We start from the raw sequence: 279,314 nt of genomic DNA, 5'->3' as shown, positions 1-279,314 counted from the left end.
GCAGAAGCATCTGAAGCACACAGGGCAACACGCTGTTTATTATATGGATCAGCCAGACAGAGATAAACCTTTTAGAGAAGATTATAAACTAAACCTGCACAATGCTAAAAAGACTGTAGGTGTATGAATGCCATCACAATTACAAAAACATGTTGCACAACTCTTCTACGCTGCACCACACTTAATTAGCTAGACATGTCTGGTTCCCTCGCTTCATTACCTGAGGTTGTTTGGCTCAGATGTCAACCTCAATAACCTCACACAGACACCACCCTGATGAAGACAGGACGGCAGAAAACATTTGGTGAACAGTGTGGTGAAGCTGGATGACATTCTTCTTTAATTTTGATGGACTGCATTTTAAAGTTAGAAAAATATGGTGTACAGTATGAAAGCCAACTCAGCCATCTAATATCGTGAGTTTAGGTCACTGGTTCCCAACCTGAGGGTCCTGACCCCCACTAGAGGTCACTTAAGCTTCACGGCAGGGGTCACAAGGCTTTCTTAGTTTTACCTAATCTGTTTGGTTCGGTTAAAACGCACTCAGGTCTGTTCGTACGCAGACTCACAAGTCAGTCTTTAGACGCTTTGCTTAACTAAAGACTGATGACTTTCTCCCTGATTTTGTGTTTAGATGGGCGGATACAATTTCAGAGTTTAAAAAAACTCCCTACGTTGCAGAACCAATAGTAAATCTGCAGGGCGGTCCTTTGGTGGCTCGCTGAACTCTTGTGCTTGTAAACATAGTCCCACTAGAAACACATGTAGCGGTACAAAATGACTCAGCCGTGCTCGCAGAAAACACCGTCAAAGTTAGCGGATGTTTGTCGCGTTTGCGGCGACACATTCTCACCAACTAAAAGAAACAAACATAATCTTTTACGAGGCCATGACTCATCCGTCCGGGTAGAAAACCAGCAGAGCTTTTAGCTATATATATAGCCTATATATCACATTTTTCACATCACTGTATCACCGTTTGGACTAATCCAATGTTTGTAAAGTCTATAAACACAATGATTGAACAAACATTACTATTTCTGTGTGCACGTTTAGCTGGGCTAACCATTAGCTGTTAGCCCTGTTAGCCGTTAGCAGTGTCTGTAATAGGTTATAGCTCATTAAACGGTCCGTGAAAAAAATATCTTTTCCAGCGGATATCTTAGTTACAACATGATTGAGCTAGCAAAGCAGTTTTGTGTTGCTATGTGTGGTATTTATTCAGTTTTGGGAAATCCCGATGTCTAGAAAGCATCAGCTGACAGGGTTAGCTAACAGCAGCAGCAAAGCTAACATCAGGACGTCATCTGTTAAAAGCCTCCCGTTGTCGGATTCGACATGAAACTACTCCAGATAGCTCAATAATGTTGTAACTAAGACATCCGCTGGAAAAAATATTTTCTTTACGGATGAGCACACGTTTGATAAAACGGAGTTTAATCTCTCGGCATCCATTTTCAAGCTCTCTGTGTGTTTATTTCCTTGCGGACAAGAAAAGGGGGAGCGCACATTTCCGAGAAGGCCTGTCCTTTTCAAAAATGCAAGAGGCGTTGCTTTGTTGTCGGCCGTTTTTGCCGGTGTGTTAAACACACTTTAGAAAGGAGTGTCCCCAGACTATCAGAAGGCGGAGATCTCTGATTGTCTGGTGGCGAGACTAGTTCGTATGGTTCATTTTGGCTGGTGTGAAAGCTGCCAGTCGAACCCTGGTGCGGACCAAACAACTGAACCGAGACCACTTGAAAAGGTGGTCCTCCGTCCACTTCCAAATGGACTCTAGTGCAGTTCATTTGTAGTGTGAAAGAAACCAAACCAATGACAGGATTTTATGACAGCAGACATGTGACTTCAGCATGATTTCAACAGCTACACAAATAACAAATCCATCTGCTGATCATGAAATCTGTCCACGAGCTACTAACTGATCCTGATAAAGGCCACTTACATCCCATCATCTATTTATGCTAATGGATACATGCAACCATGGTAACACATATGCATGTCACTGTGGGTATTTCCCTAATTAAAAAGCTGTTAAGACTTCCATCGTTGTGTCTGACACCGTGTACTTTATCTCTTCATTAAGTCCATTAAAAAATGTGACAGTGATCCCACAGCATTGAGCCCCGAATCATTACGGTACAAGACGCCTTCTTTTCATCCTGTCTCTACGTTAGTCACTATCATAACATGCGATTGATTTGCAGTCTAATAACAGCCTACTCATAATGTTTACAATCAGTTATTCCTCTGTGAGCTCTTTGTGAAACCAAAGACTATAAATATAAACACTTTAGAAGCATTAACTTCTGTCAGTCACCAGAATCTGATTTCCCCACGTGGCTCCTGATGATGCAGGGTGACAAACACCAAAAACTGTCCAGTCAACGAGTTACTTGTCAGTCTGTAACTCGACTCACACTCAAATTTACTTATTAATCACATTTAAAAACAACTCACATTGACCAAAGTGCTGTACAAAGGGAATAAAATGCTAAAAAAAACCTGCACACACAGGGGTGACATAATTGTTAGGTCACAGCTCACGCATGTAGAGACACAACACACAGGCACACGTCAGGGAAAACCACATCAGGGGGACTCAGACGCTAATGAATAAAAGTAGGTTTTGAGCCTGGACTTAAACGAGTCATTGGAGGGGGCGGATGTGATTGGGAGGGGGATGCTGCTCCACAGTTTGGGGCCAGACACAGCAAAGGCAAGATCACGTCTGAGCTTAAGTCTGGAGCGTGGGACAGCCAGGAGCCCCAGGTCAACTGACCTGAGGGACCTGGGGGTGGAATAGGGGGTTAGAATAGGTCTGAGATGTAGGACAGGGCCCAGACCATTAAGGGCCGGTAGAACTCTTGGCTGGTTTGCAAAAAGTTAATGTGAACAGGAACAGAAACAAAACTAAAAAATTTAGATAGTTATACAAGATAAAAACTTAAAAACAATCTGACATGATAAGAGCAAGGCGACACAATGGTGTGGTGGTTAGCACTGTCGCCTCACAGCAAGAGAGTTTGGTTCGAGCCCTTCTGTGTGGAGTTTGCATGTTCTCCCCGTGTCAGCGTGGGTTTCCTCCAGGTGCTCCAGCTTCCTCCCACAGTCCAAAGACATGCAGGTTAATTGGTGACTCTAAATTGTCCGTAGGTGTGAATGTGAGTGTGAATGGTTGTCTGTCTCTATGTGTCAGCCCTGTGATAGTCTGGCGACCTGTCCAGGGTGAACCCTGCCTCTCACCCAGTGTCAGCTGGGATAGGCTCCAGCCCCCCTGCGATCCCTAAGAGGATAAGCAGTTACGAAAATGGATGAATGATAAGAGCATGGTGAAGACCTGAAGAGCCTTGACTCTGACAAATGGCTTCATCCTGCATTAGAACAGTAAAGGTAAAAGTTAAAACAACTTAATTAGATTTTAGCTTTCAGATTTTTATATCTGATCACCATCCTTTGCAGTTTGTAGGTGATTATAACAGCAGTATTTCAAACCGTGGTCTCACAGTGGATTCATTGCTCCTCTGTGCTCTGTTTTCTTTCTATTCTACATTACAAACGATTATTTTTTTTGTGCTGACACAGCAAACAGCACAGCTCTACATGAGCTCTGCAGCGGCGCTGATTGAAGCAGCAGCACAGAGGGAATCGCTGCTCTGTGATCAGTGACCAGAGCCCCTCGGCCATCTCTGTCATTATCATGTCCACACAGCCAAGTGTCCTGAACGGCGCCACTCACACAGAACCAACACCAGGCCTGGGGTCCTGCTGTTGGACGGCCTTTCTGTCTCAGTCAACAGAGGAGGGTTTGTCTCACTTTATGACTGACTGACTGTCTGACAGAGTAAGTAGCTGTTGTCATGAGGGAACACTCTCCACTAAAATTGGTTTGATTTTTGTTTCACTGCCACTTCTTTTGTTTATTCTAGACTTCAATCACTTGGAAAGCAGGAAACAAGATAAACACCAGGGACGTGTTTCACTAATACACCAGTGGTTTCTTAAAGAACTCAATATGCAGGTTTTTTTGTGACGCAGGATGTAACAGAACTCTCTTTTCTTGCTCCCCTGCATGTGACTGGATACTCTGTCGCCCACTTGTTTCACTGACTGAAATTCTCATTGTGATTTCACATGATGCAAACCAAGATGATGACGGACAATTTGGAACAAAGACAGGAAAAGTCTGTCTCCTTTTTCAAGGTCACGGGCCTTTCTACTGTTTCCTCTCCCCTCCACTGGCTGGCCAGATTGATCTGAATAGAAATCTACTCAGCGTGTAGCCAAGTAGAGTAAAATGACTCGTGTGTGTGTGTGTGTGTGTGTGTGTGTGTGTGTGTATTTAGCCAGGGCGGACTTGGTCTGACGTGTTATTTCCTGCATGGGGAGATAATAAGATATGTGATCAGACTGCATGAACGTGGCTTTACATCAGACAAATCCTAATGACTGATGAGAAATGTTAAGAACTGAGTTGCATACATTTTTATCTTTTACAAAAAATGTTTCTGTTGTTCAATTCAATAAACTTTATTGACAAAAACATTAGAGAATTAAGAGATATGTTGGTCAAGATTACGTATGTGTTTTACGTAACTATTTTTGTGCATTTATTTTATATATATTTTTGTATGTGTATCACAGTATATTCATGTCTATATTTATTTTATCCACCTTTAACACACGGAGGTGGATCACAGAAAAAGTAAATAAGGATACAAACAAAACAAAAAAATATAATTTAAATGGAACCAATATTGTAATAAATATTAACAACAAATTTTTATATATTTAATTCCTCAAAACAATAATTTGCTGTAAACAGTCCTGGAGTGTAACTAAGTACAATTACTCATACATTTTTGCTATACTTTACACTTCTTTATTATACGTCTCACTCCACTATAGTTATTTGACAGATGTAGTTAGCATTGTCACCTCACAGCAAGAGGGTTCATGGTTCACGGTTCATAAGCGCTGGACTGGAGAAAGTGCCCTTCCTTCATGCAGTTATTCCTGCTGAATGAACAGATGATGTGATGCTGCCCTCTCCTGTACATTCACAGAGCTTTTGATGGACTCATGATGTCACGCATAAATCATTGGATATTTCTGAATGTGCTCACAGAGACTGCTGGCTTTGACACACTAACAGTTTGCCAGATGAGTCCTGCAGGCTCTGGACTCTCCACTATCTGATGCCTGGCAGGTAAGACAGGACGGGACTTGCTCTCTAGGCGGGGCTTCAACTTTGGGGACTTTGCTCGAAAAACGACATCCAACAGTTTTTTCATTCTCCCCGTCTCTCTCTCTGCTGACGCTGCAGCCACCCGGCTCTCTGGGATCTGAACTTGTAGGAATAAAAGCTGCGGTGCAAAGAACCGATCTGCATCCAGACGGCGGCATTATGTTCCTGTTTAAGTTTATATGCGCGCTTATTACTAGAAGTTTGTTTATCCTGGTGTCTCTGACCGGCGTGTGGAGGGTGACATGGGTGAAGAAGGATCCCAACTACTGGTTCCTCACTTTCCTCTTTCTGCCGCTGGTCATTGAAATGATAATAACACTGAAGAGGAGAAAGGGACAAGACTACAAATGGTAAGATCATGAGGTGCGTGTGTTTAAGTATGTGGACATGATTATATGATGCTTGAGGATGCAACATTTTTTGTGTAAAACTAATCTCAACAACTTTGTTTGCGCGTATTTTCAGCGCTGGATATGTTTCCAGTATAAAGCATGAATAAATTAAGCCTTTGTCATGTTCCCCGTGTTCATCCCTTCCCCCCACCGCCCTGAACACCCCGCATCCTGCTTGTCTCTGCTGCTATTGTTAAACCGGTCCTGGGACAGTGAGGATGGGGTGGTACCCCCTAACTGTCCCAAACCTCTTCCTCCATATCTAAACTCAGTCCGCAAACAATAGTCTGTGTTTCATTTTCATGACGTGGAGTTTTGCTCTCAGTGGCAGCAGACAATTTAATGAAGACAAGCATCCACTCATTCATTTCCTTCTCCATACTTAGAAATGTCCAAAACCCTATTTGTTTTAATCCAGTTTGATGATTAAGTCTTACAAAAAGCATTGATTTGAGTGGGAATATCTTGTCCTAGAAAACTGAAGGCAAAGTGATGATAAAATATCCTACTAACTAATATTTCAGAATCAGAACTAGGATTGATCACTACGTAGGTTTTCACTTGCAAAGAATTTTGGTTTTTGGTGCATGCATTTAACTTACAATAACCATAATGTAGTGACGCCCACATTTCCCATCATGCTGGAGTTTGTAGTTTGCTGATTTATGTTCCACAATGCCAATGTCACTTTTTGAGTCTGTTGAGAACACAATGGTTTATGCCTGTCATTGTCATTTGTGTGTTAATTTGTAGTTTGCACCATTAGTGAGTTGAGTTTTATGCGATTATTCACAATATGAAAAGGAAACAAAAATAAGGCAAAGTACTAGAACAGCCAGGAACATACATGTAGAACAGACAAATCTCTTTGTCAGTATGAAAATGATTGTTAGCAATTAATCATCATCCAATTTTATTTTTGATTCATCGTTAGGTTTATAAAATAGATCAGAAAATAGTGAGAAAATCCCACGTTGGCATCTTCAAGTGTCAACAGTCCACAATCCATAACCCAACAGATATTCTGTTTTTTACTTCATATAAGACAAACAAAAGCAGCAAATCTTCATATTAAGGCTGGGCGATATGTCCTGAAAATTATATCACGATATTTTTAGGCTGAATCTCGATACATGATATATATCTTGATATTTTTAAATCTCAAAAGCACTTCATTCATGCTAGGACGGGGAGACACAATTGAGCATATATTAAACAATATGTCTGACCTACTACCATCTCTGATGCAAAAAAGTTGTAGGGATGACTTTTTTTTCTCCAGAAAATATTAACACATTGAGATTTTTTTTTAATCAATAATCATCAATGGTGTGGATATAGCTAAGTGGGTTAAGGCAATCGTTAATACAAATAGGAAAGTTGAGTAAGCTGATAAATTTAAATCACTTTACTAGGGGAAAAACACCATTTATGCCATATCACGAGACAATATCCAAAATCTAAGATGATATATAGTCTCATATCTCGGTAATGATATAATATCTTTATATTGCCCAGCCCTACTTTATATTACAAAAGCTGGAACCTGCACTTTTTGTCATTTTTGCTAGAAAAAAGTTACTCCATTGGAGATCAATTATCAGTCAGTTGACTAATTGAACGACTGATTAATCACTTGAACTCTAAACAGTTGTAATGTTTATCAACCAGACTTTGACTTTGTCTTTATGAAGCTGGGCTGATAAACTCTGTTGGTTGTCTTGCAGGTTTTCTCCTCCTATCTTTCTGTTCCTCATCAGTATCATTCCCTCCATCTGGCTCCTGGAGCTCCACCACCAGCAGGACAAAGCCAGCGACCCTCAGGTGCCCCACGCCAGAAATAAGAATACTTAGTCAGTGTTTAACTCAGCTTTCCAAACATGTGATCTGATGACAGATGTTGTGGGTGGGAGGGAGGGTTGTAAAACTCTTTGCAGACGTGGCTGCAGTTTATCACCCAGTGATTCATTGATTCCCTCAAATTCTACATTTGCTTTAAATCTTTTAAGTGAAGTTATTCACTGTTAGAAAGATGGTCGTTTCATGGACTGTCTATGCAGCTGAAAGATGCAGCTTCTTTTGACATTGGTGCTATGTTTGCTCAAGAGGTAGAAAACCTACAACTACTAGAATGTACCGCAGCGGACCAATGAACACTCCTCCTGGTGGGTGACATAATGTGAGCTTGTTCTTTTTGACACAGCAAACAATGAGTGCGTTTACATGGACAGTTTAATTCCCTTTTCATTCGGAATGAAAGTTCATTCCTATTAAAAGTGATCTTGTAAACACCTAATTCGGAATGAAATTGGCCAATGCGATTGAAAATTCATTCTGATATAAGGAATATTCCGTTTCTAATTCCGAACAAAAGAATTTCTCGCACTTGTATACACTCATTCCTCTTTAAGTTCATTCCGGTCTATCTGCGCATGCTCGTTTCCTTGCCCTTCTGGCACGATGACGTATATAGTGCGCATAGCAACGGGCTGAGATAGAGCAGTCAGACTCGTTGTGCTCACCGGTTTCCATTCGCCAAAGCACGGTCTTCTGTCTCCCTTCTTCGACCTTCTACCTCCCTTCTCCTCCTCAACAGACGAAGCATTAGCAGAACAAGGTTGTTGTCGTACTGCTGCTTCAAGAATATCAGCAAAACAAGCCCGAAAAAAGGCACTAAGAATGGCGTCGTCAAGCATCTTGTTATCCGGAGTGAGGACTACAGTGTTTTCTTCCGGTAAACATAAACACGTAACATCCGCCCCCTATCCAATCAGAAACCTTCCCTGCCCCAAATCTTGCGCAGACCTGAATAAAGGCGATTGAACTGATCTCCCGTGTAAACCCTCATTCGGAATGAATATTTCTCATGTAAACTACTTGGAAAGACTTTAATTCCGAATGATTTCATTCAGATTTATTTCATTCTGAATGAGAAGCCATCATGTAACCGCACCCAATATGGCGCCCGGTTTGCAACAAACAATCTCGAATTACAGACCTGAGGCGAGAAACAGAATCTTGGTTCATATTTGATCTGCACTGCTCAGTGTTATCGTTTGATCTCAGTTCTTTCAGACTCCATTTTTACAAAACAGTAAACAATATGGCAACCACTTTTTATTCATAAATTCTTGAATAACAGCCAAACAGTGCACTAAAATATATTTCTGCAGACAATTGAGGCGGGAAATAGACAATACAGTATGAGAGTCTTGGTTTATATCTGATCAGCGCTGTTTGATCTTAGTTTGGTCTCATTCTCGATTAGCTTCTGTACTTTTTGTGTCTGTGGAAATGGGAATACGAAAAATGTGGAAGTACAATCTGTTGTTCAAGCAGCAACCTGAGAGCCTGCATAAAGGAGGTCAGGGACGTTTGGGTGCATGTTAGATAGCAGGAAGTTTACCACAGTTCATTTACACATACTACCCACATTGTTATGACACAAAGCTGATTGAAAATCGTCAAAGTATCCTTTTAAATTTAACTTGTTGTTCAAGCTTGTTTCATCTGTTTTCAGTGCAAAAGGCTCGACTCTTGGGAGAATGTGCGGGAGCTGATCACTCTGAATGAAACCGTGGGAAACCTCACAACCCAGAACTACCTGAAGGTAAGAGCAACAGACTGAAAGACTCCTTTAATTTGCTTCTTATACTTGAACATTTTATGATATGCCTGCAAAGGAAGTGATGATTGAGCGTGAGAAAGAATGTCATCTTCTTTTTTTTGATGATGTCTTTCTTGGTAATCACTTAGCCTACACTGCAGACTGGAATTTTTGGGGTAGTGAAACTTACCAAGAATAGTACAGATGCCTCGAGTCGCTCTCAAAGAAATCGCGTGCTTCTCCTCAAGCACTGTGTCATTTGTTTTATCCATTTGGTGTTTCTCATTCTCTTGTACAATGATTCACAGTCTGTTCATGGCTGTTGATGACATCATGAGGCTGCCAGGAAACGAGACTCCAGTTTTTACCCCTCAGTTTATGCATTGCTGAAACAAACAAGTCTTTATTAGTGAGTGTCAAAGGAGTTGGAGGATGTTTACCTACAGAGCCAGAGTAGTTTCCCCCTTCTTCAAGTCTCTGTGCTGCTAAGCCAAGCTCACAGCTCGCTGGCTGTAGCTTCCAATTAAACAGACATATGTGAGAGTGGTATCGAACTGCTCATCCAACTCTTGCCAAGAAGCATATAAGCATACCTCCTAAAATGTTTATCCATTTCTTGAACATGGAAATCTTTCTAGTCTTCTTGAAAGTGTTGCTAATGGTTCAGATTTCAAGTCATAAAAGCAGCTTATAGTGTTACTGTTAATGTCACATCGCCTGCTTTGGGAACTTCCTGTTTGCACACTTTCATGTTTCAAACAAAACTACATTTCTATCCATCCTTTGCATTTTCTTGGTTGTAGTTTTCTGCAAGTTATTTAGTGTGTTGTTTAAAGCATGTATGATGAGCCAACAGTCTCAGTGGAAATCAGTGGTAAACTAATTGCCTGATGCCTTGAATGATGCATGTTGCCAGTAATTTGTTGTTAAAAGGTAAAAAACGTTCTGACTTTATCCTCCCAACTGTATTCAAGGCCAAACTGTCGCTCTTCAGCGGCAAAGACTACAAGACTGGCTGTGTGAGGTGGTTATCTAAATGCTAAATCTCATTAGAAGTCAGTGCTGGGGTAATACAGAGTCTCGGAGGAGAGTCACTCAGTAATTGAGGAGCAGAGTTTCAGACAGATTCCCTAGTTGCCAGTTTGGAGTGAATGCAGCAGAGAATAACATGAACATTTAAAGAGTGGAAAGCCGGATGCAGCCCCAGGGGTCAGAGAATTCAGGAAGAATTCACCAGTGGGAGAGACAAAGTATCTTCCCACAAATACAGGCCTGGATTCTGGGAAGACCCATCTTATCACAGATGGATATTTTGAGCCAAGGTCAGCAGAACTAAAAGAGTCAGCCAACTGTGCTAATTACAGGATTGGCAAGAATATAAAGAATTTTAAAATGCAGCCAGCAAGGAAATTAAATGTGAAATCATTTTTTGATCTTTTGCAGATAAGATGCAAAACTACTCACTAGTTTAATCAGATTTGAGAAGTTTCTCCAAAGTCGACAGTCATTGTTGTTTATTTGCCGATTTTATTTCTGTATAAAGGAAGTCAGTCGTCCTCATTAAGAGCAGACATTTAGGATGCATCGCTTGCTCCATCAGTTGGGTTATTACATGCTTGAATGCTGCATTGCTTTGAATTTAGAGGTACCTGAGGGGGTGTAACTTTAAAGTGAAAAAACAGAGGTGAATACCTGACACTCTGCAGGATACTTTCAGAGGTCTGATCAGGGGCACAGACAAGAATTTCAATTTTGTTTTGATTTAATATGAAAAAGCAATCCAAGCACTTAATTCAGCAAGACTATTATGTAAAATAGCAGGACTTGAGAGGTTACCAGGCTTTACAAATACCAACACTGAATATCACCAGCATAGGAATGAGAAGAGACGGATAATGCGTCCTAAAAGCAGCATTTAAATGGATGGAGAATAAGAGAGGTCCAAGAATTGACCCTTGAGGAACGCCACAGGTCAGGAACCCCAATTAACAACCAAAGATGTGTACAAAGAATTCATAAACAGGAGGAAAAACACTCAATGTACCAGTTCTCAAGCTAAAATATCATGATCAACGGTCTCAACAGCAGCACTGCAATCAAGAAGAGCATAAATGAAACGATTGCTCTGATCTGACGGCAGCAGGGGTATCTGTACAGTCCTCCAGGGATGTAAGCACACTGGTTCCCTTGACAAAAAGGCCACTGGGATTTTTCCATTGGATTTTAGATTAGTGCAGGAAATAAGATCTTTGGCAACAAAAGTTTATGATACTTACATCATTTGATCAGCAAAATACTCTTTAGATAATCACTAGAAGTAAAATGCAATAAATGAACTACACTGCAGTTGCATGACTTCACCGTCGCCAGCACAACAAGGCGGTAGAACCGTGTTTGACGTGCAGCATGTTGATTCATTTCCACAACTCACTCCTACAGCACTCTATAGGAAGAGATATCACTTTGCTTTGCTTTAGATGAGGACAGAGACAGACCTGTGAACAAACTAAGAGCACAAAATGTACAGCAGCATTGTAAGCAATATTAAAACAATTCACTAAGTTATTAAAATGAGAGGGCAGAGACTTTCTGCCATTAATAACAAACATAAGAGCCTGAATACCCACATGGCTACTAACAGTGAGAGGGGAGCATTTGAAATGGCTTCTATAAACAACAGCTCGACCACCACCACACCCATTCGGCCCAGGAGAATTAGAAAGCTTGAAAGTTGTTGGGGCCCACCTCCAAAAGCTGGCTGCATGCCTCAACATTTTACTGTGCTTCAGTTGAAAAAACAAAGTCTACATTGTGCAATAATAAAGTCATTAAAGGCTCAGTCTGCTGATATTCTATATTTTTCTTTTTGTCCACAAAAAAAAAACAAAGCAATGAATTTATGCTACTGACAAATACTTTCTGTCAAAGCCTGATTAAGGTTATTTCTCTGCGCCTCAGAGCTCCATTGTTTCCTCAGAAACTATTAAAGCACTGAGTTCATTGCCATGAACATAAACACTGTAGTTTATTTTGAGTCAACGCCAAATGCACTCACCGTATCACCAAGCTGAAAACAAATCCTCCTTATTGAATAACTACAGCATCCAGCTGTTTAAATAAAATGAAATCTTAAAACCTCTCTTTATAGACTTGCATATATGTAGCTTTTATTTGATTAATTGGTATGAAACCTCAGTCGTATTTTTTTGTGTGAAAGTGTGAGATTGTGTATTTGAATCTTATTTACTCTATCGCAGACTGTCTTTTACTTGTATTTTCTCATTTCATTAGGTGAAGCACTTTGAGTTGCACGTGCTGTATGAACTGTGCTGTACAAATTAAGTTACTCTTGTTCTTACTCTTATGATTTAAGGAAACTTATAAGCCTTTTCAAAAAGATGAAAGTACATATTTGTGACCCATTTAAGTGTAGAGAAGTCAGAAGGTACTGAGAGACAGACTAACACATTGTTGGTTTTTGTGTTTCCATTGGATGTGTTGACATTAAAATATTGAACGTCTCCAGCCCAGTCCTTTAAATAATAATATTTTGGGCCTGAATATTCAGCGGACCAAATATTTCAGGGTTCCTAAATGGAGTTAGGGATGAGATGTGGATAGCAAGCATCACCGAGTTAGAGTCATCTCTGCATACTTTAACTACAGCAGGCATTTATTGCCAAAATGATATTTACCAGAAACTTGTAGCCTTGTATGAGCTTCATAATTAAGAGATAAGAGATCCAACCATGTCAGAAAAACCACTGCGCTGTCGACAAAGAAATAACTTCCAATCTCTGTCTTTTCCAGAGTATTAACCAGTTGTTATCGACCGTCTGTTCCAACGACTGGATCCTGGCTCTTCATCAGATCCTGCTCATCCTCCTCATCGTGGGGAAGTGGCTCCTCCCACTGGGAGGTGGAGTCACACGTGACGAGCTCTCGCAGCTTCTCCTAATTTTTGTTGGCACTGCGGCAGACATCCTGGAATTTACCAGTGAGACGCTGTCAGATGTCAAGTGGGTGGCCGGTCATGTTACTTGTTGGTTATGAATGCTTGATGGTTTTATGTCTGAGCTCTGTGTGCAAGTATGTTCACATTTATGTATAAAGAATGGACAAGAAGGTGAAGAGCTCAAGCACTTTTAAAGGGATAGTTCGGATTTTTGGAAGTGGGGTTGTATGAGGTTCTTGTCCATAGCCAATGTATAACCACAGTAGATGGAGGTCAGCACACAGCACAGCAAAAGTTCCACCTAAAACAATCAATATCAGTACAAGTGTGCGCTACATTGAGACTATTTTCACTGCTTTACCCTTAGACAACAATTTCCAATGGGAAGTTGTTGAAATCCGGCCCTTAGGCAGTGACATGTGGTGTCAGGGACAAGGATGAAAATAAGGTGGCAAAAGTCTGAGTGGGGTTGGTGGGAAGGGTGGTGGAAGGTTCAAAAGACAATGACTTTCACCCTGGAGAGCAGTTTTCGTGAGCGGTAACCTGCACGTCGTGACAGGGTCAGGGTGAGAATGTGTTGATTATATTGCTCTCTTCAAAGCCAGACATTACGAAACACAGCGATTTAACATTGCTGAACACAGGAGCTGCTGGTCTGCCGCTGCCTCATCAGTTATTTTTCTGTGTGATATTATATCACTTCAGCATTTAAACTGGTTAGTTTGGATTCACCAAAGTCACACAATAACACAGACAAACTATCTGATTGAGGCAACGGCAGACGAGCAGCTCCTGTGTTCAGCAATGTTAAATTGCTGTGTTTCTTAATGGAGTCTGGCTTTGAAGAGAGCATTGATGTGGCACTGAAGGCGTTAACAACGTCCCTGTCTGACGAAAAGGTAAAGCAGTAAAAATACTCTCAACATAGCGTACGCGTAAACCGCTATTGTTTTTGTAGGTGGCTAAAATATACTTTATTGCTGACCACATCCACAGCAGTACATTGCTTAGCTTCCATGTCGAGTGTGCTTATCCAAACTGAGGGTGTGCTGACCACCATCTAATGTATGTAATACACTTACTGTGGATAAATACATCGTACAACCCCACTTCAAAAGATGAAGTTACTTAATTAATATGCACAAATCATGACATCGCATATCATGGAATTAACTGTAATAAGACATCTGACATTTATATAAACTAACAGGACTGACGTATTTTCCATGTCTTCTCCAGAGAGAACAGCCCTGAGCTGGTCTACATCATCTTAGCCGTATGGACTTGGAGCATGTTGCAGTTCCCCCTACATCTGGCCGGTCAGTGTGTGTTTGTGTCTTAAACCAATAACTGTGCTTATTAAGCAGTTACAGCCGTGTATTGTTGCACACAACCTCCTCCCACTGTGGGACAATCCAAACAATGTGTTCAGACGCTGGCAAAACATTAGTGAAGTCAGCAGTGTCCAGACCAGTCCTGTAAGTAAACAATGAAGAGTAGTTGGGTTGCTGCTCTGTCTCCAGCTTTGTCAAATCATTAACCCAAAAAACTGTTTTCACGTCCCGAGCATTGGTCACGTCCGTACATTCAGACATATAGTTCTAAAAACAGACTTACCACAAAAAGAAATTACGAACAGGAAGGGTGTAGTTAGAGAGCTTGTATAGAGGTCGACAGTCTTTAGGAAGAAATACAGTCTCACTCATTCATTACATGAATAGATTTGGAATGAGAAAGTCTTCGGTTCTCAACTTGGCTGATAAGAGAAAGCCATTATCAGGCAAGGCCCAACTAGCAGATGGCTTTCTGAAACTTATTACACTGAGCACAGAAAGAATGTAAACCCGCCTGCTTGAGGCTGAGGGAACAAAGGATAGTGTTTCATGAAAGAAAGAAAGAAAGAAAGAAAGAAAGAACATTATAACGCCATTAGAAACAGCGCAACTTTGTTCTCGGAAAAGACGACCCCCGCTAATGATCTCAATTATTCATAACCCAACATTTAATAATTTATAAATGGTGGTAGAGATTCTTTCTAGTAAAACTGTTGTGTGTAGCTTTACCGACACAGTGCATTTAGAGCACTTAGACTTTAAACGCACAGCTCTCTGTTTACAAATGACGCTGCTTTTCTGTCAGTGTGTACAGTTTGTGTGCGCTCACGTGGGCGTGTGTTTTTGTTAGCGTTAGAGCAGTGGTGTCCAGTGTGTTTGACAGCCATGTAAACACAGAAAGTGTTGATATGCAGGTGCAACATGTTCATCAGGGGTGAGAAGTAATAGAATTATTTACTCATGCACTGTTACATTCAAGAAATTTTACTCAGGGAAAAGTACTTGTGTAAAGATGTACATAGATAAAAGTACAACTTCTCTACTGCCTCATTCCCAAACTACAAGATACCCAGTCCACAAAGCTTCATAGTCCCAAGATACCCAGTCCACTTAACCTCTTGCACTCCTCAAATTCAAAAAGTTTAAAGGTGACAGGAAGACATGACAGGAATAAATGGTCACAAAAAGCAGAAAGGCCTCAAACAGCATGTTAGCATTTAGCACGTTAGCCAGACACAGCATGCATCTGCGGCCGTATTCTCAAAGCTTCCTAGTACATAGAGTTGCTCCTCGTGATGAAATTCAAAGAACATTCGTATAATTTCCCCTTAAAGTTAAGACTAGGCCCTTATAAAGATAGAGGAGCAGGGAGGAGGACTTTTAAGAGGCTTAAGAGTTTCTTAAGCAGAGGAGAAAATGGTGGAAACACAAAGAGGTCGGAGAAATAGTCGCCGAATGCTAGATGAAAGTGAGCAAATGAAATGCTACAGATTAGATCGTGCAGCGATAATAACGCTATGAGATGAGAAATAAAATGATCACAACACTAAGATATTTGGAAAATGGGAAAAATGCAACGGTGCAGCAGTGATGACTTCATCAGCAGAGTGACCACATTAACAATGACAACGCTTTCACAGTCAGCAGTTCATCTCATCTCCACTGGGTGTCCACACCTTGCAGGCTCACAGAAGGGCATGTCTGTGACAACCAATCACATCTGTTAAAGAAGGCATCACACCTATAGGTTAAAGTTTCTGCCAAGTTTAAGGGGCTGTACACATGCTGCATCTTTAACTGCCTGGGAAAGGTGAGGTCAGGCGCGGGGTGCTGCTCTTTTTAAAGATTATTTTTTAGGGCTTTTTGCCTTTATTAAAGGACAGTTGAAGAGGGACAAGAAAGAGGCAGAGAGAATAGGTACGACATGCTGCAAAGGGCTGCAGGTTATAATTGAACCCAGGCTGCTGCAAGGGACTCTCTAAGTGTTGAGCTCGAGGTCGCCCCTGGGTGCTACTCTTGGGCCATCTCTGTGCCAGTTTTCAAGAACACAGGGGCAGGTTGCTTCTGAGTTTGCTGAACAACCTCAGGAAGCACCACATCATAGCCTATTAACCTGAAATCCTGAGTGCAGAGCTGATCTCAGTGCTGTTTGTGTGTACAGTAGGCCTGTTCTGGCAGCTCTGCACTAAAATGATCAACTTCTTCTCCATATTTATCACAGACTGATATTTATGGATAAAGGGAAAGATGTCTGTCGGCTGTGATTGGTTGGTCCGCATCACATGACATGCGGTGTGTGCTGCTGCGTCCTAAAAGTTGAACTGTGAATTGAATTGTGTTGTGTGCACCACCACGGCGTCACTATGGCATTTCAATCAGGAGGGACAGAAAAATGAAATAAAGATGAAATTTAATGCGAAATATGAGTGTACAGATTAAGAGATCATTTGTGCTGATAAGATTCGTTGGCACTTAGACACCAGAGGGAGATTATTTGTAATCGTAGGACATCTGAGCGGCAGCAAGATAAATCCCCCAGTCTAGACACTTGTGGTGGAGGCTGATGACTTTGGTTGATGACTGCTGAGGCGAGTCGAGGCTGCATCCGAGAAGACTAGGTGGTGATGGGGAGGTGGAGGGTAAGCACGGCAGCAGCATGAAAGGACTGCGCGCAGAGAAAGAACCATATTTAAAATGAGGAGCAGTGAGATGATAGGCTGACGGAGAAGGTGTGTCGCTGAGTTATTGGAGACAAGTCAGCTGATGACTCGACTGACAGCACTCAGGGTGAGGAAGACAGTTACAGCCTAAGCATGAACAGCATTGTCTTCCTGACTAAACTTTTGCCAGAGCTTCATTTGAGCGCGCCTGCCACATGTCTACATCAGAAACAATTAATGTGAGGGCACAAAAAACCCTGGCATGTGTACAGTGATTCTTTATTTGACGGCACTGTTGTATCTTTTGTACTGTTCACTTACTGCAAGTCCCAGTCCACACCCCTTGCACCACTGGACAGAAACATTTACAACACGTAACATGTGCAGGGTGTCAGCTGAGCGCAGTGTGTCACATCACTGCTTTTTCCCCAAATATCTCCAGTTGTCTTTAGTCGCTCAGATATATTTGGATTTATTTGACATAGTTTTGAGATTTGTACCACCAGCAAAATGGAAGAAGAGGGAAATAAATTTGTGATGTTCAAATCAAAGAAAATTTACATTTGAAAACTGAAGTTTTAAGCTAATAATTGACCAAGGAAACACCACATGGTCCATTAAATATCTTTCCATTGCATCCTACAGTCAGAAGTCTCAGTTAAGCATTGGCTTCCTGTTGGCTTCAGAATTGATTTTAAGATTCTTTTATTAGTTTTTAAAGTTCTTAATGGTCTTGGTCCTTGTTTATCAGATTTTCTTTTAACCTATCAGCCCTCTAGGACCCTCAGGTCCTCTGGTAGTAGACTGTTAATTATTCCAGAAGTTAGAACTAAATCCCACGGTGAGGTGTCCTTTTCTTATTACGGCCCACATCTGTGGAACAGCCTGCCAGAGGATCTGAGGGCAGCAAAGAGTGTGGATATTTTTAAAGGCAAACTCAAGACCTACATTTTTAGCTTGGCTTTTAGTTGATTTTTACTGATCTATTTATTCTTATTTATTTACTTATTTCTCATATATTTATTGAATTTTTCTAGACATTTTATTATTGTCATATATTTTAAATCCTTTATTTATTTCTTATTGATAACTTTTAGTCATATATCTTATATGCTTTTAATTTAGCAATTTATTTCTAATTATCTATATACTTTTATTTATGTATTTTTTATATATATTTATTTATTTTATTTTTTATTTCTATTCATATATTTTATTGCTATTTCTATTTATTCTTATTCTATTTTTTAACACTTTTATTTGAAGGTTTTCTTATATTTTACCTCCATTGTTTCCTCACTGATGGCGTTTCCTCGGTTCTCTCAGGTCCTTGCACCTCGCGCTGGGGTGCGTTCCTTGTCTGGACTGTGTCTGGATGTGGTTTGGCCCAACTACATCTACACCTGGTATCATGTGTCTCCATCAGGGCATGATGGTGCTGGGTGTGGGTGTGGTTGGGCTGCGTCATTACTGGATGCGGTCTGGAGGTGGGATGCCCTCCGGTGCGGGGTGCATAGGGGTATGAAAATGTGCTATATAAATAAAGTTTGATCGATTAAGGATATCATCAGAAAAAAAGGGAATTGTTTGATCCAAAAAAAAAGACAGTGACAATTCAGATTAACACTGTCACATAGTGGGAAGCAATGCTACAGGTGTAATGTCATCTAGCTGTAAGGCTTTTAAATTCAGTCTAAAACAACTGAACAAATGAATGCAACAGAGTTTCTGATCTCCTGTCTTTTTGTCTCCTTATTCTTAAAAGTGGTGAACTCCAAGCCAAACAGTGAGGGAGAGGAGGGGTCCCAGGAGGTTTCCCTCTTAGCCAAGCGCAGCACGGACATGTGGAGCATCGTGGAGGCCTTGTTCATCCAGGACGGGCCTTTCCTGGTGGTCCGGCTCACCGTCATGACTTACTTCAACGTCTTCCACCAGATGCTGGGGTTCTTTGCCATCAAAAACTTCCTGGTGGTCATACTGAACTTGTACAGGTTGGCGATTATATGCCAGCACTTCAGCAGCAGCAGAACCAGCAGGGACAGCACCATCCCGTGTGCTTGACGACTCATCTCACGGAGGGAAGATAGGAATCAGGGAGATGGATGGTTACACCCTAAAAACTGAAACAGGAGCAGGAAAACAAGGAAATGCTTGCTTCTGTTTTCTTCTCACGGTGTACTCAACGCCGTGGGATCAAGCGATTGTGAATAATTAATGCTGCTGGGAGCAGAAAACTGTGAACAACCATTGTCTTACACTTTCAAGGGGATGCTAAGTTCATATTCCACACTTGACTCATGTTGAAGCTCATACTTCACCTCACTGACATCCCACTCCCTGTGGAGCTAACCTCGCTGTTAGCTCAGTTAAAACACCTCCATTTATTCAGTATTTAAATGTGACTATGTGTGCACACACACACGGGCTGAGACCTGGTTTTAGTCATGTATAAAGTGGCCTTATTGTTCAGGTTGTAACTGGTTTGACCTTAAAAAAGGGGACACAGAGGGAAAGCAGGAAGCAGAGCAGAACAGGAAAAAGGTGTGGGGGGTTCAAGTGAAAAATGCCACATGCAAACAGATAATGTACGTTATGTTAGCACAATAAGGCAACGAAAGTAGTCCCAAAGCACCTACGGTAACTGAGGCCAGGCTACTGTTTGGATAAGGATCGGACAGATTTCTAACAGTGATGGCGATTTGTTGAGCGGACGTGAAGAACAGGAAGACAGAGACAAAGATATATTAGACGACATAAAGGGCTGTGAAGTGTTGACTCGAGCTGAGAACGATGGAGAGCAATTTCCCTGTCTTAACCCTGACAGGAAGTTAAGACTGAGTGTGAAAACATCTTATAGTACTTTGATAAAACCACTGTGTTAACACTGGAGAAGGAAGTGTCCATGAATTCTGATTGTTTTTGACATTTGAATGGGAGATTATTTTTCCAAGCTTTGATTGATGTCTTTTTATATCTCTTGTGTAACTGTCCTTTAAAGGGTCAGTTCACCCCAAAATTTTAAGTGCATATTTTTCCTCTTACCTATTTATCAAGCCAGATTGTTTTGGTGTGAGTTGCCGAGTGTTGGAGATATCAGCTGTAGAGATGTCTGCCTTCTCTCCGGTATAACAGAGATATATATCAGCAACTCACACAAAAACAGTCTGGACTGATGAATAGCACGACAGGTGAGAGGTGATATTTTATCTGGGGGTGAACTGTCCCTTTAACAAAAGACAAAATATGCCATTTACAGGTTAAAAAAAAAAATCAAAATGATTCCCTCCTTACTGTTACTGTCGGTCGGCTTTGACTGGCTAGAAACTGCAATATCTTTAAAAGTTACCGAAGACACATAAAATTGCACTCAGGTTATCGACTCAGTTTGAGTTGTGTGTGTGTTTCATACCTTTTAAAACCAATGATTATTGTAGGCTTTATAATGCCAAAGAATCAGTATTTTAACTCCCTGATTTATGTGAAGATGTTTAGAAGACAACCTCAGCACAAACTGTGCATTTTGTCATTGTTTTTGATATTATCTTTTGTATTGTTTGTCCCTGGAGTAGCATTTTGTCTCCAGGGCCATCCAAGTGCTATATTTACCATTGAATAATCACTTTTATATGTTAATAAGGCTCAGGCTGACTGAGCCCAAATAAAACAATCCAAACCTGTCAGTGTCCTCACATTTGTTTCTCAGTATTTCAAATGTATTATTTGATTTATTTTTTCAAACTGTATTGTTGCTTATGTGACGCAGACAAAAATACGAATACATACTTGTCCGTTAATCCAGTGATATTCAGCTCAGTCAACTCGGACATCTACAGGGAGCTAGTAGAGCTGCTGCGTCTTTGTGTCAAAAGGGGTCAGTTGAGGTGGTTCAGGCATCTGATCAGGATCCTCCTGGGTGCCTCCTGTGTTCAGGGCACATCCCATGGGCAGACCCAGGACACGCTGGAGGGATCACATATCTTATCTGGCCTGGGAACACTGTGGGGTCCCCCAGGAGGAGCTGGAGAGCGTCGCTGGGAAGAGGGACGTCTGCTTTGCTTGGCCTGCTGCCCCTGTGACCCGGCCCTGGATAAGTGGATGAAAATGGATGGATGGATGGATGGATGGATGGATGGATGGATGGATGGGCTAGATCTGGTCCCATCAACCATTTTCTAGTTCACAATAAAGATAAACTGGTAATGTTTGACTGTAAAAAAGGTGCCAGAGTTCATAAAAAAGCACCAAAATAAAAAAGTAACTGAGACAGACCTTGTTTGTTAATTTTATCTGATGAATAGTATTGATGTTTGTTTATTAAATATAATTTTGTAAAGGTGGAAAAGCTCTCATCTCCTCTTTCAGTAAATCATGTGAGCAGGTTTGCAGCTCTCACCTGACACCTTCAACCAGGGCTCAGCTTACAGTGTACCAGCTACTCTCAACATGAAAATCAAAATCCACCTTAAAAACAAACTCACATTGTGCTATTTGAATCGTTTGGAACAAATAAAAAGAATAAAGCACCATCTTCCATCTCAGACTGCTGTCTCCCCTCTGTGGACATCAGGGTATTAACACTTGAATTGATGATGTCATCCACTGACAGCTTCTGACAGCGAATCAGTGACAGACTCTGTGGACTCTTACAGTTTTTATTTGACATGTTGCATCAGTTTTATTTAAATATAGAAGAGCTTTAAAAGCTGTGAATCAAAAAGTGTCACACTTATCCCAGTAAAATCACTGTCAGAGTGTCATGAGAGCAGTTTTATATTCGCCGTTATTACGCACTAAAGATTGTCCCCAGATGTTAATCAGTCTGCCAAGAGATTTCCCCTCAGCTGGTGTTTTTAAAGAGAGTACAAACATCAAAATCTCCCTCAGGTGCCCAAGTAGGTTGAAATATGGTGACCGTGACGGCCATAGCTTTTAAGTCACGTCATTTTCACACTATTAAAACCACCCAGTTCCCCTCTGTGTCCTGTTTAATGTTTCTCCACTCATTTTTAAGTCACAGCAGCAGAAGTATATGCACAGACATATACATTAACATCTACTACTTACAAATGAAGCATCAAAAATAAAATAAAAGCCACTAGATACTGTATCGACAAATATTAACTATAGAGTGCACTGAGACAAATAATAAGATGAAAATTAACACAAAAATTGCACTTATGGAGAATTAAATTGGGTGGTGGATAAAGTGTCTTGTGTCTGCAGATATAGTTACTGCACTTACGTGTGTGCACGAGATTATTTTTTAGTTTAGGCAAAGGACCCCAGGTCACAGACGTATCTGCAAAATGTCATGACATTGCAGTCCTCGAGGTGCAGACAGCACTGATGTAGTAGTGCTTATAGGTGACGTCATTATGTATCATCAGCAATAAAATCACTCCAAATCAAAACATCAGGAATAAATCAAACATATGTAAGAATTACATAAATATTTATGGAAGCCCATAAGAGGCTTTATCAAAATAATAACGTGATGTAAACTTGAAAATGTAATCCCCAATAACATTATAATCTAACACATCAGTATGTGTTATTGAAGTTAAAATGAAAATGAAAATGCAGTGGTCCAATTTGCATTTTTGTTTTTACATATTTGTATGTGTGTTCTATGACCACATTCAAATGAAAATGGAAAACCTGTTTGGCATCTATTCCATAGCCGTACCATGATGTACAGTGGACAATATTCAAATGTTAATTCAAATTTAAAAATTAAAATGCAACATATTCGGTATAATCCAGTTTTCAATTTCTGCAAGCAACTTTTTTTAAAGATATTTTTTGGCCATTTTGCCTTTAATGGATAGGACAGGTAAGCATGAGGGGGTGAGAGAGAGGCGGGGATGACATGCAGCAAAGGGCCACAGGCTGGATTCGAACCCGGGCTGCTGCAGCAACAGCCTTGTACATGTGGCACCTGCTCTACCACTAAGCCACCAACACCCCTATGCAAGCAATATTTAAGTCAAAATGAAAATGCAATTTTCTTACTATTTCAAAATAAAAATGGCACAATACAGTATGTTCAAAGATCTGTTGCAAGCTGCTGAACAGTGGACAATATTTAAATGTTTAATAAAATTTGAAGATTAAAATGCAATGAAATGGAAATGCAATGGAGCCTAATTTTCCATTTGTGCATTATTTAGGCTAAGTCAGTTAAAATTAATTTCTTGATTATTTTTCTGATCATTTGAAAATAAAGGTGGCCTTTCAACATTTCATTTTCAAAGACATAAATATTGTTTCTATAGAAAATCAACTTAGATTGTCTCTGTGTAACAGGGTCAGTTGTGCAGCAATAATATGTGAAACAAAGTCAAATGAACATTTGTAATATTAAGTATTATAATTCCACAAAATTTGTTTCAGTTGTTATTACCTGACACACTTAGGCCTCTGTACTCAATATGTGGAACGTTTGAGTTTGAACCTTTTATTTTTAACTCAAATTACACACACATATGGAACATGATAATGCTTTTGTTGAATTACACTTTCTTTTTTATACTTTCTTTTTTACAAAGAGAAAAAAAACAACAGACAAATCCAATAAGAACAGGCAGGGACATTATAGGTAAAGGTGAAATGCTTAACATCTTGTAAAAGAAAATGAGAGGAAGCAGGGTTACATTGTAGTATCACAGATAATGAGTCCTTTATGTTCATGATCGTTCTTTAAGGTCACAAAGGTCCCTGACTTTGATTCATGGGAATTCAGGGTATTTTTAAGGAAGGAAAAATCTTCCTGTCCTCCATGAGCTGTAGTCATTATCATTTTATTACAGTCTCTCGTGGGCTTCCATATATTTAACTAAAATGATGAGCTCTTCCCACATGCCTCAGTCTTTCTAAAACTGAAGTGGTTGCTTATTTTATTACAGTGCATCAGTAAATTCTTGCACGACAGAATCTAAAGGACAAAATGTTGGTGTTGTCAGATTTATACGGTCATACGGGTCAAGAGGAATTCAGTAACTTTCTGTAACTGTAGATATTCTTGTCAGAGTGAGCTGGGACGCCATCTTGTGGTGACTTCATGTACTGCACCATCTCACTGTATTCCTCATATCCCCTTTTTCTTTCTGTATATAATTCAGGATGTTGGCTGATCCTGTACCAGTGTTTTGGTTGCACACAGTGGTCTTTGCTGTCTTAAAATATTATCTTATCTGCATTAGTGTTTGAATGATAAATTCCACCTTAATACACAGGCAGGTTTTTATTTGACTCCTAGAGGGCCTGTCCAAAACACAGAGAAAAGAGCAAAATAAAAGCTTTTAAAGGCATGAGACAGAGATTATTCATATACATGGTAAATATCTCTCTCATTTCTTTCCTACCTTCACACCCCGCCCACTCACTGTCCACTCCACAGCTACCTGTTGTAGTCTCAAACCTTACAGAAATACAAGTTTACTATAATTAAGACGAAAGCTGGGAGTCAGGCTGCAGGTCAAACAGAGGAGCGAACAGTTGCAGTGTGTGTTTTTCTCTCTGGGTGTAATATGACACAGTGAATGGGGCCGGGCTTGATTCAGCTCCTCCAGCCAGACAAGCCCAGCCCTTCAGGTCCCAAAACAGGTTGCATGACACAGCCGGGTGGGGCTGTATTATCTGGTATCCACACCACACCTTCTGACTCTCTCCCTTGCGCAAAGACGCACAGCACCGTATATAACCGCACGGACTGCGCCGCGCTCGCTCACCGCTCTTCCTCCTCTCCGTGTCCGGCTCAACACACTCTGATCGCCCGTCATGTTCCGCTGTGGGATCGCCTACCCTCGATGCAGGTGGATCGTGCCCCTGCTGCTGCTCTTCGCCATTATTTTTGACATTATCGCCATCGCCGCCACCTCGGGATGGGTCGAGGACGAGGACGCCAAGTCCCACTACGCCAGTATGTGGGAGCAGTGCCGAGGCAGGAACGACAACTGGGAATGCAAGTCTCTCATGGAGCACTGTAAGTGTCACTTTGCACCACACACCAAACACAATGTAGGTGATCCAAATGGCGCAAAGACAGAGGAAGCATGAGTTCACACAGCCTGTTACACGACCTGGTTTTGTGTGTGTGTGTGTGTGTGTGTGTGTGTGTGTGTGTCGCTGTGGTGTTAAATTCAACATTCACATTGTAACCTGAAGGACTCGACCTCTGACTACAACCAGAAACTCCAGGCTGAGGGGAGGAGGGTGAGGCCTCCAGTCCTCTCAGGCAGGCACACTGAACTTTGGTCCATCCGTGATCCACTGGCTCTTTATCATATCCAGCCGGGGTAAATGCAGTAGAGAGGAGGGAGGTTTCATGCAGGTGCTGAACAAAACAGCCTCTTATCGGAGTTAACTTTGAATTTGACATGCCTCTTTTTAAGTTTGTGTGGCCCTGTATCACTGTGAGTGCTTCAATGGGCTTCACATGCCTTTAAATTACAGGTTTTCAATCCAAACTAAAGAGTTACCTCCTCCTCATATGATCTACTGTGTGATAAAAGACATACGTGGTAAGAAATCTTGTAATTTGTCTGTCAAAATATTTTCAATTCAGAAATCCTCCTGTAAAACAGCAGCTCTTTAACCTGTGACGTCTTCTAAAACCAGGGTATACGGCACATCTTCTTTAATCTGTTCTTAATACACAGTGATGTAATATAAGCTGCAGGCGTTGTTTTGTTTGTGCCTTATAAAAACTCTTCACCTTCAGCTACTTATGATTTACCTTGCTGACCCCAATACTACACTATTACAGTATGTCTTTACTGCAACCAGGGGCGTAGCACCAAATTCTAGGCCCCAAGCATCAGCAGTCATGTAGGCAGGCCCCCCACGCTTCGTGATCCATGTCTCTCTCATGTACCTTTTTGATAATTGATTTATTTATCTATTTACTTTACAAAGTCAGATTGCTTTCTTTCTTTTCATTTTGGGAACCTTGATTTGTCTTTCTCGGGGAAAGACAGGACGGTGTACGTTGGTGCCTTAGCTGCGTTAAGGGACGAATCTGAGTGCAGAGCCTCCACTATTTTCTTTAAGAGAAGTTCAGCATTTTAATCAGATTATTCAGCCAATTTTAATTTGGTTATAGCGCCAGTTATGTAAAGAAAAAACTGCAAAGAAAACCATCCTCCCATCGGGGCCCTGGGTAATCAGTCCCACTCCCCCCCACTGCAACACCCCTGACTGCAACAACTTACAGTAGTAAAACTATCTATGCATATGTGTAAGAGAGACTTTGTAGGAGCAGAGTTGAGCTTTAAAATAACTTAATTCTAATAAAACTGCTCACAGAGAGTAGTCGTTTGTAACAGTTTGCCGAGGGCAAAGTTTTAAACCTACGAACTCCTAAAACACTTCAGGCAAACCTTGAATATTTTACATACCTCCTAACCTGCACTCTGTCTGCCTGTCAAACTTGTTAACACAAACACAGCTAGACAAACTGTTAATTAGATTTTACTTCAGAGTAAAGGTCCAACAAAAGATACATGAACTCACACACACACTCCCTGAAATCGTGTCGAACAATGACTGCGAACAGAGCAGACTTCTGTTCTCGCACTCTTTCTCCTCCTCAGGTTGTATTTGTGTTATCCCACACCCACACTCGCCAACAAAGGCTGTATTGTTGCTCATATCAGGCTCTGAGGACGTCGGCTCGTGATGCTAACAGCACGTAGCTCCATACTGTGATCTACACAACATATATGTTAATAAAAATGCTTCTGTTGGAGCTCTGATGGCCGAATATTCCTCAACAGCTAAAAGTTGCCGTGCCAGAAACTCCACATTGTTGTAAGTCATTGCTGCATAACCTCAGTGGTGGCCTGTCAGATCCTGACCTGAAGGCTGACTGTGATGGAAGTGAGCTTTTGTTGAACTCTGACAAGCTCCGATACACATACTGTTTATCAGTGATCTGATATGGTGCAACAAGTCATGTATTGATCAGTTGTTTGAAGGAAAATGAATCATTTCTAATGCAAAAACTAGCAATGATTTTACATTTTCATCTTGTCAGATGTTTGGATTTGCTGTTTTTCTTGGTCTTATGTGATTGTAAATTGAATTTTGGGGGGTTTTGAACTGTTGGACGGACAAAACGAGACATTTAAGGGCGTCTCTAGGTTATTGTAATTGGCATTTGTAGCTATTTTTGATTAGTTTAGGATAGATTGAGAGAGTAATAATTAGTTACAGCTCTACTGCAGTGTCCACTACATGTCTATAACATAAGATTACAGTAGTAATTGTCTCTAGATGTAAATTCCAAATCACACTTTGCTTTCTCTGCTCCTGTGTGTCTTTTAATGTTTAGACAATGGATCAATGGGAAGTTGTGAGGATAAAGATTTGGTAACATATTCAGTCCATCGTGGCTCAGTGACAGCTCAGTAGAGACAATTAAACTCAAACAAAAGTGCTTTTATTTAATCCTCGTAATGCAAAAAGTATTTTTTCGGTCTCATTTGAAGTTTCAGTTTTGTTCTTTGTGTGACTGTCCACTGCTTCTGTCCTGGCCGGCTCTCAGCAGGACTGAAATGGTTCAACAATAGACGGTCGCAACTGCCAGAAAAACTTCTGGGTGCATTCTTGCCTCGAAGTTCCTCTGAGCGTTCTTGAGTCACAGTTCTGGTCTAAATACTTGTGGGGGTTATGTTGGTGAGCGGAGCACGGAGGAAACAAACATGACCAGTACAGTTGCTGTGTGCGGATGTAGGACGCAGTGAATGTTGGCATCGGACCAAAGACTCGCTGCAGCTTTCCTGTGAGCAACAGGAATAAACATGTTTGGGCTTGAGTGTCGGCAGAAAGTATGAAACAGTAAAGTTTAATTACTGTTTTGATCTGAATCATTGCTCAAGGGAGGGGCGGTATGACGATATACCATCAACCAATCTGACAACTTTATACAACCATCAGTGAAACAACTTGATTTAATCAGCTAAAACAGAAGTTCAAGTCTGTGTATTCATCCATTAACAGCTGAAACACAATATATTGATACCACAATATGCCAGATATTTTCATCATTTTGTCTAGAAATCGTCTTCGCATTCCTCGTTTTATCCCAAAGACGTTCAGTGACGAAAAAAACTAGCAAATCCTCACATTTGAGAGGCTGAAGCCAGTTTTCAGTCGACTTTTTTTGGTTTCTTTGTTTGTTTCATTTTGTTTTTTGCCTTTATTTTACCAGGGAGGCCCATCTGGTTAAAAAGAGACCTAGCTGAGGTAGCAGCTGTGTGAAATAACAACATGTTAATATACAACATGATTTATAGATACTCACAATAACACAAGAGAGCAGCTTTTTTTTTTTTTACACAGTGGCCTTTCAAGAAACACATTCTTCACGAAGCCTCGATTAATACAACTTCTTGTTTTAGATATTTTTGCAGGTTACTCTATTCCCAAAATGCGTCGTAGGAACATTTCATTTTCTCCAGATCTTTAAAAACCGGGGTTACATTAAAAAGCAACCACTTGGAGGAGTGTAGCGGGTAACCGCCGAAGCTGAGACTGAAGGGTAGATTAGTTAATTTGAGCTGTAAGAGAAATTAAAACATGGCTGCACCATTCATTTCCGTCACCACTTTACCCTGTTAGGGGTCACAGGGGGGCTGGAGCCTATCCCAGCTGACACTGGACGAGAGGCAGGGTTCACCCTGGACAGGTCACCAGACTATCACAGGGCTGACACATAGAGACAGACAACCATTCACACTCACATTCACACCTACGGACAATTTAGAGTCACCAATTAACCTGCATGTCTTTGGACTGTGGGAGGAAGCTGGAGCACCTGGAGGAAACCCACGCTGACACGGGGAGAACATGCAAACTCAAACACTGATGGTGTGTTTCCAGCACTGAGAGCTTCTAGCCGAACTGATCTCCCATTAAAATCTTTCCAAGCTAACCACAGGGAGTCGAGCCGATCCCCGCTGCCTGTGTGAAAGCCTGTTTCTAAAAAGGGTTGATGAGTATTGTCGTTGACTGTAAGACCAAACACTGTTATGGCCGAGGCTTTGTGCAGTGTACGTGGGAGAGTCGGTGTGTTTTTGCATTTGTGGAATTCATGGGAGTCTTTTAGTCAAGCTGCAGTTAAGAGCATGTTCCTGTGTGTTTGTAGTTACTGTAAAAGCCTAATCTCTGCAGTTTCTATCAGAAGAGGAAAGCAGATGTTGAACAGCTGGGTGGCATTAAGTTTGAGTGATCGGGACAGGCACACACCCAAACGTTTTCACCATGTATATTAAGAAACAGAAACAACATGAGGACGCAAGACAACAGTGCCACACTATAAGGGCAACAAGTAGAGCTCCTCTCTGTCTTTGTTTCACCTACAAATGTGGACATTGCAACTTGAAAAACAACCCTGGACTCACATACCTTTATGAGCTCAAACATCCCATCCCATAGCTGCATTAACTATAGGGAAGACACACTTCTACAGAATTAAAGTATTTTAAATGCACCGCAGCGTAGACGATAAATCAGTGTCACAAAACCACATAGTGCTGGAACGCAAAGATAATTACGTTCAGCCTTTTGGGAGAACAACAACAACCTTTAAGCTTTCAACAGAAACAATCTGACTGCATCTTCAGCAAAGTTTGTGACATGATTTCCAGTATGTGCTCGTTTTCAGCTGTAACTTATGTGGCGTTCATGTGTCGTGGGAAAGGCTGATACAGACAGTCCTTATCGTGTGTGTTTGCTCGAGTTCACTCTGTCTCATTGTGTGTTGTTATAGTTTAGTAAATATATCATTGATATCTGGACAGTGTTCAGTCTCTTTGACTTCCTGTGTCTTCTTTGGGGAGAAAGCTGAACCAGTCGAACTTGTCTGGTGTGTGTCAGTGTGTGCATTATGAGAGAAATACCTCAGGCTGAGGCAGGTAGGGCATTACCTGAACACACACACACACACACAGGCAGATGTGAATAATTCAGGGTGTTGGCAGATCCAGTAACAGCGCATTGGGTGTAACTGCTTGTTGAAAGTGCACACAGTGGGCTCGGCCGTCCTCTTCAAAACACCAGGATTATTTGCATTAGTGTTTTTTTGTTTAATGAAACTCAACCTAACACACAGGCAGGGTTTTAGTTTAATCCCAAAGGCCTGTGAATCCTGTCCAGAACACAGTGAACACTTTAAAATGTGTTGTAAAGGCACGAGATGTTTCCTAACAGATTATTTCACACAGTAAAAGCTTCTCTTTACCCAGCGACTCCCCCACAGAAACACATTTTATTTCACCTTTTTTGTCTCGTGTGACGGCTTGTACAAAGAGGCCCAAAGATCTACAACCACGCACGGTGGGAGTCGCCCATTTCGGTACCACAAGTTCCTTGTAATTACGGACGCCACAGAGGGACAAAGAGAGGGAAAGTGTTGTTCAGGGAGTGCCAGACAACAGGCAGCTCGCCTCCCTCTCTCACTCCATATCAGCTTGAACCTCACTAACCCTGTGGAATGTGGCGTCATGAGTTCATGCTGTCGGTGGTGAGAGGGAGGGATCATCAGAGCTCAAACAGGGACTGCAGATCATGTAGAAACATTGCACAACTCATGAGTCATTTATTTCCAGAAACAAAGCACAGAAACTTTCACATTTACGAACAAGCTGCGCACAGAAATGATAATAAACTTTGTAGCCACATCATACTTAAAATATAAAGTCGTAAGCTGCAAATTTTGTGCCTTTTTTGTGGTTTGGTTTCAGAAGTGTGGAAAAATGGTAATAGTTGTACAGCAAAAAGAAAGACAAGTTCATTTATATTGCACATTTCAGCAGTTCAGAGCGATCTGCATAAACATGGAAGGCAATGAGACAAATTGCAAAAGAAACACATAATAAAAGGACATTTAAATACAATTAAAGAGCCAGAAACAAGCTAAAATATACGAAAATGGGGACAAAACACAAGAATAAAAGTTATAGTGCCATAAAAGAAATTCATAAATGATTGATATAATAAAAGACAGCAGAAATAAAGAAAAAGAAAGAAAGAAATGCTGTGTAAACATCTACATTAGCAAAGCACTAAAACACTAAAATCATCTTTAGTTTCTTTTATAGATACTTAACGAAAAGTAATGTTGTATTTGCATCTTTACCACAAACAGCACTTTTTTTCTGTCTCATCAGATGTTCATTTCCTGCGTCTTTTTGGGAGAATATTAACTGTAAATAAATAAATCTGCCCGAACAACAATAAATGCAAAAGTCTGAAACCATAAAACTGTCCGTCTGTTCAAGTGCTCCAGTGTTTCCCAGCGTGTAACTAATCTGTGTGTTTGTTTTTATCAAACTCCAGCTTGGGCCGCGGCAGTCGCTGCTCTCATGATCATCGGCCTCCTCATCCTCATCGTCGCCTTCATCATATCCTGTGTGGCCCTGTGCTGCACCCTCAACTTAACTCTTCTGCCCTTCATCGGGATACTGTTGATCGTTGTCGGTAAGATTCGCACACACACGCATGAACACGCATGCAAATGCCACATTTCTCTACGTATGGCTGCTGCATAATTTGTAATGTGATTAGAAATGTTGAAGCAGAGTTTCTCTAGTTGGACAATGAAATTTGACTTTACCACACATGATCAGCACTCAAAGAAGATGAACGCCTCAGGTCTTACAGCTGTACAGTGCATAATATTCCATCTTTAGAAAACAAGTTTATGCTTGCATGTGTCAGGGTTTAGCAACTTAACTGCAATTTTGAGGAGCAGCTTGGTCATGGCTGTATAAAAGCGTTGGTTCACCTAAACCACACACAAATCTCACTTAACACCAGTGATATTAAGTTAAGGTTTTGAGATATGACTGCCTCTGGGTCTTCAGACGTCAGCCAACAGGGTGGAGAGTTAGATTATTGGGACTACTAAAGACCCGTTCATTACACTGAGCAGTTGGATCGTCTTTAGACAGACATGCTGTTGTTTTGAGTCTCACAAACTTAAATTAATTTCACCTCAGCTGTCCTGTAGTGGTGACAAAAATCTAAGAGGCAGATATTTCAAAACTGAAAAACTGAAACTATCTGCATGGTTTGATGCCACCAGTACCCAGTAGGGCTGTACTGAATGGTTCGAAGCTTTGAAGATCCATTCATAATGATAAAAAAAAAAATAAAATTAGGCTGCACTAATATTATTTTTTCTGATAATACAGCAAAATTAAATCAAATCAGAGTATTTGTAGAATTAGATTCCAGTGATGGCAGCGTGGGATCATTTCCGACTCCAAAAATTTCCAATATCCGCAGCATTGTAAGGTCCAAAAGTCAAAATATATTGAAAAAAGATGGGTGTAATCACTTGCCAAGTTCATAACATGACTTTATCTAATGAAATATTCAGCTTCAATTCATATTTGTTGCTGTTCAGCCTCTCAAAAACAACATTTTCAGCGCGACTGCTCTCCCATTTTCTGCACGGGAGGGGAGGCATGCACCTGTAATTATATTTAATCATTAAAGAAAGTTAATTAAATAGATAAAGACTGACTAATTCAATCAAATGAGTCACTTTGTCAAACTAAGGAATTTATTTGAGAATTTTTTTAGGCTGATGACGTTGTAAAATGTGGCGACAGATGTTCAAAGCTCACTTCAAAAACCTCAAATGAGAAGGAAGTTGCATTCGGTGCAGCCCTGATACCTGGCTCCAACGCCAAAACAATATCTTACTTTGAAGAATATAAACATGTTTTTCTACAGAAGCCTTTTTGTCATTGAAAAGAATAAGTCAGCATTCACAGATGTTGAGATGTTGTCTCAACACAAGCAGCCAAACAGGAAGTTTGCTTGAATAAAGTGGTGTAAAATCACCATAATTAGGATTTGAGTCGGTGATTATCGGATTAAAGACCAAAAAAAACAAGACATTTATCCGAAACTGTCTCTAATTTAATGTTTTAGTGCTTGTTGCTACATTCACATTTTGATTTTATCAAAATAAATGAGTTTTAATACCTATTCCTACAGTGTCAAGTAAGAACTTTCATTTTTAATACCAAGTCTAATGCCGATCATGTTCCAGCTGAAAATAATACAAGTTCCCATTAAACCTGACAAATGAGACATCAAGGTGGAGCAGACAGATAAAGGTTACCAGTATGTGTAAGAACAGAGGAGTGACAGACAAAGCCAGGAAATGTCACATTCAGGCTTTGTTTCGAGGTGATGGATTGAAGTGGGAGTCGTTAAGAAAGGAAACCAAACCTTAATCCCAGAGGAGGGTGAACATGATGATGTGTGAGAGTTTGACGTAAAAAAGGAGAAGGAGTAAGTGAGAGACGAACGGAGAGAGGTCAGCAGAAAGTGACGTTTGTTACGGGAGGAAGGAGGTGTTGGTGTGACCATGGGAACAGCTGGTTCAGTCTGTATATGTGACTGACTCACCCCACTGAGAGTCTGAAAACATGGGACGGAGCCACACACACACACACACACACACACACACACACACACACACACACACAGTAACTGACAGGTGAAACAGCCAGCCACAGTTCACAGGTACTGGTCTGTGATGATGTCTGTGTTAATCTGCCGCCGGGAGTTCAGTGTGATTTGCATTTGGCTTCACTCAGAGAGATTTGGCACTTGGTTCCCACAGGTGGCACAAAATGACTCCTGCATGGGTCAGAGTCTCAGAAGAAAGAGAAAGATTTGGAAACAATAAGTAGATTAGAATTCATGGTATCCGTCTGTAGTTCTCTCTTCCCGCCAGCACAGCAGTTACTGAAGCATACTATACTTTATAGACCCATTATACCACACTTACCGACATAATCCGACACAATGTGCTTAATAATTTGATTCAAGTGCAGTGCTAACACTAAAGCTTTTTAGCACCTTGACTTCTACTGTAGGTTTCCTCTTTTATTTACCCTTAAAGGTTGATAGCATTTTTCAACCTGGACCCAGTTTCCCCAGGTGTTTTTGTCTAAGTAACAAATGGAGACAACAATTTTTAAAACTAGTCTAGCATTAAGCGAGAGGGCTGCAGTGTTAGCACTTGGGACATGTGTGGACCTTCAGTTTACATCTACTTAAAGTGCTCAGATTGTTTAAGTGTCTGACATTATTGATTAAATAATAATTGTTTGTTAAAGAGTAAGATCCTTTTCTTTACTTCAAACAGCCTTGAAATCGCGGTCACCAAACCCACCAGACTCCATTCAAATAAACAGTAATTTTAGCATGCATAGAGGCAGCATAGTTTTCATAAGTAAGTAAGTCGGTCACTAATGGAAGGGTTTATTTCAACCAAACCAGAGTTAGAGATTGTTGGCACAGTGGAAAGACGAAACAAGAAGGTTTTTGTGGGTTTTATTTTGTTGCTGTCGACTTTGAATGAAGTGTGTTTTACAATGATTAAATTACTCTTTATTTAAATGGACTCTGGTGGGTTTTGTAATAGAGATTTTGGGGCAGTTTCTGGTTGAATATAAAAGATCTTACTCTTTGACAAAAAGGTCTATCTCTGAAGGGATGTGTGCCAGACACACAGTGGCAAAAACATTGACATAGTGACATTGCAGACTGTTGTGAGGCTGCCAGCTGCAGCATTCTCACTTAGTGCTGGACTAGTTTCAGGTCCACATTGAAAATATCAAAGCTACTTTAAGTGTCTTTAAGCATTATTCTGTATGGGCTTGTTTGAGCTCTTCACTGAAGCTACGTGATGTTGAGTGTAATTAGGTTTATTTTGTCTACTCAAAATAGATTAAGTGTGAGATGTACATCTCATTAAAAACACATTGTCTGATTAAAAGAAACTTTCTACACTTAATCTACATGATGTTTACATTGAATTCAGTGTTCAAACTTAAGACTCGGAGTTGTTATGACTGCACTATTCCATCAAATCTAAATGTTACAGACACATTTCTAAACTTAACACCGATATAAGTGTTACCTGTCAAACATTTTCTACAAATGAGAGTGAAGTTTTGCTCATTTGCATGTAGCTGCACAGGGTGTGTTGGTAATGATGTGTACCGGCATGTCAGGAGGGTTTAGAAGTCGGACAGTTTGACATAAAATGTGCTTGTGTCCTTACATTTTTCAGTAATGTAAGGGCAGATAGAGACGGCTAAAAGCATAAATGAGGGTTAAAAAAGTTTCCAGGGAAGCAGAAGTGTGTTTCTGATAGTAAAATATGACGTTTATAAAGTACGTCAGTGCTGTTTGGCACCGATCCCTCAAATGGATACCTCTCTCTGATGCATCCATATTTATACGTCTCTGTGAAGTGTTTGTTGCAAATGGGCTAAAACATACTGTTACTGTGATCTACTCCTGACTTCACAGTGAGGGTGTGTCTGATTAAATTGTCTGTGATTAACAGATCAGTGTATGTTGTGAAGAAGCGTCATACCTGATTCACCGGCCTCCCCTCCTTAGCTCGAGGGCGTTAAGGTTTACTGTCACTAAAAAAAATACATCACAGGACAAACCAGTGTCACACCTTTCTCCAGAGTATGTCCCTGAAAACTGTAGTCAACCATGAGTTCCAGTGTAGTGTTTTAGATTTGATTACCGTCTGCGAACACTGACTCACCTGATGTCGATGCGTTGATGTAGCTCTCACACACTCATGTGACGGTGTTTTCCACACCCTGCTGTTAGTATCAGTGTAATCACCTTTCTCTTTCTCTCTCTGTCTCGCTGCAGTGATTCTCCAGTTCATCGCTCTGATCATCTACCCCGTCAAATTCAACGAGCTGATCTTCGAGGGCCAGTATAACTACACCTGGGCCTACGGCTTCGGCTGGGGCGCCACCATCCTCTGCATCGGCTGCGCCATCCTCTTCTGCTGCCTGCCGCGCTACGAGGACGAGCTGACCGGCCTGGCCAAGACCAAATACATCTACTCCTCTGCTTAAAGACTAAACCTGCACACACACACACACACCCAGTTACAGACATTTCCACACTCCACTCTGACCTGGATCTGTGTCAGCTGTTGGACATTTTAACACTGTTCCATTTCACCAAAGATCCACGATGGCTCAGCTCAGTTCGACCTGGTTCAGCAGTGGAAACCTCCCTCCTCCATCTATCTACCATCCACGAGCAAAGCCAGAAGCGTGGGGTGCTTCTCACTGGAAGTGGACTGTGATTGGATGTTGCATCTGCTTTAATGTACAGACCTCTATTTTAGATTAAGTCAGCATCATATGAAAGTGGTTGTTTCTCACATTCTGCATTTGAGTGACGCATATTCCTCATTTTATCTGTACTTTCTACCAGTAACTCTCAATGCAAGATCACCCAAGTGCACTTAACCTAAGGGATGTAACTATGTGTAAAGCATAGCCTGGTTTATTCTACATCTCCGAAAACCTTGGAAAGAAGAGCAATTTGGACTAAATTTGCACAGGATGCAAAAAGGAATCATTAATCATCATTTGGTCTTGTCCCGTGTGTTTTAATTAATTTCCCCCAATTCTTTAGTGTGTGTGTCTTGTAAGGAGGCTCGGAAGCTGAATGTAATCGATACGTTTGAAAATGTAGTTTAATAGTTGTGTTTGCACCTTTTTTTTAATGCATTTTTTGGATCATTCTTATCTGCTGTTTGTCTCCAGAGTTTTGTATTCTTATTTAGATTTTACCAAAGGGGTATAACTGGGAGTTTGCTGTGCTGTCTTTGTATCTGTACTGAACACTCAAAGAAATTATTTGGACTATTGTCAGGTTTACATGTGTCAATTCGAGAGGTGAGAACCAGAGGGGCGTGAGTGACACTGGGGGGTAAAATGAGTTGTATATTTATATCAATTGAAAGCTCTTTATGAGCACTTTCTGTTGCCAAACCAACCAAGAGTTATTAATCAAAAACCGAAAGACTTAACCTCGAACAAGAGAACTGTTTGGGGACATAAAGGGCATAAGTGCACTTACTCACTTATAGAAAAATTCAATAAATGTCAAAATATTGTTCATTAAATATACTGTCGTCCACATGTTATGAAGTTTTAATACTAAAGATTAAATTCAATAAACAAAATCAGCACACACTATGGTCAGTTTTTGTTTGTCTGTCCTAAGTTGGTCAAAGGTCACTTTCACCTCTGGTTCTCGCCAAAAATGTCCATCCTGCTGAGTCAAATCATTTTAACATAAACTAAAAAATATTCATGTAAATCAGTCAAATAAAACTGACAAACAGAGGAAGAGACTTTATAGATTTAAACACATAATTTACTTTAATAAAGTTAATGCAAGAACTGCTAATAAATTCTATTCATCTCAAATATATTGAATCATATATTTAAATATATGTATTTCATTATTGAATTTATTAACAGTAATTACATAAACATTACTTAAGTAAATTGGGTAAATTCTATGAGGTATGGTTACATGAATATTTCAGTTTTATATGATGTAATTACACAAATTGTACTTTTTGGTGTATGTTAGAATTACTTGACTCAATTAAATTGAAATTTTATGTGTGTTTGAAATAAACCTGACTATAATAATTATAATAATTTCTGTGAGTGAGCAGACACTCGACAGCGTGTGATGGTTGATTAACATGGCTGCTTTTCTTTCACTCTAAACTGAATTTCTATTTAGCTTAGTAATTAATTAATTTAGAAAATATTTAGATATTTTCTTTATAGTACTTTTTTCCTTTCTGACCGTCATTTAAAATTGATCAAATGTAGAAATTTTACCCATCATTTTTCACTCACATGAGCTTCCTTGTTAAATAATGATGTCATGTTATTTTGGTTTAAAGGGAACATTATAAACCCAGCAGCATTCTGTGTTTTCCATGTCTTGTTGCCTCAAAGTTCATTATCTAGAGAGTGTATTCAGAGAGGAGACATTCCTCACAAAGAGATGACCAATCATGTATTTTCTGAGAGCCTTGATAAGTTTTGATAACGCTCCTGTGGCTGACCATCTGCTGGTTTGATGAGACACTGAGACCGAGGTGAACAATCTTCTGACATACTGTGTGTTAAACTCGTGCCTTAGCTTCTTCGGTGTTGTGTTGTTGAATGTCCTATCGACCTGATCAGTCTGGTTTTACTGACTCACGCTTAATCCCAGTCAACAGATGCATTTCTGTTCATGCCAGCTTCCTGCCCGAACACGACCTGAAAGAGTTCTGGGGAAAGATTATGTGACTGTTGAATGAAAGAGGAGATGTAAAGACTGATTTTAGATCCAGCTCATGATGTTATCATCCCACTCAGAGTCTTTCAATCGAAAAGTTGATTACGCAGCAACTTACTGCGTAATCAACGTTTTGATTCAGTAGAAACTGAGAATCAGGGCAGATGTAAGCAGGATGTGTTTGAAGAAACTTCCTGCATGTCTCGACGGTGATGTAAAAAACAAACATGCTTTTATTTCCATGCATGAATCTCTCTTGACGCCAGCATTTTCAGACGTTATTAGTCACTGTATAGGGGTATGTATTGTACTATAGAGAATGTCTTATTAACATTCATCCACCTCTGGAAATCAGCTGTTCTTCTGCTGTAGTATGAACTGGTTATTTTTGGTAGTCTGTGTATTTTTATGCAATAAAAAGATTTTTTTGAAGTGGTGTCTGATTTTTTTTTCTTTTTTTAACAAGTGACTTTATGTTTGGAGAATAAGAGCTGCAGGGTCTTACATTTAATGTTGGAAATATTTGCCTTTAAAAGCATTTAAATAGTATTAAATTTGAATTTATGAGCTCTTAATTCCCACAAATATTTTATCTAACACAGTGGTTCCCAACTGGTGCAACCATGGGGTCCAGATTTCTCCTTAGTCATTACTCCAAGGTCCACACAGTGTAATACATTCAGCGTCATACTGGTGTTTGGCCATGTCATCCCGCTAGTTTGCTGTCTCTGTTAAGTAGCTGTCTGTTGGTCACTCACTCTACAGCAGCACTTCAACATAAAAGCTCTGTGTTTGTAATCTAGTGTATGTGAAAATAAGTGTGTTTTTTTTTCAAACATGACAGTTTGCAGGTCAGTTGAGGTCCTTTCAGAACGGACCTGTGACCCACCAGCTGGGAAACACGGATCTAATTTATTTATTTGTCAAAATTGGTACACATTTCTGATGTTATAAATCTTTAAATCTACCTCTGAACTTAATAACATGTTTTTACCTTATACTTGCTTTTACTTTTGGACTAATGTAGATTAACCTAAATCACTCTAATAACCATATTGCCACATAAAATCTACCTCTGCACTGGACAACATATATACTGCTTATGATATAATAATAATAATGATAAACTTTACCTATATACCACCTTTCACACAAGAAATGCAGCACAAAGTGTTTTACAATAAGGGCAGTATTAGCACTGAGTGCTTCCTGTGACATAATGAACATAATGCAGAACTGATTAAAACTGTAAAACTATAAATCATAAAATCAATAAAAATTTTAAAGAGTTGCAGCAGCGTGAAGCGTCAAAAGAAAGAGTTTCAGGAGAGTCAGAGCTTAAGCTTTCTTTTAAAAAATATTAGCGAGCTAGCTTCCCTGATATCTATAGGTAGTGTGTTCCATAGCTTTGGGGCGTAACTGACAAAGGCTGCATCCCTGAATTTCTTCCAGCTGTTGCTGGGAACCTCCAATAAACCAGTAGTTTTCATTTTTTAACAAACCAAAATTAAAAAACATCCACCTCAGAAACATGACACCCACTGAAGAATAATGCAAAATTAAGATAACTAATCTTATGGGTTACTAATTAAATGTCTAGTAAGAGTAATAAAATAAAATTAAATAACTAAATAAACTCCATGAAAAGTAAAATTTGTACAAGCAGGACATGTAACATTCTTTCTATGAGACCACCACAACACTGCTGAGTGTCCATTCACTGTCCCATGTGAGGTTCAGTGTCCACAGATTAACCCCTTTTCAAAATGTCTGAATCTTTGGACATGACCATAGAGTAGTACAGTAGTAGATGTAACAGGAAGTCAGTGCAGAACAGCTCAGACTGACCTGACGTGCTCTCTCCTCTGGTCCTGGTTAATAGCCGAGCTGCAGAGTTTTGAATGAGCTGAAGTCTCTCAGTGGTGTTTTTCTTGGCAGGCCAGTTACAAGTGTGTTACAGTAGTTGAGTCGGCTTGAAATAAAGGCATGAATCAATTTCTCTTCTTCTTTTTCATTTAGGAATAGTCGTACCTTTGCTGTGTTTCTGAGGTGGAGAAATGATGTTTTCGTCACCTTGTTAATGTGGGACTTTTATGTGGGACTACATGAAACCTACCTCTGCACTGGACCACATTATACTAGTAACCCATATGTACCTGTGAGGCTTGAATAAGAAAAAGATTATTTCTCAAATCAGTCTTAAACTTGGTTAAGTGTTATCTTGAGAAGATCTGAAAAAGCGTTAAATTTGGAGAGGAACAGGAAAGATATTTGTCAAATGTTTCACAGTCCTGTCTCCACTTTGCAGAAGTCAATAAAAACGATCAGATTTCTCAAGGGCACCTGTAAATAAATATCAAACAAACACCAGGAATTTACTTTAGTTTCAAGGCCGATCCAAATCTATATGCAAGTTGGAGCTGTTTATTTACAATGTCAGCGAGGTCAGGCAGAAATCCGGGTGCAACCTGCATGCAAATGATGTTCCTGACTCAGTGTTTGTACTCAGACTCATATGGGGTTGTCATCACACACACACACACACACACACACAAATACAGGCGCACAGAGGAACATAGTTGATAAACAACACACAGATCCACAGTGCGCTGTGAGTCATGAATTATGACATGCACAAACACCCAGAGAGCCACACCCTGGGACAAGCCTGTGTGAGAATTAGACTTTGCTCAGCATGTCTTGACAGCTCTGGTTTCTCTGCGAAAGAAAAGAGTGCTTGAGAGGAAGGGGGACGAGGGGGAGACAGAATGACACAAGGGTGAGAAATACAGTGTGAAGGAGAGGAGGACACACGGTGATAGTGGAAAAGTAAATGAGGGAGTGACTGGTGTAAAGTTAGAGAGGGAAATAAAACAAGTGAGAACAAGATAGACACTGAAGTAGCTGCTGTACTTTCCCCCCACTGCATGTTTTGTCCTGTTTCATTTTTACTTTAAAGGCAGAAAACTGTAGCTCCACTGCTCTGTATAAAGGTCGACATGTTCAAGCATGTAGCAGCTCTACCAAACACAGGTATATAAATGAAACATGTAGAACTGGATTTGCATTGCTAGGCAACAGATTGGTTTCATGTTTACTTCCTAGCAGCTGACATTTTTCACACACACTGCAAAACACTCCCAACAGGAAATACTTAACATTTAGAAGTTTGAAACTGTCTCTGTGAGTCCCTCTACTGGAGACTTTGTAACAGGAGGAAGATCTGCACATTATTGGTTGCACAAAACACCTCAAGTTTTCTCTTTAAATATGACACTTAACACTTAATTTCTCCTTAGCTGAGGGACTTACACAGTTGCAAAGAATCCCTCAAAATGTCTCCTTAGTTAAGGAAAGACATTAACTCATTTACTGCATTGAAAGAGATTTTATAATGCTACAAGCATTCAGGTCGATTGTTTGCTTGAACTCATGCTTGTGATGCCTGTTATTGTCTCATAACATTGGCCAGTATACTATATAGAAAATGAAAAAATGGCAGAGGAAGAGCAAACAGGGAAACCATATTGATCCACGGCTCCACATCGACATAGAGCTTACGCCGTAACCTACGCTTTAGCCTGACCTGCACCTCTGTAACTATGTGTCGCGGTGACGCAGACCTCCTGTCTGTTTCTGTAAGCTGAAACCATTTCCCTCAGTGGAAACAAAGTTTTATTTACTTGTATTTCACAGATAAGAAACAATAAATTGTGAAGACAATAAAGCCTCCACAAAAATAGCATTATAAGTCTTGTGTGTGATTTATCCTGGCTTCATATGAGCAGAAGAAATCTCTGCTAACTGCTAGGCTAATGTATACAATGTAAAATGCATAGGCTTGTGTTAATAACGTTAGCATGTTGTATTTGTGGGGAAAATGTGTCCAGATAAAGACAAGTGTTTGTCTGTGATAAAGACAAGTGTTATGTTTAGTATAGGACAGTTGTTTTGTCGGTGAACCTTGTGAGTTGTAATGGAGCCGAATTTTGTAACGTTACTTTTGTTAAATGTTGCTGTTGTACCTGGCTTCAGAGAAGAGGAAAGATCGCTAGCTGCTAGGCTAAAATACATAATGTAAAATGCCATAGGCTTGTGCTAAAAACGTTAGCATATTGTGTGTTTGTCTGTGAATTATAGTGAAGCCGATTTGTGTAGGCTACTTGTGTCAGAAATTGCAGAGTGACACAGACGCACCACCACACAAGTAAAAATGCTCACAACGACGAAGGCTACTTGCGGTGGTGTGTCAGTAGCCATGTTTCCATTAGCCTGTTTAGATGCGCATCTAGAAGTAAATTATGATGTAAACGCCAAAATTCGAATTAAAATCCCCTGATTCGCACAAAGTAAAATACGCTTGCTTTAGCCGGGTTTTGGTTGATTCAAAAACTGATTCGTAAAACGGGGGATGGAAACAGTTCTGTTCGAATTAAGTCTGACATAGTGCACCTCTCTCCATGGTGATATCCACACTCTGGGTCGGGAAGGCGGTAATGCATTTACAAGCTGGTTGCCAACCACCAGAAAACGTAGAAGAAGAATGCGAGACTTGTTTTGTTTTCAGTTCTGTGGAAAACTCGCGCAAGTTCGTAGTTTTCACCAAAGTCTGTACATTTAATTGAAACACACAGGATTCGTATTTCTTTTAATGCGCTTTTCCCAATGATTCGAATCACTTTTGGATGGAAACATAGCTAGTGTCACTCTGCAGTTACACCTCCAAAACACTAGTCAGTGGCGGGATTTCTGTGAGGTTCTGTAAAGTTGAGTTGATTCAAACACATTAAACACACATTAAACATGGCTTAATAGAGACAATTTCAAACACAAGCACACAAACTTCACTATAACTCGCAGCATTTACAGACAAAAAAAATGTCTTTTTGCTGGACACATTTTCTCCACAAATACAACATGCTAACGTTATTAGCACAAGCCTATGGCATTTTACATTGTGTAAATTAGCCTAGCAGCTATCGATCTCCTGGCCCGATTTCCTCTTCTCATATGAAGCCAGGGACAACAGCAACATTTAACAAAGGTAACAGCACACAATTTGGCTCCATTACAACTCATAACATTCACCGACAAAACAACTGTCGTATACTAAACATGTTTTTCAAACAAATATAGCATGCTAACGTTATTAGCACAAGCCTATGGCATTTAACATTATGTAAATTAGCCTAGCAGCTAACAATGTTTTCCTCTTCTCATATAAAACCAGGGACAACAGCAACATTTAACAAAGGTAATGGTACAATGGTCTCCTTACATCTCACAGGGTTCGCCGACAAAACAACTGTGTTATTCTAAACACGTTTTCCAAACAAATACAACATGCTAACATTATTAGCAAAAGCCTATGGCATTTTACATTGTATAAATTAGCCTAGCGGTGATCTTTTCCTCTTCTTATATAAAACCAGGGACAAGAACAAAATTTCACAAAGGTAACGGGACATACTTCGGCTTTGTCACAACTCACAGGGTTCGCTGTCAAAACAACTGTCATATTAAACAGGTTTTCCAAACAAATGTAACATGCTAACTTTATTAGCACAAGCCTATGGCATTTTACATTGTATAAAATAGCCTAGCAACTAGCAGAGATTTCCTCTGCTCATATGAAGCCAGGATAATCACACACAAGACAAGGCTTTATTGTCTTAACAATTTATTGTTTCTTATCTGTGAAATTAAAATAAATAAAAGCTTTGTTTCCACTGAAAGAAATGGTTTCAGCCTACAAAAATAGACAGGGGGTCTGCGTCACCGCGGCACATACAGTTCTGGGGAGCTGCATGTCAGGCTACAACATAGGCTCTATGTCGATGTGTAAATTTAATTAAATTATAAATTATAAATCAAAATAAGATATATGGCTGACAATAAGAAAAGCAGGTCAGCAGAGCCACATATAGTGAAATTAGCTTTTCAGTTTCAGATAAGCTAATGACATTTTTTGGAGAAAGGTGGTGTGATGACTTCCACTGCAAAAAGATTTCCCTATGATTTTATTTAAGAGGTATTTGGTGTAAAGTTGTTAAATTTAATCCTATCCTTTCATGCACTCTTATTGTGAAGATAAGGGAAATCACTCAGCCTTATGTTTGACTTGTTCAGTGTTTGCTCTCCTTTGGTCTGTGCTTCTACATGTTGGCCACTAGAGGTCAGGCTCGATCAGTAAATCAGCCTCTGTTGCTTCTGCATCTTCCACCTGTCCAACCCACCCACACCACTTCTCTCCTTCCAGGTTAACTCAAACTTTTGCAGGTGTCTGTCGAGAAGTGTCCCCCCAAAAAAGGAGAAATAAGACAACTCAAACAATGTGAGGTTAATGTCAGCCTTTACCCCTACACAAAGCCGGTGTCAAATGATCTTTAGTGGGGGTTGGTTTCGATCCACCTCCGAGGTGCTTTCCACTGAGAAGAAGAGCCAGAAGAACATTGAGATGTTCTCCTCAGGGTTCTCCCCGCTGTTCTGCCACCTCATACCAGGACGGGGCCCCGAGGCTTTTGGGGCTCTGAGGGAACGCGCTGGGTTCAGAAGTCACTGTGAGGGACTGGCCACACTGTCAGAACACAAGAGACGGATGACTCTGGAGGTATAGGAACCTATTGTAAAGCATAGATTAATGTAAAATGACTGGATTCCTAGGAGACGGCATGTAGATAGCCAACACGTTTGTGATTACCATAAACCCCCAGTTCTGGCTGTGGACCGTACTTTTTTAAAAAACCAAGGGGGACTGTGTCATAATGGTACATGTCAACATATGATATTATTTACTAACTTAAAACATGTAGGTTTACCACAGCAACTTATCAAGAGCTTAGATTTTTTTTTTTTTTTTTGGTATTTTATCATGATTTTATGTGCAGAGAGTGAAACCGGAAAAACTGAGGGTGGATAGATGAAGCCAAGATTTAAGTACAGGCACATATGTAGCAGTTACACAGACTGAGTCACAAGCTTTTTTAAAAACGTGCTGCACAAAGAAGTGCAGAAACATGACTGCAACTCAGGAAAAAAAGTTCATGTCACATGTCACATGTGACTCAGACGCCTCTTTTAGCGTATATATCTGAACATCTTGTAACCTCTGCTTCCTTTATTAGATAAGGAGAAGTCAAATGGCATCAACAAAACAGAGAAAAGGCCTCTCTAAAATGTGGTGTTTTATAAGCCAGCCAACACAGGCAATGCATACTGGGAAGATTTGATTATTATTTTTGATGTCTTTTAACTGAAGACAGGATCATATCAACAAAAGTACAATCAGACAGAAGTCATAACAGTCCTCTTGCTATGTCTGGACATTTGAAAATAATTAAAGTTGTGATATATGTGAGTAGCAAAGTGCTTTCAAGTGTTGGAGGAAGTATTCATATGCTTTATTTAGTTAAAAGTACCACACTGTAACAATACTCTCTAAGTCCTGCAATGAAAAGTGTCATACCAATATCTGTTTTATGAACACATTATTACTGTTGATATATTAAAGCTGGGGTAGGCTGAAATCTGCAAAAAGGCAAAAACAAGAAAGGCATAACTTGAATATACCCCATCCTCCTGCATCTCTCTCCTCTCTGTCCTAAGCCCCTCCCACCAGACAGCCACAGGCATATGCTCACACTTCACACAGTAACCCAGTGTTTCCCATATGTTGATTTATTTAACCTTTTTTTCATCAAAGAGTTGCCCGCAGCTCATTTGCTCAGCCCTTCCTTGCCTCACTCTGTCTGTCTGTGTTTACCAGACCACAAATGAGATAAGAATTAGCTGCAAGCCACCCCACCATCCCTCCGCCCTGCTCCCCGCCACTGTGAACTGCCTCACAATGAGTAGAGCAGGCAGCAGCTTAGGAGAACGTTTGGCGACTCTAGCGGCTCGAATTCAACCTGCAAAAACCTCTAAGCACTGGGTGTTACAAAGGGTTGGTGGCTGTGGCAGTGTTTGTCTAACCTGTGTACCGGCAGCAACAGAAAGTTTTCTGATCCAGCAGGGAGTCAGGACTGTCCGGTCCATCAGAATTGTCTGTATCCGGGTTGCTGCGGCTACTGAGTGGGGGTCTGTCTCCATAGCTGCTGCCCGCTCTCTGTCTGGTGAGGTGTGGTGGCAGGGAGTGAGGGACACACTGCGATTCGAGGCTCAAGCTAATGTTAGCAACATTAAGTAAATAAGTAAGTAAATTTTATTTATATAGCACTTCTCACAGAGAGGACTCACAAATTGCTTCACAAGATAAAATACAAAAATACAATAACAGAAATAATGCAAAATACACAAAAACAAATAAAAAGTAAAGTGCAGCGAAATACAGAGATGATACAATGGACAGTTAATGGAACGCAATTACAGAAAGAGAATTACAGTAGTCTAGACGTGAGGAAATAAAAGCATGAATGATCATTTCTAGCTTGGAATAAGTTAACATGGATCTGAGTTTGGAAATGTTTTTGAGGTGGAAAAAGCAGGAGCGAGTGACAGTCTTGATGTGGTCATCGAAGAGCATGGCCTGATCAAATGTGACCCCAAGGTTTCTCAACTTGGGGTCACATTTGCACTGAGGGACCCTAAGCAGCTGGCCACTTTAGATGCTGAGGTGTCAGGTGCAATAATTAAAATCTCAGTTTTAGCTGCATTCAACTGAAGGGAGTTAGAAGACATCCAGTCCTTAATTACATTCATACAATTGTACAGTGAGTCAGTTCCATCGGTCCTATCAGGGTTAAAAGAAAAATATAACTGGAGGTCATCTGCATACATATGGTATGAGATACCTTCAAAATTGCTGATGACATCTCTTAGAGGGAGCATGTATAGCATAACATTAACGTAAGTATTGAGCTGTGAGCCTTTTGCTTCAGTTAGCAGAGGGCTAAACTATCAGCAACATTGTCTCATCTCTGACTTTGGACATTGCCTTTGTACATGGGTGCCCCTTTTAGACTTTTTAAAAAAAATAACCCCATCTTCTTTTTTTCAGTTGCTTTGCAGTGTAGGCAGTTCTGGAACCACAACTTTCTCTGCAGGATTCTCCGCCATTGAATCAACCTTTCACCATCTGATGGGACGTGCACGTGCGTAAACATTTGTAGCACAACTCAATAGAAATGCTCTCTGTCTGAAATGACCTTTGCTTGGCCAAAGTCTCCCGTCACAGGTTAGATTTTCTAAATCCTAAAAACAGCCAAGAGGAAATGCAGAAGTCTACTTATCTCTCAGACTGTTTGAATTACAACACGCTCAAAGGTTGTGGGATTTTTGCCCCATGACACCAAAATAAAACTGCTTACCCCAGCTTTAATGTGTCAGTGGAATTTTACTGCTGCAGCTAGTTTTAACCAGATCAAATACATCTGAGTAGTTTGTATTTTATTTTTAGTGATGCATCATATTCTATAAGCTGTGACATTTTAATTTGTAAAGCAACTAAAGTTGAGTATAAGGGGCATGAAATGGAGATAAAATACTTATGATCTGATACATAAGTACAGCAGTTGAGTAAATGTGCTGGGTTACATTCCCTCATTGCAAAATAGTCTGTCATCTGATCTGTGCTGCTGTAACTACTGTTATAACAAACCAGTCTTAGCGAGTTTACAGAGGGCATTTTAATGTGTGAAAGCAAAAATTTTATCTACAATTTCAAAAGAAAGTTTCCAAGAAAAACACCTTAATACTAAAATCTTTTCGTCTTTCTACACTGACTTAAATTTTTAAGGAAATTTAAAGTTCGTAATCTGTAACGTTGCAGTGTCACGATGCTCGACTGTAGGTTTGGCATTTAACGAGGGTACATTCAACTTTACTGCTACTCGAGGGGAAACTCTGACCTCTTGAAATATTCCCTCACACTCAGAAACAATCCAGAAATTATGTTTGCCTCAGTGTGTGGTGTGTCTGACCATCCCATGCACAGTGATTTTGTAAGAGATTTGGACAGCGAGGAACTCAGAGGATTGCTCATATTGAACCACCTGGTGATCTGGAACAATAAAGTGGGCCAATTATCTGTTCGGGGTTTTCTGTGTGCTGATGACTGTGATTGTCATTGCTTCCACAACAACCAGCCAGTATTGATCATTCCAATCTGTGACTCAGCCGGCATGTGACCCGGTGAGGAACCTGCAAAAAATGTGGAGGGTTAAATCATCCCTATTATTTATAATTACCTCAGCGCAGAGTTTAATCATTGTAATAAAATTTTATTAAATACTGAGTCATGGGAATTTTGGAACTCAGTAAAGGTGACATTGTACTTGTTTAATTTGTACATGTAATGTAAACAGGTGCCTGACTCACTGAGCTCATCACTCAAGAATCCGTGCTGTCAGGTGACTGTTAGTTTCTGTTCCCTGCACGAACAGGTAGAAGAGGAACTGTGTTGTCTAGTCTTCAGTGTTCGGGTGCAACACAAAGCAAAGAGTCTTTCCAAAGGGAGGAGAAAGGAAACTAGAAAGCGAGGAGTGAATCAGCATGTCGTTGGTCAGTTTTTGCAACAGGCTGATAAGACAAACTGTTCTTTGGCAGTAAATTTTCCACAGTAAAAATGCAACACACAGTCCTCCCTTTTATAGTGAAACATCTGGAAGTCAGACGTTTGGTAAATTACTGTGAATTACTGTGACTCAGTGAGATTATACTTTTTTTGAATAATGATAGTATGAAATGTGACGCTACAGAAGTTACTGTGGTCTGTTTGATAGTAACATTCTTAGCACTAAACCAATAAAACGATTATTTGATTTATCTATTAGTCAACTGAGGAAAAAAATTAGGACAAAAACTTCAATAATGAACAATTTAAAGGGCCAGTGTGCAGGATTTAGTGGCATCTAGCAGTGAGGCTGCAGAGCTAAAACTTCACCTTTGTGCCAAGTGTGAAGGAAAACTATAGTGGCTGAAATGAAAACTGGAAAATGAGAGTGTCCCTCTCTAGAGCCAGTGTTTCGTTTGTACTTTCTGGGCTGCTGTAGAACAACATGGCGGACTCCTTCTGAGAGGATCCACTTTGTATTAAGGTGATGAAAACACAATGACTCCTATTTACAGGTGATTACAAACCAATGAAAATATAGTGTACAGAATATTTAGATAGATAGATATTATTTATTGTCCTTTCTGAAATTTTTCTTGTGTCTGTGGCCATCAGAAAAACAGAAAAGATACATAAAACATTATTACAACATTATTATATATTATAAATGTCTGCCAAAACATGCCCCTAAATCCTTCACACTGGACCTTTAAGTCATTTATCAAGAGAAATATAAAATACTGACTGGTTTCAGATCGTCAGATGGGAAGATTTACCACCTTTCTCCACTTTATGTTACTATACATCACCTTAAATTAGACACCTGTACATCCATTGATGAATTTGAGAACATCATAAAGAATGTGGTGATAGAGATGTGCTTGTTTTTGAGAGGACATATGTTTGAACAGTTGTTTTATTGTGGATTTTTGTATTATATGCTGTATTTGTTGCATTTTAGTGTGTGCTGATTGGCTGCTCAATGGGACTTCCTGATTAAATAAAGGTAAAATAAATAAATAAAACTGTGAACTGAGTACCTTTGAGGTGTTACACTGATGGTCAGGCAAACTGAAGTCACCTTAGGCACTGTGAACATGAATTTTCCAGCTTAAGAAATAATTAAGTTATTGAAAATAATCAAATGTTGCATCTCTATACTGAGTAAATTGTAAAATGTGTTGCTATGTGCACAAACATGGAGTGCAAGAAACTAGATAGATAGATAACCTATGTCACATACAAATACACTCAAATGCACACACATACACACACACGCATGCACTAGCATTTCCAGACACAGAAAGGGTGGTAACAAGTATTCGTCCGTTCATGCCATCTAAATGTGTCATGCCTCTCTGTCTCACCTATTGTGCTCACACATGCAACACCAGTGAGTTAACTATGACCTTTAAATGGGGCAAAAGTGACTTATTTTCTGTTGCAGCTTCTGTCTTGGTTCACTAATAATAGAACCTGCTAACCACTGTGACCCCGAGGTGCACAGAAGTAGTTGTGATTTGACATATGTATAGGTATGTGACAGCCACAGACAGGCAGGATGTTGGGTGCTGGGTGCTGCAGGTTTTCTGCTTAACATGTGAAAGGAAACGTTTGATGTTTGAAACTGTTTGATCGCTACATATCAACAGAACTATCAGATAAGTATGAAGTCGATTCAGCTTAGGTTTTTCAAGGTTAAAGCAAATCATGTTGGTTGTGCTAAACTAAATAAGTTTGTCAGATTACACAATACGCCTACAAGAGCCTACACTCTCAGAGATGCGTGTGAAGCAGAATTTAATGAAAACTCAAAGATTTTTATGTGCATAATTAAATTAAGGTGCATTGGCATTAGCTATGAAAACCTTCAGCTTTTTAATAGAGACTGAAGACTAAATCCATTTGATTTTATCTTATCATTATATGATGATTTAAGGGCTACATTTTATAGTAACATGTCCATTTCTGATGAATTCCACTGGCTGGATGGTTGATTTAGAAAGGGTCCCTTCTATTGTGGTAGATTTTCTTTCCTTTTTTTTTTTTAAATTTTATTTCATTTTTATTTTATTTAATTTAATTTTATTTAATTTCATTTAATTTCATTTTTATTTTATTTTATTTCATTTCATTTTATCTTATTTTATTTTATTCTATTTCATTTTATATTATTTTATTCTTTTTTATTTTATTTTATGTTATTTTATTTCTTTATTCCTTATTTAATTTAATTTTATTTTGTTTTATTCTATTTTATTTTATTTTATGCTATTTTATTTTATCTTATTTTATTTCTATTTTATTCTATTTTACTTTATTTTATGCTATTTTATTTTATCTTATTTTATTTTATTCATTTATTTATTTTGTAGGGCTTAGCATGAGACAAAGTTTTTGTTTGCAGCGTAATGATATATATAAAAAGTTACGTTCTTGTGTTTTTCACCATTGCAACTGTATTTATTTGTGCATGAAAAAATAAGTAACAGTTAATTATTGGAAGAAAGAGAGATCTTTGATTTTAGATGGGACGGGACAGGAAACACATATGGTGCAATAGTGGAAACTTCTATTTGTTACAGTAAAAAACATTATGGGAAAATCAGTGATGATCGTACTTTATGGGTCCAGTCCGTGGGCCCAGGTCAGAACTTTAATTAATTGTTACTACCTAAGGTGGCAAAGTCTAGTTTGGTGTTATGAAAAACTTTTTTTTTTTTTTTTAAAGATTTTTTTTGGGCTTTTTAGCCTTTGATGTATAGGACAGACAAGCATGAAGGGGGGAGAGAGAGAGAGGGGGTGATATGCAGCAAAGGGCCACAGGCCGGAGTCGAACCTGTTTTTCAACCTGGGCCACTGCGGCTATGAAAAACTTTTTATCTCTAGATGATATTATAACAAAATTCCAAGTGGCAGCTTAGTCACAGATACCAACCTTCAATGGCACCAACAGTTCAACCAAAGAGTGAAAAAGCCAAGTTTGGTTTCATTGAAGGTCTTCAGTGTCCTAACTGTCCGTGTCACCGAGGTCTTTGAATCGCTCTTAGTCTGGGCCCTCCCCTGGGACCACTTTGCCTTGGGAAACCCTACCATGGGGCTATTAGCTAACAACTTCCAGGCTCACAGGGACACACAAACCCCTCCTCCACGTAGCTGATAGCTGAAGGCTCTGGCTCCTGTTCTACTTTTGGAGACTTTGGGAACCACGAGTAACCCTGCATCCTAACCCCAACGGAGCCTGACCATTTAGAGCAGGAGTGTCAAATTCATTTTAGCTCACAGGACACATACAGCCCAAGACCAGTGAAACCATCACATAATAACCTAAAATATCAACCCTGTCAAGTTTGTCTTTCATTCTTAAAATGTTTGTGCATTTATTTAACAAAGAAGAAAGAAAAATTAGGTGCATATTCAACAGTATGTCTCTGTTTTTCCACATTTAGTCAGTCTACTGCTCCCTAAAGTGGAAGATTATGAAGAAGCAGGTGAAGTCATCTCCTGCCTTACAAGTCATTTACAATCTGAAGTTTTGTCAGTGCATCAGCAGCAGGGTTAATATTGTTTAAAGACATAAGTCTGATACAGATTCTTTTGTACAGAAGCTGTTGGTATTTTGCACAATGTTCAGTATCTTATATGACCACAGTAAGTACGTATTGTTATATCAGAGAGCTGTATTCTGGTCAGAGTGGAAAAGCCTCTGAGGTAGTATTTCAGCTCACTGTTTAAATTGCTCCTGAAACCTCTCAGCCTTCACATGTGCATCAACATAAGGTGTGCAAAGTCACCTAGAGGGCCAAATTGGACCCTTTGGTGGGCCGGTTCTGGCCCCCTGGCCATATGTTTGACACCCTTGATTTAGAGCTTTGCAAGTTAGGAGAAGGATTTTAAATTCAGTGATTACTATTGCAGATTTTCCCAGGTTAAACCACAGACTGCCTGCACTATAAATAAACACACACACACACACACACACACATGCATGCATTCAGACAGCCAGTCAGTCTACTACTGATCATCCAGTGATGAGTTTATCTTTCGCTTTCCTTACTCATTTGCTGAGGCCAGTCTCCTCGCGGGCTAATGATTTATTTCTAAGGCTGTCTCATGAAATAGAAAATGACGCGACCTGTCTGTCTCCCTCAGTGACGCTCCTTTGTGCACAGTAGGTGGGATATGCTTTTCAGTATTGAGTCAGACAGATAGATAGAGGCCCCCCTGGTGGCGGTGGGCTGCAACTGCACAGGTTGTGACTGTGAGTGTGTGTGTGTGAGTAGAGAGAGAGAGAGAGAGAGAGAGAGAGAGAGAGAGAGAGAGGAAAATGGGTGGACGGAAAGTCCCCGTGTGGAAATCCCCTTGACTTGGGCTTTTTCCTTTTTTTTTTTTTAAACAACTATCATTAGCGGACGTGTGTACTCCTTTGAAAGGCTTCACAAGCTGCACTGGCTCCAAAATAGATCTGATACTGGAGGAAAGAGAAGGTTGAATGGCGCCGAGGACCGCTGCGGTGAGGCTGAGTGAAGTGGCTCAGAGAGGACTAGCCTGAGCATCCGGGAGGGCTTTGTTATTACCCCCGACATATTACACAGGTAAGACAGCCGTCCTCCCTCCCTGTGTCTCCCCATGTGCACAACATCCCTCACCGGAGGGGGTGCGACTTGGTGGGTACATCACGTTTGGGCCTTGAGTAATGTATGGTCGTGTTTCTGGGGACATGGAGGAAGCTTGAAGCCTGCTCACGACAGTGGCTTTGACAGCCATTGTTTACAAAGACGTCACCCTCGAGCGGATAACAGAGCACTGAAACAGCCCCAAATGTAGCGACGCGCCGCCACACTGTGTCGATACCCGCCGCGCGAGACGCGATAGAGGGGCTACATTGTTTCAAAGGTAGTTGTCATTGGAATTACGTAAGCCTCTAACGTCAGCAAAGTCTCCTGTTATTGTGTTTGTGTGTAGCCAGCCATCCTAAACCGCAGCGTCCAGCTCCGAGCCGCTGTCTGTCTGCCTAAAGTCTGCCAGCGGTGCCAGCACACCACCAAGGGATTAATGACTCGTGTCAACACCACTGACACCCAGGTGTCTGTTGTCTCCTAGTCCCTTCATGTCACTGACTAGCCCTTTAGCATGGCCTAGTCTGTTGTTGCACCTGCTGCTGCTCCTGCTGCTGCTGTTTGGGGCAGCACAGGCACACAGGGGCCACTGGAGAGCCAAGTATTAAGGTGCTGGGATTGTTAAACTGGATCCACCGACTGGCAGCTACTAAACGGTTCACGGGAGGAAGTTAGAGAAAAGTCAGCAAAACTCCAGGCCTACTTGCTGACCATCACTTTCTACTTCCTGTGAGCTGGGGACGTGCTGACACGCTCTTCAGTTTGGGTGAAATATGCCTTTTAAAGCTGAGATGCACACTTAAGAAGCTACTCTACTCTCAGGTTCTGTGTTAACACCCTGAACATACAACCTAAATGTAGCATTGAGTGCTAAAAGTTAGCATCAGCTGTTTCTTTATCCTTGAAAGTCAGGAAACTTTGCCAACTCTAGGTCGTATTTTAGTTGGGCAACACTCTTGTACAGCTGTGTACTGACACACTTTGTCAGTATCAGTACTGAAACTCCAGCATCATAACAATTCCTAGCTTGTTTTAAATAAAAACTTTTTCCAGGCTGAAGGGTTTGTCCTCAGCAGAAAGGTGATGGTGAGGGAGGAGGCCTTGAGGCAGTCAGTGTGACCTTCCCAGCAGCCCGGGAAGCCCTGGGTGGTCTTCAAGTCTGGAAAACACCAGTGTACTGTGGGAAGGCTTTGGGGACACTAGGGCACCCTGTTTGGGGAAACTCAAAAAACTCAAAGTTAAAAGAACAAACAGGAATACAAAGGATTCTCTGTGTACTTTATTTGATTTGGCCCAACAGGACCTCCAGTGAAAAAGCACCAAACAGCTTTCACAGTTGATCCTGTGTGTTGGGTGGTTTCCCCGAACAAAGTGTAAATTAAGTTGCGCCTTGAGTTGCAATTAATAAGGAAGGGGAATCTCCTCTGAAAATTTCCCACCAAGTACCACCAGTCTGTTATTTTCTACTGTGCTCCACTGTGAAATAACATCCCCTTCTCTCCATCCAGTTCCCACGTTGTTTGGTCAGCGGTGGTTGGTGCCTCCTCCTCCTCCTCTCCTCCTCCTCCTCCTCCTCCTCCTCGCTCCTCTTCCTCCCCTCCTTCCATCCACCTGGCCACTCATCCGCCATGTCGCAGGGTCAGAACTTCCTCCCCAAATTCCTGTTTGTCTCCAACCTGCTGAAGGCGGTGAAGATCCGTCAGCGAGTGCCCAACGACGTGGTGAAGCCGGCGGCCAGCGGCGGCCTGATGCACCACCTGCGCGGTATGCACCGGTACACCCTGGAGATGATCGCCATGAACAACTTCCCGCAGGCCTTCAGGGAGGTGGTGCAGGCCGCCATCCTGGATCGAGCCATGCAGGCCTCATTGGAGCAGGAGAAGAAGCTCAACTGGTGTCGGGAGGTGAAGAAGATGGTGCCGTTACGTACCAATGGTAAGAAAGATTCGCTGGTGTTTAGGAATTTGGGAGGACTTTGGGTGAAGGTCTATAAAGCATGGAGCATTTCAGGGAGGTTTTGAGATGTTTTATCTCAAGCTGGGAGTTTAAATTTTTGGATTATTTGAGTACACGCTGTTGGAGCAGGAGCTTCTGGTGTCATTTAATACAAACAGGAACATCTCAACAGATTGGTCACAGCGCTCTGATGTCAAACTTTTGTTCCTTGATTTCAGGAACTGTAGTGTCCTTCACCGCTCCAGCTCGGGTGGAGGATGTGTTTTGCTTTTGTTTCATTTTCTATGAGTGAGGTGGAGGTGCGCTTTTATGAGTCAGGGCAATTTGATATGTAAATTCTGAGATGTCATTACTCACAAGCAGGGTTACTGTAAATGACAACAATGGAGGGACCCAGGTTCCGCTTTCACATACACTCATTTAGCAGCCCCCTTGGTTTTACTGTGCGTTTGAGTTCAGTCAGCCCGCTGCTAAGTCATGTTTTCTGTTACGTGGATGTTGTAACACGGGAACATCCCAGGGTAGGCAAACACTCAGACCCGGGCCAGATTACTTCTGATCTTAGCTCTGTACTGGGAAATTCTCTGGCGTCACACTCAGGACTGTTATTTACTGTCGACAGTGTTTCAGACCTGACTATTTCCACGTTTTCATTCACAACCTTTAGGGGTATGTCCCCTCATTTTCTGTGTAGGCGTGTGTGTAAGGAGCGTGAATGTTTGTGGATCTTGAAACATCTCAGATAGTTTTACCTTAAGTTCTCCACCTGCCGGCCTGACTGAGGCCTCTCTGACTGTCAGTTGTGTCACAGCTCAGCGGGACTTGTTAAATCAAATGTTACCAGATCCAACTGTCTCCATATCTATGTTTCAATAACTTAAATACATCTGGTGTGTGCATCAGAGTCATTGTCTATTTTTAGACGAGGGGAAAAAAACAAATTTTGAAGGGAAACAACAGCCATGGCATTCACAACAGAAGAAGGAAGCGGAAATCAAGCTGGGCTACAAGTTTGTCTTAAATATGTAAGTTTCCAGAGGAAATAGTTTCTTATTTTCTCATAGGAGGTGATTAACTTAGCTGTGAGAAATTCCTGATTTGAGTTTACTTTGAACGGTTACTGGATGAACGAGGAACTTGCTGGATGTTGTGTCCTCATGCTTTTTTTGTGAGGGTCCCTGCTGAGTGTGAAGTCAGCAATGACTAAAGGAGTTACTGTAACTCATCAGCACATGGTTCCTCTTCAGAAAGACCCCTGGCTCTTCTGACTTCTCCTGCCAGTAACCTGGACGGAAATTCCGGTCTTGTGAAGATGATGTCATAAAGATGAGACAGAATTTAGAGCCGGAGCATCTAACTCTGAAGGACCCAGACGTGACTTTGAGCAGAGGACGGACAACACACACGCACGCACACACACAGAGGACTGACTGACTGCTGCTGAGTCACTGGAGCTCGGCAGACACACATACAGAGCGAGTACGTGAGAGAGCAGAAGTCCGTCAATAAACGTCCAGTCAGGGCAGGTCGTATTAATCAAGCTTCTCAGAGACGTAACGCTGTTATAAGATCAGTCGCCATGTCGTCTGGGACCAGAATTTAGCCTAAAATCTTTCCCCCAGATCATCCGTGTGAATTTACAAAAGATCCAATCTTCCCAAAAACCCAACTTTGTTCCCAGGCTAGAAGAAATACGACTGACCATCATAAAAGCAAAACAGCCTCATAAAACCGCCATTCCCCGGCAATTAAAAATAACAGGGTCATGTCCGTTTTTCTTTTCATGCAACTCTTCCACCCCAGTGAAGAAATGCGTTATTGAAATTCAGTGTGTCTTCTGTCTTGGATGTCCAGGACGCATCCGAGGGTTTTTCCCAAACAGCATCCCATGTCTGTCATGTGTCCCCAACAGGCAGGATTTGTTCAGCTACAATACACTGACTCTACATACCGTAGGAGCAGAGAGGACACACACACACTGCCACATTGTTCTAGTACAGATTCCTCTTCTCAGTGTGGGATCCATCCACATTATTTGATAAAAACATACAGCGGTGTAATATCTCCAGTTCTTATCAAAGCAGGAGCAAAAATAGTCTTGGCTGGGACTTGTTTTCTTGGACTAGTCTCACCAGACAGCTTGTGTGGGATAGTGGATGATGTGTGACACAAACCCAGAGCCCCATTGGAAAGCACAACATTTGCAAACTTGAGGTTGGTGTCACCTGGATGGCAAACAGATGAGGATTAAGTCCGATCCTGCAGTGGTGTGTTTTCAGGAAGTGTCCCAGCTTGCCACAGAGGAAGTGTCTATATTTAGACTGATGGGACAAGCAGGCCGTCTTTCATCTTTAGTCGTCAGGCAGCTCGATTCAGGGTCAAAAGTCTGTATGTTTTTTGTGCACAAGAGGAACTGATTATGCCTATCCTTGTGCGCCTGTGTACGGATCTCTTTTGAGGATGGTGCTTGTTGAGGATGCCTTTTCTCACTAGAGAGCTGTGCATTTTATGTTTTTTTTTTTGAGAGTGATGCAAGAGTGCCAAAATGCAACAACAGCTAGCTAGTCTGAAATCGAGCCGGATGTTTTTCTTTTTTTTTTTTTTAAAGTACAGTGGGATGTTTCTTTGGTTGCATGAAAACAACCGTGTCTCACATTACAGTCATCTTGCAACACAGATAATGTTGTTTTGGGAGATGTGATATCAGTTTGGCCCATTGCGTGACTCTTCCCACTGGCTAAACTCATTTTAGCATTTTTTTTTTTTTTGTATTATAGGCTCACCTTACATTAGCTGTGATTCAAACAAACCTGTCCTGTGCAGAGGTGAGCTTTTTGATGCAGCAAAGAAAAGTGTGTGTGAGCCAGGTAAACATTACAGAAAGATCATAAAGGTACACAGAGTATGCACATTACAGAACATTTGTATGCGTCCGTGCCTGTGAGTGTACATGTTATCTCAGTACTCATTAATCACAGCCTTCATCGGGTGTTGATAGCAGTAGTTAAAGAGATAACATTCCATCCTGTCCAAGCCCCACCCTGTGGAAAGTCCAGGACCAGCTGAGTAGCATTGGTGAGTTGGGATCATAGAAGGGGAACAGGCATGTGCACACGTACACACACACACACACACACACACACACACACACACACACACAAAAGGCAGAAGTTAGCGCAGGGAAATTCCTGTGTTTAGTATGGCAACAGGGTTTTTCAGATCTACACACATTGACAAACATGGGCTCCTGTTTCACAATGTGAAAAAGACCCAGTGCTGCCATTGGAGACTAAATAAAATTCCAGGGTTTTCAGTTGCTCATGTTGTGACACACACACACATAATTTCCGTTTGAGAAACTCTTTATCTCTGCGGACGGTTAGTAAAATATAGAGAAGGCAGTTTCCTTTGACATGAAACATGACAACAAATTATTTGACATTCTCCAGGCAGATTATGTTACAACTGCATCCTTTATTTACAAAAAGGTATTTAAATATTATTTAAGGGCAGTTTTTCTCAGGTCTTTGTCTGTAGTGTGTGCGTACATTCAGACATGTGAGCTTCATATAATAGTCTAGACACCAGATAGTGCGACAACTGACCCGTCGGCTCGGAAATCCCCAGACTTTTGTTACGCTTTTGTGTGTGTGTGTGTGTGCTCGCTGTAATTGTCTGTTATGTATGCTGTGTACATTCCGCATTTGCGTGTGCATGTGCATCCAGTGTTTAAAATCAGCTACCTGCAGTTCTAATGTTGTTGTCTCTGTGTGCCAACAGGAGATGGGAACTGTTTGCTCCATGCGGCCTCTCAGTACATGCTGGGCGTTCAGGACACAGACCTGGTGCTTCGGAAAGCCCTCCATGGTGTTTTGAAAGAGACGGACACCGGCGTCTTTAGAGCTCGCTTCCAGGCAGAGCTGGTCCAGTCCCAGGAGTTCACCCAGACCGGACTCAGATACACCACCATGGTATGAAGATTAGATTAGGTCTATGTTGAAAGTCTTTTCCACTACGGCACAAGCCCGAGCCAAAAACAATACAACCTATGTGCCAGTGAGGCAGTAAGATTTCAATCCTTGCTTATGTCTATTGCATTCTTGTATCCACTCCACAACTATATGTCTATATATTTTTTTGTTTATGTCCTAACTCTTCGTGTGTGCTGTCCCAGAACTGGGAGGAGGAGTGGGAAAAGATTGTGAAGATGGCGTCTCCGGTCTCCAGTAGCAACGGCCTCCAGTTTGACTCCCTGGAGGACATTCACATCTTCGTCCTCTCCAACATTCTCCGCAGACCCATCATCGTCATCGCAGGTACTTGCTTTTTATCATCTCACAGTGCCTTTATTGCTCCTTGATAGCCATCAAAGACTCGCTGTTCTTGTTTCAATGTACCTTCAAATGATAAAGAAAGTGAAGGTATCTCCTTCCACATGCCTCAACATTTTGCTGTCATCATGTGTAGGGTGGATATTGTGCTTTATAAACTGTATGGAGGTAAAAATGCAGGAACTACATTTTAGTTTTCATGGATGACGTTCTAACACGCTCAGCGAAATAGCAAAACATATGAATTTTACACACTTGTGCACTTACATGAAAAGTTTCTGTATTTACACTCTGCATAAGTAAAATGGAAGATGCCAACAGTATGTCCTCTAACATATGTACTAAAAAGATATTTAACTCTTTCTCAGACAAAGTAGTAACCCTTAAGTCTCTGTTCTTTCAACAGACCAGGTGGTCAGGAGTATGAAATCTGGCTCCTCCATCTCTCCTCTGAATGTGGGTGGGATTTATCTGCCGCTACACTGGCTGCCCACAGAGTGCTACAAATACCCGATCGTGCTCGGCTACGACTCCCAGCACTTTGCACCCCTCATCACCATCAAAGACAGCGGTCCAGGTATTAAACACTAAGAGAAAGGTGTTACAAAGCTGACACGACAAACTGTCCTGGTGAGAAGTTGCTCATGTTTTTATTTCTGGCCAACGTCTTGATCTGAATTTCCCAGAGATCCGAGCAGTACCGCTCATCAACCCAGGACGAGGGGGCTTCGAGGAGCTGAAGGTTCACTTCCTGATGGAGAAAGAACAGCAGCAGAAAGAGAGGCTTCTCAAAGACTACCTGCTACTGATAGAGATCCCTGTCATAGGCTTGGGCTACGACGCCACACGGATCATCAATGCTGCACGGTACTTACAGATTATACTCTCTGTCACTCTAAATGGACAAAATAGAAGAGGAAAAGTTAAAAGAGAGATATCCCAGTTGTCCTGGCAGCACTGTCAAATGCAGTTTTGCACGTAAGAAGAAAGAGGTTTATTTTTAGATTGATGATGACAGATATTGTAATACTACTGGTTTAACTTCTTGAAACCTAATCGGCACACTGATGACAACAGCTATATTAACTTGGAATTTAACTGATGAAGTATAGATTCACAAAAAGTGCCGTTTAGTTACGAAACCGCATTATATGTTTCTGTTCCAAGGCTTGATGAGGGCAACCTCCCTGAGGACATGAACCTGATGGAGGACTACCTGCAGCTTGTAAACCACGAGTACCAGCGCTGGCAGGAGGACAAGGAGCAGGCATGGGCCGCCCAGCCTCAGCGCCCACCGCCCTTCTCCGTCTCCCAGCTCTCCCTTATCGAGATCCGCTGTGCCACACCACGATGCACCTTCTATGTCTCTGTGGACACGCAGCCTCATTGCCATGAATGCTTTGAGAAGCGGCAGGCTACTACCGGTAGTGGAACGAGGATAGAAGGGGTGGTGCAGACCAAGGGAGGAGGGGTGCAAGGTGGGGTAGGAGTCATTGGGGGTTCAGAGACTGAAGTGAGCTCCAGAGCAACCCGAAGCAGCAGCCCCCCATCCTCCTCGTCTGGGAGAGGGGTGGTGATATCCAGCCCCCGCTCAGCCCCACCCACCGCTCCCAGCCTCAGCCTGTACAGTGAAACACACGCCATGAAGTGCAAGACACGCGGCTGCCTCTTCACCCTCAGCGTGGAGCATGATGGACTTTGTGAGCGCTGCTTCAACTCCAGGCAGAACCATGGACCTCCTGGAGTTGGAACAGCCGCTCCAGGACTCCCAGGCCCCAACGGGGGGCCTACAGTTCCCCACCCGGCCCAGGGCTCGGGCTGGACCCAGTGGGGGGGCTGCGAGACAGAGACAGAGCGCTGCAGCATGTGCAGACAGGAGGCGTTCAGGATATTCAATGGCCTGTGTCCACCCTGCATGCAGAGACAGCAGGCTCCAGAGAGGGGAGAGCCACAGCAGAACAACCCCAGGACTGAGGCCTCGTCTTCAGCTTGGACCCAGGCCAGGGACGCTGAGCGGCCGTGCCTCACGCTAACCCCAGGGCACACCTCAGCCTGGCAAGCCCCTCTGGCGCGGCCTTGTAAAAGATCTGGCTGCCAGTTCTTCGGGACGCCGGAGAAGTTGGGTTTCTGCACTATTTGCTACGTAGACTATCGGACCAACCACCGTAAGTCCGCAGACTAAACTAAACTTCCATCATTACACACAAAATGTCTCAGAAAGGCCTTAAAGTTATTTTTGAATAAGTCTTTGTCAATTTTTTTGCATTGTAGGAATTATTGTGTAATTTTTAATTGGATTTCTAGTTTTCTTTACTCAAATGTCAAATCATATTGAACCCTGCTCATGTTGGCTACTATCTGTTCCAGACCTGACCCCTCCCCCCGCCCCGGTCCAGAGCCGGCATGGTGTGGAGGCAGGCTTCCAGAACGCCTCACGGTGTCGTGGGCCTGGGTGTGGTGCAGTTGGCAAGGCGATGCTGGAGGGCTACTGCGACAAGTGCTACGTCAAAGAGCAAAGCACACGGCTCAAACAAGTGGCACCTCGCACACCACACTCCCCTCCTCTGGTCATGGTAGGTGTCTGTCGTACCTTCTTAACTCCTGCTGTTCTTCGCCTTTTGTCATCTGTTGTTTGTGTCTTGACCTTCCAGTAGCCTTTGAGTTACCAACTGACCGTTCTCCTCTGTCTCTGTACAAATAGCGTGACCGAGCAGCCAAACCCAGATCTTCGCAGCAATCCCAGACCCAGACCCAGACTCAGACTCAGTGCCGGCGGAGTGGCTGCAGTAATGTGTCCCCGGGTTGCACAGACCTCTGCCCAGAGTGCCACACGCGTGGCCAGGGCAGAGAGGCGGGCAGGCGGGCGCAGGCGCCCAAGGAAAAGTCCAAGCAGCGGTGCAGGACGCAGGGCTGTGACCACTACGCCAACCAAGAGAAACAGGGCTACTGCAACGAGTGTGACCACTTCAAACAGATTTACCGCGGCTGACCACATTCACACCCACGCACGCAACGACAGTGATGACACATCGCTAGCACGCTAGAGCCGCTGCCCTGCTGTGGGCGCCCCATGCCAGTCAATGCATCTCTGATACTAACTAACCAACTAACTAACTAGCTAGTGACTAACTAGTAACCTTATGGCCTGAAAATCAAACCCCCCATGTAGAATGTGAAGAGAGAGTGTGTGTACGTGGGGGGGGGGTTGAGTGTGTGTGTGTTCGCAGTAGACATGGCCTCCAGAATACCTCTTTGTGCAATTATTATCATCTGACGTGCCCTGTGCACTTAACACGGTGAGAGGTTTGGCTACATGTCAGAGCAACTGACTTAACTCTTGTGTACAATATGTATTTAGAGGTACGTAGTGAATCGTGCCGGACAAAATGATTGTATGTTGACATAACGAGAAGCATCTGACATTGCTTTCTAGACCACAGCCAAGGACTTATACCCCCCAGTCTGTCTGTCTGTCTTAACCCATCTGTGTATCTGTCTGCCTGTCTGTCTAGCATTTGCTCTGTAGAATGAGGGATGCAGTAGCTGGGAAAGCCCAGCAACGAATCAGTGGAAGTAGTAAGCAGAAGTGAGCCAAACTGGGCCAAAGCCAACTAAATTCAGCGGTATGCGTTGTTTAGCTTAGTTCTCCAAAAACACTCACGTATGTCCTCCCAAAATAGACAAAGATTTGCCAAGAAAGGCTCTTGCAATCAATATTGTACAATGATAAAGGATTAATTTACTTCCATTAGTCAGTCAGTAGAAGTGCTAGTTTATATTCTGAGGCAAATTAACTTTGGTATTGTCGCTCATCTGTTTTAAAAAGTTACAAATGTGAATTTCTTGATATGGAAAGTGAGAACAGACCATGTGTCTAAGACAGACAGGGCAGGCCCCTGCTAGTTTTGGTGCTACATGTACAGAAATACAAGCCTCTCCATTGTAGCCAACATGCTGGCGGTGTCAGCGGACAGAAGGCAGAGAACACAGCAGAGACAGGACTCATTCTCTTTCTATTCCTCCTGTCCTTCCTCTTACTCCCCCCCCCTTTCTCCTCCAAAACAGATCTGTTGCCTTGGACGTTGTTTTCCTGTTTACTGACCACTTAAGCACCTAGAAATGCATAGACAGATACCAACACATGCGCACACAGACGTAGTAGCTCCAGTCCTGTCAGCAGGGGATTGCCGACTATAAAGTGAACTGAGAACATAATGAAGGGCGAAGTCAGGATGATTATCCACCTTACCGCCACATACACACATTTGCACACACATGCACATGCAAACACAGCTCTGTGAGATTGTATGCGCCCCACCCCAGCCTGAGGTGGTATGTAGGTAAATAAACCCATAGAGAAATGCATTCCTCTCTGCTCCACCCCACTGGATGTGCCAAGGCGACAATTTCAAACCTTCAGAGAGCAATCCCATTGCCTGCTTTGGCTAATCTTGTTTATCTGAATGTGTTTTGTGCTGCTGCTACAACAGCACAGTATTGGGGCTGATCCTCGATAAGTTTTGCCTTTAAGTAGTGATTGAAATTTTATGGACCAGAGGAGCCTGATCAGTGATCCTGGATCAGTGCTCCCACCTATAAAATGCTTTTGTGAATATGGATCTTGGTCCATATTGTAGGACCTTCCAACCCGATGCCTCATCTCCAACACACACACACATGTGCACACACACACAAACACACATAAAAACGCACGCATGTGTGCGTCTGGAATACGCAAAACTGACATTCCTGTTTTGTTTTTATTTGTTTTGGGGATTTTTTAATGTATTTTGATATATTTGGTTTTGTTCTGCCAAAAAAGAAAAAAAAATACATGTGCCATCAATCGCCAAACAGTTGTTGTTACCTCCTTAAAAATGGCCAGCCTGTACCACTCTAAACTAACCAGAGCGCCACAGATAGACATCTCCAATTTTGTGTAACCACAGACTAGAGCTTATTGAGCTCTCTCATGGTGAAAATCCCCAAACAGACACGAGTGTTTATTTTATCCAAATACGGAGAAATGTTCATCTACAGAGATAACCTCAGTCGTAAAACATTTTATCAAAGGAACTCAAATGTGATATTAACTGGAACAGTTATTCCCCTCATACTTCTGCTGAAGAACTGCTGTAGGCAGATGTCCATCTGTGGCTCTGGTTAGAGACGCATAGACAAACAGGCTCTCGGTCTGCCTTTTCATTCAACTGTATCTAAAGCTGTCGGGCCAGCCCACGTGTTGACGGCCTGTACGTAGATCTCTGTGTGCTTTAATCACCTCTAGACAAACCTTAATCAATTAAAGGCCAATTAGTGGTCAGCTCATCGGGACCCCTTGACAAGGTTTCGGGGCTCTGACTGAGTTTGACTGGGAGGAGATCACATAAGTTGCACATGACTTGTCTAAGCTGCTGAGGCATTTAGGAATGGTACTCCGACTCGCTTAGGGACATTCCAACAGTAGGGAGAGCATCCGTGCGAGAGCAGAAGGTGTAACAAAACATGCAAACTGTGTGGAAGTTTCTTTGTGTGACCTTTCGACAATAGGGTATTGTATGAAAAAAAGCCTGGTTTTATTTGTTAAGTATTTATTCATATCAAGATATCTGTATTGTGTGATTCAATAATTATTTATATGTCGTCCTATGAAATGAATTATTTTTATTAAGAAATCTGAACTCTGTCTAATGTGGTTCTTGTCTCTATTGTGTGTATTGTGTGTGTGTGTGTGTGTGTGTGTGTGTGGAGAGGAAAATGTGGGTGTGAACTATCACAGAATATGCGACACAACCGTGCACACACACTTTATGCTTGTGTGTGCTCTTTGAGATTTCAGCATTGCACTCTTATTACAGCATCTCTCTGCTATGCTGTGTGTTGCCCAACGCCGTTTCTGCTGAAAAGCAGTTGCTCGCTAACGGCACCGAATCCATCTCCAGTGTAGGAAGTACAGTGGGTGCTGCAAAAGTCATCAGATAAACCGATCACCGAGGCCTGGTTGAGATGTGGCAGTGCTGCACCATTTTCCAGTGCTTAACTGGGTTAGCTCTTTTTCTCTGCTTCTCCTCTCCGCCTCCGTTGTTCTTATTTCTTTTCTCATTTTTACACATTTCCATACAAAAAAAGTTCAGATGCTGAGGTTTTTCTTAGGTGCTTTTTTTTTTTTTGTCATCACTATTCAGTTCTTTCCAGGCCTTATGTCAGGGCGTCATGCTTTTAAGAAATAAACGGGAACCCCCACCCTGACTTAAAAAAGCACAGTTCACTCAGGAGGAGTGGATGATTCAGTGGGAGGGGGGAGTTTGGAGCGAGGGGAGATACATGGCAGTGACAGGTGGGGAATTGGTAATAATTATATATGGCAGGGCAGAGGTGACATTTAACAAGTGTGGGGCCACGAGGGTGATGCGTGGGTCTTCTTGTCAACCTACAGCTTCTACCACAGTCAGATTGGTAGGCCGATGTGGTTTCCTGGAAATACCCCGGCATGCAAACGCTCCCTTGTATAACTGCTCTTTTGCAGACATGAGTCGCTTCACTTGACATGTGAGCGCTTCACTGGTGTGTCGCAGTGAACCTTTCTGTGCAGAGTCTACAAAAATAATTGTGTGAGGTAAATATGTCAGTTACATGACACCCTAAGTCACCTATTTTTATTGCCAAAGATCTGTGGTCATATGACAGTAATGTAGTTCACAGCAACACACAGTACAACAACACACGTACTGAACTGATGAATCGCCTATAGATCTATGGTTAAAACAAGGTGTCAGCATGGGGGACACATGAAATAGGGTGTTTGGGGTCCTCTGCCAAGAATTTTTGAACATCAAACACATAATTTCCTGCATTCTAGTGATTTATAATACATCATTTTGTGCCTTTTCTGCATCAATTTACAGTGGGAATGTCCTTAGTTTCATCAACATAAAAGTAATCTGTTTTTTCACGTTGTAATTGGGGTAGACAAATACACATGCTCTAAGTACTGCGAAGGATGTTTTTTCCTGCGTACCCCCCAAATCTTGCATGGGTTGAATAGAGTATGAAACAAAAGCATCAGTAATTTCTTTTCCTCTATCAATTTGCTTGGAATCAGTAATTTAGGCTGAAAAGATATAAACTTTAGTGAGGTTTGTAGTATAAAGAACAAGTTTATTTTAACATTCATAGCACTTGTTTCAAAGTTGCTGACCTCTTAGTAGTAGAAGAAGTAGGAAAAGTCTGCTATAATATACAGTGACATTTGAAATTAAGGACTAGACATGGGTGTTCACATCCTTTACATACATAAGATAAAGTAAAATGTAAAATTAAACCTCCAATATTGTGATAACAGGGCCCCAACTGACCCCACAGCTACAACCGTGTGCATTGTGTGTACCATCCAGTGCTCCTACTGAATGCTGGAGCTGCACTACATGGCCCTAAAGTTTCCGTGCATTAGTTAGTTTGTTGTAATTTGATTAAACACAGCTTTATGTTTGAATACGCACCACGTGAGCACAATATAAACTCAAATAATAAAGGTCTTGAGTCTAGATGTGACACAGGGATGCTCTACAATCAATCATTCAATCAATCAGTGTATTTGTCACAGATCAGAACCTCAGGGACACCAAGGGTTCATCCTCTCCACCGAGGAGAGTCCACTCATTTCTGTAGCTGTGCTGATGTTCAGAAGTCGGTTGTCTTCCTGCCACCAGCAGGTCAGGTCCTTTTCATTGTTATCTGTGATCAGCCACACCACAGCTGTGTCGTTAGCAAATCTGATGATGACGTCTGAGTCGAGTGTGAAAACAAGACCTCAGCTTTAATAATAATGTTGCCCTGTGTTTGTCGATAATGGTACAGCGTGTAAGATTTAGGGGGATTTGGTGATTAAGCAACCAGCCGAAACTTCTCCAGGTTAGGATTCAGTGTTCATGGTTCAGGAGGTTTTTACTGGGAGCTGAATTATACACAGAGGTCTCCTCTTCCCCGAAACAGACAGACCAGGTGATTCAAACAGGTAAAAACAATAAATAAGGCAGGTTCATGTTACAAATCAGTGTTTCCCCTATGCTGTTTGGCATGTCGCTGACAGGCCTGTGTGCTCCGCTTTTTCAGGAGGTTTTTACTGGAAACCAGGAGGTCTCATCCTCCCCAAAATAATCAGGCCTGGGGTCTCATTTATAAACATATGCATCCGCACAAAACGAGGCCAAGCTGTGATGTATAAAAACAGACTTGACAGGAGAAACTTTGACCCATGCTCACGAACATTTTGGAGACGGGAAATTGGCGATGCAGATGGTGAGGTGGAAGCCTGATTGTAGAAACTGTCAAGTATTTTTTGGCGCACACATTTTTGACCGTACATACATTTTTAGTACTGATCCTATGCACTGTTTAACAAATGAGATGATTTAAACTGGTACAAACACAGAATGAAGCAGTTTAATGTTAAGAAAATAAATGTTTTTCTGATGCTGTCATCACAGAAGGGGCTGCAGATTACTGTGGCCAACACAAAAACATAAATGGCCCTATCTAGAGTCTGTTTGGTTTGTCCGTTGTGGGCTACTGTAGAAACACAGCAGTTCAACTTGGTGATCTTCGTAGAGGACGACCTGCTCCCTAGGTAGATATAAACGGCTCAGTCTCAGGTTATGAAAACACAGTGACTCTTACTTTCAGGTGATTAAAAACTAATGGAAACATACTTTATTATATTACATTTCTGTCAATATATCCTCTTAAATCCCACACTCTGGACCTTTAAGCCTCTATAATCAATATTGCTATGATAACAATGGATCACATCACTACTTTTAATGTGACATATGTTGCCACTTTTCTTTGGTCAGTTGGCAGGACTTTGGACCTGCCTGCCTTGAATGACAAAAAACATCCGTTAATGCGGGTTAAACAGATAATAAAATAATAAAACCCACCAACATGCAGTGAATGTGGAGCTGACTGGCCCCTGGACGTCTAAGCAAACCTTTCCAGGGTAAAGAGCCCGCACCACACAGCTGATTTAAAATCCATAATGACCCAAACTCTGTGTTCAAGCTGTCACAACAATCTGTGAATGAAAACGTCGAATCTAGATGAGAACACAATGTTTTTTTATGAATGAACACGCCAAAAGTCTGACTCACTGCCTCTTCTGCCGAAAATGTCGCAAAAATCAAAAGTACATTCGAGGCTCATTCAACAGGAAGCTATCTGGTATTGTGCAATAGGAAGACGTTGTAGCCATGGTTACTTTTGTCTGACCCTTTTCAAAACAGCAACAAGTGTAGATGAGATACACCCTTCCACTGAACAGTGTGTATCACACACACACACACACATGCACACACGCACACACACATGCACACACGCACACACACACACACCACACAAACTGAGCTTTACTTCGTTACTATGTCATTTGAAACTCCCCCGTGTCTGTGTCATTTCTGCCTGGAACTGGAGGCAACTTCCACATTGAGGTTAAGGTGATGAAATGCATGTAACACTGATACCATATGAGTGTTTGAGGTACTTTTATATAATGTTGCCCCTTTTTGTTTCTGTTTACACACCACCACATGAAGAGTGATTTACATGTGTGATTTAAACACTTAGAGAGAGCTTTAGATTCATTGATCCATTGATCAGTGTTTTGTACACTAAATAAAATATAAAAAAACACTATGTAACTCTTGATAAGCTTAGTCCAGTAATGATCCATAAAAAAAATAGGAGCAATTGGAGCTACAATTTAGGAAGAGATGTTCAAAAAATGGGATTTTCAGGAAATTCAAAATGGCAGAACATCTAGTCAGGTGGACTTTAATGGTTCTTGGGGCAAAGCTGTTAGAGTGAGTATAGCTGGATGTCTGTACCAAGTTTAATATAAATAATATAAAGCTTCATAACAGCAGAGGAAATCTCCGCTTGTCGCTAGGCTAATTTATACAATGTAAAATGCCATAGGCTTGTGCTAATAACATTAGCATGTTGTATTTGTTTGGAAGATGTGTTTAGTGTAAGACAGTTGCTTCGACGCACAAGTATTTGTACTTTATGGCATAGGAATTATGAGTTTACAAAGTTGACCTTTAATTATAGCGCCCCCATCAGGCTGATTGGGGCATAGTTGTTTCTTTGTTCAGGAGCTTTTGGCCACAACTTCCAGTTATTAGTGAACATTTCATCCACTTCATCGATTCCTTGCAGGGCTTTCACCCACATCTCATGGCCTTCATCGGCTGATGGAGTTTGCTCAGTTCTAATGAAAAGGAAAGGGTAAGTAGTATTTTTTCATAAATGAATACTTCATCAATACAGTAGAAACAAATACTTCTAATATGTACTTCTTAATCCAACCCAATATTTCAGTTTCTGTTGCAGAGTTTTAATTCACTGATAAACACTTTAAACTGTCCTTAAATCTGCTCACAATTACATCACAAAACACATTTACACACTGCTTATGAATGCTGACTGGGTGGGGATGGATTAAAATACCCATACCTGTGTCTTTGTGAGAAATGTCCACTATTTCACAACTGTATGGCCTATATATGATTCGAAAGTAATTCTGAGTAATCCCTCAAGCAGCCACCTTGGTGTTCACCTTGTTGAATCAGCAGTCCGATCTTTGTGAGCAATGTGGGAGTGTTCAGTGGTGACTCATCGGACTGCCAAGATAAGATGATAAAAGAAGTGAAAGTGACACAAGGCAAAGCAACGCACGAAGGTGCCAAACAACCAGGGCACCAGGTGATCTCTGACCTTGCAGCTGCAAGACTCTTTACCTACTCTGTTTGTAGGAGGAGCTCTCCAGGTGTTTATGTTCTTATTTGCATCATATTCTCTGCTGCAGCAAGTTTGCTCATGTGAATCAATAGAGTTTTATCTTGTCAAACCTCGCTGACAAAGGACATGTCTGGACTCAAAATAACCCAGTTGTACAGAAAACTGTGTAAAACCTTTGACCACAGGGTGACACAGACACAGAGACAAAATAACCTTTAAAGAAACACATCACAGACTGAGCTACCATGATCCTTTTAACATGTTATGATTAATGTTTGGGCCGGCTTAGTTTCAGCGCCACAAAAACTACCAAACAATAGAATAAGGCAACCCTCTCAAATCCATCAGTATTTAAGTCTGCTTTAACACAGCCTGCAAATATAGACACAAGAAACCCAAGCTTTGTGGTGTTTTTTCCTCATTTTTCTTTTTTCATCTTTTAGTCATTTTGTGTTTCTGTGTCTCTTTTTATTTATTTTGTGAATCTTTGTAGTCATTTTGTGTCATTGTTGTAGTCATTTTGTGTCATTTTGTGTCTCTTTGTAGTCACTTTGTATCTTTTTTGTCATTTTGTGTCTCTCTGTAGGCATTTTGTGTCTGTTTTGGTCGTTTTGTGTCTTTGTTTTAGTCATTTTGTGTCTTTTGGTTGTTTTGTGTCTCTTTGTAGTCATTGTGTGCCTTTTTTTGGATGTTTTGTGTCTCTTTGTAGTAATTTTGTGTCTTTTTTGGTCATTTTGTGTCTTTTTTGGTCATTTTGTGTCTTTTTTTGTGGTCATTTTGTGTCTTTTGGTTGTTTTGTGTCTCTTTGTAGTAATTTTGTGTCTTTTTAGGTCGTTTTGTGTCTTTTTTGTGGTCATTCTGTGTCTTTGTTGTAGTCATTTTGTGTCTTCTGGTTGTTTTGTGTGTCTTTGTAGTCCTTGCGTCTTTTTTGTAGTCATTTCATGTTTGTTTTTAGTTGTTTGTGTCTCCTTATAGTCATTTTGTATCTTTCTTTTGGATGTTTTGTGCCTCTTTGTAGTTACTTTGTGTCTTTTTTGTCATTTTGTGTCTCTCTGTAGGCATTTTGTGTCTGTTTTGGTCGTTTTGTGTCTTTGTTGTAGTTATTTTGTGTCTTTTGGTTGTTTTGTGTCTCTTTGTAGTCATTTTGTGTCTTTTGGTTGTTTTGTGTCTCTCTGTAGGCATTTTGTGTCTTTTGGTTGTTTTGTGTCTCTTTGTAGTCATTGTGTGTCTTTTTTTGGATGTTTTGTGTCTCTTTGTAGTGATTTTGTGTCTTTTTTGGTCATTTTGTGTCTTTTTTGTGGTCATTTTGTGTCTTTTGGTTGTTTTGTGTCTCTTTGTAGTAATTTTGTGTCTTTTTAGGTCGTTTTGTGTCTTTTTTGTGGTCATTCTGTGTCTTTGTTGTAGTCATTTTGTGTCTTCTGGTTGTTTTGTGTGTCTTTGTAGTCCTTGTGTCTTTTTTGTAGTCATTTCGTGTTTGTTTTTAGTTGTTTGTGTCTCCTTATAGTCATTTTCTATCTTTCTTTTGGATGTTTGTGCCTCTTTGTAGTTACTTTGTGTCTTTTTTGTCATTTTGTGTCTCTCTGTAGGCATTTTGTGTCTGTTTTGGTCATTTTGTGTCTTTGTTGTAGTTATTTTGTGTCTTTTGGTCATTTTGTGTCTTTGTTGTAGTTATTTTGTGTCTTTTGGTTGTTTTGTGTCTCTTTGTAGTGATTTTGTATCTTTTTTGGTCGTTTTGTGTCTTTGTTGTAGTCATTTTGTGTCTTTGTAATAATTTTGTGTCTTTTTTGTTCATTTTGTGTCTTTCTTGTAGTCATTTTGTTTCTTTTTTGGTCGTTTTGTGTCTCTTTGTATTCATTCTGTCTCCTTGTGTGGTTGTTAGCCCCTTTTTATAGTTATCCTGTATTTCTTTGCAGCTCTTTTGCATCTGTTTGTGTTAATTTTGAGCATATTCCTGATCAGTACTTGTTTATTTGAGTGACATTTTCAAGTAAAGGCCAGGGGGCCCCTAACACGAGCCCCTGGGCCTGTGTACAGTCGGCCAGTTCAGTAATATATCTATGACCTAAATTAGATCAAGTTTACAATTAGCAAAGTGTGTTACCATCTTTTGATACTTGACATATTTATTTTATATATCAGCTGGTTCCTTAAAAGTATAGAGGTGAGATACCAGCCTGAATCTAACAGCCACATGGACATAAAGCAGTTTATGGCCGTCTACTGAATGTAAACCCTAATATTCACTGTTATTTAAGCTCCAGCAGCTTGCTGTTTTACATTAGATGAGAGGGTTGGTGAGAGTGTTAAGTCTGGCACACCAAAAGCAATAAAAGTAGCTAGAAGCTGCAGGGGCTGCCGAGCTGGGTGTGATTTCTCTGTGGGTTCTGCAGCTTCCCACCCTTCCACATACACTGAGTCATTTGATTCAGTGTTTATAGCAGAGATAATGCCTAATGAAGCTTTAGGCTTCTCATGTAGGCTAGGCTTCACATTTGATTGTGATGATAATACCTGTGAAGTATATTTGGGAACTAACACAAACAAAACCTCTCATGATGAGAAGAGCAACGTTTTGTAGTTGTTAATATTCTCATAAATATGTATAAATTAATACCACATTTCCTATATTTAGCTTTATAGAGTATTATAGTTTTAATTTGAAGAATAACACTCCACCAATCTAGTATGTTAGGCTGCAATACACCTTATTCACCACAGGGTTGCAGACGTGAGACCACGACTACAAATAAGGACTACAACTCCCGGCATCCGCCTGAGTTTACGGAAGTGGGAGCCGTTACCAGAGGATAGCTCGTTTTTACATTTACCGAACACACATCAGGGCGGCATCACAGGTTACATTGTAGGAAATGATATCACCCATATCGGTGTACGCAGGTGCCTCAAAACAAACGCACCATGGTTGAGACTCGATGACCGTTATTACGTGCCAGATACGATGGTTGTTGTGGTAGCTGTGTACATAGCCTAGCATGTTGCTACAGTAATATTACCTGATTTAACTTCAGTTTTACATCAATGAAACCGTTACACTCAGACGAGGAGGACGCGGAGCAGCTGGGTGTTTACCAAAAGGAACTGAGACGTAAGTTAAATGCTAAATTGAATGCTATGCTAACAGCTAACAACAGAGGCGTTAACGTTAAGCTAACGTTAAGTGGTTAATTAACGTAGCATGCGTTAATAACTTACAGGTGGGTTACAGTGTTACAGGCGGGTGTGTTCATAGGTTTGCAGACTATCTGAGTTACAGACGTACAGTCATGTCACACACCAGCACCAAAGGACAGGACCATTAAAGTCGTATCACTGCCACCTGTTGCTGACTCTCAGTCCTGCTGACAAACAGGCATCCTGGAAGAAATGAATTTGGCTATATCTGTATAAAACAAACATCAGTAAGCTAACAATGTTTATTCATTAATTACAGATTTACAGCACAATTGCCAGAACAGCAAGGTGTAACATTACATTGATTGGAGAGCTAATTGTATGGAAGCGCATTGCATTCACTGAATACATAAAAAAATGGCACACTGTACCTTATTACGAGATAATTATAAGATAGTATCTTGTAAGATAGTATCTCGTAATTATAAGAGTATCTTGTAATTATGAGATAGTATCTTGTAATTAAGAGATAAGAGCCTGATGTTATCTCGTAATTATGAGATATCATAATTACTAGATAGTTTCTTTAATTATGAGACAGTATCTTGTTATTATGAGATAGTATCTCATAATTATGGGATAATATCTTGAAATGACGAGATAAGAGCCTGATGATATTTCGTAATTACGAGATAGCAGCTCATAATTATGAGATAGTATCTTGAAATCACGAGATAGTATCTCGAAAATGTGAGATAGTATCTTGTTATTATGAGATGGTATATTGAAATTACGAGATAAGAGCCTGATGCTATCTCGTAATTACGAGATCTCGTAATTATGAGAAAGTATCTTGTTAAATCAAGGTGTAAATCACCAGTTTCATCACGATACGATATATCGATTTGTTTGGATGATGATACGATGTTTGCCGATATCACAAAGTCTGTCACAATACGATTTCGATTCAATTCAGGAGCCTGCGATCGATATGACGTGATATCATATGCCCATCTAACACAATCATTTACATCAACTCACAAAAACAACTGGAATATAATTTGACCATTTTATTTCTGAGCTCTTCCAGGTATCAGGCATTTAAATGAAAAACAGTATTCTTCTGTAACAAAAAATAATAAAAATAGACCTGTTAACTAAAGTCTCACATTTCTCATGTTTAAGTGAATTTCAAAATAAAGGTGTATCTTTAAGATGACGATATGGATCGATGTTTTCATTTTGCATAGATGTAATTGGATCATTAATCAATGAATCGATGTATCGATGTGGATCGATGTATCATTACACCTAGGGATAGACCGATATGGACTTTTTAGGGCCGATGCCGATACCGATTTTTTTCCATCACCCTTAGCCGATGACCGATTATGGACTGCCGATTTTCTTGAGCTGATATTTGGGGCCGATACTGCTTTTGCTCCCTCAGTTTACATCAAAAAAATGACACAATGATAACAAATATTACAGGTCTCAAGTTTAAAATAAGAAACATTTTTTGAACAGTAAAAAATACTAAAACAAGATGGAAAGTTGAGGTAGAACAGGTAGAATATTATTATTATTATTATTATTATTATTATACATTCAAATAAAAAAAAGAGTTCAGTGCTCCTAAATCTTCCAGTAATGTCTTTATAAAATAAACATATTTAAGCTGAAGCATAAATAAAACAACAATTACGGTACACAGTAGGATTCGCTGCATGTGCGCTGCAGGGTCTTCCGGCAACATAGAGCTGCCTGTGGATGCCTGTCTGTAAATCATGCCAGGGAAAAATAAATCCGCGAACCCATGCGCATATCGGCCAATGCCGATACAAGTAAAAAACTCAAATATCGGCCCGATATATCGGCTGGCCGATGTATCGGTCTATCCTTAATTACACCCCTAGTTATCATGAGATAGTATCTCGTAATTATGAGATAGTATCTTGAAACCATGAGATAGTATCTTGAAATTACGAGATAAGAGCCTGATATTATATCGTAATTATGAGATAGTATCTTGAAATCATGAGATAGTATCTTGAAATTACGAGATAAGAGCCTGATGTTATCTTGTAATTGTGAGATAGTATCTTGAAATTATGAGATAAGAGCCTGTTCCTATCTTGTAATTACAAGATAGTATCTCGTAATTTCGAGAGACTATCTTGTTATTATGAGATAGTATCTCGCAATTATGAGATAGTATCTTGAAATCATGAGATAGTATCTCAAAAATTGTGAGATAGTATCTTGTTATTATGAGATGGTATATTGAAATTACGAGATAAGAGCCTGATGCTATCTTGTAATTATGAGATACTATCTCATAATTACGAGATAGTATCTCATAAACTCTCATAGAACTGGCATTGACTTTTTCACATCAAACATCTGGACTTTTAATTTCAGATAAAGCAAATGTGTTACTTTACGCTCACTTTAGCTCTGTTTAAAAAAAAAAGTGTCCCATGACAATGTGACAGCATGCACAGTATGTACCAGCTATAACATGCAGCTATCATTCATTCATGTTTTTCATGACACCAGTGCTTTTATGACTGTGACATGCCAAAAACTGCTGTGCTTAGATGATATTCAGATTTTGGCAGTACTAGAATGAACTATAAGATTAATTCTGATGTAAAAATGTACGATTTCACCAATTAAGTCTTTAGTTAGTTGTGTATGAAGAAAGGTTTTCACACATCCAAGTGTCTCAGATGTAGGTGCGTTGGAAAATATCACTTGAGTCTTTGAACAGAAATCCTGCACAGTGCTCTTCCTCAAGTGTTTAACGCTCTTTACAAAGGTCCAGGAGGATGGAAACGTTAGTGTTACTAATAAATTGTAAAGCTGAGCCAGAGCAGTGTGCAGGATTTTCTGTTCAAAGTTTATTGTGTATGGAAAAGTTACTATAATGCATCCCAGTGATTTCACTACTTGTTCTCACACTAATTTGAGTGATGGGCAAGTGTTTCAATTCACAGACCCCAACTAAAACATGATGGGGCACTTAAAGAATATACTTCAGGAGACTGGTGTAAGCGTGTGCATGTTGGTTTTCAGAGCGGGCCAACCAGAGCATACAGCAGCTGAGCAGTGCACTGGAGCATCTGAGCTCTGATGGAGAAGAGGTGGAGGAGCCCAGAGGCAGCGATGGCAGCCTCTTCACCGCCATGGCTGAAGAGGACAAGGCTGCATGGAGCCAAAAGACACAGAGTGAAGCAGGTGACTCAGTGATTAGGTGTGGGGCGACTGTCTGACAAAGAGATTAGAGTGCACCACCTGGAGATTCCCTTGCTCATAATCTTGTTGACAGATAATACACAAAGTTATAATGAAATGCTTCTTGTGTGTGTTTGTGCATGCGTGTGTCTGTGTCTTTTGGCATTGTAGTTAATCAGCTGAAGAGTCTTCTATTGAAGCAGTGCAGAGACATTCCCACTCCGCTCTCTCCTTCAAAGAAACAGTCTCCAGACAAGGTAGAGTGTGCAGCCTTGACTGGCTAAATGTTTAAATGCCTTAGAGGTGTGGTAAATCATTAGGCTTTTTTATTATAGTAATATTAAGCTTGCCATTCTGCTGTGTTATACCTCATTCTTGTCTTTCCTCTGTTAGAGAGAACAGCAGGAGGGAAGACCCAGTTTACCAGCTTATCAGGATTTGGTCCCAATGATTCACAACCAGTCAGAGTACATTCAGCACCTGGAGGCTGAGGTCAAATTTTGCAAGGTACGTGCACAAATGTGTAGGTGGTCATATTTGCAGTCTTTGTTACTGTCAGGCAGATTTGGATATGTTTCTGTGTGTGTGTGACTTCAGGAGGAGCTGCAGGGGATGAAACAGCGCGTCAGAGTGGTGGTGGTGGAAAATGAGAAGTTGTATTCAGAGCTCAAATCCAAAGCTGTGGATGAAACTCTGAGAGAGTACACGATCCAAAACTCCATGGTAACGTGTGTGTGTGAAAATCGTGTATAATTTTTTTGCTTGTGGTATTATGTGAGATATATGTGCATTCTTACAACATTTACGGGAGCACATACATCATAATATTTACAAGTACAGTAAGGATAAAATAACTTAGTATTTTTTAAAGTTACAGACATCTATTGCCTCTTTTCTTGTACATTACAGTACTTTGCATAATTTCAGCATAGTTGTAGATATCAGAGCTATCTTTAGAAAAGGTTACATCCAATTAGAGGAAATTTAAACTACACTATAAAGAAGTAGTGTTAACAGACTTAAGCTTGGGATGACATTAGCATTTTTTGTGTGTGTCATCATCTGTCCTGCTGTGTTCTTTAGGTGAATGAGACTATGGCAGCCGACAGCCACAGCATGCTGCAGAGAGCCGAACACACCACATGGAAACATGAGCTGGTAGGCATGATGGATCTGTTTTCTCCTCTTTTCCAGTTATGTTTTAGTTCTTTTTCTCAGTCTGTAACCCACATGGTTCTCATCTGTCATGACATTTTACAGTATCATGTGTTGTGAATTTTAGACAAGAGAAGTTTGACTAATTCTCTGGAGACATGTGAAAATATCAAATACTTGTACACATGTGTTACACAAGTGTTTAAACATACCATTGTTATGGAAAACTGTGGCAAAATCATAATCTCATTGGACAGGGTGACGTTTGTGTTCATGTTTGTGTTCATCAGGAACAATTGAAAGGGATCTACCAGGCTCAGATTGAAAGCTTGGAGGCTCAGGTCATCTCCCTCAGGTCAGTATACTCTTTTAATGTTCAAGCATTAAAAGAGCAATACTCATCTTCTTTTCCGTCCCCTTTTCTCTGTCTGTTTCTCCATATTTCACATTTTGCCTCCATCTTCAGGAAGGATCTGTCAGTCAGTCAGAAGGAGTGTGAGGAGGTGAAGGTCCGTCTGAGACACCGGGAGAAGCTGGCTGCAGATGCACTGAAGGCTAATGGAGCTCCCCGTGTGGGGGGATTGTGTCTGAAGTGTGCACAGCACGAAGCTGTGTTGGCTGGGACTCACACTAATCTGCATGTCCAGGCTATTGACAGACTCACAAAGTCAGTGTACAATACATTGCTCCTCATATTCCAGTTTTAGGTATATGATTATTCACGTATACATTATCGTGCCTGGCATCATGCCTGCAACAGATTTTTATGAACAGCTGTTTCAATAACTTATTTCATGTGCATAGCAAAAAAGGAAGCAATTTTGGTTGTCATGCGTTTTCTTGTCTGTCAATCTTTCAGGGAGCGTGACGAGTTACTGGGGGCTCTACGCACTGTGCGGGCTAGTCAGCAGGAAGCGCAGCAGAGGGAGTGGTCCGCCTGTCTCCAGGTCAAACAGGCTGTGGAAATGGCGGAAGAAGCAAACCTGTACAAAGCTCGGGTCAGAGAAACATATGCACACATTTTCCAGCTGTGTTGGCTCAGACAGTATTTCTGATTTGTAATGCTCTGTCACACAGCGAGTTGTCCTCTAAAACTGTGTTTCCTCTCCCTACTGTGGCTGCGTACCTCTGGCAAACCTGTTTGTGTCTGTGCAGGTGGAGGTGCAGTGTGAGCAGCTGTCCAGGGAGCTGGCTCGACAGAGGGAACAACTGGAACGAGAAGCACAGGCCTTGCAAGAGAGACTGGCTGAGGCCAGAGAGGAGGGCCGGGCTGAGGCTCGCAAACATAGAGAGGATCTGGCACAAACAGTAATTCTTACTTATTCACTGATGTTTGTGTGTAGATGAGAATTGTACATATGTGTGGTATTAATTCACAGTTCTGGATGCTTTGAAATAATGAACTGTACTTGAACTGAGAAATGCCAATAGAAAAACTGTGTGTGTGTATCAGGTGTCCAGCCTCTCTCAGAGTGTTGCTGAGTTGGAGGGGCAGCTAGACAGAGCTCACAGAGACAAGAGCTCACTGACCAATCAGCTGGAAGATACTCATCGCAAACTTACCAGTCAGGAACAAGACAATACCAAGGTACAGTGTGTGTGCAAACAAACCTTAAAAGTGTTTAGGATTGAGGGTGGGAAAGTGGTGGAAATGGAATTCCAAATTCATATCCATGTTTTCTTTAGTGTATAATCACAAGAAACTAAAAACTGTTGTGTTTTCATTACGTTAGAATGAGCCGTTTATATCTACATATGGAGCCGCTCCAATGGAGACATGTTGTTTCTACAGAAACCCAGACAGGGCTATTTGTGTCATCACATTAGTCACTGTAGTTCTTCTGCACGCCTGGCACACGGGAGAAGTCTCAGTTAGTTGCAATATGCGACCTCAGTGCTAGATGCCATTAAATCCTCCACACTAGACCTTAAAGTCAGCATGTTTGCTTTGTTACGTATCACTGGTGCTTAGATTTTTGCTGCTAGACCAGCACCTATAAAAGATGGCTCTAGCTTTGAAGGATCAGAGGTAAAGAACTCTCAGCTGTCGTCTGTACCTGTAATGCTTTTATACATCCACAGGGTGGCAGCAGAGGTTCATCAATTTCACTATATTTCCTGTTGTTGAGAGGTTGTTTAATTCAACATGAGTGCGTAAATAAGTGTAAGAGAAGATAAATAACCAAGCTTCATTTTAAGATGTTTAGTTCATGTTTTAATAATGCTCTAATGTAAAATTCTGGGTATATATATATGTATATGCATGCAAATGGTAGCAAAGCAGTTACAAAGTCGCCTAGGGGACGGCATGTTTTGCTTTAACCTGGAAGACTTGGGCCAAGTGTTGCATGTCAACAAATATTCACCCTGCTGCAGTGTCTTGAAGACACCAAGTCTGTGATATCTCTAGTTTCTGTTCTGTAGATAACAAATTTTCAGTGTCACATTTTTACATCATTACAATTGAGCGTGATTGGTAATATGCATATATATTATTAGTAGTAAATGATGGTTGTAAAGGTCATAGTAGCACAAAGTGTCGTAATTTAAATCAAAAAGAGTAGTAAACATGTTAACAGTGGAATGTGGTTTTATTCACTTATGCGGGTGCTTTCAAACAGGGGACTAAATTAAACTCTTTGCCAAATCAGTATTATAACAGAAGTGTATTTAGACTTCTGAAAAGAAAACTCATTGCGTGGCAGGGTCTGATGATTCAACTGAAGCACCTTCCTAGATAAAAAGAAGGTAACATGATGACAACAAAATCAAAAATTGGCAAATGTTAAAAGAATGGACAGGAAGTAATATTTGTTAACCAAATGCCTGGCTGTTTTTAACCAGTGTGTGTCATTTCTAGGTGTGTGTGGATCTGCGATATCAGCTCAGCCAGGCCGGGCTGAAGAAAGAGGAGGCAGAGAGAGAGCTCCGAGAGCTCCACACCAAGACCAGCAGACAGATGGAAAAGGCTGCACAGGTACGTCTGCACTGAACCCACCGATTAGTTTAGATATATTTGATTGACTAGATTATTGAAGTCAGAATATGATCAGTTAGTTTAGTTGATAATTTAGTAAGCAGTCAACATCTTCAGCAGAAGGTGTACTGATGAGTAAGAAGCAAAATCAAGAAAAATATTTATTTCCAAACATCTAAATTTATCACAAATCCTTAATATGTGCATCAGTTATCCAGACAGGCTGGTTAAAATGAATACATGCAGTGTAAGAGAAGTCCTGGTTAAACTTTTAGATGCCACAGGGCTCGATAAATAGAATCCCTCATAGAAATACTAAATTGCTGCAACATTTCAAAATACAGTTTCACCATTTGGGATCAAACTGAATTTAAGGTTAAGGCTTTGCTCAGCCTTAAATGTTTTGTTTGTCTGAGGACATAAGGTGGGTTGTTGTGCAAGCTTTCCTCACCTCCTTCCTTCCTTCTCTCCTTCCATCTCTGCGGGACAGGAAGTGGAAAGGCTGAGCTCAGAGCTGGTTGGCTGTCGGCAGCATCTGGAGGCGGTCCAAAAGGACGGGAGCCAATGGCAGGCCGAAGCCCTGAGCCTAGCAGAACAGCTGGCAAATGCCCAGCGCCAACTGCACCTCACCAGGTAGTACCTAATCCTATTATACATGCCACCACACTCACACACACACACGCACATACACACAGCACTCCCCTCTGCCCAGCTCCTGCCCAGCTCAGCCCAGTCCAGTCCAGTTCAGACCAGCACACCAACTGTACCGCACCAGGTAACAGCTAATCCTATTATACAAGCCACACACACATAAACACACATACGCGCCGCTGTGCCATGGTCCCGGTACCAACTGGACCTCACCAGGTCACCTCTAATCCTGTTAAGCATGCCACAACATAATGCAACACACACACTCAACACACAAACACACAATACACACAAACACACTGCCCACTCTGTGCCACCAGGCCAGTGCCCAGCCCAGCAACAGCTCCAGCAGAGCCAAAATGGCGCCTGAGCCTTTCTTCTGTCCCTGGCGCAGACACGCGCACACACACACATACACACACACACACAGAAAAGTGCGGCTGATGGTCACTGGACAGCCTGGCCTCAGTGCCACCTGCCAGTGCCCTGCACCCGTTCTCACGACGGGCACTACCGGCTCCCCTCCCTCCTCCCTCCATCTTTTCTCTTTCTAGCTATTTCTGCATCTTTCTATTCCAGTTTTTCAGTGGTTTCCTGTCGCACTTCCTCTGTTATACGTTAATCCTCCCACCCGTTCATACACCTATCTATCTTTTCTACCTGCAGCCCGTTAAGTCTTCATGTTCCTAGAGGTCATCCTTTGCCATCCTTTATACTTTAAATAACTCTATTTGTTTTTCCTCTATCATCTTCTATTCCTTTTTCCGTTTTTCTTCCATCCTCTGCTGTCCTCCTACATTCCTCCTTTCCTTCCCTCTGTCCCTCCTGTCATCCGCTGGCTGCTGTTCCCTTCCACACCATCCACTGCCAGGGCCATGCCAGCCCATGCCAGCCGCCCAGGGCACTCTCTCACCCCCGCTGCCCACAGCCGAGGTGTCTGAGATGGGCACAGATGTGGCGGTGGTGCCCTGTGGTGCTGGAGGCTGCGGGGTGCAAGTTTGTGTAATCTATGAGTGTGTTTGTGTATGTGTATTTGTGTTTATGTGTCTGTCAGCTCAGTGGTATGTGTGTGCGTGTGTGTGTGTTTGTCCACCGCAGCTCCCGGCTTGATCTGTGTTTAAGTGTGTTTGTCTGTCAGCTGGCCAGCGCTAACACTCTGGCCGCATGGAGGGCTGTCGTGTGTTTAAGGGATGAGGCAAGAAGCGTGTGTGTGTGTGTGTTTGTGTGTGTATTTTGCAGCCAGCTGTGGAGAATGACATGCATATTGATGTGGCAACATGATGACTTTGACCTGTACTAGAGGAGCCACTGGACTAAACCATTTTACTGCCATGTGTGCGGGTGTATGTGCATGAGAGAGTTTATAGTTTTATCTGTCCGCAGATGCATACTAGATGTTTGACAGCTGTTGACTTGGCTGAGCATGTAGCCATTCAAATTCAATTTCGGTCATTAGCAGTGAAAGCCACTTCTGATACTGATTTAATATGAATATTCCTTTTCCTCCAGTAGTGCATAAGATGCGTTAAGTTTCAGTGCCACACAATAACACTTGAAGTCATGTTTAGAGCTAAAGCTTTTAAAAAGCAGCATAGGGCACAATTATAGCAGACGTAAACTCTATAAATCCTCACAGTGATAAATAAATAAACATGTAAATAGTTAGATAGCATGTACAGCACAGGAACAGCTGATAAGAACCTGCATGTCTGTGTGAGAGCCTGAAATATTGTCAGAAGAATCTGCAGGTCTACATTTTGTAAGGAGCTAATTTTGTACTCAGCATTAGGAACCAATGATGAATCAGTTCTTTAAAGAGCAACTTGAAGGTTATTCATTTATTTTTTTACTAAATTTCTACTGAATCTTTCCTGAAAATGACCATTTGAAAGGTTAATGCAGGATTTTATGTTTTACAAGACATAAGGGCTGAAATTCAGAGCAAGAAGTGACCATTCTCAGCTATACTTAAAAAACGGCCCTTTTTTCAACATCATACGTCAAATGCATCACATCACGGAACGGAAAGAGCTGTTGTTCTTGACAGTCAGTAGTAGGCGTTAGTGGTATGGTATGTTATCGTACTCTGTTAAGACCTAAATTACAAAACAACACAAATTAAATTTACACCTTCAGCAGCAGCTGGACACCTGTCGGAATACAAATATTTTGTTACAGTAATATGCTGGCCTTTAAATGAAGGACTTTTCAAGCAATTTCTTTGTCACAGACAAATTTCCAATGTTTGAATAAACTATGAGAGTTTTACCTCAAGTAGTGCACGCTCCATGATGTCGAGCTTGGTGTAAGGTTGCCGTGACACTCACTCCAAGCTGTCTTAAGTCAGCCTTTTTCCCATCTGGACATCCAGATGAAATCAATGATGATGTTTGATATTATCACAAGTTTTTTTGTCTTGGATCATGCGAATAGTGAAGTTCAATAATGTGAACATTGTCAGCAACCAATAAGTGAGTTACAGTATGTTCAGCACCAAACAGGAAGCAGCAAACTGGGTAGACTGTAAACATGGAGTGGACTCCAGGGTGAAGCAAGAATGTGAACAAGTCTTGATTGTCTTGGACTGTGGAGGAGAGGAGGAAAAACTGGTGGAGTTGTAAAGTGAACGATTAATTCCGAGTGTGTCTAATCAAAACAAAAAGTTTTTGAAATGGTTTCCTTCTCATTCCAATGGTCTCCTTTCACTAAAACAGGGCCACCAACCAACATAGGCTGGTAGAGAGATGAGGTGACAAAACCCAAAATGTAAAGTTTGCAAGCAAATATAGATGCCAAATTGACAAGAATACTGTCGACACATGACGCCTTTTATCTTGTATTTCTAGAGTTATGTGTTTTTGTGAACACGTAACAAATTGTCAATATATCACGACTTAAATGTGTGGTATAATATTTTGCATCAGGGAGCAGAATGGGAAATAATCTAGTTGTAGCCTCGGATATAGCGACCCAGCAAGATCCCCAGTCCTTTGAAAATATTATAGTAATATCACAGTGATAGTGTGTGACTAAAAACTTACATTGTCTTTAGATGTGAGATGGTGTCGGACTTTAGTCTTTCAGAAGTTTTAGAAAAGTCTTGTAGTGTATGGTAAGCATTAGTCGACAACAGAAGTGAGTTAACACATTTGACAAACTGACTAATGTCATAAATGTTACCTCTATACTATAGTATTTCTGTAATATTGAACATTCACACATTAACACCTGCCGTTGTCGAGAAGGGCGAGATGTGATAAGCGATAGGAATAACCACATGCATTTGTTCAAGCAGTGACAAACAGATTGAGGGAGAAGCTCAGACCTTGCTTACCTTCTCAGCTGCACACCTGGCCAATGGCGGCATGAAGCAGACACGAGTGGAAGTCTCAGAAAGTTACAGGAATTGTTGGACACAGCTTCCCAATTTAGACGCAAGGTGTGGGCGGTGAGGGATTTAGACGATGTTCGACCATCTGACAAGCTCTTCAGCTGAAGCATACTGACGCCCTCAGATACATAAAATACATACAAATTACTTATTTAGCTTCGGAGCTGCTACGGGTCATCTCTGTGTCACTTTTGATGTTATGCTCATCATGACATGTTGCTTAGCATTGTGAATACTAAATCAGGAACTCTGAAGCAAAAGGTCTACCGAGGACATGCTGAGGATTTTGGCTTCTATTCTCATCACTCACAGTTAAGCTGTCCAGCAGGCTGGCTTTCCCAAACTTGGTGTTTTCTTAGAAACCCATAAAGTCTTTCCATACAGCCATTGATCCATCCATGTTTGTTGATGTAACATCAGAGTTTTTAAAGATGGGGTTATAATGTATCTTTGGGATACGTGCAGATGAAGGATGGCATCTAACAAAAGAGGAAAACTGGACATTATTGGAGCTGCATAGAAAGCAAGCATCAAACACAGACACGCACACACACATACAACCACATGTCACGTACACACCTGCAGAGATTTGGTCACAGCCTTTGTCCGTCCTCAGGACGTGTTTTTTCCCTTTATAGTTTCTCTCTTTTTTCCTCACTTCTCATGTTCTCTATTGCCTTTTTTCTCATGCTGTTCCAAACTAAACACATAAACCTCAAGCGATTGTCTCCCTCCCCTCCCTCCCCCTACCTCTGTCCCTTTCTCTCTCTTTCTGTCTGCCTATAGGCCTTCTGGGGTTATGCAGAACTACATGTAGTTCATTCGTAGTCATGCCTCTGTTTGCCCTCTCTTGTTGTTCACGACTGAGTCTTTGTAGCTGTGGTGGGCTGGTTTGTGTAGCCGTGTTTGTGTGTGTTGTTACTAGAGAGTAAGAGTGTGAGATTCACAGTAGCGAGGCTGGAAGGCATTTGTATGACCAGCCTTGGAAGGCAGCTCTTTGATTCTCTCTCTGCAACTTGCTCGCTCCCCTCTTTCATTCTGTCCTCCTCTCGTGGCCCAAATGATCACAGCCCGTCTTCAAACAGGGGACATGAAGCACACACAGCCTCTGTTTGATTTCTGATAGCCCTACCTTCCTTTCTGATAAACACAAATGTATACACATGCACACACACACACACACACACACACACACACACACATACATATTTGTTTGTACAACTGCATGCCTGCAAATGTGCACACTGATACGCACATCAGTCGAATCCACATGCCTGTACACACAGACTCTCACACACACAGATGCATGCACGCATCCGGGGGTCCCATGGCGGCTGGTGCGCTGTGCCGCGCTCCAGGATTGGATCATCAGCCAGCTGTGAGTTGGACAGCCCAGGATCTGTCCTAATCCTCGCCACTCTGTTCACATCGCCTCACACACACACACAAACACACTCCAGTCCCAGCCCCAGCCCAGCAGAGGGCTTTACTAAGTTTGTTTTGTTTGTTTGCTCCTGTCTTTCTTCACTTTCTTTCTTTTCTTCTTTCGTTGTCTCCATCCGGCCCCATCTCTCCCTGTGTTGTGATCACAGATCCCAAAGGCCACAGTGAAAACTGCCCAGTATAACTTCTCTTTCAACACATGCCAGATAGGCATGAATGGATGGATGTGTGTGTTTGCATGCGTTAGTGTATCCACGGTTAGTTGAGACCTGTGTGCCTGCTCTGTGGTTTGGACGTCTGCGAGGCCCCAAATCTTCCACCAGTTTTGTTATCCCCATGAAATCAAGCGTCCATGTTCATGAGGGTGCTTGCTTAGAGCTGTAGGTGGACGTGAAGCTGAAATTACTTCAGTTGAACAAGTTAACTCACTCTCACTTTCTCACCTAGAGCTTGTGGCCATGGATTCTGGGCCAGAAAATTTCTGGACATGACTGGTCATATAATTTGATCTGTGGCCGTCTCTCAAACACTAAGTTGAAGACAGGAGCAGATGGGGAGGCTGCTGGACAGACAAACTATGATGAAACTAGCAGGGAGGGTCAACTGTGACTGTCTGGCTGGCTGACTGAGGATTCTGTCAGTAAAGTCTTTCACTTTTACGTCTAAAAAAACCTCTTACATCTTGACAGAAGGTCATGAGTGTCTGCAGTGGTAGCAGTGTAAGAAGTTGAGGGTGGGCACCAGCAGTGGAGGAAGCTGTGAGCTGGAGAAGCCCTTTTGGACTTGGTTGGCCCAGGTGACTGAAGCTTCTGAGGCCTTGGAAGGTAAACCTTGGTGTGGAAGGAGTATGGGAAAGGCCTCAAAGACAGGAAAAGGACTCAGGGCTTCACCCAGTGTTTGTAACAAGGAGATCTGCTGACCTTAACTGAGGAACTCTTGAACCTACATGGGACGGAGGAGTCTGGAGACTCAGTGACAGTCACAACAAGTGGGTTCCTGGTTCAAACCCAGGGTGGGGGAGCCCTTCTGTGTCCCCATGTCAGCGTGGGTTTTGTCCGGGTACTCCAGCTTCCTCCCACAGTCCAAAGACATGCAGGTTAATTGGTGACTCTAAATTGTCCGTAGGTGTGAATGTGAGCGTGAATGGTTGTCTGTCTCTATGTGTCAGCCCTGTGATAATGACCTGTCCAGGGTGTACCCTGCCTCTCACCCAGTGTCAGCTGAGATAGGCTCCAGCCCCCTCACAACCCCTAACAAGATAAGCAGCTATGGACAATGAATGAATGAATGGCATATTACATTTTTTGGGCTGTGCTGAACATTCAGAAGGAGAAGGTGCATGGCTGAGATTGTGGCACAAATGTCCATCACTGCACTGAAAATACCTTAGTTGGCTTTAGTGAATTTAGCATGTAATAAATGTTTTTATTATTTATTTATTTATTGTAGTGAAAATTCAGGTTATTGATCAAGCTCAAGCCCAAAAATGCTGCTGTGGTTCAGGCCCGGAGAGGATAAGGCAGGTTCATGTAGGGTTGGGCCTGAATTATTGGGCCAGATCATAGCTCTAATATATCCCACCTGTCCTGGGTCCATGCTCACATTGTATTGTCATATGTATCACTCTTTAACACTGTTGTACTCAGTTAAGAGAGAAGAGTTGAGATGGCAGAGGTGCTACCAATATAGCCACGCTTAAAAAAGATATGTTATGGGGTGAGAGATAATGTACAATCATCAATATAAAGCAGTGGGTGAAACACAGAGGCAAGCAGGAAGACAGAGCTTAAAGGGAAGACGGAAAGCATTTTCTTTATTTTAAGGCCACATTCTCCTTTCTGTGACCCTGAAATCAGAAGATGGATGCTGAGAGGCGGAGAGATGAAAAGCTCGGGACCAACCGCTGTGACTCTTATACACAAAGTTCCCCAAACTCTATTAAACATGTCACGCTACTGCTGCTCTCTCACTACCTAAACCTAGTTCTGTCTCCCCTCAGTTGTAGATCGTGATAGCAAGGTCTGGAAAGGCGGTGAACAGAACTGTGTGTGTGTGTGTGAGGGCGGAGAAGTGTAAATGAGGAAGGTGAGGCAGCAGATGCCGCGTCCCGCCAGAGGCTCGCTTTGAGCAGCGAGTGAAATCTGGGCGCGACAAAACTGCTGCAAACCAACTCGGCGGGAGGCCCTTGTCCAATCATGGCCCGGAATAAAAGGGCCGGGGCGCCACGCGGGCTGCAGTCGCTCTGGAGGGGTGGGGGCCGTAATGAACCTTCAAGCGCTGCCAGCGAGCGCACACACACTTGAGCACAGCATCTTTCTCTCTACCTGGCATTAACAGTGCCGAACCACTGTCACCACACACACAACCTCTACAGCAACTGTGTGCGGGACTTTTTTCTGTGCGTGTGAACACGTGCACGAAGTGTGTGTTGAGTCGTTTGTGAGCGTGCGATAAGATGAGTCTGCGTGCACGCCGTTTGTATGAATGTTAAGTGTTGATACCTTTGGGCTACACCTGTGTCTGTGAAGTTTGATGTGTGTGTCTCTGTGTGACAGCAGCGGGGCAGTGCCAGGTATGAGGCTTGCTGTGTGTTTTTGTGTGTTTGCGTGTGTGTTTGTGTGTGTGTGTGCTTGTCTGGTCGGCAGCCATGTTGTTGGGTAGCAGATGGCACCATGGTTGGCAGGGGAGGGGCTGCTTAGCACAACTAATCAGACAGTTACGGATAGGGCAGCTGGGAGGGCCGTTGGCCAGCCGCGTGTGTGTGTGTGTGTTTGTGTGCATGTGTGTGTGTGTACCACAGAGTGCCATGATGTTGACAGTGGTGGGCCCGTTGGCCCGGTGACGAGACCTTGCCGCGTTCTTCTCTCCTCGCTGTCGGAGTGCCCTCTCTGCCATCCTGCCTTCTCACCTCTCTCTCTCTTGCACTCTGGCCGTCTCTCTCCCTCAATCTGTTGAGACCTACTTAGGCTTTTATCTTTCTTTCAGTTTCTTTGACTCTTCATCTCCTTTTGTCTTTCTGTCACACTGTCTTACTGTCTTCCTCTGCTACATCGTTCTTTCTCTGGTCTTTAATTGTAAGTTCATCTGTGTTAATTTACTTGATGTGACTAATTATAACAGGACGCGTATTTATGTCAAGCTGGGTGCTAACAATTGGAAATGGATACCATTTTAACACAGTTTAAAGGGACAGTTCACCTCCAAATCAAAAATGCATAGTTTTCTTCTTACCTGCAGTGCTATTTATCAACCTAGATCAGGGGTCTTCAACGTTTTTCAGGCCTAGGACCACTTAGTTTAAGGAGATGGAGCAGGAAAAACCAGTTACATATATTGTATGAGACTGAGTTGTAGCTGAGATAGTTCTCTCTATATTTTTTGGTCTTCTCTTGTTTGTGTGTGGATATGTGTGTCTCTTGTTCGAAAAGTTACATGTCTGTACATTAAGAGTAATAATGCAATTAATTGACCCTTCGCTGAGTCCCGCCCCTGGATGCAGACTGACCTATCATAGTGTAGCATCGGGCCGGCTCAGTTCAGGGTCCGACAACAACACAGCTGTGCTCCATTGACTCTAATGCAGTCGTTTCAGATTTCCTTCATTTTCAGGCTGGTTTTGTGGATTTGGAGCTAAATGTTGTGCCTGGGGCACGTCGTGTATTAATGATACTCGTTACCTGGAGAGGTAGGAAAAAGATATACATTTCTTCCCTGTTCCAAAATCAAACCCTGAAAAGTGTAGGGTTAGCTAGCTAGCTACTGAAGATATAGCCTACTGAATGTATGCACATGCTGCTTTTGCTTTGTCATGATTATAACAGTGAAACAAAGACCGACCCTGCTGTACAGGAACCAGTGAAGGGAAGCAGGGAAACTTTGTTCATATTCAGCCAGCTGTGTGTCATCACATTGTGAGCAGATGAACATTGTTTGCCCTCCCCTGGAGCTTGTGATGCCACACAGCTGGTTCAATATCAGCAAAGTTTCCCTTTATATTCATTGTCTTGTGTGGCGATCAGCAGTGATGTGGTGGTTCACTTTTACACTGTGATCTGTAGCCTATAGTTCGGCTTTAGCTTCTAACTATCTTTGTCTTCTTAACCTGTTGTTGCTGCTGAGTCAGTTTGACATCCTGGATATATAGACCCCTCTGCCTGCTTCTCTCTGGAATCACTGTTTCATTTTTACAAAAACATGATAATATTTCTTCAGGGAGTGCCGTTAGTGACAGTGTGGGCTCCATGCTTACTGCGACAGCTTGTCAGACCATCACAAAGGGGCGGGGCGAACATACACATGCACAAACTGGACCTATACATGCACTGAGTGGAGAGATGTCAGAGTGGGCTGCCCATGACAGGCGCTCCAAGCAGCTGGGGGGTTCGGTGCCTTGCTCAGGGGCACCTCGGCAGTGCCCAGGAGGTGAACTAGCATCTCTCCAGCTACCAGTCCACGCTCCATATTTTGGTCCGGACGGGGACTTGAACAACCCAAGTCCCTATGGACTGAGCTACTGCAGCCCCTGTTACAATAGCATGTAAATGTTAGCTGCCTAGTTCACCTTGCTGTTATATATAAGTGCGGCACAGTGATTTAGAGCTAGATGCACTAATGTACATCATACTACATCACTGATGCTACACGAGCAACATTCTGAAACATGCATCTCCTGCTCTCTCACCTAGCATCACTGAGCTAGCTAACGTAACAGCGGAGAAGAACGCCATTCATGTTTACATCTGCCACTGTCACAGGCACAGGGTGCATGTTTCCTTCTGCGCAGTGATTCAGTTCGTTGTAGTTCAGTAGAGAGAAAATGGGCCTCTTGAGCAGGGACATTTCTTCTGTCCTAACCTTAAACATATCACCACTTTGTGCGTGTGCTTCTTCAGTGTTTAGCATTGTAAGCAACAACAGTACTTTTCACCAAGTTGTCCATGATCTCTGAAAACAGACCAAGACTGTCACATACTGATTTCTCTACAACTAGATTATAAAATCAGTTAATATATATGTTCAAATCCATTTAAAGACAAGTGCACGGAGGGATGGTTCTGCCCCTCTTTCTCTGTTGTGTTGTTTTTCCTTTACTATTCCCACATGCAGGTCACGTCGTATAAGCAGATAGCTGCTAGGAGACAAGTTTTCTTTATCTCCCCGCAGCTCCTTTCATCCATCCATCATCCCTCTGTTTTTTGTAGAAGAAAAAAGACCCCCTGTGAACATGTTTTGTTAACCCCAGGGAGGCACAAACGTATTTGCATTGAAAATATCATAAAGGTTAAGATGCTGAAGATATCAATTCAGCATTAGAAAATCGCACGCGATAAGTACCAGCATTATTAAGCAGAGCTGTAATCTGTCCATCCTGCGGGGCTGGGAATGGATAGAATAGACAGATCGCTGACTGGGAGACCTCAGGCAAGATGGAGGCAAATCTGTCGGCTACAACTGTTGTCACCCCAGCCAAGTGTGCCCTGGGACACTGGCCTACATACAGACACTACTGCTGGAGGACAGAGAACGTAAGGGAGAGCACCAGCCCTCCGCCATCCACCCACCATCCACTCTTCACCTCACTTATGCTCATGCTTTCTCGCCTGTCATGCGGTACATACCTAAAGCAATTTTAAACAGTTTGTATATATGTGGTGTTTTTTGGAATATCTTGAAACACACTGTAGAGTGTTCAGGTGTGTGTTTGCTCGAAGTTCAGTTTAGCATCAGTTTCATTTTAGAGGACGGCACTGCTGTCTTGTGATTGCAGTGTGTGTATGGATTTTGTGCATCCTGAATGAACTGTGAATCTGTGTGTGTGTGTGTGTGTGTGTGTGTGTGTGTGTGTGTGTGTGTGTGTGTGTGTGTGTGTGTGTGTGTCAGTCAGTCAGTCATCTGGTCAACCTTGTGCCTTCACACACCCCTGCTGTGAGGGTGGCACCATCAGTGACTCTACAGCGTGCCCACTGCCCAGTAGGCACAGCTTTCATCCAACATGACAGAACCTCTCTCTGCTCTTCCTTTACCCTCATTTCTCTCTTTTACCTCTGTCACTCTTTTTTTTACCTGATAGATCCATGCTTTATCTTTTCATCCTCTTCATTTTATCCTTCATATAGCTGCTCTTTGTTCTCTTTTTTTTCTCTTGCCTTCAAACCATCCCTTTCTCTCTGTCCCCCCTTTGTGGGCACAGCAGTGCCAAGCAGAGCCTCGTAGGTAGAAGGGCAGTGCCCCCATCAGCAGATTGAATCTGGAGATGATTACAAAGACAGGAGCAAGAGATTGGAGAGAGGAGGATAAGATTCAAGGTAGCAGCCGAGTGGAAATAGGAGATACAGAAGGAAAGAGAGTGGCGATGAGTTAAGGGGGGCGTTGGGAGAACTCCTCCACCAGCACTGGATGTGAAACATCGCCGTCAGATATTAAAATAATGCTTTATTTCCAATCAATCAAATCTGCTCCACTGGCCCAAGCTGCATTGGGGTTGTATGAAACTAAAAGGAGCCTCAAAGAAAAAATATAATTGCAGACAGAGATCAGGTTTTTATGGCTGGCACATACTTTCATTCTCATATAATGCATTGAAATAATAAGAATGGATGTTGTTTTTATTTGGTTTACGGTGTAATGATTACCATAAGAAGCCCTAAAATGAAAGGCAATCCACATAGGTTGTGATTTCTAATATGAAAACATTTTTCAAAGAGACAAACATACTTCAAAAGGTCTGCTGCTGCATTGCTATTTCCGGACTTTGTTTATATGCATGCACATGGTGAAAATGCCCAAAATGCCAACACTATATTTATGCATATTGATGTGCTCCTCGTTCCAAATAAAATGCTGTGTGAACAAGGTTGAAAGACACGCTGACACGACCCTGATGGTGACGCTGTTTACTGCAGTCTGTTAGCAAGGAAGTATAAGCAAAGAAGACAGAGGCGGTTAAGAGGGGAGAAGGCGACGCTGAGGCTGGAAGTGGAAAGAAGAGCGGATAGATAAAGGTAGATGAGAATAAAAGAGGAGAGGACATATGGAGGTTGTGGGAGAGAGGAAGGTTTGGGAGAATACACAGGAAGTTTTGAATGTAGAGGAAAGTGGATGGATGGCGCAGAGGAGGCAAAGGGGAGCAGAGGAGAAAAGCAGCGAGGCTGGCGATGGTGTGTATATGAAGGCGGGCACCGGATGGGCACAAGCCCCCCTACAGTTCCATCTCCAGCCCCAGTCCCCCCCACTGAGTTTAAAAAAAGCCTCTCTTTGTTTTCCACCTCAATGGCCGCCTCTCCCTCGCTAGGCATCTGATCTAATGGCCCAGGAGCGAGGGGAGGAGAGGAGTTTGCAGAGGGTGTGGGAGAAATGAGGAAAAAGAGGTGAGGAGGAAAGAAGATAATAGACAAGTTCACTGAAGATTACTTGGGTGGGTAATGGGAGAGAGATGGCACATGTTACTTCCTGCCAGTTGCCCCCGAGCTTATGAGCGGGTGGGAGGGGTGAGGGGCGTTTGAACGACACCAGGTATGTCTCAGGTGTGAAGTGAATTCCAACACAGGTGGATCGAGCTCACACCGGAGAGAACGCTCCATGTGGTACAGACTTTTAGTTTGCACACTTTTCTCTCTCACTCTCTGAAACTTTCACTGTCATCTCTCAGTTTTTCTTTTAGAAAAATGGATGTGCATTCCTCTATTTATTCTAAGTTTATGTTGCATTTATACTTCACATTTATACAGTATGTATTACACACTTTAGCAGACGTCTAATGAAAAGTAATTCAAAGCTGGTGTCCTGATTGAAATAATTAATTTCAGCCAATAATTTACCTTCTCATCTGAAATTGATTCGACCCTCACCCTGCCACATATGCTACCCGCAACTATTTCTGTAGGGCACAGATTTGACACCAACGTTGAGTCCTGGGTTTCTGGATTGGGTCAGTGTGGGAGCATATTGTACGTATGCTGTGTGTTTATTTTTAAAAACCACAGATGCCTGCGCTGCCAGTCCGCTCTTCCTGTGTTAAGACCATCAGTCATCTGTGCCAATTAAGACTTTAAAACTTCTCTCGCTCTGTTTTGTGAGCAGATAGACGATGACAGAGGCCAATCAGCAGCTAATTACTTGAATCTAGAGCTGGAGTTTTTTTCCTCTGAGGGAATGTGTGCTGTAACAGCAAATGTTTCTGCGAGGGTCATGTGTTTGTGGCTGTATGCATGTATTTATTCATAGGCACGGGAGAGTGAAAGATTTAAGATGTGCAGTTATTGTTCATAGTTATGCACGTGTGTCGGAGAGGGAGGGCAAATTTGTATTTTTTTGCTAATTTAACAGTTGCAGTTTTTTGTTTCTCGGGCACGATTGGCTCGCCGCTGACCTTGGTGGCAGTGGGGGGGCTTTAGCGCTCCTTGAAGAAGAAAAGAGGCTTGGGCCGCCCGCTGTAAACAAAGTTGACTTGCCGACAGATGGATTGAATGACAGAGAGGCTAACTGAGCCAGGAACGGGCCTGGCAGCATCGCACTGAGCAGAGAGAGAGGGAGGGAGAGACAGAGAGAGAAAGAGAGAGATAAAGGGGGGGAGAGAGGGGAGAAGAGAGAAGAGGTGGCCAACAGGAGAGGAGGTGTGAACAGGTGCAGGGCCGCTGAAGGAAGAACCAGCAGATGGAGAGAGACACAGCCAGTTTAGTTACAGGAAAAAAAGGGTGGGAGGGAAAAGAGGAGGGAGGAGGGAGAGATGGAAACAGCAGAAAAAAGGATCGGAGCGGAGATGAGAACGCTGCGGACGGATAGATGGACAGATAGATGGAAAGCTGGGCTGGGCGCGGAGCAAAGGAGCGGTGAGGCTGCATCAGGCAGCCTCTGTGTTTGATGTGTTTGTTTCATAAAGTAGAGCAGCGAGATGAAGGGAGGGGTGTCAGGAAGAAAAATGTGGGAGCAGAGTGATTGACTTACATCACCCCGAGGTTTAATAAAAATGTGCTAAAACACATTGAGGTGCGTGTGATAGAAAATTGTGTGACACCGTGCACGGTCTGCTCCACGAAAACAATTCAGATGTTTATTGTGCGGCGCGTCAATGATACGCAGCGCAGCAAATGTTCAATATGTCACTTTATTTTCTCCGCGGTGCACTCATCCTTTGTTGGCAGTACCGGTTAGATAGGCCTACACAAGGCCTCCGTCTCACCGTCTCTCAGTCACACACATAAACAAGCCCACTCACACATAAGCAGAAATCATCTTTGTAGTTCTGCGTATCAAACTGTTGAATATTAATGTCGTCTGATTGATGCAGTCTATCATGAATAGCTGTGGATCTACTGGAATTTCTCCACAAGAGTGAATCATCACGAGTGTCACCATTTTGAGCAGTTGAGCAAATAGTTAACAGTTGTAATTTTATAGTACAGCATCAGTGCATGTCAGTAAATCAACATCAAGGCGCAGCAGATAATTGTTTGAGCTGCAGGTACATCAGTTTGAGTAATGAATTTAAATGGAAATCTGATTTTTTTTTTAATTTATCTAAGCTTATAATTAAATTGAATTTATCTTAAAAATACAATTCAGATACCGTTAATTTGTTATTTTTGTTGACACTATTAATTCAGATCTCACAAGCAGTTTAAGATACGACAGGTACGCACACGTCTCTCATTGTCTGATTATGATTATTATTTGTCCTTTATGATATTTCAGATGTATGGAGCATTGCCATGACGATAGCTGTTAGTGCAGATGGCCCTCTGTGACAGAAATAGTATTATTCTATCTGGTCCTCCTCTTGATTCTTCATCTCCGCTGTAACTTGTCTTTGTTGCGAACAATACTTGTTTACATGTGTGTGCTAAAGGCTGAGTTCACAATCTGTTCACCTGCATGTTCATTTCACACCTGTTATTTATGCAACATAGGAGCGTCTCTGCGTGTAAATATGAGTATGCATTGTTCTCTTCAGTTTTCTGTTACGTTTTCCTGCAGATTATTTAGTTGGGTAAGTGAATGCATCCCAAAAGTAACTCGAGTTTAGGGAGTTCAGTCGATCACGTTAATGTGTCTTGGTTATCATCATATATTTTGTGTGTTTACACAGAGATCTTTACTTATTATCTGTGTGTTCAGATACTGTATGACTTCACTCTGTGTGTTTGTGTATCTGGGTGATATTGTGTTTATTGGGAGAGAGTATAGTCTCTTTTACTTTAGTCCAAACAGCGGTCAGTGGTGTCTGGCGTTGGCGAATGTCTCCAATTCCTCCAAGTCCACCGTCTGACTCCAATTTGTGCTCGTTCTCTGATAAACCGCGGCATTTGGTGGTTCTGGCGTGGGATGCCGGCTGCACCATGGGGTGCTGCAAACTCCGTGCTTGGTCAGGCCCTGGCACCCCACATCTAATGGGCAACAGCTTGAATAGTGCCCACTTAGGCAGGCAGTGCAGACTGGGCCCCCTCTTCTTCCTCGCTGCTCCAGCCAGCTAGCCAGCCAGCCACCGCCTCTGCCACCTCCCACTTACCCAGCAGCCACTGTACCTGGCCGCAGCCCCAGAGCTATTCCAGCCTACCTTAGGCCCCTGGCCCATGCAGCTCTCGCCATACTTATCAAGCTGTCCTACAGTGCATCAGGCCAGGCATATACAAACAGGCCCAGCTATCCGCTAACTGAACATTCAGTCTATTGCCTCCTAGGCCCAAACAAGAGTTCCTGCCACAGGCAGCAACCCAGAGCCCATTCACCAATTAGCTGGAAGGCAGATTATTGTCCAGGGAGAATTATCCAGCTCCAGCCCCACATATTCAGCCTCTGCTCTACCCGTCGCCCTTAACGCTTGCTCCAGGGCTTGGCTCTCCGCTGACATCTCTCCTCTGCTTTCTCTTTTTTATGCTTTAATTTGACAGTGCTCACCAGCAGCCATTTTGTGACAGCATTTTTGCAAGTAAACGCGTTGCATTTGATTGGGGATACAAAATGGCGCGGGGGAAAGAACCACATAACTTAACCTGACTTGCCAGCGTTGATTTGATCCTCGATGAGGCGCTCAGGCCCTTGTCGTGGGGCTTTAAACCCTCAGGCCTTGAACTGAAACTTAGAATCAGCCGCCCTCCTCAAGGTTGTCCCCATTAAGGCCTTGAGTCTGTTCTGCTCTGTTGTGTACAACTTTATTTGGTTGTACATGTAAAGTGTTGTTCAGTAGATCAGCAAAAGCAAACAGATGCCAAATGTGTAGCTCTCTGTGTTTTTGCTTTCCTATCTTCTTCTCTTTTTCATTGCTCTCCTCTTCCTCACCACCACCACCACTCTATTGCTGACTGCTGGAACTTTCTGGCGGTCTGTCTGATGCTAATTGGTGGGTAAACAGGTCTGGTGTGAGTCCCCCCCCCCCCACCACCCCCAATCGCACACAAACACACACACATAGGCATACGCAAATACACACGGCCCCCTGGAACCTCTTGCAGGACCAAATGGCTGGCAACGCCTGCCCGCCATCTCCCGCTGAGCCCTGGTGTGCGCTTTGGTGGCTCAGGCTGCTGTTCAAGCCCAGCGGGGGTTCATTCACTCTCACACACACACGCATACACGCACACACTCATACGAGTACAGACACACACAGTCTCCTTGTGTCCCCTGCACACCCGCCACCCGCTTTCACACCCCAGACAGCAGGACAGCAGGAGAACACACACACACACGAAGGAACAGACAGACGCGGTCACTTTAGAGATGCAGGCCAAGCGCTGTAGGGGAGAAAAGTTTTCACTTAAACTGGAGAATTCTCTCTTCATTAGCGCCTTTGGACTTCAGGAAGAGTTCTGTTTATTTGTTCGTTTTTTCCTGTCTTTGTAGTTTTTTCTTTTCTTTCCTTCTTTGTCTGTTCCTCTGTTGTCTGGCTACACTTGGACTTAGCTGAGTTAGAAAGTTTGGTTCAATCAGGAGTAAAAAGCAGTGTTGTTCAAAGCCTGTGGGGATGAGCACCTTCGTTTGCATCTTACCTGCACAATTGAGACGAGCGAAAAGTGGAGATTAAAGCGATTCGATCGCTACCAAATGTGTTGTGCTAGTTGACATTCCCGTCGCACTACGAATTCATACAATTATTCATATGTAGACGTATAAGTGCGGTCCTCTTGATCAACTGATGTCACGTCGCTGTAGAGATATACATGCTTTTGGTATGAATGTGGCTGGAAACTAAATTGTGTTGATACAAACTGCACAGGAAATGCAAAGGATGACAAGCAGCTTAACCAGAGCAGACTTATCTTTTTATTTTTGCAAAAGAGTCTGTTATGGACCCTTGTATCTGTGCAACTGTGTATGTGTGTGTGTGTGTGTGTGTGTGTGTGTGTGTGTGTGTGTGTGTGTGTGTGTGTCTTGTAGACAGCTGTAGTATCACTCAGGGGTCTTGAAGCCGACAGTGGCCTGACGCTTTTACCCATCTACCGCCCCCGAGTCATTTCTGTCATTCTCCTGTCTGTCGTATCTTTCATTCTCTTGTTTGCACAGTGTTTAACTCTCCTCCTGCCTTCTGTCTCACCTCTGTTTATCTACCAGTCTTTCTTCTTCACATTATTGATCTCCCTCTAACACAAAAATATGGTGGAATTTATCAGGAGTGCAACTATCAGACGGCTGCTGATCCTAACTGAGTGAATTATTTGAAAACCGGTTGCGATTTTTTGATTGAAAATTGTTTAACCTCGCCCAACAAATCGAAGGCCGACAGTTGTTTTTGATACTCGCTGAGTATTTAGCATGACTGTCAGTTGCACATCTCATTTTGAGAGCCATGTTTTTTATGGATCAGCCTCTTAAAGGTAAAATCTGTGATCCAAAAGTAAATTATCACCCTTTGTCCACCAAAATTTAGCAGGTATATGCAGGTTTTTTTAAACAAAACTAAACTAACTAAAAACAGGTGATCGACTCCTTTCCCACTGCCAGTTTAACAAAACCGTGCCCACAGCTCTGCAACAGACACATCTTTTTTTTTTCTGGTGTGTCATGTTCAATGTCACAAACGCGCCAGAAAACAGATCAGTAAACAGTAGAAAGAAGCGTGGAAGCCAGGAAAATATGACAGTGGTTACTTCTTTTTTTACATCTCTTACTTAATCAAGCTCTCTTTCAGACTCTGTGGCGATTAATTTTGGAGAAAGTTCGAGTGTTGCTCGGACAGAGATGGGCAGAATTTGTGGCATTGCATCGCACCAGAAATGGGGCAAAAATTAGTGTGTTCACACAGGTGTCATGTTTACGTTCCTGCAGATCAGAGCTTGAGCCGATATATATAGCCATGACGAATGCAGAGTTGTGTTGTCATGCCACCGGAATTTCTAACTTAAATACATTACCTTGATAAATTGATATTCAATTCTGTTTTTTTGGGAAAAATCAACATTGAGCCATGAACTTAAACATTTGTATTAAAAAAAGAAATATTAAAAAAACCTATAAATTGGCATTGACAGCTTTACAGCAGAGTGAATGTTGTAAACATTAACAATAAGAGAGGAGGATAAAGTACAGCTGTATCTGTAAGTGTATCTGAAATTTTCAGGATTAATAGGTATCAATGAAATCATATTTTTGACAACACAGCTGCAGAGTCATTTTTCATTGACAGTGGGAAAGGAGCTGAAGAGCAGCCTTACCACCAAATCACAACTGCTTTACATGCTGTGATGCTGAACTTGACTGACATGTAATTAATTTTGAGTAAAACAAGCAGATATTTCTGTCATGGTCAGTTGAAAAAACAAATTCTTTACACTTCAACACTTCAGATTTACATGGTAAAAGAAACAATATGACTGAGTTATAGCCCGCAGGTTTTTCATGCTCAGCCATTAACAGAGGATGAGTAATCACTTGTCTGAAGCACAGAGTAACATTTAGTGCCTCTGTTTGGATGAACACTGATTTTTACACACGCTGCAGGTAGCCAAGTTACGTGATAAAATTGTGCATCTAATAAACACCATGCTATTTTGAAATTTCACAGTTTGTATTCAGTGCATTTTTTTTACATGAAATACCATTATAATTAGAAAATGTGGATAAATTATTATCTTTATAAGGAGGATTGTGGTTTAAATGTTCATTTAACATCCTGGTTCTTTTCCCTAGGCAGGACAGAGAGAGTGCAGAACGGGCTCATGAGGAGGAAATGGCGTCAGCGACCCTTACAGCGCGGGAAAGAGAGAGAGAGCTGGCTGCGCTGCTGGAGCAAACAGAGGCTCAACACCAGCGGAGAGGTCAGTGCTTTCACTTCCACTGTCTCTGTCCCACCTCTCTAAATTAAACATATATCTGACCTGTTTCAAAGAAAGTTAAGTATCCTCATCTTTACTTTCCTCATCAAGGGAGCTTCTTTAATTCAGAGTCTTGTGTAGCTGAACCTCAGCCCGGATGTACACCGGTTGCAGCTGCATCACGTTTTGGTTGCTTTGTTACATCTCTGTTGCAGTTCAAATGTTGACTGGAATCGTTTCAGAGGCGGCTCATCTTCATCCTGTCTGTCCTTCAGCAGCCATGTTTTGTTTAGAGTTGTTTTGCCAACGTTTGGGTGTGTATTTGAACCTCGTGTGAAGACAGAAACTTTGTGCCCTTAACGTATTTTAACTACTGTACACAGCACGCTGTCTTGTCTTCATTTCCTACCTGTATTTTCTGAATAGTGTGTATTCGCAGAGGGAAATTGTAGCAGTCTTTTTCTTGCTATGGAGACTTTGGAGGAAAAGAGACAGACAAATAAGAAAACTAATGAAATGCATCATTAAATATTAAATGGATATAATTTAGGACTGGTTGCTCGTACCTGATACCTTTTAGATATCAACCAAAATAACCCAGTACCAAGTAGTATTGAAACTTTTCTAGTCAAATGACCCCTGCAGTCGATCATTTTTGTGCCCAGATGTAGAAAAAAAATGAGCACTTGCAAAAAAATTTGCTGGCAGCCAATCGCCACAACTGTTCTTCAGTTTTATGCGATGTGTTATTGGCAGCAGCTACACCCCATACTGTCTTAGGTGTGGTGAAGTTGAGCACGCTGAATTTGACGGAGTTGGCAGTTCAGCGTGTGGAGATGCACATCGGTATCCCCCCCGTGTTTAACCGACACACACAGATAGACTGCCTATGTTTTACACAACTGAATGTGTCTATTCACATGATTGATATAGGATGAAGTACAAAGAAAAGGTACAAATTAAGTGCTCTGTTGGTATCACTTTAAGGATACTGTTATAGCAACTATTTATTATTTATTAGCAACTATACCCAGCCCTAATGTCATTCAATTGATATCAGTATTTCTATACATTCACAAGTGACTCTTAATCTTCGGAGATGCTCCAGTCCTGCGTCTGGTGGCCGTTGGCCCTCTGGCTAGCATGGCAGCTGTGATGAAGCCACATCAGCTGGACATTACGGGTCAGACAAAGGGCAGCGCTAAATGTTTTTCAGCAGAGAGCCGCGCACACTTGAGAACATCTCTACACAGCCACACAGTAGCAAGTGCAGGCCACTGCGGTACAGAGGCGTATTAGTTGTCTTCCACAGAGGGGAGGGTGATGTGGGGGGAGACGGAACAAAGCAGAACTAAATAGGATGAATCACACTGAGTTTGAATATTCAGAACTGCGAGGAGCAAAACAGCGAGAGTTAATCAGGGTCAGCTACAGAATCACAGCCCTTGAGCTGGGAGGGTTTCAGTCTCTTCCTCAAGGACACTTCAGCAGGGTGGATCTGTGCTGGAACAGGGTCTTGAACCTGCATCTTCCAGTTGAAGGATGGCTTTCCTTCTCACTGTGCCACCTTGCTCCCCACCAACACGACACGGCCAGAGTGGGAGGGGACGGACAGGAACACAAATCATTTGAGCCGAAGTGACCTCAAAAGAGCAGAACAGAGGGAAAAAGAGCAAAAGAGAAGCCATGAGAGGAGGAGAGAGAATAGCAGGGCAGAGCAGAGGGAAGGTGATGGGAGCAGAGCAGAGAGACCCAGCTCAGAGCTCCCTGTCTGTCTGCACAGCAGAGCTGCTGCTGCTACCACATCTGTTGCACCATCTGGATGCCCCCCCCCACCCTCACACCCACCACCCACCCTCAGCCACTCTCACTCTCCATCCCTCCCTTTTCCTATCTTTTTATTTACCTGTGGTTCCCTTCAACAACCAGGGAGCCTGCTGGTACGCAGAACAAAGATGGAGGGTACAGAGGGAGGAATGGATGGAGGGAGGGGAGGAGAGGGGGGTAAACAAAGGGTTTGTTTCTGGCGCATGTCGGCGGCACACATGTTGTCTAAAGAGAGCTGACATCAGAGCACAGCAGGAAACTGTGGATGGGGAGGGGATGGAGGGGTGGACGTCCTTTAGTAGCTCGCATCACTTCCTCTCCCCGTGCAACCCAACAGACGAGCTGGATAATTAGCTTTCTTGCTCTCCAAATCCCGCCTCTCTGTCCATCCGTTTGTCCTTCCATCCATCCGTCCCCCCTCTCCCTTCTTCTCCGCTCCTTCCCACCTTTTTTCAGATTTTTTTTTTCATGTTTCTTTTTTGAGTAAATGCGTACAGAGCAGCCTCTAGATGATATCAGATATTTGTTTCTCTCCATCCCTCCCTCCCTGCCACGCTTCTTCTCTCCATCCCTCCCTCCCTCATTTTTTCTCTGTTTGTTTCCAGTGCCAGTTCTGCTGTGTTTCTGTGTCCCAGGGTTCTTTTTGGCCTACGCACGGCCAGACGCATTCAAAGCCTGTTCAGCTAATTAGCATTCTTCATGCAACTTTTCCAGCACTGACCAAACTTTGTTGGGTGTACGTGTGTGTGCACGTCCGCGAGTTTGTGTGGTTTAGTTTCATGCTCTGTAGCATCCAATTTCTGCCCTCCGTGCATTATCTGTGGCAGTGATCTGGGGACAGAGGCTGTATGGAGAGGAATGAAAGGTTAGTCACTTTGGAGACACAATGTGCAGCCAGTACAATAATACTAAACATCAGTGGGCATTGGCCTTTACACCTCTCCCACTCATCATTTCCTTCTTTATATTTTATTAGCATTTCTGTAGCTCATAGAGAAAGAAGAAGAAGAAGAAGAGAGGAATGACAAAAGTGTAGAGTCATATTTCAGCCTGCAGGTAATGCTATGCATTATAGTGCAGACATCTTCCATCATGGCTCTTCCTCTACTTGTTTCTATCTCTTTCTTTTCTCCCCAATATCTACTGTATGCAGAGAGAAAAAAAAAACTCTTCACAAGTCTGAGCTACTTTTCAAAGACTGCGAGTCCTTGGTGTTTTTGGTTTCGGTTGACTGTAACAGAATGCCGGAGCAGGTGGATCATTCCCTCAATCCAAACGGCAGCCATTGTTATTTTAAAAGAGCAGACATATGTTGGAGAGCGGAACGTGGATCATTTCAAAGGAACGATGAAAGCCCAGTGTTGGATTGTTCAGAAAGAGGCCCCCATGAGCGGATGAGGACGTGGCAGGAAGGGTGGAAAGGAGAAAGAAAGCGCTTTCAAACAACAATCCCCCTCTCTCTCTCTTTCTCCATCTCATTTTACCCTTCTCACACACTTTATATCTCCATCCTCTATTCTCTGTACTTGTGTTTTTTCGCTCTGTACATCTCTGCCTGGTGTTTGAACAGTTCTGATTTTATTGTGAATGTCGACAAAAGCATTTTTTGGGAATACATTCAAAGAGACATATGTATCTGCAGCATTTGTTACAATAGATTTAATTGTTCCGCTCTGTCCATAATGGAGATGTTTTCCCCCTGGTATGTGAGGCCGTTTTGTTGATCTGCTGTTAAAAATGTATCATATGTGTTAATAGAAGTGGCCAAAGCTCTTTTATTAAAGTTGTATTTCTTACTATATACAGTATGTCAGACAGTCTGGTAAATGACAGGCATGTTTTCCCCTAAATTCTACCTTTAATTAAATAAAAGCAAAATAAAATCCTGGGCCAGTGAAACAATCTTAAAAAAATCAATTCTATTTGAGCATTTAAAAAAAAATCAGACACATTCTGTATGCTACACTAAAATTAAGAGAAAGGTTTAAGTGGTTTAAGTGCAAGCTTGAGCTCGCTGTGCGTCACAGTTTTAGCATTCACCCCTTGACAAATAAACTCCTCTGTCCTGCAGAATAATGTGACTATAAACACTTTTAAAGCGTCATTTCACTTTGGTGTGATGTCAGGTTTTTGATGAGTGCAACATTAAAACCTCGATTAGACTAAAAACTTGCATCATGGGGACGAATCTTGAGAACTTAACTTGTTTTGTCCATTTTTTAAATTAGATTTTAGCTGTACTCTGTCAGTGTCTTACAAATGTGATTGTCACATTATGGTTTTTTTTTACTTGGAGCAGCAGTTAATTTCAGGATGTGTAGCAGCAGTATTAAAAAAAGTAGGGATACACACTATGTACAGTACATGTAGCTGGCCTTCTAAAATGATAAGGGCAAGTGTAAAGTGGACCTACACAGTAATATACAGTGTGTGTAATAATGTTACTCTAAATGCTCTCAGCAGTTATTGATGTTGAAACCAGAATTAGAAAATCAACTGTCATTTGTGCGACTGCCTTTAAACATGTCTCTGTTATTAGAGAGAAGGGGAGGTGGGTGATGGCGGCGTCCAGTGATAACACATCTTCGAGGCAGGCTTTTTGACTTTGACAGCGTCTGAACTTCAGCGTGGGCGTTGCGGGCTGAAGAGTAAAAAGTGTCTAACTGAAGTGATATGTTGCTTGAACCCTTCTCAGTGTCTCTGTGTGGCCAGGATCCCTGACAGCTACTCAAAGTGCACATGTGATCACCCACCATGGTTAACCTCATACTAACCGACAACTTTCCCACGATCGCTTGCAGTTGGAGAGTTGGACGGGCTGCTGAGTTCCCAGAATTCCCTGATCAGGAAGCTGAAGGAGGAGTGCTGCACGCTGGGCGTCAGACTGGAGGAGCTGACAGAAAGCAGCAGGTCAGAGTTTTCTCTTTCGTCATATTTCGTCTTTGTTTGAGTTCACTCGATACAGTTCAGATCTGCTGGTGTAGATGTACGCAGCCTCTCTTTTTTTATTCATTCGCTCACTGTTGTTTGTTCCCTCTATCTGTCGGACATCCATGTCATCATTTCATGAAGCGTCATCGATCCAGGCTGTTTGGACAGAGCATGTCAACATACTACATACTGCTTTCCAGTCTGACCTGTTTTCTTGTTAACCTGATGCTACAGTAGTCACAGCAGGCCTGCACAGCTCTCCATCTGGGCTGCCTGCCTGTGTGTGTGTGTGTGTGTGTGTTTGTGTGTTTCACTGTGTGTTTGTGTATTTGAGTGCGTGTATGTGTGTGAGAGTGACCCTGGGCCCAGTGTCCTGTCAGCTGTTGGAGCTGTGCTGCACATTAGTCACATGACAGCCCCCAATCTGGCCCTGCCAGACCGCACTGGCCTCACCAGCCACAGGACACGTGCACACAACACACACACACTGTGATACACTGTGTATTATTTTATGTGTTGACATCAATACCAAAGACACATATATATGTACAGACTAATAACTGCCACCTTGAATGTTTTTTTTTTTATGTGTAGAAACTCAAATACATGCTGACACATTGGCATGAAGGCTCATCGCCTGCATCTGCTGTATGTGTGTGTCATGTAGTTTAGCAGCAGTGTGGTGTTGGAGTGTTTTGTGCCCGGAGCTGTTTGAGCTCCTGGAGTCAGAGCCCAGTGTAGCGGTTAAAGTCCTGCTGGACGGCCTCAGTTGGGCTAAGCGAGGTTACACTGACACAGTTGCAGAAAAAACACTGAGAAAAACTCTTGTTTTAGGTTGTTAGTTTTTTATTTTTTTCCCTTCCTGATATTGATTTAAATACCTGAACTTGTGTTGTGGTCAGCACAGAGAACTGATCTGCAACCGGCACGTTAAAAACAGCGGTGTACAACTTATCATGTATGGATGTGAAATGATTGCTTTCATTGTTTTATGACGCGACTTTATAAGACTTCTGGTGTTGAAATTAGCAACACTAGTGCTGCCCCTGCTAATGTTACACTGTTTAGTGGTAATACATTTTTTTTTGCCGCTCTAAAACAGTACTTACCAGTGGCTGCACAGCCCAACTTGTTTTAGAGCGGCGTATCATTTTATTTAGTTTTATTTGGATGTGAAATGAAACCAAAGTTTAAATTAATAAATAATCAATGAATTCCTTATTATTATTTTATTATTATTATTGTTATAATATCATTCATTCATTCATTCATCTTCTAACCGCTTCATCCTCTTGAGGGTCGCGGGGGGGCTGGAGCCTATCCCAGCTACATCGGGCGAGAGGCAGGGTACACCCTGGACAGGTCGCCAGACTATAGCAGGGCTGACACATAGAGACAGACAACCATTCACGCTCACATTCACACCTACGGACAATTTAGAGTCACCAAAATGTCTTTGGACTGTGGGAGGAAGCTGGAGTGCCCGGAGAGAACCCACGCTGACACGGGGAGAACATGCAAACTCCACACAAAAGGGCTCCCACGCCCGGGATCGAACCGGCAACCCTCTTGCTGTGAGGCGAGAGTGCTAACCACCACACCACCGTGCCGCCCTTGTTATAATATCATTATGTGAATAATAATCTATTTATTTTACTGTTATTTATTTATTAATTTTTTAAATAATACATTTTGTGGTATTTGATTGGTGCGTAGACTCACATAGTCGCTGATTCGTATTTTAGGCAGTATTGAAGATATTTTTTGATTCAGGTATTGGCACAACTCTTTTCTGCTGACGGGGAACTGCTTCTGTTTCGGTTCCCGCACTTAATTTCGAACTGTTCAGAGCATTTTGACCAAAACTAAAGTGGTTTAGAACCCACAAAGCTGGTTCTCAGCTGGAACAAAAAACAATAAGCAGGTTTTCCTTGTCCTGAATTGTGAACTGTGACGACATGAGCGGGCGTGTCATATTCTACAGGTTGGATAGAGGATGGGGAAGACAATATTCAAGTGAGAAATTATTGAAAAGAAAGAGCGTGCCGTGGTTTCATGAATAGTTGGTCCATGCTTGTTTTTAGGGTAAAAACATCAGTAACAACAGTAACAATAACAAGAACAGGACAACTGTAATTAATGTATTTCGCAATTTTGTTACCACTGTTTACTTCCATTGTGCATTGTGCAGCGCCTTCCATTGATGACACATCCTTGATTTTAATGGCTCCACCCAAAACTTGTGAAAACATGGGCTCAAGAATCAGAGCTCATTTGGTGGCAAAGGGGTGTGTGAGGCCTTCTCCTGCTGCTGCTGTGCAGCTGACAAAGTGGTTCAGAGCATCTGGTGGACATGTGGCTAAGACACATTTCACATAACTGTGACGTCTGGCCACGGACCCTTTTGTTCCATTTCATATGACTCTCTCTCCCCATGTTTTCTGTCTGTATTCCTGTTGCTGCTCTCTAATAAAGAGTAAGAAAATGGTTGCTCCACAGTCTTATGACAGTCATATGACATCAGTGAGGATTAACCTTTTTACTCAGTTGCCAGTTTATTAGGTACACCTAACTGAACTAAAGCAGTCTGATATACCAGTCCTACCCTCACTGATGTAAAAGGGATGGACAAAGTAATATCTGTCATCTGTCAGTGTATTGCTGCATAGCTCAACAGCACCACAGACAGCAGTCTCTGAAATGATCACACACTTGAATCAACACCACTTAAAAACAGTTAAAACAAAAATACAACAATATTACCTTCATGAAGGTCGGATTTGTTGCATGACTGTTGTATTGGACCAAATTAGTTTAAGCTAGGTGTACCGAATAAACTGGCAACTGAGTGGGAAATGAGGAGAGGTTCCTAAACAAATGTGTGTTAACAAGTTATTACGACAGATCTTAAATCTCAAGATCTTTGGATACAAGACTCACCTGTTCCCTTTGCTGAGATTGAGCTATTTATTTGTATTTATGTCTTTATCTTTGTCTCGTATTGTGAAGCCTTTTGTCATGTCACATCCAGATTACTTAAATAAATTTACAGTGTTACTACAAATCATTTTTAACTAAAACCTGCAGCCTGCACACCTTGCTACCAGGTACATCTTTAAACTGTTACATCTGTATTAACTGTGCTGGTGTGTGTGTGTGTGTGTGTGTGTGTGTACAGAGGAGAGCTGGAGCAGCTGGCCCTGGAGAAGCAGCACCTCGAGGAGACAGTAAAGAATCTGAGAGCTTGCTGCTCTGACATGGAGGATCAGTGTGTCCAGCACGGCCGCATGCACCAGCGCATGAAAGAACGGTACGTTAATACACATATTTAATACACACACACACACACGCACACACACACGCACACACACACACACAGCAGCACATCCCATACATCTTAGATCTTTATCTAATTTCGTCAGCTATATTTTGTTCCTTTTTCGACAATGTTTTTACCAGCAAATAAACATCTGATTTATAAGACTATGATTTGTTAGTTCCTCAGTCAAGACGGTTTCCAGTCGTGTTTTTGAACATTATTTTTTTTTGCTTTTTTTCCACCCAAGAAGTACTGCACTTATTTCAATAAAAAAACTGGCAGACGTATCTTATGATTTTACCATTTTTGATTATTAAAATAACAGCAGTCTTGTTGGAGTTACTAAATGTTCCCAACGTGCTTTTTAGTTTTAATTTCTTTCCGTGTGCAGAATCTGGCAGCGGGCCTTCACAAAGGAAAAAATAAGTGCAGTTTTCTCTTCACAATCTGTCCCCGACTGCTCCGTCTTGTGCACATCTAATGTTTAATTCTTACAAGAATTGTTTTATTTTTTTTGTTGACACAGAGGTTTTTTTGTGTCATCAGCAGTTTACTCTCCTGCTGTCTGTGCAGTGGCAACTTTTTACACTTTGTGAAACTGTTCTCTGATTAGAAAACAGAACTTTTCTCTTATATAATGCACTGGAAACATTAAACTGAGTCACTTTTGGGGGTCCACAAACAACAGGAACATCCCAACAAGTACAAGAAGAGCATTGGGTTTTACAATTAGGAATTAACTCATGAATTGCTGCGTTGATTTAAGATGAATCAGGAATATAAAATGAGTTATGAAGGAGCTAATTCATGAAACATTGTGACTTTGACGTACACCTTGAGGCCCACCTGATGGGGTTGTGAACTGCAAACTGAGACTCAAAGCGACGCACCAGTCTGTGTGTCTCGATCCACGATTGAACAAGCACAGCTGAGTTTGTCTCCTTTTTTGTTTTTTGGAAGTAGAATAACTTGATAAATTATCTGTCTGACATCACTCCCTAATTCACTCATTCACTGAAGTTGTGATGGGCTTTCTGCCACGTTTTTTGGTCCCACTGTGGACGTTTTTGAGGGACTATATAGTGTGGCGGATGCATTTTGGACTTCAGTTTATGAAACTTAATTCCCCAGTAAATACGTTGCCCTATGCTGCATACAGGGAGTTTTTCAGAGACACTGACTTCTAAAAGCTGCAGCTAAATGTGGCTCAATCTCTGGCTTATGCTACAGTATCTGTATGTGTGTGTGTGAGAGTGTGTGTGTGTGATGCGGGGGTCTCTTCCTCCCTAAGTGTGGAGCCCAGTTGGTGTGTGTCTCCACAGGGCGCCTGGCATCCAGCCTGGCTCTGCAAATGTGGGCGAGGTTGTGTGGGTGTTGTTGCCCCACTCTGCAGGATCTCTACCCCAGTGCCCCCACCACCACCACCCAACTCCACCTTCCTCTTACACGAAACCAAACACACACACACACTCACCCTTTTCTCCTGCTCCATCACTGACACTACATATTGTCTACCACCCACCGGTGTTAACCTGTCGACAGTCAGACGCTGCCAAAAAAACAAAGTTTACCAAGTCACAGCTGTCTCCTGCTTGTGTGTGACTCTTTTTGTGTGTTTCATAGAAAGAAAAACAATCTAAGTTGTCAAGGAGTGTGAAGTATGAATATTCTGTATGTTTCCGCGCATATGTTGTGGTGGTATTTTTATGTGTGTGTGTGTGTGTGTGTGTGTGTGTGTGTGTATGGGCTGCTATTGCATGTTCTCAGGAGGTTTAGCAGAGTAGGAATCTGGCTGCCAAAAGTGGATTGGCTGGGAAGTTGGCACCTAACTTCTCTCTTCTCCCAACTGAACCACGATAATCACTCTTGGCATTTAGTGAGTTTTATTTTCTGCTTTGACACTTACTTGGTTGATGAATCCTCCTGATATTTAAAAATCCTCTCGAGTTCAGTTCTACATGAGGTCACTTTTGCAGCGACTGTTCAGCCGCTTGACCACATTTTTGTATCTCGTTTCTAGAGATAATTGTTTGGTATGTTTGGGAATGCATTTATTACTTGTGAGCACTAAGTACATGTATTTTTGGCACTTACATGTCATGTTTTTAGGTGATTTGTGGAGAGGAGGTGCGGTGCAGAGATAAGGGAGAGACAGGGAGGCGAGAGAGGTATGACTCACGTTTACGATGATCCACACCGCAGCTGGTACTTGGTTTCTCAGTATGTGATTGTATTTCTGGTACTGAGCGTACTCCGGGGGCAAAACTTGAAAACCTGCCACAAATATATTCTCATCATGTTGATTTTAGCTTAAACAAATTTAAAAAAAGAGATCCACAGTATTTATCAGGGCTTCATTGCAGATTGTGATGTCTGAATTAAGCTATAGAAGCAGGGTTGAACTTTCTGTATTTTGTGTGTGTGTGTGTGTGTGCGCGCGCAGTTAAATTTGCATGTGTGTGTGTGTGTGTGCGTGCATGAGCGTGTACGTCAGCTTTCCTACATATGGCACTGTTCTTGTACCGAATTGCATGCATGCTCCTGTTACCCTGTGTGTCTGCGTCCATACATTGGGTATACATACGTTAGTTGGTCCCTGCAGGCCCTGAGCACTCAGTGGGCGCCCTGCCGCGCCGCTCGGGGGTTAAGGTGTACGTGTTAACAAGCTGGTGCAAGTGGGTTCAATATCCAGCGCCCCGCCCCTCCCCACAGCCTCTCCATCGGCCTGCAATCTGTGCTGCGAAGAGCGGCAACAGCGCACCACGCACAAAACATTTGGAAAATCAGCTTGATTTATTTTTACATGGGCAAGCTGATTGCCAAACTACACAGGGGTTTTAGCACACAATGTTTTGCTGCACCACTTATTTATTTATTTCACTGTGTCTGCGGTGTTGTTTTTTGTTTTTTTGCCTGGAAATGAAAAGAGCGGAGGGTGGAGAGATGGAGTCAGGGAAGATGCAGAGCCAGTTACTGTAAATGATTAATTTTAAAGGCTGTATGTGTTTTTTAATGAGCAGAAATAACACATTGACACTTTAATTTATTAAGTTAAATGTGTACAGTATTTCACATGTATGAAGCGGGGACGTCTGCAGTGTCGTTTTTATCTTAACTCTTTAAGTCATTATTCTCCAGTTTGTTTATTTGATAGGCGACTTTATATTTAGTTGTGATGTAGTTTTCCGGTGCTCATTCTGAGAAATGAGTGAGACGATGATAGCTTGTTTCTGCGTGAGGGCAGGTCATGTTTGTGAGAAAGCTTAGAATATATTTTACATATGCAAGCAACTAAATTACAGGTGCAGAGAGGAAAATGCGGGGGATGGATATGTGTTATTTTAGAATGTATTAAAATCTGAATGCATATATCTTAATAGCAAAACTAAGAAAGTGTGCTTTGTTATTTTCGAGTAAATGCGAGCGGTCATTATGATTTAATTAATTTGACATCAGTGAGGAGAGAAACCTGTAAGATGGTAGTGAGAGCACCGCTGTGAGGAAGCTATCTAATGACTGTTAATTGTGAAAGTTATTACGGCTGTTTTTCTCTGCTCATGTAGTTTTAAACTTTCTCTTCTTACTTCACCCTCTCCTTCTCCTTCTCTTCTTCTTCTCTCTTTCCACTTCTTCTTTCCTCTTTGCTCTTCTCTTATTCTCCAACTTTACTCCTCTCCTCTTTCTCCTCCTCCCCTCTGCTTTCTGTACCAAACACCACGCAACCTTTTCTCACCCCACAGCTGTTCGCAGGCTGTTTCACCAATTATCACTATGCATGTACACACTGAGGTCACATACACAGACTCTCTCACACACACACACACACACGCACACACACGCACGACAGACCAACATAACACCAACGTTTGCTTAACCACACATAGTGACAGCAGAGTGTGTTTGTCGGGGTGCGTGTGCGTGTACGGTGTTTATGTGAGCTCACCGTGCAGCCCTTTAAGCAGAGCAGCAACATATACGCAGATGTGCCTGTAGATCCACAGGCTTCACTGGGCCATATGGCCTCCACGAAGAAAGATGGTGCGTGCGTCTGGAGGAGAGCAGAGGAGGGAGGGAGGGATGGAGCGAAGGATGGAGGGCCATGTGTGGTATGAGCTGTGCAAGCAGTTGTTGAAGTATGTATGCCTGTGGATGCGTGTTTGTGTGTGTGTGTGTGTGTGTGTGTGTTTGCACCAGAGGCTCCAGGAGATTGGTTAATGGAACAAATGGTCGCGGCGGGCCGGGGAAGAAGGAACAGGCTTGCTGCTACCGCGGGCGGACAGCGAGCCCCGGGCGAGGGCTGCTTCATCTGGGCCTCTGCCACACACACACACACACACACACACACACACCCTCTGTCAAACCCTCGCCTCAACCCCCCTCTACCCCCAAACACACAGTGTGCTGCCATGCCCCAGAAGCAAAAGGACGCTCCTCACAAAACTTTTCATTTGCAAATGAAGTTGGCAGAGGCAGGGCAGAAGAAACAGGACAGCTTTCATTTGTCTCATCTGTGTGTGTGTGTGTGTGTGTGTGTGTGTGTGTGTGTGTGTGTGTGTGCGTGCACGCAGACACACACATCGGTGTGTATGATGAGTTGCAACTGTGTGTGTGATCTGAGAGACAGAGGGATGATAAAAGAGTGAGATGTGGAGAAAGCGGGGATTGAGACAATGAAGAAGGCCCACTGTGAGGTGCAGCGTTTACACACGTATGAGTGTTACACTTCGTGGTCATGTGAATATTAGAATAATACATTTTTACCGATCACATATGCACTAATTTTAGTTTTTAAATCAACTGTGCATTTGTTTTTTTCCTGGAAAAAAAGTTGCGTGCTACAGAAATAGCGATTTTATATATAAATGCATACAAAGACATAATTGACTTGATGTGATATTTAAAGATACATAAATAGTTTTCAGATTTGATTTATAGAATGAGAACGAATGTGGGGAAATATCCACTTCACTCCACTGTCTCTCTCACGCCTGTGTTCTTGCCTCTGGATGGCGCTGATCAGTCGTCCTCCCTTCATCTTCCTCTCCTTCTCTTCTCATCGTTTCCATCTCTGCATTGCCCAGCTGGCTTCTGTAGCCGGGAGCGACCGCAGGGCGGCCTGCTGAAAGAGCATTGTCAAACGGTGGCTTTACAGCTCTATCACACACACACACACACACACACACACACACACACACACACACACACACACACAGACGCACAGACGCACAGATTTGCAGCTCAGATGTCGGGCTGTAGCCAGAGGCTTGCAAGCTGGAGCGTTAACTGTGCAAAGCGTCACATCTCAAGCCCCAGTCAGTGACACTCGCTAACACTACTTCATAAAACTACAACTAGAAAAACTAGTGCAGAAACACCTGCCCCTTCTTTAGAGAAATGTTAAACGTAACAACAGCAGAAACACTTTAATGCCGGGGAAAGCAAACAGTCAAACACGAGACTTAAAAAGAGTCAGCAGGCCTCACGGCAGCAAACACTTTGACATTCAATAGATGATATACCAGCCTGCAGCAGCTCTGAAACCTCTGTTAATGCAGCCACCAAATGAAAGCAGAGGCAGCTTCTCTGCTCTCCCACAGATGTTTAAACTCTGACTATATTTCTGACGTCCCTCTGTAACACTTTGTGTTTTTAATATAAGAGCAAGGGAATTTTATTTTGCACTTTCTGATCTTGTGGGAGTTCAGGTTGAACACTTGAACGTTCTCCTGTAAAAATAAGTAAACTTACACCGAGTCTCTCATCAGCATCTTGGATCTTGGTGTACAGACCGTAAAAGCTTTCACACCTTTTATTCAAACTTCTCAAATCCTCTCACCTTTAATGTTTGTATTCTTTATTTAGACAGCAGGGAGTCGACATGTTGCAGAGTCTCTGACTCCTGGCTGAACGAAGCTCGCTTTAATCGGGACCAAAAAAGAAAAATAAATAATAAAGTAAAAAAGATAGGACGATAATATACAGCCTTACAGGTCAATAAAACTTGTTTAAGATATTTTATCTTTTGCACCTTATATTTGCACTTTTTCATTATATTTAGAAATATATTCTGGTGTGAAAAAACCAAAAGGGCACCACCAGGGTTTTAGTTCCTGTTGCTTATTCATAACGAATACTGTAATAATACTGAATAGTGCTTAAAATGTTTTATCTATTATCCAGGGATTTAAAGTTACACAGTGATTTTTATGATTGAATGCAGACTTTAAAATCAGCGTGCACCACACAGAAATCAGATCAATAACCTGGAGTCTCTCAAATCACTGCAAGTTGATTTTTCTTAACATTTAATTTGAATTTCAAATAAAGATAAAAAAGTAAAACTCCACAGCTCATATTGTAAAATGTAGCAGGAGTGTAAAGCACATGAAATTTGTTGTAAATAGGTGAAAATGTTGGAAAACACGATGTGATCTTTTCAAGATTTAGCTTTAAAAAAAAGATTTATTCCGCTTTTATTTCACACAAAACAAAGCTGTCATTAAGATACCTTCACTCACATCAGTCAGTGGTGGTTTAAATAAGTAAAATGTGTTTATCCTGTAGACTTTTTAAAACAGACCTACAAGGTGCTTCACAGTATTCAGCAACACATGTCAAAGAGGCAGGTCAGAGGCACAAGAGCAACAAAAAATAATTGATAAAACAGAAATTTCATCAATAAAAAATCACTTAAGATTAGTGAAAGAAGAGAAGTGAGTCTTTAGAAGGTTTCTCTTAATTTCAGCTGAATTGAAAGATCAAAAATTCAGAGGTTATTATTATTATTTTAAATTTAAGGAGCAGAAACAAACAGCACTCGGTCTCAGACTTTATGTTCCTATACAGGCGCAACAAATCAGAAACTCACTGCTGGTTCATCTTTACGTTAAAGTGATTTCACACACAGCTCTCTGATGTGGAAAATCTAAGTGTTGACAATGTTGTTCAAACATGACATGAAGCTCGTGAACCCGAACATCTGAAACCTTTCTTTCTTTCTCAGCACTGTGTTCAGCAACTGGAAAATGTTTATATGAAGGAGGAACAAGTTCTCAGACAGGCTGCAGATGAAATTTAAAATTGATTTATCAGTCCCAGCACTCTGCCACGCTACAGTAACTGTACATTTGTCTACGCACATTTATATTTTTGCATTGATTTAATCATTTATTAGATATAAATGCAGAATCCTGCAGCCAAACCTCTCCAGTTGAAGTTAAATGGCTCTTTTTAAAATTGAAATTTGCTCACATGATATTGATTTTGTTGATTTTAAGGTCATTTTTTATCCTTGAAACAAAAAGATAGATTTTCTACATCATAAGAAAAAATATTCTCAATGATAACACACCTTTAAAAATACTCAAAATTAAATTGATTTTATTTTGTGCATTACAAATGATTTTTAAATGTGCAGTTTTTACAAAGCTGTGAGCCAGAGACGCTAATTTAGTATATTTAATACAATATAATATCTGTATACCTGTGCTGTCTGACATTTAGATGCTGATTTGGTGTGTGTTGTGTGTGTTAGTGTGTCTCCTCTGTATTCACACGAAGTCACACACTGACTTCCTTATCAAACATGATGCCGACATGTTAAATTGCAAGTGCATGTTTGAAAGAGGCCGGTCACACGTTTGGAAACGACAGGTAACAATAAATGAATAGACGGTGCGAGAAATCAAAAAGCAGCGAGGGAACACGTGTCGGCCTCATCCTGATCAAAACACACAGTGTCACCAATCATGTTCCCATGTCAAACGTGCGTGTTAGCAAGAGCAACAACTGGCATGACAGGTTGGTGGAGGGGAGAGGGGCAAGGCCTTCAGGCGCACACACACACACACACACACACACACACACATATACACACACACATTCTTGAGTGCAGTTGTGCGCTAGCCAAGATTTAGCTAGAGCGCTGGGGTGTGAGGGTGGTGATGGTGGGCCTGGGATTGGGCGAAATATGGTTTTGTGAGTGTGTGTGTGTGTGTGTGGCAGCTGCAGCCTTCATGCCCCTGGCAGTGTTGTTGTAACCAGGCAAGCCAAGGCCGTCTGCCTGCATTCTTCACCCCCTAGGCCCCCTGCCTGCTACACACACACACACACACACACACACACACACACACACACACACACACACACAGACGTGCATGCAAGTTCAGTTAGTTAAATGTTGTGGTTGAGATTTTTCATTTTCTTTTAGAGTTAGAGTTCATTTCTACACCTGAGTCCTTTTTAGTTTTCTTGATTTTTCATGTTTGTTCAAATACAGATCTTTAATTTTAGCCTGTTTCATCTTCACACTTATCTTCTGTATTTTTAGGGCAAATGAAGATCATATAACGTCCCTCAGCGCGATCCACACTGAGTGGTTATTTCGGGAGTTACACACAGAATATGCAGTGAGACATTAGTTTACTCTGTGGCGTCGTTTTGATAATGTATGCACTGTCCAATAAATATTTTCTCCAAGTGACACGATCTCCACTACCGTATTTGTTTAGTAATAAAAACGCACGCATTCATGTGGGGCTGCTGAACGACAGACCTGAACGCTGCCTCCAGATCTCCTTTTTTTTTTTCTATTACCATCTCTGTGTTTCTCTAACATGACGTTAGCACTTTCCCTTTGGACCGTGCCTTTAGGACATATGCTCCCACCTGTAAATAAATATGCAAACACAGACAAACACACACAACTGAGTTTAGACACTAGCTGTGGGCTACGACTGATGTATACCACAGAGAGGTAACTGTGTCTGTGTTGTAATTAATCTCCTTAGTAGCAGCAGTCAATAGAGAGCGCGGCGGTTCGAGGTGCAGATTGTGAGCAGAGTTTGATTATCGGGCTGTCTGGGGAAATTACTGCAAACTGCCTCTCAGCAAAACTTGCTTTTATTATGTCTGCTGGAGAGCAAAATGCACGCTTACCACCACGACTGCTCTGGAAGCTGTTTTCAGGTATTTTTGGAGGGATTGTTTCAGTGTGGGCGTCGTGCACGGGTGTCAGTAAAGTGTGGGATCCAGCAGGTGGTGTCCTTTCACCAGGTCAGTGGGGGAGGCTCTCCTCCTCTAACCCCCCGCCGCCACAGCCCTCCCGTCAGCCAGGCCAGCAGCAGGCGGCAGGGAGGTGACGGCTGGAGCTGGAGCCCTCAGCCTCTTTGTTTCCCCGTCCCTCCTCCGCCTCCGTCACGCAACTCCACAAACTGTCAGCCCTCATTTTTCACCGCCTGCAGATCCTCTTCACCTAAACATCCATCTATCCGTCTCAGCCATCAGTCCATCCATGAATCTATCCAAGCTTCCTTCCTTTCTCACCAGTTCCAGGCAGCGGGCAGAGGCGAGCCAGCCTGCAGTGTGTGTGCATGTGTGTGTGTTTGTGGGTTAGTGTAGGGCAGTGCCCGAGCATTAAGCCGTATTAAGCCCTAATTAATGAGTGTGCCAGTCGATAGAGGCCAGTTATTGGATTTGCTGCTTTAGCTGCTGGAAGGAGCGCTGCCTTAATCACACACACACATTCACATACACACACACACACACACACTTACACACATCCCCCCTCTGAGGCGGGGTGTACAAGGTGAGACAAGGGGTGGATTAGAGAGAGAGAGTGTGTGTGTTGTATAAGAAGGCCAGAGGTTGGCGGCGCTCTGGCCAGACAAACTGGGTGTGTGTGTGGTTGTTTGTGTGTGTGTGTGTGTGTGTGTGTGTGTGTGTGTGTGTGTGTGTGTGTGCCAGGGGTTAAAGCTTTACTTACTGCATTACATAAACCTCCAGCTTACAACCTGCAGCCGCTTTAAACATCTCAGTTCACGACCTGACCGACTGATTCGCTGGCTGCCTGTTCAACTCTCTCATTGTCACACTGCTGTGTGTGAGAGCTGGCTGGCTTTTACCAGCTCTGCTTCCTACATAATTGTATTTTGGAAATTTAACTTCATAGTGCTTCAGTTTCTCTCTGGAAACAAAACGTATAAAGAGAAATCAATTAACTGTGATGCTGGTGAAAACAGTTAGTTTGTCAAGTCTGAAAAAATGACTCTGATGATGTCATCGGCCTTAACAGAAGGCCGGTGTTAAAGTACTGAAAGATGTGCATGTTTACCAGTCTTAAGTTGCATGATGGGAAACATATGTATTATGGACTATAGGTCAGGATATCTCAGTTTCCTCTGCCTTGATTTTGATGATACAGTATCTTGTATTTATGGTGCTGCATGGATTCATCAGAGCAGCGGTTCTCAAACTTTTTACACCTCAGAATGTAAGGTATTTGTGAGGTCACTGTGTCCTCACATCCGTCTCATTATTGTGACTGCAATCAAGAACACCTAAAGGGAATTTCCTCCAATAGACTCAACAATGAGATGACTAGATTTTGATGATCAAAGGTCAAGGTGACTGTGACCTCGCATCTGTCTCATTCTTGTGAATGTGATATCCTACAGGGGCTTTCTGACTTTTTTGACACACTATACTGTGACATTTTTTTGTGACATATTACAATGAATTTTTTTTGACATTTGTGGACATACTGTACTACAACTTTTTTTATGAGGGTTTTTCGATACACAATACTTATTTAACGTGACTTAATTTGACAGTTTTACATGACTCAGTTTAACACTTAAATCCACGCACTGACCATTCATCCACCACATCTGCAGTTCCTCAAGGACTTTTTATACCATGTCACCTGACTTTGCTCTTAATCTGCAATCTTTTGTATAAAATTACAACATCAAGTTTCTTTGACATACTATACAATGTTTCGCTTTTTTTTTTTTTTTTTTTTTTTTTACATATGATTCACATTCATTTTTTTAATGCTTTATTTAAAGGACTGAGAGAGATTCTGCAAGATGAGGCCTAAAGTGTCTCCAGCTCATTAGATAAAGGACTGGTTTAAAGGTTGGACGAGCAGGTTTCAGTTCTCAGATGATCACACTCAGTCTGTTTTGCAAGCTGATGTCTGAAGGAAAAAGTTAAAAGCTATATGGTATACACATTAAGTGTCTCTGGACTGATAGTTCAGGTTGTTAGAAGAGTGTTTGGAGGTCCTGAGGTGTTGGGTTTGATCCTTATTGAGGTTCAGTGAATTTTAAAGGCTGCTGTCGTGAGGAGGGAGTGACAGGCTCCGTAAAACACAGTTATGTGAACCCCAATAGCTCAGGCTGTTAAAGAGCTGCTTAGAGAGTCTAAGGTGGAAGGTTTGATGCTTCTTCAGGTCTAACACCCAAATGAAAAGGTTCAATACACCCAGGGAAAAAGTCCCAGTGTGAAGGGAGGGTGCTTGGTGGCGAGGTGGGATTGCCGTGTTAATAAGGTGCCAGTGGCCCAGAGTGTGGGTTTGAATCCTGCCTGTTGCTGGAGCCTGGAGAGGTCCAAACAGTCCTGCAGGGTCAGTACCCGCACACCACCTGGCGTCTCACAGAGGTTATGCAACAAAAAAGCTGGCTGATATTTAACTGAAAATTGGAAAGGTGCAAAAATAACAGTGAGTAACTTTGCAAAAAGAATCTGGAGACCTGCAACTAAGCAATGAAAAATAATTGAAAGGATGCAAAAAGAGAAGAAGAAAATTTGGCGAGAAAGAGAGGCAATATTGTTATAAGACTATTTGAGACTTCCAACAGCTGCAGCAACAAGATGCTACAAAACTACTTTGAAGCTGCTCAACGTTTCTGTTTCAATATGCATTTAATCAATAATCATTTGAATCATTTGGCAAAAGTTGCTTAACTTTTTAATTTTGGTTCAGAGGATGCACAATAAAAGTAATTGGGTTCAACTCTCTAGTTTTTGCATCTCTTCAAATATTTTTGGGCTCTCTGACTTTAGTTGCAACTCTCCAAATTCTTTTTGCAAAGGGTTTTATTCTTATTTTCGCACCCTTTGAATTTCCAGTTTATCAGCCAGCTTTGTTTTTTTGTTGCATAACTCCCTGTCTGTACCTCTGTAGACACAGCCCCCTCCCAACCTTGCTGCTGCAGGACTGTTTGGACTGCTCCAGGTTCCAGCAACGGGCAGGATTTGAACCCACACTACAAGCTATTAGTACCTTATTGCTATGGTCAATCCCACCTTGCCACCAAGGACCCTTCGCAGTGGAACCTCTTCTCCGGGTGCATTGGACCTTTTCATTTCACCTGCTCTGGATTAGGATCAAACTTTCCACCTCAGACTCTCCAACAGAAATCTGTTTTACCAACATTATGATGCAATGTTTGTGAAGGTTAACAGTATTTGTGGCGCTCACTCAGGTGATGCCCCATTGTACAACAGGGTTTTGTGCAGTTGTACATATAATTCTATGTGCCTAGATTATGGGCTGTATTGGTTTGATCATGTGTCACACACATTATCCTTATATTTTTACTTGTGTTCCCAGGATGCATCATTTTATTTCATTAAGCTACACCACACCACTACTTAAAGCTACTTCTGAATAAGTTTATTTTATTATAAACAAAGTACAAAATGCTGACTTTTAGTTCAGGGTTCGGTGTTGAACGAGGGACTTCAGGTATTACAAGATCTGTTTGTCACACTGAGTTACCTCACTGCTACAGATACATAGATTTAAATCTAATCCAAAGAAACGTGCATCTTTAGCTGGACTTAGTTCACATGTAAACGATAAAAGACACATCATCAAACTTCATCATCATATTTTAAGCAGCAGTGACTAAATGTACACAGTGAGTGAGTTTTATTGCCATGTTACACTGTGTTTTATGCCTCTGCACTGGGGATAGCCTTGGCCAGAGGTTTTATGCTTTCGGGTTGTCTGTCCATCCGTCTATCTGTCCATCCCACATTTGTGAATGAGATATCTCTAGAACATCCTGAGGGAATTTCTTGGACACAACAATGAACAAATTACAATTTGTTGGTCAAAGGTCACTGTGACCCCATCCGTCCAGTATCTTGAGAACACCTTGAGCAAACTTCCTCAAATGGATTTTGAAGGTCAAAGGTCAGGGTCATTGTGACCTTGCATGTGTCTCAGTACCTCTAGAACCTGTGCTTACTATCTTGCCTTAGCAGTTTAGCTTGTAACTAATCATAAATGAGCGCTATGATGAACGTGATGTATGTTAGCAGCTGGGGAAATGGTGAAAGTTAAAACTTATTTCAAATTAAATTTCAGTTATTTCCTAGTTTCAGCATTTTCATTTGAAATGTTGTAATATTTTGATAATGTTCTAAATATTTAGATTCATTAACTTATTTCAAAATATAAATTTTAGGGATTCCTACGCGTACCAGTCGAGGGAGCTCACATATCACGGGTTGTACACCTACCATAGTTTGAGAAGCAGAGCTCTAGTGTGTTTGTCTGCATTGCTAAATACTTCCAGGGGTAATTTAGAAAACGTTTTGTAAATGTGGGTGAAGGAAAGCTTTAAAGTCATTTTAAGATCAGATCATAAATGTACAGTGTGAATACTCAGAGAAATAGCTTCACATACTCTGAAGCGATACATGAATAAATCTTCACATTTATCTCTACTAGCACACCACAAGTGTAAAACTCCTCTTGGCAAACAATATCTCCTGTTTTACAAACCTGGAGTAGATTTCGGAGCTGGCCAGTCATCAGCACAAAGTCTTAAGCAGAGTCGGCTGTGTATTTTCTCTCCGCAGACTGTTTTTGAAGCATTCGGTGTATCTACATGTACCAAGATCAGAGGTTGTGATTGGATAAGGTCTGGCATTTTCTCAGCATGACTCAGATTAGTTTGGTGGTGTGGAGCTGAAGGCCTTCAGTCGACACGTTCTCAACACTTCCCTCATCAAACATTTACAGCTTCAGAACAACAGGCTCTGTTTCTGACCTTTAGGTCCTCTGCTGTGTGCGTGTGTGTGTGTGTGTGTGCTGCACTCTGTGTGTGGCACATCGCTTGTGTCTATATCTTGTGTCTTGGCTCACCACAGCGGGGCTCTGTCTGTGTGTGTGTGTGTGTGTGTGTGTGTGTGTGTTGCTGTGTGACGTGGCGATGCCCTGCTGTGTCGTGCTGTGTGACGGCGTAGGAGGAAGAGTGGGAGGAGGGAGAGAGAGAGGGGGTGGCTGGTCAGGACAGCTTGGCAGCCGGCTGTAGGAACACCAGGCGGAGAGGGGAGTCAGCGCCCTCGGCCTCCAGGACTGGACGCAGCCTCCAGGTCTGAGATTAAGCGCCCAGCGGGCTGTCAGTCGGGATGGAGGAGAAGGCGGCGGTGGATGAAGGAGGGCATGTTATAGCTGCTGAGGACTGATGGTGAAAGGATGTTGAGAAAGTTGTTAGTGATGGAGGAGCGGAGCTCCTAATGAAGAGGGACAGGATTAAACCCTTCAGGGCAGAGTGAGGACAGTGTGAGGGGGAGAGCAGGGAGCAGATTGTGGAGGAGAGTTGGGATGTTCGCCTCCCCCGTCTGTCACACACAGGCAGCCCTGCCACTGCCAACATGACCAGCAGGGCAGGGGCATCTGTCTCCCCCCCAGCTACCTCTCTCTGTCTCTCTCTGCCCCGAGACACTTTCATCTCTCTTCATCCTCCTCCTCCTACTCTCTTCCTCTTCTTCATAGCACGCATCATTCCTGCTTTACTTGTCGACTTCTGAACTTGGTGAAACGGTGACGGACGAAGTGAAAGATGACTACTCTCTTGTGGTTTTCAAAGTGTCTTGGTTTATGATTTTCTAAGGACCTCTTGACTTGCGAATTCTCTGAGATATGTTCACCTCTCAGAACGTTTAATTTTCTTGTTTTTAGAGGGCATGAAGAGGTCAAACTCTCCTCCATCTCATAAATATAACTTTATTAATTATCCCTTTACTCCTCAAACTTCTATTGTGACCCCTCGAGCGTATTGGGAACCACTGACACACTATAGTGAACTGTAACATGTTTGTGAGATGCAGATTCTTTACTCAAGTTTAAGTTTTGTTACCACAGTGTAAAATCGCTGATTATCAGTGTGTAGCAGGTTGAGCTGTGTGAGAGAGAGAGTGTGTGTGAATGCTACACTAGAGGAGGGGATGACTGACTGACTGACTGACTGACTGACTGACTGAATGGATGAATGGATGAAATAATGGGCTGCTGGTGGGAAATATCTTAACAGACATTCCACCTCCACCCCCAAACACAGTCAACACACTCACTATTCATACACCCGTACCCCCAAACCCCAGCTGGAAAACACCACCTCCCAACACACACACACACACACACACACACACATACACACACACACACACACAGACAGTGTCTACTCCCAGTGTGCAATGAAAGAGTTCATTGTCTGCAGCAGCGGCTGTGTCAAAGGGGACACACTAATTGGGACGTCCCAGTAATGATCAACACTTTGCTTCATATCTACACAACTTTCTCACCAGACTGTTAACCTGCTGTTTCATCAAGACAACATCAAGACAACATGCTGATATAATATAACATTGAGCCATTTGACCCACCAGGTGATACAGGCTTTTACTTTTAAAGGATTTTTTTTTCTTAAGGTAGCTGTTTTGGTACTTTTACTTAAGGATCTGCGTTCCTCTAACACCACTGCTGATGTGAGCTCAAATTGGCTCGACACTGATAAAACCACAGACTGTTTAAATAATTGGACGTAGCCTCCGGGTCTGAAAAGTGAAGCCAGTGCAGAAGTGCCTTAAAGTGCCTCTTTCCAACAGCCAGCAGGGGGCGACTCCAGTGGTTGCAAAAGCAAGTCTGGTTGTACAAAAAGTCTATGAGAAAATGACCTCTCACTTCTTATACGATTTATTTCCTCAGTTTATGGTCACAGTTGATATTTTCAAGGCTTCATCAATACATCATGATGTTCAATTTGTAAATTATGGTCCCATTTAGCAGCAGGGTATACTTTAGGGCGTGGCTACCTTCTGATTGACAAGTCGCCACCACTGCGACCTGTCAGATGTGTTCTCAGGTTCTCAGTCAGATCCACCCCTCGCTCCTCTGCAGCTTCACACTTTCATCCAAATATGATCACTTCCGGCTCCCCACAAAAAACAGTCCATGGTTGAAACATGAAAGTGGTGCCATCCAGAAAGTTCTACATCCTATAAGAAATGTAGTTACTTTGGAAAATTTCAGATTATATAGTATGAAATATGGAACTGCCCTGCAGCACGGTGCTTGTTTAACCTGATCAGTATTTTTCCAAAAATCCAACCAGTGAAAACCATGTGCCACATGTGCTTTTCAGTAGAGACACACTAACACAATTATTTTTGTTCCCTTTAATTGATGAAGCTTCAATTATCTCTCAGATCTCAGTGAGTGCAGACAGAAGGTATCTCTCCTAGCACCGTTATCCCAGGGTGTGCCCCAGGGATTGGTCCTGGGTCCACTCCTATTCATTATATATATATCAACAGCAGGGCTCAACAATAATGATTGCCTGCTTGCCTGGGGCAAGTAAAACTCAAGGTCGGGGCATGTAAACTAACAACTCATTTGCCCAATTGGGCAAGTTGCTGAAAATAGTAAAAGTTAATAACAAATTGATAAAATAAATGTATTTTAAAATGTGTTCCTTCTGCTCTGATGCAGCGGTCTCTCTGCCTGAAGTCACAGGCACACGCTGTGTAACAATGTCGTGCCCGCAGCCCCCATTGATATTATTTTGCACGACGGACGCTTCATATAATAACAGAACAATATACTATTTATCATGTTATGTCATCGTGTCATTTCTGTCTCTACATGGTCACGCGTTAACAATTCTCCTCTGCTCTCTGTATCGCGCATGGCGGAGTTCCGCCACACACACAGGTGAGCACGCTAGAGCGGCTTGGGCCGCATTTTCCTGACCAAACCTGACCCCGAGCCCGGTGCAGTTTGTCAGCTGACAAAGTTATTGAAATGGACAGTGTGTAAATAACCATCGACAGACTGCTGTTACGCACAGACAAACATGCTGCACTCCGAGCAGCATAGCACGGCACTCATGCTGAGCTTGTGTTGCGTTCAGGCGTTGTCACGTAAATAACAACTTCCAGCACTTAAATAGGTCATAGCACAAAACAGCAGCATGTCAAGTGACTTTTTACTTTTATTATATTCAATAAAATTGTATGTTCCTAAATCTTGAGACTCCTCATATGTAAGCTAGACAGACATTTCACCTGCTCATGCTGTGCACACATGTACTGTATGTACTTAGTCCTAAAGAGCCCTTCTGGTGCCAGTAGATACACAGAAACATCCCAGCAGGCTGTGCTTTGCAAGCATACAAAAAAGTTTCACGCATGTGAAAATTATTTTTCATGCGTGTGCTTCACCTCCGCTGCTACAACTCCATCCTAGGGGAAACACTGCTGTGTGCGTTTTGTGCAACAGGTGGATGTGGTAGTCTACTGGTAGAGTAGAGAGAGAGCTAAGTAGCGTCGAAGTACAGTAGAGCAGGGCAGAGAGATGGAAGCAAAATATATTAAACCCGGTGTTAATACAGCAGAACTGGAGAGAGGGGTGAAAAATAAATAGAGGTGGGCATGGCTCAAGTAGGGCGCAAAATTATAGACGGAGAACGATTGACAAATTTTTCACTTTAAGCCCTTTTTGTGTAGGAATTAAGCTACAATGCATGACATGTTGTTTTAATTAATAAATACAGTGTGAATAAAGATTACATAACATAAAAATAACTGCAGTCTTTGTTAATTGATAGCCGCTTAAATTAAACAATTTTTATAGGGCAAGTAAAAACTGACTTTGGGCAAGTACATCTCTGACCAACTTGCCCGACCGGGCAAGTGAAAAAAAAACTTAGTGTTGAACCCTGAACAGTCTTGGTTGAAATATTTCCAATGCAAATTTCGAGCTTTATGCCGTTGATACAGTGGCTGCTCTGCGTCTACACCAAACCATGCTCTTTGTCAGCTACGACTTGCTTTTAATTCTGAACAACTTACCTTGTGTGATTTAAAACTTATTAAAACTGACACAACAAAACTTGTGTTTTCAAATGCTAAATAAAAGCCACTGATTCTTCCCACTATTATATTTTTTCAGGGCTCTGAGATTGAGACTGTATCTCATTACAAGTGTATTTAAATTATAATTGTAACAGTTGTCTTTCTTTTACGCTTCACATTCAGCAACTGGTGAAAAAAAATGAAGTTAAAATTGGGTTTTTGTTTTAGCAGCAAGTCTTGCTTTTTTCCTTTGAGGCCAAAAGGAGACTTGTAGCTGTCACATTGCCTGGACTATGGAATTACTTCATACATTTACAGACCTGCCAACCTTGAAGAAAGGTTATGAGTACCACCTTACCAGACACTTGTGCGTGGTCATGAACATATGCGGACACGGCGGCACTTTTTTGCTTTTGTTTTTCAGACAGAAGCTAACTGCTAAGATAGAAGCTAGCTCTAATAGACACAAGCTAAAGTTAACTGTTTACAGACAGAAGCTAACTGCTTACAGACAGAAGCTCTCAAAGCTCTCAGTTTTTGCATTTCTTACGTCATTTTACCTGTCAGCGTTGTTTGAATTGATAGAGTCATCACTGAGGACTACCCAGAGGTGTGGGCGAAGAGGGTCCATCTATCTTGACGGTGAGGGCGACAGTGTACTGTCTAACTGGATGGAACTGAATCAAGCGCATCTTTCTTAGTCAGCCGTGGATGGGAGGGTGGGGGGGCGGGGGGGCAATATGCAGCAATCTGATTGGCCGAAATCTTTTCGTTCCGCCTACGCACCTATATTCACCGGGTATCAACTTGAGTAACATCTTGCATAGACAAATACACTGAAACCGGCGAAATGTGCGATCGAGTGATACGCGTACTTTTAGAGCATCAAATCGTACCAGCGTACTTTGATGTCAAAATGCGTGCCTGGTACGCAAAATGTGTACAGGTTGGCAGGTCTGCATTTAGCATCTTCACAAAGCCTACACACTGTAGTCAATACTTAAGTTAGTCGATAAAGAATAAATAAGCAACTATTTTTATAGTAGAGTGATTATTTTAGAAAAACGTCAAACATTAGCTGGTTCTAGGTTCTCAAATGTGACGATTTGATCATTTTTCCCCTCTTACATAAGTGTAAACTGAATATCTTTGAGTTCATGACTGTTGATTGGAATAAACAAGATATTTGGAGACTTTACCTGACATTTTTTTTTACCACTGGGTGACATTTTATAGACAAAATGATTCAGTGTGCTATTGAGAAAATCATTAGCAGATTACTCAATGATCTGACTCATTCATTTCAGTCAGTATTGTTGGATATAAATGAAGTTTATCAGGTGAGTGCGTCACTATTTTCCAGCTCCTGATTCACCTCCTTGTCTGCACAATCTCTAATTATAAAACTTACACCGCTGTCAGACTCGTGTAAACAGTGTTGATTACTTGATCAACACAAAGTCCAGTGATATTTAAAAAAGCTCTTTGTGAATCCAGCTCTCTTTCAATATTTACAACATTTGGTTTTATATCAGCCAGGAGGGTACGTTCCTCTCACACACTTTCAGTCAATATTGTGTGTGTGTGTGTGTGTGTGTGTGTGTGTGTGTGTGTTGCAGGCTGCAGCAGTTGGACCGTCACTGTCAGAGCAGCGCCCAGCAGGTGTGTGAGCTGCTGGCCAAACAGAACCAGCTGATGCAGGAGAGAAACACACTCACCGAGGAGATGCAGAGCCTACACATGGAGGTAAACACACACACTCTTGTGTCTCACACACACACACACACACACACACACAGCAGAGTGTGTGACTCACTGTTGTGTTTCTAAATGAATTTGTGATGGTGTCTTTTCTCTCCAGGTGCACGTTATAGTTGTCAGTTTACTAAAACAAAATCAGTAAGAAGACGTTCGTCCCGTCATGACTAATGATTCTGTCTGGTTCTGAAAACATGTTGTCTATATTCTGCTCAGAGAGATAACGTGTGTCTTATTGAATGTTGTGTGTGTGTGTGTGTGTGTGTGTCTTTTTAGCTCCCGAACATGAGACAAGTCGATACTCTGTCCACGTGAGTCCATCCGGTCTGGATCTGAAGTCAGACGTCTCCTGTTGAGAAGATCATATCAAACTGTTATTTACAGGTTTACAGGTGTGTTCATCCTTTTTAAATTAAGGGTCACTGCGCACACAAATGTTTTGTTACCAGAACTGATGATCAGGTTTACAGTTCGTATTTCACATTTGGCGACAGACTGTTACTGTGATATACTGAGAGGTTAGAGGTACGAGGACGTTGTGTTCAGCCTTTTTTTTTTAAATGTTTGTACATTTTTTACAGATTAAATAAACAAAATCACTGGTGCATTAACGAGCTTTTGAAATGTGCTAAATTATGATTTATAAACATTTTCTAGATTTTCTGCTCCTTTTTTTTCCAAAACACATTTTTGGGAAGTTAAGTCATAGCTCCAAAGACTGAACAATGGGCCTCACGCGAGAACGTATTCTTATCTTAAGCTGATTTTTTTGTAGGGTAGGCGCTCATGAGTGTGCCACGTCAGATTCAGTAAGCGCTCCTAACTGTAAATGAAATATGCAAAGACAATGAATGCCACCTAAGTAAGTGCACATTCATGATACCGTACAACTATATTTGATTCTTTTGATCAGTGGGCCCGTACGGACTAAAGAAATATAAATAACTTCCTGGGTAATCGAGGAGTGGACACATATTTTGACCTTATGACAGCTTCAGAGGAAGGGAGTCACCACTTGTTTTTTCGTCATGCCGGTAAATCTAAATGACTCACGGTCTTCTCTGGTGCTCATGGTTTCAGTAAAATGAAATCAACTGATCTAACAATGTGTAGAAGTTTAACCATTTATATTTGTATGTGCGATCTCAACAGCCAACTTATGTTAGCTTAAGTGGGTAGTCGACAACCTGGTTTTATAAATCCAAAGAACTTCTATAAAAATTAACTGCTTGACATGAATCTTATGGAATCTTATGGAAATCGTAAACTGGCATAACAAACATCCATAATTTTTAAGAGCATCTGCTAAAGCCAAGGAATAGGAATAAATGACAGCCATTAATGATGTGTCACCCGAGGGCCGTCCTGTCACTGAAATAAAAAAATGGTTTAATATGAAAAACATTTCACCACAGCAAGGTGATCAGTGACTGTAAGATCATATTGTTCATACTGATGTGGCATTGTTATACAGTAGCATAAATACCCAATTTATCTTAATGATTTAGAGTTATATTACAGCTTGAACTGCAGGGTCAAACAGAATTTCAACACAAGAGTAATTTACATCAGTTTTTTTTAACTCCAAATTGCTTCAAAGTAATTAAATATGCAATCCAGGAGTGGAAATTTGGATTTGGATGACAGCAGACTTACTGCACATGACTCTTACAGCAGGTCTGGACCACTTGTAAATTGTGTTTGTGCTTAAGAGAAAATTCAAAATATGAAGAAAATTACTGAATATAGAGAGTTCTCATACAAGCCCCTTAAGAACAAACCTGTTCTTACATGAGACTCAGTATTTCTAGTTTAATTTTTATTTTTTAATTAATGTGAAAGTTCAGAAAATAACTAGCATTTGTAGCCACAAAGCAAATACAAGTCGACACGGAGGCAGCAGATTGACATAGTGCTTTATTGAAGCTGTCTGTAAGAAGGAAAATAATGTGCATCCCTATCATATACATTTTATGTGTAAAAATACTAAGGATGTACAGTGTAAAAAACAGCTTCATGTTGATGGTAATTTGTTGTTTTCACATCCTGGCGGCCTCACCGGCCAGCAGCACTGTATCCTGACAGCATGAGGGACAGAAAAAGGCTGTTTGATCGATCTGCTGAGTTTCCCGACACTCGACTGTCTCAGAGTCAGCGTCACCTCTGCTCCGCTGACGTGTCAGCGAGCAGAGCTGACCTCAGTATTACAGTGTTTTTCGGGGGAAACGTGGCCCGCTCTGAGAACAGCTGGCAGCTGTCCACAAATGTCTCACACAGCTGTAAAGCTACAGTAGATGGACATGGACATGAAATGAAAACTCAGTTACACTTTGTAATATTTGTACATGTTGCCGTTTTTTGTTTGCTGTTTATAAATAAATGCATCTCATGCTTGTTCATGTTAATAATCATGATGATAGTAGACTAGTACCAGAGAAAGAGGAGAGGGGAGGAGTTCTGTCGCAGACACGAGGTCAAATACTGTCAGAAATCCTTCCAAACACTGGAGCCATTTACTTATTATCTGCATTAAACGCCACGCTGAGTGCGGTTTGTGATTTCTGGCTGACGCCGTCGCTTCATTAACAACGTGCGAGATCAATACAGAGCAGCTGAGGTCTTTGAAAGGATTTAACATATTCAAATACTACTGGAGTCAGATCTGTTGTGTGATAGATGTACAGTAGAAACAGCAGCAGCTTTAAGAGTGGACACTGTCAGTGCAGCGTCAGATATCTCATACTGTCGACTCACACCAGTCGAGGGCACCAGTAACGCTGTGAGGAGGCTTAAACTGACTTTCAGCGTCCAGTTTAAGAAATTACTGATGTGCCCACAACTGATTCATAGTCTTTAAGGGAAAACCCACACTGATGAAGAGGATTACTAAGCTCCACCTTCTCCACGTACAGTAGCTGGAGGAAAACATTTATTTTTTTATGATCTCTGACCTTAGAATCAGCGTCTGGCGTCACTGCTGCCAGTAAATAAAGTCGAGGATTAAACGAGGAGAGTTGAGGCTCGACGGAGGGAAAACTTCTCAAAACAGACGAGGAGAAGAAGTCAGTGACATCTGTGGATTTTTCCAAACGTTATGAAGACTGACCAATTTACTGAACATTTCCACTGAGCGTGATTCTGCAGTGGCAGCACTGACTCGTCTCTGTGGGACACAATCACCCAGGTCCTGCCAACTCCAGACATCAGAGCAACATGAAAGCTATCGGTTGTATGTGGAGGGGAGATGTGCTTTAAAAATCCTCATTTTCTTAAAAACATTAAAAAAAAAAAAAAAAAAAGAAGCTAAAAATCTTCCTTTAAAGCAGGGCTGAATCAGATTCCTCTGAATCATATAAAAAGTGATGGATGTGAAAGTGCTGTGGCCAAAGCTACAAAGCGGTATTTTATGAACTCTGGTTTCTAATGTTTTTGGCGGTAAGCGTGCGCATACAGCTAGAACTCCTCAGTCGCTCACAGACCTGGGTCAAATCAAAGCTGAAATCCTTCCAAATACTTGGGAGCGTTTGCTTGAGCCTGTCGACGGTGCCAGCTGGGTGGGAACTGTTCTCATTTTGAACTTTTTCGGCTGCTTCAGCTGTGCCAGACAGGCTCAATCGATCACAGAGAAGTATTTTTCATAAGAGTTCTGAGTGCCACTTTGACTCAGGACTGGTAGTGCGGACAGAGGACTACAGCATGCAGGCCAGCGCCATCCTTTTCTACTTTCTGCCATAAAGCGCCTTTGCCAGCTAGTAGCAATTTAATGGATGTGCAAGAGTAAAGCATATGGACTTAAGAGCAGCGGAAAAACAGGTAATGTGTCGTATAAGAGATATCTGTAAAGAAAAAAAAGGAGGCATTTATTTTTTAGAACAAAATCTCTGAAGACTTAAACTGCAGAGTGAAACACGACTACGCCCCCTCACTGCTAAACTCCCAAACAAAATGACATCAAATAAATTAAATAGAAAAGAAATTCAAGTTATCCATCAATGATAATAATAAAAACATTCAAATAATAAATATATTGGAATAGTTTTCTACGCCTCAAGAGAGCACATCCCCTGGTGCTCTCTTTTTAATCATCCAGATATTCAAGGTGATGTCTTCCATGTGGTTTTAAGACGAAATTTAAAAATTTTTTAAAAAATATATTTCCTCACATCTGGTTCATCTTTTTTTTGGGACTCTGAAGTGCTGGATGTCAATTTTTTTCTGAGCTAAACCATAAGGCTTACTGGCGTTTGAAGACAGAGAAATTGAGGGGATTTTAAATCTTGTTGGTCAGACTGGAAGACATGATGACGCAAACAAACAAAGTCCAGACTGGAGAGGTGACGGTGCACATAAAGGACAGAAGAGCGTGACTCTGAGCATCCACACTCTTTCTAAGAACTGTCTGACCTTACAAACATATCCAAACACTGTCATTCCACTTTCTCCTCCGCTCTGTCTCGACACACTTACAATGAACAGTAGCACTTACACATCACCGCTTTACATTCAGACTGCTGTGCTGCACTTGTTTCCTTTCTGCTCAACTTCCACTTCTTCTTTCTCTCTGAACTGCCTTCACCAACACACACCTGGGGTAACATTAAATATGAGGAACATTTGAGTCAATGTGCAATCAGGTGAGAAGAGCCTTTAGAGCAGGCCTATTCAATTAGCAGGCCCAGCAGCAACCTCTGAGTTGCCCGAGCAGGGATTGTTGAAGGACTTGTTTTTTGGGCAGACGTAGCTAGCAAGAAAATAACAAACTGCCTTGCAGAGTGTTCAGTCTAACAGTCTAATGTGTTTTAAGCCACAACACTCAGAGGAAAGACAGAACAGCTGTCTACTTCAATAGCTCACAGTGTTAGAGGACTGTTTAGAGATCCTGATGTTGTGGGTTCAATACTAAGTGATGCTCGGTGAATTTTGAATGCCTCTGTGCAAATGAAGTGTGTGATTTTTCTCTGTATATTTCCATGTACTGCGTGGACTGCCATTAAATGTAATACTGGTATTCATGTCCCCCTCATGACAAGTCAAGATTGAAAACATCCTTATGATGATGATGTTGATAGGTTAATAGAGTTCAAGCCTATGTCTTGAAAGCAGAGAGACAGCCTTCTGAACAGCTGTCCCCAATCAATCCCTCCTAATAGGACACCTTAACAGCTGACTTTTGAATGCATTTGTCCAAAAGAGAGACTGAAAATCTTAAACAAAGAGAGCTCATGTGTCTCCAGTTCATTAGCTCCATGGGATAGAAGAACGGTTTGAAGGTCAGAGGATCAGGGTTCAGTTCTCAGGTGAACAGTCAGAGAGTTTTGCAAGCTGATGTCTGAAGGAGAAAGTTAAGCTTAGGCTGTTAGAGGGCTGGTTGGAAGTCCTTAGGTTGAATGTTCGATCCTAGTCCAGGGCAGCTGAATTTTAATGGGTGCTGTCCAGAGGATGGAGTGAAAGGCTCTGTGAAACACAATGGAAGTGTGAGGTGGAATAGCTCAGGCTGTTAAAAAGCTGCTTGGGAATTCTGAGGTCGGAGGTTTGATCATCACCCAGGGCAGGTGAATTCTAAAGTCCAACGCCCAAAAAAAAAAAAATGCGCCTGGAGAATAGTGTATATGTGTAGCAGCAGGATAACTCAGTGGTTAAGGCTACTGGCTTAAGTGCGGGAGACTGGGGTTCACATCCAGTGCTACCACATGACTATGCTACGGCAAGGGGCAGCCAGGACGCCAGGCCAAAGTGGGGATGCCATCATCCAGGGACTCCAATCTTCACCACCAACCTTTTTATTTGGGTGTTGGACTTTAAAATTCACCTGCCCTGGAAAAGGATCGAACACCCGACCACAGAATTCCCAAGCAACTCTTTAACAGCCTGAGCTATTCCATCTCACGCTTCTGTTGTGTTTCACGGAGCCTTTAAAATTCAGCTGCCATGGACTAGGATCGAACATTCAACCTAAGGACTTTAAAAAAGCCCTCTAACAGCCTGAGCTACCAGGCCAGAGACACTTTGTCTGTGTTTCTTAGACATTATAACTTTCTCCTTCAGACATCAGCTTGTAAACAGACTGACTGTTCACCTGAGAATTGAACCCTGATCCTCTGACCTTCAAACTGGACCTCTATCTCCCTGAGCTAACAAACTGGAGACACCTGAATGTGCCTCCTTGATGATTTTCTCTTGCTCCTTTAGACAAAGCATTAAGAAAATAAACAAAGGAAGTCCATGTTGTAGTCATAGTATGGTATGTCTTTAAATGAGAGTTTGCTTCTATGCTTGGTTTTGGCTGGACTGTTTCAATCATGCACCTGAGGCAGCCGACCTGCAGACAGTGAGTCTCCTCAGTAGAGGGGGGACAGACAGCAGGATGAATGACTGATACTGATGTTTGTTGTCTTCATGTTTAGATAACGTGACTTTTTTCACTCAGTATTGTGATGCCAGGAGGAATATTTATTTTATTGACGTGTTAGATTTGTTTCCAGTCAGATATTATTGAGTTTATATAGTGACTTTGACTGTTGCTGCTATAGACTGTATGAAACTATTTTCTGTGTATCTGACCTGTAAGGGAAACATCAGGAGGTGAGGTGTGTGCTCGCTGCTGAAATTGTGCCCCCCCCCGATATTTTCTGGTTTAAAAATCAGGCACAGTTAAATTTGTAATTGAATAGCCCTGCTTTATAGCAACACCTGTGGGTAGGGTTGGGCAGATATTAAAATTTTAAACTGGTTTGAAGTTAAGCCAGACTGGTGTACTGGATTTTAACACTAGGAGTCAGCAGCTGCTCCCGAATGAAACACAACGACACTGTGTCCTAACAGCAAACAAACATCCGTCTATTGCCGAGCATCGCTTAACATCGGGCACTCTGTTCACACTAAATCTGTTAATTCACTCCTGGAGATATAACCACTTAAAAGATGGGAGAGAGTTTGTATTTTTTAAGAGAAAACATGTTTTATATTGTGATATTTACTGGAAATGACACAGCAAAGCCCAGTGGTTCCCAACTGGTCCAGCCACAGGGTCCAGATTTTGCGCCAGTTTCAGATCCAAAATGATGCCATACTGGTGCAGGTTTAGTTTTCTTCAGAGACTAACTCTGCCATCTTGTCTCACCACACAAAAAACACAAGCTTTCTAATAAACAAACAACGTAAAACCGTTCTCACCCCTCCCACCTCTACTGAAATGTGGCCTCCTTCATGTTGCCGTTTGTTTCCAAGCAAATATATTAATCATGTTGTTATGTTGCTGACTACTAATGCAGTACAAGTTGGATTCAGCGCTGTGTCGCCGTCAGCACATGCCACTGATGTAGGCTCCTTTTTAATTTACCAGCGCCTGTCATAACGACAAATACCAGTTCAGCCAGTTTGCATAACAGGTTTAAGCTCGTACACCAGCCCGGACCGACCCAACTCTACCTGAGGGATGATTTGGATCAACTTAAAAAAGAAAAGGTGATGAAATAAATTAAAATGAATATCTTTCTGTTTTTTTCATTCAACCTCAGAATAAACTGTCATCTGTCCTTGATGCGTCCCGTCACCTCTCCGCTGTCACATTTTGGTCACAAAACAACACAAAGACATTAAAATAAACAATGGAGCAGGAAGGCTATCTGCTTTCCCTCCTACATTCTTCAGCCATTGTTGTTTCTTGAGGTGCCATTTTTTTTTCTCTCAGCCCTAAGAAATATTTTTTTTTCAAGAATAATGTAATAACAATAGAAAAAGTTAAATATAAAACCGATGAGTAGAACAATAAATAGAACATATATATATTATAGCCATCGCTGTGATTGGTGTAAACCATAACTGTCGATGCGTACCTCCTCATAGACCATAATGTCTTTAAAAAAAAAAAAAAAAAGAAAGAAAGAAAATCTGACAGTAACAGGAAATCAGCTGTCACCTCACTCATCGTTACAAATAAATTATCACATTATAAATATTTAATCATTCTTGGAGCTTTTTCACCTGTACTTACTCTCTCTTCTTATCAACAATGCCCAACCTGCCATCCTGGACTTCTCTTTGCACTCTGTGGTGAACCTGCTGCAGATTCCCTTTCCTGCACAGAGACAGAGAGGTACAGCCGTGTGGTTCCCAACGCTGTGACACAAGCATGTCACAGTAAAGCTTCATTATCAACACAAAAGTACCGTTTCGCTTTTGTTTTCCCTTTTGGGACAGAAGAGATTTAAACTCAGGGACTTTTAGTTGAGAAATAAATTTAAAAAACGTCGGGGGGAGGGGGGGGGCATTCAAACCAACCATTTCCTCTCATTTTCACCTCCTCGGTGATGGATGTATAAACCACCTTACACTGCATTGTGGGTAACATGGTAAAGCTCATGGTTTTGGAGCTTCATCCTTCTGAACTGCTGTGCTTTGAGGTGCGTTCTTTAACACAAACCAATACCTCACACTCACACTCACACACTCACACACACACATGACATCCTATCATCGTCTGAATCTACAGAGTTGATGTGTAATAGCAGTACGTTAGGAGCAACACCTGTTCTGCAGCTGTACAAGCATAGACGTTAATACAGGTGATGTGTTGCTGGCGCCTGTGTAATGATCTGCAGCATTAAGCTCGAAGTGTAGCACCGGGTTTTAGTAGCAGTATAGGAGTTGTTGTAAGAGTAGCAGTACCTGTAGTAGTTGTGGTAGGAGTTGATATAGCAGCAACAACAATAATGAATTGCACCGAGCAAAACCTGAGTCAAATCCTGCTCGACAACATGAGCTGTGTAAGACTCTGCTCACACGATGACAACTGCTCCCTCACTGCCAGGCAGTCTCAATCAATCCCAGAATTATTTAGGTGAGGATTTGAAACCAGACCCGAGTGTCTCTCTGAGCGTGAGAGGATCTGTCTGTTTGCAAAAGCCTGAGATACAACCGGTAACGGCAGTTTAGGTTTGAATGACTTAAAATGCTATATCTCCGTGTTACAGATAAGAAGCCACAAAAACGTCTCCTTAAAAATGCATCAGCGGTCTAACTTGATCAGACACGTTTCAGAGTTTGGCAGGACCGACACATGTCAAAGCACAGCAGGCCACCGGTGATGCTCCTGTCATTAAAGGGACATTACATAGTAACTGATCACATCACAGCTCAGGGTTGCAGTGCAGGATTACAAAGTAATTTTTGCCTGTGAGTTCTCTCTGAAAAGGGATTCACAAAAAAAAAGACTGCTTCTTTTGGAGAGGTGAAAAAGAGAGGAGGAGGAGGAGGAAGAGAAGGGCAAAATCCTTCAAGTCTTTCTGGTTCGGTCCAAAGCTGTGGGTCTTTTTGTCCCACAATGATGACCTCAGAGACCAGCTGTGATGATGTCACCGTGATGGACAGTTCATTCCCGCCCACTGGCAGAGTAGGAGAACTGTGGGAAGTGCGGTCTCCTCTCGTTGTCCAGACAGTCCATCCCGTCCTCGTCAACTAAAGACAGAAGGATTCAGAGGTGGTTAATGACTTGATTAGTTACAATTAAAGCTCGGGGAGGCAGTTTAATTTTATTATAGCGTCATTGGGCAGAAATAGCATACTAAATTTTGACCACATTGTAATTCAAGTGGTCTGGGAGAAAACCAGACTTCTGCACCTCCTCTTGGCTCTGAAAATTTAACCTGTCACAGGACACTTTAGTCAATCACAGGTCATTTCAGAGAGAAGGCCTTCCTATTGGCTGTTCTGCAAATGCAGATGCATGTATGCGTCCCTTTGGTGAAAGCCTTTTTCCATGCCGGAGAATCCTACGGAGAAAGTTGCTATTCCAGCATTTGGCTACAACTGCCTACACTGCGAGGCAACTCAAAAAGGAAGATGGACTTATTGAAAGAAGACTCTTAAAGTCCGGGTAAAGCAAAAATAAATATGTGTGATGTGTTTTTCACACCACAGAAAAATTTTATTAACCATCCAGCCAAATTTGAATGATTAAAACAATTGCTAAGTATATAAAATTATGTTTCAAAATCGTGCCTACAAAGCAAAGCAACCCAAAAAATAAAGTCTAGAAGAGAGTCTAAAAATAAACGAAAGAAAAGATGTGGCAATAAAAGGAGGTGACCAAGGCACTCTTGAGGTCCAAATATTAAAAAGCCTTTATTTGAAGTGGCTAATACATTGTAAAAGATAAAATGCACCCACGCGTTGTGGCACACAGCCTTCATCAGGGTGACAAAAGAAAAGATGTGTCGAAAGCTGCAAGGTGTTTTATAGATGAACAGAAATTGTTGCTAATGTATTTTAGCCTTCTGCTAAACTGAGCTAAAGGCTCATGACCGTGGTTTCAAGTTCACATTTTTGTTGCTAACGTTAGCCAGAGCCTCGAATCCACTACAGACCACCTCGCAGGCTGCAGGCAGCATCTCCTGAGACGGACCCCCAGTCAGCAGCCACAGCAACCTGAATCCAGCCAGTGCAAACTCCATCTCTCCATCTCCGAGGATCCAGATAGCCTCAACCTCCTGTTGGATCAGCTAACTGGTTAGACCCAGCGCTGCCCACTGTGACACCAGTGCTGTGGGGATTGTGCTGGCCGAATTCGAGCTGTTACAGCTGCTGAACGAAGGTACGTCTACTGAGCTGCTGCCCACTTGCCTTCTCAGGAAAGTAGTCTACAGTGGTCGGGAGGGAGATGAAGGGACTGTGGGGTAGCTAGCTGTATGAAGTGTGTGCATATTCCTGTGGTCATCCAGTGGGAGGGGTTTAGGGCAGAGAGGGGGAGCTGCAGGAGGAGGGTGTATTATCAAATCTGACTTTTCCAAATTTCGGCCTACCCCAGCTTTAAAAGTCATTATTTCCATTAATATAAATACATTAAATCAAATGGGATGCATATACATTTACAGGTTAATTTTACCATCTCAAAATCTAATCAAACACCACAAAGCCTTGTGTCTGTGGTAGGTTGTTGTTGTAGATTCAAACAGAACAAGATTCAATTAACGAGTGTGTCTTCGATGTGCCAATCTCTTGCTAACTAGCTGATGTGCGACCTACAAAACAAGTGGAACCTCACATTAGCGCAGAGAAACACATCGGTTCCACTCATGCATAATTCAGTGCCGAACATTCTGAAACCAGTATCTTTATTTCAAAGCCTGTGAAGAGCTGCGTGTGGCCTGAGGTATGTTACACAGACACTTGAACAAACAGACAACGGCACTATGGCGTGTTTGTTACCCCGGTTAATTTAAGTCGACATGTCTCACCTGAAGAGAGAGCGGGAGCACTGATTAATTGTTTAAAACTGAAATTATTAATCAAAGTGAGAAAGAAAAGCTGAATTTGATCATCAGGTGCTCGACAAATGTGTGCCGCCAAAGATATAATTTATTCCAATTCATAATCAGAACGGTTTTATTAACATCATGATCCTCTGCCAAAATTATTCCAATTCAAACATCTCAAAACATATAAAGCACATACTGCGTATTGTTCAGTGGTGTGTGTGCTATCTTAACACACACACTTCAAACCAGAGCATTTACTTCTTCTGTCACTCAGAAATATTGTATATACGACTCTCTCCGCTGAGAACATCTTCAGCTATGTAAAAAATGAAAGTGAGATTTCATCAAGTTTTAACGTGGGCATATGTTTGTGTGTACATGTGTGAGAAAGAGAGACAGAGAGAGGAGACACTCACATTTCTCTGGTGGAGTGATTGTGATGGTCTGGGCTGTGAACTCCTCGTCAAAGTATCTGGTGTCCGTCTCCGACGTCACCTGAGGCTTGAAGGGAGGGACCATCTGGGGCAGAGACACGACGAGGACACAGAGAGGAAGATTAGATCGTACAATAACGTTTTTGAACGACACCTCGTGAGTTATTATTGATCCTGACCTCAGTTTTTATTCACACGTCAGCAGCGTCACCACGTAGACCTCCATCATCTCAGTACTTCAAATATTTAATGTGTGTTTGTCCGAATATGTGTCAAGGAAAGGAGGGAGGAGAGAGGATAGAGGAAATGGGAGAGGGAAGAGAAAGGAATGAAAGCAAGAGAGAAAGGGAAGGAGGAGAGAGGGTAGGAAATGAGAGAGGGAAAGAAAGGAAAGGAGGGAAGAGAGAGGAGAGATGATGAGGAAAGGAAACAAAGGGAGAGAGAAGAAAAGAGTGGAGAGTAAAGAAGAGGAGGGGGAAGAAAAAGAAGGAATGGAGGAGGAGAGAGGGAAAGGGGGTGAGAAAGAAAAATGAGGGACAGGAAGGAGGGAGATGAAGGAGAGGAGAGGGTAGAAGAAAGGAAAGGGGAAGGAAGGAGGAGAAAGAAGGACAGGGGTAGGACAGAAAGAAAGAAAGGAAGGAAAAGAGGGAGGAGAGAGGCTAGAGAAAAGGAAAGGATGAATGAGAGGAAGGGAAACAAAAGAGGAGAGGACATGAAAGGAGAGATGAAGGGGAAAGGAAAGAAGGGAGGGAGGAGAAGAGTGGAGAGTAAGGTAGAGGAGAGGGGAATGGAAATGAGAAAGAAGAGGAAACAAAGGAGGAAAGAAGAAAGGAAATGGAGAGGAGGAATGGAAGGGAAAGAAAGGAGGAGGGGAGGACAGAGGGTAGGAGAAAAGAAAGAAAGGAAAGGAGAGGAGAAAGGTAAAGAGGGGAGATGAGAAGAGGAAAGGAAGGAGAAAAGAGTGGAAAGGAGGAGGGAGAGGAATGGCAGGGAACGGAAGGAGGAGAGGGGAGGACAAAGGTTAGGAAAGGAAAGAGCGAAAGAAAGGAGAGGAGAGAATAAAAGGAGAGAGGAGAGATGAGAAGAGGAAAGAAAGGAGAGGAGAGAAGAAAAGGAGGAAGGAGCGAAAATGGGGGAAGGGAAAGGAAGGAGGAGAGAATAGGACAGAGGGTAGGAAAGGAAGGAAAGAAAGGACAGGAGGGGAGAGGAGAAAAGTAAAGAGGAGAGGAAAGGAGATAGGAAAGGAACGGGAAGGAAAAGTAAGTGGAGAGAAGAGAAGAGAGGAAAGGAAAGGAGGAAGGAGAGAGGAAATGAAGGCAAAGGAAGGAGGAGAGAGGAGAGGAGGATGTGAGGAACATTCGAGGTGGCAGATTGATCCAGAGGAGGAGAGATCAGAGTGAAGGCAGGAACAGCAGCACCTATCTAACATGCTGTTATGGGTGTTGTCACACAGGACCTGGTTCTTAATCTGTGGTGTTAAATGAGCACACACCACCATAGACCTCCAGGACACAAGGTCACACGTCTCCATGATGCTTTGTGCTTTATACGGCTCTGCTCTGATGAACACATCATGTGTGTTAATGGGTGATATGTGCATGTTTACATGCGTTATATAAGTTAACCCTGTCATACAACTCATCGTACAATACACACACTTTTTAATAGCGTGTAATTTTCCGCCGTCCTGTTGTGCTTTACTAGACGATATGGCTTTACCATCAGGTTGCATCATACCTTTTTATCATAGACATCCTGCCAGTCGACGCCGGAGAAGAAACTGTGTCTCATTATTTCTTTAGCGTCATCTGGTCCTCCACCGAGCCTAGAGGACACAAGAGGAATGTTACAAAACAAAAATAAGATCAGTCGAAGCAACATTTGATTTGAACCAACAAACTAAACAGAAACGAATCAAAAGTCATCAGACGTGACGAGGAGGTATTTATTATTTACTTTAGCGAGATGACTTTAAAGAGAGAGAAACTCCTGCTACATCTGTTCACATCTCTGCGTTCACACACACCGTTTGTTGGGGTCTTTGATGAGCAGGCCTGACAGCAGCGACTTGGCGTCCGACGACAGGGTGCGCGGGAACTTGATGTCCTCCATGAGGATGAGCTCGAACAGCTTCTCGTGATCCTGGTTGTAGAAGGGCAGCCGGCCGCACATCATCTCGTACGTCACCACGCCCAAACCCCACCAGTCCACCGCCCGACCGTAGTCGTTGTCCTCCAGCACCTGGGGAGAGTCAAGACACACAGATACGCGTTTACTTCTTTAAATGGGACCATTTGTTTTATTGGACATCTGCTTTGATTCTGCATCTCTGCATTTATTTTATTGGATAACGCAGAGCGCCCAGGGTACTCGCTGAGGAGACAGATGAGCGAAGAGAGACGGCACAGGAGAGTCAATATGCCATTTTGCTGAAGGGAAAAATAAAAATGTGTCTGAGGAGAAGAGAAGTGGCCGCACAGATAACAAGAGCTGAGGTGTAGCAGTGAGCCCCCCTGTCTCCATACACAGACATACAGAGGCAAACATCATGGGATGGCAGGTCTTCAGAGGCCCCTGTTACAGTAAGGGAGTCAGTGTGCTGGCGTGGCCCACCAGATGCCCCCTCTGGTCCCTGCCAGCTCTCCCTGGCACACTGATCCTTCTCCTGGCAGGGACAGAGAGGAACGTCCCTGGATGGAAAAGGCAGGAACAGCCCGCAACATGGGTCAGGGCCAGTCCGACCCCCGAGCTGGCTCGCACAGGTACTGTACGGCGAGCTGCTGTGTTGTGTGTGATGAGGAAAGAGGTCCTGTGAAAGCACCCATATCAAAGTCCCGTGTCTGGGCTGCCTTCCTACTCTCATTCCCTGCCTGCTCTCCTTTAGCGCTGTCCTCTCCATCCCGTCTTATCCTGCCTCCTCCGTCCTCTAATCATGTCTTCCCTCGCCCGCTTCCGTCTCTTTCATCCTCTCGCGTGCCCGTTCGCTCACCTCTGGAGGAGCGAGGAAGAGGAGAAGGGAGGCAGAGGCAGGAAGAGAGGTATTTCAGGTGCTGTCGAGGCCCTCATTAACATAATAAGCTTATTAACATGATGAGTGTGTATGCATGTGTGTGTGTGTGTGTGACTGACAGACAGACAGGGCTGGAGAGCAGCCAGAACAGCATATGTTGTACATCTCGCCAATAATAATAACATCTCACTCACTGTTAATAATGGACCAGGCAGGGTGGACGCTAACACACATGACTGCAAACACACTCGCACAAAAACATGCTTTTGACATTTAAAAAAATCCCATGATTTGGACTAATATAGCAAATGACATAACATCAGAGGATTTAAATATATATACGGCATGCTGAACTAATCTGTGCTATTAGCAGCAGCGAGATGGGTGGCAGATGCAGATAGCACAAGTGTCACAAATACATAAATAGCTTAGATTGATTAGAATAGAGACGTGTTTATTAAAACTGCAGACCGACTGTGAAAACACGCAACCTACAAACTAAGCAAAGCACAAAAGCATACTGAAATGTAAGCGAATATTTAAGTGCTTGTGCTCCACGAGTCAGCTCACAGGCACATAAACATTTCAACAGTTGTGTAAAGAGATGAGGAGACAGTTGTTTAAGCTCGTTAAACTTTCAGATTTGGAGTCAAAACTAAATGTTTTATGGTGGTGAATATCCTGGAATATAATGTTTCTAAATTAATCAGTATGATGCTACTTCCTATAACTTGATTTAATATAAGCACACAGATGATTATAATTGGTTTAGGGCACTTTAACAAAAGGTGAACACCTTAATCTTATTTCAGATAGCGGTAAAAATTTAGTGTTACGTTAATATTTCAGATCAGGAATTTGGCATCTTTAAGTCCCCAATTTTGTGAGAGTGGCTGTGATTTAGAGTCGAGACAGTTTTGGCTTTGAGTTTGACATTGAATATAATGCTAATATCGCTAATAAGAATAATATAATGATTGTTAGAGGTAAAGAAAATTAGTATTTCCTGAAATCATACTTCTCTCAAAGTGTGTGATGAGATGAAATATTCCTGCCATCATATTGTCAATCTGATGATAATATCCGTAGACAGTGTCACAAGCTAATATACTTCCTTGTAAATTCAACATGAGCTCAGTCAGAGTAAAGAGACCTTTATTTAGAGCCTGGGTCCTCTGAGTTCCTGCAGGGGGGCGCCAAATTACTTCTTGATAATTTAAGTTTTTATTTACTTATTCATTTATCTATTTTCAAAAATCAAAATGCATCTGAAAATTCACATTAACCCTATGTGGATCCCCTATGATTCACCAAAATCGCCTATCCAAAGCATACCCAAAGTAAAATGAAAGCTGTTCTTGTTCCGTTACTCATGAATCACGTGAGCTGAATCACACATATCTTAGTATTAGCTGTATTATTATGTCAAGTGTACGAAGACTCTTGTGAGCCACTATGGATCGTTTTGTAACTTTTCAAGAAAGACACATCCTCCACTTCATAAACCAACGCCGAAAGTGGAGAAGGTGAAGCTAACGCACTTTACCATGTTGCATCTGCTGCTGACTTAACTACAGGTAAGCGCAAATGAGAGAAGACCCAAAAATATCATCTCAAGTGCAAATCAGTTTGATACAATATATGCAGTAGGAGGTCCCTGCTCTGTCTCTCTTTCAGCTGAGTGCTCCTTGGCCTGAAAAATGTTGAAGAGCCCTGATTCAGAGCGTTTTGAACCCCACTATATGCTGCCCACTTGGGGAGTCAGTGTGCCTGCCTGCTCTGCCATGATACAGAATCTTACGTATTGATATATGTGCAGCTTTCTCTTTCAGTTAATGGTGTTATTCAGGCCTTGACCTGAGCTCTGTCAGGTTTTCATCCAGACTGTGGAGCCTCTGGTACTCCAGTTTGTTTGTGGGTACACTTTCTTGATATCGGTCTTTTCCACAGGATGTATCGTCGTGTATTTCCTGATTTTTATTTTATTTATTGTATCTATTGTATTTTTGTACATAGCCTTTATTTAGTATGTTATAGGCCTTTCTCTGTAAAAACAGTGGAATGAAAATAGTCTTATTATTCTAAAATTTAACTCCACAATTTCTCCTAATAAGTGTCAGATGAAGATGCAGATGAGGTTCTGTTGTAAATTAAGTTAAATGTCATTGTGTGATGAGACTAGGTGAGAGAAAACACCAAACAGCTGCCTGCGAGTTTCCACAGCAGCTCCACGCCACAGAAAGCTGGTCATTAACTGACTGAGCTCACACACTCGACACTAAACTGCTAATGATGCAGGCGGCTGCTTCAGTGTGTGCAAGTCAACATGTGCGTGGAAGTGAATAAGAGAGTTATGAGTGCTATTTTATGTGTGTGTGTGTGTGTGTGTGTGTGAGAGAGAGAGAGAGAGAATTACACTGGTCACCCTGTTGGCAGCTGCAGAGAAGAGCTGGGGGAACGAAGCGCGCCGCCAGCTCCAGATATACTATTGATTGGTACGGCTGGAGGGATAACACTGGCTTAGACTGCTGGGAGACTGTCAGGCACACACACACACAGCAGATGGAATATTTATCCGTCCTCATCAAATTCATAAAGTTTTGAGAGTGAGGCAAACTAGGAGATGTTTGGTGTTTCAGTCCCTGCAGCTTGAGGAAGGACACACACACACACACACACACATACACAGTGTGTGGTTTATGAAATTCAGAGCAGCTTACAAGGCTGTTTTTGCGATGCTGATCTACAGGGCTGTGTGTCGAGTCTTTGTACCAAAAGGTACAGAAATGTATACAAATGCAAGCAGTCCAGTTGGGCATGTATATGTATGTGCGTGTCAGTGTAAGAGAGTGTTTGTGTGTGTTTGTGTGTGTGTGTGTGTCCTGGGACCAAAGAAAGTGGTGGCAGCTCGGTTGCAGGCAGGGAGCAGATTAATCCACACAGAGCCAGAATGCTGCCCCACAGCCTTAGGCATGGAGGCATAGGAGTGTGTGTGTGTGTGTGTGTGTGTGTGTGTGTGTGTACAGTATGTGTGGTTATGTGTATATTTTCGAAACAGACAGGACAAATAAATAGGACAAGACAGCAGAGGTAACAAATTGGATAAAACAGCAGGAGAGGAAAAGAAAAGAGGAAAAAAGAGAAGAGTAGAAGAAGAAAAACGCTGTGATGCAAAGCAGCCGTGAGAAAGAAGGTCTTGTCCTGTCCTGGTCCCTGTTGGGGCAGCCATGTGGCAGCGAGATGCTGCTCGCGGGGCGGGGGCTTTGGCAGCCTGGACAGGACTAGATGGGACGGGACGGGCACACACAGCCTGTGGCTGTACCAGCCCAGATACCCAGCAGGCTACAGGGAACACAAACACACACTCACACAGACACACACACACCTCATATACTGGGCACAGTGAACATACACTCACATATTGTCGGTGTCACACAGAGACCTTCTATCTCCAAAGTGTCATCATCATTTGGAAATCGGTTTATGTTGACACTGTTCTGACATTCTGCAGTGTTTTACTAACGGCTGACTGTGCTGCTATGTTTACCAGACATTTACAGTTACAGTAAAAGAGAAAAATCACAATGTCCGACATATACAACATACAAACAAAAACAAACAAATAAATGGAAAAAGTCCAAATCCTTCCCCTTCAACACTTAATAAATAAATAGCCACAAGGAAAATGTGTCAAACACAAAAAATATGAGAAAACAGAGAAAAACACTCCCCATGTGTTTTCTCTGATTCTGTTCCATCCCTTTACAAGGACCTTACACTGCTTATTGTCCATTAATCTCACATTAATCTCTCTTTATTTTTGACGTTCCTTGAAATAAATTTCAATCTAATCCTTTACGGGGGAAGACTTATTCACTTTGCAGCGTTGTGTAGCTGAAGTATCAGTGTGTGAGTTCCTTCAGGCTCGCAGCAGACACAAACCCTCTTTATTCACTTCTCATCTGCCCTTTTCACTGACGGCAAACATGAGAACTGTCTGAATTTCACTCCTGTAACCCTGAAATATTTTCTCTCCCTTCTCATCTTCCTCTGTCTTCAACCCCCACCTCCCCCTTTCTCTTTTTAATCCCGGCTACTTTGCATCTCTGTAACTTGGCTCCGAGCAAACTGTGTTATTTTTACACGCGGGCGGGCGAGCAGAGCGTGCGGGCGGGTGAGTGGCGGCGGCGGTGGTGTAGATTTCCAGGTTTTTTCCGAGCACCTTCCTCCAACCTCGCCCATCTGCCGCCATCTGCCTCGCTTTAGCCCGCACTTTCTACTGCAATCACACACACGGCACACACGCGCACACACATAAATGCACACAGACGCACATCCTGTGAAAAATAACCAACAGCCTCCAATCAGCTTTTGGCACGCAAAGGAAGGGACTCTAAAAAAAAAAGAAAAAAAAAAGCACAAAATGCTGCGCCAAATTGTCCTCCATACTTTTTCAAGTGGGATATACACTATGCCTCTCCCCTGCTGCCTTCATCTCCACATCTACATCGCTCTGTCTCCACCACCCACAGTCCTGCAACGCTCTCGCCAGTTGATCTGCTGGCCTTTGAGTGAAGCAGCGCTGATGGCTGGACAGCGGATGGCTGCAAAAAAAAAAAACTATTACAAGAATGTAGTTGTGTGTGTGTGTGTGTGTGTGTGTGTGTGTGTGTGTGTGTGTGCGCATTTGTGTGTGTTTGTGTGTAAGCGCTGTGCCCTTTTCCAATTCAACCAACACCCTCATTCACACGCATGAGCTGCATATTTACTGTTCACCCTGATATTATGGAAAGTGTTCGGCTGTGAAATCTGCAAATTAAAATGTACATGCATAAATTCCACTGTAAGAAGGTTTTCAAACATCAGCGTCCTTGCAAAACGCAGGGTGTTATGGGTAATGGGTGGTGAGAGAGTACCCAGATCATCACTTCATGACTTGTCTGTGCCGTGCCTGTGTGGATGCCACGGACGCTTTTATACATGACAGTCAATCTGCTCAGTTTAAAGAACTTTACATACATTACCTGCGATATTTATGTTATTTATCTTTTGATTAATGCAGTTTATAAAGAATCTACACTGTGTTGTGGATGTGTTGAACAAATCAGAAACTTCCCAGTTACAGTATAATGTAACCAAAGTACGCCTACTATATGTACAGTCATAGGACTGCAACTAATGGTTATTTTCATCGTTGATTAATCTGTTGAGTATTTTCTCAATTAATAAATTAGTTGTTTTGTCTGTAAAATGTCAGAAAATGACATCTTAAAATGTCTTGTTTTGTCGACAACCCAAAGATATTCACTTAACTGTCATTAAGGAGGAAAGAGACCAGAAAATATTCACGTTTAAGAAGCTGGCATCAGAGAATTTTGACTTTTTTTTCTTTAAAGAATTACTTAAACCGATCAATTATTTATCAAATTAGTTGGAGATTAAAGGTCCAGTGTGTAAGATTATTAATAAATAAGATTAGTATATTTCCATTAGTTTCTAACCCCCTGAAAATCAGAATCATTGTGCTTTTGTTACTGTAAAATGAATTGTTTATATCTACTTATGGAGTTCAGCGTGTAGTTTCTACAGTAGCCCAGAACGGACAAATTGCACACTAGCTCTTTTGTGTTTCCTCGTCAGCCACCATAGTTCTCCTACATGCTTGGTACAGAGAAGGACATTCAGTTGGTTGGAATCTGCATCTTGAGTCGCTAGATGCCACAAAATCCTGCACACTAGACCTTTAATTTAACAGTTGACTAGCTAATCAAAGATTAACACCCTGCAGCTCTAGTATGTTGTTAGTCTCATGAGTTTAAAAACACTAATTCAGCAATCGTGTCATCTTTATACCATCTTCGATAAACTTAAAGTGGAGCAAAATATCATCTTACATCTATTCAAATTATGCTGATTTTGCACATTGTGTTATTTCGTTTTGTGACCTGTATGATGCATGGCACTGCCACAATGTACCAGATATATACTGTAGTAATCTGGGACAGTCATGTGAATTGTTTCTGATAGATGTGACTTTTGATGTAATGCTCATATCTGATCCTAAATTAAAAGGAACAAAAGTGTTGCTGATATAGCGGCACACTCCGGGCTCATTACTTCTACCAGGATTGCCAAGGCACATACATCATGTGTTGCATCTAGAATAGAAGTAGTAGTAGCAGATGCTGTGACCTCACTTTAGGTTGTTTGAAACTGGGCTACACAGTGTACAGGTGGGTGACGTGGTGGTGATCATAAGTTACTTTAAAGGGACAGTTCACCTCAAAATAAAAAGCAGATTTTTCCTCTTATCTGTAGTGCTGTTAATCAGTCTAGATTGTTTTGGTGTAAGTTGAAGAGTGTTGGAGATATCAGCTGTAGAGATGTCTGCCTTCTCTCCAGTATGATGGAACTAGATGTCACTCAGCTTGTGGTGCTCAGAGCGCCAAAAAATAACATTTGAAAAACTCAACAGCAATGTCTCGTTCCAGGATTCATGACCCGGTTCCTCAAGATAATCCACAGAGCTTGTTGTGAGCTGTTTCATCTAGGAACTATTTTCTTTCTACCAAACTACACCCACCAACTGTATCACTGCGCAGAAAGAGCAAGCATCTACTGATGGATAAGAGGCTCGTGCTCGTGACAGTTCAAGATGTAAACATTAATGGCGTCCTCCTCAGGTGCGCTATGACTTTAGCTCCGTGGTGCTAGATGAGACAGCAGTGGATACATGCTTCCTTCTACAATGATAGTGTTTTTTTTGGCGTTTAAGGGGCCGTGCACATGCCGTGTTTTTGCACCCTTATATTCATCATTTTCATGTAGACGCACTACAGGCGCACTTAAACGCCAGAGCGACATCATCGTGGTGGACATGCGTTCCAGAGCGCCTATTTTTCCGGGTGCAACAGCTGCACCCTGAGATTAACAGAATTTAACTTCTGGAAGGCAGCAGCGCACACCCCATGTCATGTGACGTGGAACAACCAATCACAGTCTGCAGATATATTTCCCTGTCCGTGATAAATACAGAGGAGAAGATGATCATTTCAGTGCAGGGCTACCAGAGCTTTACATCTGTCCCACGGACACTATTTTTGGCCTAATACACACTTAGAAAACAACACCTGGAAGAAGATCAGCTCTGCACTTTCTGGTAAGTAGGCTGTGATACGGTGCTGGTTATGGTCGCTAGGCAACCTTAAACGCAACCTGCCTCCTTGCAATTGAAAGTTGGCACAGAGCAGGCACAAGAGTAGTGCCCAGCGCCCAACCTCGTGTTTTGCAGGTGGTTAAAGACGCAGCATGTCTACGGCCTCTTAAGCACCACAAGCCATTCAGTTTTATAATTTTGGAGAAAAGGCAGAAATCTCTATGACCGATATCTCCAACATTCTGCAACTCACGCCAGAACAATCTAGACTGACAAACAGCGCTTCAGGTAGGAGTCATGAGTCAAGAGTCAAGTCATGAAAGAAACATCATATAGAATATATGTGAAGACCTGAAAAAGACTGGGTTAAAGACAAGACAAGAAAAGAAGAAACAGAAAAACAAACAAAGTTACCTCAGGTGCGAGGTACTCGGGCGTGCCACAGAAGGTTTTCATGGTAGCAGCGTCTGTGATGCCCTCCTTGCAGAGGCCGAAATCAGTGATCTTGATATGGCCGTCTTTATCCAGCATCAGGTTTTCCAACTGGAGGGGAGACAAAAAACACACAGCAATTCACACCATGCAACACTCACCATCAGAATCTCAACAATCAGAAGAAATGCTTTGTGTTAAAGATTCTAACTAATATTTCACTCTCATCATTTGTGACTGAGAATCAACACAATACTTTAATTAATAAAAAACACTCTGAAGAAAAGGTTTTTACAGGTAAGGAAAACCATATTGTTTACTCCACACAGTGGCAGCACACACACTCACACACACACTCACTCAGACACACAAACAAGCGGGAGGGAAATAAACTTCAGGCATGTAGTGGAGCCACTCAACCTTTTAATTTTAATGGCTGAAGTGTTTTTCTCGCTCTCTGTCTGCTTTTTCTCCTTTCTGTTTTCTTGGCTGCTGTGAGCAGGGCTGGGGCCAAGGCTGCCAGGCAGACGCTCAGACAGAGCCATCTACCTCTCTACCTCTGTGGCATCAGCACCCCCTTCATTCCTTTCCTCCCTCCCTCCCTCCCTTCCTCCCTCCGTGCCTGCCTGCCTGCCTGCCTCCGCCTCCCACGCTTCTTTACTGCTTTATGTCTGTGTGAGCTTGTCCCTGTCCCTCTCTTTAATTACCACACATCCTGAGCCACTCCTCTCCTCCTGGATGAAAAAAACCACAAACAAACTGTGGAACACAAGAGGTGGTGGTGGTGGAGGTGGTGGAGGGGTGCTAAAAAAAGTTTTCCCTCAAATATCTGATCACTCTCATCCATGCCCCCCAACCAGCCTCCGCTCTGTGTTCCTGTTTACCTTCAGGTCCCGGTACACAATCTTGGCTGAATGCAGGTAGTCGAGAGCCGAGACGATCTCGGCGCCGTAGAAGCGCGTGCGCTCCTCTGAGAACACCCGCTCTCTGGACAAATGGAAAAACAGCTGCGGGAGAAGGAGGGAGGAAGAGAGAGGGTGAGAGAGGGAGAGACAGGGCGGGGGGAGGGAGGGAGAGAGGGGAGAGACAGCAGGGACGGCACAGCAATAATTACTGATTTATTGGAGGAAATTAGCACAACACAAACTGGCTGCCCGCACCATATTGAGATGATAGATAGCGAAGGGGAGGGTGAGCGGGGGGTGTGTGTGTGTGTGTGTGAGGGGTGCGCATGGAGAGGGGCTGGGTGGAAGGGGGGGTGGGAGCGTCTCGGAGGAGGGCGGGTGGAGGCGCTCGGCAGCTGGCGCCTCATCTAGCAGCCCCCCTCGCCACACACACACACTCACACACTCACACACTCTCGCATACCTCTTCCACGTTACCCTCTGGGCTAGGTTGGCACGGTGCTGGCGTGGAGTTCGGCGACGGGGGCCAAATCAAGGGTTTAATCAATACACCAGTCTAGTTAAAGACAGGCCGACCGCCGCCGTGGCCACCGCCGCCAACATCCCCCCACCCTCCCATTTCAACTGCCTCCAGTGCAGCACTCATTAGTGGCCTAACTGGCCTTGCCCCCTGAGCCTCTGTCTTCATTTACTCCGTTCTCATATCATCCCTCTCCGTTTTTGGCAAGAAGCTCACATTCATACTTTAAAGAATACACAGCTCGTTTTTTTTCTCCCAGGTGGCGCGACCTCCCATTTCTCCTCCGTCTTGCTTTTTTATCGCTCACCTCACATCCCCTTTATGCCTCTCCATCTCTCTGTCTCCCCAGCCGTCAGTTGTCAAGTTGTCACTGTCACACGGCTACACATGTGGCACCAAAATGACACCAGCCTGCTGCGTCGCACCAGTCAAGTCGTACAAATTACCCACGAGGCCAAGGGGCGCACATCTCCCCATTAATTGTTCAGGGAGGTTTGCATATGGCCGCTGGAGTGATGCTCACAGACCACCTTGCTCAAATGGTGTCCGTGTGTAATGTGTGTGTATGTGTGTGTGTGTGGCGGGGGGGTGTGGTGAGAGGGGGTAACACGACAGGTGGGCCTTCATCAGTGTACTGGCAGCTGTGACTGTGGCAGGTTTGTAATGGGTTGTGTGTGTGTGCCTGTTTGTGAGGCATGTGTGGTCACAATTTGTCCGTTGAGGTAAAAATTTGCTGTGTGTGTTTGTCTAAGTGTGTGTGTGTTTGCTGGTGTTTTCTGTGTGTGTGTGTGTGTGTGTGTGTGTTTGCTGAGGCCTGGCGCTGGCTGAACTGCCTAACTAACTGGGAGGGGAGCAGGTGACAGTTACACTGAGGGAATGAACCAAGATTGCAAAAACGGCCCGATTAAAAATCTGAGAAATGGAAAAGTGGGGGAATCCAAACTCATTTCGTCTGTCATTCTGGCGATATCTGCCCCATAGGTGTGTTCATAAATAGACGCGAGCAGGAGAGGGATGGAACGGGAAGGAGAGATGAGAAGGCAAAGCGAGAGGCCAGTTGGTTGGCAAATTAACTGTGTTAGAAAGCAATCGAACAGTCAAACTTTCGCCACTTCTTGAGTGTTTGCACGTCTTAACATTCCTTTGCTGCACTGCTGTCGCAAACTCACACATCTCCAACAATTACACAATATTTCCCCATGTAAAAACTGTGTATTTATCTGCGAGAGACATTTATAAACCCAGACAAATGTTTAGGAGAGCCTGTTTGAAACGATATTCTAAAACACTCATTTACACTTGGATGAGTCTATTTTAGTTTGTCTAACGCTGGCAGCTGCAGCTGTGGAAAGTGACACATTATTATTTAAAGCACTTGTAATAACCCTGATATATAATCATTATTTAAGATAAATATTTACTCATAAACATGAAGACAAAAGAGCCAAGACGTGTATCTTTTTAAACACTGTAAATATAGAGCCAACTCTCTGTTGTCTGAGGTTCAACAAAGCTTTGAGCTCACAGTGGAGTAGGTGGAGTGCCTAATAGCTGTCAGTTGGTGTGGTGGAGCTGTGGTTTAACTGGCTGTATGAAGCAGTAACACATAGATAGGGAACCACACACGGCAAAACCAACATGAAAGTGTGTGCGTCTTACCTCCCCTCCATTCACATACTCCATGACGAAACAGAGGCGGTCTTTAGTCTGGAATGAGTACTTCAATGACTGAAACGAAAACCACACAAACACACACACACAATTTATACAGCTGGAAGGATTCATGTGTGTGTCACAAACATAACATTTTTTTTTTTTTTTGTCAGTTTACCCCTGTGTAGTCAGATGTATGAAATCTTAAAGGTCCAGTGTGTCGGATTTAAAGATCTATTGGCAGAAGTTGTATCTAATATTCATATTTTATTAGTTTCTAATCACCTGAAAATAAGAATTATTTTTCCGTTACTTTAGAATGAGTCAATAACACCGTTAATAAAGTGGGTCCTCCTCAACAGAGTCGGCCATGTTGTTTGTACAGTAGCCCAGACCAGACAAAGTTCTCCTACACACTTGGCACATAGGAAAACTTTCACTTCTGCAACTTCACCACTAGATGCAACTAAATCCTACACACTGAACCTTTAAAGATGCACTACGGATGATTTTCCTACAAAAACGTGTGAACTGATACAAAAATAATCCCTCTCCATTATCAATTTTTTACCAACCGGGTTGAGAGAAAACAATTATTCACACGTTTCATTTAATTCAGTTTCATTTCTTTATACAGCAAAGGAATTAAAAGTAACGTTGTGTGTTACAGTTAAACTGGTCTGACTCAGTTAGAAACAGTTTTTCAGCAGGTTCCTGTTATGCAACAAAGACACATTACAATACAGAATAAAAACAGAAACAATCAATGGAGGCCAAACAACAAAATGTAGGCAGCTACATCGACAATGCAGAGTAGTGGACTGAAGAGGAGTAAAATAGGATATGGGATTTAAATCAGTGGTTGCAGCAGGTGTGTCCTTCCATCAGATAGTGTTAGATCAGATAGATTAGTGCTCTAATGTAGTGTGGGATCTCATCCAGATTTTAGTGTAAGTGTGACGAAATGATCTCTGACCATAATCGTCTCTGTAAGATGGTACAGGAATAAGTGCACATGATATTGATCTAGTGATGTGTTTGTGATGTGCACATGAGAGGCTATCAAAAACAGTGTACATGAGGAAAAACTCACTCTTAATTTTGACCTGACAAAATCTAAGTAGAATCAAAACGCTGTCTTCATTTAACTTGTGTGGCATTGAGTAAGTGTGCAGGTGTCACTTTTTTCCTTATGTATTACTGAACGGGCCTACAGGGCCCAGGGGGCCAAGGGCTCAGGGGGCCCCTATGCCACAGCCTCTGCGTGATGTCTCTGTTATTAACTTTGCATTTTTTGTCAAAATGCTTAGTCATTCATGTTCATAACATAGCCCTCCTGCAAAAACTGAAGAAACAGTCTCAGCAATCACTTCGAAGATGTCACAAGGAAATTAACCATCATGATACATTTGAAGTTTGGGGGGGGGGGCTTTGAGTCATCACCATTGTGTCATAATCCACCTATGCTCTCAATCATCACTTATGACTCTTTACAAGTGTGTGGCGATGTATTTGTCTGCAGAGACTGTGCCCAGCCTTGGTAGTGACCCGGTGCAGAGCAGCCTGTCTCAGGTAGGTGCCAGCGGTTAGCTTAGTTAGCTTAGCTTGCTTAAGTATCAGCTTTTCTATTACAGCAAATGTAATGTTTGAATGTTGTGTTTTCAAACAGCGACTGACAATGCCTGTATAATACACCTTTAATGTATAGTGGACTGACATTATTCTACAATTTGGGAAAAGTAGGGTGTAAGTGATTGTTACCTATCAAGTGCTAAGTACTGCATTTACTGACACAATATCTTTCTCTTTTATTTCTGTCCAGTAGGACGACTTTAATAGCATCAAATGTCATATTTTGATTTTGCCAAATAATACATTATGCAGTTTGCCAGACAATACACACTGTACCCTCTACTTGTACTCCCCATAAAGAGCACAGTGAAGTGAATGAGCGAGTGATTTTGTGCGCAGCGAGAAGTCTGGTCCCATTCGAGCTAAAGCAGCAGGAGCGGCAAAACGTGATCATTCATAGCTTCAAACAGTTTATGCCTGTATTTACTTATTCAAAGCAAATTGGTGTGTGTTTTCTTTCGGGGGAGAAAGATGCTAAACAAAAGAACAGTTGGTCTGAGTCTTTGTGGCTGCAGGTGTGACAGGAGTAAACTCAGATGTGAACTGTAATTGCTCGCATGAGTGTGTGTGTGAGAGTGTGTGTGAACATCCGTAAATACAGTATGTGTGTGTGCGTTTCCACGGAGCGAGATAGAAATGAGCAGCGGCTTACGTGCGTTTGTGTACATCAAAGACAGAGTGTAAAGCTAACAGATGCAGTCGTTAATGTACAACAATTTGGTGTCTAACTCATAATTAGCCCCGAGAGACTCAGGTATGTATAGGATCAATATGCTGTCTGCGTATGCGACATGCAGTCTTACAGATGTCTGTACATTTGCATATGCACATATGTCTGAATCTAAACCGTTGGTGCGTATGAGGTACTTACAGTGAGGAAGGGGTGTCTGGTGTTTTTCAGTACTCTGCTCTCTGTGAGCGTGTGAGCCACTTCATCCTGCACAGGTACCGTAAACACATTTTCAATCAAACAGATGAATAAGAAAGCAGCTGAAGAGCACTTCATGAAATGCATTAAAATCATCAGATACTGACATCTGACATTGTACTCAACATGAAAAGTGGTCAGAAAAAAAAGGCTTTAGAGCCACGAACTTCAGTTTAATGTAGGCCATTTGAAATACAGTAAAAAAAAAAAAAAGCAAAGTTTGATCAATAGATGAACAGTCTCAGCCAGACTAACCTTGGCTATGATGACTTCTTTTTTAAGGATTTTCATGGCGTAATATTTCCCACTGGCCTTTTCTCGGACAAGGATCACTTTACCGAAGGTTCCCTTTCCCAGCAGCTTCAGGTAGTCGAAGTCGCTCATTGTCTTTAGGAAGGAAACACAGTATGTCAGCACATCATCTACACTTCTAGATGAATAGAAGTTACGGTCGTTGGAAGTTTTGATGTCTCACTGGCAGTGTAGGGCTGCTGTGTATCGTTTGAAATGTTTCAATACTACTGCCAATACAACCTAAGTTTGTATCCTTGCGTTAAAGGTGGAGTCTGCAATTTTGGAGAATGACTGTTCATATCTGACCCAGACAACTAAACCTCTCCCCTCCTTCAGAAGCTCCAGTGTATCTCAACGTTATGTACATGTCATTACTATCATGGTGTCTCACACTATTGCTGTTCCTCGTGGGTGAGGACACAGAAGAGGAAGAGCAGCAGGCATTGTGTTGTGTTGGTCTGAACCATTCTATTTGTTTCCCATGCACAGAGCCAGGGCTGTGTATGAACACCGGATTTATTTTCAGCACACACACAGCGGACAGCTAGTCGACTGTGAGGAACTGGACAAAGTGTGAAGAAAAAGTAAGGAGTGCTGCACTGGGTCAAAAAACTTGGTGTTAGTGATGATAAAAAAAAGTCAAACTACTCAAATGTTAAATGTTCTCTAAACACCAGCAGCTAAGAACTTTGCTAAAATAAAATACAGCCTAAGATTTACAAAATGTTGATTCAAATCAGGAACTATCTGATCAAATCAACTCGATTACTACTCTGACCAGACATCTGACGCCAACAGAGGTTGAGTTTGCCAATCTTTTTATAGTTTGTATAGTGACACCTAACAATCTCAGGGTGCTTCCAGACCTAGAGTTGTCTTGCTTTGGTCTGAATCAGGGACTCATGTTGTTCCAAAGTTGTATAATTGCCCAGAGTTGGTTCGTGTTCTCACGACAGCATTTACAAGCGGACCAGATCAAATGCCTTGTGTGAGAAAGCTGCTCTTGATTGGTCAGAATTTCCATGTGGGAAAAATCCAGGAAGTAAAGCAAACGTTGAAGAAGAGTACACTTGCAAGATAAATGTGACACTTTCTAATGTCACAATGGAGGGACAACTACGCAGGTTGATTTTAGTGCTGCTCATCGTGGACTATATTGCTGTCATTGTTCATTTTAGTCAAAGCATACAGTTTGAAAACGAGGCGCGGCTCCAACTAGAAAACAATGTTTTGATGCATTGGATGTGCTGAATGTGCATATTAAGGCAGTACAGGAGGAGGTGCACATTAATAATCCTCCAGGACTGTAACATGCTCATGTTTAACGCAAACAATGTGTCATGTGACTGCAGTTGGTTCACATCCAGGTCGGAACACGTTCTCACCACAAACCGCACCAGAGTTCGTTTGTAACCGAGACCACCTCTTCAAGAAGGTCTCAGTCCGGTTGTTTTGGTGCACACCTGAGTGTGATTGCTGTGTTCACACCAGCCCAAACGAACCGCACTGAGGGGGCAAATGAAGTTGAGTTTGATTGAACTGAACCAAACAGGGCAGGTGTGAAAGCACCCTTAGTGACCCTCTGATATTTCGTCCAGTGCCACTGTCAAATAAAAACTTTGGTTTATGACTAAATAAATACTGAAAAATTGATTTTACTACCCTTTATAGCGCAAGGTGTAATTAACAGTGGAGCCTGTAGGGGTCTGTACTTTCCATGGTTTAGTTTACTTTATGTGTCAAATGTAAGGTTGAGCCACGTGAAGCCTTTGCCTCTGATACAATTCAATTATTTTGCATGCTTTACTTACTTGAATTCAAACCGATTTACACGCTTGTTGTTACAGGGGCCATTTAGAGGACTATTTTTGAAATTGCGGGTAGTCAAAGGTAATAACCCATTACATGACAATGAACAGCAATAATACAGCCGCAATAATTTGAGTATAAAATGTGTGAGTGTGAGTTTGTCTGTGTGTGCATCTGTTTCCGTGTTTCACCTTGCGTTTGTGGTGTGTGGTGGAGATGTCCATCTCCTCTTCGACCATGTTGTCGATGTTGGAGGTGGGGCTGCACTGGATCCTTTCCTCTTCTTGTCTCTGCAGCTTGTCAGCCACCATCTGGATGGCCTCTGTCCACTCATCTCTGAGGTTACATGTGACAAAATATACCAGAGAAAGTTTAGGAACACCTCCTGTATCTCATCCTCTGTTCTGACACACATGACTGTTGAAATAGATGAAAACATGTGAGACATTATCTCCATTCATGAAATCCAGTGTTCTTCCATGTTTGGAAGGTCCACTTAAAAGCTGTCAAATTAGTCATCTGACAGAAAACAAATCTGCAACCATCTTTAATAATTATTTTAGAAGAATTTTGAGAAAAGGGAACAGACGCTTGCTGTTTTTAGCTTCTCAAATGTGGGGAGTGTTGGATTTGTGTCCAATAAACAAGCAATCTGAATCCATCATGTTGGGTTTAGGGAAACTAACAGGCATTAATCAAGAAAATTCTCAGATTAATCGATAAATAAATTATCATTATTTGCAGCCCTTGTGACGTTGTTTGCCTTAAACTTGAATAATCATGATAATCCTCATCAATGAATAACCATCTCATACAGTCCCAGCAAAAACGGAACATTTGAAGGTTAGAACAGAAGGTATCAGATATCAGATATTGTACAACTGTTCCTGTTATTGTTGTAATAGACACTTTTACTGTTAATAAACAGTACGATTTTTTTGGTGGGCAGGGCTTCGCTGGAGGCAAAACAATTCTCCACAGACATGAGGTAGCGCTAGCTAGCAAGTTTTGCTGGCTTGTTTTAGACAATGGAGGAAGATGATGAGAGTGGTGCGTTCAGAAATACTCATTCTGAGTGTTAAATCTGCAGTGTTATCTGAATGTACTGTTCAGTTATCCAGAGCACCGCACTCTCAGAGTGGCAGAGCGGCCGTTTGTTAAATCAGATAGAAATGTAACGCTCCGATTCTTCACCAACAGGACTCTCATTTTAGTGTAGAGCGTCAGACTGAATTTACCAACGCACCATGTCAGGTCACTCACTCTCCGGGACCACCAGTGTTACTTGAATAAGTAAACACTGACCAACGGGACCAGACTGGCCGACCTGTATGCTCTCACTCAGTGGATGGATGATGTCACAGGAAGCCAATCTTACAAAGGAGGACCACACTTGTTTGTTTTGCTATGGAAGCTAATGCTAAAAAGTTAGCGTTCCAGAGAAATCCAATATTCCTCTTAATCCCTCTCCAGTTTCTGATGAGGTGGACATGATAATACACATAATGTTATTCATCCCTACAACAGGAAATACTTTTTCCCTAACCTGATATGAAGTGTGCGCTGCACATGTGAGCATTGTTGATGATGGCCTCCGTCCAGTCCTTTGGTCTTATCACATTTAACCATAGTTGTCTTTGTTTTTGTTGACGGGCAGTGGTGTCTGGTTTTGAGCCATGACTCCTTCTATTCTGGCTCCCAGTAACACAACAAGACCACATTTAAGACTCCTATGGATCCTACAGCCCTGTGGGGGAGAGGCAGGTTGTGCCTCCAGCTAGTAAAATTACGTCATTGTGACATCAGCCCTAAAAGGGTCTGTTGCCCCGGTTTAAATTAAAATGCTTAATTGATCAAACAACATAATACATACATACATACATATGAAGCACACACACACACACACTAGAGATCGTACATTGTATCGTCTCATCACATGATCAGATAGAGACATGACATTGAACATCAACACACACATTACCCAGCAATCATCACTGCAGATCTGCATATGACAATAACACCAAAGAAAATAAAAAAATATTCATTTTATTTAATAGTTATTTATAGTTTCAAATGTTATAGTTAATGTAGAATAAGCATATTATAGATTGCTACTATTTTACTGAAAAAAATAAAAATCATGATGGGAATGGTTTTGCCTTTTCGAGGGCATCTATAGCACTGGCGCCAAGGCAGTAGTTTTAATCACTCACAAGGGCCCGTTAATCGCCCAACATATTGCTGGAGGACCCACTCTCTCTACGGGCCCCTCAACCCCACGGGCCCCAGTGCAACTGCACCGCCTGCACTGCCTATATTTACGCCCCTGTGCTAAGGTGTTTTCAATTAACATAAACACCTATTTGTTCAACAGAGAGGAAACATGGTCAACGAGAGAATGAACCAAATGAGCAATGATCATGGAGCAGAACTAATGTCTACCAGCCTGTGCATGTGTGTGTGTGTGTGTCTGTGTGAGAAAGTGTCTGCGTGTGTGTAAATGTAAATGCACACCCATGCATTAGAGGGAACAATGCATTGTTGTTTGCTAACATTGTTCCTCCCCATTGACTTTCCATTAGTGGTGCTGTTCAACATCTGTTGGGAGAAAGTGTGTGAGTTCGATTTTGTGTGCGTGCGTGTGTGTACGCTCTGTGTGTGTGTGTGTGTGTGTGTGTGTGTGTGTGTGTGTGTGTGTGAGACCATCATCTGTAGCAGAAGGCCAGCCATGCATCAGGATGTGTAGACACGTTAAGTGTATTTAACGATGATGAATATAACGGTTTATAATCAGGGCCAGGCTTCCCTCTGCTCCGATGAGAGAAAAGAAGAAGACGACTCGAGTAAATGAGACTAAAACTTAAAGTTGCTTCTATGGTTTTATTATTATCCTGAAAATGCTGATCTAGTTAAAGGTTTACCATGCAGGATTGTTGATTACTGGTAGTAAATATGCTCGCCAGCGACAGTGAAAATAAAACTCAACTCTAGATTCACTCTTGTTTGGCATGTCGCCTCGCTATATTTGCATTATTTCGGCACTGCGTGGATGCCTGCTGCTTATGGTCTGGCTCCTGGTTGCCACCTCTTTATAAAGCCAGAGAAGATACATGGAAATAGTGAAGGAGGACATGGAGATGGTTGGTGTGACAGTAGAGGAGGCAGGGGATAGGGTGAGATAGAGGCATATGAGCCACTGTGGTGACCCCTGAAGGAAGCAGCCGAAAGACGAAGAGGACACACTTCTAGTGGGTCATAAGCGACGACTGAGCGGTACTACTTCTGTACTATCTTTACTTAGTGTACTTAGTCTTTTGTAATCTTTCATTTCATGTAAGAGAATCATGCTGCTGATCAAAAATATTTCTCATTTTAAGAAATAGAAAAATGTTGTTTCCTCAGGACTGAACTCAGAAAGCATCCACTTTTGAATTTCCCTCCACTGATCTCCACTCAAACAGTGTTAATCCTGTGCTACTGTACATGCTAGGGTTACATGTTAGCAGAAAACACTAAAGAGCCTGAACTGAGGTGAACCAAAGATGATATTCAAATATTCAGAAATCCTCAGGACTCCGGCGAAGCGAGTCGGGCTTTATGAATGTGCACTTTCAAATATACTTACCCGGTGTAAGCTGTGAGGAGATCATGATAATGAAACCTGTTTGACTCCCAAACGATCACCCCTGTGTCTTGTTTTGTTTTGAGTTAGATGCCCATATGTTTCCTTGAGGGATCTGGATGAACATCCATCTGAACCTAAACAGAGCAGTGTGTTTTTAAGATCTGAATCCCTTTCTACTGCAAAGACTTCTGAGCGTACCCTACACACTCCAAAACAAGGGCAAACTCAAGCTACACTCCATCTACAACAATGGAGCACTCAATTTGTGGCACCCATGATGTGTGTGTGTGTGTGTGTGTGTAGCTACATGAAAAGCAATGGGAACTCTCTCAAGGTCAGGCAGCAGATAAATGCTCTCTCTCTTGGTTAGAGTGTTTTTTGTATAATGAGTTTTTTTTTGCTAATGAGAGATAATGGGCCTGCCTACAGTCGGGCACCACGCCAACACGTGCCACCCTCTCTGCTCACGGCTGGGGCTGTGGTAGCTGGAGTCCTGCCAGCACTGGTACAGTACAACAAATACAGTAACACACACACACACACACACACACACACACACACACACACACACACACACACATACAGAAGCGCAGACACCCAGTTGTGGCACACACACTTCTTTCCAACCCACTTAAACTTCAATGATGCACACATTTTGTGCACACACACACACACACGTCTAAAACAAAGCAAACACACATCTGGAGCTTGCAGTCATCCTCTCACACATCGTTCACACTCGACTTTATAAAATAATCGATAGAGAGTTATTAGTTTCATGCGAACTCTGTGATGTTCATTTGATTATCTGGAGGCAAAACTATTATAAAGCAACATATAACAGACAAAGTTGGACAGACAGTTGCAACACACACACACACACACACATTAAAACACACAGAAACTCAAAGGATGCACAGAAGCATCTGTGGTCTTCTGGGCAAAGCTGTTCATTTTCTGGAGATAAACACCTCAGCTCCTCAGAAAGGAACTGAGCAGCTGGAGAATTTATGCCAACGCTACTTGAAAGGTCTCCTTTCCACTCTGTCTCTCTCACCCTCTCTCTTTCCCCTCACACACACACCAAAAAAACAAACACTCTACAGTACAAACCTCCTCACACATACCTCTGCCCTTCATGATACGTTTACCTGCATGATATGTGCTGAGGCTAATGTCATTGTCATTTAAAACTTTTAAGTTTGCCATGTTAATTTATTTTTGTCTTTTACCTGAAGAAGAACTGTACATAGTCTTTTGGTATTTTTCTTGCATATATAAAGATTTTAAGATGACCTAAAGCAGACTTAAGTTTAAAAACCTCAGCCACAGTACCATTCAAATAATTTATAATATTCCTCTTAAAATATCTGAGTAGAAAACAAGCTTACATGTCAAATTTTCATCCACACTACTGCTGTGAGAGAGAAGTTAGACGCTCTACAATCATATAGGCAGTAATTCAAAAGCATCTTAGCTCTAACCTGTACATAAAACATTTATTTTTCACTTCTGAAATAATAATGCTGGTAAGCACCTACATTTGAATCAAGCCAGACTCGTCCTTATATGAAATATTAGATCCAAGCAGACGATTCTCGTTGCTTACTGCCCAACAATGACTGAAGGGTGCTTTAAGAGTCTCTAAGGAACTGACCTCTCATCAGGCGAGTCCACATGGAAGGTCCTCTCGATGACGGTGGTCCACTGGAGGCAACGTATGATGAAGGTGTTTGGCTTTGGCCTCTCCGTCTTCATCAGCTGACATTCTGAAACAAACAGCAAGAGGGACAGTGTAGTCTTTTCAGTGTAATTACAAAAATGTTTCCACAATGAATATCACAAAAAGAGGGAACACAGAGAACACAACTGGGGAGCAAGGAGCTTCAAACTGCACCTAGAATAAGATTAAGATCTGGTGAGGGTGCTTTTAGTGATATGTAGTTTGGTGCTACACTAAAGAGATGATATCAATCGCAACTATGCCTATTTTAAAAGTAAACATCTGTGTTTTCTCCACGGTGTGTACAGATATTACATATATATATACATTACAGACCTTTTTAAAACCACCTTATGTGAAATTATTGATGTCAGTTTAAAACAAACAGTAAGGAAAATAGTAGTTGTCATTAGGGCTGTCAGGCTGGAGAAACTTACATGGTAATGTGACCGAAAAGATTTAAGACCCTTAGAATCTGAATTTAAGACAATTTAAGACTTTTTAAGGCCTTATATTAAGAAAACTTAATTTAAGACAGTTTAAGACTTTTAAAAAACCTGTAGACACCCTGTATTCAGGCTTGTGAGTAGTTACAGTGAACAGTAAGTGTGTGTTTAAAGCCAGGCTCAGACAACAGGAGTTTAAAAATCCTAACTGATTTTGAAATCAGGTTGCATCATTACATTCAGTCAGGAGAAACTTCACAGATGTTCTTCAGTCTAATCTCAAGCATGCCCACACTACAAGATCCGAGAACAGTGGCTGATCACACACTACAAGATATTATTAAGATTATGGTGCAAGAGCGAGCCTGAATGTACGTGATCTCATGGGGAAGCAGATGTAGACAAAACAGAGAGTGACGTGGTGTGGCAACGTGCTGTAACATTAACAAGGCTTATCACTGGGAAAAACTAAAGCAGAAGACTAAACGTGTCTGGATGAGAAACGAGTCGGGGAGAGTAGCCAATGTTAGCCTCAGGGACTAGAATGCTTACGGTAGGTTACGAAGTGATGTAATAATAACCGTCATCATCCAGATTTCAAATCCTGAATATCAAACATGTTTGAAATTATCGTGGCAGGCCAGATGTGCCTGTGAGCAGATGCACAGGTTTAAGACTGGATCTGTAAAACTCACATAACCAGATAATCAGGGCCAGACATCAGCACTGTCCAGGGTCCCAGGCAGAATTTCTCTGTCTGTCTGTCAGGAGGGGTGAAGCGAGGTTAAACTGGCCCTGAACTCCTGCAGTCTGAGCCCAGCTGAAGGGTGTCACTACATCCTGTATGCATTTTAATGTAAGGCTCATTGAATTGACTAATACAACAGTTGACTGTGGTGTGAAAGAATGTGAGCAAAATCAGGTAAATCTCCTTTTTAATGGAAGACTAAATATATACTAAAATTTAGCCCCTTCAGTTTCAGGGTCCTGGTATTGTGCATGCTGGCTCACTAACTCACTGGGACACTTGAATAGAGCAGAGATAAAAACAATTTTTACTTTATATTCATCATACTGCTGTAAAAAAGGCCTCAAGTTAAAAAAGGCCTCCTTCTTGAACTTCAACAAACAAAAGATGTTCATATTGCCATTATCTGTAGATGTAAGAAAAGACGCAGCTCGGTTTTAAATTTGTCAGTTTAAAAATAGGCGATAACTTCAGCCTCCGATGACTCAAATAAAGGTGCTTTCCTGTGCCAAGGGATATTATGTGTTGCGGCACATACGCATCTGGCGAATATCCGAAGAGACACATTTCTGTGAGAATGGGCAATACAGTAGGCCATTATTACACAAATGCATAATACAGTACACAAACGCAGAAACGTACGCACACATAGCCAGATGGGGCTGTGAGCTCGCTGTGGGAAGGAATGCATCTTCATTGTCCCTCAGCAGTCTCTCTGGTTATTGGGGACAAGAGCTGATGTAAAAGAGCATAATGATCCATCTCTTGTCCTCTCATCTCCCCCACTTCTTCTTTGTTCTACATACATCACCCTCCGTTTCCCCCTCTCCCCCTCTGTTCTCGTCTCGTCTCCTGTCATTCTCCCCTCGCCCTCTCTCCTCTGCTCCTTTCCTCTCCTCTGCTCTCCGTCCTCGGCTATCCCTTCCTCCAATTACTTTCTGTTTAAGTGTGGCACAGCGCAGCACGTCATGGCTCAGCCTAAATATAGACAGGAAGGTTAATGACAACACCAATCAGGTCGTACGCACGGCAGAGTTTCAATGTAAATTCACACACACACACAAAGAAGTTACTACCTGACTCGCGAACATGGCCTGCTGTGCTGCCAGAAAACAAGGTCATGCTATGGCTGATGCCAAAAAATACTGATACACGCATGGACAAACACGCGCGCGCACACACACACACACACACACACACACACACACACACACACACACACACACACATAAAAGTGATACTGAAGTTTGAATGTTGGCTGAAATTGGGTTGTTTGCCACAGCAGGCAATTGTGAAATCTGTGTAGCAGTTTAGTGGGTGTATGTGAGTGCACGCATCAGTGTGTGTGTGTGTTTGTGTGTGTGTGTTTGTGTGTGAGCGACAGGCTTGTATGTATGAGTCCCTCTGCAGGGAACAGGCCTGTACCATCTCTGTTCCATCTGACCACTTCTGTTGTTCACACACACATAAACACACACACACTCAGGCACACGCAAATAAACAAACACACACACGCGCACACACACACACACACACACACACACACACACACACACACACACACACCACCTGGCCTCCCAGCTTTGGGCAACAGATGTGGCAGTGCCAGTGCTGTGCCAAGCAGCCGGGGCCGGATGTATGGCCTGGCTTGTCCTCCTCACAAACTCTTTTCCTCTCCCCTTTTTCCTCGTTCTCCAATCCTGTCTTCGTCTCCTCCTCCCTGTCTGTTCAGCGCTGATGATCCTCCTCTCCTCCCTCGCCCTCCCTTCCTCTCCCCCATATTTCATCCACAAAAAGCCTCACTCTCCAATCCCTCCATCCCTCTCTCCGTCTTCCATCCGTTGCTCTCCACCCTAATCATCCTTCCATCTCTGTCCTCTCTCTTCTTCCTCTCTCCTCCCCACGTCTCCAATTTTCTCTTCCTCTGCCCCCTCCGATCGACTCCCATCGCTCATTCCCCGTACTTGTCCTCCCTTCCGGACTCCTATCTTTCTTTCTCCTCCTCCGTCCTTTGATGTTCCATTCTTTATCGTTTTCTCTGAGGCATCAGCTTGTATTCCACCATTCGTCATCATTTTCGTTGCTGTTTTCGACCTCATCACGCACCTATTCTCCTGTACTCTCCCAACGTCGCCTCCATCACCAGTCCTCACCGCACTGTTCTGCAGGTATTTCACACAGCGCTCTTCCAAAGCAATTAAACTAAAATACCTTGACTAAACCTTTTCAGTTTCATTTTGACTCATGTAAAAACAGTGATTGACGGCATGTCCAAATCTGAGGTCCTGTGCAACATCAGCTATGTGGCATCTACATCAGACCTTGTGTTAAGAGGTGAAACCACAGCTTAGCACCTATCAGATTATGTTCGTGTATGTTACAGAGTAAACAACTACACAACATGCATCCATTTATTAATTAAGAGACATATGCTGTATGATACACGGGATGTGTTATCTGTTTCATCCAGCACAATCGTGAATGCCCATCTGCCAATAATAGGGGTGTTTATTGGAGTTTTTTTGGAAAATCAAATAACTAAATAATCCTGTTTACTTTTCCAAATTTAAGCAAATAAAAAAAGACCACATAATATTTTTCAGTCTAAATATTGTCTTGCCTTTCTCTTTTGGTCTTTTAATGCTGTAATTGACCTTCTACTATTGTTTTTATTAAAGGAATTTGTTGAAGAAGGTTATTATATTATTAACATGTCCACCCAATGCCAGAAGAGACAGTATTACTGTATATAAAGTTCAACTAAGCGTCTTCTAGAGCAGTGGCTTCCAACTGGTCCAGCCTCGCGGTCCAGATTTCTCCTTACTCATTAGTTCAAGGTCCACACAGTTAAATATATTTAGCATCATACTCGTGTTTGGCCGTGTTGTGGAATTAGTTTGCTGTCTCTGTCCATGTAGCTGTGCATTAGTCACTCACTTTACAGCAAGGAACAGTACTTCAAAATAAAAGCTCTGCTCCAGAAATTCACTGTACCTCAAAATAAAGTGTGTTTTTACAAACTTGGCACATTTCCGAGTCACTTGCAGTCCATTCAGAATAGATCCGTGACCCACTTTTGGACTGCAACCCACCAGTTGGGAACCACTGTACTAGAACCACCATTATAGAGTGCTGAAGGGATGACGTTTTCTTTTATAGGCCGACGCAGAAGTAAGCATCGTCCAGGTTCCTTCATTAAAAAACCATCAGGATTTCGGATTATTGCAGAAACGTATGATACTTACACGCAAATGAACATTACTTTTATGATTTTTGAAGCATAAATGCAACTGCCAGGAGTAAAAAGCTAACTTAAGGCTATAAACATACTACTCTATGGTGGTGTGACTTTATGACGCCACCACAACGAGGCTATACGGCTTTTTCAGACTGATGATGTTCTGTAGTCATTTATCCACTCGTTAGCAACCGCCTTACTTAACACATCACAAGTGGGGTATTAACTGATGTATTTTATGCCATAGAACAAAACCTGAAAGTCTCTTAAGCTTGTATTAACCACAGACCTCTAGGCATCTAACCAAAAACCCACTGACTTCAAGACGAGGGAACCAGGAGTGCTAAAATGCTAACTCATTTCCTGGTTTTAGGACTCCTTCCTGCAGCAGTCTACTACAGATATTTCTAGTCTGAATCAGAGTGGTGTGTACATTACTTGACTGTAATAATCACTAGTGTGATCGCTGCAATACAGCAGCAGTCTAGAGGTGAATTAAAGACTAAACCTGATCCTCTTCAAGCATTAACACTGACTTAGGAATCAGTTCTATACAGCCAACAGCTGATAGCAAGGACTGAACAGCCTTCTTGTCTTTATTGTCAAATTGAAAATGTTTTTATCTTAAAAAGTAAAAGTGATGTCAGCCTAAATGTCAAAAGCCATCTTGGGAGTACTGTAAGTTAGCAGTAAATCAGATTGTTAGAGTGACCACCGTTTTATTCCAAAGCTGAGCCCCTGGGAAGCCGACACAGAGTTTTACTGCCAATCTGCATTTATGGTATGAACAATGAGAGTTGATGGTGGTGGTAATGAGACCGCGAGACATTAAAATTAATCTTGTTAACTCATTAGCTGGTTAATTACACATGTCAAAGACACTGTGGAGCTTGTTAACCAGGTGCAGACAGATGATATACTGATAAATGGTTAATTAGAGCCCTCTGTGAATTCTGTAAAGCATACCAACGCTGTGAAGACTGATGAGTGGCGAGATGTTTTGACATGCCACGAGTGGAACTGATGCAATAACCGTTGTGCCACTTCACCGTGGCTCTGTGTGATGAAACCGTGAGTCCGTTTCAGCAACATCTCACGGCAATTTACACGACAGGGGTGATTTGCATTGGCATTTAAGAAATACAAAAATATAATCAGTGAGAGGATATAGGCTATTGTATGTTATTCAACTGGAGGACGTGGATTCAGTCCCCACGCAGCAGCGTCCTACAGTAAGACACTGATTCACTAACGCCAGAGAGGTTCTGCTTTAAACGGAAATGTCCCCTGCAGGGGTTAATTACAGCAGGCGTCACAGAATAATAAGCACTGTTAATTATAAGCCTAAAGAGCAGTATGCCGTGTACATGCAGCGTACATGGCATGGGTGCAGTATATACAGAAAACCTGCAGGTGCTTGGACACATTGCTACGACTTTCTTTGTATCTGTGCTTACAGTCTGCAGTTTCACAGCAAGGGCAGTAAAATGTGAGCCAACGTAACTGAAAACAAAAAGACGGTCCAAATGAACACATCAGGGGCCTTGCTACAGAATGAAATCCTTTTTTATCTCAATTTAAGATCATATTTAGGACTTCTGGTATTACAGAAGCAAGTTAGGAATCCTAAGTTAGGATGGTACAACTGCTAAAACTGTATGATGATGCTCTAAATTTCCTCGACCATGTATTAACAGTTATACAATGACTGATCATCAAGCTACGTCGGCTCTGCAGAGGCCTACAGAGAGGGCACTGGTCTCTGCCAGTGGCTGTACAGATCACATATACACTTTGTTCTCTTGCTAAGGGTGACTTTCAGACTGAGGTTGCTGCTGTGTGAATTCTAAACATAGATACAGGCATGACAGGACACAGTGCCGACTGAAAAATGAATTTACAGTTACAGTAAGGGTTTCTTTAGATAAGATAGGACAGGACACAGCTACGAGTTTAGGAATCACCTCTGTAATATAAAGATAAGACTTTTCCTGTCTTTGAAACTTAAGATAGAACAAACAGTGAGGATGTTTTTCTGTAATGAGGCCACAGAAATCTAAAAATCTGTGAGCATGGTGTAGATGAGCAGTGTTTCCCCCACTCTGTGTTGCTGCTCTGCGTACAGTATATACAGTGTGAAGATGCAGTAGGATGTAGAGCACAGTGCCAAGAGACTATTTTCATATATGTGTGTGTTAGGTGTCGTACTTGCTACAGAGAAGTTATTTAGTGGGTAGGGCAGGTCTGCATCCTGAGGTTTCTCTTTGTAGCCGATGAAGGAGCCGTCTGTCTTCAACAGGAAGTAACGCGGCCGCCAGTTCTTTATGTATTCACCTGGAGAGAAAGATGGATACAAAGAGAAGACGGAAATGTTTAGTCAAATGTAGTCAAGCAGACACAAATTCATATCACGAGTGGGCCTGTCACAACATTTACTTTTTATTTGACGACATATTGTCGCTAAAATAGTTGTGATAAACAATATTATTGTAATTTCAAGACCATTTTATGACACTGATGTGATAATATAACCCTTTCAAAGAACAATGAACTTTTAATTCAACCAGACATAACAGCACAACGTGTCTCTGTATAGTTTTTCTCTGTTCATTCGCCTGTCGGTGACATTTTTTTGCAAGCAAACACACTTGAACACAAGTGCAATATTGTACAATATACGTGCATGACCTTAATCATTTTTGCTGAACTCGCTTGCTGAGTTCATAACGTAATTACCGTAGCAGGTCTTATCATGAGGGCAGCAGTGATGATGATGCTGAAGGCAACAGTGCACTCGGCGCTAATGATGATAATGCCGATCATGATCATATATGAAAGTATTAATAGCAATAACGATAATTGTAAATACAGATTTTATTTCCATGTCAGATAACAGCCTGTCCGCTCAACTCTCCTCTGTCCAAAGGATATCACACAATGTAGTATTCACACACACACATGCACACACACACACACACACACACCGTATCTCTATGACTCTCACAGTGCTTGCCAGATTCAGATCGGATTATCATGTAAAAAATGACAAAAACATGTTTACCAGCACAACAAGCAAACTATCCATGCCAGAAACATCATCTGGCTGATACATGGGCAGGTGTCGAGGTGATGACCCCTCTACCAAACACACACACGGATATACACACAGACACACGTATGAACTCACAATTAAATCACACACACATATACACAAGCCACTGGTCGCCAGCAAAGGGGGAGAAGAGGAGAAGAGGGATGAGATGAGATGAGATAAGATTACACATAGAGAATGACCCTTCTTAGACCGCAGCAACAAATAACAACATCTGCTGAGCAGCTGGTGGCAGAGTATTACCCAACTGGCTGGCACCGACTGGCACTAAGGTGGCACCACAGCTTTATCGGATGACCCGCTGCAGGATTACACCAGTGTCAAACATTTCCTCGCCACAGAGGCAGATAACGCTTACTGGAAGCAGCATGGATACACACATGGATTAAAGCGCACACGTGTGTGGATTCGCACATAGTTGGGCGAGTGTGACGAGAACGTATACTAGGATGAAACTGTGTGTGCGTATGCAGAGTGTGCGGAACTGATGAAAGGAACTGACAATCTCAACACTTTCCAAAGCCGGGAGCTGTGTAAACATTTCACTTTCTCATTTCAACAACAGAAATAAAAACCACAGAAGGACACAAATGTTCCCTACCTCTCAACCTCTTTTAATTAACCAGCCGTTCCTTGACATGCACACACATCTACACGCCTTGTGGAGACATACTCACAGACAAAGATGCATATGTGCACGCATGTAGAAACACATGACACACACACACTCACACATACAACGGCTCTGATCACCTTTTTTAGACTAATTCGCTGGGAGAGGAGAATAGGCAGTGTGTGGTTGTGTGTGTGTTCTATTTGTGACATCCATTTAAAGCGGAAATGACAGCAGGCCGTGCTCGTTAACACGTCGCAGAAAAACACCTGCTCCGTCAAAGGGACCATGCGACTGCGGGGCCTGCCGGTACCTCTGGGTGCTGCTAGTGGTGGAGGTGTGTGTGTATTTGTGTGTGTAGTGGTGGGGGGGTAGCGGCTGATTTGAACCACCACACAGGGACAGAGAGACACAGATAGACGGATAAGAAAATGCTGTTGGGTGCCAGTGCGTCATCAGGATTACCAATCACACCTCTCTCTCTCTCTCCTCTGCGCTCAGGCTCTATTTTTCTCTTTTTCACAAATCCACCCACTCTCCCCTCCTCTCCCATTTCCTTCTCCTGTTCTTTCAGAAACAAAGCATCTTCTTTGGATCACTTGCTACTGATAAACAGAGTGCTGCGAGAGGGGCTGAATGGGAGGAGGGACGGATGGAGGCATAAGGAAAAATGATAAGGACAGCAAAGGGAAAAAAGGAGGTTGTAAGTGAGCAGAAACAGAATATCTCATCAGTTCTGGCCAAACCAATCCTGGTTTCTAAACTAGGAATCAGCGCTGCATTTTGATGTGCATTGTGGGTTTTAACTTCCCTGGAGAGAGAGTGAATGTTAGCAAGTCGACTGAGCTTCAATTACACCAGGAAACTGTAAATTAATGTACTTAATAGGACAGAAGTCCAAACTACAGGGGTAGGACACAATGGAGGCGTTCTGATCGCCTAGTAGTTTCCTGTGAAGTGGAACTGTGAACTCTGTAGAGAAGAACTGAAACAAAGGTCATCAGTTCGCTTGAAGGTGACAAGCAATATTACCCATAAGTCATTGTGCCTGGCTTGAGCAGCTGATGTGACGCCACTTAACACCACTGAACTCAGGGAAAAGTGTTTGTCGTCCATTTTTAAACATCAAAATGCACAAAATTAACAGCAAAAGTGCTACAAATACAATTATTTGTGCTTTTGTTGTTTTTATTTTGTTAACTTCCATTTGTGTGACTCCACTAAAAAAAGTTTAATAATTCTGCTTAATAATTTCACCTTAAATAATAAAACTACGGGTGAAACCATAGTCGACCACAACACCTTCCGTCTCATAAATTAATCAAATCACATACATACATTTTAACAGAATAAGTTTTGTGATGGTATCAGGTTTTGTTTCAATATTTATTAAACTATTTATTTCAGTGAGGTCAAATGTTCACAGTAGCAGGAACAGGTATTCACGGTAACCACAATCTTGGAACCCATCGGCTTTTGATTAGCCTCTGATGGCGAGGGCTAATATTTCACACTGATCCTGTGTAGCCAGCAGATATCCTTTTTCTACAAACAGATATCTGTGTTTGAAGGCAGATACATCTAAAAGACAAAAAAAAGCTATCATATAGCTAAAGCTAACTCACGTAGAGTGTTTACCCGGCGCTCAAACATGATTCGTCAATACTACTCATAAACCAAATGAACTACAAATGGAAAGTTCTGCTACATATGCAGCATCTGTTAATAGAGATTAACGTTACCAGGGTAATGCAAGCAGGAAGTGATGTGTTAATAAGGTTGTCCACTAAGAGCCAAAGATTCTTCAAGTCAAGCAGGTTTTTGTTTTTTTTTTAGTTTTTTTTTTTAGGGATGTTTCCCTAGATTTAGCTGCAGAGTGAGCGCTCCTTGCTTTCATACCACTGTCCGCTGGTGGAAGAGAGACTTTGCTGTGCATTTGCAGCGCAGCAACTTAATACAATACAGTCTCTGGCTTTGTTTGATATCTAGTGTTGGCAAAAAACGTGTTGCATATTTCCAATCTATTGTTAGAATAGTTAGTGCATGTTAGCTCAGAGGGCTAACTTGGCATTACTTCATGAATGACATTTAAACTATCAAACTCTATATGATTCAAAAAAGGAACGAACAGTCGAATATTTGTGTTGAATAAACTAATATGATTCAACTGACATCATTCTGAGTCAGGTACAGCGTTAGTCCCATATGGAGGAGTTTTGCTGAGGAACGTTCCCTTCACCGACAGTCCCTGAACAGAGAGCAGAGAGTGTACTGGTCATGTACTCTGAGGAAGGGAACACAGCTAATGTGATGCAAGCCAGTTCAATATCAACTGCAACAACAACTAGGGAGACTTCATAAAGACTGTGTTAGACAGGTTGTGGTTTAACTTCAAGGTTGTGTAATTTGCAACGTTATTGAATTTGCTTAAATGTTAAAGTATCATACAGGTGTTTCTGTTATTGTGTTTAGACAAATCATACAAATTAAAGAAAGACTAATGGTTGAAGAAATGATCACCTGGAAAAGAGAAACTGTGATGTGTTGAGAGATGTATTGACTGACAAAATGGATGAGGATAAAGAGAAAGTTAAACTGATAAAACTATTACAAACTGGCAGTGATGACTGGCTTGCTGGTCCAAGTCCAGTCATTTCTCTGAGTCAGTTTCCTGATGAAGTGTCCAACCAATGGAAGCCTGTGGCTGGCCACTTCATCGCTCAGCTGTCCAGTACAACTGAAAACATTTAAGCAATCCTTCTGGCCGGGCCTAGACAGCGTGTATGTGTGCGTGTGCGAGTGTGTGTTTGCGCGAGTGTGTACACGTCCACTGGGGGGCGGGGGAGGGGGCAGCCAGGGGTGGCACAGACGGAGAGAGGAGATGGACAGTTGTCCACACATGCCGTTCCAAACAAACACAGGCACGCGCGCGCACACACACAAACTAACACAATTCTGTTTCGACCGTTCCAATCCTCCGAATGATCCAATGGTGTTCTGTCAAGCTATCCCGTCTTGGCCCTGCCTGTAATGAGTCCAGCGAGCTCTCCCACTCTGGACAGCTTGTCTGGGGAGCCACATGTCTCTAGTTTGGACTGCTGGAGAAAACAGAACAGCCGGTCTCCTTCCCACACCATCTCTCTCGGACTCCTCACTTCAGTTTCATTTAGTTTTCTGCACAACTTTACTTTTCCCTTAAGGCCAATTAGTAAATACTACACTATACAGTGCTTAAGACAACAGGACTCTCTTGTTCCTTGTTAGAACAACAGGATATCAGTAATGCAGGACGACGTGGGTGATCTGAAGGATCTAAGGAACACAGGATATTTAGGAGGATGAGACAAACCATTTTGAAGTGTGTTTAAATTCTAGGCTGAATTTGTTCAAAACACAGACATGAGATAGTCTGGTGCAGCAGTTCTGAAATGCTCTCCTCCATCTAACTTGTTGTCTTAATTAGACGTATACACATAGTTTTCTAAACTCTTGCCGTTCCTTTGTCTTTTATTGTTAGGGAAACTATTACAGAACATTGCGACTGATTAAAAAGGTAAAAAAAACTGTGTTTAATTACAGAGGGACTGTTGAAGGCAGCAGGTAAAGGTGGCAAACTTTCCCCAAGTTACTCCCCCTCCAGACCTTTTGTTTCCCGCTTCTTTGTTATGAGCCACAAACTAAGGATTAAAAACTAAACTAGACTTTTTAAAAGTTATTTTGGAATTTCTATGAGAAATAAATCTTGTTGGCACAATTTCCAGTTGCAGCTTGTGGATTTAGCAGTAAGAGGCAGAGATGAATCAGCTGTGACTGTGCCCGTTCCAAGCTTTCTGATTGGACAATTACAACAACGCACTGACTAACTGTCACTCAATTAGCGCGCTGATTAACTATTCATTTCAGGACAGAGGGGGAAAGGGGAGAGAATGAGGGAGAGAGATGCAGAGAGACAAAATAGGAGACAGGTACAAATGGTAGGGCTGAACTTCAGCCAGCAAAGCTGAAATGAGACACACAAACTAGCACAAACTTTTCCACCCTCTCCGTCTCGCACTCCCTCCTTCAGGACGCCGGCACACCTCTGCTTTGCCAGATGCCGCGCTTCAGCAGAGGAACGAGACAGACGAAAAGCAGGAAAAACCTTGATGACAATTAAATAAATAACTCCATAACTATGTGAGCTCACCAGCCATTTGTTAATCAACCCAAACAGGGATTTAATTTAATGCTTTGGCCGAGGCTGGAGCTGATATGCAGATGGCGCAGAGACGGGGCTGTGTGACTGGCGCTCTGGGAGCTGGAGGGGTGGCGGGTGGTGGTGTATAGAGGTAGGGGGGAGGAGGATGGAGAGGGTGGAGGGGAGGTTCTGCCACGTTCCAGCACATACACAGCAGCTCACCAGCAGGGAGAGGAATGTGTCGTCTGGCCACATAACAACACACACACACACACACACACACACACACACACACACACACATTCAGTGTTCAGAGCAGTAACACAGAGTGTGTGGCTGTAATGGGACAGAATAAATAACAAGTTTACTGACCAAGTGACAGAGTAGGCGGCTGGTTGGTCGCCCGACTGATAAGCTGACTGACCAGAGGAAAAGATAACACACTACTGAGCTCACCTAAAGGCCGACTGTTTTCCAACCTGTGCTGATGACTGACAAAACAACACTGTGTTTTAGCGCTGAAACAATTCGATTAACTGATCAGCTGATTGAAAGCAGTGTTGCCAAAAATCTCTATTTATCGACACATCGACACTTTCTGCAGTATCGATACACTGATACCAGCGACACTTTATCGCTCTCTCTTATTGTTGTTTTCTACAGTCATCACTGTCATGTCATAGCCTTGTTACATTTATCTTTTGAGACAAAATTTAAATTTAATATCTTCAATGTCAACTTTCCCCATGTCACTGAAAACAGTACAAAATATCGATATATTTCAAGGTATCGTATTGAAGTTAGAAATTACACTAACTTGACTTATTTAAAGACAATAAATCAACAGTTTTGATGATAGACTAATACGTTGAATAATGTAGAAAGCAAAAATGTAGAAAAAAAAATGTGGTTTTAGCTCCTAAAATGCAACAATTTCCTTTTATTTATCCCAATAAAATGAAGATATTAAATATCTTTGACTGTTGATCAGGGGTGGGGGAAACTTTTTACAGTATAGTACTGTATTGTATTGCTACACATAAATATATAAATTATTAATACTGCAAATATAAATTAAACTTTTAGGCAGCTGACTGGGATAATAAAATCAATTGCTTTTTCAGTCCACTAGAAATATTTTGCTTTAATAAAATGCCTGACATGAGATGAACAGACTGAAAACTTGATCTTATGATGTTGATAAAGTTTGGGGACATAATTTGAATTTGAAAAAGGTAATAAATTGTATATAACATAATATGTGATCGTAATACTTACATCAGTGATCCTGCAGACTTTTTAAAGTCAAATTTAAGAAGTTTTAAGACCTTTTTAAGACCTCAACAAAGAAAAATTAAGACCATTTAACACCAACAAACGGCATTAATACACGGCAGTAAACATCACGTTCAAAGCTCATCGGTGCTCCAGTGCCTGATGCTTTAACTCTCATCGTCCCAAATTTTTCAGAATATCTTCTAAGTTGCCTCGATGTCGTTACTTGTGACCGCGTTATGAATAATAAAGTCATAAAATCATATAACTAATCGTGTAACTGGAAACAGTAACAGGTAGATTTGATTAGGTATTCAGACATGTCTCCGTTAGTCTAAGTAAAAAAAAAGTAAAAATAAGACTTTTTAAGACATTTTATGGCCTTAAATTTTTCAAAATCAAATGTAATATTTTTTAAGACTTTTTAAGGATCTGCACATGTGAACTTTACAATCACAATAATAAAGTATCGTGAGGCCTCTGGTGAGCCCACCCCTCCAGCTGAAGAGATCAAAGATATATGTAGATGTCACCTTGAGCTCTAGGAATGTGTAACAGGCATTCTTCACTCTCCTCTGACATTTTATAGACCAGACCGCTGACTGATTAATCAATGATAAAAAACCAAAAGTATCTTAACTTTGTCACTTGTACTGTGCGCTTTATCTGAAGTAAGTCGGCTACAAGTTTGACATAAATGTTGCAGATCTCTTGCAGGCAAAGTTCAGTGAAAGCAAATCACTCCTGCAGTGTGGCACTATGGAGGTTGCACCGTTAACAACAGCAGGACGCAGTCAAACTGATGGGCGGTTTTGAGCTGAGATGATTGGCCGGCTTCTTGAGCTGATCTCCTTATAGTCGAAGGTCAAAACACCTCCAGACACAACAGCGTGGGGAGGGGCTTCATGTGTTTGTGTATGTGAGAGTATTAGCGGCTGGTATTTGAGTAAAAGCAGTAACACGCAGGAGGAGGAGGAGGAAGAAGAGAGATTAGCTAAACATCAGGCAGGTAACTAATGGGTAAAGGAAGTTAGGGAGGGGATGTGAGAGGCGTCGAGGACACCGGTGGTTATTAAAGTGGGGAACTGTGCCGTACGATGCTTGAAGAAGACATCTGTCTGAGGGTCTGTCTGTGAATGCTAGAAGCAAGAACACATGTTGTGGAGAGCTGCACAGAAGACGTGCAGTAACTCTTCCTCCTAAAATGAATAAAGGCTAATTAAAAAAAAGACCTTTAAAAGACTTTTTGCACAATCTGCACTTTATTTCATTGTGTGTGTGCATTTAGGAGGATACGGCCGTGTGCGTGACCCCGACCCCAGCAGTTCTAACTCCAGTCTGCTCAGACATCTTAAGGCGAATCCGGGCTCTTTAAAGCCAATCCACTTACAGTGCATTAGTCTCATTACCACATCGGGGCTGGACTGGTGTTAGTGTGTGTGAGTGTGTGTGAGTGCTTTAAATACTGACACCTTCACTGACGACATAAAAGTGCTGCTGCCTGTAAAAGTTCAGAGGGCATTTTTGCCACTTGTGTAATGATCGTACAAGACTAGACTGAGGGGGGAAAGATTTGAAGAGTCAAAGAATTCAGTTTGAAGTTGGAGCTGTGGCTGAGTTTAAAGGTTCAGTGCTAGATTAATTGTACAAGCCTGTGGCTCAGTCTGTGGAAGGAGAGGACATGGAAGGCTACAGCAGCCGAGAGATGAAGATGGGAAAAGAGGAGGGCCGAGAAAGAGACAGAGAGTTAGAGAGGAGGGCCTCAGTGTATGTGGTTAAAGCTATGACAGTGACAGAGAGTCAGGACAGGGCAGGGCAGCCACAGGGCGGCCAGACTGAGTGAAAACCCAAGGGAGTTTGGCCGTCCCTGGGGGGCCACTAGGAGATTTCACACAGCCAGCTGCACACAGCCAGCGCCTCCTGGTAGGCTGAACTGGATGCACACACACACACACAGGCTGCCCTGGTGCCCCTCTGCTCCCCCAGCTGGTACACAAGGAGGCACACACACACTCACAACACACACACACACACACTGGCAACATATTGCAGGTTCACAGTGCTGCGAATACATAACACTGAGTGTCAAGAAAAAAAATGACTTCACTATAAAATTACTACAGAATTAGCACTAAACCCTCTTTTTTAAATTCCCCTTTTCCTCTTCCTCTCCTGCACATCCTCATGGTCTTCTCCCTCCTCTGCTCTCGTCTCCTGCAGTACCACTACAGTCCAGTAGATGGTGGTGGCTCCCTGGTGCACAGTGGCCACCGCTGTGATGCTGACAGAGCTGGAGAGTGAGTGACAGACAAACTGCAGCCAATACGGCTCACATCCTAATCCCCCTCACAGCACTATCTATGTGTGTGTGTGTGTGTGTGTGTGTGTGTACAATACATATATATAAGATGGGGGCCGTGTGTGTATGTGTCAGCTGGTGTAAGTGTGTGTATTTCTGCATGCAGCCATTCAGTAAGCTTAAATCTGTGTATGTGTGTCTATACATGAGTGTTTGTTCATGTGTGTGTTGGGGTGGGGGGGTCGGGGGCATTGCAGAGTCCGTTGCTTCCTAAAGCACCCTAGGATTAGTGTGGTGTTAGCATATTAGCATCTTAGCTGGAGGGCTGCTGCTTAACACCACCTGTGCCAGACAGGAGGCTGTGGCTACCCAGTGACCACCTCCCCCCCATACACACTCACATATGTAAACGTACACACACACACACATGCACACAGTGGGTAGGTGAAGGTCACTTAGCTACAACAACTCCAAGCTTACTGTCTTAATTCATTAGTGTTACTACTTTATCTTCTTCTTTACATGCTGTGCACTACTTGATCAATTCTTTTGTGTCACATAAAATTTTTTTCAACATATTAAACTAGTTAACAACAAGTTCAGTATTTCTGTGACATCACCAGGTAAAGGGAGAGATGGCAGATTACATGAAGAACACTATAACTGTATAACGGCTCTTTACAAAAATGCCTGTACAAAGCAAATTGTTAAGGAAAAAACACACACACCAGGAAGTACTGAACAAGTACTGATCTTGGATCAGCTGGTAAGTCCCCTTAACCACATCAGCTATTATCCCAGAGAGACAAAGGTGGCCAGAAATGAGCTCTGTGCCTGATCATTCAGGATTATACAACTTAATTTCAGAATTTCTTTATGATGTTGTCCTAGGAAGTCAAGTTAAAACATAAAATTTAAGGCTGTCCATTAATGGCTAAAACAAACAGAGCAGCCACGCACATCCAAAAAATGAAAAAGGTACTGGACTAAATGAATAAAACTGAAAAGACCAAGAAAAGTCCCTTTAGGTGCATTTATTCCACCAACCTGGAGTGACGTTTCGGGCCACAGGTGCTGTCTGAAGAAAGGCACCTGTGGGCCTGAAATGTCCATTAATGGCTCTAATATTTTTTTGCATAAATACATAATTTGCTGTTAAATCCTGATATATTTTGAGGTTTGTTTTAAAATAATGAGTGTCTGTCTATTAAATTCATGCCGATTGAGGCCCTGTTTCAACAGCAAGCATGTTTTCTTTTTAAACAAGGGTGTTAATTGGATTTTTTTTTATATATTTCAGGTATTACAACAAAAGAAAAAATAGGAAACAAGTAAGGAACAATACAGAACATTTACAGTAAGGCATCATCTTCATATAAACTGCAAAGACAGGGCAACATTTGAGTGTTGATTGAGTGTTTTTTCAAGGTTTGCTATAAATGCTGCCTATACAAGTACTGATGGTCCAAAATAAAGAAAAGAAAAAGATAAACAGCAAATGGAAATTTATAAAATGATGTCATTAAGAAATTAAGGCAAGTAGACAGCTGTAGCCTTCTCCCCCTTTTAGAAATGTCATAAAATGTCGTCCTATCTTAATATAGGCAGAATATTTACCCTTAATCATAAACGGAAATCTTCAGGGGCTGTAGTGCGTGACAGTCCAACAAGTCAGGCTTGTAAACTGTGTTTTGCTTCTAATAACCAATAGGTGGTCATTTTCTTCCAAACATCTTTTCCTTAGGCTTATAAAAATGTAGAAAATGTCCGACACCAAAGTCAAGTTTTGTTCCTTAATGTTGTGATTCAAAGGCTCTTACACTGGCCCCTCTGACCCTCTAGGTGTGTCCTGTTCTGTGCTCTTCTGCTCACAGAGGCCCGTCCTGTGAAGCAGGACCATTAGTGGCAGGAGACACACCTGGGCCCAGTGTGACCTCCTGTACAGTAGATCCTGATTCATAGTTTGTTTGAGCAGAGCTGTGACAGCTTCAACCTCGGGTGCTGTGACACGTCACCAGATATCGTCTTAGATTTTTGATATGGTAATATCATGAGTGAGGCTTTAATGGCCGCATTACAGTGAAGTGATGTCATTTTCTGAACTTGCCTAGACTGTTGTATTATTTAAGACTTTACACACTTAATTATAAGATCCACATCACTGATGATTTTTTTATGGTCAACGCTACAATATCATTGCAGTATCAACAGTCTGGTGTCTGGTTGAGAATATTGTAATGTCTAATTTACTCTATATCATCTAGCTCTACTTGAACCACAACTAAAAACATATGAAATGAAACACATGAAAAATAAATAAATTATAATAAATAAATAATAAATAAGAAGCAATGATCAGTTTCAGTCTACTACCAATACATGTATTCATTGACATTATATGTCTTGTGTTGCCAACTGCGTGATGACGTCATGACATAATGACTATGTAATGACATCATCACATTACTAAATTTAAGTGTCTATCTCGGCAAAAAATATGATTTGACATTTCTTAGTTTGTTATTTCTTATGATAAGATATTTCTGTTTTTAACACAACACATCATAGGTTTGTTTTATTCATATTTTCTTAAGATAAGATAAGATTAACTTTAACTTAATTACTGAAACCGCAGTCTTGACACAGTCTTTACTTTAAAACCTTGCAGGAAAAAGTAGCCTACTGGATTATCGAGTTAGGTTTTATGACGTGTCCTTACTGCTGATCTTTTTGTTTAGGAGAGTTACTGAAGAACAACAAGGTATCAAATCAATAACGTGTATGAATAGTCCTATTAAACAATTACATCCATTAAGTTCAAACAAAGCTTATCATAGATTTTTTTTGTTGAATGTTCTCAATACTTAGTAAAACTACTAATACTGAACAACTAGGCCTGTATATATTGTTTTAAGCAGTGTACTGGAACAAATGAATGCATATCTGGGGTTGAGTCTCTTTTAAAAAGTTGCTAAAAGTTTCAAAATAAAATTTAAGTCTCTAAATTTGTTGCTAGATGCTTTTTGAAATAAAATGGTTATCAGGGTCGTCTAAAATTGCTCAATTGGCATCACTGCACATGCTACAGGTCAAAGAGTTGAGCACATACTGTAGCCATACAGTAGGAGGCATATATAACATGTTGTTATTAAGCAGACGGGGTGAACTCAGGTTTATGTCTAGATGATAGTAAACCCTACAACACAGCACAGTTAGTCTATTTCTCATCCCCACACATCCATCCGCCCACACACACAACTACCAAAGCATAACACGCCATTAAAACAAACAAAGACTGATCTGTTTGGATGTCTCCTCGCATGTCAGGAAGGTAAAAATACAATCTCAGCTAACCAGTACAAAACGCCTTTGCACTCAAACACTGGATAACATTAGGAATGCCATGCTGCTTGTGTTCAGAATGCAGTGCATCCAATGTGATTAAGAGACGCACACACAGCCAATGAGCAGGCTAATCAAATTGCACTGATTGCTGGTGTATTGCCTCTCTCTCTCTCTGTTCTCTCCTTTAGACGGCGCGGTGTGTTGGCATCATTGATTTCTTCATTTGGTTTACATCCTTGAAGTTCAAGGAGAGAAGAAGAGTTTATTGCCAAAACGCTGTATTTTAAATAGTTGTAATTATATTAACATCCACGGCACATCAGTGAGACCTGTTAAAGTGTCATCACTCTCAGTCAAGGATATCTTTTTGTTTCTTTCACAGTCCTTTAGGAATTTGTGTAAATTAGTGTGACTATGAATCATAACTGTCACCTATTTTCAGTTTCATACTGACGTGACGATTGTAGTAACACTGCTACAGATAACCTGACCAGTCATTAACCTCTTTATCCATTCACTAATCTTTATATTCATATTGTGCAAGGACTGGGCTTTCTTTGAGGTTCCCCATTTAAATCTGACATTCATATTCAAATTCTTACTCGGTTCCTTCGCTTTATTGGATGTAAATCCGTCCAATCAGAGGGACAGAATGCGGCAGCTGGACCAATCAGTCAATAAGAATAGCGAGTGATCAGAACAAGACGGGGAGGGTCAGGAGACAGACACAGCTGTCTTAACTGTTGCCTACAACAGACAGGCAACAAGGAGTGTGTGCATGTGTGTGTGTGCGTGTGCATGGGGGACCTTAACCAGCCCTACCCTGACCAGTTGAGCAGTGGTGAACAGGTGCAAAGCTTTGTGTGTGTGTGTGTGTGTGTGTGTGTGTGTGTGTGTGTGTGTGTGTGCATCACTATTATTCCAGAGTGGTTGGCTGTGTATTATTAATTCAGAAATGCAGGGCTGGGGCTGTGGGCGGCAGCTGGCGTTACGTGTGCATGTGTGTGTGTGTGTGGACAACATAAGACCCCCCTGGTCCTTTGTGAAGCTTGCCCCCCCCTTCTTCTTTCCTAGAGCACCAGAGAGGCATTGTGCTGTACGTCTCCCTGTCTGCCTGTAAAGTTATACACGTGCACGCGCTCTCACACACAGTGTACTCTGTCAACACAAATACACGCTCACGTGCACACACACACACTGGAGCACAATAGCTCAGCCCAGCAGGCAAGAGTAAACAATCAAGTACTATACCCCCAACTACTGTCAAGTGCACCCACTCGCCCCAAATACCCTACACACACACACATATGCACACATACACGCACACACCAGCCCAGTCGTGCCTCGCTCTAAAGGATTCATTCATGTGTTGCACTGAAGAGCCGACAGTAAGTGCTCTCCACCTCACTAACTGCTGCTCTCTGCTCTCCCCTCTGTCCTGCCTGGCTACCTGTCTGTCTGTCTGTCTGTCTGTCTGTCCTTCTGTCTGTCTCCCTCTCCACCTGCCCATCTGTCTGTCAGGGTGCATTCACACTGGGCAACTCTGGATAATTTAACTTTTGTTTGTGTGGACGTGCAGGTGAGGTACAATCATGCTTATAAGCACAACATTACAAAACATAGCCTTATCCGATTTCCTCCCAATCAGTCATGCTCCATTGTGCGTAACTGAAATGCCTTGAATCATATTTGTTTTGGCTCATCTGCTGCTAAAAGTCCCTGATGTCTCACAAAGAAGACCAAAACACCGTCCAACAAAAGAGCGACTTGTAAACCCATGCGACTTTTGTTCACAAGATGCTGTCTGCCTACGATCAGGCGGCGTAACTTCATGAACTGCTGTAGAGTTCGGACAAACAAAATCACAGTGTGATTGCAATTAGTGACTGCTTGCCTGTCTGTCACACTCTGAGGTGGCAGACAGCTCTATATGTCAGTCCATCTCAGGCAAACACGTCTCTCTCCTTCCCTGAGAGCTGGTATTTGTCATGTTGCAATGTCTGTTTGACTAAGAGGCTGTTTTTGACAACGTGTTCACCTCAGCTGGCCGACATCAGGCACTTCAAGCACTGAGACGAGTCAGAAGGAACAAAGATGGCAATATGTGTATGTTGTAATCAGTATAAGACAAGACATACACGCTCATATATGTCAAATACCCTGTGAAAATAATCATTATGCTTTTTCAACTGTATTATTCTTTTTACCTGCTTGTATTTCTAGAACAGTAAGTCACAAGCAAACCACATAAATAAATTATTATAGCACATATTCTACATCTGGAGCTGAGAAAAATGGAATTTTATTTACCTGGATGGCCTGTCTACTTTCAGTATTTTATTGAATCCATTATGATGTTTTGCTCTAATGACAGTAATGTGAAAATTAATTGACCACTATGCGGAAATTCAGAGGAGAGGTCAGCTACAGACCAGTCGTTATGGACTTCCTGCCGTGTTCAAGGACACTTAGAGTCTTACAGTGTGAAACAGCCAGGTGAAATATGCTCTGCTTTAAAACATGGTAATTAAAGTCTCCTTAAATACAGGAAAACATCTAATTTTCACAAATATCAGCCAGTGTTTCTTAGTCATACTTTTTGCAAAGATATATTTTGGTTATTTTCCAAGAACATTAACAAAGGATGCACTAAAACCAATCTTGGCACCGCTTCAAAAACTTGTGACTTTCTTCATGATAAGTAGTCATCCTGTACATGCTACCTTCTTAAGATGCAAAAAATAAATCTCAGCTTCTGTATTACTGGTAAAATAAGCGTTATATTACATGTGAAACTACCGGTAATACTGGTGCTCTCTGAACCTGCCTGCTCGCCCTGCAAGGTACTTAATGAGCAGGCCGTTTCCCAGGTCTATTCAAACTCAAGATATTGTGTAGAAACACTCAAACCACGGAGCAATATCTGAATATGGCAGATGTTCGTCCTCTTTTCTTCTCTCTTCTCCCCCTCCAACTCCTCTCATACAGCAGTCTGCCATTGAACCTCATGTTCCAGCCGCTATGCTGTGAGACATCTGCACCTCACTGACTGTTTCTTTCTTTCTCCTCCGTCTCATCTTTCCTCTGTATGCACACACACACAAACAAAGATAGAACTCCTTTCTTGATGACAGATGGCAAGTCAACAATTGTACAGCATCATTCTCTCAAAACACACACACACACACACACCACATGCACACGCAAACACAGAAACAAACACCACCTCCTTGTCCTCCAGTCCCTTTGTGCCCAGTCCCCTGTCAGATGTCTTGATTTGTTTCTTACAGCTGAGTGTATGCATGAGTGTGTGTGTCCCTCTTTACCTTGGTATATTAAGCACTAGTTTAATGAGAGCTTGCTGAGGTGCGGGCCCCAGCCAGTGGACCATATGGGGGAGATTTAGCCCCCCTCAGAACATTGAGCCAAGCCTCGCTGACATGATTACCACTGCCGTCCGCTGCTCTACACTAGTGTCAGATTGGGAACTGGGAATTTTGTCATGGACAGCTAATTAATGACTGGAGATTGGCAACCAGAGACGGAGGAGGCTGAGGGAGGATGAAAAATCCTGTCACTGTTTGGTCTCTTCTTCCTCTCTGTTTTTAATCAGGCTAACTAACTGAGACTCTGTGAGAGATGCGTAAAACACAAGAGACGTGCGTACAGCACACATAATACAAATAGAAAAAAAAATGCATGTGACATGGTCGTGTCACATTTCCTGGTTGGTTAAAAACCAATCCAAATGCCAGAAAAATGCTAGCATCGTACATTTCTGCTGTTACATTTGTATGATGTAGCACATATGTTGAAACTTGACATTTCAACAACACTGTATGGAAGAGTGGTTCTGTTTAGGCACCAAAACACTTGGTTATGGTCAGGAGAAAAATATGATTTGGCTTAAAATACCCAGTTTTGGCGCCACAATCACCGCAGGAAATGCAGCGATGTCTCTTTAACAAACAAGTGCTTTGGTGATACAGTTGGTCTTAAGCAGTGGTCTGCACCTTAGCAGCTGTCTCGCTGGTGTCACGCAATTCCCCATCCCCTCCACCTCCCAGCAATAAAGTCAGCTGAGCTCATATACGTAATCAGAACTACGTCACTTTGCAGATGTTGATGTATGAAAAATACAAATGTAATGTTTCATGATATGCAGAAATGTAAAATACCAACATTTTCTTCAGGGGACTGAGCTTTTAAAAACAGACATGTCCTTTCTTTCCTAGAATATCCTAATGTTGATCACAGTTTATGCACTTGTGTACACACTGTTGTCAATGTGTGTATTTATGCGTGGCTCACATTTTCAGTGTGTCTGTGTGGCACAGCAGGATGAAGCTAGTGCCTTAGTTAATCCCGTCAGAGACAGATTACAGGTGGGAAGATATAAATAGACTGACTGTCCCTTTAACCTGGCCACTGTGACATCAGCATGCAGCTCAACCATTAAGTCAGGCGTAACGGGAGCAAACTCATATCAAACCCACCAAAGGCAGCCGTGCGTATTTACCCACATAGTCTCAATGACCAGATGTTTCAACAGGTTGTCACAGAAAACAAGCTTTTTACTGTATCTTTACGTCACATCTGGGCGCCACAGCGGTGCCATCTGTGGTACGCTCTGAAACACAAATTACAGCTTCCAGCTTTGCTATTGTAAAAGCCTGGTGAGGGCAGCAATGGCACTTTGTGTTAGCCAACATATTAGCTAAAATATAATCGACAACTCTGACAAATAATCCTTTGGTCAAGGCATGACATACAAAAATAATACTGCACATTTAAATATATTTGTCATTGAACAAGTGCCTGCAGTAGCCTCAGACAGCTGCTGCCTCCATGGTCTCCCCTTAAGCTCCTGTAACAGAGGTTGATCTCTGCAACAGATGCTCTGTTTTACAAATAAAGCAACACAGAGCTTTGTGCTACAGTGGCAGAGCGAAGAGGAGAAAACACATCAAGGGTAAAACTGATGTTTCAGAGCAACAATGGTTGTCCAGTTGCCCTTGGCAACCAGATGTAGACCACTGTCCACCATTATGGGTGGTGTGATTGCCCCCGTTTCTAACTACTTTTCCTGTGCCAAAAAAGAAATGGAAAAAATTCAGCTCATTCTTACTGTACGGTCATCTGCTCAGGTCAATGAAAATTCTACAAGTTAAAGTAATTGTGTATTTAAAAATCATACAATCAACATCACAGAATAAATCTGTGGTAGACTTTTAGCAAACCCTGTTTTTAGCAAAATCACCTTTTCAGCACCGACAGTAGAGTTAATCTTCTCTGCCCCTACTCCAACTCCCGCCTTCTTAGATCCTCCACACAATGGGCCTCATTCACAAACAGTGCGTATGCACAAATCTGTGCTTAAACTGTGTGTACAATCGTTTGACGCACAAATCCAGGATTCATCAATATTTTCTTACCCGAATTTGTTCTTACTCTGCGAACAAATTTAGAACTGCCTCAGACCATGCGTACGCACAAATGAGGAAGGCCGAACTGACTTAGAAAATGCAAACATACCTTTTAAGTACATGCAGAGTCTATAAAACCACATTCATGAAAGAGAGATTTAATTAACATTTTTTAAAATAATTAATTTACTAATATATTGGCCAAATGGATTAAATTACCATGAAACTGACACACGTTCACCCTCATCATTGTGACAATTAAAATATTAACAATAACATGAACAGAAAAACTATCACTCCATCAGCGTGCAGATGATCTGTAATGCCGACTGCCATATCCTTAAGGCTGTGGCCGCTGGCAGAGGCACCCACGACTCATTTATTTTGCAAAACAGTACAGTGGGAATGCGTTTGGAGGCAGGGTCTGTTAGAAGTGGATGGCTTGTTGGTGAGCATCTTTTGTTCTAGTCTTTTATTTCAATTGTTTTAAGTTAGTATTTTCAGTAAGTCTCTATTCTGTTAATGTTAAAATGTTATATTGTTTGGGTGACAGGGCATATGGCCTTAAAACATGGCTGATGACACCATACGCAAACCCTGAAACCCCTCAAGAGGTGCGCTATAATAACATACATGCCCACACATGTGCTGTAGAGCGCACTTTTGGCGTGCTTAAGGGCTGTTGGATGTGTTTGGATCAGATACGGCTGGTGGCAAACTACTTTATATCCCTGAGAAGGTGTGCAAGATCATCCTGGCATGCTGTGTCCTCTACAATCTTACAATGACCCATGGCATTCCTGTAAGATCTGGCGCCATCGCTTCTAACAAACTGTGAAATTTACTACTTCTCTCCTCGTGTAACCGCTTCCTTCATTCATGAATCAACTCTTGGCAAGCGGTTTCCTTATATGGAGAAATGGGGGCGTGGTAGTATGCTGATTGCAGATTGCAGACATGTGCCTCAATTTAGAATTGATTTACTAACATACGCACGGTGGTGAGAACAAAATTGGCCGGTACACACGTGTCATGAATCCGACGGTGATTTTGCGCAAGTACTTATTTTTTGAGGAGAGTAAGAACATTTCTGCGCACATATTAGTGAATGAGGCCCAATGTCTTTTAACTGTCCCTTGATCAGGGCTGGTGGGTCAGGGAGATTGTGCCTTTGTGGTAGCTGCTCCAAAGCTTTGGAATAACCTTCCACTCTCAATCAAATGCTCCCCCTCCATCGACACATGTAATCATTCTTACAACTTTTATATTCGTGTATACGTTATACTGCTATATATTTGTGTGTCATTCTTTTATTTTGTACGGCACTTTGATCAACTGCGGTTGTTTCTAAATGTGCTGTATAAATAAACTTGGATCATTATCACTTCAATTATAAAGTATCACTGGAAAGTTGATCATTCTGTTAGTTTTGTTAGCAACAGGCTGGCAACTGATGCCCATTTACAAGTCTTAAAGGCATCTAAACATGCTATCAAACTGTGCAGTTTTATTGTTTAATAAGGGGCTGAATGAGTGTATATTGTGTAACCTATTGCACCCAGCAGTAACATCAGTTTGGAACACAACTCTACAGATCCTCAATATCATTTCCTGGAATACACTGTACTCTTTTGTGGGTTTTGGTTTAGTATAAAAGTAATAATAATAATACTATCATTTCTCCATAGGAAAAGTTAAGCGTCAATATTTTACAGACTTGGACGGCCAAAGACAAATATTAAGTGGCAATGTGAGACCAAATGGTCTTACTCTGGGGTCCCTCTCCTGCCAGCAAACACTTACACTAGCTGTTAGCCACTAGGCACTAATCTGTCGGCCTAAATCAGCCAAACCAACCCCCACTCTAACCTGCCTCCTTTAATCAGCCCAAAGCCTACTCCAACCAGCCCACAATACCTCAAGATGTTAGACTACACACTGCCCCTTTGGTCTAATCTCTGCACTAGTACACTTAAACATAGAGTAGCTGCGGACAACAGAGCGCAGTGAAGCAAACAGAAAACACCTGATAGTTGCCTGTGGAATAGTTATGGATTAAAACCAGTTGCTGAGGAAATTAAGGAGGATTAGAAAAGACCTTAACAACTTAAACAACCTCCCTGAAACACATTTGACCATGCTATCGTATTCAGCAATCAAATGAGTGTGTGCAACAATATATGAGCGACAAGTCGGCTACACTGGGTAAAATAATAATTAACCAGTGTTAATACAAGTAAGCATCTTGTTTATTATATTTGTTGTCAAATTATCTTATATGTTTAGTTTAAATGGTGATTTATAGTATGTTGGTGTTTCACATAAAAAAGATATAATTAATTATTGTGTGTGAGCAGGTTTTAATGAAGGAAAATATTTTTTTTTAAAATGACATCTGGGTGATAATGGACGTAATTAAATAATATTGGTGACAAAAGTGTACATGTGTGGATACATGTGGATGTATCCGTCCACCCTGTGATCAAATGTTTCAGGTCAACACTTGGATGATCCTGAGCTACAAACTAATCCCATTACTCAACCTCTCCTCCCTTCACCCTTTCGCTCTTCCTCTGTCCAAGTTCTCCCTCTGCAGTGATCAGCACTCCATTCATTGATCCATTCATTCATTTATCGAGGACTCACTTTACATTAGTTCATTCACTCAGCCATCCATTAATCCACCTCTGTTTGTGTGGCCTTACAGGGATGATCCTCGTACTGGATCACTTACCAGTGCTCTTACTGACTGACTGGGTTTGTACAGTTACACAGCCTCACACTATTTTGTTCAGAGTGTTATTGTTCTGAGTTTATCTGGAAGTTTAAGGGAAGTTTAAAAGCTACAACATTCAAAGCACCGATGTATAACTTGATAGATACAAGGCAAAGTGGAGACCACATATTTATAATGCAAAAATATACATTTAAATCTTTTCATTACTCCTCTCTGACTTGTAAAAGTCCTTCTTTGAAACAGGAATAGCTAAAGAATTATTCATTTATTTTACTATCAATTTATTTAATTATTTTTAATATCAGTTAATCTGTCTACTATTTTCATGATTAATCGTTAGGTCATCAAAAAAGTGTAAAAATCACAATTTTCCAGAACCCAAAAGATGTCGTCAAATGCTTCTTTGGTCCAACCAACAGTCCAAAACCCGCACATTTTTCATCTACCGTCATAAATGACAAAGAAAAGCAGCCGATTCTCACATTTAAGAAACTAAACCCAGCAAATGTTAAAGAGTTCTGCTTGGAAAATGACTAAAACAACTAATTTAATATCAAAATAGTTGGTAATTACCATTGCAGCTCTAACTGAGAGGTTGCTAAGTGCTGTTTAGTTTATATCCATCACATCCTACAGTGTATGGCTCAGATATGCTGCCAGTAACCATACAGAACACAGGATGAGGACATCCTTCTCTGTTGCAACCTAAATTTGTGATTGCGTCAGGTAACACAGGTGTATTTCTATATAACATTTCTGCCTGGTGCACTTCATCGTGGAGTTGAATTTAATTTCAAGGTTTGTTATCTCAATAACTTTGCAAGACAAAAATATCATATTCTGATTGCACACAAAGGTGACACACTCTCTGCTGCCTGCCTGTGTGTGTCACCCATCTGTCTTTCACTCAGTGTCTGTACCTGCTGGTTGCAGGTCTCTTCTGTATTGGCAAGTTGTCTGCCTCTGCTCTGGCTGTATCTGTCACAAACTATCTGTCTCTCTGCCCGTCTTTCCTGTGCTGTTTGTCAGTCGGCTCTGCAGACTAGTCTGTCTGTTTGCGCTGTGCTGTCGGTCGGTCTGTCTGATTGTCTGGCTGACTGCCATTCTCTGCAGTGTAGAGTGAGTCATTCTTAGGACAATGGAGACAGTTTGTAAAACCACACTGGAGCGTACACTTCCTCCGGATGTGCAAGAGGATGCCATTCATAACAAAGCCTGTACTGTCTGCCTGTCTGCTATTGCCCTGGATATACATGTGAGTTTGAGAAACAGAGGGGATAGAGAGAGGAGCACAGGGAGATGGAAGGAGATGCGTGGAGAGACAGAGAGGGAAAGAGAGTGTGAATTGCAATAAAAGAGGTGAGTTGTGTTGACAGGCTCTACAGCAGAGGCAGGACAGAGGAGGAGGAGGAGGAGGAGGAGGAGGAGAGGAGAGTAGAAGGGCGACACAGCAGACAGTGGCGGCGGCGGCAGCAGCAGCGGCGGCTGGTGATTGATATCAGGGATCTGGCACTGCCACCTGATCCAGCCAGCCAGCCAGCCTCCAGCAACATTGAACTCACTGAACTCACTGAGCCAAGATGGCCGCCTCACTGCACTGCACCCAATGAACCCCACAGCAGTCTAATGTATACAGTACACCCCATGCAGCTCACAGTCGTATTAAGTCGTAGAGATGAAGAGAAAAGAGTGTCTATCATACAATCATGCCAAGATGCATTAAGTGACAAGTACGACACATAAATGGATTGCCATAATGAGACACACTGCCTATGTAATGAAGCTACTTCCTGACTGTCTCAGGAGTGAACGAGCCCACACTGTGATCACAATTGTGCATATTATGGATGTGATGTGCAAACAAACAATCATTTAAGGAGCAAGAGCAGAACAGAACTCAGGAAACAGAGCCACTACAACACATGCAGAACATTTCAATAAGTGGGTGGGATGCACCAATGTCATTTAATACTGCATCACATCCGAATCAAAATCACGTCAGTATGAATGTGACCACAGCCCCTGTGAGCCCCCTGATCTTTACACAAGATGCCATCATAGAAATAAGTACAAATAACTTCAACTGCAACCTCCTGCCAGAAGATGAAAAAGAGAAACTCTGTAAGTTCCTGTGATGATGATTTTAATTTTATTAGATGACCGTGTTTAAAGAAATATGGTCAGTTATTTGTAGCTGGATTTCTGGCAGATTCACATTTCATTATAGTCCCGAGCGAAGAGGGCTTTAGAACACAATGATATTTTAACCTTTATTTTAAGATTAAGTGAAACTGAACTATACAGTAATATGTACAATTTCCAGGGCTAATCAGTAAACACTCATTTGAAACTGCTGAATCAAATTTAAAATTGTGATCATGTTTCAGGATGGGAATCACAGCGTAACTCATGATACTATCATGATACATCGCCAGGGATAACAATGGTGTCATGATACCAATACTTGATACAGGGCAAGACAATCATCTAGATCATTAGTTCCCAACTGGTGGATCGCGGTTAGAAAGAGGGTCGCCGGTCTATTCTGAGTGGACCACATGAGACTCGCAAACATGTCAGGTTAGTAAAAAACACACTTTATTTCAAGTGCAGTGAATTTCTTGCACAGAGCTTATATTTTGAAGTGCCGCTTCCTGCTGTAGAGTGTGACTAACAGACAGCTACTTAAGAGAGACAGCAAACTAACTTGACGACACAGCCAAACGCAAGTATGAATGTACTAAACTGTGTGGACCTTGAACTAATGACTGAGGAGAAATCTGGACCCCGTGGCCGGACCAGTTGGGAACCACTGATCTCTAACTTAGTGCCTCCTTAACACACACACACTGACTGCAACTTGGCTGTGTCCACATGTGCAAACAAACCCAGCAGTAGATGTAGTAATCCTGGTCGCCCTCAGGGACGTAAAAGGAAGCTTTGCTTTGAACACGGTATTGATTGTAAGCTGTCCTACAAGTGTGGTAGGGTAAGCCGTTGTCTCTACGACGAGATCAGGATGATGACAAATCCACACTGTCCGCCATTTTCCCTTGTGAGTGTCTTTGTCACTGCAAGTTAGTTAACTTCCGCACACTTTACCCTCATTTATTTGACAAGCACCACCACAAAGAGTCATAAAGTAATGATGATGGAGAGCCAAATTAGCAGAGGAATCTGTTTACAAATAATATGAAATACTCCCATATCGTGTTTTTGTCCCACCCATATTTATTTAAGACTTTGTAAACCTGTTTTTCTGTGCAATTCAAGAAAGAAACACATGTACTTATTATCTCAGTAAAGGCAACCACAATTTATAACGTCAGTCCATTACCAAAGCCTTGTGACTTCACCACACAGGCTCTGTAATATTTTCCTGTCATTTAAAAAAGTTGAGTATGAGCAGCATCCTCTTGAATTCATCTTATGTGCGATTGCTTAAACCCTCCAGGGAGACAAAGAATCATTGATCTCAGATTAATTCAAAGCACAGACAGTAACAAGGCTTGCTCCTCTCTGACAAAGCTGCATCTCATCTGATTAGTAGCTTTGCAGAGAGACACTTCTGGAGGACAGAAAATGTCAAAGAAAATATGATGGTGTTCTCCCTGTCTCTCTCCTTCAGCGTTTCTCCTCCTCTCCTCCCTCCTGGCCATCTGTTGTGCTGACTGCTGTGTGGGCTGATGCTGGTGGAGGTAACAGTATCCTCGACTACAGTGGCTGACTGTGACCTCTGTGGCCTTGCATGGGCTGACAGAAGGTAAACTCCCAGCCTGGGCGGAAATGAAGTGGAGTTCACTTCAGACTCAGATTTTTAAAGGGTGCAGCAAAACAGGTCTGTAACTCCTGAGAGCAACATCTGATTTTCACCCCTAAACACAACGTTTAACACGAGACAACGCCCGTCTAAACCTCGCTCACATCTATCCATCAGATCTTCCAGCATCTGTCATTTAAAGTATCTTTCTAAATCATTCATTTATCATGAAGAACAGAACGTGTCAGAACATCGGATATTCCCTTTCAAGTCTGTTGCCCTCACTCCGTGACAGATTCCAGTATCTATCCACTGTTTATTATTTCCAAAGATAAAGAACTGATGCAGCCGAATGCACTCCTCACTCTGATTTAATGAAAGGAGGAAGGAAATCATCACCATGGTAGTGAGTGAGTGAGTACTGAAAGGCTCGGTCATCTGAGGACATACTGTACCGTGCTTTGAAAAGATGTTCCTGAGGTTGTTCTTTGTTCCAAGATGTATTTTGCTGCTGCTACATACGTGCATTTTACTGCTTCATTTTTACTGCTCTTTCATGCTCCTTTTCGTTTAATCATCCGTTACTGTCTTATCGATCTTTTATAGCATGTGAAACATTTTAATTTGAAGCTATTGATTGTGAGGAAAGCCCTTATTCCCTCCTTTATTTCTCTCCATCCTGTGTAAATGCTTCCTATTGACAGCCTAACATACGCCTGAAGCCGGTGCTGTTGGTCACGCATGGCTGCCAGTGATCAGCATCCACTGGCATGTGTAAGTTGATCAGTGAGTCCACAGTGTGTTACATCGTGCTGTACACATCTGTCATGTTTGACCAATTATTCTAATGGTTTGTGGCTTGTCGAACAAAAGCTGCGCACTCACAGATGCACACGGTCCCTTCATGAAACATGCAGAGGGACGAGCATCCCCATGAGGGTGCACGAGCAGGAACTCATCACAAACACTTTGAGCTATGAATGGGGAAACACTCTCTTTCAATCAAACAATCATTTCACTTTATGACTGGACCCATTAGTCACGCCACAAAACGCACAGCTAAAAAAAAGTTAAAGGAGTATAAAACAGACATTTACAAACTGCTGTCATCACTATTTGACCCATTCTGGCCATATTATGGTCAAATACACTCCCACACTGCAGCTATTAGTAGGACTCACCAACTATTATTTCATTTATCATCTACACATACATTAACGCACAGGATTTCTTATCGCTTCCTGACATGTGCGTAGATCTCTGCTGAAGAACAATCACCACCTCTTTGCAAACAATAGCATCATTAACGCATGATGGCGTGCAAACTTTAGTCTCTGCACACACCTCTTTTACATTTAATGCATTAGCTGTATGTTTCACAGTCAGTCCGGACCAGCCAGACCAATTTATGTACAGCTGTGTTGCTCTGAGAATAAAGTCTACAACAAGGTCCATATAAATCTCTGTTGTGCGTAAAGTTGTTTAAAAAATGGTGACCAAGATACTCGACCTGGCCTCTTCCTTAAAGAATAATCATCATTAAATTACATTTTGTTTTGTTTGTGGCAACAAATTTGCACCATATTGGAAGCATATCTTTAACAGCTGTTGTAGACCAGAACTCCGTGAAAAAAATCTAACAAATTAATTCAACATAGAGTGATTTTGAGATTACCAAAAACACAACCTGTTTTGACAAGTATTTACCTGCATACACAAGAAAGATATTATTTATATAACCCTGAATTACCCTATTACTAGCATGAAAAGAGTCAGAACCATCACTACTCAGGATGGTCGAATCCGCTGTACTTACACCTACTAAAAGTAATGCACTATAATTCGTATATAACCCACGTAATCGTGAGCCATGAGGCCGTGATCACATGATGTACACGCTGTCTGTCATATGAGGTGGACAAAGTAGGACGTCAGGTGATGTAGTAAAAAGGCTGACAAAGTCTGCGCAGGCAGGTGGTCGGAGTGGATGACAGGTCAAACAAACACAGGATTTTGACCCGAGCGTGGGGTGTGTGTCCCACGTGAAACCAAAAGTCAGCACTGAGTTATTTAAGTTAGGTACGGAATGTAATGTGATATCGCCACGTCACGTCACCCAGCCATGATTCTTCTCCTAATTTGTTAGACATCAGGTACTACTGATCTAACCTGCATGGTTTGACAGGCAAACAACACACAATAGCTCAGCAGTTAATTGGGTACTCCTCACAAGTTTTTCATTTTTTTTCAAAAGCCATAGACGAATCTAAGAAGCACATGAGCATCTCTCCTTCATTCAGATTTCTGTTACACTAGTATTTTTCTCTCCTTTGCTCTTCTCTGTGTCACCAGCCTCCCTTTCTAATCTTCCACTCATTCAGTCTTTCAGTGTCACTGTCTTCATGTCGCTCAATTCAAAACAAAACAACATGAATTATTTGGTGGAAAAGTTACAGTCGAACACAACTGAATGTAATCCTATTAGTAAAAAAGGTTCTGTGTGTGTGTGCGTGTGTGTGTGTGTGTGTGTGTGTGTGTGCAGAGGTTTCACTACCTTTCTCGGCCTCTCTCGTTGTTTCATTTCAGTAAAAAGCTGTCTAATGACTAAGACTGCAGTCTGTGCTGTATCACGACCTGGACAGTGAGTCAGCACCCCGACCCTGCTCCTCTCCACACACACAAACACAGACAAAGATTTAGCATATGATGCAGACAAACATTCATATTCCTGACACAAACAAACACCCCTCCCCACCCCCCTACAACCTCTATCTCTACCTCTCTCACACACTGACGAATACTGGTAGCGCTGCGTCGTGACTGGGGGCGATGTGTTCCTCTTAATATGCACAGACGACTGTCTGAGGATCACACTGGCATGCTGGCACACACAGACAAAGATCCCCCCCTCGACTTCAGCAATACAGTGTGTGACACGCTGTGAGAGGGAGCATCTACTCCATGGAGTGGAGCACTCTGTTGTCCAACGTATTCTCCTGCTGTGCCATAGTGTTAGCCTACATTACCCAGAAGCCTGCTGTCTGTTATGCATCCATGTCACTTCCTGTTCAACAGTTTGTGTTACACATTCCTAGACACCATCACATAGTCAAAGGGATGATGCTCATTGGTCTGAAGGTCTGGAAATCCCCCTTTTTTTGTCCCTTAAGTTCTCTCCCTAAAACACACATGCTCATTCACATCCATCTGTGCCTGGAGGAATCAGCACCGAGAGACACACGACCCCATGAAATTGTGGTTTTGGAGGGCAATGTTAGAAAGAAAATGCAAAGTCCTACAGTGCCTTGGAGTCGTCACAGAGCCACTTTGCAACTGTGTCTGGTTCACTCTGACCCTGCTACAAATGACTTCTCACCTGTTGCAGCAGAACAGTGTGGGAGAACAGTGAAGTGCTGTCTTTGCTTCATGTTCTGCAGCTGTTTGTGTTTTAACCACTTCTCATTCATTTGGTTTGAAACAGGATGTCAGTGCTCCCCTCAACTCCACCCCGACCAACCCCTCAACCCCATGTCATATGACTCTCAGTGTCACCATTCAGAACTTAAGGCACACTATGTTAAATAATACCCCAGCGAGACAGAACTGACTTGATTTCACAGACTAGTAGACACGCCGGCCTGACAGAACACTGTGCATCAGCAGTGTAACTACGGGCCTGCTGGATGTTATTAACTGCACACTTGTGCATACAAATACATGCACATACCCATGCACACACTCTTTTTCAGACACAACCTGACTGAAGCACACAGAGGCTTAGCAAACAAACAGCCAGCCAAGCTTATAATAAAGAGACACATCCCTGTGAGGAGGGGGGGGACGCACACACGTATATGCTCGTACACTGGATAATCAGACATCCATGTAATCACACATACACACACACACACTCAATCGCAAACACTCACATCCTCCCACCGGCACATGTGGACAGGCACGGCCAGGCCCTCAGTCTAGACAAGAGGCAGAGAAGAAGAGGAGAGAAAACAGAGGTAGAGAGGAGGGGAGTAGAAGTGGAGAGGTACTGGATGTACTTACCCCGTTTCTGGAGCCATCCCTCTCTAACGATGGTGACATCGCTCATGGTTCCTTCACGCCGAGTCTGATGCCGCTACACGCCTGCTCCACAGAGAGAGAGAGAGAGGGAGGAGGGGAGGAGAGGAGGAGAGGAGAGAAAGAGAGGGAGAGGAGGAGAGGAGGAGGGGGGGGGCCGGCTCTCCCAGCCTCCGCGTCACTCTCCCTCCCTTCCTTTCCCGTTCACCCTCTCGTTCGCGCAGTCTCCCTCTCAGACGCACACACACAAACACGGCGTGTGTGTGTGTACGCGTGTGTCGTTTTGCTTCCTGTTGTGGCTTATCTTCCTGCCTCCCTCCCTTCTTCTTCTTCGTCTCCCCCTCCTCCTCCTCCACCTCCTCCTCCTCCTCTCTCGTTCCCTCTCCAGACCTTCCTCCTCACCAGCAGTGACTCAGCCTGGAAGGAAGTGAAAGGACAAAAAAAATAAAGAAAAAAGAAGGCATGGATTTATTTTTCTCCTCCTCTGCTGCTCTGTCTCTTCTCTCTTCCCCTCCAAAGCCCTTTCATACAATCTGACAAGACAAACAACTAGTTATTGTGAGGACAAACACTCCTCCGCGCCCCCCCCACCGAATCATACACCCAGTTCCTCTTTCTATCGCTAACACTTTCTCTGATAAACAGGATGAATTATTGCAGGGCTGTCGTTGAAGCAATAACTGACCTTGATTGCCAAACAAATATCCCTGAGCTCTACCTCTCATTCATTCATGTACCTTTTTGTGAGCAGGTTGTGTTGTGTGCAAAAGCCAATCTACCTTTCTGTGCTTGATGTATTTCTGCAGGTCAAATTATTTTGTGTGTGTGTGTGTGTGCGTGTAGGCTGGTTTGTCTGTCTATATGTGGGAGGTGGGAGAGCATCTCAGGACTGTGGAGTAGGGCTCGGCTATAAATAGCCACAACGGCAGTAAGGGATGCTCTCACACTCTCTTTCTCTCTGCCCAAATCTCTGCACCTCTCTGTCGTCTCACTCCCGCTCTCCCCCTCCCCTCTCCCTCCCCTCTCCCTCCACTCTCTGCATAGCTGCCGCGTTCACCTCAAATGCACTCTACTACACTGTATTACACAACGCGCAACAACATTACGCCGCTCAGCGTGAATGGAGAACAGCACCACGGCGGCTAGGCTAGCAGTCGTAGCCATCTAGCTGTAAATCAGTATTCATATCAGCTAGTGTCTGCACTGCTGCCGACGCTTGGAGGGACTGCAGCGTCATAACGAGAGCTGGAAGAGACGCACACTCACACACCCTCGTAGGTGACACAGAGCTTTTTTTATGTTGAGGCAGCAGTATGGTGACCAATCTGAAACCAGACAAACAAATGCAGACTATAGCGCAACACACTGAGGTCACAAAGGCTGCTACAACACTGCACGTAATTTGCCTTCTCAGTTCCTCCTATCTATTTATTTTATCTCTGTTTCATATATGTAGTTCTCAAAAGGATGGGCTTGATTACGCAGGATTAATAAGAAGGAGACAGATAGATTTTTCCCCCTTCACAGCTGTGGAACAAAGGTTTAATTACGCCCAAATTGAAGAGATGTTGATCAAGTTTAATTTCTCTGATATGGACTATTTCAGCCAGCGAACTGTGATAAAAAAAAAAACAATTTGATTTAAGATAAGTTGAGGACTACGACAATGCTTGAATTAACTAGTAGTTAGTAGTTGCTACCTTGGTAGTGACTAATGGGGATCCAAAAAAAATAAATAAATACATAAAATTCGGGCTGCAATGACTGATTGTGAGATTATTCGTCAACGATTTTGATAACTGATTAACTGTTAAAGTTGTCAATCAAAAAAATACATAAATATAAAATTAACATTAACGTCCATTGTTTCCTGTTCTCATAATATGAGAATATGCTGTTTTTTGAGTTTTATATGATTGTAAATTAAATATATTTGGGCTCTCCTATATAAGGACATCTTGGGCTCTGTGAAATTGTGATGCGTGTTTTTCACTGAAACTGATAAGTCTATAATAAAATAACTGTTAGTTGCACCCACAACATCTCTTATATTTTGCCAGACTGAATTACAGTGTATGTAGTTATAGGCTGGGTTTCACTTCTGAATTTTCTGAACAAAATATCTCTGAAATGTCTAGTTGGTAGCAAAAGCGATTGAAAGCTAGCATCAAATGTTTGAGCAGAGTCTTAATATCGTTAATGCTGCGCTCACATGGAATCAGGAAGACGGCAGACAGCACAAAGGATGTCATTTTAGTGGACGAGAGCAGGACGGTTGCTCATGTTAAAGCCAGAGTTAACATTTGAGAACATTTTTGTTAAATGAAAAAAACGTCTATATTTGTCAAACTAAGACATAAGGTTAAATAAAAGGTATTGTTGCTCTGTTGATACCAGAACTTATCAGCACTGATTTAGAGAAAATTTCAAATGATACTCAGCCCAGTGCAACCAAGGGGATCGAATCCTTTTTATAGGCACTGTACAGGTCTGGATTAGGCTTTAAGACTACAGTGTAATTCAATGAAGCTTCAGTTAGCTCTAACCTTAATCTGGAGGAGAGGAGAGGAGAGGAGAGGAGAGGAGAGGAGAGGGGAGGGGAGGAGAGGAACAAAAAGTCCAGACAGTGGCAACCCCCTTGTCACCAGGGCAGCTGTTGCCATGGAGATATGCGCTGCCATGATGAACCAACCATGCCAGGGGAAGCACCTGCCAGACGACATTTATTTCATGATATTTCATTCCAGAGGCAATGACAAGAACAACAAAAAAAAAACAATGACAAGGAAAGGGAGAGTGTGAGAAGAAGTGCGACAAGAGAAACCCAGACTCACAGGAAATAGAGACAGAGACAGAGACAGAGGGCAGGGAGCAGACAGTCAGCTAGCCCACCATTAATCAGTCTGCATGTACCAACCCACACTGCGAGGCAATAAAGGAACGCAACTGGAAAAAATAATACAATCAGAAATAGCTCTGACACATCAAGCATGACCAGAACTTTGTTGCCCATGTGTACAAGCTATTCATCCTATCTTAAAAGGACCACACTGGAGGTTTGCATGTTTCAGACCAACAACTTCCAACCATTCTCCACCATCAACCTCGAGGTTGATAAATGTTTTGATGGATTTCCTCTGTGGCCACAGACTCTTGAACAAACCAACGATTATCATACCAATAACTGCTTTCAAAACAAATCACTGCCTGGAACTGCGTCACTGCATATTAATATAACTCTGGTATGCAGTCAGTAGAAGAGGATGAGTATTCATGAATCAATCTCAACTGCTTTGCTTTTGAAAGTGGCTTACAACATGCAAAAAAACCGTGTACAGAAAGGACGAGACGACAGTCTAATATTAGTTCCACCTTCCTGTCAGGACAACACACCTCACCCCTCCTCGACTGAAACTGTGGCCTCACACAAACCCTGGCTGACATCAGCAGCAGCGAGCCCACAACTTCTTCTTTTTCCAGCCTCTGGCGGGTCAAATGTTTCGCTCAGGATGTGTTTCAGGGACATTTTTTTGATTGAACATCTAACGCAGGTCTGATGGAGCAAACCTTTCTATTTTAATCAATGTAGCTCACCGCAGAGGTGGGGTTCACCAGCACAGCACACTCTGAGGGATTTTAGTCTATTTTCTTCAGTTTTATGAACGTAAATATAGTGACTGTGTTTTGGACTGTGAGTGCTGGCATGGAGATGGTGATGGAGAACAGAAGCTGCTGCTGTTCCTGTGTAAAGCAGAGCTGAAACGATTATATCGACTAATTAATTAGGCGACTATTTCTATGTTTGGTTAACTGTTTGATTCAATTTATAATCAAAGATACCACGTATGCTGGTACCAGCTTCTAAAATGTTAATATTTTTTACTTTTTTCTGTTTTATATCTTTGCAATTTGAATAACTTTTGATTTTTGGCCAGACAAAGCACTTGAATCCATCCGTTTGGGATGTGGGAGGTTGTGTTCGTCATTTTTCCCAATTTTCTGACATTTTACAGACTAAACTATGACTTAAAAAACTAATCAGCAGATCAACCAATAATGCAAATAATTTCAGATGCAGCCTTATGTCAAAGAGTTTGTATCTCAGATGTATCTCAGACGTGTAGTCCATATAGATGAAATACACTGGTTTTGTAAACTTTCGATACTTTCGATACCTTCGATACCTTATTGTTTTATTTTTCTACAATTTCTTGTCCATTTTAAAAATGGTAAGAGATTATCTGATCAAAGAACAAGTACACAAGATTACAAAACTGACAAAACATTCATGCCAACCATTTAAAATACTATAACGGACACATTTCAGTCACTCAGAGTCAACACAGTAGGCCACTGAGGTACAAAAACCAGCCCTAATCACAAGTCCTAGCATTTTCCTGAGTCTGGCCCTGATGCAGCAGCAGCATCATAAACACTATTCCCATCATTATCATCACTATTATCATCAAAGACATCACTCTCTGCCATCCACTCTCTGTGACATATTAATCACACATGTGGCCACTTGCGTAAATCACAAATCACAAGGCCTTGTTTGGCGTCTCTCTCCACCTCAGCTATGAAAATCAACATGATATACGATTGCTTCAGACGTTAGCAGTGAGTCTGTGCAGCTGTTGGGATGATTATGAACATGTAAATGTAAATCTGTAAATGACCATCACCTGAAACACTGCAACTGAGTAGGCAGGTCATTTCTGTTATACAGGACTAGTTTAGCCTCTTAACTGTTTTCATGTGTTTTTGCATTATTTAAGAATAATAACTGTTTAACTGGGAAACATATTAGCCAGTCTTGGGCATCAAAATAATAATCCTTATGGGTGGAACGGTCCATGTTGGCCCATTCCACCCAGCCCTAGCTCTTTGATTAAATCAGATTTAGCTGGTAACCTTTACCAGAACTTGTTTTTACCTTCTTTTAATCAGACCAACTTTTTTCATAATTTAGTCTAATAGGGTGCAGCTTCAACAGTGTGACAAACAGATTAACATCATGAAAGATGGAGGTAAAAAAGGCATGAGGAAAAGTTTATTATCACCCTAATTTATAGCTTTGAATTCCTTTCCAAACAATTACGTCACTTCCTGAAAATGGTCCCAATGATATTGAAGTCTCCTTTTTTCTTTTTCTTTTTTGGAAACTACTAACTAAAAGAGGAAAATGACTTTAGGGGCACACGGTAAATGATGAAAATGGCAGAGCTGCAATGATGAAACGATTAATCAACTAGTAGCCAACTGTTATCTAGGCTGATGATCAATTAAAAAGCACATGCCTCATGCACAGGGCTGTCAGTTCTTATAACTTGGTGCAGGTGATTGAACAAACCTGATGACACCATGAGCGAAACACGTTGTTTGTAACATATCAAATGAAGACTAAATTGAAAGAAGAAGCAATTCAGCCCTCTTGTGTGCAGTGTAGCTGCTTATTTATTATTAATCTGATAATAAATGTATCAGTATGAGTCAAAATTTTCTGATTCCACCTTCTTAAATGTGAATATTTTCCATTTTCTTTACTCCTCTATGACAGTACACTGAATTTATATGGGTTGTGGACAAAACAAGACATTTGAGGGTGTCATCTTGGACTCTGGGAAACACTAATCAACATTTTTTTTTTTTACAATTTTCTGACATCTTATTCACCACACAACTAATCGATTGATAGGGAAAATAATCAACATATTAATATGAACAATATCTATATAATCAGAGAGAGTTTAACGTGGCTGACAAAAACAAACAAATAAATAAAAAGAATAAAGAAATATTTCATGGCTTACAGGTCTTGTAGAAGTTGACTACCACTGGAGACATGGTCAAATAAAGCACATGATGCCTACAAAAAAAGGCTCAATGAAGTGAAAACAGAAGAGTATTTTTAATGAGGATTATTCTGTGTTTGTAGAGGACCATAATCTATCCTTTAGGTCCTTTGCTATAAATATTTCACCCATTTTAACGACAATATGAGGAGGTAATTCACTGCATGAGAGGAGTGACCCAGGCCATGAATGACTGAAGGACTCACAGTTACTGCATCATCTACGTCACGGTGCTACATGGCTGTCAGACTGACGCATGTTGCATGCAGCATGGCAGAAAAACGGCACGGATATTAAACATAAGCACATTAAAACACACACAAATGTCCCGTCATCACAAAGTGACGTTGCCCTTTATCGTGACAGCACCGCAGACTCAACTGCTCGACCGTGACATGAACATTAGCGCTGAGCATCTCTCCCGAGTGACCCACCATCAAACCCGGTAACGCCCCCCCCCACCTTGCTACCGTTATCACGACATAAACACACACTATCACGCCACTTTTACCGGGGTTTATGTGGCGTTCACTGTCACGACAGTACGGATAGATAACAGTATTACCTGTAGCGGCAGGTGCTGTGGTGTCCCCGTGCACCTGCTCGTCATAAACCGCCCGGGTTATATTCTCCGTCCTCCTTTCTGAGTGACTGCGAGCTAAGCTAACGCGTTATAAGCTAGCTAGTAACCGCCGCTGTCAACCGTTGGAGGAATAACGGAGCGATACATCAAACGGATTTCCGAGAAGCGGCGGAAAGCTCCGGTTAACCGCAGCCAACGGTTGTTTTGACTTTCAGGAAAACTCGTGACGTCACCCGGAGGAACGGCAACCCCCTTTTCGCTCATGCACAGGCGCGTGCACGCAAACACACACAAAGTTACACACACACATACGCACACACATCCTACCGTTTCTCCTCGCCCTCCCGTTTTCGTTTTTTAACGGTTGCAGCTTGGTGCGTGCTTCTCCTCTCTCATCATCACCCCATTCCAACATCCTGTGTGTGTCTGCCGGCTAATCAGCCAAACATCGCGAGAGTGAGCCGGTGTTAAGGCTGTTTATCTGCGAGATCTTGCGGGAGGAGGCCTGATCTGGTGCTGGTGCTGGTCCCAGTACAGCCAGTGATGGGATATAACTAAGTATAGTTACTTCAGTGGTGAATACTGGTACAGTGGGACACTTTCTGATAATTTACCTGCTGTGTCTTTTTGAATTATCTTCTGAATGTTAACCCTTCATAGGATAAGATGCCTCCACCATCTTTATTCCTCTCCCAGCTAATGCATGGCACTAAACCACATGCAGGCTATGCCAAATGCAAATCCAAGTGTGCTGTGGGATTTTGTGATAACAACACATTATTATTGCAGTATTCAACTCGGCCTGTACAAAAAGTTATAAATGTTATAAATGAAATGTTATAAATGAGTCTATTAAAAAAATGTAATTTAATTTAATTCAATTTAATTAAAAAAAACCTTCATGAGGAACCTATTTTCTTAACATTCGCAGGTGGGAATTATAAGTGTGTGACACATCTCACACAGGCTGCTTTCGATTGCGTCACATCGGCATGACCAAGGCGGCCCCATTTTGAAGGCTCCTTCACATGCAGCCTAGAAATGCGGCCTTCTTTCTCAGAATTTGAGGACGCAACTGGATGAATCCTTCAAGATGCATTGCGCACTGATAATGATTATATTAAGCTGAGTTAACTAACAGTAGTTAACTAGGCTAGCTAATGGATAACTGTTGTTAACATTACTGTTAGCAAAACGCACACAGGTTAAACAATCTTAATTTAATATGTTTACCTGTAAACGGTCCATCAGCCTGAAATATATCAAACTGTGGTGTCTCTGACACATCTCCCCAAGTATTGAATAAAAAAATATATATAAAAACAATCCCTGGGTCCATGATTGAGGGCTAACTAATGTACTAGCCTACTCCTTCTTTTGTCAAGTGCAGCTGGTTGCTCGGTAACAGTAACGCCAATGGGTTGGGTTGAGAACAACTGGTGATGCAACCAGGAGATCCTCCACAGACCAGACCGTCCCATTTGGAGACTGGTCGGTTTGGCTGATGCGGTCTTCAAAGGACGTGGCTTACGTCGACTGTGAACGCTGCGTCCCTCACAGGCTGCAGCCCCTGAATTGAGACACTGCTATTATTTCCCATTTAAATGGACGAGTTATTGGTGCTTTAATGTAATTTTAAAAAGTGTAAGATGAATTCTTGAATCATTTTTGTTAAATATTGCATGGGTAATAGTTGATTGTCAGCTGTAGTTTGATATTAGTAGATAAAAACAAACAAACGTGTCTTGGTAAGATTGATAACACACCTTATAGAGGCTGCACTGATATAAATACAGGTGTGCCTTGAGATTTTGGTGTTTGTCTGGAACAAAACGTTGAGCTATGCTGTAGTGAATCGTGACATTTCATTATTATGTTATATAGTATTTTATTCCTTTATTTTAACTTTGCACTATTTTATTTCTACTGTAGATTCCCTTTTTTAACCTTCATAATTTTTTTTTATACAACTGTATTTAATGAGCCTGAGATCTCTCATTTTCATTGACATTAACTGCTTTTCAGTAGCCTAATTGTTGTGCATATGGCAACTTGACGACAACTTCGAACCTAAAATTTGAAACTTTAAAGAAGTTGTGACAGTGAAATAAATTGATAATAACAGTAATGAATGACTTAAAAGATGGCTCTGTTCTTCAAATGACCCAGTTAGCTATGATGGTGTGACAGTGAGCCAGCATGGACAGTGTCAGGACCCTGAAACCAAAGCAGCTAAATGGAATTCAACCATTATTGATTTTGTAATATACACCTGTGATTTTCCTTTATGTCCACATGTCCTCTGTAACAAAAGAGCTGAAATGAAAATTTGTAAAATCCATATTCATATTGATTTCCAGCCTCTGCGGTGCTCTGATTGATCTCAAATAAAGATAAGTGCCAGCTTCTGTACGTCTTTCAAACTCCACACCCTCAGTTTGTCACACAGGCTTTCTGTTAAAAATCTTAATCTGAGATAACCTCTGGGGAAATGTCAGCAGACTGCATGTGTCTGATCGGGTCACCTTGTCTGATCGGTAGCCAGTGGATCTGACAGTACAGTCAATTATAAAATGCTCAATTGTTTTTAGTCCTTTTCTTTAGTTCTTTGTGTACTTAGTTATCCTCAAGTCTTTCCTGGTGGTTTCTGAGCAACTGAGCAAACAGTTGACTGTGAGTCAGTCGGGTCAGCAGCCCCTGCGGCTCCCTAACATTAGGGCATTGCACTATGTTAATTGCTGTTTACATCCGGAAGGACAGACAGCTGCAAAGCATACAACTGAAATCTTTACTCAGCAGCTGATCTGTCCAGTGTAAACCAAAATATTCAGTGGACATTTAAGGCTCAGATTGTTGATACAATGCATTTGTTGAATTCCTGTGCAGGTCCTTTCAAGCCAGTGGGGTCAGCTGCCATATTATAGTGCTTAGAGCTGTTAAGGGTGATGGTGAGTTTGGGCATCCTTGCACAGGCTTGGTTTGTTCTCTCTCCTACATTTCCCTTTAAAAGCAGCCTACTAGACCTGATAGCAGAGTGGTTAGGGTGCATATCACGTGGGTGTAAATAACCTGAGCAGCAGGTTCCAGGTTCAATATCTATCTACTATCCCCACTAGAAAAAGCAGCTGGGAAGACAGTGCTGATCACTGTTTCTTGGTCTCAAACAGTGGTCTGCAGCTTGGCAGGCATCCTCCCTAAGTATCACGATTCACCATCTCTTGTCGGCTCATATATTATGTCACTTTTGAAACATTTACATGATAGGTATAGAACATACAAATGTATTTATTCATGGTTTCATGGCTGCCTGCTATATTAATGTGCTCACATTTTAAATTTTAACACATTGAGGCCTAAATGTAAAATTTGTTGACGCCCTCCCTCATCTGCTCTCTCTTCTCCTTTGCTCCCTCCCGCTGCCTGTCTCCCCAGATGGTGTGCGGAGCTGGGCAGCAGCGGCAGAGGGTGTAGGTATGGGGCCATGGCAGGGCACAGAGTGCAGACACAGGTGGACCTAGCGTGTCAGATATGTGTGTACTGCTCTGGCCTCTCTTCACACACATACACATATTGCCATCAGCTGGCCTTTTTGCTCGCAGCCCCCGTGTGCAGAGGGGGGAGTGTTGGGCTGAGACCAGCAGCCAGGGAAGGTGTGTGTGTGTGTGTTGTGTGTGTGTGTGTGTGTGTGTGTGTGTGTGTGTGTGTGTGTGTGTAGGGGAGGCAGTGGAGGTGGGGGTAAAGAGACAGCTTGAAAAGGAAAAAGGCAACACAGGGGAGCCCTTCTGTTGTCGTTGCTGTGTCCAGACGTGTCCCTGTGACACACACACACACACATGCACATGCAAACAACTTAGAGTCAGTCGTCAACTTCAGCTCACATATAAAATGTTAGTCTGCACTATTACAAGAACATGACAAAAAAATCTAAGATAAAGGAAAGGAAGGAAAAAAATCTAACACGTATTTGATGCTGTCAAATCTGAAGCATAAACACAAGAATAACATCTTAACAAGACTAAGAGTCTGCAGCCATGCTAACAGCTCTGTGAGACTGCACAGTGCTTCGAGCTAAATGTGAAGCTGATATTCAGCATGTTTAATGTTCACCATGTTCACAGTCTTAGGTTAGCCTTGTCGCCGTCTGGTCTGTACCCGAAACTTCTACACGTGTTTAAAGATGGTTGGGGTTAGGCGTTGACCTTAAATGCTTAGTGTCAGGCAGGGAACCTGAACAGATCAAGTTCAAGGACAGATCGGGTAGATACAAGAATATTAGCCTGCTAACATTTACAGATTAGCACAAACAAGTACAGCTGAGACAGATGGTGATGTCTTTAGTTCTGCAGGCCTTTGTCATAAACCAACTGGCAGCCAACTTCTTTAGATGTTGATATTTTGTTGCATTTAGGTGTGACATCAGGTGACCGAAATTCAAAGTCAGTCAACGTCTAATACCAACGTCAATTTGACGTAGAAAACTGACAACAGATGATGTGTCATTAATATTTTGTTGGTTTTAAATTGTTTTTAAGTAACAAAAATCCAACGTCTTGCAGATGTCTCATGCAAACATCATCTTTAGATGACGTAGAATAACACTGTTAGTCGTAAGGTATGGAGAACAAAATCCAACATCTGCAAAAGGTCATGGTGTTATTATCCACACAACGTGAAATTCTGAAGTCGTTAGACATTTGAAATATCGTCAACATGATTTTGATTCCAACCAATCATATAATCATAAGTATATTTTTTACAATTCAGTCTGATGGGGATGAATACATGCACCAGATTTTAATAGCATGGCTTTAGAGGAAAAAACACAGGATCATCAAAGCCATCAAAGGGTTAATTTGTTTGTGCAACATGAATATCTGTACAAAATTTTGTGCCAATCTATCAAACAGATGTTGAGATATTTCACAAGATAAGTGAAAAACTTGTCTTGCTGGCAGCGCTTAAGGAAATGTCAGAGGATAACCAAAATCATCAGGGTTTATCACCTGGGCACCACGAATGTTTGTACAACTTTGTTACAGACATTTGTACAGATATTGAAACCCTGAGGAGGCACGTTTGAATGTTTGCATATTGATAATGTTAGAATATAAAAAGTGTTGGAAAATGTACCCAGTGGCTAAAAACTGCTGTAAAAAGTGAATTAATCGTGAGCAAATTGTACTGTCATGACAGTAAAGGTTTAAATTAATGTGTAGAATGAAATGCAAATGCAAGTCAATACAGCTTAAAGATACATATTTCATAGGATGTGTGCTGTATGAAACAATGTAAAAGTGCTCGGGTTCACGGATGTTTATTTCGGCGTATTGGCCCTGATATGTTACTCTCCACATGACCTCCATTTCAAAGGGACTTGGACAAACAGCGATCTTATAATAAGTGCACTAGTCTATTTCCTGGGCTCCCTGGAGGCATCATTATGCACAATCTTTGCAGTGGAAGAGTGAGTCTGTCCAGTCAGTCACATCAGCTGTAGAGGAACATTTTAAGGTGGGATCCTCTAGGTATGTGTTGTTCATCGGTGCGTGTTCTCACACACAAGTGCACCACATGGTGTATGTTTGTGAACTCCAGGCATGTTGGGTTTCCATGTGCATATACGTCATACAGTGTAGGTGTGTATGTACAAGATACCTCTGTCAGTCTGCAAGGGATAATTTTGCTTGATTATGATGATAGATAAAATGTGTTCACCCAAATTATTAGGAATTCACCACAGGGGAACATAAATGTGTGTCAATCAAATAGTTGTTGCCATACTGCTATCATGGCTAAAAAAAATAACAGAAACACTTCTTACAGTGTTACGTAAGCCAAATGCTAAGATCACAAACTATAGCCTCAAAAAATTAGTTGAATATGCAGTTCTTACTTTGACTTTGTTTCTTTTCTTTTCTTCTTGATCTTCCCTTACGTCTTTTGTCCTTTGCTTTTCTGTTCTCTTTTTTAATTTCCTTTCCTTCCCTTGTTTCCCTTTAAAGGGTTAGTTCACCCAAAAATCAAAAATACATATTTTCCCAGGAAAAAAAGAAAACAGGAAACAGAAAATGTATGAATTTTTGATTTTAAGGTGAACTGTCCCTTTAATTTCTCCCTACGTGTCCTACTTTTTAATTATTTCTTTGCAGAGACACACAGATTATTTGTCGTCAGAAATCAGAGCTGTTAAACCAGATTGCAGAAATTCTTCAGGTATTTTGTCCTTTTTTCTGTGTGTGTGTGTGTGTGTGTGTGTGTGTGTGCAGCCGGTAATCTAGTATTTTCCATTGGGACCCCTGTGTAACACTGGCCCCTGGGGCCAATGTGCCATCAGTTCTCACCAAGCTGGACCCCTGACTCCCCGTGGAGGAGATGGTGCGCTGCACACACACAAACACACACACACACACACACACACACACACACACACCCCTGACACTCCGAGGTGACACCAGAGCACAGAAGGTCTGTCCAGGTTCAACGGCGCACGCACGCACACACACACACACACACACACACACACACACACTCAAAGCTAAACTTCCAGCTTTCGACTATAACAACATCCCTGCCCCTATTCCCATGCCTCCTGTCCCTGCCCTCCTGCCACACACATACCCCCCGCTCCTCCTGTGCACCTCCCTTCACCTCCTGCAACACACCCAACCTGCAACCCCACCTTAACTCCAGCCCCAGCTCCCAAAGCCCAGGGAAGCAGCAGCCGTGCTGGACGGCCCGGCACCCCGTACCCCTACAGCCCATCCCTGGTCTCTTTGAAGTGGCTTCAGGAGAGAGAGGTCAGCCTCGCCCCGGAGACCCGCATAGAGGTAGGGACAGCTGCGGCCAGACAGACCCTGTGCAGGGGATATATACACACAAGAACAGGCGCACACATACATATGCACACACGAGACGGGACAGAGCAGCTGCAGCCACGGTGTTGAAGGTGTGCTGTGCAGCAGGACAGCTTGGGAGCCAGTATGGTCCAGCATGGCTCTGCTCTGTTCTGGGTCACCTATTCTGCACTCAGGTGTGAAATGTAGTCTGCGGAGTACCAGATGACCAGATACAAATTTATATATATTTAAAGCAACCTATAAACTAAAAAGTTTCAGTTTTATGTTACTGTAGCTTCAGATTTCACATTAATGTATCAAGAGAGTGTAGAATGCATCACATTTACAGGGTGGCATCACTTCATGGCCTTAAACCATCACCACTGTCATCAACATCACTGTTACTTTGCACAGTCACAGAAGCACAGGGGGTGCACCAAATAAAAGACCTAGTGCAATTCACAATAACTCCACAAACTAAACCAAACTTCAGAGATACTTAATGTGCACTTCTCTTACACAGTGTCAACAAACTGAACATTACAGCTGCACTACACTTCAACAGTCGCCTTGAAAAGGTATCATGTATTGCAGGGCTGTTGTATCTAATTGCACCACACTGTAAAGTGTTCCTGTCATTTTTGTCCATTATGGGATGATGACAGGTTAGTTTAAAAACATATCACTGTGTAATCTCATCCCTGCTTGGCATATTTTGCTGCCCATGTGAGTTTAATGATGCTGGAGGTAGTATTTTGTGTTTTATCTTGATACAAAGTTGGTAGTAAGAAGGGCTGAGCAGTTTAGCCAACAAAACTACTCAGTTATGGTCAGGAAAAGGTCATGAATGTTGCCAAAAAACCCAGCTTTGAGTGTCACAAAGGCCACAACCCATGTTGTTGTTTGTTGGTCTTGAACACTGTTTTCCTGGGTTAAAGTCCTGTGCTTGCTGGACCCATCAAGGATGTTATATCTGCTGTAAAGTAGGCCATGCTAACGTGGGTTAACGCTGCGGTCTATGGGGATTGACTCGCCTTTAAAGACAGACTCAAGTGGCTATTTGAGGAACCACAGTTTTTGGCACTTCAGTGCTGTCTCCACTTTTTTCATTCACCCCTTGGGTTAGTTTTGTAAGTTAGACCTTGACGTGGTTAGTTTTAGAGTGAACATGTGCGCTGAGGTGTTTCTCTGTGCCTCCACGTGTTTATTTGTCATCCTGTTTATGTGCTTGTATCCACGCATATGTTCCCATATTCACATATGCAGCATGTGTGTGTGTGCATACCTTCTGCTCACGTGCAGACAGGTTGCCCCCCCCAAAAAAAACACCCCACCCCCCGACCCTCCATCACACACACATAAAACACACACTGGTATTGTCCTCTATGCCAAGCCCCACCTCACACACATGCCTCCACCTCCAGGTTGGAGCAGTCTGGTTTCTCAGGTTGCTCCGCAGTGTGCAGCTGCTCTACCCTAAAAGAAGGGCTCGAGGCCAGACGAGTGAAAACAGATTTTGATTAACTTTACAAAAGTGGCAATAATGCTGCAATAAACTCTTAATTGAAGCGATAATGTGCCATCTAGAATCAATACATAATGGTGTATTGCCAAAAGGCAGTGATAGATAGCAACAGACCGAAGTTTTTAAACAAAGATACAAACACATGTTATTGATATCAGCTGTGAAACGCTTGTCTGTTTGAGCTCCAAATAACCATCATCCAAAAGCTGGTATATTTGCCCAAGCTTTATTTTTACATACATGTAGACCTCAGCTCCCTTTGATACCTGAGCAAACTTGATTGTTTTTTTTCAAAAACATGGGAAGAAGACAATGAGATACTTCATTAATGGCCTGAAAATTAGTTATTCACATGTTATTAGAAGTAATGTTATTAACTAAGAAATTACTCAAAAACAAGCCAACAAGAGAAAAGTAAAAGATGAAACAAGATTAAAACAAACAGGTAAATTACCTGAAAATAAGCAAAAATAAAGAAATAAAATTAAAAAACAAGGGGAAAAAAAGGAGAAAAAAAACCTAACAAACAAGAAAATTACTTAAAAATAAACAACAATGAAATGTAAAAAAAGAAAGAAAATTACCTGAAAATAAGCAACAAACAAAATTTAAACCACAAAGAAAAAAAACCTAACAAAGAGGAAAATAAACTGAAAATAAGCAACAAAGAAAAGTAAAAAAAAAAAAAAGCCAAAAAAATACCTGAAAATTGTGCTATAAATCAAACAAAATAATATCTGCATTTATTTTCTGTCACATATTTTAAGTATATAATTAGATTGTGATATTTTCCGAGTTTTTAAATAATGCTCATTGCCTTTTTCTATGTTTTCCATAGAAACAAAATCAATATGTTTTCATATTCTGAAGGCTTGTGAACGGCACCTGAATGCAGCACGAGATAATGGATGCTGACTCAGGTTAAAACGGTTAATAAATATCAGGCTGACATGTTTGAACACTTTTTATTTTTGGAGGAAAAATCTAATCTTTCTTTATTTTCTCAGGTTTATTTTTTTGTACAAAAGTTTTCCTCCTGCTACGGTGAATTGCTGTTGTATGGTATTGGCTGGCTGTTACATAAAAGCAATAACTGGACATTTACTTTCATGAATATTTGCATTTCATTCACACGGCATCTTTCCCCTGCTTAGTCATGTTTATTTGAAGCTCCTATCCCACAATTTTCACTTCCTTATTATAAAACCACTGCATTGTTTCAGACTGAAAAATTGAGGAACTACTTTAAAAACATCATTTGCAAAACATAAAAAGTGAAAGTAAGTCCACCCAGTGAGTAACAAAGTCAAATACGCACTATTATGATGCTGACATGTTGATGATAAAGAGTTCACAGTTCAGTAAAACACCCCGTCCTGGAAACACGTTTATCAAAATCATTCCTGCAGCTCCCACTGACCCGAGCACATGTTCATGTGCAGCGTCTGCGTCTGGAAGTCCTAATGTGACGGCAGGATTATTTACGAGTGAGGGTAAAAGCAATTATGTGATTGACCGCTGCTTAGCGGAAGCTGCTGCAGTAATGTAGGAGTCATTTTGCACCATGGTGATAAAGAGAGAGCTGAGCCTCGAGGCAAAAGCTCCTGATTTACTGCTCAGGTTTGTTCTGACGCTTCCCAACGTCATAAGCTCCTGGCTGTGATGGGAAGGATGAGACTGCAGTTTGTTGGCTGAGGTTAGATTTGTTTACTGGGCAAACAGAGACGGGTCAGTTTAGGGTGGTTTGTCCACTCTGTCATATTGTGTTGTGTTATCGGCTGTGTGAGAAATACTGCGAGTGAATATTTGGTATGTGGGTCTCAGTGTTTGGAAACAGATGTTACCTGCATGAGGCAGTGGGAGAAGCCAGAAACCCCCATCCTCCCTTCAGTGACGCAAACATCTCCAGGCATGAACACGCATATGAATCCTCTGTTTCTGTCTCTCACACACACAAACACACACACTTCCTCTCTCGCCGCTCTTCCAGCTGCATGCTGGAGTTCCACTGGGTGCCATCAGTGTGGATTCTGCTCAGTGGTCGAGTCAATGAAGCAGTGGGAGGATGGCAGAGAGAGAAGGAGGAGGATGGGAGGAACTTTGATCTGTTTGTGTTCCAGAGGACGGCAGCTGCCATTGCTGAGGTGTGACCTTGACATATGGCTGAACACACACACGAGTTCTCTCAAGCTACTTTCACTTTTCTTCTTCCATGCTTTTTCTTTTCTGTCTGCACAAATCTTAGTCTTACAGCCAAGGCCTTAGCTTTTGTTTCATCATGGACACACACACACACACACACACAAATATCCCTTTTCCATTGGCGCTCTTGGTCACGCCGAGTAAAGCCATGCCGTGACAATTTTTGTTTCCACTGTCAGTTTAGACGTGCACGCCACCTCAAGCTGCGCCAACCTTCTCTGAAGTAGGTCCAAGAATTTAAAAGCCCGCCCTCAAGCGGGTAGCAGTGAGGTCAGTGAGCGTCATCACATTTCTATGTCGACTTTTGGTGACATTTCATTCGCACGCCGACCTCATCACATATTGACGTGCATGGTCGTGGACTACGTCCACATACGAGGTGCAAGGTACCCTGGGTGTGTTGGTTGTAATCGTTCTAGGACGCTGTGTCAAGTTCTGCCTGTTACATGCATTGTCTTCTTTCAAGATACACTCCAGTTTTCACAGGAAATTACCGTACAGTCTCTTTCAAAATAAAAGCACTACAGCCTACTACCGTGAATTGACGTTTTTTTTCCCTTCAACAACAAACACACGAGTTTGGTTTTAGAATCTTACAGGATGTGAACACTGCTCTCTTGGATGAAAGTCAATGGTTGTTGGAGCCATTCCAGCACCACTCGGACTCTCGCTGCCTTAACTTTCGTTCTTGTACCGCCGCGTTTCCCCTGATGCTGCCGGGCGCCATTAAGAATAGAATAGAATAGACTTTATTGTCATTGTACAGGGTACAACGAAATTATGGGTGCTCAGCCCACGCAGTGCAAAAGAAGACAATAAAAACATACAAGACATAAAACACCTACTGGTATAAAAAAAAATTTAAAAAATAAAACAGACACATTTGTGCAATTTAGCAATAAATATAAGTGCAAAATTATAGTGCAAACTAAGTGCAAACTATAGTGGCAACCGTCTGTGTTTCATGCCGATGTTAAAGGACGCCTTTTTTCGTTTTTATCTGACGCCCAATCACCAGACTGTGACGACTTCGGACTGAGACTGAGCTCGACTCACTTGTGAAGCCAGCCCCAAGTGGCCATTAGACGAACTGCAGTTTTTGGCACTTTCACAATGGCTTTATTTTTCAACCCCAGAGTTCGCCTCTTGGTTTTCCTCACCGGTTTGAAGTCGATGGAGCTCAGTGGCAAAAGGTAAACATACATTCATGCATCAGTCAGTCTTTATAGTGTCAATATTGAACTCAAAATCTGATGACAGTCATGAGGTTGTTTTCCTGCAGTTTTTGTCAAACATTATCACCTTGATCATTGAATACTGAGTCATTAATATTTAATGTGAAAGATAGATACTTAGGATTTGAAAGCAGGTTTGCAGGGCTGTTTGTGTTGGTCTTGTTTAAGGCATGTGATCCTGCTGTCTGTGCGTATTATTTCCTGTTTCATTTTGAAAGGCAAACATCTCCTGTCATCTCAGTCCCTGCCCTCGCGTGTTTCCCACACCTGCCCCTGATTTACCATCAGCCTACCCTGTTTACATACTCCTTTGAATTCCCTGTTCCTTTCCCTGATTGTCGTCGTTCTCCCTCCTGAGTTCATCAGTTTCCAGCATTAAAGTGTTTGTTTCTATTGTTTTCGACTTTCCTTGTTATCTGGTTTATGGATTTTTGCCGACTTCCTGCCTGGTTTTGTTTGCTCTGTTCGAACTTGACCACCTGTGAGTCTGGTTCAGTAGTAAAGACATTTAATATGACAAATGTGATAGGACAGGGAAAGCTACAGTAGGATAGTATATGATTGATGGGACAGGATGGGAAAGAATAGGGAAATAGGGAAGGGTAGAACAGGACAGGATAACAGCTGAAGCCCTAAAACATCAGTACCAGCTGGACCTATGACAGATGACAGCTAAATGTCCCACCACTCCAAACCACCGCAGTCCCTTACGTCCTCACTGCAGCTGCATGCGTGCAACAACCACTCCAGGCCACCAGGGAGAGCTGCATTAGTTATAGTTTTACTGAGGACTCCAGCTGTTGTCTGTCTTTCTCTCGCTCTATCTTTCTCTCAAACTGCTGCTTGTGAAGTAAACACATCTGGATGAGGCAAAACCTGTGTGTTTTAGTTATTTATAGAACATCTGGAACAGCGCGGTGGACAGCGGTCCCTCAAGAGCGCGGCAGGGCTGAAGTTGGCTTTAAGGAATACTGTGGTATTTGTTGAGTATCACAAGCGCGCCAGAAAGATCGTCTCCGGAGAGGACACAGGAAGGATATGTGTTACTGTCTCTCCCGTGTTTGTGTGTCATTGTGTGTGTTTGTGTGAGTTTCAGAGGAAGTTAGGTTGTACACAGCACATCTGTCAACATCTGGGTGCACAGACTGTGTTTGGCTTTCCAACAACTGGGTGAGATCAACACCAAAAACACACACAGTTTGCGTACAGCCAGAGGATAGAGAGCAGCGGTACCCCCCCTCCCAAACACACACACACACACACACACACACTCATCCACCCACTTCCAAAGCCTCTGATGGCCCCCGAGGGCCCCCAGTTTCCAATCCTGCCACTTCCTATTTCTGGTCTGTGCCTCCTTTACTTCCTTTGTAAGACTCTCTCCCTCTGTCTCACTCCCTATTCGTCTTCACACACACACTTGCTCACAGAGACACATTAACACTTTATGTGTAAATGTGATTTTCCCCAGGCTACTCGCTCCTTGGGGAGGCACAGGAGGAGACGTCTTCTCCTTCTCAGAGCAAACTGCAGTGTAACATCTGTGCGCAGGAAGAGAGAGACAGATGTGAGAGAGAAATCTGTCAGGGGAGGAGATGTCTCTCAGTCAAGTTTTTCTCTCAGCAATTTGCATTTCCCAAATGTGTCGTACGCCGTGTTTGATAGAAAGTTGTCGGTGCAGACTAGACGTGGTGAAGCTTCGACTGATTCACAGCTACTTAGTTATATGTCTTTCCTTTTCTAATAAACTCATAAGGAAAGACTTGATGTCCCTATCCTTCGTGTGCCATTTTAAACCAGCTCAATCATATCATTTACATCTGACGCCTCTCATAAACATTAAATTAACCCCTGTGAAATAATTAATAAGTCAAGTCTGTTTTGATTAGGAGTGTTTGTTGACAAAAAGCATTTTCCAAAAAACAGATTTTGGGGTATCATAAACATCGACATATGACGAGGTAATTCATGTGAAAAATAGATCATTCTGATGTCGTCTGCGGTGTTTCGTCACAGATTTAAGGAGATAATATCCTATCCAAAAAAAGCATCATCAGCCCATGTCCAGTTGTTGTTTACTCAGTCAGTGTGATGGCTGGCTGGAGGTCCCACACTGGGGAGGGCTGCAGTGTGTCGACCCAGTGACAGCTCACCATATGGGGGGGAGCGGACGTTCTCTAAGCCCTGTGGAAGTCCACACACATGGATCTCACAAACAGAGCTAAAGCGCCCTGGCAGATGCCACCTCTGTGGCTACTATAGCACACACACACACACACACACACACACACACACACACACACACACACATAGAGCCAAATCTGCCCCAACATCACAGCTACACCCGTCCAGATGATCAAGCTAATTGTGTCCTGTCTGATGCTGAAAGAACATGTTGTGTTTTTATTTCAAAACTGCTCTCTTGTTTACCAGAGGAATATTTTGGAGGGATGTTTGCTTTGTGTTGTTTAGAAAACAGCAACAGACAGGACAGAGGGTGACCTCATCGTAACCACGACGGATTTTGTGTCGCCATTGTCTTTCATTAAATGCCTGTCTGGTTACTTTAGTGTGGTACGCATGCAGACTTTGCTGCTTCAGATATTTTAAAGTCAGGGGTGTAAATATAGACATTGCAGGGGTTGTGATTGCACTGGGGCCCCTGGGGTGGAGGGGCCAGTAGAGAGAGCGGCCCTTGTAAGTGACTGAGATTGCCACCTTAGAAATATACCTGTGTTCAGGGATAAATTATTAGGATATATTATGTCCTTAAAAGGCAAATCCATCTGCGTCATGGTTTACCTTTTTATTTTTTGAAATAGTCAATGATTACCTAAAACAAAACTATATGCTTTTTCTATATAAGCTATAAAATCTTTAAATATATCATAAAAACTATTTAATAAAATGATTAATTTCTTACTTTCTTTGATATTTTGTCAGATATGCAGTGATGATTGTTGAGTAATATGTATGTTGTCAGTCTCTATTTGTGTCTAGACAATACGCGTACGATAGCGTGCACTGAGGCCTGTCATAACTTCCTTACGCTGCTGTTGAAAGGCTCGTATTAAACTCGGTGTTGGTGGGAGATAAAATTACTGCATGTTTCTGGGTGTGACACTGTGTGTGTGTTCATTTAAAGGCACTATGTGTAATAGGGCATTAACGACTCTGATTTTTTTCAGGTCGACTTATCTGTCAATAAAGTTGAGTCGAGTCGACAAGTCATTTGATGACGTCATCACATTGACACGGTGGAGGAAAGTGAAGTATCTCCACACATGTGATGTGTGCTTGTCAAGGCCCGAACATACTCGGGCTGAACGTACGCGGAACGGACTCTGCGGAGGTCCGCGCGGACTCAAAGCGGACGTCCGCAGGCCCTGTGTGCGCAAAGCTCAGATTTTTTTTCGACCGCGCAGACTCCGCTCCGTGCACCAGTGACTGCTCGGCATGTATTTTTCACATCGCGGGGATTTTTCATGGACATTTTTACAGGAAACTACAGCGTGGAAGTGCGCTCGACTATGAAAGCCCGAATGACTGCGGACATTCCTCGCGGAGTCTGCTCCGCTTATAGTACGCTGTCAAGGATAAAGTATCAGCCTAATCAGAGGCAGCGACTGCATTCCGTACACAAGCACACAGAGAAAGAGAGGGAAAAAACACACGACTTGTCGACTCCTCCTGGGGGGGAGGAGTGTGTGCCACTGACGTCGACACGTCGACAAGTCAACTTTTCTGTCAATGCCCTAATGTGTAACAATTTCAGTTGTTCTTTGAGACAAACAAATTTTGCAGTCAAAAGTGTGTCCTAGCATATGTGTGTTTACCTCCATCAGCATATCTAAGTATGTCCGTAAGCTTCAAAATTCTCATTTACATATACATTGCGACCGGTGTCTCATCATGTACATGTGCCATCTTGAAAATACGGGTACGTACAGAGACATACTTGAGAAATACGGAAATGCCTTTCGCATTTTCACTTGTTGGTTTTTCCGGTTTCCGCCTGCAGGTAGAGTGACGAAAAGTAGCAGCAAGCAGGCTAGTCACAAGCGCTGGTGCATTTGAAAACCTCTGGCTTCAGAAGATGGAGGAGGAAGGAGAGATATCTTCCTTTTTGGGAGGAAGATGGGCCGGGAGGGCGAGTGGGCTCCGCGGAGAGGGAGACCCGAGCGGGCCGGTGAGAGTATGTGCGGGGGGCCTCTGTGTTTGAGACGAGAGCGGGCGGCAGGTCGGACGCTCCCAGAGAGGGGAGAGGGAGAAATATAGTTAAATAGATGAAAATAGAAAAATGTCTCTGTCTTTTACTTTTTTTTCAGTGTTTAATCAAGGTGGGAGAGGCGGAGAGCGGCGAAATACGATCTCAACATGGGAGAAATTCCTACACAGTGTCCATTTAAAGTGTCTCAGCCACTTAGATCCATGCAGTGTTTCACTTTATTCTGAGCTTTTGGTCTATACAGGAGGGTCTGATTGACCAAGAGCTCAGAGTAAAGTGAAACACTGTATAGATATACGTCTGTGGGAATATGTCAGTTTAGAGTTTAGACTCATTCAATCACCTTCACCAAGACTGAACAGGTGGGAGCGGTGGTCGTCCTGCATATTAAAACTGAATGAATGTGTAATCTGAAAGGGGTTGTCTATAGTGGCAAACCCACATGAGAATTATCAATTTATCTGCAGCTACAGAGCCAGGGACTGGTTGTGCAAAACACCTTAAGTTTTCCCCATTGAGTATGACACTAAGGCTTAATTTCTCCTTAGCTGAAGGACTTACACAGTTGCACACAATCCCTTAAAAGGTTTCCTTAGTTTACTGCATTGAAAGAGATTTTACAATGGTACAAGTTTCCATGGAGATTGTTTGTTTGCGTAGACTCACACTTGTGGTCCTGTTATCATCTCACTAAGTTGGCTTGTAGTTAGATAGTGAAAAAATGGCGGAAGGAAAGAAGACAAAAAAAACCATGTTGGTCAGAGGAAGAAAATATTAAACTTCTGGAGGAATAGGATCATAGAAAGCACAAACTACAAAGTAAATTTGATCCCCAAATACCAGAAAACAGAAAACAATTGTCAGACGAAATTGCAATGACTCTTCTCAGGGTGTGCTCCTTTTTTTCATTTATTACCATTAACTCAGTCATGTTGCAGTTAAATAGAGTCAGAGGTATCTTAAGTTTTTTTTTAACCTTGTTTTGGTTGCTAAGGTCTTTTGTGCAATGGTTTAGGGACTCCTTAAATGTAAGGCCAGTACAAGGAGAAAGTCAAGTTCTGCCTGTTACATACATTGTCTTCTTTCAAAATACACTTCCTTTTTCACACATGGTTGGGTCTAGGCCACAAATATATGTGGTTGGGTTTTGGATAAAAGAACAAGGTTTGGCTTTAGGATCTTAAGGGTAGTGAACATCGCTCTCATCGGTGAAAGTTGGTATTTGTTGGTCAGTTTCCTGACGTTAAAGAGTGGCTTTTTTCGTCAGTGTCTGATGCTGAAAGTCACTGCCCAAGCGCCAGATTTTGACGACTGGAGTGAGACTGGGTTGGTTTTTCTCAGTGGAGTCTGGCTTTGAAGAGAGCGATATAACAGCCTCATTTGCCCGTCAGAAATCATTAGCCCTTTTTAGATAGGAATTGTGCAAATTTGCAGGAAAGCCCAATCAGTCTTTTATCAGCATTGGCAGTATAAAAACAAAATCGGGGAGTGCAGCAAAATGCCGCCTGCCTACTTTTGAGAATGCACCTTTTTCGGGGCAATGGGGGGCGTGAGCAATTAACAAAACGTGTAGCTCAGCGTGTGACGCAAACAGTGACGTGGGAGGGAAGCCGCGGCTGGTCAGTCCTTCGGCGATTCTCTCATAAGTCGGCCCGTTCTTCAACGTCCCTGTCATCTGACGGTTAATGGCCTCTTCGTTTGCGAGGACAAGGAGGGCGCGCAATTCCTTGTCTCTCCAGTTGCTCATCTTTACAGTGTCTGTCAGGGTTGCGTTTCCCTCTTGTTACTAGCTGCTCACTAATTCCTGCTATCAGCTGTTTCCTGTTTATCCACCGCCAGTGGGTCGCACATGCGGCGTCATCAACAGCTCCTCCCACAAGTTTTCAACAGCCCCTCCCATTGTGGAAGGCCGCTTTGTTCTGTTTAAACTAAAAGGGTTCCACCAATATGTCTACCCTATGAGACGGAAAATTGGGCACCTCGGATCAACTCGCCAATCCGGCTCTGTGTGTCTAAACGCTCGCAGCTTGTCGGCAAAATGGCCCAACATTCGCGGAAAATCTGGCAGTGTAAAAGAGGCTACTGTCCGACATTAAGGTAAAACAGTGAAAATATTCTATTCAAACTTTCAAAAGCCGAACTATCACTTTAATACAATTTGGATCTTATTTTGTAGTTCAAGTCATTATTTTTCATCAGTTGTGATTTGTATTCACCAAAGTAATTGCCAGGTTTGGGAACATTAGGAACACATAGGAAGAGTAATAGTTTTACTCTTTGTCTTCTTGGCTGGGGGTTGCTTGTTGTTTGGTGAAAACCTGTATTATTGTGTGACAGTTTGACCTCTATTCAGCAATGTTTCTCCTCCTACACCTCAGCAATTACCAGTGCTATTATTACCAAAACAAGTTAAGTCTACGACTAAGAACACAAGACCTACAATGCACCCAAATTATACCCAAACATGTCATAGTGTTTTAGATTAATTTCCCACCTTACAGGGAGCCACAGATTTCAGTTTATACATCAACTTGTGAAGGCTTGAAACTCGACACAGGTAATTCATCAAAGTGGCACTTAGTCTGATTTATTTCTCATAATTGTTTTGTTGAGCTGTGTGAAGAGGTTTACAGAAACAATCACATCAAATTACATCTCTTACAGATCTCTCTTACTTCCCTTCTTTTATTCTGTCATGGTGCCTCTTGTCTGTTCTGCTAAAAAAAAAAAAAAAAAGGAAAAAAGAGAAAGTGGTTGCAATTTACTATTCCTGAATAATGAGAGTGTGGCTCCCTCCATTTAGCCTGAGGCTTACAGAACTAACATCTGGGCTGTTTGGCAGGCTGGCCGCCATTGGCCTTGTTGGAAAGCCTCTTCAATGCTGCTCCAGATGCAGGCAAGGGAGGCCCAGCACACACAGATGGAGACACACATACACACCAGAGCTGACACACACACACACACACACACACACACAGCTCACACAGCTCACACAACTTCACAAGGAACATCCATACATGCATATACACACTGGCACTGTGCACACTGCACACATGAAAGAGGCTGTGCATTCATGCACACAGATGCGAGCCCAAATACAGATGTGGGGAGAGTTAAAGATACAGTGAGCCACAAACAAACAAATACACACACAGAAATCCAATCTCACACCCAGATGGAGACAGAGCGGCAGCTGATGTGGTGGGCAGAGCCGGCGCATTGTTGGCACAGGTAACATGTTCTCAACAGCTGGCGCAGGTTAGGCATTCCTGGGAATTGGAGCCACAAGGCAAATGTTCCCGCTGGCTCGGGGGCTGGCGATGTGGCAGGCAGGCTGGCAGGCTGGCACACCGTCGCCCCAAACACACACACGCTTTACGCAAAATGGATGAATCCAGGAGAGAAAAAGACACATGAATACTGTCACAGACGTACAAAAGTACTGACTTGCATGGGTATGTTTGTCGTGAGCGTCCACACACACATGTACAGCGAGGATGTTACAAAGCAACACACACACACACAAATAATTGAATTAAGTAGAAGAAGAAAAAAACTTCATGTGTCATCCTGCACAGTGTCCATCATCCACATGCTTTCTTCTGAGTTCATCTGCGTGTGTGTGTGCATGTTTTGTTTTGGTCTCTGTGTGGAAGTGTATTAGCCTTTTCACTGCCTGGGGGCTCATTTCCTGCCGCAGCTGTTGGCTAGTTCCTCTGACATCTGGACTGAGGAGAGACAGACAGGCAGACAGACAGACAGAGCAGAACAGAGGCTACAGTAGCACTTTACATTTCAACATGATCTCTGTGATTTGACCCAAAAAAAAAAAAAAGATTTGAGGGGATCACTCTGCTGTTTGTGCCCTCTTGGCCTGGACTCGGCTGTTCTGCATCTGCAGTATTTGTTTAAAGCTCTGTCCATGTTAGTGTTCCTCTCTCCCTCTCTCTCATCATTGGTGTGTGTGTGTGTGTGTGTGTGTGTGTGTGTGTGTGTGTGTTCTGCCTGGACAGATCCAGCAGCTGCAGCATGCCCGACAGTATCTGGCTTTTGGCGATCTGATTATTGTTGTGTGCTCTAACAGGACAACAAAATCATCAAGGAGCCCCGTGTATGAAAGAGCTGTGACATGTTTTGGTCTGTAGGTAGTTTCAGCTCCCATGAAACACTGCTCGCCATGTTTCACTGGTTGCTATGGCAGCTTTTGTGGCTTCAGATACCTATAGAGGAGTGTTATATTACTTTACAATAAACTGTTTCTGAATACAGAGGTGAGATGTGATTATATCCCCCATGACATTCTTTACAGTCATTATGGGTGCTTTGCTGAACCGGTTACATCACAGTCACATCATAATAAAGTACATTCTCTTTGGTATTATTGCTGTAATGAATGATGGCCGATATTATGGGTCCTTTGTCGTCTACCTTACAACCTTGGTCATTCATCTTTTCACTTTGCTTTGGCCTCTTGACTGGCTCCTCTCTTGTGCTGCGGTGATTATCAGTCTCCATCTCCATTCACTTCCTGCTTAGAGTGTCTCCTGTTGTAGATGTCTATAAGGCCGACTGTGTGCTCTGAACTAAACTGATATATAAGTCATATCTTTGTCTGTCATCTGGTTATTACATTATGTTGCTTATATATGATGCTGGTTGGTGCTGCATTGCTGTTTGTTACACTTGTCTCTTATTTTCCTTTTATATGGAAACTGGGCCCCTTATCCACATCCAGCAGGGTGGGGTTCCTATACATCTTTATACTTCCTGTAAATATAATCCAATGACTCATATTTCCACTTGTATTTTGTATCTACTTGTACTTGTATTGACTCTTATTTTGAAAAGCAGAGGTAGTCACATGGGGCCAAAAAAGTAAGTAAATTGAGTAAATGGTGAGCAAATTGTTGTACTTGATCCCCCTTGGCCTTGGACCGGGGTCATCTGTACCCTTTGCCCCCCCCCGAAGGTGGGCCTGTCAATAGTAGTAATGAAATTTTATACATACATTCATAATCCCCAGAGGATGAAGCCCAGTGACTTTGATGGTCCCCTTATTTTTCATGAGCTGCTCAAAGGTTTCACTTTTCCACTGACATATCTCGACATCTACTTGACAACTTACTGTGAAGTTTGCTGCAGATATTCATGCTCCCCTCACAATGAATTGTTGTCACTTTGGTGATCCTGTGACTTTTCCTCCAGTGCTGTTGTAAGCACCGAATATGTCCGGGCTGCCAGATTTGTCCGGGGTCCCGCGCTAACTGATGACGTCACGCATTATGATTGGCTTTATGGCAGTCACAAATCCTGATTGGTTGTAGCCATGGTTGTGGCTGGAAGTTTGAGTAAATGGTTGTAACATTAGAGAGTTTGAGGAGAGAAATAAAATGATAAATCGAAAGTTTTCTCTTCAGCTGTATGCTGAATGAAGTATTAAAATATTAACCTGACAAGGGGCAAACATTAACGAGATCGGCTCAGTTCGGATTAGCCTTCTTCTAGGGGTCGGAGGGCGTTTCACAAATCAATGTACAATGTTTCACAAATCCAGGGTTAGTGTATCATACACTATATTTATGTGTAGGTTATCTGTATACAGTATGAAAAATAAATAAACATAACAGCATGTCATTGTAACTAACTTTATGTTATGTCTTTTTTTGTTTTGGGACCCTGAACACTGGCCTCACTGACCCTTGGAGCAATGCTGTTATGCTGTCAAATATGTTCACATATTTGTAAAACATTGTACATTGATTTGTGAGACGCCTTCTGACCCTGAGCCGATATAACAGTAATTTCTTATGTTTCTTATGCATTTCTCTTCTTTTTAGCCGTTTTATTATTAGCCGCTAGCCGTTAGCTTAATGCTAACTTAAAAGAAGGCTAATCCAAACCGAGCCGATCTCGTTAATGTTTGCCGCTTGTCAGGTTAATGTTTTAATACTTCATTCAGCATACAGCTGAAGAGAAAACTTTCAATTTATTATTTTTATTTCTCTCCTCAAACTCTCTACAACCATTTCCTCAAACTTCCAGCCACAACCATGGCTACAACCAATCAGAATTTGTGACTGCCATAAAGCCAATCATAATGCGTGACGCCATCAGTTAGCATGGCAGGTCAGGTCAGGTCTAATTTTTACTTGCAGAACTACGACAGAGTAGGCTGGGTATTGGTAGTCCCATGCCAAGTAAATCGAAACATCTCCAGTCAAATTATTTGATCCTTTTGTACCCAGATGTAGAAAAAAATACTATTTGTATAGTTTGCACATTCTTTCATTTAATGGGACATGTGATTTTCCAACACATTCTCACTCCGACTTCACCACATATCAACATTTGGTCATGGACTTTCCATGTCAAGATATCACGTGCAAGGTACCCTGGGTGTGTGTTACATGCATCTTCTTTCAAAATACACTTCCGTTTTCACCGGACATGTATCATTTGCATGCAGTCTCTTTCAAAATAAAAGCACTACATCTATACAACACTGCAAATTGACCTTTTTTTCCTTATACAATTAGTGCACATGAGTAGGTTTAGGAAAAAAGAATAAGGTTTGTCTTTACAATCTTACGGGAAGCGAACACTGGCCTCCTGGGTGACAGTTGATGTTTGTTGCACCCATCCACCACCCATGCCACCCACCTTACTTGGTCTTCCGCCACCTTAACTTTAATTGTTGTCTCACTGCGTTTCTCCCTGACTTGCTGGCACCATTAAACAATAGTAGTGACTGGCCAGGTGTCGTGCTGATGTGAAAGGATGGCTTTTTTCGGTGTCCAAGCTTTGACGTGAGACCAGGTTGGATTGGCAGCAGCTACAACCCAACAATTTGTGGTGTACTGAAGTCAAGCATAATGTATTTAATAGAGATAGCAGTTCAGCGGGCTGAGATGCCACCAGAGCATACAAAACATATACAACACATCTGGGGCGTCTGGTAGTATTTTATGACACTGAATGCTCGTAGGATATGGAGAAGAAAAACAGAGGTGTCACAGTAGTCAGGACCATATACTAACACTTAGTCCTACTACAGAGCTAAATATACTCAGTTGTACTTTCAATTTAGCGCTAATTGGCAAATGTGAGCATGCTAAATAAAAGGTTGTAAGCATGGTAAACAGTCTACCTGCTTAACACAGTCACTGTAAGTATAATAGCAGCTGATGTTAGTGTTTTACTGAAAGCACCACTGTGCCCAAGTACAACCTCACCCTTACATGGCTGCAGGCTCTTTTCTTTTGGTATCTGTGCATTTAAATGTTAAAATTATGTCATTTGTTTTGTGTTGTTTATACAAAATAATAAAATGAGTAAAAGGAAGTGTTTCTAGACTGTCTGTGGGCTTCTGAGTCACTATGAAAGCCGACGTGGGTTGAACTTCCTCAAAACACGAGGAGCTTTAAATATCAAGCTGCATCAAGACTAACTCAGTCACATGCAACTATGGATTGTGGCGATCAGAGCCAAATGTGCTGCTTCTTTATGGTCTCAAATGCAGCAGTTTGTCCGTGTGAACACAACAAATTTGATTTTGTTTGGAGTGTACTCTGAAGATAACACAAAAAAATTAATTTGGAAGGGAAAAGTCTCCAAATGTCCAGCAGGGGTGTTTGTCTGTGGCAGGACGGCTGGCCAGATGTAGAGTCCCCCCCTCTACCCACCATCACTCCAGCCTATCCCCCGTTACACACACACACACACACGCTCTCTCTCTTTCTCTCTCAGCTCAGCGATGGGGACGGCCGGCTGGCTGTTGGCTTGGAGGCGCCATTAACCAATTTAGCTTCCAGATGTCCATCATGCAGCCACAGCCAAAGCTGCACAGCTCTCTGTGAGCTTCACACGCACGGGTGCGAACAGCCCACACACACACACACACGCACACACACACACACACATGGAGCTGTGATGTGCCGATGCTGGGACAGATACATATAGAGTGGCAGAGACTTCAGATGCACAAAAGACGCGCTCACTTTAACACATCACACACACCACACAGCCGACTGCACTCATGTGTGTCTGCATGTGTGTGTGTGTGCGTGTGTGTGTATGTGTGTGTATGAGTGATATTTGATTGACAAGAACAGATCCTGATAAAACCGAGACTCACTTTTTGATCATTTCTAAAATGATCCTCCACCATCTGGAGATGAGCAAGTTAAATACACAGTTGTTTCTCCTGATGTCTGGTACCCCTGAGACACGATGAACAACACACACACACTAATTTATTAGGATGTGTGCTCTCATACACACACACACACACACGCACACATGTCTAGAAAGGCGCACATGCACACATGTAGAGAAACACACATGTAAAGTCGAGCATGCACTTACGCAGACACATATTCACTTTCCTCAAATGGACAGATGCTGCACCTCTAGAGGCACAGAGACCCAGCAGCTGTTCCCCAGCCAGTCAGATGGGCTACCATTGGTACTTCATGAATATTTTACACTCAGTCAAAATGGCTGCATTCCAGACTCCTACAACAGCAGCCACACTGGTCCAGATGATCAGATCATTAAACTATATAGACGGACTTCCTCCCACAGTCAGCTGGGGAAAAAAAAAGTTGCTTGAATATTTCTTGGATTTTTTGACACAGACGAAAAGTTTTTTTTGTTGAGTGTCTGACAGGAGTTAGCTTAGGGGACGCCGGGGTTTGTAGTTTGAGTTGAAGCGTTGTATATACTTTGGTATTTTGAACACAGTTTCCTCCCTTCGAATCTCTCTGGATGCCATGAACTTTGTGTGCAATATGTTAAATCTACAGCGGAGAATATCCTGCAGAGAAACTCCACTTTGAGGTTGTAAATTTGACATTTGACTCATAAAATAAACTTTACAAAAAAATGAAACGACAGATCTTGGAGAGGCATTAAAGAGTCGCAAAACCTCTCTGTGTGAAAATGTATCTGCTGTTCCCACGATGAAACCAAGATGATATAAGGCTGCTTGTTGCAACTTAAACAACCCTACATTGTTACTGCACTCACTATGAATATGAGCATAGGAGAAGGATGTGCACACAACATGTATGTCGCATTCTTGCTATTTCACATCTTCCAAGATCATAGGTGTATTCAGGGTGTCTATATTTGGGTTTGGATGCCTTGATATCTAGGATGCAGAGAGGAAAGAGGGCAGCCAACTGTACTCACAGACACTGCTTCCATCTCTCTATCTATCCCTCTGTTTCTGTCTCTGCCTCGGAGGATGGATTGATCTCATCGCCCCGGGGCTGAGATTCAAACATCTGTCTGCACCCCCCCTCCTTCCCTTCCTCTTCCTCTGTCAGCCAGCCAGTGTCTCCCAGAATGTCTCCCCTCTTGCTTGCCTCTATTAGGGGCATGATGAGGGAAGCTGAGGGACACGCTGTGGAGGATTGGGAGGCTCTTGGATGGATGGATGGATGGATGGATGGATGGACAAGATGTGTGGTCCCTCAAACCGCCAGGACAGTACAGGTGAATTTGAATTTGAGTCTTGTATCAGAAGTGTCCCTATAATTGTGCAGCCTACATACTTTACGTTGTGGGCTCAAATCAGTAAGAGTTGTTGCTTTGAAGAAGAGCTTAAGAATTCATCACCAGACAGGATATATCTGCAGCTTAAGCTCTCATGCAGAGCAACTTACACTAAGCTTAAAGGCACAGTTCACCCCAAAATCAAAGGTGTGCGTCTTTCCTCTTATCTGTAGTGCTATTCATCAGTCTAGATTGTTCTGGTGTGAGGTGCCAAGTATATCAGCTGTAGAGATGTCAGCCCTCTCTTAATGGAACTAAGATGGCATTCGGCTTGTGGTGCTTGCTACACCTGCAGTCCGTGTCACTGTGCAAACAGAAGCACGCACCTACGGCTAGCTCACCTAGCACCACTGAGCTAACTAATGCTACAGCTCTGCTGAGCAGGACGCCAATAATGTTTACATCTTGCACTGTCATGAGCATGACCCTCTCGTCCATGAGTAGATGCACGCTTCCTCCTGTGCAGTGATGAGGTTAACAGGTGTAGTTCAGTAGAGAGAAAATAGTTCCTACATGAAATGATCACAGTGAGGTCTGTGGATTACCTGAAGTCTTGAGGGTGTTGCTGTTGAGTCGAGTGGAATCTAGTTCCATTTTGGCTGTCAATTTAAAAGCGCTAATTGTGATACGATTAAGGTCCGAACATATAATGCCTTTTTAAAAAAAAATTTAATTAATCATGTTAATCGTGTGCTGCTATTTTTTCCCTTCGACGCACCCTTGCTTGTAGCTAGTCAAGCTACTCCAGCAGCTTCATGCCACAGTGATGGAAAATGAAACACTGCTGCACTTTTAATTGGCTCATTCATTTTCAAAAACTCCCAGATGTTTCAGTTGACAAGTCAAAAGTGATATGGACCTCGTGTCAAATTAAAATATCACCAAAGTACTTCTAGTTTGATGAAACTAGTTGGATGAAACTAAATCAAAGACGTCAACCACAGCGCTTGCTAAATGAGTGGCAACTGACTGCAGACGAGTCAACACTGTGAAAGACTCTGTCCTCAGGTTGGCATCCTGTGACCAGTCACATGCCGTACCGTCTGAACTGCATGAATCAAAGAAAGCAACTAAACTGGAACTCCTGGAAAGTGCAAATGATGTTGCATTAACTGGACGTCAGTGAGTAATCAAAATTATATCAGAGTAACTGCACTGTCTTAATGTGGAACAGTATAATCCTTAAAAAACAAACAAAAAAAGACTATTTTACAGAAAATCACTTTGAAGTTGTGTCCCACCTCTAAGTTATTGTTTTAATACCACACTGTTGTAGCAGTGCAGCACTAATTTGAAAGAAATATATCTAAATGTCGGGATCTTAAAGTAAATTTCTTTGCATCCATTTGATTCCCAATCAGACACATTGCTTCACCTTGTTGATATGGACTCCAAAACTGTTTTAAAATGCAGAATAATGGACTTTAAAACCTTAAAAATGTGATTAATCGCGATTAACCCTTGAAATTTGGCGAAAAATCATGATGTAAAAAAGTAATCGTTTAACTGACCTGGTTCTTTTAAGATGAAGAGAAGGCAGACATCTCTACGGCTGATATCTTCAACACTCTGCACCTCACATCAAAACTGCACTACAGCTAAGAGTTAATGTATTTTTGATTTTGGGGTGAACTGTCCCTTTAAAGATCTCTATCCCCAGATTTACCTGTAAATTAAAGGTAAGATGGAACAACATTTCTGTGTCCTTAGAAAGAAATATACATGACATACATGAAAAGAGACTGCTGTGTATTCAAAATGTTTCATTAAATGTGTTTCCAATAAAGAGACACCACATAAAGAACTCTGAGACACCATTTATGCTGCGAAAATAAGGATCATCATCAGAATCCCTTTTCAGAGTTGCTTTCAAACAGCTGTCTGCGCCGAACACCTTTGAATATAAAAAGCCGTTGACAAGCAAAATATAATTAATGCTGGCAAGCAGAGGCAGAATCTGTGAGGCATGCAGTCGTAATGTCTCAGGCACGGCCAGAGGTTTTTCTCTCAACCGCTTCTTCTGCCAGATTCATAAAAACAAAAAAGCTTTTTATTTGCTTCAGACAAAAAAAAATAAACCTGCACTCAGGACTATCTGCTTCAGGGGGACTGAAATAAAAAGCTTATTAGTATCATGCACTTTTGTACAGTGCATAGGAAAACAAGTCAGCTGTGGCAGGTAAGTGCAAATAAATGATCTGAAGTCTGGAGGAGGAAAAAAATCTTTATGTTCATGTAAATATATTTCTTCTGACTCTGAGTATCGTTTCATTGCATGTGTGTGCTAGCCTATTTATTCTCCTCCATGTATATGTTTTGGCATCATGTCTTTAGATTATGTCATGCCAACAAAGCTTCATTTAGCTGTGCTGAATAGAGAGAGAGAATTAGAGTGTAAAACATGGGATCTACAGCGACCTCCAGAGGCGGGAAGTAGAAAATCAGTTTAACATAATGCTGTATTTACACTGAAACAACACAAATAAGTCGAGCTCTGTGCAACGTGTAATTCATATTTAAAGGAGACAAAGAGCTGATAGAGGAGTGAAGATGTGGGGAAGGTCTGACTGATTCACTCTGGATATGCGAGTCTATTTGTGCATGTGTGCATTTAATTTCCTCTCAGTTTTAAGTAGAAATGGAGAACTAAAACCCTAAACAAAAAACACATTGTTCTGTGCTGTGGACGTGTGAATACAAGCTCTGGTTTGCACATCGGTCTTTTTATCTTGTTTTTATTTCTGCCTGCCTTCTGCTTTGTCTTCAGCTGTGGGGAGGATGAAATAGTAGTACAGATAATTTCAAACATCAGGCTGGCTCTGCTTATTTGGCTCACATGCACACACACACACACACACACACACATGCACACACACGAGGCTGTATTCTGGCATCTGTCAGTGGCAAAACAATACGTGGATCAGAGAGGGGAACACAGGAGCGGTGGAAGAAGAAGTTTAGAAAATTGCACAGCAATCTCTGGAGGCAGCCGGCACACAGACACATACATAACAGATTTCAATGCATTCAAGGCTATGTGAAGTGCATCTCACTCTTTACAGTGTCCTCTATACATAGGAGCCACAAAAGAGATGGTGGAGTGAGTTTTCCACACACCAGGTCATCCTGCACACTGAGAGAAAATTATTCTTAAACTGAGCCTAATATTCAGTGAAATTACCACTTTGCATTTATTGCCCAAATTAGCTGATAGTTTTAAAAAGTCTGTCTTTAAATCCAATTTTCTGTGCAGGCCCCATGTTGAACTGTCCCTGCCCGTGGGCCTAATTGTATTTTCGTGCGTGAACAAGGGGCTCATTGTAATGCGCTGGTAATGTGGATCCCCCCCAAATTGATAGACACATAACAGGGTCATCATTCATTTGCATTTTAACAAGTCCTTCAGCTATGACACCGGATCGTGTGAATTCATTACCACACAGGGCTGCGGTTCATCCAGCCATCTATTAGTAACGCCAATTAGTTTACTGGGACAGGTTTAGGGGGATGCAGACTCGCTCAGGCAACCAGAGCTGCCCAAACTTTTTCATGTCAAGGCTCCCAGGACAGACGTTTGATAAGGGTTTTGTCTCAGTGACCCACATTTTAAGGGATTTTTAAAAATGGTGAATACAACAGCAGAGTGAAACCTCTGTTTACGATTATCAGACATATTTCCCTTATAACCCAATTAACTTTTTCTTCATTGTATCCAGGGCTCCTTTAATTTAAGTCCCTTAACCCTTTCCTCAAACTTGTGGTTGCCTTTTATTCCTGGACACACTGCTGCTGATGTTGCTCTGCGTCCTAGATTTGCTGTTCTCTTCTCTTGGATGTCACGCAGGAAACTTACAACCCAAATGTCTCCGGCTCTGCAGCACTTCACACTGCAGAAGTCATCCTTCATGAGGTATATAAAAAGTGAAACCTCGGGCAGATATATGACAAAAGACAGTCTCACATAAGGCTGTAGATAAACTGCAGGGTCCCATGTTGAAGACTACTTGCAGTGATAAATGATGTGATTTTAAAAGTGTGATGTAACAACCTGTTTATGGTAAACTGAAACTTAGAGTTACAGGTTAAACAGGCCTCGCCACACGCAGCCTTGGCATTTCTTCACAGGGCACAGGAGGCCAAAGGTTTCCCATAAAGCTGCCAGTCATGTCTGAGACTTACAACTTGTTATATCCATCAGAGGCCTAATTGCCCCTGTTTGCATACAAACCTCCTGCTTGACCTACATTATTAATTTAAAGAAGACTGTCATTAGTTCCCTTATTACTCCTTTCCATCCTTTTTTGCCCTGAAGACTCATTCAGGGGACTGTTAAATTTGTTTATGCCTGCAAATCACCCTTTTTAATTTGCAGTAAATCAACTGAGCACATCTCCGCCTCTAATTTCACAAAACAAACAGGTTTTATGCAGCTGCGTTTTTTCACCACATCCACAGCCTTTGTCACTGAGGGCTTGTCCTTCCTATACGTCGATCATTAGACTGCCAATCAGCCCATCCCAAACTGGAGGCAGCCAAGCACGTAAACTGTAATCAATGCTGAAGGTGTTGGACACACTATCATGACATATAGTGAAACTAAAAGTAGGTCATCATCAGCACTTATTGTGTTTTTAATGCAACTGCCATAACTTAATACCTCTCTTTATTTTGGGTGTTTATAGGTGGTGACTGTTATAGACATACTAACAGCAGAGGGCTGCAGCATCATTGATTCACCTGTAAGTTATTTTTCTAATTGATTATTGTTTAGTCAATTAAATTTCAAAAAAGTAAACTGCCATCACTTGAGCTCGAGTTCAGCTCTGCAGAACATTAAGCAACACACCACATTTAAGAAGCGTGCACGAGTGAATACTTGACATTTTCTCCTTATAAATAAATTCATTTATCAGTTATCAAACTTGTTGTGATATGTAGTTATGGACTGATCAGTTATTTGACAAACTGTGCCAGTACTGCAAGTGAAATGGGCAAGAAGCCCTCAGGTAATACAAGATATATTTCATTACAAGTAAAAGTCCTGCATTCAAAAATTTTATTTCAGTAAATGTACAAAAATATACTTAAAGCACTAAAAGTAAAAGTACTAATAATTAAGAACGGCCAATACATATTATTGGATTATAATAAGTGATATGATTAATTAAATAATGATTAATGTTGCAGCTCATTAAGGTGGAGCTAATTGTAAAGACTTTAGATACTGTGGTGTAGCGGACAATAATACAGCATATTTTATTTGTTGATCATATTTTTAATGATCTGAAGTAGTAGATAAGATAAGATAAGATAAGATGAAACTTTATTCATCCTGAGAGGAAATGCTGTGCAGCATTTGCAGTACAAAGTGGGAGAAGTGCAAATATGAAAAGCGTAAGACAACAATAAGGTGCAAATCCAAAATTAATACAACGCAAACATCAATGCACATTTCCCTTTAAAACTTAGACTATCAAGGAAATGCAGTAAAAAGTACATCAAAGATAAAATAAAATAAGATGTTAAGATAAGATAAGACAAAGTGGGAAGAGTGCAAATATGACAAGTCTAAAATAACAATAAGGTGCAAATCCAAATAAATACAAGCAAGCATCCACATACATTTACTTAAAGTGCAGCGGAGAAGAAGCAGTATAATTACTTTAAAATTCTACTTAAGTGCAGTTCTTGTGTGGTTACTTTCCACCACTATAAACCAGTTAGTTAGGCATGTTTGTGTAGCTGTGGAAGTGTTGCACCTGTTTTGTGTCTTTGATTAACACCTAATATTTGTTGCCAGCAGCGCACAGTCAAACCAAAAGCTGTTATTATTCCAACAATGCAATGTTAAGCATTAACCATTTTTCCTCCTGTCAAGGTGGTGCACCTGCTCACATCAGCTCCGCCTCCCCCTCACCACCCCCCCTCCCCACCCCCCCGCTCCGCTTTGACTACAGTACCCATGCGGCACCGCGCCGCTCTCCACTCTCTCGCTCTCCGCTGCGCCAGTCCGCCTCACTGACTCGCAGAACCAGTTGGTTTGGCCCAGCTCCTTCTTCTTCTCCCCCTGCCTTCCTCCTCACTGTGTGTGCTGCTGTTGTTGTTGCCTGGTGTCAACCTACGCCGACGAGAGAAGAAGACATATCCCTCCCTCTCCTCTGTCAGAGGGCCGCTTCCAATTTGCCTTCACTTCTCTCCTCGCCGGCACCATTGGCTTCCGCGCCGTGCCAGTCAACTCGCCTCCTTTCCCAGCCCGAGTTGAGCAGCAACAGCTCGGAAACATCTGGCCGCCGCAGAGTGCTAGACTCCCCGTCCCTCCGCCTGCTCGCCCCTCGGCAGCCTGTTATGGAAATTAGTCCAAAGTCAATCTAGTTTTGTCTCCGGAGGAAAGAAGAGGAGGATTTGACGGAGGAAGACGTTGGACCGTGTTGTCTGTAAGTGCTGCCTCTTAACACCGGAGTCCGATTAAAGGAGGCTCAGGAGGGAGAGAGGGTGGGTTACGGAGGGGAAAAAGTAGCTAAACCTTCCTTAGCATTACTGTGTTGTCTCCGCACACTAATAGTTACCATGTTAGCTCTCCCTCCTCGCTGTTTTAGCAGCTGTTGTCATAGCACCGGGGCCTTCAACACAACTGTAAATAGCTCAATATTGTAGCCTCTTCGCGTTACTTTTGTTAGCCACGGTCGGGCTATAGCTAGCTGCGTGGGTCAGTGTGTCTCCGTGGGTCTTTTTCTCGTGTTTGTTGTGTCTTCTCCTGAGAAATTAAAGCTTGTCTTCTCTCTCCTGTTGTTAAATTGTTCGGTAACAGTCCCACAGAGCCGCTTTAACATTATCACTGTGACTTTTTTAAGCTAACACGACCGTTGACAAACACCAACGGTCGGAATTTAAAGGGAGCTTTAAGTGAAGTTAACGGCTGTGTCATCTATAACAAACTTATTGATCACATCGATAACTCCCGTGTATGTGTGTGTGTGTGTGTTGAACATGGCGCTGTCACCGTGTTTAAACGCGTCAAAGTGAAGCACAAATTGTTTTATTTTATTTATTTTCGGACTTCCTAATAATTAAAGATGCCAGCAGAAACTCCAGCGGTGAAGTTAATTAAAGTTTAACTCGGATAATTTAACGCGTCAGGCTGTGAAAGCTCAGCCGAATTTTTGCGAAAGATTATTAAATATTGCAGAAGTAAATTTCTTCACCGATTAAACCCGTTTTATATGAATTTGCTGCAAAACTGTCATTTTATCGCAAAACTTTAAGGAAAAGTTGCACGTGTTGCTTGTTACTACAAATTAAAAAACTAAAAACACATTTAATTTAGCTCCACATTTATAAGCGCGCTGTTTGGCCTTTTAAATCTTGCAGTATTTCATATAAATGCATGAAACTAGACTTTTAAACTTCATTTTAAAAAAAGTTGACTGTGAAATTCGTGCACAAATTGAAATAGAAAATGCATGTATATTTGTGTGAGTACATGTATTAAATGGCTGGGAATTCACACGCTCCCATCGTGCACACTTTCACTAAAACGAAAGCGAAATAAAGCTGTTGTAATAAGTTTCTCCCCGGCTTATTAAAGGCATGTATGCACTCATTAGGGTTCTTTCTTTGTGACTTGCTCTCATTGTTTCCTCATTTCAATTTTTGTTCCTCTCAGTTGTCCGGATTGTCCGAGCAAAAAGGGGGGGGGGCTGGCAAAGTGGGGGATGGACAGATAGATGGATGAATGAATGAGTGAATGAATGAATACAAGACGAGGCAGCGGCGCTGAACCGTAAAGAAGTGGAAAACAATATCAGCTGCGTGCGTCTGTCAGTTGCAAATGTGCTGTGTTGGCCTTTGTTTATGAGTGTTGGAAGGAGACAGAGACATGCAGAGGGAGACAGAGGAGGATTTAGTAATTAGAGGAAAAAGTTTTAACCCTGAACCTCTGTGTTTATTCTGTGAACTTTCCCCTTTTCCTTAATAGTTTTGGTTGCAGTTGTGGCTGCAGGATTTGATGTGCAAACTCCTCTCCAAAAACCAAATCAGCATCTCACTGCATTTAGCAGACCGGTGTTTTTTTTCCCAGAGAGAAAAAGGGGGAGAAAGAGAGACAAAGTTGCGTGGTGTTGGTGTTGGTAGAATGAAAGAGGAGTCTGGTGGCAGGAGTGTAGAGGAGGCAGCATATGGCTGTAGAAAGAGCACAGCTGGAGGTAGCATCTCCATCTGAGGATGATGTCAGAGCAGCTGACAGGCTGCCATCCACCCCACCTCCTCCTCCTCCATCCCTCCACCGCCTCCACCCCTCCCCAGTCCTTTATTGTGAGTCTCAGCGGCAGCCTGGGAGAGTTAGTGCTGTGTGTATGTGTGTGTGTGTGTGTGTGTGTGTGTTTGTGGCTGCCGATCAGCGCCAGTTAGGAGGAGGAGGAGGAGGAGGAGGGAGGTGGTATCTCGTTCCCCCTCCAACATCTCCTCCACTTTGCATCTGTCCCTCGCAGTTTGAACAGCGTGTTTTTTTTTGCCTGCCTCCCTCTTCTTCTTCTCTCCTCTTCTACCCACTCATTGATTCAGAGAGAGCGAGCGACGAAGAGAAAGAGCAAGAAAGAAAGAGGGAGAGAGAGAGAGATACACACACACAGCCATTCCCAGCCAGAGAGCCCAGCTATTCTGCTACAGTGGAGTTAATCAAGTTGATGCATACTGCTGCAGGTATCGTTTTGTGTGTGCATGTGTGTGTGTGCGTGTGTGTGTGTTATAGGCACAGTGAATAGCAGAGTCTGGGGTAGTGGAGTAGTTATTCTGTTTTGTTGTGGGGAATCTCCGGTGTGTCAAACCAGTGTGAGCGCTGTGTGTGAAGCTACTGGTGAGTAGTAAACTCGTGTTGGTGCTGCCTGTCTGAGGTGTAATTGCAGTCCGGGAAACTCTCTGCTGTGTTTTTAGTTTGTAGTCTGGAGAGAGCTGCGTTTAAAACTCAGCTGTCGTTTTGCATTTTTTCCATTTGTGTTGACAGGCGTTTTGTTCAGACGCTCATTAATTGACAGCAAAGTTACGAGGGGAGAAAACATTTTGAATCAATCTTGTTTTCCCCCAGTTCATTTAATATAATACAAGTGAAATCATAATTAGAAGTAGTGCTCTTTTTTTTAACCATTTTAATAATAAAGACAGAAATTTTAATTGGTTAAATTTGAGCAAAGAAAACAAACTCATTTTTCAGTTAATAAAAGAATAAAAAAACATCAGACTTTAAGCTAAATAAAAAAGAGCTGCTATTTAATCCTAATCATCTAATCTGTTTTTTCCTTTCAGTTAAATCTAACTCGCTGTAAAAATTACTTGAAAGCATGTGCGGTCTTTTTTTCCCCTCCTGTCGGCTGGAGTGGAGGAGACTAATTTAGAAGTTGCAGATTTGAGCTGCCTGAATTGGCTAGACAGCTGTAATCGCACTCCCTCCTAGTCTTAATCTCTTTATCTGGCTAGCAGCTGCCATATGGCCCCCGTCAGCTGGATCAGATGTGGGTAAGCCTCCCTCCCCGGCCGTCCCAGCCTCTCTCTCACCCTCTCCCTCCCTGCCCCTCTGTGTGTGTCTCTCTCAGACCCCTGCCTGAGCTCACTGGCCGGGGCCGGGCAGGCCGGGTGACGGGCTGCTGCCCTCCTGAGCCTCCGCTGACGGCTCCCTCCCCACCGCCACCACCGCCGTCTTTATTTTTAGCCATCTTTAAGGATTAGGATTGATGCTGTGACGAGCAGGGCACTTACAGTGATTGTATTGTAAATCTTCTCTTCTGGGTGGTGGTGGTGGGCGGAGGGTGGTGGGGGGTTGAGGAAGAGGGCAGTTTCTACTATGGGGCGGATGTGCGGGGTTTTTCTTGTAAGATTCAGATGGGAAGGAGTGTGTGAGTGACGGATGGTGTGTGTGTGTATGTATGGAGGGAGGAGGTGGCAGAGGGGTTTGGCTGGACAGAGGGGGGGGGGATGGGGGTGGAGGTGGGAGGTGGTACACCCTTGTCCCCGTAAGCCCCCTCATTAAAAGCAGTCTGAACAAGCCGGAGGGCGAGCACACACACACATACACACGACACACACACACAGTCTCACACACACAGTGACATTCTTGGTTTAGCTTCATTCAAATGAGGTGATTTAACTGCTTTGGTTAACACAGTGCAGAGCGGGACCAATGTATTTTCTCAGGCGGGACAAATCGACTTGGTTAACAGGTGGGACTTAATGATTTTACAGATTTCAGCCTCGTTATCGCCTCCTGTCATCCGTGATTTAGGCGTTCATTTATTTTAAAATCGACTCTGTTTTTTTAAAGGACACCTGAAGAGCGTCGCTGCAAGTTTTTCTCCCCCCCCCCTTGTCTAATCTTACACCTAAAGCTGGTGCTCGCAGGTTAAACGAGGGACAAGCTGTTTTGTTTTCAACAGTGCTATTTCAATTGGCCAGTTCTCCTGCTCGACTTAGCCTGTGGAGGTGGTTGGTAGGTAGGCTGGTACTAAGTGTGTGTGTGTGTGTGTGTGTTGTGTGTACGTGAGGACAGTGTGTGCAGCTGAAAGCCGGTTACCTAAAAGGGCTGTGCCAGGCCAGGCCAAAGTGGGTTAATAAAAATAACCAGCGTAGGAGCAGCGACAATCCAGGAGTGCAGGCAGAGGAGTTAGAGAGATACAGAGAGAGAACGGAGAGACAGAGTAGAAGAATCTGTCGCTGCTGCTTTACCTGAGATTAAGTCTTTCTGTGGGTAAAAAGCTGAATTAGTGATTGTTCTGTAATTACTGTTATTCTGTTTAATTGTAATTATCATGTGTTTCTTCTTTTCCCTTTGAATTTATTTGAGAGACAGTGAATAATTAGGAAACACCAATATCTGGCATCGTTGTACAAATGAATGTCTGCATGACTTTATAGCTACCTGCGTCGTGCTTTTGAATTTGAGCAGAAATATTTCTCTTGTGATTGTGAGGAAAAAATCACGGCTGTGCAGAGGTTATTACCTCGTAAAATATACACATATTTTAAATATTTGTGGTATCTTTGCTGCATTTATTGTTGTCTTTTAATTTACTTTTTATGTGTTTAATAGTGTCTTCCTGTTTTTTCTGACCTATCTCCTCCTGACGTGTTTCTATCCGCTCGCTCGTCCTCTTCTCTGTAGTTTGTTTTCAGCATCACGCACCATATGTGTTTTTGGCATTTGTCTCCTCTTTCTTGCGTCTCTCCGTTTTTTTTTCTTTTTTTTTTTACATTTTTTAATTGGCCTCGTTTAACATAATTCTGTTTGGAGAAATAGCGTAGTTGACACAAAAACCTTCGTGGTGATAAGAAGAGTGTCATGATCTCTACATTTATCTTGAATGTTATGTTATCACATATTTCATTTTAGAAATTAGATGAAGTGTACTTCTTTTTAAAATCTCATTCTTTCTGTCGTCTTTGAATTTAAATTGTCTTTTGTAGGTTTTGCTTTTCATCTACATTTCTTAGCTCCTTTGTTTCTTGTGTATTTACCTTCACTGAATAAATATTGAACACTGAAAATTAACACATCTTTTATTTAAGCACTTGATTGAAATCTTTAAAAAAAAAACACACACACATTAGGTGTAAAATCTCAGCTCTTCATCAGATGTATCTAACTTTGACTCTGCCTCTGTGTCTCTGTGTGGCTGCAGGTTATGAGGACGGCAAGATGGAGTTCCCAGACCACAGCAGACATTTACTCCAGTGTCTGAGCGAGCAGCGGCACCAGGGCTTCCTGTGTGACTCCACAGTGCTGGTGGGCGATGCCCAGTTCCGGGCCCACCGTGCTGTGTTGGCCTCCTGCAGCATGTACTTTCACCTCTTCTACAAGGACCAGCTGGACAAGCGAGACGTGGTGCACCTCAACAGCGACATTGTCACAGCCCCGGCCTTTTCCCTGCTCCTGGAGTTCATGTATGAGGGCAAGCTGCAGTTCCAGGACCTTCCCGTAGAGGATGTGTTGGCAGCGGCCAGCTACTTGCACATGTATGACATTGTCAAGGTGTGTAAGAAACGTTTGAAGCAGAAGGCCACAGCGGAGGCAGACAGCACGCGCAGGGAAGAGGATGGTGGCTCCAGCTGCTCCGATAAGGCCGACAGTCTATCAGATGGTTCTACGGGCCGGCCTGCTACTGCCGACCTGCTGCACAGTGATGAAGAGGAGGAGGGGAAGGCCGAGGGAGGACCGCTGTGGCTGAGGTTGCCGTCTGCAGACAGACCAGGGACACCAGCCATGGCTACAACCAGTCCGCACGGCGAGGCAGAGATGCAGAGTGGGGAGGCACTGGGGGAGGGAGGAAAGCTGCTCTCCCCGGCCGGCAGCCCCACCAGCTCCACTGGATCCCTCTCACAGAGGTCACACCGCTCCGTGAGCTCTCGTGGAGGGCACAGGGGAAGGAGGGTGTCGAATGATGCGGCTGACTGCGTCCTGGACCTGTCAGTCAAGCCGATTGCAGGTAGCAACCACAATAATCACCACCAGTCCTATTTCAGCGGGGCAGCCACACCAGACAGCCTCCAAAGCCCATTGGCTGTGCGGGTGAAGGTGGAGAGGGGTGTGGCTTCAGACGAGGAAGAGGAACTGGGAGGTGGGGACTATGACATGGAGCACAGTGGCATCACCAAGGCGACGGTTCCCAGCGCCAACGGGGGCCTGACCCACCACGGGGTCGGAGGGCCTCTGTCGGCCCAGCGGAGGCTCGGCCTGGAAGCACACCTGTCTGCTCTGCGAGAGGCCTCTCTGGCCTCAGAACTGGAGCGGGAGGAGAAGCCTTCGGCCACAGCCGACGACGAGGACATTCTGGGGGGTGAAAATGAGCGCGCCCAGGCCGAGGCGGCAAGCATGGATAGTTCCCTGCTGCCCTACGTCTCCAACATGTTGTCAGCTCAACACACGCAGATCTTCATGTGCCCGCTGTGTAACAAGGTATTCCCCTCCCCGCACATCCTCCAACTTCACCTCAGCTCCCACTTCAGGGAGCAGGAGGGCATCCGCTCCAAGCCCGCCGGAGACGTCAACGTGCCCACCTGCACCATCTGCAGCAAGACCTTCTCCTGCATGTACACGCTGAAGCGCCATGAGCGGACACACTCCGGTGAGAAACCCTACACCTGCACCACCTGCGGCAAGAGCTTCCAATACTCACACAACCTCAGCCGCCACGCAGTGGTGCACACGCGTGAGAAGCCGCACGCTTGTAAATGGTGCGAGCGGCGCTTCACACAGTCCGGGGACCTGTACCGACACATCCGCAAGTTCCATTGCGAACTGGTCAACTCGCTGTCAGTGAAGAGTGAACCGCTGGCACTGCCCAATGTCAGGGATTGGGCGATTGAGGACAGCTCCCAGGAACTGTGGAAGTAGAAACAGACTGCTGGGTTTGATAAAGGGAAAGAGAGCGGAGAGTGGAAGAAGGGCAGAGAGGCATGGGGAGGTGAAAGGGAGGTGGCAAAGTTTGATATTTGGGGTTCAAGTGAGTCATGTTCTTGTGTGTCGCAAAATCTCATTCAATTGCACTTTAATAGCACATGAAAATGTTACTACTGAGTTTTTTTTTTGTTGTTGCTGTTTGGGGTAATTTTGTTTTATTCTATTTTATTCTGAACTCTTATTTTTATTTGGCGTAAATTCTGTTTGGTGGTTTTCATTGCGTCTGAGGACGTGGGTCCCAGTGAGAATGTCTCGCCTTCTTGAAGAGTTTTCACTCTGTTTGTGTTTCATCTCAGACACAACACTCCGACGCTGGCCAGCGTATCGGTCCCAGTTCCACAGACAGCAAACACCACTGCAGGAGTTCAGGTCGAACACACTGAAGTGAAAAAGCATTACAATACACTAAACGGGTACTGTGATCACCACCACACACACACACAGTTTGAAGAAGTGTGTGTGTGCGTGATACTGCACTACTCTGGCAAAAATTTCACCTGACGTGCGTGAGTGTGTGTGAGTGTGTTTTGTGTGTATTAATTTTATTTTCTACTGGCATGGAGGTGTCGTTGGCGAAGCGCTCCCCGCTTCTCTTGTTAAGCTCTTTGGTGTTGTGTGTTCAGGGTAAAGCTGACTGACAGACAAACTGATGGCACTCATGCAATGCACAGCCTCCTTTTTTCACTTCCAATCAATTTGAAGTATTTTCTAAAAATGAAAAGACCTTTACAAATTATTATAATAATTATTATTATTGTTATTAATAGAATTTTTTTCTTAAATCTAGCTGGCAGTCTTTAAAACATCTCTTGTTGAAAAGGTATTTAATTTAAGGTTGTTGTATATTGTTCTGCTATAGTTTTAGAACTTAAATCCGTTACAATTTTTTTTTAAATTAATGATTATTATTATTATTATTATTTTGTTACTTTTTTTGTAATGGGACCTGCTGTTGTTGCATGACGTCCAAACCTGTATATTTTAAAATAAAAATGTGAATTTGCTGTATTACTGTACACATTGTAATTGATCAAATATTTGACAACAGGCTTTCCTTTTTCTTTTCTTTGTGAATACTACTCCAGGGTGCGGTCTGTTGAAAAACTGAATATTATTCTCACCACTATGGAAAAAAATGCATGAAAATTTGATTTTGTCTTAAACCTTTAAGTTGTGGTTTTTGCATCGGGCGGGGGTGGGGGTGGGGGGTCGAACACTTTTGACAGTGAAAGTTGGATTTTCTTTTTTTTTTCTTTTTCTTTTTTAACTCGTCGTAGGTCTGTCGCTGGGCTCCTAGAAGAATGTTACCGAATGTGTTTCCGTCGGATGTTGAAGCGATATGATGAAGCATTTTAAGCCTGTGTGTATATGCACTGATCTCTCTGCTGCGTGTGTGTGTGTGTGTGTGTGTTTGTGCGTGTGTTTATGAGCGTGTGGCTTGGTTATTACCAGTCAATTTAACCTACTGAAGATCTACGTCCACCCAGCACTTCCTCCTCCTGCTCCTCCTCAGGCGTTAAATTTCCTCCACTGCTGTATGTTTGTTTTCCATCTCTCGTGTCTCCGTCCTCTCCAGCTCTAGACGTGGTGAAGCCATTTCTTAATTATTTCTGCTCATTGGGCACTTACTTCAGGTCTGTTGAGTGCAGTTATGTGGCTCTGACTCGGCTAATGCGCAAAGAATAACAGGGAGAGGAGAAAAAAAAGAAGGAGAGAGGCTGAAACTGAGTTGTCCTGCTGAAAGTTGAAGGGTCAGATATCTTCTGTCACGAGCTGTGCTGAGCTGAGCGGGTTCAGTTCAGTAACCCTCCCATCTCAGTGCATTTCACGTTAGACGCAGCAGCGTGAATGTGATATCTGTGTGTGTGTGTGTGTGTGTGTGTTTTCCTCTTCAAACATAATCCTTACTTTGAGATCGATGGGAGAGAATTGGCATGCCTGAATGCACCTTTTTAAGCTAAAAGACATCAGATTTTTTGCTGAAAAGATGCCTTTATTAAAAAACAGAAAACCATTTCTCACGCTATGGAAGTATTTGATACTGTAGAGCGTCGGGAAAGAGTTGTTAAAATCGTGTATGAATTCATGGAATTTATTGAATTTATCAGAAAATGATGTCTTATTATATTTTGATTATGTGATTGGAAAACTCATTTTTTTGTATGTGAATGTTCATTTGGGGGCGACATCAGTTTGTTTTTATTTTTTTTAAACCTCTGTATCTCTGATTTTGTTTGTTAGAATTTCAAAATAATGGTCAAGCGTTTATACAATCCAGAAACATTTGACATAGAGATACTGAACGCTCTCACTCAGATCTGTGTATGTGCACGCCCCCATTGATGTGCATGTGGTGGGTGGGGTGGTTGTATGTGTTGCCCTGTCATCTGGTGGCACCCACAGGCTTTGCCAATGCAACAGTGTGGGTGACATTGCGGCAGTTTGCACCGCATCATCTCATTTTTCTTTTTTTTACCCCCCTCTCGAAACATTTATTTCTTCACTGGCAGCATCTCCGCATATGGGCTCAGTCCATCCTGCTGTTGTTTTCATCATTACTGCTGTTTTTTTGTTCTGTTCCTCTGGTTGTACTTGACCGCCTTAAACTGCTGTAGTCCGGGCTGTTTTGTTTTATTTTTAAAGTGTGAGGTGGAGTCGTGGGAGCGATGTTAACCGCTCAAGACGCTGTGAAGTTAACCACCCTGACGAAACATCTCCATCTTTTGCTGTGCTTACTTGAAAACAAAGGGGGGGAGTTTTTTTGTTTGTTTGTTTTTTTAAAGCAAGGTATAAAAATAAAAATGTTGAAATGTCATAGACAGTTTATGGAAAGGCAGACGGGGGGGTGGGGGGCGTGAAGTGGCTGAGTCTGTTTTGAGGACAATCACTGTCTGGAAAAAAAACAAGCAGATTTTCAGATATATTTGCTCCCTCTTGAGATTAAAAATTTTCTTTGCTTTTCTTTTTATGTTCCTTTTTCAGATTTAGTCATTTTTAGCTTTGACAATCATAGTTGGGTTGATTTTTTTTCTTCTCAAGGGGAGTAAATTCTAATTGTGTTTAGTTTTGTAATTTTTTGGTGTGCTGTTGTTGACATTTTTAAATTGTGTGCAAACTGCAATAAATTATAAGAATCTTGAAATTCAACCTTCGTGTGACGCTCTGTTTTTCTTTTTCCTCGGACGAAATAAAAGCATACACGGCTCGTTTTTACATCACAGCGTGCATTTTTACCGACAATGAATCTTTTGTTTGTGCTCATGTTAATGCTGAGTTTCACCTCACAGTTTCTTTACCGCTATTAAACTCACAAATGCACCAGTATATTTAAATTTAACATCTTTTTAGGGACATTTTTGTGGAAACTTTGGCCGTATTTGCAGCTCACATGCACAGAGTTACAGGTTGCAGAAGGGCCAGTGCAGGAGGTTTTCACGTCCTGTTCCTCAGTGACTTGCGATGTGGGTGGAAGTTGTGTACGTGCATGTGTGTGCGCATGTTTATGTGTGTATGCATGATGATGTACGTGTGTGTTTGTGCTCACTGTGTGCTTTTCGCGTGCCTGCACAACTCCTGATATATCTGCTGCTGCACTGGCTGAGGTGTAGGCTTTTGAGGAGGAAATGTGTAGCAGCTTGTTGAGAACCAAGCCCCTGCAACACACACACACACGGACACACACACACACACACATTTTCCAAAGCTCCTCAAGTTAAGTTTTCCACCAAAGAAATCAGCTTTAGCTAATGTATTGCTGTTGAGTAAACCTGCTTCTTGCAGATGCTTTGAAAGCCCCTGCACTCAGAGGCCAAGGAGCAGCGTTCATTAGGCCCCAGATGGTATCCTCAGTAAGCCCCCGATGCACACTCACGCGATAAGCTCACGCCTAATCTTTATGACATTGTCTGATGAATGCCTAATATTTGTTTAAGAAACTTAGAAGTGTTAAAAAAAAAAGAGATTTCACTTTGGTGTTGGGCAGAGTTCAATCCTTTTTTAACCTTTTCACTGGATACGTTGAGATTTACGTCACATTTAAAGACAGGAAGTTGTTTGAAATATATTTAGTTTTATATTTTTGGGAGTTGTCTCCATTAGAAATTTAAATAACGCCGAGAAGTCTGTTTTTTGAGGAACATGCTCGCAGCAATCGTCATTTCAGGCAGACAGCGGACATTATGATAACCGCTGTGGAAAATACAACATCCCCTATCCTTTGGTGATGTGCTGCGTGGTGATCATTAATTGCAATCTGCAGTGTTGTAAGTGAACATCTGCTTATAGACAACTGCTCCGTCTCTCTCCCTGCGAGGAGGCCGTGTGAGGTTTGCCGTGAATGTAGGTCATTAATTTGTTTCTGTCCTTTGTTTACTTAAGGAAGGGGGACAAAGGGGCAGCTGCAGAACCATTTGGCTGTGCCCAAGGCAGGCCAGCTCAACATGTTGGGAGGCTGAGACCAGCTTGGGCTCCTGTCTGGGGGCCCGGGCCCCTGCACTTTGCTGCTTCGCGTGAGGGAGCGGCCTCTGCCAAGCTGCCAGGGAGGGCTCCCGTACCAGGAGAGGGAGGAAGAGAGGGGGGGAGGAGATAAAGAGAAGAGTGTCATGTGGACTCGAAGCGTCCTGATGTTTGGCTGTTGTGCCACATTTCAAACCAGCTCCCAGCTCGTGTCTCTAAACTGACATCTGCAGGTTTGGCTGAGGGAAAACAATCTCCATAACTTTGTTGCAACTTCCAAAATCAGCTCAAGACAGCTGTTTCCATCTAAAGGCTCATTTTTTAAAAGAACACAGCACATGTGTCGATGTAGCTTCTTGTGGCAGCATCTCTGTGTACGACGTGTGAGAAATAAGTCGAGGATTGTTCTCTTTATGTTGCACACTACATTTGTCTTTGTTTTTTTTCCAGTATGGATTTTCTTGTGCACGTAAAAAAAAAATAAGCTGGTCAAATGTACAGTAAGAACAAAGCTCGGTCACAAAGACGACAACAAACAGGATTTCAGCTTTTAGCCTTGACAAGACGACCGCGCCACAAAGCAAACGCTAAGAGCATTCATTCAAAGCTGGTACGGCACCGGCGGGGGAGAAAAGCCTTCTGTATCCTTTTCATGTGTGAGACTTGTTGATTCTCCGTGAAAAAAGGAAACACTCCCAGGCCAGGTCTAGCCACGGAAGAATTGACGGAGAGAGAAAGAGGAAAGCGGGGACAAACGTACGTGTGTGTGTGTGTGTGAGTGTGTGCAAGTGATCGAGGATTGTCTGCATATTTAAAAGAGCCCCTTTGTCAGGCACTCAGCACAGCAGGACAGAAGGCAAGCAACAAGCGGCCCGCCTGCAAGCAGACAATACAGTGGCACTACACTGGCTGTGGAGGGAGGGCTGGAGCAGGGGGGGAGGCGGAGGAGGTGGGAGGCAAAAGGGGGGATATTTTTTTGGGAAAATCGGGGGGCACAGTGTCCCAGCAAGCCATCCATCCGTCCAGCCATCCAGCCACCCACTGCACCCTCCTCCCCTTCTTCCCTGAAAACAAAAGGCGACGCAACTCGAACTTGAATATCTGTGTGTCGCTGTGAGAGGGGGGCCCCAAATACTACTTACCCATAACCCCCCGCTCCTCTTCAACCCCCTCCTCTACCCACACACACACATATATATCAGCGTACACCCATAAGAAAAACTCAGATAAGAGTGTCATTCAGTGATTCACACACTTGGAAGAGCGCACACATGCATGCACGAAGAACACCGGTTTATATAACCCACACACACATACACACACACACACACACTCATACACAAACACAAAGGCCTCCAGCTGGTCTGTCTTTAGGGCTGGGCTACGATGGGATTAAACAGTACTTGTCCTTTGTGTGAGTCTTGTATGGAAGGAGAGCAGCCATGAACTCTCCACGCAGGAGACAGAGCGACGTAGAGAAAGAGAGAACGGGACGCAGCGACATAAATCCGTCAACCTAAAGGATTCGTTTGAAGCAGATGTGATAAACAGACAAATTAATTGGATTTAAGGTTAAAGCAACAACAAAGCCCTCCGCAGACAGAAACCTCTTTTCATCCCATCCTCTCCCAGCTGTGTGTGTGTCTGCCAGATAAGGGGCATTACCAGGGCGTGTTCGGGGTGTTGCTGGAAACTGCTGGCACCGGGACACATGTGCACGACTCAGCACTTTATCATCGCCATAGTGACCTGACGGGGTCACGCAGGGAGAGGTCCTTTAGTGTCACCAACTCAGCTGTCTGCTGTGTAGATGTTAACGGCGTTACTGTATGTGTGTGAGAGATGTGTGCGCCGGACATCTGCTGCACCTGCCTGCTGAGCTGTACACATGTATAAGCACACACACACACACACACACACACACATAGAGTACAAACACACACACACGCATGACGAGCGAGCAGCAGTCAGCCAGCTGTGGTGTTGGGGAAGAGTCAAGTTCATTCTCCTCGTCTTGTATTTCCTCCTGCTGAAACACAGTGGAGACCTGATGGAAGAGACGCACAGACACACAGTGTATTCTGGGTAATCGCTCATGAACTGTGCGCTGTATTTCACCATTCAGAGTGTGACAAATCACAAAATCCACAGCGTTGCAGCGCTGTCAAGACGCAATACATTTTCAAATCAGCAAAAATATGAAGCGGTATGTGTCTTGCATTCATGTGTCAGGTTATAATAACCTTTAACTTGAAACAAGTTTAAGATCTGAAACTTTAAAGTGAAGCACGAGGAGTTCTTCATGAAGTCTCTCAGCAGAACTTTACAGTACGAAAACAATGAGACCAGACACAAACAAACTGTAAATAGCATGTGACACAAACAGGATGCATTAAAGCATGGCACAGGATAGTGTGATACAGTAACATTCACTGATATGATGCAATGCTATATGATAATATATGATATGATACGACATGGTGTCAGTGTGGGAGCAGAAACAGTTTGTAAATTCTGCCTTTTGCCAACATTCAATGTGGTGCGATAGAGTACAGATATAATATGATACATTACGCTGCAATGTGGTTCATTACGATAGGATCATTTTGACTTCACATGACGGAGGGAGACAAAGACAGACGACTGAGACAATATTACTGTTTTGGCCACTCAGATTAAGTTTGCTTACCATATTTTATCCTGTGTAATCACCGTGAGCATTCAGCAATTTAACACAATGAAGCAACCGAATCTCCAGAATAAATATTGGCATTGTGCGTACTTTAAGTATGTTTGTACTGCAAATCATAGACATGTAACATTTGTATGCTATTATGTAATGCATATAATGAAACTTTACATTTTTTATACATTTCAACGACACTGTGGTTAATGTGTGGTTATGTGTAGGCACAAAAACAACTTGGTTATGGTTAGAAGATCACAAAAAACACCCGGTTTTGGTGCCACAGTATTTAGGAAAATATTAAGTTCTGGCTTAAAATACCCAGATTTGGTGCTACAATTACGGGTGAAAATGGCACGATGTCTTACTAAAAAACAAGAAGTTTTGGTGCAACAATCGCGGAAATGCCATGATATCTTGCTTAAAAACAACTGTTTTTCTCGTCGTTTTTGTTGTTCTCAAACAGAGGTTTGGAATAGGTAATAGTTTGGATTAGAATATCTGTTTTTGTGCCACTATTGCTGCTGGAAATGCAGTGATGTCTTGCTAAAAAACAACAACAACCAGTTTTGTTGTTTGTTGGTCTTGAACAGTGCTCTGCAGCTTGGCAGTCATCTCGCCTAGCTCTTCCACCATCTCCTCCACCTCCCAGTGACACTCAGTGTAGCGGCAAATCTTTAATCCATCCAGTAGGCCTACTCCACATTACCACCACTGTTAAGCAGTCCGTTGGCAATACGCTTGACACGAAATCAATCTTCCAAGGCAGTAACTCCGTTTGAAAACTTTAATTAAAAAATCAAAAAACAAAGTTACAAGATTCAGTCTTAATTGGCTCAATTAGGCACACCGTCAAAAAAAACTGTCTTGCTCCTTCGGCTGCTTAACCATCTCTGAGGGCTGTTTGGCTGTGACATCATCAAAGGCATGCCTTAAAGGAGCATTTCCACATCTTTAAAGTAAAACTACCATACGATTCTTATCAATATGGCTCTTACACTCAGCTCATATATGTTATCAAAACTGTGTCACTTTAGAGACATTGATGTGATACATATGAAACGTACAAACGTAACGTAGCCATGGTTTGCAGAAACGTACAATGCCAACAACCTCAATGGATCAAAAATTCAGAACAGAAGAAGGCCGTAGGGGATTTTTTTTTTTGCTGCAATACTGTCAGTGGCTACTGGGAAAATATGTGCAAGGCTGAGAAGCTCTCCTGGGGGCCGATATCTTACGAATGAACACCCCATGAATGGCGCTGTTACACACTTAGTTACATACTTGACATAAAATCAGGTAGGTAAGGTTTAGAAAAGGCAACATGCTTGGGCGTTACAAAGTTACCTCGGTAGGGTTTATGCAATTAAGAGTTAGGTAGGTTAGGCCTTAAAATATTTTAAAGTTGTCGAACGACGGCAGTTGATCGTTATCACCACCCCAACATGCCTCCTTACAGGAACTTAATACGACTTCCTTCTCCCATCAGCGCATCGGTCACATGATTGCAGCCTTCCTGATTATTTGGGTTACTTGGAATTACTGCTGCATGATTATGTGGGTTATATACAAACTGTGGTGCATTACTTTTCATAGGTACAGGTAACAGCCTGCCTCATGTCACTGACCTGCAGTTTTCCAAAAATGATCTCAGTTTCTACAATAGGACAACTTTGGGAAATTCATAAATTCTGGGAGCATGAAATAGACCCAGCATATTGAACTATTATCTCAGCCTGCCAATGCAGAAAATTGATTGCAAGAGCAGAAAAATAAATTTATGCAAACAGTATGTCGAAACATGTCCGCTGCGCCATCTATTTGTCTATTTATCATATGGTCGACGTTTTCTTGACACAAGGAAAGACATCGAAAACACTCCTGACGGCAGAGAATGTGCATGAGAGGAGTTATCTGGCGCACATGCATGTATGCGTGCAGTCATGGTGTGTATTGTGTGCGTGTGTTGTGTGTGTTTGTGTGTGTTCTCTCACCCTGTGTTGCCAACCTCTCCGCTCCCTCCCAGCTCTGGCCAGGCACGACCCATCTGTCACATTCCTCCTTCCATCCCTTCTTCCATCCCTCCCCCATCCGCCGCATCCATCCCTCCCTCTGCGTACCCATCCTTCTTTTCCATCCCTCCTGTTTCTCTATCTGCCTCCATCCCTCCACCTCTCTCTGCCTCCGTCACCCTCCACCCTCCACCCGCCCTCCCCTCACCCTTTGCTCTGTTCCTTCTTTTTTTCCGCTCCTTCCTGTAAAACTCCTCTTCTCTCTTCTCCATCTTTTTTCCCTCTTAAGAAGTTCCCCGTCTTTCCTTCCACCTCTCCCTGTTTTTATTGTCTGTGTCAGCTCTTGTGTGCCTCTAGACGGCTGGGCTTTAAGTGATGAGAACGACAACATGTGGCCACTCCAGCTTGTGAAATAATAACAATTGTCATCATCAAAAGATAACACAATCAAGCCCAAGAGCTTTTTTCCATCGTAGCCCCAGCTACTTGGGGCCAACGTGGGACCCTGCAGGCCCATGTAGAGCCCTAAGGCCCAGTGTTACTGCTCCATGCTGAAACAAACTGATCCAATCTGGGCTAGAGAGACAGGGGTCCTGCCTAGGGAACTGGCACTGTCTCTGTGTATGTGTGTGTGAGTAGTGTAGCATCAGGGGTGTAGCCTGGGGTGTACTGGCATGGCTGTGCATTGGATTATTGAAGGCAGCTTGGGACCATCTGTATGGTGGTGGGGAAGAAGTGGAGAAGGAGGAGAGGAGCTCAAAGAGCGAAAAATAGTTGTCGGAGGAGATGCAGTCTTTCTTTTTGCATCTCTGATTTTTTTTCCTGACTTATCACCACTGCTGTATGTTGTCAGGTTTCTCCTTTCATGTAGGACAGTGGTTCCCAGATAGGGGCTGGAAACAAGAAACAGGACAGGAAAACATTTAACTATATTCTTCTGACTTTTTTTCTGGTGTTGTTCCCAGGATATCAATGTCGGTCCACCACGTTGATCCAGACTGAAATATTATTAAACTATTGTATGGACTGCCATGAAATTTAGTAGACATATCCATAGTAACCAGAGGATGAATCCTACTGACTCTCATGATACCCTGACTTTTCTCCCAGCATCACCACCACCTCTTTCCCCTTTAAATATCTCAATATTTACAGGATGGATTTCCGCAACATTTTGTGTTTAGTGCTAATTTGCAAGTTAGCATGTTAAGCATTGTTACAGCGAACGCAAAGATGATGTCATGCCATGTATAATTTTTAGAAGGGGGCGCTATCTTGCGAGGAATGTGCTCTGTTTATCAGTCAAATTGGATGGAGAAGGGAGGAAAGAAAGGTGCTCTACTGGGAGAAGTGACTCGCAATCCCAAGCAGAAATATTTGGACAAACTAATCACAATAACATATATTCATATGACTTGGCAGCCCAAGACCAGGTTACCGATCCCGATGCTGTCGCTCCACTCACACATGTAAACTATCTTTAGACTCTGTGCATATACTTTGCATGAGTTTTAAATTTACAAATCCCCAGAAGCTCATGAACAGTTTTGCAGTGGCTGGGTGCAAGATCTACGAGACAGTGATGACGCCCCCATCCCAGCTGCGTGATGTACCTTCGCATTCCCTACATCAGTTTAACATCAGCTTGTTAGCATGTTGCATGTTTGCACGCTGATCTTAGCATCTTACTCAAAGCAGCGCTGTGCCTCATGCTGCCTTCAAATGGAACTTGTGAGCATATACAACATGGGAGGTTGTGTACAGGATATACAGTATTTGGCGTTTAAGTAGTCAAGTTGTGAGAACACGGCTGCTAGGCAACAGCGACTGTTGGTGTCTTAGAGGCCACCAAGGCTAATGATTTAGCAAGCTAGCAAGTGGGTAACATTATGCAGAAAATGGAGGGCATATAATGATCGAGAAAAAAGATGAGGCTGTTGGGAATATCGAATATCGAATATTTTCCTCAAACATACAATAAAATCATAGACATAGCCTAAAATAGCTACAATATATTAACTTACTGTCCACTGAAAAACAAACTTCCACGGCCTCTGCCATTTCTGGAAACATCAGCAAATCAGCTTTCAGAACATTTTAACTTCTGACGTCATGATCAGGACCGGAGGGGGCGTTCATTGACTCTTCTCATTAAACATGGTAAACACAACCCCATCTGAAGCCAGTGTCAGTGCAGCATCACAGTGACTCCTAACCTTGTCTCTTGTAAAATATTGGATAGTTTAACCTCTAAAAATATTCAAATAAAGCAGTCTGAGAAGAGAAGATCATGTTTAAGAGAAAATTCATTAGGCAAACAGGGTGGGAACCAGTAGCAATGAGATCTACTTCAAATGAGTGGAAGTTTCTGAGCTTCAGCAGATCACAGTCTCAACTGTTTTAAACACTAGCATGCTAATCAGTGACGTAATCAGTACACATGATCAGATGTGATACATGTGGGTCTGTGGGGAAGGTCAGAGGTCAGGGTCAGCTACAAAACAGCTTGTGAGAATTCGATGCTTTTCATTGTGTCAAGGAATGTACTGATCTGAGGGTTTCTCTCCTGATACATACAAATCTGAATTATTTTGTTCTTGAGGGCGAATTAAATTTCGTGAACACTACAGTGACTAAGAAACTGTACTGGTCAGCAGCCATGACTCAAAGCCCATACAAATCAGTTCAATGGTATTGCTGCAGAAACCAATCCAGTATACTGAACCACTGTGTTGCTAAGTGTCACAGTGTATGTATGTATGAATGGAAAGTCTCTGAAGAAACCTGAGGAATCATCCTGATGACCCATTTTTACTCTGACCTCAAAGCATTTACACTAATTCAGGACGTGGTTTGGTGAAAGAAACCTGCAACATAAAGCTTTGACTCCACTTACTCACGCTGCGTACTTATAATGTGTGAAGACTGGAGCGTTTCCCAGTGCACATAAGTGAGAGGTGGGTATAACTTGGACAGGTCACCAGTCTATTGCAGGGCTGATACACAGCAGGAGGAAACCACAAATAGAGCTTGCAAATCTGAGTGCGAATGCAGTGATCAAACTTTTTCCTTTGCAATAAAAATTGTGGCATTTTTATGTGATTTTTTTGCTGGAAATTGTGGCAAATGACAAAAGGAGAAAAAATGTAATTTTTCTTTTTAATTACTACCTCCAAAAAAAAAAAAAAAAAAAAAAAAAAAGTCATGTAATCACTTGCTATAATAATCATACTGAATATTACAAAAATACCTGCAAATGTTTTTTATTGTTCTCTTCTTTAGTTTTATTTAATTAGTTTCAAAACATGGACTCCAATAATGTTGCAAAAAATACTGAGTGAATATTGTAGCTCTCAAACCAGACAATGTGACTGTAAAACAACACATACGCTATATCTTCTGTAACATTTTAATACATTCAATACATATTGTATGTATTTAAACAGTGAAAATTATGTCAATACAGAACGTTTCTCCAGACTGCAATGACAGTAGCGCATTTGATGACGTGTCTGATACGCGACGACTTCCGGTCGGCCGGAAAATGCGGAAATACGCGGAAAAATCGCGGGACTTTTGAAAAATTGCAAGCCCCTGCAAATATAGCGGACTTTTGTTGAATCTGTGGTAATTATTGCGATCACAAGATCGTGATTTTCTGGAGGGAGTGTATATCGTCACCACTTGGTTGTCAACATAGTGACGTCATGCTCCCGCTTTTGTGAGTCAGAGCTTTTCTTTCATTCAGAGATGATTGTCTGAGCCTTTGCCACTAGTTTTGTTTTATAAACCCCTTTTTGGATGCTGTCACCTGACCTGGACCACAACGTCTGCCCACAATGAAACTACAGCTGAGGTATGAAGATTTTAGTCTGGTGCTCATCCATTCTACTTAAACAACTCCCCAGAGATCAACCTCATCTCTACAGCACTTAACTTAAAGTTACATAGGTTAGGATAAAGCCTAGTTCACATTACACGATTTTCACCATGATTATGACATCGCAGAGGATCTTGAGAGCCACCTTGGGTCGGAGGTGAGTCGGCAGATAGTCTGCCACGACGAGTCCTCATGCGTGAACAAGCCTACGAGCAAGACGCTCCCTCGTCTGCGACTGGGACTGGATATCTGGCATGCTAGAAAACTGGAGAAGTCTGACACGACTGACAAAGAGCATCAGCCAATGAAAGGCGGGATACATCCCACACCGGCAAGTAGGAGGATGGAAGAAATGTGAGGAGGACAAGCCGCAGGGTTGCCAGGTCCGCTTATTAGCTGCGACTTTGGGCTTGATTCCATAGCCCTAGTTGCTTGTTTCTCTCCCAAGAATCTGGCAACACTGACAAGCCGGGAAGCCACAACAACAATGGCGGCGTCCACAGGATCACAGGGAGCGTGTTGTGTTTGGACCCAGGCCCTGGAGGCAGTTCTGATTCAATACTGGGAAGAATATCCATGCCTTTATGATGAGTCGCCTCCAGGTTAAAAAAAAACCAAAAACGTAGTTTGGTGATGTCACCGCGTTATCTGGGGCTCTGTCGGCGAGGGCTCAGTGGATAAATCTGTGCACACAAAGGTCGTAATGCAGTTGGTGGCATTCATACCTGGCAACACACGTTGCCAGGTATGAACACTCAGAAGATTACGATAGTCTCCGCGACGCAAAATCAGGGTGAAAATTGTGTAATGTGAACTAGGCTTAAGGAAGAGAAATATGGCTGGGTGTCATCATTCACGTTACATACTTTGTGTAAAGTTATGTGCTTAACATTCAGGTTAGGTTTAGGGAAGAAAGGTTACGTAGGTTGGGTTAAAGACATACCTTGAAATGACTCAAAGTTCACTTGGTTTCACACAGGATATAGGCTAGACGCTGGTCTCCTGGGGGAAAGTTCTGTGTTTGTTTGACCCATCCACCACCTAAACCTGCCTCCATACGCAGACTTTCACTCTTTATAGTACGGCCTCCTTCTTTACTCCTGTCAACACATTGATCATATGATCACACCATTCCTAATTACATGAGTTCTTCACGAATTACTGGCTCATGATTAAGTGGGTTATATACGAATTCTGGTGCATTACTTTTCACAGGTATATGTGCAAACAGTGCATGAGAGCAGCCTGTCTGTACACTCATCATCTATTGCATGTCATGTCAGATCCCTACTCTGTTTCCTTCATTTTTTCCCTGTTAAAAAGGTCTGCGCTGGGGGATTCCTGATCCTAATTGAGGGACTAAGGATAGAGGGTGTCGTATTCTGTGCAGATTGTAAAGCCTTTGAGGCAAATATGTGATTTATGATCTTGAGCTGTATCGATAAAATTGACTTGGCTTGTCTTCATAATTGGGACTTTTGGCACAACAACCGATTCCTATGACACTGACAAACAAATTGTATTTACTGTCGAATGGTGACGTCATGGGGAGATAGTAGATCGGCTTAATAAGGTCAGCATCAGCTGAAATATTGATCCCGTATATGAGATCAATGCATCTTCGAGTGCTTCGAGTGAACAGGAGACCAGCATGTTGTTTTGCTGTGAAGCTTTTGCTGCTTCGGAAAGTTTTTACTCGTATAAAACTGAAAATTAGGTTTAAGTTTGAGCCTTTATACCTCATGCACGAGAAGTATTTTGAATGCGTGTGTGTGTGTGTGACATGTATGGCTGTTCATTTGTGTGCATATACTGTAGGAGATCCTCCAAAAGGTCTTCTTAAGAAGGCAGACAGGCTGGCAAGCAGCTGTGGTTGTAACTCTCTTTCTCATACGCACACACACACACACACACACACACACACACACAAAACACAAGCTGTTGTTGCTTAACGACTGGGCTGCTCCGGAGCACATCTGCACTCTGCATTATCATTAGCTCTCTCCCGCATCCACAGGATCGCTGACAAAGTGAACAATACCGACAATCACCCCCATCAGCTGCGGCCATATGGGCGCCATCCATAGCCGGAGCCCTCCCCCCCTCCTGCCCCCCCCCCCCCCCCGGCTGGCTGGGTGGGAGGGTGGAGGGAATGAGGGGTAGAGTTGGTGGTGTTGGGGTGGGTTGGGGGGGGTGAGCATAGCAGCAATTGTGCCAGCATCTGTTTGGCACTCACTTGCTCACTCGGCCATTTTTGAAGATGAGTCGGTCGAGCTGGCGATGAAGAAAGTTTCGTTTTTGCTGTTATCACAACAATCCTGATGTGTGTGTGTGTTGTCTTTTTTTCTAATGATCTCCCTTTTTCCACCCATCTCATTTGTTACTCCTCCTTTGCTGCCTCCCTCTCGATCCACCTCTCTATCTCCACCTTTCCTCCCTCCCTCCCGCGGCCCCCCTGTCTCACCCTCCCTCCCCTGGACAGTTAAATGTATTGCCAGGTACGCTCCTGTCGGCTGCGTCTTGTAATTGCCACCACCTTAATCCTCTGTCCTAATGGGCTGGGAGGAGGAGGAGGAGAACGGAAAGGAGATGTGTGTGTGTGTGTGTGTGTGTGTGTGTGTGTGTGTGTGTGTGTGTGTGTGTGTGTGTTTGTGGTGGGGGAGTCAGCCCAGATGGCACAACAAGGTGCGCTCCACCACTCTTCTGCTAGATCCCCAAATCTCTCCCTTCCTGTGGCCCTCTCTCTCTCCCTCTCTGTCTTTTCTCCCTCCTGGACTTTGAACCCAGCTGGCGGAGGTGTTTTTTCTGGGATCAGCAGCAGAATCCTTCACTGCTGTTCTAATTATCTTTCAACTCCAAACCCCAACTGCATATCATTCTTTTATATCCACATTCCTCTCTAACTTCTCTCCCTCTCTTTGCATTTCTTTCTCTCTCTGATGGATCACAAGCAGGAGCTTCAGTCGCTCCTCGGAGATTCTTTTGGAAAAACAGACACTTCACACAAGCATGTGTCACCTTGAGATTAGCGTTTGTTGATGCGTAGTTTTAGCCTTTTGGTGTTGCGGCTGTTGTCGACTACAGGTGTAGCCATTAATTGATTCTTCTTCTTGTTGTGCTATTTGCTCCACCTCTGCTGTGCAGTTGCTTTAAACCCAGGAGGAATTATTTGGAAATACTTGCAGCAAACTATTGTGGAGAATCAGAGGGAATCATAAATTCTCTTTGATTTTCTGCATCTAGAGAGAGTGAAAATGTGCACACGGGCCGATCCACTGTTACTGTCACTATAGTGATGTACGGCTAACTTCCATATTTACATACATACACAGATTTAGGAACTTTTTTACATTAAAAGTTTGCGTGATTATACTCGGACAAAGCTACAGTGGACTCTGTGTTACAGTAGGATTATTATGTCAAACCAACATTTGACAGGTAAACTTTTTACTGTAACTGTGATGTGAAATATTCTTTAAAGCAGCAAATAAACTGTAAACACAACACTGACATATTAACACCTTATAAAGTTGATGCGGTGAATGTGTTCTCTCCTCTTAGCTTTGTTTTGGTCTCCACCAACTCCCGAGGGAAATATCTGGCTCCAGTAGGCAACTGGAGGGGGGATGAGTAGGAATTGTCGTCTGCTGTTTGGTGTTGAGCAGGTAGCGTTCAGAGTTAGCTGGAGTGGAGATGTTTTCACACCAAACAAATGCAATGAATAAATTCCAGCCCGTCATTGCTATGTGTCTATCCACTCTAAATCTTAAACTTTCTTTTTCCACCCTGGAGGTTTTCTATGAATTTGAGAGGTTTATAAAAAGAAGCCAGCCAATAAATTAACCTCGACTTTTACTCAGGCAATCAATCTCTGTTAATATCATCACACAACAATATGAATATTGATTTCGCAAATTAGCCCCAAGACAACAAATGTAAGGAGAACATTTTGGGAAGTGTGGCAGCTAAATCTAAAAGAAATAAGGGTTAACATGGTGAGGAAAAAGTAGAGAGTGCTGCACTATGTTAAGGCACTGTGATGTTAATTGAAAAAAAAAATAAAAAAATCAGGCGCTCTTAGTCAAATAAAGATAAAAATCAACGACAGTCCAGCTCACTCAGTGTAAAAGTCCATGATACAGGCAGGCAGTCCAAAAATGCATCCAAGGCTCTCTGACATCATTTCCACCAGAAAATCTTCATCAGGGTGTAAAATGCACTGGAAACAGGTGTGCAGTTTAAGAACTCATAGAGGTCATGTGACACAGGTCACATGATATACTGGTGTAGCCCTACTAGACAAACCACATGAAAGAAATTGCAGATGAAAATGAAGAAAATTTATACGAGTGATTTACACATCTAGTAACAAGAAAAACAAACAAATAAAAAGAAACAAAACAACAGTGAAATATAATTATTTATTATAAATATTATATACTGTGACAAACCTGCACATTAATTGGGTTAACATGCTTAGCTGTCATGGTAACATAGGCTGTGCTTTAAGTGCATTAGCTGACATTATGCATGTCAGGACTAACATTCAACTTAGTCGTTCATTAATTTTCCGTAACCGCTTATCCTGTTAGATGTCACGGGGGGCTGGAGCCTATCCCAGCTGACACTGGGTGAGAGGCAGGGTTCACCCTGGACAGGTCACCAGACTATCACAGGGCTGACACATAGAGACAGACAACCATTCACACTCACATTCACACCTACGGACAATTTAGAGTTATCAATTAACACAGGGAGAACATGCAAACTCCACACAGAAGGGCTGTCGGGGTTGGAACCCCACACCCTGGGTTCGAACCAGGAACCCTTTTGCTATAAATTTTTACAATTATTTTACAAACACAAAGCCTACAGATGAAAAATATATCTGAACTTTATTCCAGCCATTATAAATGATGTAAACCAGTGCGATTAAGCTCAGCATTTACGCTGATTATAGTAACATGACGTCACTCATAGGAAGTGCGACCACACTGTAACTTTTCCACACAATACTGCACACTTGAATAAATGATCTCGTCTCCAGTGAAAGAGCCACTTAAGCACATAATCATATTTGATAAGAATTTCTGTGTTGATTTGACATAACAAGTGGGTTATAATGATATTTAAGTTTACACAGCAATTTCTGTATACTATGAATAGTGTTGGTGGACTGTACTGAGGTCATGTTTATATTTACTACATTTTAGGGATGCACCGAAATGAAAATTTGTGGCCAAAGCCGAAGCCGAATAATATTAAACGCTTGGCCGAATACCGAATATTGTTGTTTAGTTTTTCATTAGTTTTTGCAGATGAACCCCTCCAGATTAGTGTTGTCACAGTACCAATATTGGGACCCACTGTACAATACCAATGAAAATATCATGGTTCTGAGTAGTATCAGGATACCACGGCAAAAATGAGGCAGATGTGCCTTTTGTCATTTATAAAAAGATAAATCACTTTTCTATAATACATCAATGATATTTCAATGGAATAAATTACTTATTGACTTATTCATACTTCAAAAACAGCATCAATGAGTGATTAACATAGGGGGGATACAAATAAAATAAATAAATAAAATAAAAATCAACCAGCCACCCTCCTCCCCTGACAAGTCCCTTCATAAGTAAAGAACAGTCCCTAAAGTGCGGTGAGGTTTGTGGGCCGTGAACGGCTCGTTTCTCCTCTGACACATCACATACCTGTGTTCGGCTGGCTCAGCTGTTCAGGTACTTCTGGGCAGTCATGACGCCAAGAAGAGGATATTATTGGAGCCGACTTGTCCGTCGCCGGTAAGCTGATGGCCGCCGTATTTGACAGGAATACATTACTGTCTGTGTCTGTGACCCCCGTTCAACCCACAATCGGTGGGATTCGCCTTTCGTTTCTGCTGCTGGTTGAAATCTGTAGGCTGCTCGCACAGCGTGCTGAATGATTTAAGCCTATTTTGCTCGCTCAAAACTATTTTTAGTCGCAAATGCGAGTGCAGTGATGGACGGATCGCCACACTGCCGACATTTTACTCCACCCGTCACGGCACGCTGTTTGATTGCGTTATCAAAACACGCCGCTATTATTCGGCCTTGCTTTTCACTTATTCCACCGGATACCGAATGTGTGTTTTTTTGCAATATTCGGCCAAATATATTCGGTTACCGAATATTCGGTGCATCCCTACTACATTTATGTGTTAGAATACAGGCACAAATTATGGTGCTGTAAGGCAGTTGTGTGCATGACTAAAAGTAGTGCGGACAACATCATGCGTAAAAGACGATGTGAAGTTTGTGTTGATTTGGATTGTAGTAAGTTTTTGACCGTGTTATGTAGTGTTGAAGTATAATAACAGGAATAAGATGAGAATATGTAGAAATAGAGTGAGAAACAATGTCTGGACATTGTTTCTGTGGTCTTTTTTGTCCAGCACCCATCCCTAATATGGGTATGAGGATGTGCGTGTTGTTTTCACCTTTGTTTAATATGTAGAAATAGGACATTGAGCCAGTCATGGACTGTATAAGATGTAATTTGGGAAGAAAGGAACAGAAACACGAGTTAAAACTGAGAGACCTAACAAACTAAGAAGCCTAGGCCACTACAGCGCAGAACGCAAATATTCATTTCAGACTTGAAGTGAAATGTATTTTGACTTTGTTTTTTTTTTGATTGGTTGTCGGTGTAAGAGGCCTTGAGAATGAACCAAAACAGAGAAATTTGAGGCTGTAAAATTACAACAAAGAGCTGAAAGGTGTTTGAGTGCAACTTCTTTCATAGCAGACGTAATAATTTGATCCGGTTGGTAAGTTGATGTTACCCACGATAACTCAAACATTAGATATCCCAGCTGAATATCTCGTCAGTGTTTGGCTTTAATTCGACACACACTGGATGTAGTGGACTCCACTACACTGAGACGTTGAATGATAATTCAAATTGTTCACGTTCAAGATTTGTAGTTTCCACAGGTGACTTTTCTAAGAGGTGCCAAAAAGAGAAGGAGGTCCATTTGCCTTCAGCTGTCAGCTCGTGGTGTTTTCCCCAGCTGTCAGCTGATCTTCATCATCAGGGGCCACAGATCAGTTGCTGAACTGTTTTTCCTGTTAGTTTGTTATGCTGCTTTTATCCTGCTGAGACAAAACCTCTGTGACACAGGTGTGTGTGTGTGTGTACATGACTAGAGGTGCTCATATTTATACACAGAGAAAATGCTTGTATGCCAGTTTGTAAGCTGATCCCACTCTTCTTCTTCTTCTTCTTCTTCTTCTTCTTCTTCTTCAACCCCCCCTCCTCCTCACTCCAAACAGAACAAGCGCCTCCTGGGCAAATATTTAAAGTCAAAACAGGCTGGGCCCATAAAAAGCTGAGAGGTGGTGGTGGTGTGGCTACATCTGTCAGGGGGGAGGGAGGGAGAGATGAGAGGAGAGAACTGGGGGAGAAGAGGGGTGGCAGCAGCTGCCGAAACGAGTCTGGACACTGCTGACGCCAACACCTGTCCACACTGGAGACACGAGGCTAGCAAATGTCCAGCCACAGCCCCTCAAACACACACATGATCACTCACACACACGCACCCGCACAGAAACATGCCTGAATCTATTGGTCTAATTGTGGAATAAGATGTTTGACAAACACGCAGATACAGACGCACACAAACACACACCTAACCCAGCCCTTTGTCGCCCACCACACCCCTTTCCTCTGGCTGACCCCCATCTGTTGCCTCCCTGGGGAGTGTGTGCGTGCATCTGTGTGTGTGTGTGTGTGTGTGTGTAAGGGTAGGAGGTCAGGGGAGGGGACAGGCAGGCGTTGGCCCCGGCTGCCCATTGATCAACAGCTGCTAGGCTTCTCATGCTGTGCTGGACGGCTGGGATGGCGACAGCAGCTGGGTTGGGGAGAAGGTAAAAGCTCAGGGCCAGAGGCTGGGACCCGAGGTTGGAGCCGGGGTCGGACCTGAGGGTTGAAGCTTACAGGCTGACACTGGGAGCAGGGTTGGAGCTGGGGCTCGGGCAACGCTAAAAGGCCAGACATGAGTGCAGTTTTCAGCTGAGGGAGTGAAAGCAGTGGGGGCAACAGGCGAGGGACGGAGCTGCCAGAGATGGGCAGCGAGGCCTTGGACAGCAGCCAGATGCTGAGCAGGGGATGGATGCCAGAAAGAAACAATGAGGTTAGATAAAGTGGAGTTTAAGGCCGGGGAATGCTTGAACCAGAAAGTGTCATCTGGACAGTAAAGACACAAGTGTTAAAACGTGTTCCCAAAGAACACGCTGCCATCACTGCACACTTTCAGGCAGTCTCTCCTCAAACGGATCCGCCACACATTCTTTCGTCTACCTCGTCAAATACAGTCGCTTGGTGACAGGAGACATGAGTTTAGGCAACAAAACTACTTGGTTAGGTTCAAGAAAAGGTTGTCGTTTCACACAGGACATGAACAGCAGTCTCTTGGGTGAAAGTCCTGTGTACGTCTGTCCACCGTGACCTCCTCCCCACACAGACTTTACTCACTGGTTTTACTACATAACTTGCTCAGAGCATCACATATTGCCATGAATGAGTTTTATGTTAAAGTTAGTTGAAAACCTGATTTCCTACAGATCAGGGGTGTCAAATTCATTTTAGTCTGTGGGCCACATACAGCCCAATTTGATCTCCGAAGGGCTGGACCATTTATCCCTGCATTTATCAGTACAATTCCTGATACAGATTCTTTTGAACTGAGGCTTCTGATTGACAATATTTTGCACAATGTTCAATATCTTGCTCCTGAAACCTGGCACCTCTTAGTCTAGTCATCTATTGGGCCGGATTGGACTCTTTGGCAGGCCAGTTCTGGCCCTTGGGCCCTATGTTTGACACCTCTGATACAGATGACAAAGAGTGCCTTGTGTCAGTATCAGACAGCAAGAAGCATCTGAAAGTGTCAGTTTTGATCACAGAAAGAGAGTGGTTGGTATTTGTGGTGTTGCTGCATGTTGTACTCATGAGAAGCAGTGAAAGTACACCCACGTTTGATGCCTCACCTCAAAAGCCACTAAAAACACAGCAATGACTTGCTTGCCTAGGTGTTACGAAATCCATCATCCCCTCCACTTCCTGATGACAAAGTCAGCTCATGAACTTTGTCACTTTAGAAACGTTAATATGATATGTATGTTCTGTGAAGACTAAAAAAAGAGAGCGTCAGAGGAAGTTAAAATCCTTCCTTCTCTTTCACCTCTGCACACCTGGCCAATTGCTGCGTGAAGTAGGCGTGGATGTTGGATTGTCAGTTTTGGAAAGTTACAAAAAATTTTGGGGGTAGCCCTCAATTCAGACGTCAGCAGGTGTGAGGGGGAGGTGTGGTAGACGCTGTTTAATTACCCTATAAGCACTTCATTTGAAGAATTAAGACAAGAATGGGGAAAATAAAGAATGATATGCAAGCAAATGTACTCTCTTTCTGAGAACTGGTCCTCCTAAACATCTGGAAAAAAGATTCCTGACATAGGTAGATTTTTATGAAGTATTGCAGCGCTTATAATGATGTCAAATAAAGTACATGTGCTTCAAAGATCCAGTGGTTGAAGAAGTGCTCAGATCTTTTACTTAAAGTGCCACAGAATGGGCCATTATATATAATTATAATATTTAATTTTGCAAGGTTGGCTGTAAATATCTCCAAGCGATCAATGAAGATCTTTGTTTATTATATTTTGCAAAATTAATCTAAAAATCTACAAAATCACCAATAAAAAAGGTGGCGTAATTAGTAAAGAAAAATATGTCTCTATGAAATGAAAGTGAAGTGAAAGTGTAGTATAAAGTAGCAGTAAATGGAAATACTTTATTAAAGTACTGCAAAATTATAATCAAGGGCAGTAAATGTAAATGTACTTAGTTACTTTCCACCACTATCATGGTCCAGATACATATGGCAGGAACACTGGGCACTATGACTTTGAGAACTCAACCAATACTATATAAAAAAAAATAATCATATTTACTACAATATTTTTGTTCAAGCAGGAAACAGAGTATTTATTTATTTTTTAATTCTCTTGTCTTTGGACTTGCTTTAACCGTCAGTATAGAGAGCATCACTGAGCCATCTTGCTTTGACTTGAGTAATATTTAAATCAAACATCAGCTCTTGTGCTCTTTCCTGGCTCATTTTTTATGACTAAAGACTTAATTAAAGTTGATGCTGTGTGTGCTCAGGCTCTTCCTGGTTTATAAAGAGAAAGGAAGGGCTGGTCAGAGGGCAAAGATGAATGTGCAGATGTTGGGGTATTGATTGTTGAATATTTATTGCTTTTAACCTCAGTACTTTTTGTCTTTGTTTTATAAGAATCAAAGTTAATCTCGATTTTTTTCCTACGCACAATAAAACCCTGCCTCTCCCTACAGGCAGGTTGGATTTCACCCTGGAAGTTTGCACCACAACTGTTGGTGATCCCTGTTCAGAGTATATATAGTGTAGGCTGGTGTGTGGGGTTAAACAGGAGCTGATATAAGAGCTGACAGCTGTTAACAGTGTCGGCCGTCACACATCTGCTGCGTATGGGGTCCTTTACAGAGCGGCCACAGTTCAGGGGCTGAGCGGGGGGAGGAGGAGGAGGAGGAGGAGGAGAGAAGAATGGAAGCAGGTGAAGGAGGGTCAAGAGAGATAGCGAGTAAAAACAACTTTACAGGCTTTTTACAGCCGTGCATTCCACAGAGAGGTTAGAGACACGGGTCAGCAGCAGAGCAGAGCAGGTAGAGGTTTTTCTGGTTGCTCAAGAGCACTGTAGTACTGGTGGTGTGGAGCTGTCACACATCTTTAAATCTCTCTCATGAATATGTAGGTTTGAACCAGCGTCTTAAACGACACTGGTAGTGCTCAGTGAGACGTGAGAGATGAAGAACTGTGTGCTGAATTTCATTAAAAAGAGAGAAAGCATGGCATTGACCTGACCTTCAATCTTCTGTAGTTATGACCTTAAAGGAGCAAAATGTTCCAAGCTTCAGATGCTTTGTTTTCAACGTGCTTTGGGGTGGAATGTCCCTTTAAAATATGTCCAACTCTCTGCCCCATGTGAAAAACACCCGCATGACGTGAACACTACTCTAGCTGTTGACCTCTGCACACAAGTCCAACCACCATAACAGAGAGAGGCTGGAGCTAAACTCATCAGACATGTGTATATTTCCACCTTAACCTCAGACAACATGGAGGAAGTAATCTCTGCTGCTTAAAGGAAGAGTCTGACATGTTTGGAAACATGCTTATTTGTGTGAGGTGAGCTTAGCTTAGCATAAAATAGCTAACCAGGCTGTGTTCGAAGGTGGCAAAATCTGCTTACCTGCAACTCTAAAGCTCAAAAATAAACATGCTAAACCTTGTTTGTTTAATATGTGCAAAAACATAGGTGGGAAAAGGACAAATTGTTCCTTAGTGTCTTTACTCTGCACTAAAACTTCTCCTGTCAGTAGCTTCATATTTATCATACAGACATGAGCAGAGTGTCAATATTCTCATCAAACTCTCCACAAGAAAGTGAATGTTGAATTATTCCTTTAACGACTGAACATCTACTGAGAGATCTTGTAAAACAGATTTAAAATTTTATGTTAATTGATGGATTTAGAATACTCTTAAGGTACGGACACACCAAACCGACATCAAAGAACTAGCGGCGACGAAAGCCAACTGTTGCGTCATCTACGTCGCCTCACGTCACCTCACGTCGCCCTGTGTCAGTTGCATTTGAACACACTACACGGACTACATCTGACGGCCAAGTGGCACGTACGTTCTGCGCCTGCGTGAGAGAGAGCGGAGTGAGAGAGTGGTACATCCTGTCAGCCGAGGGGTTTCCTATCTGCGCAGCTGAGCACCGCAGCACCTTCACGGACTATTACATCCCGACGGTCCTGGTGTTTCCTCCGCAGGCTTCACTTCACTCAGATGCCCGACACACCCGCTGCTTCTTCCAACTTTAACCTGAATAACAAACCAGGACTCGGTGCTCCGGTTGGATCCACATGGAGAGCTGGGGCTAGCTGGGACACTAGCGGAGGCTAACTGGCTGTGCTTCCCTCTGGTCATGCTGCAGCTAACGCTCTGCTAGCTGCCCCGGTTTGTTAAAGAGGGAAGAAGCAGCAGGTCTGTGGGCAGCTGAGTGAGGTGGAGCCTGAGGAGGAAGCACCGGTCAGCCCCAGTTTCACTACAGGCAGATTCACTCACTACAGGGGCGAGGAAATAAAACCTGAACAGCCAATCAGAGTGCTGCCGATTCAACATGCTCAAATGGCCGTAAAGCCGCCGATGCCGAAGTGCTGACAGTGCGGGACACACCGCAAAACCTAGGCCGACAGATGCTCACCAACGGCCCGACTTTGGTCGACGGCTGTCCGTCGGCTTGGTGTGTCCGGGCCTTTAGTCGCTATAAGGTGCCATCTCGTGATATTTCATCTAACTTTAATATGTTTTTGGTGATTCTCATCTTGTGTGTTATTCCCAACCCAATCATCACAATAAATACTGTATGTTTCTGAAAACCACAGATGCTTGCCTTTTCCCATGATGTAGGTGAAACTTTACCTTTTAACAATGCTGCGGTTAGCGTGTGGTTTGGAAAAGATCATATTGAGCTCAAAAACCCAGTCTTGGTGGCAGCGATGTCTTTTCATGGCGCTACCGTTGGTGGAAAAAACACTCACATTTGATGCCTTGAAAGCAGCTGGAAACACAGCAGTGACTGGATCTGGCCTTGGTACTGCACAATCCGTCATCTCACTCCACCTCCTGATGTCAGCTTATACTATATCACTTTAGAAATCTACAAAGTCAATATTTTCTTCTGGTGACTGGGCTGGTTATTTCCTATGTTTTTAACTCTTATTGCTGCCTGCCTTGGCCAGAACACTCCTGAAAGAAACAATGGATATAATGACGACGTGTAAAGTGAAAGGTGTTGCTCTTGTGACTTACCTACTGGAAATTACCACCTGACTCAGCTCTCCTGGTTATTTTAGGGCCTTTACGCTCATTGTTTTGGTTTTATGGCCCTCAACATCCGTTTGCTGCGGGTGTGTATGATTTCTTGAGCAGATGCACTAGGATGCATTTAGATTGGAAGTCGGGAATATCTGGTCGGAATTATTGACTTCTGACTTGCAATGGTCTGCGAGGAAAACTCACTTAAATTTGACTGTGCATCAAAACGGTTGACAAAGTTAGCAACAAGTTAGCTAGCTGGTGAACACAGTGGGGCATTTAGCAGCTAAAGAGCCAGATATTTCCTCAAGGAGACCAAAAGAGAGCTAAAAAGAGAAGAAGATTTAGACTTACATTCATCAGGTGGCCAGAAACACGACTCTGAATGAATGCTCACGTTGCTCCATGTCTGCTGCGAGTGTAAATGGGGTGACACATTTGTCCATGTAACTTTATAAGGTGATAATATGACACAGTTGGCACAAAAAAAAAATAGGGATAATGCAGGTTTAAATGAGAGAGACTTTACAAAAAGAGTTTCCTGGAGTGTGGAGGATCATATCAAAAAGCATTCTTGGCAGCAGCACAGCTCGGAGACTGACGGAGTACATGATGGACATGATGATATGTGCACACTCCATTCTATGTCTCAGTATTTCCCTTTCTCATAGAGGCTTTTGTTTCCAGGTCAGAAGGTCACGGACGCACAAAGGAAAGACGTTCAGGCCAAGAAAATGTTTTGAAAGGAAAGAAAGCATTCCTGAATGGGTGCATGTACGTTTGTATGTGGGTGCATGTAGGTGAGCGCATCAGTGTGTGTTTGTGTGTGTGTGTACTAACTCCACAGTTGGCTGAAGGAGAAAACTCATTTGCTTGTCCATTTACTCTGCTTCCCTTTGCAGCACAATGCAGCAGCAGCCATTGGACAAAGAGGCCTCACTGTGGGATTCAAATGAAGGAGGGAGGAGGGGGAGCAGCGCATAGAAAGGATGAAGGGGTTGGGTGGTGGGGTACGGAGGTTGAGAGGGTTTGAATGAGTGGTACAAGAAGGGGGGAGGAGGTGATAGATGATGAGGGGTAAAGAGGAAGGAGGAGGGGGGCGGCTGGACTCAAAATCAGCGCAGCCCCGACCTAAATCGAGGGGCAGCGGTGCCCTTCGGCCTGCTGTGACGCCGTCCACCCTCCCATCAACGTAGTCACACAACACTGAGGCGGCCAGGCGTCATGCCAGATACCACTGTGTGTTTTTGTGCTTCAAGGTGACACAGTTTATTTAACAGGATGACCTCACTCTGGACAGCTGTGGAATTTCAGGAGATAAATGACCAGTTTATGGAAAACCCAGGCGAGATGCTTTTGTACTCATCCTGGACACATCTGGACGAATCCTGTGAGTGTTTGTGGATTCTTCAGAGGTTGTTGGTGCATTCAGATGTAGTCAAATAATGAGAGGAAGCTTGGTGAAGGCAGGGAAATGAGCTGCAGGTGAGGCTGTGGTCAAAGCCAACCTGTGGTCACACAGAGTATTAATAGGCAACACTAACAGAGATCAGAGAGATTATAGCTGTGCAGGCTGTGTTTGGCTGCCAGTGGAGTCATATATATATATAATATAATTACCACCACTTCTGCATCTGTGACTTTATGATATCATCCATAAAAGATTCCTGAGGAGAAAACAAGTCAGATTGTTGGTTCATTAACAAGTGTTTAGCATTCATTTACAGTCAAATGCCTCCCTCTAGTGCTCATAAAGAAAACCAGGCTCTATATTTATGCGTGAGATTGTTGCAACACACAGAAAGGAAATAAATTTAGACGCTGGAAAACACCCAGATCTCCTGAATTAAAAGAGCAGGCCAACAGCCTCATGTAAGAAGAATTTAGGTACCGATTTAGGATCTTTTAGGACTTTAATCTCACTGACTGCAGTCTGTTGTATCAATGCTGTCTCCTGATAGTAATTAACTGTCCTATGTGGCATGAATATTCTTCCTAAATATGCTTTGATTAGTATGTCCGTCATACTATTTATTTATTTTTTAGTATTCCCCCTTTTTAAATTCTTATGCCACTGTCTCACAATGTGTGATGATGTACTGTCATGTCCTCAAAATGAAAGCAACACAAATTTGAATTGTAAAAAAAGAAAGAACATAAACTTTTGACTATTTTACTAAAGTAATTAACAGATGTATGAAAAATGAGCTACTTTATTTGTAGAAAAATTCAGTACAAAATGCTTTACATGTCAATAATTAAAACAGACAAGACATGAAAACAACGACTTTTAAAAGAACTGATTAAAACACTTTAGTGTGTAAAAAACTGAGGAAATAAAATACAGTCTAAATGAACTTAAAACTCAAATAAAATCTGGTCTCTTAAAGTCGAACCCCACGTCCGTGTCGTGAGAGGCGGAAACAGCTAGAAGTACGGGATTGCCAGGCAGGGTGAAGTATGGCCACCCGGGCCGCTACAGTAGCCATGAAGGCCTGCCTGGACCCACCTGGAAACACACTGGCCAATGGGGCACTGGTGAAGCTAGGTGGGCCAATCATCTGCTTAGTGGATAAATGATTACAGAAACATTCTTGGAAAACATTCAACAAAGTTTGGAATTGGAAGGTGTCTCCCCCCGGACAAAAATGACGCTGGACAACTCAAACCGGAAGGACGTTGTTCAGCTGATCCCCCTTATTACAGCCAAACACAACACAAAGATTGGCTCCTGGAACATTAGAACAATGCACCAGGCCGGTAAAGCATTCCAGATAGCAGCTGAAATGAGCTCTGGCAAACCACACAACAAGAACAAATTGAAACCCAAGTCAAACGCAGGAAATGGGGCTGGATCGGGCACACCTTGAGAAAACCATCCTCCAACACCACCAGACAGGCCTTAACCTGGAACCCACAATGGAAAAGAAAGCCAGGAAGACCAAGAAACAGCTGGAAAAGGTCTGTCGAGGCAGAACTCAAGGAAACAAGAACATCCTGAAAGGAAGCAGAGAAGATTGCCCAACACCGAACCAGCTGGAGGAAGTTCATGAATGAGCTATGCTCCCCAAAGAGCAAAAGGGTTTAAGTCAAGTAAGTCAAAATCTGGAAAAGCTCTCAGATAAAAGTATGTTTCAAGAAGGGACTTAAAACAGATCACTGACTCTGCCGACCTGATTTCCTCGGGCTGACTGTTCCACAGCCTCGGGACAAAAGACCTCTGCTGCCCGTGGACCTCAAAGTACGTCCTGGCGTGTTTGACACAAAGACATCAGAGATACAGCTGGGACAGAGACCATGAAGAGCCTTAAAAGTAATCAGTAAAATCTTAAAATCTATTCTAAAACATTCTGGGAGCCAGTGTAAAGATGCTAAAACTGGAGTGATGTCATCATGTCTCTGGCTGCTGAGTTCTGAACAGTCTGGAGTCGATTAATAGATTTTTGATTCAAGAAAAGAGGCTGCAGCAGTGATAACACAGACACTGCTTTGTTTGCAAGGTGAGACAGATGGCTTACATTACATGTGCTTATCATTAATGTAAATCTCAATCTGAAACTGGATTAAACTGCTATCTGTGAAAAAATGTGGCGTATAAAGTATATTTCCCTCTGAAATTTAGTGGAGCAAAATAAAGTAGCACAAACACTTTCCACCACTGATAACTGATGACACCACACACTCTCTTACACACCTATATGTAAAAGCACATTTACTGTAACAAAGGCTACAATATAATCTGAACAGTATATCACACCAGTTTACACACACACACACACACACACTGACTGTGCAGATGGCCACAGTTCCCTTTACAATCACTGTGTCAGCCAGTTTAACCAGAATATTATATGTATAAACAGATCATGTAGTTGAGGAGCACAAAGGCCTCCTTTATCTGAGACATGAGGCCAAATATAAACTCTTTAGTGTCAAACACACTGCTGACCACAGATTTTGTTTGTGGTCCAGACGGAATGAATTTATCTGCCCTCAGATTTGATAAACAAATGAAGAGATTTCATTAACACATCTGTCAAATGTCCTGGTTTGTTTGCAAAACGCTCACACTCTCAGTCTCATTTTAACATCAGTAGGCCGACTGTGGTTCTTCCTGTAATTATCCTGTCAGCTAACAACAGGAAACAGCCTACAGTTCACCCAGGCTCACCAAAACTGGACAATAGAAGATCGGAAAAACGTTGCCTGGTCTGATGAGTCTGGATTTCTGCTGCCACATTCAGATGGTAGGGTCAGAATTTGGCGTCATGGATCCATCCTGCCTTGTGTCAACGGTTCAGGCTGCTGCTGCTGGTGGTGTAATGGTGTGGGGGAGATTTTCTTAGTACCAACTGAGCATGGTTTAAACACCACAGCCTACCTGAGTATTGTTGCTGAGCGTGTCCATCCCTTTATGACCACAGTGTACCCATCTTCTGATGGCTACTTCCAGCAGGATAACACACCATGTCACAAAGCTCACATCATCTCAAACATGACAATGAGTTCACTGTACTCCAATGGCCTCCACAGTCACCAGATCTCAGTCCAATAGAGCACCTTTGGGATGTGGTGGAACGGGAGATTCACATCATGGATGTGCAGCCGACAAATCTGCAGCAACTGTGTGATGTCATCATGTCAATATGGACCAAAATCTCTAAGGAATGTTTCCAGCACCTTGTTGAATCTATGACACCAAGAATTAAAAAAGGGAGTCCAACCCAGTACTAGCAAGGTGTACCTGATAAAGTGGGTGGTGAGTGTATAGTCTTGATAGTTAGCTTCCTAGCTCAACAGATGGAGAGATACAAGTACAAAGTTCAGTGTTAATGGTTTTTTTTTTTTAGTTGCTCGATCATAAGTGGGCCAGAGATCTACCTGCCCAAAGTCAATTTTTACTTCCTCCTTTACAAATGTATTTATTTATTAATGGTTATCGAACAACAGACACTTGACCCTTAACTATTTTATCAGCCGAGCTCTCAAACTTGCAGCAAACTGCACCATTTTGGAGGTTTTGCCCACATTCTCTAAGGCCACCCAAGTAAACTCCTGTTTCTGAAATAACTGAAACCAGTCCATACCCATTGGTAGCTCTGTCACCTTCTACCTATGCCAATCCTCAATGCCTATGTGCAGTTTCACATAGATTGACCACGTCAGTGAGTAGAAAAACGTGGGACAGACAGAATGACACACTGACAGTTTCCGTGATTATGTACAGCATGCCATACCATGACTTAGTCATACCAAACATTAGAAAAAACCCTGACAACATTGGTCCACAGGGGGAGCCACAGCAATCGGTCGCATTTTAGCCATTTTTAAGCATTTTTCTGTTGTTATAGCGCCACCCAGTTGCCAAGTAGAGTTAAATTTCTCCAGTCACTTTGAGGTGTCCTGTTCTACATATCTACCAAGTTTAGTAAAAATCCATATGGCGGTTAGGCCTAGATAAGAAATGAGCTCTCTAGCGCCCCCATTTTGTTTGATGGGGTCAATAATGGAGGGGTCCCCTCAGATTATGTGTGGTCATATGCCTACAAAGTTGCGTGGTGATGGGTGAAACCCTTGAGATGTTATACACCTTTATGTGATGAGCCACGCCCTCCGCAATATTCATTGCCTTATAGAAGCTCAGTTTTAGGAAGTTTTTCAACTTTTGCCAAGAGGGAACTTTAGATATTGGTCCCTAGATTATGTTCACCCAGTTTCATGCAGATCGCTCAAACTTCCTAGGAAGAGATCCATTTGAAGTGTTTTTCAAATTATTCAAAATGGCGGAAAATCTATAGAAGCGGAAGTTATGGGTTCTTGAGGCAAATGTGTTCCTCATGAGGAGAGGCATCTCTGTGCAAAGTTTCATGTCTCTACGACATACGGGGCATGAGATATGCCCATTCAAAGTCTGACATTTCAATCGGTTGCTATAGCGCCCCCCTTTGGCCAATTGATGTAATATTGCTTCATTGGCATCCTCCCATGACCCTCTACCACTGTGCCAAATTTCACATGGATTGACCAAGTCAGTGAGGAGAAAAACATGGAACAGAGACACACACACACACACACACACAGTTTTTCGTCATTATATAGTAAGATGCTCACTTACACTTCGGCTCATAAACTTTAATTTTACCTACCACAATCTTCTCGCAAGTGCCCAATCAGCAGTGGTGGTCCAAGCACATTTGGCGCCGTAGGCAAGCCTCCCCCGGCTGAATATAGCTTGAACGCTTAACAATGTAAATCAATGCAACCTCTGAGAGCTGTTTGTTGCAGCCACCAGCTGCTTAGAGGTAACGATAAACAGCTCTCCTCCTGACGACTTTATGTTCTTTCTCTCCACATCCTCTCAGCAGTGTAGTGGCAGCTGAGTGGGCACCAGAGAGCTTTCGTTGTTTTGACATGATAACGTACAGTGAGTCTCAGGGTCTACATGACGTTGGATAACTCGCCCAGAGAGCAGGTAAAGTGTAAGTCACATTCTGAAGTGGTTGAAATCCACTTGCAGCGTCACAGACTGATGAAAAAGCCGCCTTTTAATGTTGGCATGTTACGCAGCCGGTCGCTGTTGTAGTTTAACAGCACTCGGAGGCATCGGAGGAAACTTAGCAGGACAAGAACAAAGTTTCGCATTGTTGTACTGACATAGTGCTTTTATTTTGAAAGAGACTGTATGTAAACGGTAAATTTCCTGTGAAAATGGAAGTGTATTTTGAAAGGCAGAGCTTAACAGCAACCAACACACCCAGCTGTGTTAAACTGGCTCCAGTTCAGTTGCAGGACCATCAGGGCATAATGCTCCACACTGTGAGCAACAAGATAGCTGCATGCATCTCTGATCACCACTAGAGGGAGCCAAATAATTATAGATACACCACATTTAACACGGTCAGAAATGAAAATGCCAAATACTTTTTATTATTTCACTTAATTTCTGATCCTAACATGTGACTCACTGTGCATTTATTGTTCTACTGATCAATGTGATATTAGGTTTGTATGTTGTTTCTGTGTGGACCCCAGGAAGACGAGCAAACATTTTGTGGACGCTAATGTGGATACAAATAAAGAATAAATAATTCAAATACTGAAATGCACAGGTGAGATATTTAAGGATGCATATTGGAGCATGATGGATGAGTTAAAGTTGAAAAATGTCCCTGTTATCTAAAATGCTTGCATCCTCCTACGTGCTTCCAGTAGCTTGTTCTGCAGTGTCATTCACTCCTACTAAAAAAACAGCTTCTGAGCTGTGACTGGAGTTACCTGTTAAGTGACTATATAAGTATTAGAAAGACATTCTTAATTAAAACAAACCAAGCCTCTTCTTCTCTAAATACACACACAGAACTACAGTTCATTTACTATATTTACAACAACACTGTAATTAACCCTGGAGGAGAGACTGCAATGACATGAATATCTGGGGTTAATGAATCTGTGCAGCACTGCAGCACAAGTTACACACTCAAGTTTAGAACATCTGTAAAGACGTAATAAACCATCAGGTAGGTGTTTATGTAGCTTTTAATTGAATCATTGTGCTGCCCTGTGTGTGTTTGTCCAAGGTAATAAATACTGTGGTATGTGGCACCGGTCCGTGCCGTGCCCTTGGCCCTGTTAAAGTGAACACTGAATAAATAAATAATTCCTGATGCCATGTTTTGTATTAATCATGTGAACACTGTAAACTGCTCTGGTACGTGAAATTAAAAACTATATCTACTGCATATTGCTGCTCACAGTGCAAACAGCAAACTAACACTTTATAGTGTCTGTGTGTAATTTGGTGTTACATCCGACTCCATTTTATTTGTGTTACTTGTTTGTTTAACTGTAAATTAACATGTATTTATGCTGTTTGTTGTTGCACACTTTTGGGCACTTGGTTTGTATTCATTAATAAAAGATCATGTCTTCCATTCTAATAAATATTGTGAACAACAGGCCATATGTAATCATGATTAAATAGTATGGGTAATCGGCAGACAGATGCAAGTTTAATTCATAAAAATGTGGTTGGTGTAGTCAAAATAGTTTCTGACCAACTGAGGGAAATGCAATTGTGAGTGTGTTGTGTTTCAACCGTCCCCGTCCTGCTACAAAAGGACTATAGGATATCGATTTTAACTTCTTGCACCACCTTACCCCTCATAAATAACAAAAAGTCCCTACATATCATTATTTTACACTGGAGTCCAGTATGAATATTACAGGGAAACACCAAAATGTCAATGTCTAATTAGTTTTGTCCTGATGTTGCAGGCTCAAGTCAATCAACAGAAAATTACCTGGCAATCATCGAATAATCATTTTAGTCTTTTTCTTCTAGCAAAAGGCCAAACACTCTCTTGTTTTAATGCCTCTTGAATGTGAGAATTTGATATTTAAAAGTTAGAAAATGTGTGAATTAATTAGACTGTGGCAGCTGTGTGACGTAAGTAATGAATGCATGTACTTATCCACTATATATATAGTATTAAATATTAAATATTAATTATAAAAATGTCACAGATGAACACCAAAATGAGGGTGTCAAACTCTGGAAGATAAAAACAAAAATGCACAAACAGAAAGGTTTAAAATGAATCTAAATATT

The 279,314-nt window shown here is 42.4% G+C and overlaps 6 protein-coding genes across 11 annotated transcripts; 5 read left to right on the top strand and 1 right to left on the bottom strand.

Moving 5' to 3' along the window:
* Window positions 1–5,129: 5,129 nt before the first annotated feature.
* Window positions 5,130–20,878, top strand: LOC125903138 (transmembrane protein 26-like). The gene is made up of 6 exons (XM_049599850.1): window positions 5,130–5,595; window positions 7,365–7,461; window positions 9,158–9,247; window positions 13,055–13,263; window positions 14,439–14,518; window positions 18,959–20,878. Exons 1-6 carry the CDS (start codon window positions 5,405–5,407, stop codon window positions 19,252–19,254), a joined length of 963 nt encoding a protein of 320 aa, XP_049455807.1. The 5' UTR covers window positions 5,130–5,404; the 3' UTR covers window positions 19,255–20,878.
* Window positions 20,879–24,835: 3,957 nt separating this feature from the next.
* Window positions 24,836–38,793, top strand: LOC125903139 (p53 apoptosis effector related to pmp22). Its single transcript, XM_049599851.1, has 3 exons — window positions 24,836–25,177; window positions 31,534–31,674; window positions 35,902–38,793. The coding sequence occupies exons 1-3, from the start codon at window positions 24,973–24,975 to the stop codon at window positions 36,111–36,113; spliced, it is 558 nt and encodes a 185-aa protein (XP_049455808.1). The 5' UTR covers window positions 24,836–24,972; the 3' UTR covers window positions 36,114–38,793.
* Window positions 38,794–53,228: 14,435 nt separating this feature from the next.
* Window positions 53,229–65,497, top strand: tnfaip3 (tumor necrosis factor, alpha-induced protein 3). Its single transcript, XM_049600499.1, has 9 exons — window positions 53,229–53,505; window positions 55,038–55,464; window positions 59,266–59,456; window positions 59,660–59,801; window positions 60,223–60,393; window positions 60,503–60,683; window positions 60,984–61,981; window positions 62,184–62,389; window positions 62,518–65,497. Exons 2-9 carry the CDS (start codon window positions 55,158–55,160, stop codon window positions 62,803–62,805), a joined length of 2,484 nt encoding a protein of 827 aa, XP_049456456.1. The 5' UTR covers window positions 53,229–53,505; window positions 55,038–55,157; the 3' UTR covers window positions 62,806–65,497.
* A 7,927-nt stretch (window positions 65,498–73,424) lies between these two features.
* On the top strand, window positions 73,425–129,222 carry sdccag8 (SHH signaling and ciliogenesis regulator sdccag8). The gene is made up of 18 exons (XM_049600109.1): window positions 73,425–73,719; window positions 76,824–76,985; window positions 77,154–77,239; window positions 77,376–77,489; window positions 77,580–77,705; window positions 78,066–78,140; window positions 78,428–78,492; window positions 78,604–78,804; window positions 78,997–79,135; window positions 79,293–79,445; window positions 79,591–79,725; window positions 80,998–81,114; window positions 81,605–81,747; window positions 100,718–100,845; window positions 105,471–105,579; window positions 108,779–108,910; window positions 128,473–128,599; window positions 128,888–129,222. The coding sequence occupies exons 1-18, from the start codon at window positions 73,653–73,655 to the stop codon at window positions 128,924–128,926; spliced, it is 2,118 nt and encodes a 705-aa protein (XP_049456066.1). The 5' UTR covers window positions 73,425–73,652; the 3' UTR covers window positions 128,927–129,222.
* Window positions 129,223–134,591: 5,369 nt separating this feature from the next.
* Window positions 134,592–207,028, bottom strand: akt3a (v-akt murine thymoma viral oncogene homolog 3a). 3 transcript variants are annotated; one of them, XM_049600114.1, is made up of 14 exons: window positions 206,909–207,028; window positions 199,223–199,654; window positions 170,628–170,753; window positions 163,922–164,033; window positions 158,831–158,975; window positions 156,792–156,923; window positions 156,480–156,545; window positions 153,983–154,051; window positions 151,783–151,905; window positions 150,881–151,009; window positions 142,327–142,541; window positions 142,038–142,125; window positions 140,283–140,385; window positions 134,592–138,067 (listed from the first exon to the last, which is right to left on the bottom strand). In XM_049600114.1, the coding sequence occupies exons 2-14, from the start codon at window positions 199,266–199,268 to the stop codon at window positions 137,982–137,984; spliced, it is 1,440 nt and encodes a 479-aa protein (XP_049456071.1). In that variant the 5' UTR covers window positions 199,269–199,654; window positions 206,909–207,028; the 3' UTR covers window positions 134,592–137,981. The 3 variants fall into 3 exon arrangements, with proteins under 3 accessions (XP_049456071.1, XP_049456068.1, XP_049456067.1); XM_049600111.1 differs by lacking the exon at window positions 206,909–207,028 and adding an exon at window positions 206,003–206,077; XM_049600110.1 differs by lacking the exon at window positions 206,909–207,028 and adding an exon at window positions 205,658–205,884.
* A 30,225-nt stretch (window positions 207,029–237,253) lies between these two features.
* Window positions 237,254–247,847, top strand: zbtb18 (zinc finger and BTB domain containing 18). Of its 4 annotated transcripts, XM_049600750.1 has the most exons (3): window positions 237,255–237,693; window positions 239,819–239,956; window positions 242,923–247,847. In XM_049600750.1, exons 2-3 carry the CDS (start codon window positions 239,941–239,943, stop codon window positions 244,632–244,634), a joined length of 1,728 nt encoding a protein of 575 aa, XP_049456707.1. In that variant the 5' UTR covers window positions 237,255–237,693; window positions 239,819–239,940; the 3' UTR covers window positions 244,635–247,847. The 4 variants fall into 4 exon arrangements, with proteins under 4 accessions (XP_049456708.1, XP_049456707.1, XP_049456706.1 ...); XM_049600751.1 differs by lacking the exon at window positions 239,819–239,956 and having other exon boundaries at window positions 237,254–237,693; XM_049600749.1 differs by lacking the exons at window positions 237,255–237,693; window positions 239,819–239,956 and adding an exon at window positions 241,274–241,467.
* The last annotated feature ends 31,467 nt before the right edge of the window (window positions 247,848–279,314 follow it).

Source organism: Epinephelus fuscoguttatus, linkage group LG16 (genome assembly GCF_011397635.1).
Source record: "Epinephelus fuscoguttatus linkage group LG16, E.fuscoguttatus.final_Chr_v1".
NCBI classification, from domain to species: Eukaryota; Metazoa; Chordata; class Actinopteri; order Perciformes; family Serranidae; genus Epinephelus; species Epinephelus fuscoguttatus.
Note: the sequence above shows the minus strand (reverse complement) of the source record. Positions and strands in the feature narration are given on the sequence as shown.

What these genes read in the sequence shown, in the direction of transcription:
- akt3a (XM_049600114.1), bottom strand. Translation starts at nt 199,268, where the DNA reads ATGAGCGATGTCACCATCGTTAGAGAGGGATGGCTCCAGAAACGGG. An exon ending in GTGGACTCGCCTGATGAGAG is followed by an intron (nt 158,976 to 163,921) that starts GTCAGTTCCTTA and finishes ATGTAACCTCAG; the next exon opens with AGATGAGTGGACAGAGGCCA. An exon ending in CCACACACCACAAACGCAAG is followed by an intron (nt 156,924 to 158,830) that starts GTGAAACACGGA and finishes TCCTTCCTAAAG; the next exon opens with ACAATGAGCGACTTCGACTA.
- sdccag8 (XM_049600109.1), top strand. Translation starts at nt 73,653, where the DNA reads ATGAAACCGTTACACTCAGACGAGGAGGACGCGGAGCAGCTGGGTGTT. An exon ending in CAAACCTGTACAAAGCTCGG is followed by an intron (nt 79,136 to 79,292) that starts GTCAGAGAAACA and finishes GTGTCTGTGCAG; the next exon opens with GTGGAGGTGCAGTGTGAGCA. An exon ending in CACCAGCGCATGAAAGAACG is followed by an intron (nt 108,911 to 128,472) that starts GTACGTTAATAC and finishes TGTGTGTTGCAG; the next exon opens with GCTGCAGCAGTTGGACCGTC.
- zbtb18 (XM_049600749.1), top strand. Translation starts at nt 241,428, where the DNA reads ATGTATTTTCTCAGGCGGGACAAATCGACTTGGTTAACAG. An exon ending in CAAATCGACTTGGTTAACAG is followed by an intron (nt 241,468 to 242,922) that starts GTGGGACTTAAT and finishes GTGTGGCTGCAG; the next exon opens with GTTATGAGGACGGCAAGATG.
- LOC125903139 (XM_049599851.1), top strand. Translation starts at nt 24,973, where the DNA reads ATGTTCCGCTGTGGGATCGCCTACCCTCGATGCAGGTGGATCGTGCCC. An exon ending in CAAGTCTCTCATGGAGCACT is followed by an intron (nt 25,178 to 31,533) that starts GTAAGTGTCACT and finishes ATCAAACTCCAG; the next exon opens with CTTGGGCCGCGGCAGTCGCT. An exon ending in GATACTGTTGATCGTTGTCG is followed by an intron (nt 31,675 to 35,901) that starts GTAAGATTCGCA and finishes GTCTCGCTGCAG; the next exon opens with TGATTCTCCAGTTCATCGCT.
- LOC125903138 (XM_049599850.1), top strand. Translation starts at nt 5,405, where the DNA reads ATGTTCCTGTTTAAGTTTATATGCGCGCTTATTACTAGAAGTTTGTTT. An exon ending in AAGGGACAAGACTACAAATG is followed by an intron (nt 5,596 to 7,364) that starts GTAAGATCATGA and finishes GTTGTCTTGCAG; the next exon opens with GTTTTCTCCTCCTATCTTTC. An exon ending in CAACCCAGAACTACCTGAAG is followed by an intron (nt 9,248 to 13,054) that starts GTAAGAGCAACA and finishes TGTCTTTTCCAG; the next exon opens with AGTATTAACCAGTTGTTATC.
- tnfaip3 (XM_049600499.1), top strand. Translation starts at nt 55,158, where the DNA reads ATGTCGCAGGGTCAGAACTTCCTCCCCAAATTCCTGTTTGTCTCCAAC. An exon ending in CGGATCATCAATGCTGCACG is followed by an intron (nt 60,684 to 60,983) that starts GTACTTACAGAT and finishes TTCTGTTCCAAG; the next exon opens with GCTTGATGAGGGCAACCTCC. An exon ending in ACTCCCCTCCTCTGGTCATG is followed by an intron (nt 62,390 to 62,517) that starts GTAGGTGTCTGT and finishes CTGTACAAATAG; the next exon opens with CGTGACCGAGCAGCCAAACC.